The following is a 260,846-nucleotide window of genomic DNA, read 5'->3' on the forward strand; positions in this document are numbered from 1 at the left end:
TAATAAAAAAAAGCTTAACCATGTTCAACTTTGAAAGGTCACAAATCAATTTGCAGCGTACGATCTTATATACCGGTAATCGATCCTTTTGGGATACAGTGTCAAGATCGCCTCGTAGAAATTGGGCCTTCTTCTATTGGCAAAATGCTTGATATAGTCTTTTGTGCTTGACGGTTGATAAACAGAGAATATTATACGAGCTTATGTGTCAAACTGATTTGACGAAACGAGAGCCAGAATTGTTGTATTTCCCAAGCGAGTTATCTTACATAAGTATCGTAAATGTAGTATGATACACATACGAGTGTAATGCTTTCTATATTACCCATTATTTCTTATCCTTTTCAGCCCCCCTTTAGAAAAATGCACTGATCGCGATCGACGTAGTTTAAATCCACAATAAATTAGTGACGCATGACGTCAACAATTCCTTATCCATGACGTCGATTCTAGTCCGACGTCATTCCGACCTTACGTCACAATATGATTCGTCCGCATTACGTAACAATACACTGGTGAGCGAGAAGTATTATTTGCATTAGTGCACATACGATTTTCATTAATTCTGTTATTTCTAACACTATTGGTAATTAACGGGAATAATATTATGCACTTATATTATACGAGCTATATGATGTATAAATATTTTCAACATATGAAATAGATTGGCGGCTAAAAATAACTACGTCGCCTGTATACCAAACGTATTACATCAATCATGACATAAAGGTGGAGGGGCGGTCGGGTAGCCTAGTGGTTAAAGCGTTCGCTCGTCACGCCGAAGACCCGGGTTCGATTCCCGACATGGGTACAATGTGTGAAGCCCATTTCTGGTGTCCCCCACCGTGATATTGCTGGAATATTGCTAAAAGCGGCGTAAAACCAAACTCACTCATAAAGGTGGCAGTTGTGTTACCTGGTAAACGGCATAAAATACTATGCATTTATTGAAAAAAATATTTTCAACAGTCACACTTTCAACATTTGTTTGTTCAGCGAGAAGACGGCGGCCTGTAAATATATTAATCTGGACCAGACAATCCAGTGATTCATAATGTGAGCAACGATCCTTGTCGTTCGGTCACGTACGATGACACGCATTCAACAGAGTCACACAGCCTGACCACCCGATCCTCTTCGTCGCCTATTGGGGCCGTATCTAAACCGTATCTAAATAATGCCCTTGCTAATCGAGGTTGGAGAACGAGTGTCAGCCCACGAATTAGTGTCCTCATTTAACTCTATGACGTCAATTTGAATATAAAACTACTGTTACTTGTATGTGTTATGTGCTCTTATAACCCATTACAGAAGAAGCAAACATAAAACCGCTTTTATATTCGTATATAAAAGCATTGTCATTATTTTATCATAATATAATTTTATTACTTGAAATTTACAAAAGGGCACGTTCATATACCGATTCATTAGTTCACAATTCACACTTTTTGTAGAGCGGTAACTGTTATAGATAAATGTAGACTTTGAATAGAACTAAATAATAGACGAATCGCTATAAATCGAGCCGCACATGAGAGAGCTCGAAGCTCCCATTTGAAAGGATTCAGTCCTCAAAAGCAAACAAAACCAAAACGGTTTTCATGGAAGTCGTAAATTTCCATACAGTGTTCTAATTTGTCCATTCTTCTAATAAACTATCACACTTAATAATCCCTATTTCCAAATAACAATAATCCCAGGTCATAAAATTATTTTTGGTGTCGTTTATGTTGAGATATTGATTCTAAGCGAGATTCTGGTTGCGCCACGCGCCTTGGATGAAATGATTGGCAGGTTTGTTATTGACAAATGTAAATCGACAAGCAAAATGAACAATCTCCTCAGGCATTTCCCAGTTCATACTCTATGTTTTATTGTGTGAGATAACAATATAATTATTCCGCAGTGTGTCCCAGAATAAACCACGTGCATCTCGTGAAGTTTTACGCGTGGGATATGCCTTTGTTATTTTGCCTTGAAATATGAGATATTTAAAAAAAATCGTTATATAAGGAACAAAGGAACAATATGTGTATGTTTAAGTTAATATGTATTTCTTTATAATCTGTATGTCGAATATTTTAATTAGAAATTAATTGCAATATCAACACGGAATAATATATAATGTTATTCATGTTACGTTTACGGAAATAAATTATTAATTAGTAATATTTCTCCTGCTTTCATTCAATTTGTTTTGGTTAAAAAGACAATACAAAATATTACGTAGTTCTTTATTTCAATAATCATTGAACAAATGTTCAAAAATTCTATAGCGACTTGAACTGTATTATGAGAGGAGTTATGCCCCTTATATTTATCAACTTCCTGTTTTTAAGGAACACGTGCAAAGATGGTTCGTAAACTGAAGTATCACGAAAAGAAATTATTGAAAAAGGTCGATTTCATTTCATGGGAAATCGACAATAATGTTTCTGAAGTCAAGGCATTGAGAAAATATCATATTCAGAAGCGTGAAGATTATACAAAGTGAGTTATCTGCAAAATATAACCAATTACATATGTTTTGTTCTGTTTTCGATCACAACAACAAACCGAACAACGTTATTATTTTCGTTCATATAACGAGCACAGTCCGAAAACTATAGATCGGTCGTGTAGTGATAGTCGTATACACGTAGACTGTACATTAATATCAATGTTTACTGCGGTTACTAACTTTCCATCACTCATTCGTTTATTGTTTTTTGGATAGATAACTTTGGGGCGGTTGGCACAGTGGGTTTGTCTTTCGCCGTTCTCCCTGATTATGTTTCTTGGTTTGTCAGTACCGTACCTATTCTCGGCTTTAACCAAAGTGGTAAATTTCTAGTTTGGGAGTAATGAAGTGCAACCCATAACTCAAACACTTGCTGCCCATATAGTCTAAAATTTTGCACAAAAGATATAAATAAGAAGTCACAAGCTGTGACGGCATTTTAATCAGAATTATTTTGAAAAAAGGTCAGCTCACTGGTTTAAAGGGGCACTAATCTCTGGCTTCTTCCTGGCTGTCTAACACTGCCTGCTAGGGCTTACTAGCTGCTCTTAGTTGATTTGTTGGATAACACAATTGATCATGACAAGAATCTGGGCTACCGTCTGTAAGGACAGCATAAATAAACTTTGAGACAATATCTAAACGCATTCCTGAACACTGATTTGTTACCCATGATGATTTTGATATTACAAGGGTGCATATAATTTAACTTCCTCAAGCTAAACAAAAAGAATGTGGAGGATCATCAAATGTCATAATTGGTAAAAACCTAATTGTTATAGTTTAATAAAAAAAAAAAAGTATCCCTGCAGTGAAAGCATTCTTGGATATTGGATTGCGTGGATATATATACCTGTGAGATGATTCAAAGATAGACTATATGGACTTGAGGATAATATGATTGTTACTCCCTTGTTGTCATCGATGTTTTCTGGTTACCCTACACCTGTGTATTTGTCATCATTAACTTGATGCTAAGTTAATGAATTTATTACAGGTATAATTAGTGGTAGCACCACTCAGATTACCTTGGCATTTCTTGTGTCAGGGGTAATTATTCAATCTAAATCCAGGTTTGACATTGGGTGAAACCTGAAATGTATTTTCTGTAATATCATATGCATGTTCCAGTGCAGTAGGAAAGGAATGATCGGTTGAGTTACAAAAAATATATCCATCAAAGGATTAACCGAAAATACGCTTATTAATAAATCACTGTTTTCTTGCACAATGGATTTATCAAAAGTAAGTGTTTACGTGTCTAGGTTAACAAAAGCAGACTGAATACACCCATATCTGGGCGTGAAGTGGCTATGTAGAAACAACATACTTTGTTGAAAGGATTAGCAGGTAGTACGTTGCTTCATTGCTCATTGCTATGTAACTCAGTTGATTTTTTTAAAGAACCATGGACATCATGATAATAGTTGTCACATGTTATATCTCAGCTGACCAATGAAACTTGACACCTATGTGAAAACACCTGAAACAAACTTTCATGATCAGTTGAGAGACGAACACAAGTTATAATTTCCAGTAACTCTACACGGTATATCTATTTTTAAATATTATATTGTTTACAAAGACACGTGACATCGAACAAATTTCTTTGTACAGCTGCAGATGTATGTGATATTGTTCCTTTATGTAGATATTCACAGATACATTCCTCAAATTTGGTAATTGCCTTATAGTATACATATAACTTTGCCGGTTGTAGTTAGATATTTGCATTTTGTTTTCATTCATTTGCTGCAGCATTGAACAAAATCATTCTTGTTCCTCTACGTTTTTGTTGGGAAGTTCTTTGATACGGGACAGAAACACAGAATTGTTGTTTTCACAAGCCTTTTCGTTTGTAGTCGTGTATTTGTTACAGTCAATGTGTAACATGTAATATCAATCAGGCAATTTATAACATATCTAAATATTTCAGTCATTTTACAAATTGACTCCAAAAATGGTCCATTTATTTGACAGATTGACTAAACTTATAAAGACTTTTGAAAAGGCTTAAAACATCACAAAAGACCAATCACACAAGGATTAGAAGCTCAAATATATATACTTTGACTTTCGTTTTCTTTAAATCCTATCAATTTCAGTAATTGGGTAATGAAATTAAATATTAGTATATTTAGAATTTGGTACCATAATTAAATAAATGGACAGATTTTCCAATCAATTTGTAACATAACTGAATATGTAGGCATTAAATAAATGGTCATTGTGAAAGTTTTAGTCATTTTATACAATGACTATAACATATATATACACAACAGAATAAACAATGCTCAGGTGAAATATTTAGTTTGTGTTACAAGTCAATATAGTGTTAACAAAAATCTCACAACACCAAGCAAGTGACTTATCAAAAACTTTGTCACTATTACCGATGCTACCCCAACCGATATCTTTCCTTATTTCCTTATTATTTCCACCTGTATTTCATTTTGTTGATCAATTTGACGATTCGCCCTATTCTATCAATAAAGCAACAAGTAAATAATATATTTTGTGAATCTGGAAACTCAAACGAGTATGACTCTTTGAATCATGGGTACCAATCAAACTTGAAGATTACATCTTAGGGGTGAAATGATACATTGTTGCATCGGTGCATCGTGAGTTTTCATGCGACGATACGATACACAAAACAATTTTCTCTGTATCGATACAAGATGATACACTTGCTGGAATAAATTACTTACTACTCATAAAATGACACCTAGCATTTTTGTCAGTCAAATATCTCGAATACTAAAAAAAGCTGCTAGAACAGCTAGCTGTACGTTTTGAACGTGCTCTGAAATATTTCTAAGCAAGAAGTTTTCATGTGATTTGATGTATCTATAGTGACCCATATATCGTGATATGTATCGTATCGTGGCCTTGCTGTATCGTTTGACCCCTATTTCATGCCACATATAATGACATTTCTATGTTTGTACGAAGTCCACCCAGTTTAAGTGTTGATTTCTTCATTTGAACATTGAAATCCTCTTCTAAAGGCTTCTGAGCATGGACAATGATAGGTCGTCTGCAGACTTCTTGAAAATCAAATGAAGCATGCCTCACGTCGCCTGCCTGTGACTACTATGTTCATGCCTTGCACCCAAAAAACTTAATTGTACCACGATCAGGTGTCGATTACTTGTGGGTTCGAATCCCGATTATGTTTCTAGGTTTGTCAGCACCATACCCGAGCTCGTGAGTTTTCACTGAAGTGGTAAACGTCTGAGACCTGCATCACTTCAGGCTTTCCTCCCACATTAAGCTGGCATGCCGTGATATAACTGGAATACTGTTAAAAGCGGTGTTTAACCCAACTCACTCTGGTGTGGCATTAAAACCTTTAAACCATATGAGTCTGTGTCTCATAGAATGAACTTGTGTAATACATTTGTGATATTTGCATCAGCATTTTGCGATTTAGCTCCATTGTTCATTTTCATAATTGATTACACAACATCATCGGAACAATAGGCTGCCTTCTGTGAAATTTATCTGTAGGATTGACATTTCATATGTATTTCTTCCTTTTCTCTCTTAAAATGTCAATGAGTAATATATAGAATAACCTACTCGAAACATGGAATTATCTTTCCCTCGCCAAAGGCCCTTGATTAACACCAGTCATTCACTTGGGACTGATAATCCGTAATGCCTCATAGGTCATTGATTATCCTCTGAACAATTATGGTGTTTTGGGATTAATTTCAATGGCCAAACCTGCATCTATTTTGATAACAAGCACAGGTTGCCAGGCCTGCATCCTGTCTCAACATTGCATAGTGGTTGTCCAGTACCCTCTGTCACATGGCAGTGTAATTTTTAGTTATACAATGATTGTAACTGTATAATATTGTGGGCACGTAGAAGTTTATTGTATTGTATTTGGACAATGATTGTTGTCAGGAATGTAGTACTATTTAATGTAAGCAGTGGTGAGGAAAATTTTGTTTTTTGATGCTCAAATTATAGGTCAACGTCCGGAATAGTATGAATGGATGTCAAGCGTTATAGAAATGTGGAATGTTCTGTGAGGATCTAGTGACACAGGACTGGTCAAGCATTGTGTGGAAAGTGCTGGAAGCCAGTGAGACTATGTAAGTGGAGCAGACATGTGCCTGTCTCATCCCAGCTTTTGTATGAAGATCACTTTTCACTCTGGTGTTCAGCCTAGGCCTATGCTTGTCGTAAGAGGCAACTAACAGGATCAGGTGGTCAGGCTCGCTGAATTGGTGGATGCATGTCGTCATATACCATTTGCGTGGATCGATGCTCATGATGTCAATCACTGGATTGTCTGGTCCAGACTCCATTATTTACAGACCACGGTCATATAGCTGGAATATTGCTGATTGCGGCGTTAAACAACAAACCAACTAATCTTGGTTAACATATTATTTAGATGTGGGAATCTACGTGTAACACTACCAAACACTGTCTGGGAGTACAGGTCTTGAATGAGCACAGATTTAGTGCCATTGAGTCCCTGTCTCTACAGAAACCCAGGGAAATTACGCCTATCATTGCTTAACACCACTAATGCATGACAAAGCTGTCTGGATCTGACAAATGATGACAGGTCGGGATTGTACTTTTTTTTGAAAAACAGAAGGTAGATGTTGGTGGTAGGAGGATTAATGACACAATGTCTACTCCCAGTGACAGTTTGCTCTCTTGTGATACAGATTCATGTCAGATGGCGGCACCATCCCCCAAGTGTGCTGTACCCATTGGCTTGTGTGCTAAGATTTTTATAATTTTTTTTCCTTGGTTGGTATAAAGTCATAATGAGACGTGTATTCTGATTCCCCAACTGATAGAAAGTATTTTGGTCCACACCAATCCGTAAAGCACACACACAGACACACACACACACACACAGAGTAAACTTTACTGTTGTTACATCACAGTTGCAGGGTTTAAAAAAATACGTAGGTAATAAAAGCCTACCTACCAATCTTAAGGCCACACATCTTTTACATTTTGTTTCATGGGCCCGCCATCCCTTTTGAGAAGCAGCCGGTCCAAGAAATAAAATACAAATAAGGATATTGTTAGGTTTCGTAAGTCTTGACTTGGTTGATTGAATGTTATCGTATCCCAATTCTGTGGATCGATGATCTTTATGTCAATCAATGGATTGTCTGATCCAGATTCGCATATTTACAGACCATGACAAGACAGCACTATATGACATGTTCTGTGGCTGCATGGTAGAGGAAATATGTTTGTGTGTTGTTTAACAACGCACTCAGCGATTTTTCAGCTGTATGATGGCGGTCTGTAAATAATTGAGTCTGGATCAGACAATCCAGTGATTGATATAATGAGCATCGAGCCACGCAATTGGGATCGATGACATGAATCGACCAAGTCAGCGAGCCTGCCCACCCGATCCCGTTAGTCGCCTCTTACGACAAGCATAGTCGCCTTTTCCGGCAAGCATGGGTTGCTGAAGACTTGTTCTAACCCGGATCTTCACAGGTCAAAGGAAATATGAAAAAACGCAGACTTTTGTCAATTTGCTCAATAATCATCACAACATATAGAAATTATTATGATTTCATTTCATGAATGTTTTAACCTTATCTGGTTATTTTATCTTAAGAAATTACATGCTTTTAATGACACTTGTGTCTCTAAGGCAATATTCATCAGTTTAAATCATTAGTTCTAGATTATATGTAAATATGAACAAGTTGTCCCTATAAGAGACTCCAGTCCTTCGACTTGAAGGATGGTATTACTACACATCCATTCTTTCAGTACAGCTGCCAAACCGAATTGACTTAACTGTTTAGTTTGCTGGGGTAGAAATACTAGAATAGGTCTTCGGCAACCCATGCTTGCCGTTAAAGGCGACAATGCTTATCGTAAGAGGCGACTAACGGGATCGGTCAGGCTCGCTGACTTGGTTGATGTATGTCATCGTATCCTAATTGCGTAGATCGATGCTCATGATGTCAGTCACTGGATTGTCTGGTCCAGATTTGATTATTTACAGAGTATTTGAATATTGCTGAGTGCGGCTTTTCACAACAAACAAACAAACAACAAACTTTCAGTACAGCCTTGAAACAAGCCTAAAGTGTAACAAAATTATTATACAGTAAACTACGGTTATAACGAACTCAAAGGAATGACTATTTTTTGTTCGTTATAACCGTAGTTCGTTATAAGCATATATACAGCATAACTACAGCAAATAGTCGGGACTAAAAAGTATGTTCGTTATATCCGTCAATTCGTTATAAGCGTGTTCGTTATAACCGTAGTTCACTGTATATATATTTGTACAATACTTACCTTAAATTATCTTGGAAAAAGTTAAATGGTCACAATACAGACAAGTGGACATCCTTCAGAATCTCATCAGTAAATAACTTCTCACTGACATTTTTGTTGACATGAAGCATTTCTGTGTGTTCTGCTACCGGTAAATTTCTTTGTGTTTCTAAAGTTTGCCATGAGTGTAATGATTGTTTCATGATGTCAGTAAGTCAAGGTACAGAAAAATGCTTGGTTCTTATTATAACAATGCTATCAGTGTGCTTTCTGCATTTAGTCAAGGCCCAATAGGCATCACATGGTTGACAAGTTCATACATCAATAAATGACACTGATACCGTGCTAGACTATCGATTCAATACACTCAGAAGAATAATATCATTCCAGATAAATTTAATTAATTTTTTACAACTCTTTATGCCTGAAATATCTGAAGGCAGAAGAACAAAAAAATATTTTTTAAGTTAAAATAATGTGGACAAACATTTGTCGTGCATTGTGTCTATTATCATTTCATCTCACTCTCTCACTCACTCAATAACTCACTCACTCACGCACCCTCTCACTCACTCAAACATTCCCTCAAACACTCACCCAATAACTCACTCCATCAAACTCTCTCAAACACTCCATCAAACACTCACTCACTCTCTCAAACACTCACTCACTCACTCAAATACTCACTCAAATACTCACGCAAAAATTCACTCCATCAAACTCTCTCAAACACTCCATCAAACACTCACTCACTCTCTCAAACACTCATTCACTCCCTCACTAACTCAAACACTCACTCAATAACTCACTCCACCAGACTCTCAAACACCCCGTCAAACATTCTGTCAAACACTCAAACACTCACTCTCTCAAACACTGGCTCTGACTATAACACCTTGTACAGGTAGCAGTTCCTGATTCATGGGAACATTCTTGCTCTCACAAATTAGTGGGTGACTCACCCATCTTGTGTTGCGGCAGTATTGGTTATGACACAGCTACCTGTGATGGGGGAGGCAGTGCTGTTAATGTTGCAGGCTGCCGCCATCTTTGGAGCCTCATTTCATCATAAAAAAACATGTCCCCATCTCAACTTCTCCTCCCAGATGACAAGGACTAATGTGCTGTGTGAAGGTCACTGTTCTTCAAACTGTATTTCATGTTACTGATTGGTGGAGAGTTAGTTTTATTATGGTTTGGATATTCTTGTTAATGGGATTTTGTGTTTGTGTTTTGTCAGGTTTGAATTTATTGCTGTTGTAGAATTTGAATGTTCCATTGTATGGATTGAATATTTAATTTGCAGGGTTTTCCTGTTATTGGTTTTAATATTGTTATTGGATTGAAATCCTCCTGTTGAGTTTGAACATTCCTGTTGTGTTTGAATGTTCTTGATTGATTTGAACATTCCTGTTGTTGTGTTTGAATGTTCTTGATTGATTTGAATATTCCTGTTGTTGTGTTTGAATGTTCTTGATTGATTTGAATATTCCTGTTGTTGTGTTTGAATGGTCTTGATTGATATGAATATTCCTGTTGTTGTGTTTGAATGGTCTTGTTGGGTTTGAATATTCCTGTTGTTGGGTTTGAATATTCTTATTGGATTTAAATAGCCTTGTTGTTGAATTTAAACAGTCTTGTTGGGTTTGAATATTCTTGATTGATTTGAATATTCCTGTTGTCAGGTTTGAAAGTTCCTGTTGTAGGGTATGACTGTTCCTGTGTGGTATGAATATTGCTCCCGTGGGGTATGAATATTGCTCCTGTGTGGTATGAATATTGCTCCTGTGGGGTATGAATATTGCTCCTGTGTGGTATGAATATTGCTCCTGTGTTGTATGAATATTGCTCCTGTGGGGTATGAATATTGCTCCTGTGTGGTATGAATATTTCTCCTGTGGGGTATGAATATTGCTCCTGTGGGGTATGAATGTTGCTCCTGTGGGGTATGAATATTGCTCCTGTGTGGTATGAATATTTCTCCTGTGGGGTATGAATATTGCTCCTGTGTGGTATGAATATTGCTCCTGTGTGGTATGAATATTGCTCCTGTGGGGTATGAATATTGCTCTTGTGTGGTATGAATATTGCTCCTGTGGGGTATGAATATTGCTCCTGTGGGGTATGAATATTGCTCCTGTGGGGTATGAATATTGCTCCTGTGTGGTTTGAATATTGCTCCTGTGGGGTATGAATGTTGCTTCCGTGTGGTATGAATGTTGCTCCTGTGGGGTATACATGGTGAATTATCAAAGGGGCACGGTGGTCAATTTGATCCCAAGGGCTGCATCTCGCCATGCAGAGTTGTGCCCCTTAGCTGTGCCAGGATCAGTTTATTGTAGGTTTGCCAAGACTTCTCCAAACTATAATGTTTGGTTTGTCAGCATCATGCATTTATGACCTGTATCACTTTAGCTTTTCCTTTGTACAAAGTCAACCCATTATTTAAATTCACCCTCAGTCTGTGTTTTTGTAATATGTCCTGTGGAATCCATTTTAGTAGATCCTCATTTGATCACATGGACTTTCATTAGCTAATCCAATTGGACAGAAATAATTTTTCCTTGACAAGGACTTTGGGTCAGTGGCTGAAACTGCAGATGGAATCTGATTTGAATCATGGCAGCCATGTTGTAAATGAGAGTCAACAGATTGTTGATTGAATGCAGCATAATTCTGGCTCCAGTAGTGTGACTATGAAAATATTGCAGTACATTCTTGTAGGCATTGTCCCTTTGCTTTCTTTACAAGAAGGGGCACAGGTGGCCCAGTCGTCTAAGGCACCACAATTCGCTGTCCAGAGTGGCGTCCCTTGGGCATGCCAGAAACCTATGATTGTGGGTTCGAATCCCGGTTCACCCCGATTAGGTTTCTAGGTTTGTCAATGTCAGCACCATACCTGTGCTCGTGGGTTAACATCTGAGACCTGCATCCCTTCGGGCTTTCCTCCCACATTAAGCCAGTGCGCTGTGATATAACTGGAATACTCGATCTTTACAAGCTGTGTGTAATTATGATAAGAAGAATGTTGTCAGTCAGCAAGAATTATAGTTGTATTTGGAAATATAGATGAGGTAATATAATAATAATATGCATTATTCAGGCGCTGTTTTCAGTCTACTTTGTGGTTGCTCAAAGCGCATTTCTTACTCCAATTGATCAGTGTGCACCCAATAATCATTCTCAGCTCCCTGGGGAGTATACATCTCATGATACCTGTGAGGCGCTAGAACGATTACAGCCACATTGCCATCTTGTTCTACTGGGTACCCATTCACTGCTGGGTGAACAGAGGCTGACAGACAGACCGTAACCATGGCATTTTAATGGGTTTTTTTCTAAGTTTTGCAAAATTCATTCCAAGCTTGTTTGTAAAACAAAAAGAAAATAGCCTGACCTTAGTGTGAATTGTTGGTGGTTTAAGAATAGATGTTGTGAAGGACTGACCGATTGTGTGTCAGTTACAAAGGATGACGCCATCTTTAGAATGTGGTTTGGTTTGGTTTTGTTTGGTTTGGTTGTTGTTTTACGCCACACTCAGCATTATTCCAGCTATATGACGGCAGTCTGTAAATAATCGAGTCTGGACCAGACAATCCAGTGATTGATATCATGAGCATAGAACCACACAATTGGGAACGATGACATAAATCGACCAAGTCAGCGAGTCTGACCACCCAATCCCGTTAGTCGCCTCTTACGACAAGCATAGACGCCTTTTACAGCAAACATGGATTGCTAAAGACCTATTCTACCCCGGATCTTCACGGGTTGTTTAGAATGTGAGTTTGTGTGTTTCAGGTACAAGAAGCTTGCCTATCACATACGGGAGCTGGCCAAGCAGATCCGTGAACTCGATGCCAAGGATCCGTTCCGAGCCGAAGCCATGTCCCAGCTACTGGAAAAACTGTGAGTTGCAAGCTTTGTCACAGAGACTTTCATGTATCCCTCTTATTTCTTACAGACATCTCATGTTTTTACATGTCTTGTGTTTTCAGCAGGACGTCATTTGAAATGTTTATTTTGCATATAGTTTTGCATTTCTTTTAAGATTGAAATTAAACGTATATTTAAATTATCTGAAAACTGAACCTCAGAGTCTTTTGAAGGAATTTCTTTTCACATTGCAGAATTTAATAAATTCATAATTTCAAGTCACAAGTCTTCCAAGCAATTTGTCAAAATATTTCGTGAAATGTCTGGGTGTTTTTTATTCCCCAGTATGTTCATCTGTCAGTTTTATAGACAAAGAGTCTTTTTCATCATCTCAATATGAATATGACATCAAGCTAACCCGGTCTGCCTGGTTTGTACAGAGGATGCACACTGTCCCATTGTATCTATATCAATTTGGACCGCCTCCGTGGTCTAGTGGTAGAGCGTCTGCTCGGAGAGAGGAAGGTCTGGGGTTCGATCCTCGGCCGCGTCATACCAAAAGACGTTAAAAGATGGTACTTGTTCTTACCCTGTCTGGCGCTCGGCATTAAGGGGCTAAAACAAGGACTGGTCGGCTCGGAGTCAGTATACTGTGTCTGAGTGGGGTATTCATGTTAAACTGCGGCATGGTATCTCAGTGAGCTAGCACTATAGCAGACAGACACAGACACACACACAGACACACACACAGACACACACACAGACACACACACACACACACACACACACAAACACAGAGAAACAGAAACGTTTATATTTATCAAGATTGCCATGATTGACATAGACAATGAGAAGGCAGATGAATGATGCAATTTTATACTTTTAATGGATCCGCCTTGTTCATATTTAGCATTGAATTTATTTATTGCAAGCCTAGAGATTGTCTACATTGTCTATATTTGGTGATACTATGAGTCAATGTATCAAAACTAAAATTTCCAATCAGTGACACCCCTCTTTCCCAAATCCTTGATCTACCTTTGCAGTAGTTTTAGTGTGCAGGTACGAATGCAGGTATGAACAAAGGAATGCAGGTATGAACAAAGGAATGCAGGTTTGAACAAAGGAATGCAGGTATGAACGAAAGCATGCAGGTATGAACGAAAGAATGCAGTAATTGACAAAGGAATACCGGTATAAAAGGATTCAGGTATGAAAAAAGGAATGCAGGTGTGAACAAAGGAATGCAGTAATGGACAAAGGAATGCCGGTATAAAAGAATTCAGGTATGAAAAAAGGAATGCAGGTATGAACAAAGGAATGCAGTTATGGAGAAAGGAATGCCGGTATTAAGGAAAGTATACAGTATGAACAAAAGGATGCCTGCATGAATGAAAGAATACAGTTATACAGTTACAGGACAAAGTAGTGCGGGTATAGGAATGGATAATATAATTCCTGACTCTGTCCACTGTTCTTTATTTTTGGACATTAATATGATGTTAATCATTGGTTCAGTTTGTGAAAGAAGGAATGTGTTGTTCATCAGTTAATTCTATGCAGACAACAATTGATTTTATTCTTTTGTAGATGTTAATTGTTTGGGAGATCAATATACAATTTACAATTAGGAAATAGAATCGGGTACTTGTTAAACCTTGTTGATTTTCAGTTGATCATCTAATGAAGAATCAATCTAAACTGTCAACTATTCCTGCTAATATTGTCCCCCGTCCGCGGTTCCAGCTATTGTCATTCTAATCAGCCAGTCAGTCAAAGCTCGCCTCTGTCACCCGACTTTTCACATATTAAGCTTTCCAATAGTATTTGCCATGTTTATTTAGAGTGTGTTTTATTTTGGCGTGTGCCACTTTATTAACAGTGGATTTTGTGTTGAGATTATCGATTTGATAAAGCTACATCACAAGCGTGTTGGGTTACATAAAAGAGCACGAGAAATTAATTTCTCTGCATGATTCTCATTAATTTCATCGGTTTAGACGAGGTAATATTCTGCAGCGGTAGCTGCCTGATTGCACATATTGTTCTGAAAATGGCAACATTTACCAGTGGATGTGGCGTACTGCGTGTATGGCCTGGTTTGATGTTGGGCTGTGGAACCTGATGTTGTGTTCTGCACAGAAGTACAGCATGTAGTATGTAGTCAATGTAGGGAAACATTTCACTGTAGTGTAGAATCTTGTGATGAACATTACAGTAAGAGTAAAGTTATTGGTCCCAGTTTTGTCTTTGAACATTCAACCTCTACAGTCAGTGAGTGGTGTTGTGTGAAATATCTCCACAGGGATTCGAAAACTGTAATTGACCTCCATGTGCTCTTACAGATCCTGGAGCATTGTTTGTTTGTTGTTTAATGCTGCACTCAGCAGTATTCCAGCTATATGATGGCAGTCTGTAAATAATCGAGTCTGGACCACACAATCCAGTGACTGACATCATGAGCATCGATCCACACAATTGGGATACGATGACATGCATCAACCAAGTCAGTGAGCCTTACCACTCGATCCCGTTACTGGCCTCTTACGAGCATAGTCGCCTTTTATGGCAAGCATGGGTTGCTGAAGACCTGTTCTACGGTTTATGGCGAACGGTTACTTCTATCATCTTGTATACAACGTGTTATTAGCAACGAGAGGTCTTCAGATTAGCATTGTGCTAGTTGTCCAGTCTGATTTTCAGTATTTATTAAAAAAACTTTGTAAAAACATTTGGTCCTCTTTCTTTTCAGTAGTCTCAGACTAACGACCTAGTGGCCATGTCTTTCCCTGATAAGACATTCAGCCCGATTCTATGCTCATCAACTCCAGAACGTAAAGTGTTATACTTGAGGAATCCATTAAACTCAAGGGTTCTTTTGTAGAATTATTTTTGTAAAATCTATTTGGGGACTATATGAATGGAGAGGGATCGTCGCAAATGTCCGCAGTCTACCGCTAGATGTCATTTCTTTAATACTGTGGGTGGTCAGGTATTCCGCTCATCTTGCAATTTTTGCAGTTTTGTGATCGATTGAACATATTTATAAATAGCCTTCATATTTGCTTTCGTGTTTCAGTTGTATTTTACCCAGAAACCTCAACATATGTATTACTCCTAATGTATGTACCCCTTTATATCTCATATTCAGGGCCATGTAGTACGTGTGCTTTGAAACTCTATACAGGGTTGTTGCATGATAGTGCTTGAAGTGGGTGTCACTTGAGATGAGATGTGGAGTTTTTAGTAATATCTCATTATCCAGGGCATTAATCTGAAGGGGGTAGATGGGCGGTGAAGTCCAGATAAAGTTTTTGAATCTTGTGTTTGACTGTGAACTTTTGAGACGGTCCCTAAGGGTTTGTCAGCTTCCAGTGCTTGTGTTCAGTGAGATGACTTCTAAGAGGTTGCGGGGCGGTGGGGTACCTAGTGGTTAAAACATTCGCTCGTCACAACAAAAAGACCCCTGAAAATCCTGGGCAGGGTAGGTCTTCAGCAACCCATTCTTGCAGTAAAAGGGGACTATGCTTGTCGTAAGAGGCGACTAACGGGATTGGATGGTTAGGCTCGCTGACTTGGTTGATGCATGTCATCGTATCCCAAATGCTCAGATCGATGCTCATGATGTCAATCCCTGGACTATCTGGTCCAGACTCGATTATGTACAGATTGCTGTCAAATAGCAGGAATTTTGCTGAGTGCGGCGTTAAACACCAAACAAACAACACTGTCGGTTCAGACAGAGTGCCAGACTATTCAGATTTTGACAATTTCTAATTTGACTTTGTATCTCTGGTGATGGGTTGTTAATTCATCTGCTCCAGTAGGTTATTACAGATTGACTCGCTCACCAATTAGTGACTGTCTTTCCTCATCATCAGTGCTATTTGACTTGCTTGGTAAACACTATCATAGCAAGCTTCCATGTTCAGATGTTTTATCGACAGCTATTGTCAGTTATCCTCTCGAGCCAGCAAACATCTTGACAGAAGACAATGCCGGTATATAGAGAGAAGACTAAAGGACAGGACCAACACTCAGTGGCTGGAGTGGACAGATGCAGGCGCTCTCAGGGTTTAAATAATGATATTTTAACTAAGTTTATTGAGAGGCCAGAGTACATAGATGCTTAGTTTAGACTGTCCACTGTACTTCAAAAAGCCATTAATTCATAGAGCTCAGGGCTTTGCTTTGAATTACAAGAGTGGCAGTCAAGGGGACTCCGATAATTAATTGTACGATTCCTTGCAGGCAATATGAGGGTCCTGTAAGTATTGAAATGGTGTAGTGTAGTGAACGTTTTGAAAATTACTTTAAAGCTTAGAATGAATCAATGATCATGTGGACAGTGGTCATGATGTGCTGTGGGTGCAATGAATGTTATCATACCCCCATGTCAGAATGGTGAGATCTGTTGGTCTTGATAAAATATAAATTTTTCAGTGGGAGAATAAATACCTTATACCCCGCCATGAATAAGACAGGATGAACGTGGATTTTAGAGAGGCAGAATAAATCCCTGTCTGGTCCAGACTTGATTATTTACAGGTCATCGCCATATAACTAGAAAATTGATGAGTGTGCCATTAGACAAACAAACAAACAAACAAACAAACAAACAAACATAATTGTGATGTAGTGTAGGCTTACTTCCAGTGAGTTCCACCTTCATGTTATCCTACAAACTTTCAATGTCTGTCATACGTTTTTGTTGAGTATGATGATGTTAATTAGCAATATTTGAGCATGTATCAGTGCCGTAGTTTCCTTAATTCAGAAGATCTGGGATAGAATAGGTCTTCAGCAAACCACGCTTGCCGTAAAAGGCGACTATACTTGATGTAAGAGGCAACTAACGGGATCAGGTGGTCAGACTCTCTGAATTGGTTGATGCATGTCATCGATGCCAATTGCGTGGATCGATGCTCATGATATTAATCACTGGATTGTCTGGTCCAGATTTGATTATTTACAGACCGCCATCATATAGCTGGAATATTGCGGAGTGCAGCATTAAACAACAAACCAAGCAACCAACCTTAATTCAGATCGACAGCCCACTCAAATCATTGGACTCTACTCATACAGCTTCACTTATTATCCCAGGGAAGGGGAGGTCGGTGGTTCAATCCCCGTCCGCGTCATACCCAAAGATGCTAAAAGGTGTTACTTGTTGTTACCCTGCCATGTTCTGTAGTACGGGGCTAAAACAAGGGTTGATTGGCTCGGAGTAGTATACTGTGTTTGAGTGGGGTGGAAAAAGGCGACAGTGCTTGTCGTAAGAGGCGACTAATGGGATTGGGTGGTCAACATGGTTGATGCATGTCCTCGTATCCCAATTGTGTGGATTAATGCTCATAATGTGAATCACTGGATTGTCTGGTCCAGACTCGATTCTTTACTGTGCTTGTCGTAAGAGGCGACTAATGGGATTGGGTGGTCAACATGGTTGATGCATGTCCTCGTATCCCAATTGTGTAGATTGATGCTCATAATGTGAATCACTGGATTGTCTGGTCCAGACTCGATTCTTTACTGAACCAGCGTCATTTAGCTGGAATATTGCTGAGTGTGGCATTAAACAACAAGCAAACTATTCATGTTCTCACTGGGATAGCACAATGAAACTGTTATTAGTCTGGAAAAGCATAAGAAGCCACACACACACATTTAAATTGCTATGTAAGTTCAATAATTTTGAACACAAGGTTTTAACCCATTTCTCCTCACCCACCTTAGATTGGTATAAACGTGTATTGTGGAGGATTCTACACTGTCAGCATGGTCAGGAAATATGGCTGTAAAAGTAATTACCATCTAAAATCAAAGGACAATTGCAAGATATTTTATAATGAGCACAGCCGCTGTTGTTTGCATGGCCCATAGCTGTCAGTAAGACTTGGATCAAGTTGACAGAATGTGCAACATTGTTATGCTTTTAGCTTGATTAGCATCAGGGATGGGCCTTTTTTTTACCATTTACTTACAAAGGTGCAGTCATTGGTCAATGTATGTCGCCTCATAAATCAGCCTATTCTAAATGCCTGTCCATTTAGCTCGGATTCAATACAACCTATTGACACTTTTATGATACATTGGAATATCACTGATTCGTCCACTAGGGTCCGGTGACTGAAATGACCACCAGGGGCAATATTATTCATCTTTGTGTGTGCTCACTTTTTCTCTCCTTCTTCATCTTCAGTGGGTTATTGACTGAAACAGTTTGACATGTGATTGGGTTTTGACCTTTATTTGAAGTTGTCTTTTTCTTTGCAATCAACGACTGTCAGTCAAGTCAAGTCTTGTCATATTTGGGTTACCAAACAAAGAGGTCAGTTTGAACGAAATTGATCAGGTTTTGACCTTGCTGGCTTCAACCCTGGTGCTTGATGGACAGACAAAAGAATATATGACAGGTTGATTCTGAATTTGATTACATTGTTGACCTGATAAAATACTGTTATAAATCTAGATCAGGTTTGTTGAGTAAAACATTTTAGATATTGCTTGTTTTTTAACTTGACATTTTCATTAAAAAGAATATTACTGATGGCTGTTTCTTAGAATATTGGGCGGTGGGGTAGCCCAGTGGAGCATCCGCTAGTCATGCTGAAGACCTGGGTTTGATTCCCCACATGGGTATGTTGTGTGAAGCCCATATCTGGTGTCCCCTGTTGTGATATAGCTTGAATATTGCTAACAGCAGCTTAAAACCAAACTGACTCAGAATGTTCACTGCGAATAGCTGCAAGATCCTGATGTAGCATTAATCAAGCAATAATCTCCCTCACTCATAGAACAACTATGTCGCCTCATTTAGGGGAGAGACAACTGTTTTATTTTAATTTTTATTTTAAAGGGCTTGAGTCACATGACCAATTTATTTTCTTCTTTGAATTTGCAAAGTAATCTGTTTTGTTTAAACTTTATTTTAAAGATTTCTTTTTAGGATAAACCTGACAACATGATAACATATTTATTTTTTCTTGTTTTGCCTGCTCTTTGCAAATTGACCAAGACAATCTATCCAAAATATTTAGCTACAAACATTTTGTTTCAAAAAGATCTAATGGGTGTTTAAAAACTATGTTCTGAAGGTGAAATTGAAAACTATTTGGATCCCTAATGAATATTGTCTTCACCATTGGATCTTTATAATATTGTCTTCACCAGTGGACCTTATAATATTGTCTTCACCAGTGGACCTTATAATATTGTCTTCACCAGTGGATCTTTATAATATTGTTTTCACCATTAGATGTTATAATATTGTCTTCACCAGTGGATCTTTATAATATTGTCTTCACCAGTGGATGTTATAATATTGTCTTCACCAGTGGATCTTTATAATATTGTTTTCACCATTAGATGTTATAATATTGTCTTCACCAGTGGATCTTTATAATATTGTCTTCACCAGTGGATGTTATAATATTGTCTTCACCAGTGGATCTTTATAATATTGTCTTCACCAGTGGATCTTATAATATTGTCTTCACCATTGGATGTTATAATATTGTCTTCACCAGTGGATCTTATGATATTGTCTTCACCAGTGGATCTTTATAATATTGTCTTCCCCAGTGGATCTTATAATAATGTCTTCACCAGTGGATCTTATGATATTGTCTTCACCAGTGGATCTTATAATATTGTCTTCACCAGTGGATGTTATAATATAGTCTTCACCAGTGGATCTTATGATATTGTCTTCACCAGTGGATCATCGTTCAGTACTGTGAGGGAAATAGGGTTAAGCTCTTCTTTCAGTTATGTGGCCCGTGTGGGAGAAGGAAGCTGAGGACCAGGCAGGTCAAGTTGCCGACAGCAGGGGACAACAAGGGGATGATGAACATTAAGTTATCATGTGTCTGTCAATCACTTCCAGTCATACAAACTCAATGAACTGGAACTGCTAATTGTTTTTATTCTTCATAGTAAGGTGTTTGGATCTGACTTGCATTTCTAAACTTAGTAAATCATGGCTGAAATATAAACAGTTTACAGTTTGTTTCATAGGTCTTGTAGACTGTAAAAGCTAAAGACTTAAAGGTGATGTAAGATTCAAACTTGTTCTCATGCCTTTCCAACCAAGATGTAGTGAGTATTTGTGATTCCCAGATTACAGAGACATGGTTACAAAACCTGAACAAGGAGTGAGTGAGAGAGCTGTTTAAAGCACCAAACAAAATCTGTCACCTCAATGCAAAAAAACGTCATGGGGATTCTTGTTAGAATTGGTCCCCAGCAGCCAATGCTGGTTGTAAGAGGCGACCAAATGACTTGGGTGGTCAGGCTTTGTGACTTGGTTAACTGTCTGCCATCATAACCCGATCTGGAGACATTTACTTATAACATCAGTCACTGGATTGTCTGGTCCAATTATATTCAGGCCAACACAATAGAGCTGGAATATTGTTGAGAGCAGCATTCAGCAACAGCGTCTCACAGCAAACCTTAGACCACTTGATTAGCATCATTGTGTAGCTTCAACATGTTCAAAATAAACTGTTGTTTTTAGATAATGAGGCTTGAACTGTAAAAGTAATAAACAATCTCTCCTAGTTATCTTCCCGTCTGCTTATTCCTGTCAAATTGGATGAGATGTTTCTATTGCACAGCGGGAGAAGTATAAATTGTCCTAATGTTTCTAAAAGAATGTGATAGATTATCTGGGATACGTTTTCTCTGAAAGTGGCTCTTATTGACACTGCAAAAATAAGAAAACATGATTAAAAGTTGAAAATGTGATATTAGTTATCATTGTCTTTTTGTGATTACATTGTTCATGACGAATCTGGGGCGATCGGGTAGCCTAGAGGTTAAAGCGTTTGCTTGTCACGCCGATGACCCGGGTTCGATTCCTGACATGTGTACAGTGTGTGAAGCCCATTCCTCGTGTCCCCTGCCGTGATATTGCTTGAATATTGCTAAAAGCAGCGTAAAACCTTACTCACTCACTCACTCATAATAAATCTCAAACTGAGCCAGACCCGAGGAACTGTTTGTTATTTCCCCTCCTATTCCACATGGTTTGTTTTGTTTGTTTATTTGTTTGTTTTAACGCCACACTCAGCAATATTCTAGCTGTTTGATGGTCTGTAAATAATCAAGTCTGGACCAGACAATCCAGTGATTAACATCATGAGCATGAATCTACACAATTGGGATACGACGACATGCACTAACCAAGTCAGCGAGTCGGACCACCCGATCCCTTTAGTCGCCTCTTACGACAAGCATTGTTGCCTTTTACGACATGGATGGGTTGTGGAAGTTCTCAGGTACAGAGTATACTATTCAGGTAGACAGTGTCAGTTACATACTGGTGTGCAGTTCTATGTGACCAGTGCAGCTCTGAGGTAGATTATAGATGCTGCATGTGCAGTATTCATGTAAATGTTATATAATCAGTCCTCAGGTATACAGTAGTAGCTCTAAGTACAAGCAGTTCTCAGGAAGACAGTATATGCGACCAGTGCAGCTCTGAGGTAGATTATAGATGCTGCATGTGCAGTATTCATGTAAATGTTATATAATCAGTCCTCAGGTATACAGTAGTAGCTCTAAGTACAAGCAGTTCTCAGGAAGACAGTATATGTGACCAGTGCAGCTCTGAGGTAGATTATCGATGCTGCATGTGCAGTATTCATGTAAATGTTATATAATCAGTCCTCAGGTATACAGTATTAGTTGTAAGTACCAGCAGTTCTCAGGTAGATCGTATTCTTCCAGTGGGTGTAAGCGGATTAGTTGATACTGCCAACCTCTGACGTAAGGTAAGCATGTTTAGTAAACAACTTAGTAATATATGTCATAAACTTACTGTGTGTCTCAAATCAAGGGACAGTGGTTGATAATGACCCTTTTTGTCACATTGGATCAGTTATTTCAGAAATTAGGAAAACCTATTAAAATCACTTTGAGAGATCAGATGCACTTGTGTTCATAGTAATGAGAATACTTTTTTTCTAAATTGAATTGCACACAATGACAGTAGTATTTTAGATATATTATACTACTCAAAAGAAGTTAAAGAACACCATTTTTTTCATATGACCAGTTAATGTGTTATGCCTTGACAGATTAACTATAGTCATATGAAAAAAATTGGTGTTCTTTAACTTCTTTTGAGTAGTATATTATCATTGTTTTAAGTAAAACTGTAAGTGTTCTGATTATACCCTTGGGCACAAGGCTTGCAATCTTGAATTTTGTAAAATCTTCTCCCATAATACTTGCTACCAATTCATTACAGACGACAGTTTTCAATGATTTTGAGCTTAACTTAAAGTTGAAATAGAACTTTATGTTATTTATTCTATTCAATATACCTTTCTCATTGCATTGACAACCCTGGTGAGAATTCTGGGTCAAAATATATCCCCAGCTACCTGTGCTGGTCGTTAGAGCAGACTTAATGGATCGAGTACCATTATAGCAAGAATTGTTGTTCGCAATATCAATCACTGGATTGTCTTGTCCAGGTTTGATTATTTTCAGGCTGCTGTCGTTAAGCAACAAACATACACACATACTCATGTTGATGTCAAATACTACACTTGATCCAGATTTCATGTTCTTTCACGTCAACTTGGCTAGTTAATTATACGCATGAACTCATCAGATTTCATAATTTGTCCTAACTTGTTTGAATCTCCCCCAATTTCCCACATACATTACAGCTAGCTGGTGGCCAGGTCATGACAACTAAAGCCGTGCAGGGATACTTTGTCTTGCTTGAAAAAGTCTCTGTTTATTTTGCCCACCGCCAGCAACCTCTAGGGTGTTAAACATGCTACATTAAAGATTATCTCCTTCAAACAAATGTTACAAATCCGTAACATAAGCACTTCATACCAGGAATCTTGTGAGTGTTGGGGATCCGATTCTGCAGCAAGTGGAAAAGGTCGGCTTATGTGATACGTTAAATTTGCTCCATGTATTAACTTTAAGTACGAGGATATTGGAGATGGCTAATTTTCAAAATTTAACGTTTTTTAGTTTGAAAGATGGAAGGGTGCTCAAGCAAGCCCGGTTTGAATTTGGAGAAGTTGCATTTTGAAAATTAGCAAGATGAGAAAGAAAGAAAGTTTATTCCTGTTTTGTAGGCCAGTTAGGTCATTTAGAAATGAGAATAAAATTGAAGTTTAGAAAGGAATAATAGTTGCCAAGACTTAGATTTGAACATCAGTACTTTGTAAATTTAAAGTAAATATTTACATGGTGATGCTTTGTTGCAATTCAGAACGTTTCTTGTGGAGTTGTGGAATCTTTTGCAGAACAATGGCAGAATTTGCCTTTCTAAGTGATCAATACACTAAAACAGCTTTAGACCTTGTCTGTCCTGGAATCACCATAGACAGACCCTCATTAGGTACTTGGACCTTTTCTGTCCTGGAATCACCATAAACAGACTCTCATTAGGTACTTGGACCTTGTCTGACCTGGAATCCCCATAGACAGACCCTCATTAGGTACTTGGACCTTGTCTGTCCTGGATTCACCAAAGACAGACCCTCATTAGTTACTTGCACCTTGTCTGTCCTGGAATCACCAAAGACAGACCCTCATTAGGTACTTGGACCTTGTCTGTCCTGGAATCACCATAGACACACCCCCATTAGGTACATGGACCTTGTCTGTCCCGGAATCACCAAAGACAGACCCTCATTAGGTACTTGGACCTTGTCTGTCCTGGAATCACCGCAGACAGACCCTCATTAGGTACATGGACCTTGTCTGTCCCGGAATCACCAAAGACAGACCCTCATTAGGTACTTGGACCTTGTCTGACCTGGAATCACCGCAGACAGACCCTCATTAGGTACTTGGACCTTGTCTGTCCTGGAATCACCATAGACAGACTCTCATTAGGTACTTGGACCTTGTCTGACCTGAAATCACCAAAGACAGACCCTCATTAGGTACTTGGACCTTGTCTGTCCTGGAATCACCAAAGACAGACCCTCATTAGGTACTTGGACCTTGTCTGACCTGGAATCACCGCAGACAGACCCTCATTAGGTACTTGGACCTTGTCTGACCTGGAATCACCACAGACAGACCCTCATTAGGTACTTGGACCTTGTCTGTCCCGGAATCACCAAAGACAGACCCTCATTAGGTACTTGGACCTTGTCTGACCTGGAATCACCAAAGACAGACCCTCATTAGGTACTTGGACCTTGTCTGTCCCGGAATCATCATAGACAGACCCCCATAAGGTACTTGGACCTTGTCTGACCTGGAATCACCACAGACAGACCCCCATAAGGTACTTGGACCTTGTCTGACCTGGAATCACCACAGACAGACCCTCATTAGGTACATGGACCTTGTCTGTCCCGGAATCACCAAAGACAGACCCTCATTAGGTACTTGGACCTTGTCTGACCTGGAATCACCGCAGACAGACCCTCATTAGGTACTTGGACCTTGTCTGTCCTGGAATCACCCATAGACAGACCCTCATTAGGTACTTGGACCTTGTCTGACCTGGAATCCCCATAGACAGACCCTCATTAGGTACTTGGACCTTGTCTGTCCTGGATTCACCAAAGACAGACCCTCATTAGTTACTTGCACCTTTTCTGTCCTGGAATCACCAAAGACAGACCCTCATTAGGTACTTGGACCTTTTCTGTCCTGGAATCACCAAAGACAGACCCTCATTAGGTACTTGGACCTTTTCTGTCCTGGAATCACCATAGACAGACCCTCATTAGGTACTTGGACCTTGTCTGACCTGGATTCACCATAGACAGACCCTCATTAGGTACTTGGACCTTGTCTGACCTGGAATCACCATAGACAGACCCTCATTAGGTACTTGGACCTTGTCTGTCCTGGATTCACCATAGACAGACCCTCATTAGGTACTTGGACCTTTTCTGTCCTGGAATCACCATAGACAGACCCTCATTAGGTACTTGGACCTTGTCTGTCCTGGATTCACCATAGACAGACCCTCATTAGGTACTTGGACCTTGTCTGTCCCGGAATCATCAAAGACAGACCCCCATAAGGTACTTGGACCTTGTCTGACCTGGAATCACCACAGACAGACCCTCATTAGGTACTTGGACCTTGTCTGTCCTGGAATCACCACAGAGAGATTCTCAAAAGGTTCTTGGACCTTGTCTGTCTTGTATCTCCACGGGGCGGGGTAAGTAAAAAGAAATTATTGCACAATGAATCATCTGTTCCACAAAGTAACATGAACATATTTCCCCAACACAATGTAGATATAAGCCAGCGGGTACTGGGACTGTAACCTTTTGTTGGTGTAAGAGATATGATTTCAATATTAGGTGATAAATGACTTGAGTGGCTTTGATAGGATTAGGTGTGTTAAAGCTGAACATGGTTTTGTTGTGTGGCTGGGGGGTTTCTGGTGTGTCTGGTGTGTGTGTTTTTGTGGGAATGTTACAGCGAACTGCTGACTTTGTGTCGTTGTAACCTAGCTCTGATCTGTGTTCCTCTCCCACAAGGGCGGGCGGGTAGCCTAGTGGTTAAATCGTTCGCTAGTCACACCGAAGACCAGGGTTCGATTCCCGACATGATCGAAATTGATCAGGTTTTGACCTTGCTGATTACAACAGTGATGCTTGATGGACAGACAAAAGAACATATGACAGGTTGATTCTGAATTTGATTACGTTGTTGACCTGTTGACATACTGTCATAAATCTAGGTCAGGTTTGTTGAGTAAAACATTTTAGATATTGCTTGTTTTTTGACTTGACATTTTCATTAAAAAGAATATTATTATTTGGAATATTGGCAATAGAGCAGAAATCTCACTGACTCACTCACTTCTTGTTCATCGCTGTTTTCTTGTTCATCACTGTTTTCTTGTTCATCGCTGTTTTCTTGTTCATCACTGTTTTCTTGTTCATCGCTGTTTTCTTGTTCATCACTGTTTTCTTGTTCATCCCTGTTTTCTTGTTCATCGCTGTTTTCTTGTTCATCCCTGTTTTCTTGTTCATCACTGTTTTCTTGTTCATCCCTGTTTTCTTGTTCATCGCTGTTTTCTTGTTCATCCCTGTTTTCTTGTTTATCCCTGTTTTCTTGTTCATCCCTGTTTTCTTGTTCATCCCTGTTTTCTTGTTCATCACTGTTTTCTTGTTCATCCCTGTTTTCTTGTTCATTGCTGTTTTCTTGTTTATCCCTGTTTTCTTGTTCATCGCTGTTTTCTTGTTCATCACTGTTTTCTTGTTCATCGCTGTTTTCTTGTTCATCACTGTTTTCTTGTTCATCGCTGTTTTCTTGTTCATCGCTGTTTTCTTGTTCATCGCTGTTTTCTTGTTCATCACTGTTTTCTTGTTCATCCCTGTTTTCTTGTTCATCGCTGTTTTCTTGTTCATCCCTGTTTTCTTGTTTATCCCTGTTTTCTTGTTCATCCCTGTTTTCTTGTTCATCCCTGTTTTCTTGTTCATCACTGTTTTCTTGTTCATCCCTGTTTTCTTGTTCATTGCTGTTTTCTTGTTTATCCCTGTTTTCTTGTTCATCGCTGTTTTCTTGTTCATCCCTGTTTTCTTGTTCATCCCTGTTTTCTTGTTCATCACTGTTTTCTTGTTCATCACTGTTTTCTTGTTCATCCCTGTTTTCTTGTTCATCCCTGTTTTCTTGTTCATCCCTGTTTTCTTGTTCATCGCTGTTTTCTTGTTCATCCCTGTTTTCTTGTTCATCCCTGTTTTCTTGTTCATCACTGTTTTCTTGTTCATCGCTGTTTTCTTGTTCATCCCTGTTTTCTTGTTCATCCCTGTTTTCTTGTTCATCCCTGTTTTCTTGTTCATCACTGTTTTCTTGTTCATCACTGTTTTCTTGTTCATCCCTGTTTTCTTGTTCATCCCTGTTTTCTTGTTCATCCCTGTTTTCTTGTTCATCGCTGTTTTCTTGTTCATCCCTGTTTTCTTGTTCATCGCTGTTTTCTTGTTCATCCCTGTTTTCTTGTTCATCGCTGTTTTCTTGTTCGTCGCTGCTTTCTTGTCTGTTGCTGTTTTTTTGTTTATCACTGTTTCCTTGTTCATCACTGTTTTCTTGTTAATCACCGTTTTCTTGTTCACTGTTTTCTTGTACATCACTGTTTTCTTGTTCATCACTGTTTTGGAGGATAATTGAGAGTGTTTGTTCTCTCAGATGGATGTTTTAGATTTGCTCTTGTCATTAAAATGTTGTCTTTTTCAAGCCAAGTTGAAGAAACACTCACATTTCTTACAAATAGTTGTTTCTCATTTGGTACCCAATAATAGACAAAAGCTTTCTCTCGCAATTTTGAAGGTAAATTGCTATATTAATTTAGAAGAAATTGTGTAAAAATACTGTGGGTGTGTTGTATTTGCTGCTGTCACTGCAAAAAAGGATTTTTCCAGCCAGGTTGGAAAACGGGAACATTTTAAGAAACATTTGTTTCTCATTTGTTACCTATAACTGACAAATGAACCTTTTTTTCTTGTGACTTGGATTGGGGGTTGCTATATTAAATTAAAGAAATGGTTTAAAGATATCTTGACTGAGTTTGAAATAGTGTTGAATGTTGTCTGGTACCTTGACACATCGTCCAGGTATGTTGTATAAGCTTCATAACCTGTTGACTCATGCCCTGCGTGGGGGCCGTCCCAACACTTTCTGCTGTACATGGACATGCTCCAGAGATGCTCTGTTGGATGGATTCCGCACATTCGTAATGTGTTAACATGCTGGAGACACTTACTACATGGAAAATGCAAAATTGAAGGGCGTGAGAGATTTTCGTTGATTGATGTTTTTCAAGGAGCACAGGGAGTTTGATTTAACACATGTGGTCAGATCCTGAAAGAAAACTCTTTGGAATGTGAAGAATGATTTTTTTAAATACTTTTTATTCTTACCTACATTTGAATCCTTTTAGGTCCTTTTGTATTGTGTTTTTAATAATTATTCACAACAGCTGTGATTGAGATGGATTATTGCTGACGGCGGCATGAAATATGTTCATTATCTCATAAATCTCTTATCATCACAAAATACACATAAAACAAACAACTGTCAGAGAAATATGTAGATAATAAAGTAAAAGTATTTGCATTTTTAAAATTTAATTCTTTAAATTTAATTATATTTAATTCTTGGGAGTCACCATGACCCAAAAGTAGTTGGACCTGGGAATATCCATGCACTGTCCCTTCAGTTGCATATTTCATACAGGTTCCAGTTGAAGATTGTGGGGTAGCCTTGTGGGTAAAGTGAGAGCCCTTCATACTGAAGATCAGTGTTTGAATCCCTTCCCACTTTGGTGCAATTAATCTATCATTGAGACTCAGAGACAGAAATATCCAAACAATGCTATACATGTCTGTAATAGTTGGGCATGTCTAGATTTCATCCGTATGTGAACGTCAGAGATTATTGGGGCTTCTTTCTAGTATACATTATAAGACAAGTACCCGTGAAGATCCAGTGTAGAATAGGTCTTCAGCAACCCATGCTTGCCGTAAATGGCGAATATGCTTGTCGTAAGAGGTGACTAATGGGATCGGGTGGTCAGGCTCGCAGACTTGGTTGATCGATGCTCATGATGTCAATCATTAGATTGTCTGGTCCAGACTCGATTATTTACAGACTTCCTTCATATAGCTGGAATATTGCTGAATGTAGCGTAAAACAACAAACAAATATAAGACAAGTTAAGAAATTGAAAGTCTTAAGCTATTTCCATTTCAGAGACTGAATGTTAGTCTGTGAAGTCTTTTTTCTGGTGTTTGCATCAAGTCATACTCCCCATCTCACATGACCGCCTCCGTGGTCTAGAGGATAGTTTGTCCTTCCTGAGACGGCCTCCGTGGACTTGTGGAAAGAGTGTCTGCCAAGAGATCGCCTCAGTGGTGGTCTAGTGGAATGAGCGTCTGCCCAGAGACCGCCTCCATGGTCTTGTGGAAAGAGTGTCTTTCCAGAGATCGCCTCCATGGTCTAGTGGAAAGAGTGTCTGCCCAGAGACTGCCTCCGTGGTCTTGTGGAAAGAGTGTCTGCCCAGAGATCGCCTCAGTGGTGGTCTAGTGGAATGAGCGTCTGCCCAGAGACGGCCTCCGTGGTTTTGTGGAAAGAGTGTCTGCCCAGAGATCGCCTCAGTGGTCTTGTGGAAAGAGTGTCTGCCCAGAGACGGCCTCTGTGGTCTTGTGGAAAGAGTGTCTGCCCAGAGACGGCCTCCGTGGTCTTGTGGAAAGAGTGTCTGCCCAGAGACGGCCTCCATGGTCTAGTGGAAAGAGCGTCTGCCCAGAGACTGCCTCCATGGTCTAGTGGAAAGAGCGTCTGCCCAGAGACGGCCTTCATGGTCTTGTGGAAAGAGTGTCTGCCCAGAGACTGCCTCCATGGTCTTGTGGAAAGAGTGTCTGCCCAGAGACTGCCTCCATGGTCTAGTGGAAAGAGTGTCTGCCCAGAGATTGCCTCAGTGGTCTTGTGGAAAGAGTGTCTGCCCAGAGATCGCCTCAGTGGTCTTGTGGAAAGAGTGTCTGCCCAGAGATTGCCTCAGTGGTGGTCTTGTGGAAAGAGTGTCTGCCCAGAGACTGCCTCCATTGTCTTGTGGAAAGAGTGTCTGCCCAGAGATCGCCTCAGTGGTCTAGTGGAATGAGTGTCTGCCCAGAGACGGCCTCCGTGGTCTTGTGGAAAGAGTGTCTGCCCAGAGATGGCCTCAGTGGTCTAGTGGAAAGAGCGTCTGCCCGGAGATCGCCTCAGTGGTCTTGTGGAAAGAGTGTCTGCCCAGAGACTGCCTCCGTGGTCTTGTGGAAAGAGCGTCTGCCCAGAGACGGCCTCCGTGGTCTAGTGGAAAGAGTGTCTGCCCAGAGACGGCCTCCGTGGTCTAGAGGAAAGAGTGTCTGCCCAGAGACTGCCTCCGTGGTCTTGTGGAAAGAGCCTCTGCCCGGAGACCGCCTCCGTGGTCCAGTGGATAAAGATTCTGCCCTGAGAACAGAAGGTGGTGGTTTGATACCCAGTCGTCTTAACTAAAGAAGCACTTTGTGTGCCTGCCAGACGCTCAGCATAGGGGCTAAAACAATGACTGGTCGGCTCCGAGTCTGTATAACTGTGTCTGAATTTTTATTTTATATTTAAACTGCAGCATGGTATCTCAATGGGGTAGCATCATAACCTTGGCATAACCCAAGGTTGGTACCAGAAGCCACACTCACACAAAAACGCATGTGCATGCATGTTGCAATTTAAGTGCAATAATCTTGAACGCAATGTTAACCCCATTTCTCCTTACCCCACCTTCTCACACCATACTGTTGTTTTAAGAGCATCAAGGCAACACTGTAAACTTAAATGTAGGTCATTTAGACATGCAAGTTCTGTGGTTTAATGAGAATTTTCCAAAATATTTTTGAGATGCCCCCTGTGTATGCAGCTTTTTCTTTGATGGGAAACTGCAGTTGGAATGAACACAACACATATCACAATATTCTGTTAAAGCGCTTACCATCTATAGTGACAAACCATATTTCCGATTAGAAACTCATCATTTCATATCAAAGGAGGTCTGCACTCATTGCTTCTAATCAAATAATAATTAATATATGTTGCTTGGTACACAATAATAGATTGTGTTTTGTTTCTGACTGCTAAATTTGATGCTGGTAGAGGCATGAACAGATTTCTTTGATTAAAAATATATTAATTTTACACTGATTATGATATAGAAGGTTTCAGCAGTGTAAAAGCTTTTAATGGGTAAAATATTCAAAGTATGGTAAAGAAATGCCTTGCAGATTATGCGAAAAATGCATTTGGGGAAGTCAGTCTAATGGATTTAACAAAATTTGCAAAAGCACCCTTGTTTTGTACTCATATTGTGAAATATTTGGACAATTCATCAGAGAATGCATGAGAATTTCAGCATTACATTGTTCGAAGTTATTTTTTGGTTGAGAAGATATTCTAGAAAATGTGAAAATGCCCTCCTGTACAGGAGATTTTTTATAATTTATTTTTGATTATCTGGAGTTGTTATTTGATTATAAAACACATATTTTGGGTAATATTTTCAAGATATACAATTTCATCCTCTTCATGAAGTTAAGATTGCACATCACATCATAATTCTTCAAAGAACTGTGAGATTTTAATTCTCACACTCTATAATACTGCTTTCAACAACAAAAATTTTGATTTAAGTTTGACTTCATGAGAACTGTTTATTTTTGTGAAAACACGAATTATTTGTAAAGTCCTTAAAGGAATGACACTTTAAAACTGAGAGAACTTTTGTTTGTATGTTGCAATTTGTTATTAAATAATTTAATGAGTAACGCTTTGAAAACTGGAAATTAGAAAATCATATGTTGTAAGATGGCAGGAGATTTTGATTTCAAAGAGAGTTACGGTTCTGAGAAGGTTTTTTCCACAGTTATTCCATTTGAGTGACTTTCACTGACATGAAAGTTTGCACACAGCCCAGGGTGTGTGAACATTGTGGGGACTATTTGTCCAGGAATTTGTCATAGATTACTCCTGCTTAAGCATTCATGTCACCTTTGACCTCTTCAAATACAGCTGCACAGATTGTGGCAAAATCCATTCTGATTGGCCAACAAATGGCGCCTTTGTTTCAGGTTTTAATCTTCAGGCTTTGTTGACTTGAATCTTCAGTGAAGGAGTTAAGTTTGTTTGTGTTTGTGCTAGACTGTTGGGTAGTGCAATGTAACTGGAGTGAAGGTTAATCATATCAATTTTGAATTATTGTTATCAATTTTTATTGCAAGATGTCAGCATTTCTGAAACATTAACCCCCAGCCAGTGTATAGTATGTCAGTCTATGAGTAAACACATCAATCCATGTGTATAACACGTCAATCCATGTGTATAACACGTCAATCCATGTATATTTCACACTAAATATATAACACATCAATATATGTGTATAACACATCAATCTATATATATTATATAGCACATCAACCCATGGATATAACCATGATAACACATCAGTGCATATACATAACATGTCAATGCTTTTATGTAACAATTCAATCCATGTATTTAGCATCAATCAATGTCTATAACATATCAATCTAGATATATAACACATCAATCCATGTATATTATACTTCAATCTATGTATATTATACATCAATCCGTATGTATAATACCAATCATGTGTATCACACATCAATCCATGTGCACAACATGTCAATCCATGTGTATAACACGTCAATCCATGTGTATAACACGTCAATCCATGTATATTTCACACTAAATGTATAACACATCAATATATGTATATAACACATCAATCTATATATATTATATAGCACATCAACCCATGTATATAACCATGATAACACATCAGTGCATATACATAACATGTCAATCCTTTTATGTAACAATTCAATCCATGTATTTAGCTCAATCAATGTCTATAACATATCAATCTAGATATATAACACATCAATCCATGTATATTATACATCAATCTATGTATATTATACATCAATCCGTATGTATAATACCAATCATGTGTATCACACATCAATCCATGTGCACCACATGTCAATCCATCCATATAACATGTCAATCCTTTTGTGTTATTTATAACACATCAGTGCCTGTTACTATCAGCATGTAAGTTTTATATTGGGATGGCATAAATGCAATCACTGCTCAGTGAGGGAGTGGGTTTTGTTTAACGCCGCTTGTAACATTAATCCAGTTATATCACGGCGTGTCAGCTTAGTGTGGGAGGAAAGCCCGAAGTGATGTAGGTCTCAGACGTTTACCACTTCGGTGAAACCCACGAGCACGGGTATGGTGCTGACAAACCTAGAAACATAATCGGGGCGAACCGGGATTCGAACCCACAATCATAGGTTTCTGGCGTGCCCAAGGGACGCAACTCTGCACAGCGAATCGTGGCGCCTTAGACGACTGGGCCACCCGTGCCCCCAATCACTGCTCAGACACTCATTGAATGTCGTTTGTTGCTGTAGCAATGAAGTAACATCCCCCTCATGTCATACTGCTATCACATCAATCAGGCCACGGGGACAGGCATTCCAGTGGTCTTAGGCGCCACAATTCACTGTACAGAGTTGCGTCCCTTGGGCACACCGGAATCCTGTGATCAAGGGAGTTTGATCCTGGTTCGCCCTGATTATGTTTCTAGGTCTGTCAGCATCATAACCATGATAACCGTTCTCGTGGGTTTCACCAAAGTGGTAAACATCTCAGACCTGCCTCACTTTGGGCTCTCCTCCCACATCAAGCTGACCATGATATAACTGGAATACTGTTCAAAGCAGCGGTAAAACCATTTCACACGTTCGCTCAAACAGGCGACATTACAAGCCAGTTGACAGACACCCTCTCCTTAATTGATGGCTAACTATTTATCTAGTTATAACTCACGCCGAAAACCAGGATTCGATTCCCCACATGGGTATAATGTGTGAAGCTCATTTCTATTGTCCCATGTCGTGATATTGCTGGAACATTGCGAAAAGAGGAGTAAAACAATACTCACTCACTTGCTCCAGTTATAACATTCAACTCACTTTGAATATACATGATAGATATCAGCACCTTTACACTGTTTTTGTAGGACTTTTTGTTTTTGTCCAAATATTGACTTTTTTGCAAGTAACATATATATTAAGCTGCAATGTTGGGTATGGAGGTATGTATGAACACGAACAGGTGACGAAAGTAGTTCCTTCAACTAAAGTATTTCACCAATTACCGTATTCGACGTAATAAGCGCCCAGGGCGCTCTCAAAATTAGAAATAGGGGGCTCTTATTAGAATATTAATTTGGTGGAAAAAAAAATAGAGTTGAAAGATAAATTTCGTGGTTTATGCTGACAGCCTGAAATGTTTATGTACGACAGATATATTTTTACAGAATTTAATTAAGGATACATATAGCACACACATAAATAAGTCTTGTGTACATTAATCAATCGGAAGGGGTGCTAAATGGGATTTTTCACTAGCCAATATATTAGCATGGGCGCTTATTAGAGCGGGGCGCTTATTACGTCAAATACGGTAAGTGTTTGCAAAATCTGGCAGCTAGGGCCCCGTGTCACAAAACAATCATAGCTACGACTGTTGTAAGTCTATGTTAAAGTGTAGGAGGTACGATTGTCTTAGTGCTACGATCACTTTGTGGAACGTGGCCCTGCCCATTTACAATCTACCCAGTCGGTTCAGTCCGAGATGTGCATGAATGGCACGACAATAGGAACCAGCGCTTGAAAGGGAGAGGCTGTTTGCTTGAGAAAAATAGCTATGTTTTCATTATGGCAAAAATCTCCCAAACTTCTCCATTATTGGTACAACATGGCAGACGAAAATGCAGATGGGGCTTGGAAGGGGAAAAACCTGAGTTACTGGCTAAATGGAACTGTTGACATGTTTGTCCTGCCAACATTGACCCCTGTGAGTTTTGCCACCCTGTTACGATGTCGTAGTTTAAATACGAACATCGTACTTGTCCAATTGGATAGGAACAGTGGCCAATAGACCGAGCAAATAGCCCGCAGTTTGACGCCTCTCATTGTAATTATCTTGTATTTATTTTCTGACTTTTCGACAGAAAACCAGCCCAAATCTATTGACTTCCCTGCTTCCTGGATCTTCCTGGACTATGTGATACGCTCATCTGTCATGATGAGGTGTTCCAGCCACCATTTACACAAGTCTGATATTTAGATTTCATTTAAAGTTAGGAATAAAAAATAGATTAATCATGTGAATGTTTTGTAGATTCTTCTACAATACCTGTCCTGTAATGACGTTTAATTTACATGATCATTGTTTAGTGTAAAACAAGCAAATTAATCATTTAATGTGAAAAAGAAATTACTCGTCTTCATCAAAAAATATTTTTAATGTATAAATTTATAAAGATTAGATATATACACATTTTTTTCAATAAATTTCATTTGCCATTTCCAGTGGGCATATTTGCCCTTGTCATACCTAGGTTACAGGCAGTCTGTGTATGTCTTGGTTAATCTTTACTGTGGTATATGACACCTTTAATAACATTCTCAGACTGTACACTGCCAGTGTTTCTTTGGTAAAAATATTTATTGTATTTATTTGTTTATGGAAAATTTTATAAGATAATGTAAGTCACAGAAACTGTCACTATGATTTTATTTTTAAAAATGTTACTAAATTATATTTTGAGGATGAATGGGTTTACATGTGATTATTTACAGATGGTTGAATTTTGAATAAAAATTTGATGCCAGGTAGAGGGTAAAGCTGATCAATTATCGATTATCAAATATCACTACCGGGTATTGCAGATAAATTATCAATTTTCAGGTATCACTACCGGGTATAGCAGATCTATTATTGATTATCAAATATAAGTATAGGCTGTAGCTGATCAATTATCGATTATCAAATATCACTACCGCGTATCACAGATATATTATCAATTTTCAGGTATCACTACCGGGTATAGCATATCTATTATTGATTGTCAAATATAAGTATAGGCTATAGCTGATCAATTATCGATTATCAAATATCACTACCGCGTATCACAGATATATTATCAATTTTCAGGTATCACTACCGGGTATAGCAGATATATTATCGATTATTAAATATAAGTACAGGCTATAGCAGATCTATTATCGATTATCAAATATCAGCTCAGGGTATAGCAGATCTGTTATTGATTATCAAATATCAGCACAGGGTATAGCTGGAAAATCGTTGATTATCATATATCATCAGAAGACCACTAATGATGAGGACTTGTGAAATGTTAGAAATTTAATATTGTGATAATATTCTTACAATTCATAGGGGCTGTAACATTATTTTGTGGGTGTAAAAAAATTCTATTCTTGGATTGAAATGAAAAAGAAGCTAATTTATAGGATTAGGAAAATAGTATGAAACGTGCCAATTGAAGAGCCAATCTCTGCCTCTGTTGAGAAGGCTGCTATAATAAAGTATCCCATATCCCAGCTAATTACCAAAAAATACCAGACCAAATACTACCATGACGAGAAAAGAAGCAAGTTTAGATCAAATTGGTCATAATTAATTCATCAGCCTTTTCACCATCTGTTCAGCCTAAGATATCTCAACCCCGGTTTTTGCCAAGAAGCACGTTGATTGACAAATTATAGCCTCTTTCTGATGACTACACTGGTCAGATGCCTATCTCAGGGGGTATTGGTATTTCTGCCAATTTGTTATAATTACGTTAAATGTCTGACTTGAACATTTTAGGAAATACTACCATCAGTTGGGCATGCTGGGATATCTGTCGGCAAGTTGGCAAAGAAACGCTCTCGTGGCAGAAGCAGGTCGGCTCGTTGCAACTGCCTCAAGGGACCTTTTTTTTATTACAAAAATTAAATTTGTGCTACTCAGTGCTGACCAACAAGATTTGAGGTGAATTAGAAAAAGTTGTTTTCTTCTTCCAAGGACCAGACAATCGAAGTCGCAGACATTGTTCAATTCGTAATTAGTTTAGGATAAATCTCTATGTTGTTTGCTCTCCTTCGTGCTCTGGGGTTAAAGTTCCCAAATCTGTGCTGGATTTTTATTTCGCTGGATTATCCCACGGGAAGGAGCCCGGCAAGCGGGGATAAAATGTGGCGAGTTAATAAATTGTTAACGACAATGAGACTAATTTTTCCTTTGTAATTTTTATGTGTTGCTGTGATGAGAGTTATTCACTCTGGCATTAACTGACAAAGGTTTTATTTATCAGTAGTTTGCATGCTACTATCATAAATTGGCCATCTTTATGAATTGAAAACTAAGAGTTCGGGCTTTTCAGAATTTAATTACGAAGGATTTCGTTATCTACCTTCATTTGTGGTGTTTGTTGTCATTACTTTCAGAATCTTATTCCCATAGAAAAACAATAGTATAATTACATTGTAGAACTAGGCTCATCTCGAGAGATTTGTAGGGTAGACAAGTTGTCTCTTGGAGAAAAATGGCATTTGATGGGGTTTGGAGAGCGATGCACTATACATTAGAGGAGCTTTTGATTATCGCTCTCACTTCTCTATAGTATTTTTTATGTTTTTTATGAATATGATTTAGTTTGTGGTTATTTGGTGTGTCATACAACTGCTTCAAGTAAAAGTTAAAAAATTAAGGTATTTCTGATTCATTTTCATACTATACTGGACAAAACTATTAAGAGATCATGACTATTTTTTTATTTTATTTTTTATAAAATTGTGTTCGTTACAAAAAAAAATATCACCAAAAATATTCATGATCCCTCATTTGTTTTGTTCATTATAGATATTGTTCTCTTTGAAAGTCGTTCAGCAGATCGCCAACATCAGCAGGATCAGTGAAATATATAGGTCAGTTTTATCTTCATTATTTAAGAGGGTTGATTTTACAAGTTTTTCAGAAGAGTTAACAATCCTGAGACAGATCTTTTAGATTTTTTGTTTTAATTTGTCACAAAGGACTATTTTTCAGTTATCAGACATGAGGTTCCCCCATGGTGACATTAGTGGGTTTTCTCATTGTTATGATGCATAAATGTCTCCTAAAGTTTGTCACTAAAGTTTGTTGCAAGGCATCGAGGTAATCTGACCATTGTTGCGGTATATAAGGGTGATTTGTTCGATCTATCGATCACTTCACACACAATTTCGCCGAGATGAATGTAAACAATATTGAATGAAGTTTTGATTAAAATTAACAAAATAGTTACAAACATAAATCCAGATTTACATTGAACACTTATTGTAACCAGACAGTGTACTTCAGTATGGATTTGTTGACATGGTGTTTCTGGTGTTACATGCTGTTGGTAATGTCTTTGTGTTGAGGGAAAAAAACCTCTCTAAACTCTCTATCCTTGAAACCCCCCAAACTCTGGGTATGGTTTAAAAACTGGGTATGGAACTCTTGCCTTATATATGGTGATATACGGTTATAAAGTACATGGTTTAATCTTGATTGCAATGCTGAACCCCATTTCAGCTCTAGTTATTATTATTTAGGTATACCGTATTCGACATAATAAGCGCCTAGGGTGCTCTCAAAATTAGAAATAGGGGTTCTTATTAGAATATTATTTTGGTGAAAAAAAAACAGAGTTGAAAGATAAATTTCGTGGTTTATGCTGACAGCCTGAAATGTGTATGTACGACAGATATATTTTATAGAATTTAAGTGCCCATGATTAAGGGTGCATATAACACACAAGTGCGTATTATACGCGAAAAAATAAGTCTTGTGTACATTGATCAATCGGAAGGGGTGCTAATTGGGATTGTTCACTAGCCAATATATTAGCAAATATCGCCATGGGCGCTTATTAGAGTGGGGTGCTTATTACGTCGTTACGGTAATGTCAAAGCTGTTTCTACCTGACCTTATAATAGTGAAAATATGAACAATAAACATTATTTTATTACTTCAAGGAAACCATTTGAGGTATTTATTTTAAAAAGAAATTGATTTGTACAATGATCTTTTCTTTGATGACAAAAAATCTGTAATGATTTGATCCTCGTATATACAGATTTTGCATTGTTGGCTGGAGCTTAGGCCACACATTGAAACCGACAGACTGTTTGTGGTTTCCTATGAAATCAGTTTCACTATTGTCAATTTCAATCTGTTCAACGTCCATCCTGTTGAAAGATTCTCTCTGATGTGACAGATGCTTCCTTGATTGAAATGAGGGTCCATTTTCTCCAGTCACTCACTGTCCAGTTTGTGAATACCCCACCAGGGCACGTGGTGACCTCTGCTCAGTGACCTGTGACCCTAACAAACTGACCCCTTGTTAGTTGCAGGTTCATTATCTGTCGCTAACTGTTAGGCTAATGGCTGGTCAGAGTAAGCTGGTCATTGTCCACAGTGTGTCCGATGGCTTGATTACAGGGTGGGAGGATTTCAAAGAGATTAGCAGTCATTGATAGGTCAAACTTTCAGCTCTGCTTGTTTAAGTGTGGTGATTGATGATGAGGGCCCTGTCTTTCCATCCACTTTCAATACATCCACACATCAATACATCCAACTAACAACGCACTCATCCAAATAACCCACTCACCAAACCAACCAAACTACCATCTAAACATCAATACATCCAACCAACAACCCACTCACCCAAACAATCAACCAACTATCTCACCATCAACACATCAATAATTCAATCAACAAGCCTCTCCCCCTACCCAGCATTCTTTGTTCTACCTCTCCATTCATCAACCTACTCACACACCTACTGACCTAACCACCTCCTCACTGTCATGTAATCTACCCAATCACTCACCTATTAGCCCAAACACCCACCAACCCATCCAATCATCTACACACTCACCCACCCACCCACTCATCTATACACTCACCCACCCACCCACTGGCCAAACACTCACCCACCTATCCAATCATCTACACACTCACCCTCCCACCCACCCACTGGCCAAACACTCACCCACCCACCTATCCAATCATCTACACACTCATCCCCCACTGGCCAAACATTCTCCCACATACTGGCCCAAACCCCCACCCACCCATCCACTCATCTACACACTCACCAACCCACCCATTGGCCAAACAGTCACCCACCCATCCAATCATCTACACACTCACCCATCCACTGGCCAAACACCCACCCACCAATACAATCATCTACGCACTCACCCACCCACCCACCCACTGGCTAAACACTCACCCACCCACCTATCCAATCATCTACACACTCATCCCCCACTGGCCAAACACTCACCCACCCATCCAATCATCTACACGCTCATCCACCCACCCACTGGCCAAACACTCACCCACCTATCTAATCATCTACACACTCATTCCCCACTGGCCAAACACCCAGCCACCCATCCAATCGTCTACACGCTCATCCCCCACTGGCCAAACACTCACCCACCCATCCAATCATCTACACGCTCATCCCCGACTGGCCAAACACCCAGCCACCCATCCAATCATCTACACGCTCATCCACCACTGGCCAAACACCCAGCCACCCATCCAATCATCTACAAGCTCATCCCCCACTGGCCAAACACCCAGCCACCCATCCAATCATCTACACGCTCATCCCCCACTGGCCAAACACTCACCCACCCATCCAATCATCTACACACTCATCCCCCACTGGCTTAACACTCACCCACCCATCCAATCATCTACACGCTCATCCACCACTGGCTTAACACTCACCCACCCATCCAATCATCTACACACTCATCCACCACTGGCCAAACACTCACCCACCCATCCAATCATCTACACATTCATCCCCTACTGGCCCAAACATTCTCCCATATACTGGCCCAAACACTCACCCACCCATCCAATCGTCTACACGCTCATCCCCCACTGGCCAAACACTCACCCACCCATCCAATCATCTACACACTCATCCAATGCTGGCCAACCACCCACCCACCCATCCAATCATCTACGCACTCATCCAACGCTGGCCAACCACCCACCCACCCATCCAATCATCTACACACTCCTCCCCTACTGGCCCAAACATTTTCCAACAAACTGGCCCAACCACCCAGCACTCATCCACTGATCTACAGTAATATGAAACAATCAGATGATAGATTAACAGTAGTGACATAAAAGAATTGGGAGTCTTTTAACTTCTTTTGAGTAATATATTTAGGAGCCTCCTGATCAGGCCCCACTGGCACGAGGCAATTGTAGCTCTATGGTCATCACAAGTTGATGTTCCGGAGTCACTGTAGTCATTCCTGGTAACAACTCCTTTGTTCAAGAGGACCTGCTGTATTTATCTGATTTATTAAATCTGGACATACACAAAGAAACCCCTAGTGAAGACATAAGAATGTATCCTGGGAAAAAGTATCACACAAAAATCACTTGCACATCCGGCTGCAGACAAGTATCGCGTTTTGAGCCAGACAAATTTCATTGAACGTGTTAATGACTTTATTGTGGTGGAGTGGGCAATTGTCTGACTAATGTTATTGACAACAGAAAGTGACTCCCTTCCACTAACTCGCAGCAAACTCTTGTCACAATGATCAACAACCTCACAGGTTTCATTTTTCCTGAAACAAATCTAATCCATTAAGATGCAACTTTGATCTTTTTCTCATGTGAACAATTGTCTAATATTCTTGGTTCTTATTCCGTTGAGAAAAAGTAATTATGTTATTTCTCGCTTTTTCATACTTTTGGTGACATTTGAAGTACTTTTAGTGGAAATGTCAAAGAAGAAAGTAGCAAATGAAATTCTATTTCATGAAATATAAAATATGTTAAATTAAAAAGATTTTGTTATAAAAAAGAACTGGTTTCACATTTAATAACCCTAGAATGTTTCTCTTATGAATATGTATTGTATATGATGAAGTGTTCAAATTTGGGGAATGATCAAATTATTATTTCTAAATTCATGTTACTTTGTTCCAAGTGAAACTTCAAGCTTCATGAATAATACATGCTTATGACATTTGTGTTCTAAAACATCCAAATCAAGATATGGAAATTCTTCCAGAGCAAATAAATACCATGGTGTTTTCTGTTGCAAATAGAAATAATTTACGTTCTGAATTAAATATCACTCCACATTTGGAGCTGATTTGACTATATTGACCAAAGGTCAGGTGATCTAATGTCATGGCCTGCTTGCACAGCATTCTTGTCTTTCCTCATCTTCTCGATTTATTTCTGAGGCGAATGAGTGAGTGAGTTAGGTTTAGCACCGCTTTGAACAGCATTTCAGTTATGTTACTGCATGTCAACATGATGTTGGAAGAAAGCCTGTTTTCGTCCTCTCCTGCTGTTATGTAGTTGGTGTCTCCTGATGTTATGTAGTTGGTGTCTCCTGATGTTATGTAGTTGGTGTCTCCTGCTGTTATGTAGTTGGTGTCTCCTGATGTTATGTAGTTGGTGTCTCCTGATGTTATGTAGTTGGTGTCTCCTGATGTTATGTTGCCGTCCTCTCCTGATGTTATGTAGTTGATGTCTCCTGATGTTATGTAGTTGGTGTCTCCTGATGTTATGTAGTTGGCATCTCCTGATGTTATGTAGTTGATGTCTCCTGATGTTATGTTGCCGTCCTCTCCTGATGTTATGTAGTTGATGTCTCCTGATGTTATGTAGTTGGTGTCTCCTGATGTTATGTAGTTGGTGTCTGCTGATGTTATGTTGCCGTCCTCTCCTGATGTTATGTAGTTGGTGTCTCCTGATGTTATGTAGTTGGTGTCTCCTGATGTTATGTAGTTGGCATCTCCTGATGTTATGTAGTTGATGTCTCCTGATGTTATGTAGTTGGTGTCTCCTGATGTTATGTAGTTGATGTCTCCTGATGTTATGTAGTAAGTGTCTCCTGATGTTATGTAGTTTGTGTTTCATTATGTTATGTAGTTGGGGTCAGGTTGTCAGACTCGCCGACTTGGTTAATGCATGTGATCGTATCCCAATAGCAGAGATCACTGGATTGTCTGATCCAGAGTTAATATTTTTACAGTCCCTCCTCATATAGCTGGAATATTTTTGAATGTGGCTTTAAACAACAAAAAAACAAGCAAAGTCTCAAACACTCTGTTGCTGGTCATAGAAAATGACGAAAAGGATAAGGTGGTCAGATTTGGTGGCTCAGTCCATTGAGTGTCATGGTAGTCTGACAGTGCAGGATGTCATAATATCAATCATTGGTTTGTCTGGCCCAGACTTTATTATAAGCAGGCTCATTTGAGTTTGTTTAAAAGTTGATGCCTGCCATTTATAAAAACCAAATGAAACATTTATAATGTTATATAGCATTTAATGATATTTTAGCTTATTGTAGAGGATGGAGCATCTACCCGAAATGCTAGAGGTTGGTAATTCAATCTCGGTGTATCCAAATATTTATTTTTAATGCATTTTTTAAAATCAGTGACAGGCAGATCTGTATAAGAACTAATTACATCTGTAAGGACTGACTTGAGAAAAAATAAAATAAATATATTAAAAAATGCTAAACAGTTTTATTCAACATATTTTACAGAAAGGAGGAAAATGCAATAAGTTGTATCAATAGCATCAGATAATTCACATGTACAGCAGCAATTTCACCACAACGACTGCAAACAATGAACAGTTGTCCGGACAAGTATCAGCTGTCCCTCACGAAATTGACAGCTTTGCAGAATATTAATCTTTTTGACCATCATTAATGATCAAAGTCTAATATTTATTACATTATTGTCAAAAAGGATTATTTTATTTTCACATGAGAAAGCAAGATTGAGAAGAATGTCTCTGCCCTGCCGTCCTGCATCTGCGACGGTGCAGTATCAATTACTTGTAGTGATTGGCGGCAAGTGATGAGACTGTGTGGATATCATGACTTGGACCACTGCTAGAGACCATCCGCTCTCGAGCTAATTAGTAATAAAGTGTTAACGATCATTCTAATTATTCACCAGACCCTCAGGACAACAGATAGAAGAATGATATTTCTGAGAAAGAAAAAGAAGGCTGATCGTGAGAAAGAAAATCTAGGACAGTGATCGGTATAATCACATTATTTACTTTATGTTGGCTGAATCAAACTTGCATAGAATTATTTTCAGTTGGCATTTTTTGGTTTGTACCAGATCAATCATATTTCTTATATTCTGAATCACTATCTTAATATGCCAGTAAGGAGATAAATGTAATTTATCACATGAATACCACCTTTCTTATATTGCCCTATTTCCCTGCTGGAAATTCCATCGGCATGTCTAGACTCAAGTCGAAATCAAAAGGACAAGGACGATCCCTTTTTGGCCCATGGGATATGCATAATTTACTAAATGAGGAATTGGTTTTCAAATAACCATGAAAGTATCAGATGTGTTCATATAAATGAGGAAGGACTTTGTTCAATTCAACAATTCCATTTGGGGACTTATGATGACACTACATGAATAGGTATTACTAAGGGTAAAGTGTGTCAAAACTACTGAGGTATTGAGGAAGCATTTATCTCATTATTGAACATGAGCAAGTCTGTTAAAATTTAGTTTGGCTTGTCCTTAAAGAAAGACCATTAATTGGTCTGGTCGTATTTAGAGAGAATGAATTGTCATGTTGATGTACATGATGTCCTGGGAATTGCCAGAATGGATTCTAAGAGGCAGGGCTATTTAGAATAGTGAGTGAGTGAGTGAGTATGGTTTTACGCCGCTTTTAGCAATATTCCAGCAATATCACGGCGGGGGACACCAGAAATGTACAAAATACTTAATTATGCCTTGTATATTTTTTAGCGGGTTTATGAAACCGACTGACAAAAAGACCCCTTAAATTAGACGAAAAAGGAAAGAAGATTTTGACAAAAGAATTTTTTGAAAAAAACCCATAATATTTTATCTCCACAGTTTTGTAAGAAATGATGAATAATACATATGTAAATCTTTATTCTATAAAAACAACAACAAACAATTAATTATCTTTTGGTATTGTTTCCCAATCGTACATCTTTGATGGTGAAACCTACGCATATGTTTTTTTGTTCCTTAATAGCAGGACTAATCTGTAAGTTGAATTTATTAAAAAAATCATTTGTAAACCAACTAACAAAAGATAAAAGGCCTTTAACGATCCAATAGCTACTATAACACCATCATTAGCAGCAATATGTCCTACATTTTGCATTAAACAGAGCAGATGCTCATTTAAAAGCTTAGCACTCTCAATTGAAGGGAGATAAGCCTGCATTACCTTAACTTCCTTTATTCTCAGAATTAAATCCATTCACTTAATCAAATTCACACATGGCCAAATTAAAAGGTAATTTTTGATCCATGTTTCCATTGTGGATGATGAGCAGTTATTAGACATGTGTGCATTTGTGTTCCCTGACCTCTGGGCCCCAGAGGTCACTGGGGTCATCTGACCACATGCTCAGAGTTCAGCTTTCGAAATTTCACAAACAGGAGATTTGATAGTGTAGACAGATGGTTTTAACATTTTCTTTTCACACTTGCATTTCATCTAGAAAGTTTGTCACATTCTCAGTGTAATTTGTAAGATTTGATTGGGCAGTGTCAAAGCGGTAGACCGTTTTTGGCGCCACCAAATTCCAGACATGTTGGACCAATCTGTGCTATGTTGAACTGTTTCATGGGAACTGGGTGGCTTTTTGTTACAAGTTTACTGTCCTTTCTTCAGTGATGTGGGAATTCTTTGTTTTATCATTCCTGCTGCATATCGAGATTCTAATCTAATTTTGGTGCTGGGAGACACGCAGTACATGTTTGTTGAAGTGATGTGGCACTTGATGACCAACCATCTCCTGGACACTCAGTGTGTTCAGGACATGTACTCCCAGGGTTTTCAAAAGTGCAGTGCAGTCGCCTTGTTGTCAGGTAGTTCTGATGTCCCTGCTGGAAAATTGTCTTGAGCGACGTAAAACCGCACTCACTCACTCACTCAGTGAATGCTGAACACATCTGATATAGTCTTTGCTGTCAGGGCACAGTGTCAGAAATAATCAAGTGTGTTTATGGCATACCATGTTGTCTGGCATCTAGGACTCAGATCTGTTCATGATGATTAACAAAAAGAATTGTTTTGGTTGTTGTTGTTGTTGGTTTGTTGTTTAACGCCACCCTCAGCAATATTCCAGCTATATGACGTCAGTCTGTAAAATAATCGAGTCTGGACCAGAAAATTCAGTGATTAATGTCATGAGCATTGATCCACGCAATTGGGATCGATGACATGCATCAACCAAGTCAGGGAGCCTGACCACCCGATCCCGTTAGTCGCCTTTTACGATAAGCATAGTCGCCATTTACGGCAAGCATGGGTTGCTGCAGACCTATTCTACTCCGGAATCTTCACGGGTCGAATTGTTTTGGTGAATATCCTTTAGAATCTTCTCAGAAATTTCAAGGCCAGACAACTAACTTACGAAAATGTGTTGAACTATACCTTGTCAGAAACCACACTTAGAGAGTGATATTTTGGTTGGAAATGTAGCATTAAAATGTCTAATTCGTTAAGTTTTCAAAAGAAAATAATAAAATTGGAGAGAAAATGAAGTTACAGTTTCAGAAAATATCAAAGTGTTTGAGCTGAAACTTGTGTAGATAATAATGATTATTTTTTTTTTTTAGGCTCCATCATCTGCACTTAACGTTGTCTATTGTTGCCTGAGTTAGGAATATAAGAGAATGATCTCTCGCTACAATGCTACCTTTGGGGTCCAAATATTGATGAGCGTTATAGACGATCCGCGGCTTAACCGAGGTGGAGTGGTAGGGGGTAGATGACCAACACAACAGTACATGCTCTGCCTACCTAACATGATCTATGCCACATGTTTCAGTGTTTGAAAAAAGATTAGAATTGTAGTTGTTTATGATTCATAGTGTAAACAAAGATTTATTGAGTGTTATCCACAGTTAAAAAACACATGGTATCCCTTCGGCAAATTCAGGTGAATGAACAGGTATAACAAACTTAGTCAATAAATATATAAAAGTTCCTATAAAACATCTCTAGACATGATGATTTACCATTTAAAATGTATTTCCTGCTCTCAGAGCTCCAGATAAGCTGCGTATCTGCGTGAAATACGCATCAGAAATGCAGAAATACGCAGTAAAATATAATCCAAGCGTATCAAATACGCAACGAACATTACAGATACGCTATAAAACTTGTGCGTATCATCAAAATATTGTGAAGTAACCCTGCGTATTTGATTAGCAAATGAGCAACTTATATTGAAATTATAAGTTGGCATTCCGTCAACCTTGCCAAACTCATCATGATCATTTGCCATCACACTTTCTTGTGGATGTATCGTGGTATTTTTGAGTCCTATAAAGCTCTCGAACCCACACGACATCAGTTTGCAGGGACTAGATGAATAGTGTTTTTAAATATTTAACTTAAATACCCACATGTGTAAAAACTAGTGGGTAACAGACATTTGAATACGCACCTAGAATTACTGATACCCAATGATTTTAAAATGCATGGGTAAAATACCCACAACACCAAAAGCTTATCTGGAGCTCTGTGCTCTCCAAGACATTGTTTTCTATGCAGAGATTAAGATTACCGTGTGTATTTTCTCATAAACTAAGCAATCAGCTTTACAATTTTTCTCCCAATCTACCAGTGATTCAGTTAATAACTACCCAATGATATAACATCAAAGAATTTTCATGCAATGGTCGAAAGAAATTGTATCTGCAATTATTATTTTATCATGAGAAATATATTCCGATATCGTATTATATTAGTTGCAGCTTTTACTGTATGTATTTAAAATGATAAGAACCATAAGCGTAGCACTTTGAAACAGCTGATTGCTATTGCGGGATATTTCATATGTATGGAACAGGTTGATTAGTCACCGTAGGGACTTCCCGCGCTTCATTTATTTTGAGTGCAAAAATGTAATGTTGGCATATAATAGTCAAATTGCCACAAATGTTACTTTTCACAAGTCAGTATATGCCATTTTTGATATAAGTATCCATTCTCCGTCAACTAGTTTCTTTCAATGTCTCAATAACGGTGATCTGACCATGGTTGCTGTTAATAACGGTGAGTTGTGCGATCTACCGATCACTTCCCACGTTTTCGCTGAAGTTAATGTGAACTACATTGAATTAAATATTGAATAAAATTAATAAAATATTTTACAAACATAAGTCCACATATACAATGAACACATTTTTATAACTAAAAAGTGTCATGATAGGGTTAATTTGTGTACTTCAGTTCTGATTTGTCGACTTTTTTTCAGTAACGTGCTTGCGGTGATCAGCTGGTTATGTTTTTTTAATAATGGGCACAATAGCTGAGTTAGTGCTATATTGAAGGGTGCAATTACCGAGTGAGTGCTATATTGAAAGGCGCAATAACGGAGTGAGTGCTATATTGAAGGGCGCAATAACGGAGTGAGTGCTATATTGAAGGGCGCAATAACCAAGTTAGTGCTATATTGAAGGGCGCAATAACCGAGTGAGTGCTATATTGAAGGGTGCAATATCTGAGTGAGTGCTATATTGAAGGGCACAATAACCGAGTTAGTGCTATATTGAAGGGCGCAGTAACCGAGTGAGTGCTATATTGAAGGGCGCAATATCCAAGTGAGTGCTATATTGAAGGGCGCAATAACGGAGTTAGTGCTATTTTGAAGGGTGCAATAACCGAGTTAGTTCTATTTTGAAGGGTGCACTAACCAAGTGAGTGCTATATTGAAGGGCGCAATAACCGAGTGAGTGCTATATTGAAGGGCGCAATAACGGAGTTAGTGCTATCTTGAAGGGTGCAATAACCGAGTTAGTTCTATTTTGAAGGGTGCAATAACCAAGTGAGTGCTATATTGAAGGGCGCAATAACCGAGTGAGTGCTATATTGAAGGGCGCAATATCCAAGTTAGTGCTATATTGAAGGGCGCAATAACCGAGTGAGTGCTATATTGAAGGGTGCAATATCTGAGTGAGTGCTATATTGAAGGGCGCAATAACGGAGTTAGTGCTATTTTGAAGGGTGCAATAACCAAGTGAGTGCTATATTGAAGGGCGCAATAACCGAGTGAGTGCTATATTGAAGGGCGCAATATCCAAGTTAGTGCTATATTGAAGGGCGCAATAACCGAGTGAGTGCTATATTGAAGGGTGCAATATCTGAGTGAGTGCTATATTGAAGGGCGCAATAACGGAGTTAGTGCTATTTTGAAGGGTGCAATAACCGAGTTAGTTCTATTTTGAAGGGTGCAATAACCAAGTGAGTGCTATATTGAAGGGCGCAATAACCGAGTGAGTGCTATATTGAAGGGCGCAATAACCAAGTTAGTGCTATATTGAAGGGCGCAATAACCGAGTGAGTGCTATATTGAAGGGTGCAATATCTGAGTGAGTGCTATATTGAAGGGCGCAATAACGGAGTTAGTGCTATCTTGAAGGGTGCAATAACCGAGTTAGTTCTATTTTGAAGGGTGCAATAACCAAGTGAGTGCTATATTGAAGGGCGCAATAACCGAGTGAGTGCTATATTGAAGGGCGCTATATCCAAGTGAGTGCTATATTGAAGGGCGCAATAACGGAGTTAGTGCTATCTTGAAGGGTGCAATAACTGAGTTAGTGCTATTTTGAAGGGCGCAATAACGGAGTGAGTGCTATATTGAAGGGTGCAATAACCGAGTTAGTGCTATATTGAAGGGTGCAATAACCGAGTGAGTGCTATATTGAAGGGTGCAATAACCGAGTGAGTGCTATATTGAAGGGCGCAATAGCCGAGTTAGTGCAGTGCTATATTGAAGGGTGCAATAACTGAGTAAGTGCTCTCTTGAAAAGAACGATAGCCAGGGATCACTGTATCTTGTATTTTAGAAACAATGCTACCAAATGAGATGATGCTTTTCCAACAATGTTCTTTAAAGAATATTACACTGAGAACTTACTGACCTCACAGACCACTTGACACAGACAATTAACACGTGCACTCTTCTGATGTCATGGATAAAGATTTCACTACATAAAACATTCAGTTCACTTTGAAAATACCTGTTGAACAACAGTGCCATTGCTCTGTTTTTGGCAACTGGAAATATCAAATTACCAAGGTATTACTATTGTAAAATTTATGCAGACATTGTTACTATTGTAAGATTTATGCACATATTGCTTCTATTGTAAGATTTATACACATATTGCTTCTATTGTAAGATTTATACACATATTGCTACTATTGTAAGATTTATACACACATTGTTACTATTGTAAGATTTATACACATATTGCTACTATTGTAAGATTTATACACATATTGCTACTATTGTAAACTTTATGCACATATTGTTACTATTGTAAGATTTATACACATATTGTTACTTTTGTAAAAGTTATACACATATTGCTGCTATTGTAAGAATTATACACATATTGCTACTATTGTTAGATTTATACACATATTGTTATCATATTGTAAGATTTATACACATATTGTTATCATATTGTAAGATTTATGCAGATATTCTTACTACTGTATGGTTTATGCACATATTATTACTATTGTAAGATTTATGCAAATATAGTTACTATTGTAAGTCCCATGAAAAACATATTCACACATCAAATTCTATGGGAAAGGAAATAAATATTTAAAGGCATATCAATTTTGCTGGATCTATAGTCATGCTGTCACTGATGTAAGAAATGTGGAAAAGATCTAAATTAAATTGTGAGATCTGAGGACACAATATTACTATTGTGAGACCTAAAGACATGATAGCACTATTGTGAGACCTAAAGACATGATAGCACTATATTAGACCTAAAGACATGATATCACTATTGTGAAACCTAAAGACATGATATTACTATTGTGAAACCTAAACCTAGGTCTCACAATAGACATGATGTTTCTATTGTGAGACCTAAAGACATAATAGCACTATTGTGAGACCTAAAGACATGATATTACTATTGTGAGACCTAAAGACATGATAGCACTATTGTGAGACCTAAAGACATGATAGCACTATTGTGAGACCTAAAGACATGATAGCACTGTTGTGAGACTCAAAGACATGATATTTCTATTGTGAGACCTAAAGACATGATATTACTATTGTGAGACCTAAAGACATGATATTACTATTGTGAGACCTAAAGACATGATAGCACTATTGTGAGACCTAAAGACATGATAGCACTATTGTGAGACTCAAAGACATGATATTACTATTGTGAGACCTAAAGACATGATATTACTATTGTGAGACGTAAAGACATGATAGTACTATTGTGAGACCTTAAGACATGATATTACTATTGTGAGACCTAAAGACATGATATTACTATTGTGAGACCTAAAGACATAATAGCACTATTTTGAGACCTAAGACATAATAGCACTACTGTGAGACCTAAAGACATGATAGCACTATTGTGAGACCTAAAGACATGATATTACTATTGTGAGACCTAAAGACATGATATTACTATTGTGAGACCTAAAGACATGATAGTACTATTGTGAGACCTAAAGACATGATAGCACTATTGTGAGACCTAAAGACATGATATTACTATTGTGAGACCTAAAGACATGATAGCACTATTGTGAGACTCAAAGACATGATATTACTATTGTGAGACCTAAAGACATGATATTACTATTGTGAGACGTAAAGACATGATAGTACTATTGTGAGACCTTAAGACATGATATTACTATTGTGAGACCTAAAGACATGATATTACTATTGTGAGACCTAAAGACATGATAGCACTATTGTGAGACCTAAAGACATGATATTACTATTGTGAGACCTAAAGACATGATAGCACTATTGTGAGACCTAAAGACATGATATTACTATTGTGAGACCTAAAGACATGATAGCACTATTGTGAGACCTAAAGACATGATAGAACTATTGTGAGACCTAAAGACATGATATTACTATTGTGAGACCTAAAGACATGATAGCACTATTGTGAGACCTAAAGACATGATATTACTATTGTGAGACTCAAAGACATGATATTACTATTGTGAGACCTAAAGACATGATATTACTATTGTGAGACCTAAAGACATGATAGCACTATTGTGAGACTCAAAGACATGATATTTCTATTGTGAGACCTAAAGACATGATAGCACTATTGTGAGACTCAAAGACATGATATTACTATTGTGAGACCTAAAGACATGATATTACTATTGTGAGACCTAAAGACATGATATTACTATTGTGAGACCTAAAGACATAATAGCACTATTGTGAGACCTAAAGACATGATAGCACTATTGTGAGACCTAAAGACATGATAGCACTATTGTGAGACCTTAAGACATGATATTACTATTGTGAGACCTAAAGACATGATATTACTATTGTGAGACCTAAAGACATAATAGCACTATTTTGAGACCTAAGACATAATAGCACTACTGTGAGACCTAAAGACATGATAGCACTATTGTGAGACCTAAAGACATGATATTACTATTGTGAGACCTAAAGACATGATATTACTATTGTGAGACCTAAAGACATAATAGCACTATTTTGAGACCTAAGACATAATAGCACTACTGTGAGACCTAAAGACATGATAGCACTATTGTGAGACCTAAAGACATGATATTACTATTGTGAGACCTAAAGACATGATATTACTATTGTGAGACCTAAAGACATGATATTACTATTGTGAGACGTAAAGACATAATAGCACTATTTTGAGACCTAAAGACATGATATTACTATTGTGAGACCTAAAGACATAATAGCACTATTTTGAGACCTAAAGACATGATATTACTATTGTGAGACCTAAAGACATAATAGCACTATTTTGAGACCTAAGACATAATAGCACTACTGTGAGACCTAAAGACATGATATTACTATTGTGAGACCTAAAGACATGATATTACTATTGTGAGACCTAAAGACATGATATTACTATTGTGAGACGTAAAGACATAATAGCACTATTTTGAGACCTAAAGACATGATATTACTATTGTGAGACGTAAAGACATAATAGCACTATTTTGAGACCTAAAGACATGATATTACTATTGTGAGACGTAAAGACATAATAGCACTATTGTGAGACCTAAAGACATGATATTACTATTGTGAGACCTAAAGACATAATAGCACTATTTTGAGACCTAAGACATAATAGCACTACTGTGAGACCTAAAGACATGATAGCACTATTGTGAGACCTAAAGACATGATATTACTATTGTGAGACCTAAAGACATGATATTACTATTGTGAGACCTAAAGACATGATATTACTATTGTGAGACCTAAAGACATAATAGCACTATTTTGAGACCTAAGACATAATAGCACTACTGTGAGACCTAAAGACATGATATTACTATTGTGAGACCTAAAGACATGATATTACTATTGTGAGACCTAAAGACATGATATTACTATTGTGAGACGTAAAGACATGATAGCACTATTGTGAGACCTAAAGACATGATAGCACTATTGTGAGACCTAAAGACATGATATTACTATTGTGAGACCTAAAGACATGATATTACTATTGTGAGACCTAAGACATAATAGCACTATTGTGAGACCTAAAGACATGGTATCATCATTATTTGTTCCTTGCGCCTACAGTCATGTGTGACAGCATCGAAACACAAAGTGAAAGTCCTTCCCATGGATGACATATTGTGCTATGTATGGAGATGTACAGCGTATCCACATCTACAGTGAGATGCAGGTCAGTGTGTGCTGTGCCTGACGTTCCCCAGCATCTGGTGCCCCTGGAGGCTGGTGGAAGGTTCTTTCTTGCCCTTTGTTCATCAAGTTTAAATCTTGAAATCCAAGAAGGCTACCACACGCCTGACACAAGTGGAACAGCTTATGTGACATGGGGGAGGGGGCCAGGCCTGGGTGTGTGTGTGTGGAGAGATTCCGGGATGAGAGAGAGGGGGGGTTGGTCCATTGGTGGGGAGGAGAGTGTGAAGAGATTCAGGGGATGTGGTCATTGGCTGTGGCTGGGGTGGTTGTGCCGAGATCAAAGGGAGGAGAGGGAGGGTGGTCGGGTCTATGGCTAGGGTAGGTGGACAGAGATTTCTGGGAGGGTGGTCTGGGTCTATGGCTGGGGTAGGTGGGCGAAGATTAAAGGGAGGAGAGGGAGGGTGGCCTGGGTCTATGGGTGGGGTGGGTGGGCAGAGATTAAAGGAAGGAGAGAGAGGGTGGTCTGGGTCTATGGGTGGGGTGTGTGGGCAGAGATTAAAGGAAGGAGAGAGAGGGTGGTCTGGGTCTATGGGTTGGGTGGGTGGGCAGAGATTGAAGGGAGGAGAGGGAGGGTGGTCTGGGTCTATGGGTAGGAAGGTTGGGCAGAGATTTATAGGAAGGAAAGAGAGGGTTGTTGGTTGGTCGGGTAATTGGCTAGGATAGGTGGGCAGAGATTAAAGGGAGGAGAGGGAGGGTTGTCAGAGTCTATGGGTGGGGTGGGTGGGCAGAGATTAAAGGAAGGAGAGGGAGGGTGGGTGGTCTTGGTCTATGGCTGGGGAAGGTGGACAGAGATTAAAGGGAGGAGAGGGAGGGTAGTCGAGTAATTGGCTTGGATAGGTGGACAGAGATTAAAGGGAGGAGAGGGAGGGTGGTCGAGGAATTGGCTTGGATAGGTGGGCAGAGATTAAAGGGAAGAGGGGGAGGATGGTCTGGGTCTATGCCTGGGTAGATGGACAGATATTCAGAGGAGATTACATTTGGATAAACTATTAGCAACAACTTGAAGCAAATTCCACCATTCTCAGTCTTTAAGTCTCTCCTCACTCAATACATTTCTCCCCTCAAAGGTTTTACTTTTTTTTAAATCTATAGGTTGGCTTTGCTTTCATACAATACATATATTCCACAGTCATGGTACAGGACTAGGGAGAAGAGTAAGTGGGTGGTGGTAGATCCTAAGGGGTTATATCACTAGGGGACACACGGATGAAAGTTTAGGGTGTCAGATGACAGAGCTGGGATGAAGAGGCTGGAGAGGCTGGAGGAGAGAAATTTGAGTGAGGGGAGCCCCCTCTCCCTCCCTCCCCTCCCAGGGAACCACGTGTCGGGCGCAAGAACTAGTTCTCATGTATCAGTGGAAGAAATGTGTGTTTATTGCTGGGGAGGAACGTGGTGACATTGAATCTGGAGTGTGGTCTATGGAACTACAGCAGCAGCACTGATATGGAGGACACTAGGCAGCACTGATATGGAGGACACTAGGCAGCACTGATATGGAGGACACTAGGCGGCGCTGATATGGAGGACACTAGGCAGCACTGATTTGGAGAACACTAGGCAGCACTGATATGGAGGACACTAGGCAGCACTGATATGAAGGACACTAGGCAGCACTGATATGGAGGACACTAGGCAGCACTGATATGGAGGACACTAGGCAGCACTGATATGGAGGACACTAGGCAGCACTGATATGGAGGACACTAGGTAGCGCTGATACAGAGGACACTAGGCAGCACTGATATGGAGGACACTAGGCAGCACTGATATGAAGGACACTAGGCAGCACTGATATGGAGAACACTAGGCAGCACTGAAATGGAGGACACTAGGCAGCACTGATATGGAGGACACTAGGTAGCACTGATACAGAGGACACTAGGTAGCGCTGATACGGAGGACACTAGGCAGCACTGATATGGAGGACACTAGGCAGCACTGATATGGAGGACACTAGGCAGCACTGATACGGAGGACACTAGGTAGCGCTGATACGGAGGACACTAGGCAGCACTGATATGGAGAACACTAGGCAGCACTGATATTGAGAACACTAGGCAGCACTGATATGGAGGACACTAGGCAGCACTGATATGAAGGACACTAGGTAGCGCTGATACAGAGGACACTAGGCAGCACTGATATGGAGGACACTAGACAGCACTGATATGAAGGACACTAGGCAGCACTGATATGGAGAACACTAGGCAGCACTGAAATGGAGGACACTAGGCAGCACTGATATGGAGGACACTAGGTAGCACTGATACAGAGGACACTAGGTAGCGCTGATACGGAGGACACTAGGCAGCACTGATATGGAGGACACTAGGCAGCACTGATATGAAGGACACTAGGCAGCACTGATACAGAGGACACTAGGCAGCGCTGATACGGAGGACACTAGGCAGCACTGATATGGAGGACACTAGGCAGCACTGATATGAAGGACACTAGGCAGCACTGATACAGCGGACACTAGGCAGCACTGATATGGAGGACACTAGGCAGCACTGATATGGAGAACACTAGACAGCACTGATACAGAGAACACTAGACAGCACTGATATGGAGGACACTAGGCAGCACTGATATGGAGGACACTAGGCAGCACTGATATGGAAGACACTAGGCAGCACTGATATGGAGAACACTAGACAGCACTGATACAGAGAACACTAGACAGCACTGATATGGAGGACACTAGGCAGCACTGATATGGAGGACACTAGGTAGCGCTGATACAGAGAACACTAGGTAGCACTGATATGGAGAACACTAGACAGCACTGATACAGAGAACACTAGACAGCACTGATATGGAGGACACTAGGCAGCACTGATATGGAGGACACTAGGCAGCACTGATATGGAGGACACTAGGTAGCACTGATATGGAGGACACTAGGTAGCACTGATATGGAGGACACTAGGCAGCACTGATATGGAGGACACTAGGCAGCAGTGATATGGAGAACACTAGGTAGCACTGATATGGAGAACACTAGGTAGCACTGATATGGAGAACACTAGGCAGCACTGATATGAAGGACACTAGGTAGCACTGATATGGAGGACACTAGGCAGCACTGATATGGAGGACACTAGGCAGCAGTGATATGGAGAACACTAGGTAGCACTGATATGGAGAACACTAGGCAGCACTGATATGGAGAACACTAGACAGCACTGATACAGAGAACACTAGACAGCACTGATATGGAGGACACTAGGCAGCACTGATATGGAGGACACTAGGCAGCACTGATATGGAGGACACTAGGTAGCACTGATATGGAGGACACTAGGTAGCACTGATATGGAGGACACTAGGCAGCACTGATATGGAGGACACTAGGCAGCAGTGATATGGAGAACACTAGGTAGCACTGATATGGAGAACACTAGGTAGCACTGATATGGAGAACACTAGGCAGCACTGATATGAAGGACACTAGGCAGCACTGATATGGAGGACACTAGACAGCACTGATATGGAGAACACTAGGCAGCACTGATACAGAGGACACTAGGTAGCGCTGATACGGAGGACACTAGGGAGCACTGATATGGAGGACACTAGGCAGCACTGATATGGAGGACACTAGGCAGCACTGATATGGAGAACACTAGGCAGCACTGATATGGAGAACACTAGGCAGCACTGATATGGAGGACACTAGACAGCAGTGATATGGAGGACACTAGGCAGCACTGATATGAAGGACACTAGGCAGCACTGATATGGAGGACACTAGACAGCACTGATATGGAGGACACTAGCCAGCACTGATATGGAGAACACTAGGCAGCACTGATATGGAGAACACTAGACAGCAGTGATATGGAGGACACTAGGCAGCACTGATATGAAGGACACTAGGCAGCACTGATTGGTTGTAACACTCTCACCGACATGGATGTTAAGATAAAGAAATATGTTTGGCTTGGTCTTGTGTCAGAAACTTTGCTATGACTTCTTTGTGATTCTGCAGAAGTAAGTAAGAAGTAAAGTTCAGATTCCATGCATGGAGAGAATCCAAATTGCAGAAACATGCTAGTATAATTAATTTAAAGGTTGCAGGGCTTGTCAGTCACAGGGGGAGTCTGGGGTGCACATGGAGTGATGGGAGCAGTTTAGGGAATGAGATTGTCCTTGATTAGCTGACTTCCTTTATATAAATAAGTTCATACTATGAGTGTTAGGACAACCTACATCAGTCATTGTGGGTGCTTCAAATACTAAATTGTTCTGACGACAAGTGAGAATCCAAAGGTAGTAGTCTTCACTGACTGGTAGCATTTGAGTGCTGTAATTTTCAATTTTCAATGCTTCAGATTTGCTACCAATTTGAAGTGAATAAAAGTGAGGGGGTGGGGGGGATGTAAACAATATACGATGGAAATGATGTATTAAACCCACTACAGGTCCTATTTCTTGGAACAGCTATCAGCATGTGGTCTGGGTATGGGTTGAGGAAAAGTGGGGGGGTAACAGCAGGATGGGGGAGGGGATTGGGGGGTGGGGGTAACAGCAGGATGGGGGAGGGTGTGTGTGTTCATATGGATATACCACCTGATATATGACACTGGCACCCCCTCCCCAAGCACACATGTGGTATGGAGTGGTATGGCGTGTGTCACTCTAGCTTGACCCTGCTTCCTGCAAACTCCAGTTCATCGGTGGCTTTGAGGGTGGAGGAAATGTTGGAATGGGGGAGGCGGGTGAACACGCTGTCTTTGTGTGACCACATGTCAGGGTGCTTATATACTTATTATTGCATCTCTATCAGTCTCACAAACTAGTCTGGCAGTTGATGAAACAAATTCCTGACTGTAGACAGTGGATGGCGTTATGCTCTGTGCACATAGACGAGTACCTTATGTGTGAATGAAGTATCTTACTTTTGAATTTTGGTTTCATTCATGGAGTTTAGTTGTCTGCTTGACAAGCTTTTCGAATACCAGTGTTCAAAGTGCAGTAAGCATGTTCTTGAATAAATAACTGTACATCAAATTATGGCATACCATGAACTAATAATAAGGGTAAAATGTTACATTGGTGCACCGGTGCATCGTAAGGTGTCATTCAATGATGCGATACATGATGTATTTTTTTCTGTATCGTTACAAGATGATACACTTGATGAATAAATTACTTACCAATTCTTCTCATTTAATGGCCCCTAGGGTTTTTGTTCGTCAAATATCACAAAAAGTGTTGTAATTAGTGTTTCAAATTCACTACTTAAAATAGCTGCTACTAACTGTCTACTGCTAGATTTTCTTTTTAAACCTGCTCTGAAATATTGAAAGTCAAGAAGTTCCGACATGATATGATGTAAATATGTGTAGTGCACTAGGCATTGTATCATGACCTGCTATGTAGCGTATTGTGATCATACCATGAACTAAAATTTGACAGTGAATAAATAATGGTATATCACCATGAACTATAATGATGTATCACCATGAGCAAATAATGCATATCATGGTATATCACGAACTAATAATGGTATACAGTCGTGCCCCGCTTATACGGACTTCAGATATCCGGAAACCTCGGTTCCAGGACGATTTTCATTCAAAACGAAATAATTACTATATAAATTTTCCTGTATATCCGGAAATTCAGTTTCCGGAACCGGACGGTCATTTTCATACACAAAACACTGAAATGCACTCAAAATTGTCTCACTTATCCGGACAGTACACTTCTGCTGGTGGTAATATCTTTGATTCGTGAGAAGTCAATTAACCAGTGACACTGAGTTACGTTTGAGACGAGCTTGTTTATTGTACATGTAATCCCCTTCGATAAATATGGCGTCTGTGGAGGTCAGAGGTCAAAGTTGAACTTCATTACGTATTACGAGAACATTACGAGGCATTGTTTTATATTTAGGGATTAAGATTACCTTGTGTATTTTCTCGTAAACTAAGCCGGAAACAACAATCAGCTGTACACACGTTTTCTTGGAATCGACCGGTGATTCGGTAAAGACACACCCAATGATATAACTTTATAGGATTTTTAATGCAAGGATCGACAACAATTGTATCTGAAACTATTTTTTTTTATCAGGAATAATATATTCCATTATTTTCTTAATTATATGCAGCCTTTACTAAACATATTTAAAATAATAATAATCCTAAGCGAAGCAGCTGATCGCTATTCTCGGGTATTATTTTTTACATGGAACCAGTCTGACCAGTCACCGTCAAGGCTCACGTGCACGTGATCGCGTGATCGCGAGAATTTCATGTTGACATAGAATCGTCAAACAAAAACAATTATGACTTTTAACGAGTCAAAGTATGTCATTTATGATATATGTATCCATTCTCTGTCAACTAAAGTTCGTTTCAAGGCGTCAATAGCCGTATTCTGACAGTGGTTGCTGTTAATAACGGTGAGTTGTGCGATCTTCTGATCGCTTCAAACACGATTTCGCCGAAATTAATAAAAACAATATGTATAAGGAATTTTGTCATGAGTTGCATAATTGAAGGGAAGTAACTCTTCCAGTAAGAAGCTGGTTTCAGTTATACGGAAATTCGTTTATACGGACGAATTGTGAAATGACGCAAGTGTCCGTATAAACGAGGCACGACTGTATCAAGAACTCATAATGGCATATCACAAACTGATAATGGCATACCAGGAACTAATAATGGCATATCATGAACCAATAATAGCATATCACAAACTTATAATGGTATATTATGAACTAATAATAGCACATCACGAACTAATAATGGTATATCACGAACTAATAATGGCATATCACGAACTAATAATAGCATAATTCACGAACTAATAATGACATATCATGAACTAATAATAGCATATCACAAACAAATTATGGTATATCACGAACTAATAATAGCATATCACGAACTAATAATAGCATATCAAGAACTAATAATGGTATATCAAGAACTAATAATGGTATATCAAGAACTCACAATGGCATATCAAGAACTAATAATAGCATATCACGAACTAATAATGGTATATCAAGAACTCATAATGGCATATCAAGAACTAATAATAGCATATCACGAACTAATAATGGTATATCAAGAACTCATAATGGCATATCACAAACTAATAATGGTATATCAAGAACTCACAATGGCATATCAAGAACTAATAATAGCATATCACGAACTAATAATAGCATATCAAGAACTAATAATGGTATATCAAGAACTCATAATGGCATATCACGAACTAATAATGGTATATCAAGAACTCACAATGGCATATCACAAACTAATAATAGCATATCAAGAACTAATAATAGCATATCACAAACTAATAATGGTATATCAAGAACTCACAATGGCATATCAAGAACTAATAATAGCATATCACGAACTAATAATAGCATATCAAGAACTAATAATGGTATATCTAGAACTCATAATGGCATATCACGAACTAATAATGGTATATCAAGAACTCACAATGGCATATCAAGAACTAATAATAGCATATCACGAACTAATAATAGCATATCAAGAACTAATAATGGTATATCAAGAACTCATAATGGCATATCACGAACTAATAATGGTATATCAAGAACTCACAATGGCATATCAAGAACTAATAATAGCATATCACGAACTAATAATAGCATATCAAGAACTAATAATGGTATATCACAAACTAATAATGGCATATCACGAACTAATAATGGTATATCAAGAACTCACAATGGCATATCACAAACTAATAATAGCATATCACGAACTAATAATAGCATATCAAGAACTAATAATGGTATATCAAGAACTCATAATGGCATATCACGAACTAATAATGGTATATCAAGAACTCACAATGGCATATCAAGAACTAATAATAGCATATCACGAACTAATAATGGTATATCAAGAACTCATAATGGCATATCACAAACTAATAATGGTATATCAAGAACTCACAATGGCATATCAAGAACTAATAATAGCATATCACGAACTAATAATGGTATATCAAGAACTCACAATGGCATATCAAGAACTAATAATAGCATATCACGAACTAATAATGGTATATCAAGAACTCACAATGGCATGTCAAGAACTAATAATAGCATATCACGAACTAATAATGGTATATCAAGAACTCATAATGGCATATCACAAACTAATAATGGTATATCAAGAACTCACAATGGCATATCAAGAACTAATAATAGCATATCACGAACTAATAATGGCATATCAAGAACTAATAATGGTATATCAAGAACTCATAATGGCATATCACGAACTAATAATGGTATATCAAGAACTCACAATGGCATATCACAAACTAATAATGGTATATCAAGAACTAATAATGGTATATCAAGAACTCATAATGGCATATCACAAACTAATAATGGTATATCAAGAACTCACAATGGCATATCACAAACTAATAATGGTATATCAAGAACTAATAATGGTATATCAAGAACTCATAATGGCATATCACAAACTAATAATGGTATATCAAGAACTCATAATGGCATATCACAAACTAATAATGGTATATCAAGAACTCATAATGGCATATCACAAACTAATAATGGTATATCAAGAACTCATAATGGCATATCACAAACTAATAATAGCATATCAAGAACTAATAATGGTATATCAAGAACTCACAATGGCATATCACAAACTAATAATGGTATATCAAGAACTAATAATGGTATATCAAGAACTCATAATGGCATATCACAAACTAATAATGGTATATCAAGAACTCACAATGGCATATCAAGAACTCACAATGGCATATCAAGAACTAACAATAGCATATCACGAACTAATAATGGTATATCAAGAACTCATAATGGCATATGATGAACTAATAATAACATATAACGAACTAATAATGGCATATTTCGAACTAATAATGGCATATCATGAACAAATAATATTTCACCATGAACAAATAATGGTATGTCATCTTGAACAGATAATGCATATCATTGCATATCAAGAACTAGTGATAGAATATCATGAACAAATAATGGCATATCATGAACTAATAATGATATTACACCATAAACAGATAATGGTATGTCATCATGAACTAATAACGATATATCACCATAAGCAAATAATTTCATATCATGAACAAATAATGGTATATCATGAAATAAAATAGCATATCATGAACAAATAATGGTATGTCACCATGAACAAATAATGGTATGTCACCATGAACAAATAATAGTATGTCACCATGAACAAATAATGGTATGTCACCATGAACTAATAATGGTATGTCACGATGAACAAATAATGGTATGTCACCACAAACTAATAATGGTATGTCACCATGAACTAATAATGGTATGTCACGATGAACAAATAATGGTATGTCACCACAAACTAATAATGGTATGTCACCGTGAACTAATATAGTCCAAGAAGGAACTAATAATGGCATATCATTAACAAATACTGTGATATCATAATGGTAGTTATATTTATGTTTGGCTATTATATTTACTTCCAACTGAGCTAGTTTGTACCCTGCACTATGTGGGTGTTCCTTGCAGTAAAAATTCTTGATCTTTGATACCGGAATATCGTCTTTGTCAAATCCAGTTTAGTGATATATCACCATGAACAAATACTAATTTACTATCAGAAACTAAAAGCGTTATGGCAACTGGTATATCATGATCAAACAAATGGTAAATCATCATAATCAGGATAATAATATGTCATAAAGATAAAAAAATGATAAGTCATCATGAACAAATACCTGTATGTCGGAGTAGTTAGTGAGTTGAGTTTAACGCCGCTTTTAACAGTGTTCCAGTCATGTCACGGCGTGTCAGCTTTATGTGGGAGGAAAGCCCGAAGTGATGTAGGTCTCAGACGTTTACAACTTCGGTGAAACCCACGAGCACGGGTATGGTGCTGACAAACATAGAAACATAATTGGGTCAAACCAGGATTCGAACCCACAATCATAGGTTTCTGGCATGCCCAAGGGATGCAACTCTGGAGTAAGTTAGCATCCTTGGGATATACATGAATGAAAGGGTTATTATCGTCTGTAGAGTAACATTACAATAAGAAACAGTTGTTAAATTATCTAAAAATAATATAAAAAGTAACTCAAAGACTTTTCATTTTCTGAAACTGCAGTTAGCTAGACTTGCTAACTATTATAGACTTGCTTGGGCTGTATTGGATATATTTGTTCCGGGTGTTTATGACAGACTATATCATCGGCTGTGTGACCACTCTGCACCCAAGGTGCCCTCACATCAGAGGGTTCTGATAGAGAGATATCCCATGTCTTTCTTCTAATCTTTCCTGTTTATGTTAGAGGTCGTCATTTCCTTGTGATCATCATCACAGATCTCTTAGAGACGCCTGGTTAACTTGGGCTGCTGGATATCAGGGGTGTACATGGACAGATATGATGAATAGATTAGCAGCTTAACTTTAATTGGCAGCAAGCTCTTCTCCAAGTGGTGACTCTACTTACAGCCTGTTTGATCATCTAGGGCTGGTGTCCATGGGACAAGCTTCTGTGTTTGATGGAGGGGGCATAGACTGGCACAAGTCTCTAAGGCAATAATTATTAGTTTCAATCATAATTTCTAGATTATGTAAATAATAAGAACAAGTTGTCCCTATGAGAGACTTAAGTCTTGACTGTCCACATATCTAGACTTGCCTTAGGAGGATAGAATTACCACACATCCATGGACTTATCTTTCAGTACAGCTTTGGGGCAAGGCTAGAGGGGGCACTGGTGGCCCAGTCGTCAAAGCCACCACAACTTGGTGTTGTGTCCTTTAGTAGTGCCCGAAACCTAGGGTTGTGGGATGGAATCTCCCTGATTGTCTTTCTTGGTCCGTCTGTACCTTCCTTAGACTAACATCTTCATCTCTGAAAGGAACCTATCGTACAGAAATAAAATAGTTGTTAAATTATCTTAATAAAAATTTAATAAAAAGGAGCCCAGACTCTCTTCATTTTCAGATACTGCAGAAATCTAGACTTGCCAAACATTATAGGCTTGCAAGGGCTGTATTTGATATATGCTGTGATATTACTGAAATACTGATCAAAGTGGCATTAAACCCCAAAACTCACTCACTGTTTGATTGTGTAGAAGTATATGGAACACTATAAAGGAGCTCAGACATTTATTTTTCCCTTAGTTAATATGGTCAACATGTATGATATACTTTGAAATTAAGTGTTGGTAAAATACTCTGCTTGGCCCAAAAATAATGATTAGACTGCATCCAAATTTGTGAAACATCTGAGGTACTTTATTATTTATTTTATTTAAAAACACTGTACTAGGGTGCCCCTACACCATGACTGGAATATACACATTTTTTTAAAACAAAACCAATCAAGCCAGCTCTGTTCCACAGGTTTTTGTAAAAAGCATCAGGGAATTGTTTTCTTATGTTTTTGAGGAGATAAATGATTTCGTAGACACTATGTCAGTCTTTGTTCTAGGCATCTGTGTCCCTTGGCTATGTAACTGCAGGTTTGGTGGCGCTTCATATACGGTATATTTCATGATATAAGCATGTATTGTGTTCTTCATCTCAAGGTACTTGGATAGTCTGTCATACAAACACTGAAACAAATACATCCAATAAAGCCCAAGCAAGTCTACATTTGTGGGCAAGTCTAGATTACTGCTGTATCTGAAAATAAAGAGAGTCTCTGGGCTCCTTTTTATAATAGTAATACTTTTAGTAAGATAATTTAACAACTGTTTTTTTTCTGTAAGATATGTTCAATACAGAGAGTAGATGTAAGTCTAGGTACTTGGGGACAATACAATAATGTGAGGATATTGTTTGGTAATGAATTTGGTGGGGACGGAAATCTAATAATGAATTTATTTTGACTTTACAAAGGCTTCAAATAATACTGGTCAGGCTTATGCTTTTACAGCTTTTCGTTCTGACCTCTGACCTCAAGGACCCAAGGTCAATTCATAATGCCATCTGCAGCGTTTTCCATCTAGGTACAAGTGTGGCCCCTCCTGGCGTTGGTTTATTGATGGGAGCTGCAGCGTTTGTGTTGAACTACAGTGTACAGCATGTCTTGTGTGGTGTGTGTGCCCCATTTAAAGAACATCCCTCAATGAAATGTCAGATGCCTTTGATGAACTGCTGGCTAGGATTAGCTTCTGTGTAAATATTGACAACTTACTATGCTGGGTTGTTTATGCATGGCTGCCATTTTGAGAAACATGTTTTTAAAAAGTAAACTTTAGGGGCTTCGCTGTTGTCTCAAGAACTTAATGAACTATTTGTGATTTTCCATGTGTTTTTAGCGTTAAACATGTTGAAGGGTAATTGTTGTTTAAATCAGTGTTGAAGGGTGTGAGCGTGTGAGTGGTCAGGTTAAACTTAAACAGCCTCTACTGTAATTAATGTAGCATTTGGTGTTAGGAGTTGTGGCTGCATTCAAGGGGCTAAAACAAGGACTGGTCACTTTGGTGTCAGTGTACTGTGTCTGAGTGGGCGTCTGTGTTAGACTGTGGCGTGGTATCTCAGTGGCCTAGCACTATCAAGAATCAAGAATTTGTATTGTACAGAACACCCTCGTAGGGCAGGGTACAACCTATCTACACATGGAATAAATATAACTATAAACATGAGAGGTAGATATACATAATGTACATTATATATATAAATATTGCATATTATTTTCATTCATAGTGTATAAACATATGAATATATATATCATGAGGTGGCTGGCAGCGTGTACTTTAATGATGCAGATACTGTATTGATAAGACATAATAATCATAAGGTCATATCTAGATGTTGTCTATAAGAGAGGTTATTTTAATAAAAAATGTCGGAGATAATTTGTGAAACATATTTTGCTTTTTCGGGACAGGGGTTTAGGATATTTGCTAAGTTTTTATTATCATTTTGGCAGTTTTGTAAGTCTAGTGTTTGGAGAAATATCTGCCTTTCATTCTGATAATTTGGACAGTACTATGAAACCGTGTCCATGTACCTTTCTACAGACATGAAATAATCTTGAAAGTCTTGAATGTTTAATCCCGTTTCACCTCACCTCAACCTTTAGTTTTGAATTGGTACATGACCTACTGGACACAAAATACAAGATACAAGATTTTTAATTGCGCAGACCTTCCATGTAGAAACGGTGACAATATTCTGTAAACTATGCAAACAGATACAGGATAACGATTCAGAAAACCAATACAAAGTATTATGTCATGACCTAGGATTATTTATAATAAGAACCTCAGATATATTTGAAGTTGTATACAGGATAGCAGATTATTTCTATGTTACCTGGTTCATTATTTGAAAAAAGTAGACTTAATATTTCTGTGATGTTAAGGTTTTCAAAATTAGAATATTAATTATAGAGAATTTAACAGGGAGTGCCTTACATCTAAATATTTACTACAAGACATCAGATAGTGTTCTTCATCTTCAAGGACTGAGAAGTGATCACAGAGACTTTCTTCCAAAGATGTAGGTGGTCTTGTTCTTCTTCCTAGTTCAATGTTTAATCTGTGATCACACACCCTTAGCTTGGTGAAGTGGGTATAGTGTTTTATATCTTAGTGTTCTAAATAGGGTTCAAGTTTAATATATAATAGTTGTAAGAGGTGACTTATGGGATCGGATGGTCGGCTCGCTGACTTGGTTGATGCATGCCATTGTATCTGGAATGCGTGGATCGATGCTCATGATGTTAATCACTGTATTGTCTGGCCCAGACTTGACTATTTACAGACCGTCGTCATATAGCTGGAATATTGCTGAGTGATGCTTTAAACAACAAACAAATATAATATATGATAATAATGATATGATAACTGTATGGTGGTACAATGAGTATCACATGGAACAGCCATACCAAAAGACGTTAAAAGATGGTTCTTGTTGTTACCCTGTCTGGCGCTCGGCCTTAAGGGGCTAAAACAAGGACTGTTCAGCATACTGTGTCTGAGTGGGGTATTCATGTTAAACTGCGGCATGGTATCTCAGTGAGCTCGCACTATAAATCGGCATCAGTCTGGACTAGTACAAGCAGCCAAACAAACACACACACGTACATGCACGTCGCTATATAAGTGCAATAATCTTAGACCAGACGTTAAACCCCATCTCACCTCACCCACCTCACATGGAACTAACCGTTCTGTAAACTATAGCACTCCTTAGATTTACTCATTTCCTGAGTCTGAAGTTCTTGTTACCTTCCAATCCCGTGTTGATTTTCCTCCCCATGGGATCGACCTGGGGCAGAATGTGTGATTATGTGACCCCAGCACCCATTGCTCGACTTGAGAGACGACTAAACTGAGAATCTTGGAGATTCAGGTTAGGATTGTCCCTAGCAACCATTGCTGGTCATAACAGACAACTTAATGGATAACCTTGTCAGGCTTGTGACCCTAACAGCGTGAATTATTGCTCATAATATCAATCACTGATTGTCTGGACCTTGATTATTTAGAGGTGCCGTGGGATAGCTGGAATATTGCTGAGTGCGGTGTTAAACAAGAAACAAACAAAAACACACTCTTTGATTATTTCTGGCCTAAGATACAAAGTGAACAGACATTACAATGTACGTCCTTGTGTACTTGAGTTGTCATGAAGTTATCGATCTAGAATATTATGAAGACAACCATTGTTCCTTGTCTATTCTGATATTCAAAAATTCACTAATCAGTTTCAACTCTTCAGTGATGGACAACTGTTGAAAACAAAGTTTGTGATTAGGAAAGCAGTTCCTTTCTTTTGTTTATTTTGATGATAATTTTGACAACATCAGACATGGCTGTTGCCTCCAAGTCTGTCTCCCAAACAAAAGAGTTCCTCTTCCAGAGAAGGGATGTAACTCTAGCTGGATTTGTTGATGTGGTAATTGGCCATGATGAAAGAGTTTCCCAGTGACATTAGTGGTATCAAATTGCCCACTCTCTCCTCCCTGGCCATGTGTTCGTGACTGCTACTGACTTACGACTACTAATTATCTGGTACACAAGTGAGAACATAAGTTACTTCACTCCCAGTGTTGGATTACCTTAGAGAGAAATAATTAATGCCTTGCACTTTTATACTTCAGTTCAACAAACACAACTTTCACAATAGAGGTACAAATAGTTTGTCTCCCAGACCCTTGAGAATAAATTAAAAAATGAATCCAGCTCAAGTCTAGAATAATTTGGCAAGTCAAGATTGTCTCAGCTCTAGCCGGAAATTAAGCCTTGTTCTGGGCTCCATTTGGATGTTTTTAAATAACATTAATATTTCTGGGACTAAATGTTAATATAAGGTACAAAGGGTTTAATAAACCCCATGAATACTGGTATGTTTTACCTGATGCATCACCATTACAAGCAAATGCTTTACAGAGTGAGTGAGTGACATTATGTCTGAAAGCCTCCACAAGTTAGCAATTTTTTATATCAGTCTATAATGTGTAGTTTTTCACAATACTGTGGTCAAATTCTGTACATGTACATTAAAAACATTCAGTGATTTTTATATATATTTATGAAGATAGCCTGCAAAAGAAATAATAATTATGACAAAACATTTATGAATGTGTTTTGGGAAGTGATATTATTAAACCATAATGAGTTTCTTATCAACATACCTAGAAGCATGGTAGTCCTGGGCCATGGAAGGAATTTATTTTTATAAAATTATTTTCACTATATAAAGCCTGGAAAAATCTGGACAAAATCTAGAGTTTCCTTGATTTGACCAGCACAGAACTAAAGGTTCTAGTGAAAAACACATATTCCATAAATGTTAAAGAAACAGTTTCATAGACTAAGTGTCAGTTTTGAGGCATGGGACTGATTTCAAGTTGTATTAGGCATGTGTATTCACAAACTGTAAATGTCATTAGACTGCAATTGATGTCATGATACTGAAACAGTTCGTAATATACTAGTGGGAGGAATGGGACTTGTAGGTTTTAGGTCAGTGTTCCCTCGAACCACAAGTAATGTCATCAGATTGAAATTGCGTTTAGATTCCTCATTTTGCTTGCTAAGGGCATGGTGCTGTCTCCTATCTTGTTTGTAATGGGGGTGTATTACCCTGTAGCGAAGTAATGTTTTCAGACTGATACATGGTGGTATGTAATAATTTTTTGGGTCTTTGTGGTCATGGGGCTTCAAATACTTGCAAACACTTTTCTAGTTTGTCAATAAAGCCACTGAAACAAATATATCCAAAGCAGCCCCTGCAAGTCTATTTGTTTGCAGGTCTAGATACTGCAGTTTCTGAAAATGAAGAGAGTCTCTGGGCTGCTATTTATTTTATTTTATTAAGATAATTTAATAACTGTGTTTTCTGTAAACTGTTTTCATGATAGAGCCTAGATGTTTGTCTGACACTGCACTTGCCTTTATTAGCCACTGCAACCAGGTGGATATGGAGTGAGTGCTGTCCGTCCATCCTTCGTTCGATCATGTTTTGTTTCTAAAGCCGAACTCAGAAGCCATGAGAGATATCTTAACCACACTTGGCACATAGATAGGTTTAGTGGTGAACTGGTGCCTTTTGATAGTATGGGATTTTTGAAAAAAATATTTATCAAGTTTCCATGGCAACGACTTTGACTTAGACTGAAAATGGTGGTAGTTCACAGGGGCTAATGCCCTGCACACAACTTGACATGTCATATTGGTGGGGAATATGACTCAGTATTTCATGCTTGTGTATTTTAAGGTGAGCTACAGAGCCTTATCATTTAATAATTATTTATCAACAACAGTTGCCCATGAACAGTTACCGTTTCTCTTTCAGAGTTTCCAGAATGTTTTCTAATTGCTCACCCACAAGCAGATAACATGTTCAGCATATGGTAACCGTTACATAACTTGTCAACAAGTTTTTCTCCCGAATGACGAGGTTCTCTTTGTGTGGAAGGAGCCTGAATGGTGTGCTTGGTGCATAACTTCCCAGTGTGACTGACAGGCATCTGCCATTATGCTTGGTGACAATTCTCTTGACAAATACATGCAAGGAACTGAGGTCTTTCTGGTGGACCAATTTGAGGCTGAAGAAATTGTTTCTTTGGCTCGATAGGGTGGTCAGGGGGCTGTCTTGGTTGATGCACGTCATCGTATCCCAATTGTGCAGATGATGCTCATGATGTCAGTCACTGGCTTGTCTGCTCCAGACTCGATTATTCACAGACCACTGTCACATAGCTGGAATATTGCTGAGTGTGGCGTTAAAAAACAAACAAACAGTGCAATTTGTAGCAATGTATCAATCCTCTCTTGAAGGCTATTGTTTTGTAATAAAACTGTCAACAGGTCAGTTACATGTTGTCGCAGCCATTCCATCCATGCCAGACATTCCATTGACACAAGTCAGCATCACAGAACTACATACAAACAAATATGGTACCAAGCAAGTGTAAGAAGACCTAAGTTGGCATCACAAACATGGTATTCCTCTGAAAAATCTACAGTCTGGTCCAAGTGGACCTGCTGTCAAATGGACTTTGACGGCACTGGCTAACGCATGGTGTATTAGATTGCTTTATTTTCACATACTTTCTATGATTTTCATAGGAATATTTCCACACTTAATCATTCTGTCCAGGCCTAATTATTTTAATGACTTGTTTTTTATGTTTTGTGTGAAAGCTCCTGCTTGGTATGTGCAGAGATTCACCATTACAACTTATGATAAAATCATGATATTTCCTCCAAATTCCTCAAAGCAAGATCTTAATCTTAATGAAATAAAATAAATAGGAGCCCAGAGACTCTCTTCATTTTCAGAAACTGCAGTATCTAGACTTGCAAACCAATATAGACTTGCATGGGCTGCATTGGATATGTTAAGAATTTTGGCAAAAAAATATGCCCGTTGACTTTGACTACCTGTAGTTATCTAGCCGAGTGTAGCACTATGATCACTATGTGAACCAGGCCACTGGAGGCAAGGAGATACTAAATGTTAATGCATAATGCAGGCTTAGTTCCTGGCAAAGGTAACATTATGTTTCCAAGATAAGCTAATGTTCTTTCAAAGTTGATTTTCATCAGAAGAAATATCACACATGGCCAGTCTCAGGTTGGTCAGAAAATAAGTCAACTGTTTTAATTCCCTTGAAACCACTCAAAGATTTATCTCAAATGTTTATTTCAGCTTTTGATTAATATTGAATGACATATTTGAGATAAATCTCAGCAAAGTAAGAAGACAATGAAGGTTTTGAATGATTCATGGAAATTGAGCACTTACTGTAATTTGAACCATTTTTTATGATCGTTTGCTACAAGTTTGGTTGATTTATGTCCTTTATGAAAGTGGGCAGCTTTTCATGAAACTAGGAGGTTTATTACAGTTTGATATATACCACTTGGACAAATGAGCATTCACTAAAGCACTCGCTCCTCCACATATTTATATATATTCATCATCTTCTGTTTGGGGTGGGGGGGGGGGGGGGGGGGATAGTCGGCCCAGTTCTTGAAGATGCTGCTGTTTTCCATGTTGTGTTGCGTGGCCCTGCTGGATCATATGATCATAGTGGTTGAAGCCCAGTTCTGCTCTGATTAGGGGCGGTCGGGTAGCCTAGTGGTTAAAGCGTTAGCTCGTCACGCCAAAGATCCGGGTTCAATTCCCGACATGGGTACAATGTGCGAAGCCCATTTCTGGTGTCCCCCGCCGTGATATTGCTGGAATATTGCTAAAAGCGGCGTAAAACCATACTCACTCACTCACTCACTCACTGCTCTGATTACGATATTTGCTTTGTTAGAGATGTATCTGTGCACATGGCTTTACCAGGCTGGTCAACACCTAAGTTGTAGGGGTGAAACGATATAGAAAGGTCACGATACGATACATATCACGATACATAGGTCACGATATGATCTATTTCATGATACTTGTTTTTACATCAAATCGGGTGAAAACTTCATGACTATAAATATTTCAGGGGAGGCTCAAACGGAAAAGCTAGCTTGAGATACATGTTTGTAGTGGCTGTTTCAAGTAGTGAACTTGAAACGCTAATTACAATACAATTTGATATATTTGACTGACAAAGACGCTTGGAGGTTATTTAACGAGTATTTAGTCATATATTTTAGCAAGTGTGTCATCTTGTATCGATACAGTGAAATATATGTCGTGTACCGTATCGTTGCATGAAAACTCACGATGCAATGGTGCACAGATGTATCGTTTCACCCCTACTATGCTGCAGCACTTCGGTCTTTTCTCCTACGTTAAGCTGCCATGCCAAGACATACCGTATTCGACGTAATAAGCGCCCAGGGCGCTCTCAAAATTAGAAATAGGGGGCTCTTATTAGAATATTATTTTGGTTAAAAAAAAACAGAGTTGAAAGATAAATTTCGTGGTTTATGCTGACAGCCTGAAGTGTTTATGTACGACAGATATATTTTTCCATAATTTAATTGCCCATAATTAAGGGTGCATATAACACACGAGTGCGTATTATACACAAATAAATAAGTCTTGTGCACATTGATCAATTGGAAGGGGTGCTAATTGGGATTGTTCACTAGCCAATATATTAGCAAATGTCGCCTTGGGTGCTTATTAGAACGGGGCGCTTATTACGTCGAATACGGTAACTGGAATACTGTTCAAAGGACCTGTGATTATCCAGGGTAGAATAGGTCTTCAGCAACCCATGCTTGCCGTAAAAGGCGACTAACGGGATCAGGTGGTCAGGCTCGCTGACTTGGTTGATGCCTGTCATTGATCCCAATTGCATGGATCGATGCTCATGATGTCAATCACTGGATTGTCTGGTCCAGACTCGATTAATAACTCGATTATTTACAGACCGGAATGGTTATGGAATCGGGTTTTAATGTCAAATATCTCAAGCGCCAGTCACCACCTAATCAGGTCAATACAACCCAACACAGCCATTTCTATCTGCTGATAATTTATTTAAGGAAATGTCATTTCTTTCAACTATATCATAGATTATTCACATAGAAGTACCAAGATATGCCAGTCATAAAGAACAATGAGCAAGTTAGCAATCTTTTTTAAAAACCCAACAACTATAAAATAAAACATTTCTCAAAAATATTCATTGATAAATTAAATAATCTTTAACAGAGAGAAATTTTAACAATAATGGTTGCAAAATGGAGTGATTTTCGAAAAGGTGAAGAAAAATATGAGATGAAAATTTACCCTTGAAAACAAACTTTATGGGAGTAAATATGAGAAAGTATTTGTGCTCGAATGAATGGGAGTTTTAATCAGGGTAATATAATTTCTGAAAATATTAATAAAATTATATGTGAACTAAGAACTTTAGAGACAGTCGGCCACGATCATCGTAAGTCTGTAAGTTTGAGGGGGCGGTCGGGTAGCCTAGTGGTTAAAGTGTTTGCTCATCACACTGAAGACCCGGGTTTGATTCCCCACATGGGTGTAATGTGTGAAGCCCATTTCTGGTGTCACCCGCAGTGATATTGCTGGAATATCTGACTGCGGCGTTTAGCAACAAACAAACAAACTGTTCAAAGCAGCATGAAACTCAACTCACTTCATTGTACAGTTTTATGGCTCCACTCATTCATCATCACACTCTGCACTTGTTCATCGAGCTAAGCACCTGATTCCCAAATAATTACATGCCCATCTAACTTGCCACCTACTTGTCCCACTAAGCACCTGCTTGTCCAGCTGAGCACCCACATCTTCAACCAAGCACCTGCTTGTCCATCTTAGCACCCACATCTCCAACCAAGCACCTGCTTGTCCGACTGAGCACCCACATCTCCAACCAAGCACCTCCTTATCCAGCTGAGCACCCACATCTCTAACCAAGCACCTGCTTGTCCATCTGACCACCCACATCTCCAACCAAGCACCTGCTTGTCCGACTGAGCACCCACATCTCCAACCAAGCACCTGCTTGTCAGACTGAGCATCCACATCTTCAACCAAGCACCTCCTTGTCCAGCTGAGCACCCACATCTCTAACCAAGCACCTCCTTGTCCATCTGAGCACCCACATCTCCAACCAAGCACCTGCTTGTCCGACTGAGCACCCACATCTCCAACCAAGCACCTGCTTGTCTGACTGAGCATCCACATCTCCAACCAAGCACCTGCTTGTCCGACTGAGCACCCACATCTCCAACCAAGCACCTGCTTGTCAGACTGAGCATCCACATCTTCAACCAAGCACCTCCTTGTCCAGCTGAGCACCCACATCTCTAACCAAGCACCTCCTTGTCCATCTGAGCACCCACATCTCCAACCAAGCACCTGCTTGTCCGACTGAGCACCCACATCTCCAACCAAGCACCTGCTTGTCTGACTGAGCATCCACATCTCCAACCAAGCACCTGCTTGTCCGACTGAGCACCCACATCTCCAACCAAGCACCTGCTTGTCCAACTGAGCATCCACATCTTCAACCAAGCACGTGCTTGTCCAACTGAGCACCCACATCTTCAACCAAGCACCTGCTTGTCCAGCTGAGCACCCACATCTCCATCCAAGCACCTGCTTGTCCAGCTGAGCACCCACATCTCTAACCAAGCACCTGCTTGTCCGACTGAGCACCCACATCTCCAACCAAGCACCTGCTTGTCCAACTGAGCATCCACATCTTCAACCAAGCACCTCCTTGTCTAACTGAGCACCCACATCTTCAACCAAGCACCTGCTTGTCCAACTGAGCACCCACATCTCCAACCAAGCACCTCCTTATCCAGCTGAGCACCCACATCTCTAACCAAGCACCTGCTTGTCTAACTGAGCACCCACATCTCCAACCAAGCACCTGCTTGTCCAACTGAGCATCCACATCTTCAACAAAGCACCTGCTTGTCCAACTGAGCACCCACATCTTCAACCAAGCACCCAAATCTCCAACCAAGCACCTGCTTGTCCAGCTGAGCACCCACATCTCCAACCAAGCACCTGCTTGTCCTGCAGAGCACCCACATCTCCAACCAAGCACCTCCTTGTCCAACTGAGCACCCGCATCTCCAACCAAGCACCTGCTTGTCCTGCAGAGCACCCACATCTCCAACCAAGCACCTCCTTGTCCAACTGAGCACCCGCATCTCCAACCAAGCACCTGCTTGTCCAACTGAGTACCCACATCTCCAACCAAGCACCTGCTTGTCCTGCAGAGCACCCACATCTCCAACTAAGCACCTGCTTGTCCTGCTGAGAACCCACATCTCCAACCAAGCACCTGCTTGTCCAGCTGAGCACCCACATCTCCAACCAAGCACCTGCTTGTCCGACTGAGCACCCACATCTCCAACCAAGCACCTGCTTGTCCTGCAGAGCACCCACATCTCCAACCTAGCACCTGCTTGTCCTGCAGAGCACCTGCATATCAAACTGATCCTCTGCCCGTCCAATGCAGCAAACATTAAGCTCCTGTGGTGGGCATCACTGACATTTTTTGCTTGGTTCATTTAACTTGTTTTGGCCTAGTCACACAGAAAAAAAAGTGTTTTTTTTTTCACCACCCTTTCTGCAATTTGAAGCCATTCTTTAACACATATAGAACTTTGAAACGAGATGGATATTGATAGAAAATATATCGCCATGTTTTATTTCAATTCCCAGCTGTGTTATGTCTTCCTTTAAAGTTGAAAAAAAGGTACAAAATAACAATATCTCACGTGTGAACAAATGCAAAAAAGTCTCTATGATCAAATGGAAACTCAACACGATAACAAAGCAAATGGTTGGTTGTTGACAGAATGGCTGCAGGACGTATTTGACAAAGGAACTTCTTGTTCTCATGCAGCTCAGCTATGGATCTCTGAGTCACTATATTGCGTAACAGACAGACAGTCTTTTTGACCCGACTTTTGGGTGGTGCTGTCTTGGAGGAGAATGTGGCTAGCTCTGCTGTAAGTCTTTCAAAAGACAGACTGGGTAATGATGGGGAGAAGGTAGAAATTTCAAGTTCAGTGGAATTACAAAAACGGACATATTTTTATGAAATTGGTTGGTGTTTCTAGTAAGGCTAGGATTGGTAACTTGGATACTCGGGTCTGGTGGGTCCTGAGTAGGACCCGGGTACCCACAGGACTACCTGGACCCGTGGTTAGTCACGTGATATACTGTAATGACATTAACAGTAAAACTCAATGGTTACACAACAAGTATAACTAATGTTCACAGTTCTTTCTCACTATGCAAGCATTCGTTCTGACTTTTACATGTTCGAGTAAGGATAGAGCGTCTATCAACTGCAGAGTGTACATGATCAGATTGTTTTATACGTGTATCTAAATAGTTTTTGCCAGGGCTGCGGTTAAACAATTCCCATTTGGACATTTTGTACCCATCTCTAGAGACCTATAGCAGGTATCTGGGTAGGGCTGGGTAATAGTGTGTTGAGTACCCGGGTAGTAAATTTGGACTCGTCCTAGCCCTAGTTTCTAGTATTTCTAAAGTGATGGAGTCGTGTTACTTGACAACTTGTGGGTAGTGATACTGAGGTAAACTAATCTTTCAAGTCATCTGTAGTTTCATTTTTAGATTAGGGGTTCAAATCCCAGTTCCTCCATGCGGAATATTCTTCAATTGTCAGTAAAACATTGCTCTGAGACCCGTGAAGATTCCAGGGTAGAGTATGTCTTCAGCAACCCATACTTGCCGTAAAAGGTGACTATGCTTGTCGTAAAAGGCGACTAACGGGATCGAAGGGTCAGGCTCGCTGACTTGGTTGATGCATGTCATCAATCCCAATTGCGTGGATCGATGCTCATGATATTAATCACTGGATTGTCTGGTTCAGACTCGATTATTTCCACACCATCGTAATAAAGCTGGAATATTCCTGAGTGCGGCGTTAAACCAACCAACCAACATTGCTCCGCCTTGTACAGAATGGATTATTTACAGGCTGCATGATATGGCTAGAATATTGCTGACTGCGGCATTTAATAACATTCACTCACTAAAATGCTTGTGAATCCATCTATTGTATACTTATGATAAACATCATGATAAAATTGAGGCCTGGTTGACTTAGTATCCGATTGTACCCAGATAAACCCAATGTCTGTGACAGGAGGGTCTCGACTGCCTGCTGCTGCTGGAACATTGCTGACTGGGCTAGAACTGCTGCTCCTGAAATGATTACAATGACGATGTTTTAGCAGTTTTATGGTGGTGTTATTGTTTATTGTTGAAATGTCGATTGACTCAGTTACATCATATGTTTGGGATACCTTGCACAAAGAGCAGGCCGGAGAAATAGGAAAAACTATGCAGAAAACATCTAGGGGAAACCTGAGTGACGTTTGAATTGTAAGGCTGCAATCTTCAGACTGCTCACTTTACTGACTTTCTTTTCAGTAAGTTTGTATGAATGAGTGATAGGACCTGCTTTTAAAAGTCCTAGGTGCATGTAGGCGGTGTCGTGTTATACACAGGATGTGTGATATTGGTTTTATTGCTCAGGACATCACACACCCTGTGTATATCATGACTAGCAGATGGTCTGCTGGTCGTGACTATAAAAAAGATCAGTGGCATGGATGGTGGCATGTCGTAATACCCTGACAGCGTGGATTGTTGTTTAATAATATCAATGACTGGATTGCCTCGTCCAGACTCGGTTATTTACATTCTGCTGTGAAATACATAAAGCAAGAGTATTGCTAAGTGTGGTGTTAAACTACACACACACATATCATTTTCACTCAGTAATATGTAAACTTATACACTACAAGACTGCTGGGCTCAGTTCAATAAAGTGATCAGGGTTAGAATAATTCTTCAGCAACCAATGCTCGCTGTAAAAGGCGACTATGCTTGTCCTAAGATTCATGTCTTCTTATCCCAATTGTGTGGATTGATGCTGATGATGTCAATCACTGGATTGTCTGGTCCAGATGTGATTATTTCCAGACTGCCTTCATATCGCTAGAATATGTCTGAGTGTGGTGTTAAACAACAAACGAACAAACAAACAAACAAAGTTATCTTAAAGCTGCGACTACCATAAATCTATGTTTGTGTTACAATAATCACTTTGTGGTGCAGGGATCATTCAAACTTACAGTGAGTGAGTGAGTGATAGAGTGAGTACATTTTTATACCGCTTTTAGCAATATTCCAGCAATACCACTCCAGGGGACACCAGAAATGGGCTTCACACATTATACAAATGTTGGGAATCGAACCTGGGTCTTCAGTGTGATGAGCAAACACTTTAACTACTTGGCTGACTGTCTATAAAGTTCTTAGTTCACATAAAATTTTATTAATATTTGCAGAAATTGTATTACCCTGATTCAAACTCCCATTCATTCGAGCACAAATACTTTCTCATATTTTCTCCCATATAGTTTGTTTTCCAGGATAAATTTTCATCTCATATTTTTTTTCACCTTTTAGAAAATCACTCCATTTTGCGACCATTATTGTTAAAATTTCTCTCAGTTAAAGATTATTTCATTTATCAATGAATATTTTTGAGAAATGTTTTATTTTATAGTTGTTTTAAAAAAAAAGATTACTAACTTGCTCATTGTTCTTTATGACTGGCATATCTTGGTACTTCTATGTGAATAATCTATGATATAGTTGAAAGATATGACATTTCCTTAAATAAATTATCAGCAAATAGAAATGGCTGTGTTGGGTCGTATGGACCTGATTAGGTGGTGACTGGAGCATGAGATATTTGACATTAAAACTCGATTCCATAACCAGATAAGGTCGCCCTGTCTTCTAAGGCGCTTAAATTCGCTGTGCAGAGTTGCATCCCTTGGGCACGCCAGAAACCTATGATTGTGGTTTCGAATCCTGGTTCGCCCCTGATTATGTTTCTAGGTTTGTCAGCACCATACTCGTGCTCGTGGGTTTCACAGAAGTGGTAAACGTCTGAGACCTGCATCACTTCGTGCTTTCCTCCCACATTAAGCTGACACGACGTGATACAACTGGAATACTGTTAAAAGTGGCGTTAAACCAAACTCACTCACTCACTCACTCACTACCATGACCAGATTCACAAAACGAAAATATGAACAAACTTGTTCATGCAAGTTTAATTTCTTCGAAAAGTCATAAATCTGATGCCAGAAAATTGAGATAAAGAATAAATAAAGTGGGTGATAATGAATGTACATGAAGGTTGAAATGGTGTTTTGAAATGTATTGGTAATTACAGGAGAGAATTTGAGTGATAAATTTGGAGATATATTGTGAGAAATGCAGCATTAATGTCTGTGATGGTGTGTTTATTGCTGTTTTATCAGCAGGACTTCACTTGTGGAGGTACACGGGTGGTAGACAACAGAACCTGTGCCTCATGTCATCTTGATGAAGATGAGGAGGATGGAGGGAGTGGAGTTGGAGTGATGACATGGAACAACTGTGCAGCTTTGGAATACTGCATTTTTGTGTTAGTGATTAGTGAGTGAGTGAGTGAGTGAGTTTGGTTTAACGCCGCTTTTAACAGTATTCCAGTTATATCGCGGCGTGTCAGCTTAATGTGGGAGGAAAGCCCGAAGTGATGCAGGTCTCAGACGTTTACTACTTCGGTGAAACCCATGAGCACGGGTATGGTGCTGACAAACCTAGAAACATAATCGGGGCGAACCGGGATTCGAACCCACAATCATAGGTTTCTGGTGTGCCCAAGGGACGCAACTCTGCACAGCGAATCGCGGCGCCTTAGACGACTGGGCCACCCGTGCCCCCTTAGTGATTAGTGTGTAAAATATATATATGACCTCTAGAATAGATCTTCTGCAACCTATGCTTGCCGTAGAAGGTGCTTATGCTAGTCGTAAGAGGCAACTAATGGGATAGGGTGGTCAGGCTCGCTGAGTTAGTTGATACATGTCAGCGTATCACAATAGTGTGGATCGATGCTCATGATGTCAATCACTGGATTGTCTGGTCCAGACTTGAGTATTTCCAGACTGCCGTCATATACCTTGAATATTGTGAAGCAAAAAAACAAACAATGCTCTAGGAACTGTAAGAGCCCATGGACGACAATTGATTCTTTGAATCCCTGTGGAGATATTTTGCCGTCGTACAGCTGAGTGTGGCGTTAAACAACAAAGAAATCAAAAATCTAGAAGAGTCATTCTGTTACTCTGCATCAAAAAGTGGAATTGGCCTGTAAAGATTTGGGTGGTCAGACTTGCTGACTTAGTTGATGCATGTCAACATATCCCAATTAGTAAGATTGATGCTCATGATGTCAATCACTTGATGGTCTGGTCCAGACTCGATTATTTACAAGTGCCGCCAAATAGCTGGAATAAGAGTGCGGTGTTATACAAGCAGATGTTGAATTGAATGAATGTTATATTATGGTGAAGTCACCAATGGGAGTAATGGAGTTTGGGCCAACCAATCCAGTGGTTGATAACATGAGCACCAATCCCTACATTCAGACATGGTATGGTCACCCAATCCTCAGTAGTTGGCTCGTACAAGAATATGGCGCAGAGAACCTCTTCCAACCCCACATTTCCATCGTGTACTGTGTGAGGATGGCCCAAAATGATGCATGTCATAAATGTTGACGTCTTTGGTGAAACTTTAATTACTATAATTAACACCTGTAGAAAACTTCTCGTAAAGACTTCAAAACACAACAAATAATGACAAATCCATAGTCCTCCTGACTCCACTTTTTCCCTACCTTATTAAAATTTTGAGGAAATAAACAAAATTAAGAATATGGAAATTGGAATTGATGTTTCTATTATTTTCAACCTACTGACCTGAATCCCGATAATAGGTAAAAAGAAAGTGTTTGACCTAACTGGGTTAAATCCCTGACTCTTCTAAATTATTATCTTTGATTCGTCAGCAACATACATATTCTTCGTTGACTTAAGCCACAAACTTTAAGCCCGAGTCTTGTAAAATTTCTTTAGCCAAGTAGGCTTAGCTAATACAATTTCCATATGTTCACAAAAAAATCTTATGGAACTTGTTTCATTTGAAGTGACAAGTTTAGATTAGTAGGCTCTGAAGTGTTGAAGAGACAGGATGGTAAATATCTAGAGGACAGGAGTAGAATATCACATTATGTTAGAAAGCAATGTTATTATTTAAGTAGAATAGAAGCCATAGACCTTATGTCTGAAATACACAAGTTTCATACACTAGGAAAAGATAGAAAAATGATTAATTTGCTTGATAGTAAATCACAGTCTGTTATACAAAACCATAGCTAGATAAATTAATTTAAGTTTCAAGCTTAGAAGTCCAAAAACTTCAAATTATTGATAATAATAGTAAACCAGTAGCATGTATTATATTCATCGTTGTATGTGTACCCAAACGTCATTGTTGTCACAGATTACTTACTGTATAGTCACATACATGTTATTAAACATATTGTATTGTATTGTATGTACAGCCCTCGCTCACAGTTTTACATTTTCAACCAAAACCTTGGAGGCGTGTTTTATCTTACAGTCTAAATGCAAGAAATACCAGAGAAAATAAGAAATATCGAGATACCTTATAGTGGAACAATACAGTATTTTGCGGTTTAAAAGGAATTCGATTAAAGTGTGTGAGAGTAAAAACACGTGCAGCATGGACCAGCTGGAGTGACGATATGTAAAATTGAACAACTTCTCATCACCTGCCCCGTGGCTCAGTGGGAAAACAGTCGGTTACACAACTGAACACTATATGTGAGGTTGCAGGTTCGATTCACGTCATGGAATTTTCATGTAAACAGAAATTGTGACTTTTAATCAATCATCAAACACAATCGTTTCATATTTAGAGGCAAGGTTATAAAAGGTTAATTGTAAGACCTGCAATTAAAATGTAAACCCTCACAGCAGGTTTAGAAGTGACCTATTTCAAAACCTAGGTGTGGAAGATGAGCTGGTTACCAGGTTTACTGAGGTTGTCAGGAACCTAATGCAATCGGTTTACATTATATTGTATTGTGTTGTCTGTGACTTGGTTCGTTTTTCAGCCATACTAAGCTGTAATCTATATGTAACTGACAAACAGTTCAAACTTAATTTTCTTCTCCAAACTTTCCTTCAGTAGACACAATTGTAAAAATACTTTATCCTTTCCAAATGATGAAAAAACAATTTTCTCAAAAACATTATCACTCCGCTCAACTCCATATATTTTGTTAGATAAAAATTCAGATGATGTTTTTTTTGGTCGTATATCAACATGTGGTTTTGTTGGCAAAGTTTTAACAGCATCATAGAAAACATCCTCCATGACAGTGTTTGAGATGCTGAAGATCCAGACACTGAACCAATTATCAGCCTGACAGTGGTGCCTCTCCTCTGTCCAGGGTTCCTGTCAATGGTCAGCAGAACATCAGGCCTTTTCAAATTCTTTGTGTGGAAGAACCATTTCCAAGATATCTTTGTGAGGGAGGTTTGAGTGTTTGGTTTTGATCTGGCTTCGGAATGGTGAATCAATTACATGTGGTAGTTGCATGGACTGAGTGAAGGACAGGTTTTGTTGTGGGACTTGCTGCTTGTGCATGGTGTTGAGAACAGCTGCAGAAAGGATATAGGCTGTGGTTCAGTGGACATGTAGTCATGGGGCTGTGATGGAGATAATGTTAACAGATAGCAGGACTGTTTGGATGGAGAAGTATTGTTGGTAGATGAAAAGTGGGGTGTTGAAGTGGCCTTTGTGTTAAACTGTTTGCTTGCCATGGACGTAGTTGTGATTTCTCTTGTGGGTATACAGTGTTCAAATTAAGCATGAAAGTCAAGGGGTCCTTAGTGATGATGATGATGATGATGATGATGGATGGAGAAGTATTGTTGGTAGATGAAAAGTGGGGTGGCTGAGTGGCCTTTGTGTTAAAATGTTTGCTTGTCATGGACCTCGTTGTGATTACTCTTGTGGGTATACAGTGTTTAAATTAAGCATGAAAGTCAAGGTGTTGACGACGACGATGAAGATGATGTTGATGATGACAATACTTCCTGGGATGAAACTTTAATAGGGTTAAGGACAACCATGATCAGAGTATTTGTTAAACTTTTCAATAAATAACAATTGCAGCTGGATGATGATGATGATGATGATGATGATGATGGACGATGATGATGGACGACAACGGCGACGATGATGATGATGTTGATGATGGCGACGACAATAGTAATATATGTACAAGTGCAGACTTTCACACATATTGTATGCTCTATGTGCCCTATGATGTCAATCGTTCAGGTGTGTCTTGATCACGGACTTAAATTCAGCTGGAGTAATGGAGGACTTGATTGTCTGTCTCACAGTCCCTGAACCATATTATTTTTCTTCTTGCCTAGCTCTTACTGTAATGCTATAGCTCTAAATGAAGCAAATCTACATTTTCCCCAGGTTCAAACTCCGATGTCACTGGTTCTACCTTTCATTTTAAATGTAATTGCTTGTTGCTGCCAAAATTATATATATATTTAGAGATTATAAGGATAAGCCTAGCAATTTGTTCCACTTAAATGCTTCATTGAAGATCGGCTCCTCAAAGTAGATGACACGTCATGTCAGCTCCAGAAGTTACTAGTATAATTGCTGTTCTGCTGGGTGTCACTAGACAAGGCTACACCTGCTGTTATGTTTGACATCAGTTGACAAGGCTACACCTGCTGTTCTGTTTGACGTCAGTTAACAAGGCTACATCTGCTGTCCTGTTTGACGTCAGTTGACAAGGCTACACCTTCTGTTCTGTTTGACGGCAGTTGACAAGGCTACACCTGCTGTTCTGCTGGGTGTCAGTTAACAAGGCAACATCTGCTGTCCTGTTTGACGTCAGTTGACAAGGCTACACCTGCTGTTCTGTTTGACGTCAGTTGACAAGGCTACACCTGCTGTACTGCTGGATGTCAGTTGACAATGCTACACCTGCTGTTCTGCTGGACATCAGTTGACAAGGCTACACCTGCTGTTCTGCTGGACATCAGTTGACAAGGCTACACCTGTTGTACTGCTGGATGTCAGTTGACAAGGCTACATCTGCTGTTCTATTTGACGTCAGTTGACAAGGCTACACCTGTTGTTCTGCTGGACATCAGTTGACAAGGCTACACCTGCTGTTCTGCTGGATGTCAGTTGACAAGGCTACACCTGCTGTTATGTTTGACGTCAGTTGACAAGGCTACCCCTGCTGTCCTGCTGGATGTCAGTTGACAAGGCTAACACCTGCTGTTCTGCTGGATGTCAGTTGACAAGGCTACACCTGCTGTACTGCTGGTTGTCAGTTGACAAGGCTACACCTGCTGTTCTGCTGGATGTCAGTTGACAAGGCTACACCTGCTGGATGTCAGTTGATAAGGCTACTTCTGCTGTTCTGCTAGATGTCAGTTGACAAGGCTCCACCTTGGGGATTATGGAAAGATCTGGGGGCCATATGGTTCAAAGTTGAGCAGCCATGGTTGTTTCTGTGGATACATAAAGCAGTATGTTTCCATTTGTTGTTGAACATGTTAACATTTTGACATGTTTAGAATGGCTGGTGTCATTAAGTGCTCTGCCTTCATCTAATGTTAATTTAGACTTTAATCAGGGTCTACACCCAAAGTCCTTAGAAATTAACTTCAAAGTAGAGTAGAAAGTAGAATCATGCCCTTTTAATATCAAGCACATCACAGAAAAATATGTGGCTTAGGACATCAAAACTGTTTCAGAAGTACATATTTATGAACTAACCATATAATTTTCACGAGAGGACCTGGCATTTTTGTTTGAGATGAATATTTTTTCTCAACCACTACTTCAAACCATACAATTTTCATCTCTGAAGAAATAAGCCAAAAATATTATTTATTCACAACCCATTTTGTTCAGTACTTACAGCATGTCCATTAAACAAGTATTTTTTCTTTTCTCTTTTGCAAAGTTTGAGTTAGGGTTGGGTTTAGCTTGGTACACTGTCATGACTGGGGAAGACCAACTCTGCCTCTCTGCGATGTGATATAGGGTCTGTATGTGTGCTGCAACAATGGTTGGATGCTCCTACAGCATGATGACTTTACCTTCAAAATATGCTGGGAACTGTGATGGAACACATTTTCCCACCATGTTCATGATGTAAGTTATGCTCTGGCATAGTGTCAAGCATTACTGCAACAAGTCGCAAGGTTGACTCAACAAGGGTGAAACGACTATCAAATTCCAATAGTCGACTAGTTTCTTGTTTCATGTTTGTGTTTGTTGTTTATCTGATATTGCACTCTGCAATATTCCAGCTATATGACGGCAGCCTGTAAATAATCGAGTCAGGACCAGACAATCCAGTGATTGTTATTGTGAACAATGATCTTGTCGTACGAGGACATGCTAGAACCAAGACACCAAGAAACATCTGTGCACCTTACTAAGAATGTCACCTTTAGGATTCTGGGTAAGAATATAGTTGGTTGGTTGGTTTATTGTTTAACGCCGCACTCGGCAGTATTCCAGCTATATGACGGCAGTCTGTAAATAATCGAGCCTGGACAAGACAGTCCAGTTATTGATATCATGAGCATCGATCCGCACAATTGGGATTGATGACATGCATCAACCAAGTCAGCGAGCCAGACCACCCGATCCCGTTAGTCGCCTTTTACGACAAGCATAGTCGCCTTTTACAGCAAGCATGGGTTGCTGAAGACCTATTCTACCCCGGAATCTTCACGGGTCCGGGTAAGAATATAGATCCCCAGCTACCTACGCTGGTTGAAAGAGACAACCGAATGAATCGGGCGGTCAGGCTCTTTGACTTGGTTCATGCAAGTCAAATAGAGAAATTGTTATCCACAAATTGTGTCTACTTTGTAAAATGCAGACACCAACATAGAAAACATGTCATCATATAATCAATCTATTCCCTGGCAAAAGTGATTTGACTGCCCTTTCAATGGCTTCCTCTGCCTCTTCATGTTGTATATGACCAGTTCTTATGACCGTCTGCCTGGAAGGACAGTGTTCAGATACCAGCTTGTCCTCAGGGATCCGTGGTATCTTAGACATTTATCAAAATTAGGCCAATGTCATATGATGGCATTTCAAAATGACAGATGAAACATTTTCAACTGCACACAATATTGGGAATTGGTTGCTATTTCAAGATTGATCATTGATTTGAAAAAGCAACATTTGACTGATTGATGTTCATGAATGGTGAATGAGAATATGATATATTGGAGCACACTTTCTCTTTAAGCCCAAACAAACAAACAAACAAACAAACAAACAAACAAACCTGAAGTGAAGTGAAAAAAGGAGAGCTTCCACCCAACCACACATACCCCTACACCTAAACAAAATGGAAATTAGCCCAAACAAACAAAAACAAACAAGACAAGCAAATGTGAAGTGGAAATAACCCCCACTCCTAAACAAAATAGAATTAAGCTCAAACAAACAGAAACAAAACAAACAAACATGAAGTGGAAATAACCCCCACTCCTAAACAAAATAGGAATTAGCCCAAACAAACAAAGAAACAAACAAATAAACATATGTAAATTGGAAAGGAGAGCATCCACCAACCACCCCCATCCCCACCCCCACCCCCACACACTTAAACAAAATCAGACATTAGCCCCTTTAAGGTGGGTGGTTATTATTCACAAGAAAATATGATAATAGCAGTAATATTTTTTCCTAAGTTAAAATTGTAAATTAATTTTATTTTCTTACTCACTGGCCTTCAGGCATTTTTTTAAAGAATAATTTGTAAAACAAGTATTTGGATGTATGGTTATGTGGCAAACATTCCTGCGCTTTCCGTGTACTCCTCAGGGAGCTGAGAATGCAATTGGATTGCAGACTGATCCAGTTTCCGGAGTAATGATGTCATGTGATATCAGGCAAATGATCCCTCTGAGGTAGGGACTCTTGATCTCTAGAAGCACCAATTATTATAATGATTACTGGGGTGGTCGGGTAGCCTGGTGGTTTAAGTGTTCGCTCGTCATGCCGAAGACCCGGGTTTGATTCCCGACATGGGTACAATGTGTGAAGCCCATTTCAAGTGTCCCTCGCTGTGATATTGCTAGAATATTGCTAAAAGCGGCGTAAAACCATACTCACTCACTCACTATAATGATTACTATTTTTATTATGATTATGATGTTGTTATCTGTGTTGTAAATAAGATTGGGAACCATAAACAATTGACACATAATAGTGTTGATGCAAGAATAATGTGGGTTTTTTATCACTTTGATTTTTTTAGTGGTACATTAATGTTCGGATAATGTCCTGAAAACTCTTCCACCATCTGCTCTTGAAATAAGTAACCTCAGGCAAAGAATTTGTGTTAATAGTTATCATTAGCAGATTCGGATGATATTTCTTATCAGACATGTGTTTATGAGAATTAGCTAGTGTTTTCAGTGTCTATATTGAAATGGAGTACTTCAGGGAATTCAACTTCCTCATGACTGCGGAATCCTGGCAAGAAAAGAATTCAGTTTCTAAAAGAGGCATGTATCCCTCCTCAGTTTGAAATGAAAGGTAAACAGTTTAGTTATTTTTTCTTTTAAAAAACCTCCTTACGAGTAGACAGATTGCTTTGTATGTACCTACAACGTCCTGATAGCATCTTGGGGAATAAAAAGAAGACATTCATGTAAAACATGTCATGTCACAGTCATCCGGTGAATGTTACGGAAACAGACGATTGGCGAAACCTGACTTCATTTTCTACACACAGAGTCTTTGTGGCCATTTCTGTGTATAAATAAATATTATTATGGCAGTCAATCACCGAGGGTCCTAGTTCTCACAGCTCGCAGACTAAACCTGAAGATTACTCAGTGGCTACAGGTGTAACTGATATGGCGAAGTAGCGATGCTTCATCTCTGTGGTATGAGGAAGAATTCAGATCTACTTGCAAGACGCGTGGGAATGGTTCAAAGGCGCTTCCTTTGCTTGTAGATGTTTGGTTGTTTGTCAATAAACATAGATATGTTTGGCGATTATCTTCTGTAGATGATATATATTTACATAGGTTTGGCACATGCAGTACATAACGATGGTGAATGGATTCTGGCTATTGATCATTGGCCCTGTGTTGGTATCAATTGTTCTACATTGTTGGTTACCTGTTACGGTGTCTGCCAGTACATATGCTGAAGGAGTTACAGAACATGTCTGTATCTCATATTGGCTGTATTCTGATTATTAAGTACTAAACACAAGATATTTTGTAGGATATTAGAAAAACCAAATGTTATATATACTGTGACTATAGACTTTGTAGAGTGTACCATATATGTACATACAGTATGACCTATGCTATTTATATATTATATGTTGTAGGAATGTCACGAGGGCTGCATGGGGTTTTATTCGGCCCGCGTTAGGCTTTATACCACTTACCGTAGGCAAGTGGCATAAAACCTAACAAGGGATGCATAAAACCCCATGTACCCCAAGTGATCCTGCTACGACGAATTTATCTTTTCAGCATGTTTTTATATGACATTATGAAAGAATTAAAACAAATTCAAAATTGATAGAAAACAGCTGTTCAATTGAGCTGGGGCAAGCTTGCGCTATGTCACGTGACTTCCATTGACTTGGAAAAAGCGTGAAGCTGTTTGCTTTGAGGCGGGGTATAAGGGATTTATTCTTTCTCTAAGAAATCTACGTGCAGGCTGACTTGTTCAGGGGGGGGTATAAGAGATTCTTCCAGCTAAGAAATTTATTCTCCTCCAGGGCGGGTTACACAGTATTTTATCAAGATCACGTGGGCAAATCAGATGTCATCATTCTGATATCGATGTATGATAAATTAATATAAATATGTGGTATATAGTCTATCGACTATAGCTATGTACTTTATGATACATTTTATATAGATTGTCATGCATATGCTGTACATTGATATACATGTTGTATACCATACACTCTACATTACTGTTACACATGTGTATTATATGTTATGTTGTCAACTAAATCTGGAACTGTGATTGGGATATTGCTTGTCACCCCATTATCTACAGTATTTCATGCTAAATAAATAGAAAGAGGATGCTGTTTTGGAAGACAATATGCAGTCCCCCAAAGTCACATTTTCAACACGGTGATGAATATATATATGCGTGAATGTTGAGTTGTCAGTTTGTATATGGTATTTTATATCCAAACTAGGCGGTAGGGAGCATTTTTCTTTACAGTGAAAGAGTGAATGAACTTGTTCCTTCACATCACACTCCAAACTTTTTTGTATTCCATTTACTTGCAAACACGTTCACATGCATGTTGACATGCACCGCACTCACATACATTCAAGTTCACACATGCACACTCACACGCACTCAAGCACACACGTTCACACTTCCTCGTACTCAAGCACACACGTTCACACTTCCTCGCACTGAAGCACACACGTTCACACTTCCTCGCACTCAAGCACAGATGTTCACATGCATGTTCACACACACCGCACTCACGTACATTCATGTTCACACACACACATGCACACTCACACGCACTCAAGCACACACGTTCACACTTCCTCGCACTCAAGCACAGATGTTCACATGCATGTTCACACACACCGCACTCATGTACATTCATGTTCACACACACATGCACACTCACACGCACTCAAGCACACACGTTCACACTCCCACGCACTCAAGCACACATGTTCACACTCACACGCATGTTCACACTCTCATGCACTCACACACACAAACACACACACATGTTGACTCACTCACTCACTCACTCACCATAAAACCAAAACAACTCCAAAAATCCCAAAAACATATAACACTGTTTTCTCTTACTTATATATTGATTATTTTTTGGGTGTAGCTATAACTATCTTGGGTATGAATTCTTCAGTGAGCATGGGACTACCCTGAATTCTGCTTGATGAAGACAGTTTAAAGCCAACATGTTTCTAGGTTCCCATTCTTACATTTGCAGTTGTCATCAATACAATAATTTGCACTTTTCAGGTGTATTTTTGTTTATTGTTTGCCATAAAATGATAAATCGCCATGTCCATGCTGTGATAGTCTCCACTGTCATCAGCGAGATTGATATTTACCTCAGTCATACTGTAAATACGAAGTCTAAAATCAGTACTCAACATGCACTGCACTGAAGAACAATCTCCAGTTACCAGTGAGATGTTGAGAGTACCTTAACAATAACATTCCCACCACAGCCGCCACCAAACAGCCACCAAACATCAGGACATCATTCAAGGAGTAAATCTTCACATCTGTCCAAGACACTCAGATTCTACTTACCCTGTAAACACCTCCGTATAGAATGTACATCTCTCAGTCAACCTCCTCGCTAACCCCCTCTCTGTGAGGACAAGATGATGCTACTTTGACCTTCTTGACCTTTCACTTCCAATGGTCTTGGTCTCAGCACAGTGGCAAGCATCAAAGACCCTGCATCACTTCTGGCTTTCCTCTCACATCAAGCCGACACACCGTGATGTAACTGAAATACTGTTCAAATTGACTTAAATTCAAACAAACCAACTCACTCACTCACTCTCTCACTCACTCACTCACTCACTCACTCACTCACTCACTCAAGTCTAGATCTGAAAATGAAGAGAGTTGTTGGGCTCCTTTTTATTATATTTTATTAATGTAATATAATAACTGTTTTTTTTCTGTACAATATGTTAATTTCAGAGACTAGATGTTAGTCTAGCTCAGTCGTAAGGCACCACATAGCCTTGCGCCAATGCTGTACTGAATGAAAAGTCCATGGATGTGTAGTAATTCTATCCTCCTAATAGGCAAGTCTAGGTATGTGGCCCGGGGAGCGGAAGGTCCGGGGTTCAATCCCCGGCCGCATCATACCAAAAGACGTTAAAAGATGGTACTTGTTACCCTGTCTGGCGCTCGGCATTAAGGGGCTGAACCAAGGACTGGTCGGCTCGGAGTCAGCCACACAAACACATACACGTACATGCACGTCGCTATATAAGTGCAATAATCTTGGACACGACGTTAAACCCCATTTCACCTCACCTCACCTAGGTATGTGGACAGTACAGACTCCAGTCTCTCATATGGACAACTTGTTCTTATTAATTACATAATCTAGAAATTATGATTTAAAGTAATACTTTTTGCCTTAGAGACTTGTGCAAGTCTAGGTGCCACTATTTGCTGTTTCTTGGGCTCACAAAAGAAACTATAATCATGGGTTTGAATCCCTGATTGTTTCTAGGTTTGTCAGCACCATGTTAGTGGTCTTGGGTTTCACTGAAATGCATCACTTCGAGCTTTCCTCCCACCTTAAGCTGACATTGTGATATAACTGGAATACTGTTCAGTGCTGTGTTAAACCCAACTCACACAGTCACTCTTTGTCAGTGATGGAAGAAGTCATAAACTGCATTGTACCTTCCATTTAACATTGTTTGAAACTGTGGATGAAAGTCAAAGGTCAAAGGCAAGTCAGATTATGACTGTATTGTAGAAGGCCTCTAGGACTTGAGATCCCTATTGAGACCTGATACTGTTGAACAGATGGTGGTCTTTAGTGAAATGGGTATTGTTTGTTTGTCAGTTTGTGAAGAGGCCAATTGGGGTGGGTGTGGATGGGATTAAGTGTGCGTTCATTAGAGTACAGGGGGTAGGGGTAGAGGTATAGGAGGGGCTGGGTGGGAGTATAGGAGGGGTAGGGTTGGAGTTCTAGGAGGGACAGGATGGGTAGGGTTGGAGGTATGGAATAGGGTGGGTAGGGGTGGAGGTATAGGGGCAGGGTGGATAGGGGGTGGAGGTCTAGGAGGGGCAGGGTGGATAGGGGGTGGAGGTCTAGGAGGGACAGGATGGGTAGGGTTGGAGGTATGGTATAGGGTGGGTAGGGGTGGAGGTATAGGGGGCAGGGTGGATAGGGGGTAGAGGTCTAGGAGGGACAGGGTTGGTAGGGTTGGAGGTATAGGGTTGTTGTTGGTTTGTTTAAAGCCGCACTCAGCAATATTCCAGCTATATGACAGCGGTCTGTAAATAATCAGTTCTGGACCAGACAATACAGTGATTAATATCATGCGCATCGATCCACGCAATTGGGATATGATGACATGCATCAACCAAGTCAGTGAACCTGACCACCCGATCCTGTTAGTCGCCTCTTACGACAAGCATAGTCGCATTTTACGACAAGCATGGGAGGTATAGGGGGCAAGGTGGGTAGGGATGGAGTTATGGGGGGAGCAAGGGACTGAAAAGTATTCAATTTCAAGCACTTCTTGACAAAGTTCCACAAATGTTCTTCATGTCATCCCCCTAGGCTGTTTGGAAGCATAATGTCAGGAGTTCCTTCAAGACCTTACCATACAGACACTTTGGGCAACCAGTCAAATAATCCTCTCATTTTATTTTCCCTTACCATCATGTCATGTGAGGCATAGACTCTCTGAATTGAGTGCAGGACTTGAGACGTTTCCTTTATGATTGAACCCAGTCTTATCCCAGCAGCATCTAAAAGGTTAATGATGTCCCAGGCTGTAATTTGTCTGCGTGGTCAGCTTCCCATGGAGATAGGGTTCAGGGGAGGGGATCTAGCTGCCTTTGACACCACTCATGTCTGGACCTCATAAGCTTACCTCAAAGACCTGCCTTTCCTGCTGCCTAATTACTACAAACAGCTTTGGCTGCTGAGGGGTAGATATGGGCAGATAAGACATGGGGACAGGCTACGTGCCCAGGGGGTCAGACACTTGGTTAAGGTGGTGTGTTGTGGGAGTCAGACACTTGGTTAAGGTGGTGTGCTGTGGGGGTCAGGCACACGTTAAGGTGGTGTGTTGTGGGGGTAAGACATTAGATAAGGTGGTGTGTTGTGGGAGGTCAGACATTAGATAAGGTGGTGTGTTATGGGGGTCAGACATTAGATAAGGTGTTGTGTTGTGGGGGTCAGACATTAGATAAGGTGGTGTGTTGTGGGGGTCAGACACTTGGTTAAGGTGCTGTATTGCGGGGCTCAGGTAGATGGTTAAGGTGCTGTGTTGTAGGGGTCAGGGACACTTTCATATTTAGGTGGTGTGTTGTGGGGGTCAGACACTTGGATAAGGAGTTGTGCTTTGAGGGTCAGGCACATGGTAAGGTGGTGTGTTGTGGGGGTCAGACACAGATAAGGTGGTGTGTTGTGGGGGTCAGACACATAGATAAGGTGGTGTGTTTTGGGGGTCAGACATTAGATAAGGTGGTGTGTTGTGGGGGTCTGACACATAGATAAGATGGTGTGTTGATGGGGGTCAGACATTAGATAAGGTGTTGTGTTGTGGGGGTCAGACATTAGATAAGGTGGTGTGTTGTGGGGTCAGACACATAGATAAGGTGGTGTGTTGTGGGGGTCAGACATTAGATAAGGTGGTGTGTTGTGGGGGTCAGACACATAGATAAGATGGTGTGTTGATGGGGGTCAGACACATAGATAAGGTGGTGTGTTTTGGGGGTCAGACATTAGATAAGGTGGTGTGTTGTGGGGGTCAGACACATAGATAAGATGGTGTGTTGATGGGGGTCAGACATTAGATAAGGTGTTGTGTTGTGGGGGTCAGACATTAGATAAGGTGGTGTGTTGTTGGGGTCAGACACTTGGTTAAGGTGCTGTAATGCGGGGCTCAGGTAGATGGTTAAGGTGCTGTGTTGTAGGGGTCAGGGACACTTTCATATTTAGGTGGTGTGTTGTGGGGGTCAGACACTTGGATAAGGTGTTGTGCTGTGATGGTCAGGCACATGGTAAGGTGGTGTGTTATGGGGGTCAGACACAGATAAGGTGGTGTGTTGTGGGGTCAGACACTTGGTTAAGGTGCTGTGTTGATGTGGGTCAGACACATAGATAAGGTGGTGTGTTGTGGGGGTCAGACATTAGATAAGGTGGTGTGTTGTGGGGTCAGACACATAGATAAGATGGTGTGTTGATTGGGGTCAGACATATGTTAAGGTGGTGTGTTGTGGGGTCAGACACATAGATAAGGTGGTGTGTTGTGGGGTCAGAGACATTAGTTAAGGTGCTGTGTTGTGGGGGTCAGACACATAGATAAGGTTGTGTGTTGTGGGGGTCAGACATTAGATAAGGTGGTGTGTTGTGGGGGTCAGACACTTGGATAAGGTTTTGTGTTGTGGGGGTCAGACACATAGATAAGGTGGTGTGTTGTGGGGGTCAGGCACTTGGATAAGGTGGTGTGTTGTGGGGGTCAGGCACATGTTAAGGTGGTGTGTTGTGATGGTCAGGCACATAGATAAGGTGGTGTGTTGTGGGGGTCAGGCACATAGATAATGTTGTGTGTTGTGGGGGTCAGACACATAGATAAGGTGGTGTGTTGTGGGGGTCAGACATATGTTAAGGTGGTGTGTTGTGGGGGTCAGACACATAGATAATGTGGTGTGTTTTGGGGTCAGACACAGATAAAGTGGTGTGTTGTGGGGGTCAGACACAGACAAGGTGGTGTGTTGTGGGGGTCAGACACAGACAAGGTGGTGTGTTGTGGGGGTCAGACACAGACAAGGTGGTGTGTTGTTGGGGTCAGGCACATAGTAAGGTGGTGTGATGTGGGGGTCAGACACAGGCAAGGTGGTGTGTTGTGGGGGTCAGGCACATGGATAAAGTGATGTCTAATATCTCGTCCTTTTTAATGAAGCGTCAGAATTTTCACAGTATATCCCACACAGAACTACCACCTTATGTAGACCCAACAAGCATTCATATAAAAACAGGTTTCTGCAAATAATTATATACAATGACTTGTTATCAAATATCACCAGATTAGCATAATTTGTTCCATTTTGCAATTTGATAAATCATGTCGGTTGTTTTGATTGACTTATTATGTGCGCTGACGCAAATACATACAAGCTTATGAGATCAATATCTTGCCTCTCTTTAACAAAAGTACATAATGAATCCATTATACAATTTGGCAAATCAAGTGACTATGTTTGGATTGATTAATTGTAGACTTTGATGCAAATACAAACAAAGCTGATTAAAATATCGGTCATATCTTTTATTAACGACATAATTGATATATTGCTGTGATTAGGAAGGTAACTCAATAGCCTTGTTTTCAAATATTGACATCTCATAAGTCTCATTAAGCACTTCATAAAGAGATAACTGAACTTTGCAGTGGTAGATGTGGTAGATACAATGGTAAATACAATGGTAAATACAAAAGCAGATTTAAAGGTAGACATGGTAGATACAATGATAGATATCATAGATACAGTGGTAGATACAAAGGTTGGTACTAAGGTAGATATGGTAGATACAATCATAGAAATGATAGATACAGTGGTAGATATGGTGGATACTATGGTAGATATTGTAGATACAGTGGTAGATATGTGGATACAATGGTAGATACAATGGTAGATATAGTTGATAGAGTGGTAGATACAATGGTAGATATGGTAGATACAATGGTTGATATGGTAGATACAATATTAGATGTGATAAATACAATGGTAGATATAATAGATACAGTGCTTGATATGGCAGATATGAAGGTAGATATCATAGATACAGTGGTAGATATGGTAGATACAGTGGTAGATACAATTGTATATATATATGAAGCTATTATTTATAATCAGTGTAACTGAGCTTGCCATTCTTAGGTCAGCCTGAGGCAATGTGATTTTCAGGTTGTCATCTTACAGTGCTGTATGTAGCTGTTTGATATCACTGTTCTGGTCGTGTGTCATCGTACCATCGGGGCATTGCTTCATATCAGCCACTACTTTGGCTGACCCCATAACTTACAGACTCAGTGACCTTGTGGCTTGCATGTCGTTTTACCCCTTGTCCTGGGAGAGTGCTCATCACTTCAACCATTGGTTTTTCTAGTCCAGATTCAATTATTTACAGGCCTCTGAGAGTTCGCTCGAATATTGACGACAGCCGTGTCAAACAACCAGCTAATGAATAGTGAGCTTAGTGACAGTCACGCATTGGGCGCTGGGGACATAAACAGTAACTCATAATGTGTGTTATTCTTGTTTCTGGTTGCCAAAAGTCCCCAGGGATGCTATGAAGATTATTCAGGTGCCATTGATATAACTCATATTGATTTACAACTTAGATTCAATCTTATTGTTACCCTGTGGTCACAGAGAAAATACAACAAACTCGAGTCCATTGTTAAACCAGGAAACAGTTCACACCTTGGCTTGATATTGATGGGACACTTGACACCATGGGAAAGGTGGGGGAGCCCTGTAATTAACACCTTATCTTATCTTTCAGAAACTGAATCAATTAATTTAGGAGGTGAGGGAGAAAATGACGCTGACATCTGGTGTGAAGCACTGATTTGTGGATTGTGTGGTGTGTGTCGTAATGAGGGATTCTGGGGTCGGATGTGTCTTTCCAGTCCAGTTCTCCATGTAGATAGTGCCATTACGCATGCGTCTTTGAGATTCGGGAAACTGTTTACTGTTAGATCAAGATCAAGAATTTAAAGAATCTTTTGTAAAAAAATTGGAATATTTATATAGTGTGGTGATAAGAGCATGGCAAATATACATAACCTAAATGCATGAAAACATGATGAAAATGAATACGTGTATACAGGCGACACAACCCTTTCAATACATTTAACTTTACATATTTTAAAGTATTTTACAGGGGCATGGGTGGCCCAGTCGTCAAAGGTGCTGTGATTCGCTGTGCAGAGTTGCATCCCTTAGGCACGCAGAATACTATGATTGTGGGTTCGAATCCCAGTTGGCCCCGATTATGTTTCTAGGTTTGTCAGCACCATACACGTGCTTGTGGGTTTCAATGAAGTGGTAAACGTCTGAGACCTGCATCACTTCGGGCTTTCCTTCCACATTAAGCTGACACGCTGCGATATAACTGGAATAATGTTAAAAGCGGCCTTAAACACAACTCACTCACTTAAAGTTATTGTCCCCCGCTGCGCGAAAGTGCGAAGCGGGGAATATGTTATTCACGACCTTCCTTCGTACATCCTTACGTCCGTACATCCGTCCGTCAATCCGTACGTCCCAGCTGTTTGTTGCCGCGATATCTCAAGAACTGAACTCTGGATTGTCTTCATATTTGGAACTATGGTGTATATACAGACTCCGCAGACAGCAGTCGGTTTTTGTGACCTTGACCCCATTTTCAAGGTCAAAGCAGGCAAATCTGCTTTTGGAGTTGGAAAACGGTGTTGCCGCGATATCTCAAGAACTAATTGCTGGATTGTCTTCATATTTGGTACTATGGTGTATATACAGGCGGGGGACATTTCGTCACTTTGTGACAAATACTTGTTTACAATTTACTTCAGTGTATATTTGGAAGATAATGGTATCTGATTATAATTTATGCACAAATATAAATAACAGATACAAAATTACCCATTTTTGACTATTACTTTTGTTTGAGCTGAAACGTTTGGAAAACAGTTCTGGCAACAAAACATGAATATGTTTTTTAGAGGGGTCATTATTTGTTTTTAGGAGGGTGGTTTAGTCAGGCTGAGAAGGGTCGCCCATTTCTAGCAATGCTATGATACGCATTATAAAGTTTGAATTAGATGCACATGTTGGTGTTTCAGACCCCTTGAATAGAACTTGCTGGGACTGGCAGTTTTGCTTTGAATACACCCTGTTTAATGTCAGGTGATGAAAGGTCAGGTTGATGCTAGGCAAGTAGAGGTGTAGGCAACTAAACTAATTAGCAAGGTCTGATACTGGATTTTGCTGGCGGGGATGTTGAGTCTGAATTGTTAGTGTGTTTGAGAAATTATGTTGTATAGGTACTGGATGTCTTTCTCAGTTTAGAAGAGGTGTAATAATTACTATTGCTCTGTGGATGAGTACATTGATAAAGTCAAGTCCCGTTAATCCGACATGGTTGGTTGCATATGATTATGTCGGATTAACAAGTATGTCGGATAAACGAAATTCAGTGGTATCAACGTTCGAGATCGAAAATCAATAAATAGATGAAGATACAAACATGTATTAAGAAAATAAAAATGAAATATTCATATTGTTATGTTACATTGTTAGGGAATTATATTTTCTAATCATGCAACCTCTAAAGCTTGAGGGGCGGTCGGGTAGCCTAGTGGTTAAAGCGTTCGCTCGTCACGGCGAAGACCCGGGTTCAAATCCCGACATGGGTACAATGTGTGAAGCCCATTTCTGGTGTCCCCCGCTGTGATATTGCTGGAATATTGTTAAAAGCGGCTTAAAACCAAACTCACTCACTCACTCTAAAGCTTGACACAAAATAACTGTTACGGACTGTATGACTTATTCAAAATACTTTAAAAAGCATAGTCTGGAATGGAAGCCGATTGTCGGATTAACGAGTGCCGGATTAACAAGACTTGACTGTATTTATATGTTGAATAAACAAATTCATCGCTGGTGCTTGACCTTGGCTCAGTGTCATCTGCATTTAGTCAAGTTATGTCAACAAAATACCTTTCGGTTTCGGCATGATGTACCTTCCCGCCACCTTACATATGACGAGTTTGAGAGTGGTCAGTGTTCTGTTCACTTCATTCATGTTCAAGCTGCATAAATTTGATTTTCTTCATTTACAAATTTTCTTTGGTCTACATGCAGCCGAGAGAGAATAGAGTCCAATTAAAATCAGTAAGACATGTTATCAGGGTTTATTGGGTTTAAATAGGAAAAACTCTTTGCATTTTTTTTCACTGAAAAGTGAAATCCAGTGAATGGTTACCTCAAAGGATGAGATGATAATGTGACTGTTAACCTTCTAGCATCTCACATTCAGCTTGGGTTGTATACTCCCCAGGGAGTTGATAAAAAACCCCGCGTGCACACTGATCCATTGACCAGGCTAATAATAATGCAGTGCTTCAAGCAGACATATTGCTTTTGGAGTTAAGCACTTTACAAGCATATAATAATAATAATAATAATAATAATAATGATAATAATATTTGTCAATGTTTAATTGTGAAAATAGAAATACTGGATTATTATTGTTGTTTTTGTTATTATTATTAATTAATGTTTAATTCTACAAATAGAAATACAGTAAACTATGTTTATACCGAACACGCTTATAACGAACTGACAGATATCACAAACTTATTGTTTGGTCCCTGTTGTTTGCTATGTATATGCTGTATATAGGTTTATTACGAAAAACGGTTATAACAAACTAAAATTTATAACCATAGTTTACTGTACTGACATAGCTAATTCTACAGCCTACACCGTGAGGTGGTATTCCAGTGCATGGGAAGGCTAATCAGTGACAGGTAGGGATCTATGTGGTGAGGCTGACCTAGTATCAGTGAGAACAATGGCGACATCTGTGACCATCCTTCAGACACACGACTCTGATAGAGACCGCTACTTCAGACGTACTTACACAAGCATGGATACCACAGCCACTTTCAAAATCTTGTAATACTTCCTGGAAAGAAACTTTAATAGGGTTAAGGACAACCATGATCGGAGTATTTGTTAAACTGTTCAATAAATAACAATTGCAGCTGGACGATGATGATGATGATGATGATGATGATGATGATGGACGATGATGGACGATGATGGACGATGATGATGATGATGAACGACGATGATGATGATGATGATGAACGACGATGATGAATGACGATGATGATGATGATGATGATGATGATGATGATGGACGATGATGATGGATGATGATGATGATGATGATGGTGATTACCAGCTGTTCTGTAACTGTAGGTTACTTCTGCCTTGTAGATGCGGTCAGGAAACCTTGTAGTTAAAGCATTTGCTTGTCAAGCCAAAGACCTGGTTTTGATTCCCCACATGGGTACAATGTGTGAAGCCCATTTCTGGTGTCCCCTGCCATGAAATTGCTGGAATATTGCTAAAAGCGGCATAAAACCATACTCACTCCACTCACTACTTCTGCCTTGAAAAGATAATTGTAGGTCACTTCTATTCTGTAGAAAGATGTAGGTCAGTCCTGTTCTGTAGAAAAATGTAGGTCAGCTCTGCCCGGGGACAGATAAATAAAGGTCACTTTTGTCCTGTAGATTGAGTGAGTGAGTGAGTTTGGTTCAACACAGCTTTTAACAGTATTCCAGTTATATCACGGCATGTCAGCTTAATGTGTGAGGAAAGCCCGAAGTGATGCAGGTCTCAGACGTTTACCACTTCAGTGAAACCCTTCGAGCACGTGTATGGTGCTGACAAACCTAGAAACATAATCGGGGCGAACAGGGATTCGAACCCACAATCACTGGTTTCTGGCGTGCCCATGGGACGCAACTCTGCACAGCGAATCGCGGCACTTTAGACGACTGGGCCACCTGTGCCCCCTTGTCCTGTAGATAAATTTAGGTCACTCCTGTTCTGTAGATAAATTTAGGTCACTTCTGTTGTTAAATTTAGGTCACTTTTGTCCTGTAGATAAATAAGGGTCACTTTTGTTCTGCTTATTAATGTAAGAAACTATTCTATAAATATAGATCACTTCTGCTTTGTACAGATGAATATATGTCACTTCTGTTCTGTATGAACAGATATATATTACTTCTGTTCTCTACATTAATGTAGGTCACGTCTGTTCCGTAGATCAGTGTAGGTCACTTAGGGCCAGGGCGCCATTCCACAAAACGATCTCAGCACTACAACTGTTGTAAGTCAGTGTTAAAGTATTGGAGTTACGATCTTCTTAGTGCCACGATCGTTTTGTGAAACAGGCTGATGTTCAGATAAATGTAGGCCACTTCTGTTCCGTTTGTTGCTAATAATGCTCGTGTATGAGTGATTATTTTATATGGGCCTGCATGTAGTACCCCTTGCTTGTCAGGGGCGGTCGGGTAGCCTAGTGGTTAAAGTGTTCGCTCGTCACGCCGAAGACCCGGGTTCGATTCCTTACATGGGTACAATGTGTGAAGCCAATTTCTGGTGTCCCCAGCCGTGATATTGATGGAATATTGCTAAAAGCGGCGTAAATCCACACTCACTCACTCACTCACTCACTCACTCACTCACTCACTCACTCACTCACTCACTCACTCACTCACTCACCCACCCACCCCCTACTTGTCATCAGTGCTCACCCACCCACCCACCCCCTACTTGTCATCAGTGTTGGCCTAGTAAATGTGATAAACTATCAATGAATAGACTGCTTGTTGACAGGGTGTGTTATCGTACAACATTTGTGACAACCATTGCTCATTCAGGTGAATGTCCAGTCTAAACAGTCCAATCAGCTGACTGGCAAACTGTCCATAGTGTTCTGACAATATGGCGTCGAAAAGGATCTTTGGTGCAACGACAGCCTTTAGTAATTTAATCGATCACTCATTGATATCTATGTTGAATCAATGAAGCAAAAATAATGTTCATAGCTGTTGGTTTTGTTGTGCTAACATCAATATTCACAAGATGAAGTATCTATTCACCTATATCTACCTAATTTCAATCGATAAGATGTATAGTTTGATAATGACAGCTCTTTATATGTATGCTCTTTATGTTTTTATGTGCAGAGAGTATAAATCTATGGTAGTTGCCAGATCTTGTCAAAGAACATGCGAGGTGTAGTCATTGACAATGTTGTTATTCATTTCTGTTACTATGGGGGCTCTGGAACATAACAGCACCCTGGGCTTGTTTCCTTGTTTGGATTTCTGGGGTAGAAGAGGTATAGGTCCCCAACACCCAGGCATGTTTCCTGGGGTAGGATAGGTACCCGGCGCCCCACGCTTGTTTCCCGGGGTACAATAGGTTCCCAAAACCCCATTCTTGTTTCCCGGGGTAGAATAGGTCCCCAGCACCCTATTCTTGTTTCCCGGGGTAGAATAGGTTCCCCAAAACCCATGCTTGTTTCCCGGGGTAGAATAGTCCCCGGCACCCCATGCTTGTTTCCCGGGGTAGAATAGGTTCCCGAAACCCCATGCTTGTTTCCTGGGGTAGAATAGTCCCCGGCACCCCATTCTTGTTTCCCGGGGTAGAATAGGTTCCCAAAACCCCATGCTTGTTTCCCGGGGTAGAATAGTCCCCGGCACCCCATGCTTGTTTCCCAGGGTAGAATAGGTTCCCGAAACCCCATGCTTGTTTCCTGGGGTAGAATAGTCCCCGGCACCCCATTCTTGTTTCCCGGGGTAGAATAGGTTTCCGAAACCCCATGCTTGTTTCCGGGGGTAGAATAGGTCCCCGGCACCCCATTCTTGTTTCCCAGGGTAGAATAGGTTCCTAAAACCCCATGCTTGTTTCCCGGGGTAGAATAGGTCCCCGGCACCCCATGCTTGTTTCCCGGGGTAGAATAGGTCCCCGGCACCCCATTCTTGTTTCCCAGGGTAGAAAAGGTCCCCGGCAGCCCATGCTTGTATCTGCATGGGGATTGCCATGATTGAAGTCAACACTGAGAATCCCCTAGAGGGGGCCATGCAAATATCAAAAAGTTACTAACTCAATCTTTCGATCCTTGTGGTTATTGTTCACCCTTGATGTCTGTCTCTGGTCAGTTATGTGGTAGGTATGATGATGATGATGATGATGATGATGATGATGATGATGATGGACGATGATGATGATGATGATGGATGATGATGGATGATGATAATGACGATGATGATAACTGCTGTTCTGTAAATGTAGGTCACTTCTGCCTTGTAGTGGCGATGGGGTAGCCTGGTAGTTTTGAAAAGCTACTAACTCAATCTTTCTATCCTTGTGGTTATTGCTCATCCTCCACGTCTGTCTCTGGTCAGCTATGTGGTGGCGATGATATTGCTGATGCAAGACTTGGTCATGTTGTCATTACACAAAAATATGACGATATTTAAATTACATCACATGTCAACTGTATACACTAGCTTTTATTGCTTGTCCATGAGTGAATGTCATCTGACAGATTGAGCTGTCTTCCGACCTAGTGGCGTGATAACCCACATCCTGAGTGGCTTTGTTTATCAGTTTTTGTTCCCAAACAGGTTGCATCATCCCATGTCTTCCTCACAAGTCTGGACAGAGCGGAGGGAGAGTATTGTCCGTCAACGATAAGTTTCATTGACATGATACTGATGTGTAGATTGACAAGATATTGACAAGATATGCTGACACGAGCCTGTGTGATAGTCAGCCAGCCTGCAGAGATAGTCATCGTGACAGGCTGTTTCTGGAGATGCTTCATGATGATGATGCAAAACGTCTGACAGTTGATGATGCTTAATGAAGATTGACCCTTAGGGCAGAATATGTACCAAGCCACCCCACCCCTGTGCTTGTCAGAAGAGACAATTTAATGGGATTCAATTATTTATAATCCTTTTCCATAAATAAAGATTCTTCATTGTTGAATATTGATGACCAAAGATTAGTACATCAAGAACACAGGTTATTTCTGTTGTTTTGTTAAGAATGCTACTGTTTTTCTTTGTATGTTTTTGGTTACAAAATATGAATTAAATGAATGAATGGTTCAGCAGGATAAGTGGTCGAAGACAAGAACCTGCGTGAGATAGTCAGCAAGCCTGGGTGGACAGTCACCATGACACACTGTTTCTGAACATGCTTTGTAATGATGATGTGAAAGATCTGACAGTTGTTGATGCTCAGTGAGGACTGACCCATTCCAGGACTTAAAACATTCCCTCTCTATGAAGTACACATACCATTATCATGCCATTAGTCTGTCTCACAGTCCCTCAACCATATTACTTCCCTTCTGTCCAACCCATCCTGAAATGCTGTTGCTCCAAATGAAGAAAGTCTAGATTTTCCACAGGTTCATGTGTGATCTCCTTTTAAATTCAAATGTTGTTGCTTGTTTCTATCAAAGTTATTTATTTTCAGAGACAAAGCGTGAGTTTAACGTACCACATAAGCTCAGACACCTCAGGAAAATAGGAGACAAATTCGGAATTAAACCATATCTAAAAGTAACCACTGAATTAGAACACTGCAAAGCAGTTACAAGGCTAAGACTCAGTGCTCACGACCTTCAAATTGAGAGAGGAAGATACTTCAACACTCCAACAGAAGAAAGATTATGTACCTTCTGTGATTTTGATGAAACAGAAGATGAGGAACGCTTCCTGTTGCGATGCCCTCTGTACAATGATCTGAGAGGGGAACTTAATTCATTACCCAGCTTTGCTATGCACACACTATCGCTAAAAATACTATTAAATCCACCAGAGCCCTTTGCAAAAATTACCTCTAATTTCATCCACAAAATGTTCAGGCAAAGAAAATCTGCATCTCCTCCCTAACAATATAATCATAGCAATATTTGTATTCTATTGTGTATGTCAATGTTTAATTGGTCATGTTCATGTTTTGTACCCTGCCCCTTGTGGGGGTTTATGTACAATAAATATTCTTCTACTTCTTCTACCATGTTAGCCATGTGAATACACCAATGGATTTAAAAATTTAAAAAAATTAAACACAAGAATATATAAACTGTGATGCTGTAGCTAGAATGCCAGCTTACATTAATGGCAGTTGTGACCCTGATAGCAAGAATCAAGAATTTTATTGTACAAAACAACCTCATAGGGTAGGGTACAAACTATCTAGATATGAAAACATGATAGGTAGATATACATAATGGACATTATACATAGAGGTATTACATGTTATTTTCATTTATAGTAAATAAACATTTATGTATATCATGAGGTGGCCGGCAGCGTACACTTGGTGTTGAAACTGTGTAGAATAGAATTTCTCATGGTCTCAGCTTAATCATGCGGAATACAGTCCTGGCAACAAGACTTGCCCATTCTTTTGGAGGGTTCATAAATTGTCTGGTTCATCTGCATGCAGTTTAAAGGCCTTTAAAGTTGCGTTCCTAAATGAAGTGTCCGAAATGGGAAGTGGCGATGTCCTGTGTGAATCTGGCTGGAATATTGCTATTGCGGCGTTAAACAACAAACCAACCACCAAATCTCTATATGCTTTGCATGTGTCAAAAGCTCAGTGGAGGACCCAGAATATGTCCCCGGCACCCCATTGCTAGTCATAAGATTTGTCCCATACGTTCATCAAACCACTACGTTTGTTTGTAGTTTAACGCCACACTCAGCAGTATTCCAGCTATATGACGGCGGTCTGTAAATACTCGAGTCTGGACCAGACAATCCAGTGATTGACATCATGAGCATCGATCCATGCAATTGGGATACGATGACATGCATCAACAATGTCAGCGATCCTGACAAACCCAATCCTGCTAGTCACCTCTTACGACAAGCATAGTCATCTTTTACGGCAAGCATGGGTTGCTGAAGGTGTATTCTACCCAAGGGCCTTCAGGGGTTCAAACCAGTATGATACTGAACAAGAATTATTGCATGAAACCGTTCATCGACATTCTGAGGCAGAAACTGTTGAGTTGACCAGCCCAAACCTGTTATTTGACATCATTTTCAGTTGTTTTAATGTATGGACATACACATGTATTAGCAAACTTTACTAGACCGAAAGACGTTTTACAAGGCTCGGGCTTCAGACTAGTGGCCAAAGACAAAGACAGCATTGATTTAGTGATACATCTCTGATGATAAATAAGAACATTGTTATGTTTTGTGTTTTTTTGAAAGATGTTTTCTTGCATTCTGATCTGTTCAGGCTTGTTTTTCTGTTCCAGACACAGCATGGGGCTCATTCCGACTAAAGGCAGTTTGCAGCTTGTGTCGAGGGTGACTGCATCATCATTTTGTAGGTGAGGAAACAATGTGCGAGTGAGTGAGTGAGTGAGTGAGTGAGTGAGTACGGGTTTACGCTGCTTTTTCCAATATTCCCTCAATATCGCAGCGGGGGACACCAGAAATTTGTTTCACACATTGTATCCATGTAGGAAATCAAACCTAGGCCTTTTTTACAGTCTGCTGTGATATAGTTAGAAAATTGTCAAGAATCGATATATCTTATAATAGTTGTTTCTAGGTTTGTCAGCACCATACCCGTGCTTGTGGGTTTCACTGAAGTGGTAAATGTCTGAGACCTGCATCACGTCGGGCTTTCCTCCCACATTAAGCTGACACGCCGTGATATAAATGGAATACTGTTAAAAAGCGGCGTTAAACCCAACTCACTCACTCACTCTTGTAATAGTTTGATTTATGGTAGTATTCCTACTTTTAATATGAGTACATGGGAGGCAAAGCGGGCCAGTTGTCTTAGGTGCCAACTTATGTCTCTTCGGTGGACCAGTAACATATAAAATTGGGTTTGAATCCCGTTTCGACCTGATTATATTTAGTAAGGATAAGAATTTATGGATGAACAACTTCTTTATTACAATTAGGAGCGACATTTCGGCATAGATTCTAACACTGTTATCAAGCACGTGATTATATTTGTAGGTGTCTCAGACAATGCCATGCTTGTGTGTTTTACCAAAGTGGTAAACGTCTATGACCTGTATCACAACAGGCTTTCTTCCCACATCAAACTGTAATGCTGTGATATGACTTATATACTGTTCAAAGTGGTGTTAACCCCAACTCACTCACTCACTCGCTATATTTACATGAAGTATTTTCTAACCTATTGCTAGTACAGTCATGCTTGCTGTTGGAGCTATAGTCCAGGGGAGGTAACTCATATAATGATACTCATGAAAGCAACTCTAAAATCCTTTGACTGTTTTAGTCCATTCTTTAGCTGTCGACTGAAAATTTCATTATTTCTTTCCGGAACGAATTGTTTGATTTATACATTCAATATGTTTTAGGACTTGGACATGTTCCACAAAGCGATTTTGGTGATACTTAAACATTGAATTACAATTGCTTTATGGAACGGGGCCTATTTTTCTAGGAGCTGGAGGTATATGCTTTCAAACTTTAACACATACACATATCTAGGACGTGAAAAAAACCACAGTTTCTGGACAAATGATTGCTTTATTTTATATGTATGTTAATTGTTACTGCCTCTGTGGCGATAGCAGATCAAAATAGGTGCCCATTACCTCATGCTTATCACAAGACCTGACTTAACACTGTTCACACAGAGCTATGTTCGTATAAGTCATAATACTTATTGATAACAGGCAAGAAAGTAAATACCTAGAAACTAAATATGTAAATATGGCTAGGTCACAGGTCATGAAACTGAACCAGTAAGTGTTCAGGTTAATCATGTATTCATACATATTCATTTTTGAATTCAATAGTTTTAGAAGGCATTCTGTGCAAGTTAATCAAGAAATTAACATTAATTTGAATAACGTAGGAAATATTTGTAGCGCCAACTTTCAAAGAGATTTATTTGTATTTTAAAGATTTGTTTGTAACTGTTTGTTTTATTTGTTGTAGGAGGCGACTTCCGATTGTGATGATGAGAAGTCACATGGCCGAGAATCTGCGTGCAGCAACAACATTCATAGAACAAGGACGTATCCTTCCGCTTGACTGGCATTATGAAGCCATTTTGTTTGGTTTTAGGATAGAATAGGTCCCCTTCCTAAATTGTCCAGTGTGTTAAATGCACATTCTAGGATTGTAAATACATGTACAACAACAACAACAACAACAACAACAACAACAACAACAACAACCACAACCACAACCACCACCACCACCACCACCACCACCACCACCACCACCACCATCATCATCATCATCATCTTAATAATAAGCGCATTTAAAATGCGCCAGATTCCATTCACCCAGTGGATGCTCATAGCGCTAGACTATTATAACCCCCGGTCAATAGATCAGTATGCACTCGATTTTCATTCTCAGCTTCCTGGGGAGTATACAACCCAAGCTGCCTGTGAGGCACTAGAAGGTTAACAGCCACATTACCATCTCATCCTACCGGGTACCCACTCACTGCTGGGTGAACAGAGGCAGATTTCGAACAAAGTCACTTGTCTAAGGAGACATCACATGTGGTACATGTGCTTCAGTGTGGGTCAGGGCCGAAGCCCTAGAAACTCTCAGGAGTCAAGCTGCTTAACGTGGTCACCCATCCAACTACTCTTCGAGACTGACGTTGCTTAACTTCACCTGATTTGTGATCTGTGCGCTGTGCATAGCACCATGTGCCACCACAACCATTACCCATGGAACCATTACCCACCAAACCTTGCTTTAAAAGTCACTTCTGCATTTCCATCTATATCTTCACTATCAGAGATTTTCTCCAACTCATGGCTCTAAATTTAAGAACATTGCCTCTTCTGAACAAGAATTTCTTCAGGCAATTTATGAAGTTAAATTCTATGAAGGCCCAGGGCAGATGGTTAGCCTCTTGGTTAAGGCTTTGGCGTGCCACTCCAAAGACCTGAGTTTGATTCTCCCATGAGAACTTTGCGTAAAGCCCCCTCCTGGGTTCCTTGGCTGTGATTTTGCTGGAATATTGCTGACATCAAGATAAAACTGTACTCACTACCTCTATGAAAGCCATGAATTTCCACAGAGCATGATTTCAAGGATGAGGAGAGCTGAAGTGAAATGGGGTTAAAAGGGACTGCACGTCCACTGTTCTGAAGCAATGTTTGTAAGCATTAGATGATAACACCTGAGTTTACTCAGCTCTGCTTGCCTTATTCCCCAAGAGTAGGCCTATCACATGACCAGATTTTTGCTCTTGTATGTATACAAACACACTTATTCTGAAATACGAACAGTCAGGCCTACTTTCTGTGTGCTTTACGTATTGTTTTGCATATTCATGTAGATATGCAACTACAAATGCCACAATGTGGTTCATAACAGTGTAGCTTTACACATCAAAGTGACCGTAAATCTCGCTCTCTTTATTCGATGACAGCCCACTGTACAACCAATGGCAATAAAGGATGAATAGGTGAATAATAATTATTTTATACGTTTTTGTATATTTTCTCAATGACAGTTAATATTTCATGTCACATTTTCATATATTTGTGTAGATGAGAAACATAAGCAATATCTTGACTGGATTGTGTAAGCTGTATCATTGTGACAGAGGTACCTGGCTGGCTGCAAGGAACTCTGGATAGGAGAGTGCAACGTGATTGTGTTCATATGACCTTGCCATTTATAATATAATCTAGCCTTTGATAAACACAAGCTTATAATCCAAACAAGCTGACAATTAGTATTTTTTAACTTGCATTCTCTTCAATTTGCCTTCAACAAAAACATGACTGAAGAGATATTCTGCGCAGTGCTTGCATTGTTAGCTTGCTGTGCGGAGTTCTATTATTTTGGTTTGAGAATTGAATCGCGGAAATGATGTAACACTTGGAAATTATTTCATGCATGATTTAAAAACACAAAGAAATGTCGACGTAGCGTCATATTCAAGATTATTGCACTTGTATATAGCGACCTGCGTGTGTGGCTGCTTGTACTAGTCTGGACTTACGCTGGTTTTATGTTGCTACCCCACTGAGATGCCATGCCGCAGTTTAACATGGATAACCACTCAGATGTATTATACTGACTCCAAGCCAACCAATCCTTGTTTTGTCCATTTAATGCCGAGCCAACAAGTACCATATTTTATAATCTTTTCGTAAGACACGACCACCAGGGATCGAACCACCAACCTTCCACTCTCCAGGCAGCCACTTTCAAAGATACAGTGATTTCTCGATATATACTGCCACCATCAGGGTCCAAGATCCCGCCCCCGCATTTTTGGAAAGAGTGTTATGCAGATATTCATTGCTGCTGATCACAACATTACGTAATGATTGGTTGGTTGGTTGTTTTGTTGTTTTACGCCGCACTCAGCAATATTCCAGCTATATGACCGCGGTCTGTAAATAATCGAGTCTGGACTAGACAATCCAGTGATTGACATCATGAGCATCAACCAAGTCAGCGAGCATGACCACCCGATCCCGTTAGTCGCCTTTTACAACAAGCATAGTTGCCTTTTAAGGCATGCATGGGTTGCTGAAGATCTATTCTACCCCGGATCTTCACCACGTAATGATGGTAGTGAATGGAGCGTAATTATTTCACAGCGACATGTGACATGACTCTGAAACCTTGATGTTAGACGATGATTCAAAATGTTTGCGAAAATTAGATAAACAATAATTAATGTAAGTGAATCGTAGTTTTATGTTATTTTTTGACTGTATGTTATATATTTGGAAGCAAACTGTTGTTATGTTCTGGCTTTTCGGAAGAAAGGTGTTCTGTTTGCTGATGTATAAACGATGAGAGTAATAACATTGAACTGTTCCTGTTTGTTGTCCCTAACACTATCCAGACATTCGTGTAGGACCAGAGGTGATCAGTGACCCTGCCTTTCTTGTCACAAGGTGGGTACATCTGCAGATCTTGTATCATACGGCTATAATAAGTTAATTACCGTATTCGACGTAATAAGCGCCGAGGGCGCTCTCAAAATTAGAAATAGGGGCTCTTATTAGAATATTAGTTTGTCGAAAAAAAAGTTGAAAGAGTTGAAAGATAAATTTTGTAGTTTATGCTGACAGCCTGAAATGTTTATATACGAGAGATATATTTTTACAGAATTTAATTGCCCATAATTAAGGGTGCATAGAACAGATGAATTCGTATTATACGCAAATAAATAAGTGTTGTGTACATTGATCAATCGGAAGGGGTGCTAATAGGTACTGTTCACTAGCCAATATATTAGCAAATATCCCAGTGGGCGCTTATTAGAGCGGCATGCTTATTACGTCGAATACGGTATATGATTTTCATCTCCGCCTGCCTCGCCACCAAACACCAGCCTTGCATTATTGTGTTGTACCCAGTACCTAGAAATGAAGAAATCGCTACCTTTGTTCCTGACTTGATGAACTCTACCTTACACTGTGTCCAACCAAACATTCATGCTTCATTTGAATCACATGTGCAGACAGTGCCGAGTAAAGATTGTGTAAGGTGATAAAGTGCCTCTCACTTTAGATATCTGTAGATATCGCTGCAATGATATTATTACATCACAATGCTTTGCAGACCATTGTAACGTCATTGGTCACCATGACATCACAATCCAATGACGTCACTAATGGCTCTGCTGCTGAACCTGTTAGCAGTACTTTTCACACGTAAGACACTGCTTATTACTGTCTACGAACTGAAAAGGTTGGAATAATGATGGTGGATGGTAAATAAAATCTCACCCTCGTGTCTTTTGATATCAAATATATCAACATCACATACCGTATATGACTGCGGATAAGCCGACCCCGTAGATAAGCGGAGGTGTTAACTTGACCATTCAAATACGAAAGAAAATGATATGACCCGCAGATAAGCCGAGCCAGGAAATGAAAGGAAAAAAACACTGCGAAGTCGGACTGCAAGACATGTGCCGGTACTCGCAGATATTCAAAAATATCAGATGAAAAACGTTGTAATTATATTGAAAAAGTCATTATTATTTCTAATAAAGATTTAACAAACCAGTCATCTGCTTTCATAATGTGGGAAGCTGTTTCTCTTGTCTTTTTTTAATCTCATAATGATCGTTATGTGTTGCCATCAACAACGAAGCTCCATTTTGTGAATATTTGATATCAAAAAGACACCAGGGTGAGATTCTCTATTTATTTATATATTTATTTATTTATTCAACCTCCCACTGACTGTGTTGCGATATAAACGTTATGGTACTGAACCTGTCCTGCTCACTGTTGCAGGAACATGGAGGATTTCATCACCTGGACAGACACCTCCGCCATCAGGAAACACGTCCTTGACTACAATGATATTGTGAGTGAACTACTTGACAAGCCAGCTTCTCTTTCATGTCTCTGGATGACTGTAGGGAAATTTATACCAGAATTATTATATCGAATGTGGTACAGCTAATTTACCTTCCCATCATGTTGTGAATAGAACGTCTGACTGGAGAGTGGAAAGTCTGTTGTTTGATTCCCTGGCGTGTTTGATTCCCTGGCGGCCAACAACAGACTTTCCACTCATGTCATACCACAAGACATTAAAAGATGGTACTTGTTGTTACCCTGCCTGGGGTATGTCATTAAGGGGATAAAACATGGGCTGGTCAGCTCAGTGTGTTTCAATGGGTATCCATGTTAAACTGTGGTATCTTAGTGGGCTAGCACTATAAGCCATTATAGTCCAATCTAGTACGAGCAGTCACACATGTCTCTTCATTTCGTGCAATAATCTTGGATATGATGTTAAACCCCATTTCACCTCATGATAAGAAAGCCCTACAAGACATTTTAACAAAGAATATTTTGGAATGTTTTCATGTTCGAGACTACATTTTAGTCTCATAGTTCTGGAACAGAACTAAACAGTCTTAGCCTTCTGCTATTATGCTGAGAATATTAAATAATGATGTTGCAAATTTTAAGTATTATAAAAAAATTATAATTGATGGTCATATTTTATTTTACAGAGAGATGACTTTGACATCATGGGCTAATCTAAGAAGCCACTTTCCAGAGGAGCGTGTTTTGTTCTGTCTGAATGTACAGGTGTTTCGGGCATCTACAGCGACGCAATTTGCTGTTTAGAGTTGTGTCTCCTTGTATTGTCAGAAACCTATCATCGTGGGTTCAAATCCGAGATTTGCCCTGATTATGACTTTCGGTTTGTTGGCACCATACCCAGGCTTGTAGGGAGCACCATAGTGATAACCACAGGAACCTGCATCACTTGGTGCTTTCCTCCCATGCTTGCCGTAAAAGGCGACTATGCTTGTCGTAAGAGGGGACTAATGGTATCGGGTGGTCAGGCTCACTGACTTGGTTGATGCATGTCATCGATCCGAATTGCGTGGCTTGATGCTTATGTTGTCAATCACTGGACTGTCTGGTTCTGATTCGATTATTTACAGAGTGTCGTCATATAGCTGGAATATTGCTGAGTGCGGTGTTAAACAAACAAACAAATAAACAAAACTTTCCTCCCACATCAAACTGACATGCCAGGATATAATTGAAATACTGTTCAAAGCTGTGTTAAACCCAAATCAGGTTTTGATGTATAAATGTATGATTGTATTCAGTGGAAATAAAAGATCTTTACAACCCAGGTGTTTTGTAGCTAATGTATACTTTATATGATGTCCTGTTCTCCCATGCCAAGCTGAGCAGTCTAAGATACTCCATCCACTTACACAGTTGTGTCCCTTGGCATGCCACTTACACAGTTGTGTCCCTTGGCATGCCACTTACACAGTTGTGTCCCTTGGCATGCCACTTACACAGTTGTGTCCCTTTGCATGCCACTTACACAGTTGTGTCCCTTGGCATGCCACTTACACAGTTGTGTCCCTTGGCATGTCACTTACACAGTTGTGTCCCTTTGCATGCCACTTACACAGTTGTGTCCCTTTGCATGCCACTTACACGGTTGTGTCCCTTTGCATGCCACTTACACAGTTGTGTGCCTTGGCATGTTAGACTCAAATCCCGATAATTATTGTGGGTCTCTCGGGACCAAACCTGTGCTTCTAGGTGTCACCAAAGTGGTGTCTTTCAAGACCTGCATCACTTCTATCTTTTCTCCAACATTGAGCTGACACTCCATGATACAACTGAAATGCTGTTCAAGGCATTGTGTAAAAACAAAAAAGAAAGGAAAATATAAAAATATGATAATCCATTTATAGAGTGCTTTTCCAAGCTGGATATCTTGCTCAAAGCAGACAGATAATTATTACCCCAGTTAATGGATAAGCGTTCACTCAGTTTTCATTCTCAGCTCCCTGGGGAGAATACAGAACCAAGCTGCCTGAGGGGTGCTGGAAGGTTAACAGTCATTACAATCTCATTCTACCAGGTTGGAGTGGTGGGGTAGCCTTGTGGTTCACTCAGTTTTCATTCTCAGCTCCCTGGGGAGAATACAGAACCAAGCTGCCTGAGAGGTGCTGGAAGGTTGTCAGTCATTACAATCTCATTCTACCAGTTTGGAGTGGTGGGGCAGCCTTGTGGTTAAAGCGCTGAAGACCTGGGTTCAATTCCCAACATGGGTACAATGTGCGAAGCCCATTCCTGGTGTCCCGCGCCGTGATATTGCTGGAATACTGCTAAAAGTGGTGTGAAACAATACTCACTCACTCCTACCAGGTATCCATTCACTGCTGGGTGAACAGTGTTTTTTTAACTGTTGGTAATATTGTAAAGGCTCCAAGTAATATCTGGCCTGGATGTGACCCTTGTGCTAATTCCAGGTTAGAAAATGTCCCCAGCAAATTACGCTTGTCGTAAGTCTGGAGGCAACTAAATTGATCGTGTGGTCAGACTCGATGACTTGGTTGATAGCATGTCATCATAGCTTGACAGTGTAAAAAAATTCCTCAGAATATCCACAATCTCATTAAAATCAGTTCTTAGTTCTTGCTACTGCTAAACAAAGATCTCTCTGTTTAGCAGTAGCGAGAACCGAGGTCTGATTTTAATGAGATTTAGAATATCCAGGGCTGAGAGTCTTTCGCAGATCCATGAATTTCCACAAATGTTAGTGACCACAAATTTGTTAAAATCTAATGGCTTCCCCCTAAACACCCCCAAATTATGGACCCCGCTCCATTGCAAAGAAGTTTCAGCTGAAAAGGAAAATATCCATTCTCATCCTTGAATATCAATTACTGGAATGTCTTGTCCAGACTTGATTGTTTACAGACGACCTACGTGTACCAGTAACTGGGATATTGTTCAGTGCAGCATAAAACAACACACAAACAAACAAAAAGCATCATCTTCAAGTATGTTATGTGGTAACTACAGGAACCTGCATCACTTGGTGCTTTCCTCCCATGCTTGCCGTAAAAGGCGACTATGCTTGTCGTAAGAGGGGACTAATGGTATCGGGTGGTCAGGCTCACTGACTTGGTTGATGCATGTCATCGATCCGAATTGCGTGGCTTGATGGATTTGTTGTCGATCACTGGACTGTCCGGTCCAGATTCGATTATTTACAGAGTGTCGTCATATAGCTGGAATATTGCTGAGTGCGGCGTTAAACAACAAACAAACAAAACCACTAAACTTTCCTCCCACATCAAACTGACATGCCAGGATATAATTGAAATACTGTTCAAAGCGGTGTTAAACCCAAATCAGGTTTTGATGTATAAATGTATGATTGTATTCAGTGGAAATAAAAGATCTGTACAACCCAGGTGTTAAACAATATTAAACAACACACAAACAAACAAAAAGCATCATCTTCAAGTATGTTAGTGAGTAAACAAAAGGACAATTTCTCTGTTTTACTGGTGCTTGACAATCAACAATTGCATGGTTTATGTCCGAATATTCTATGGTGCAATTTTGTTGATAAACATTTTTATAATCTTATAAATTGCTTCATCTATACCTTTAAAATTAAGGACACAATGCCATTTAGAAAGTGGTCAAATGTAACAAATGTTATACAGATTCTTGTACTTTTTTTGTGTTGAGTCCCGTCGGTGTTTTGAAACCACACTGTCAGATTGAGGCACCTAATTACCTGTACACAAAGTCAGCTATCTTACCCACTTAGCCACCGAGGCTTTCACAAAAAATGAAAGTCTGACAACTGGAAGTCTAGAACAAATACTTTGTGTACCCCTCTGACAAGTGTAAATTGGCACGGCTCCATGGCCAAAAGCTATGAACACATGGCTGAGTGGGTTAGATCGCCCTTAAAACAGTTGATTATCATACATATGCATGCTACCCATCTGATCCTTTCTTTTATAAAATGCTGTAGTAGCTATTCAATCGATATTGAGGATTTTACTGGTTGGCTAATGAAACAAGATGATGAAAGACAAACCCACCCATACTAGTATGTATTCTTGGAAATTTAAAAAGAATCGCTTGTTTTGTTAAGAATGAATGCCACACACAATTCTAGCAAGGGAAGACTTTTAAAAGGCAGAGTTGGTTCACATCAGGATTGTTTACTTCTCAAAAGAAGTTCAAGAACACCCGATTTTTTATATATACCGTATTCGACGTAATAAGTGCCCCGCTCTAATAAGCGCCCACGTCGAGATTTGCCCCTATTCGCATATAATACCTACCGCTTCCTTCCCCTATTCGCGTACAATACGCACTCGTGTGTTTTATGCACCCTTTATTATTGGCAATTAAATTCTGGAAAATTATATCTGTCGTACATAAGCATTTCAGGCTGTTAGCATAAACCACGAAATTTATCTTTCAACTGTTTTTTTCACCAAAATAATATTCTAATAAGAGCCCCCTATTTCTAATTTTGAGAGCGCCCTGGGCGCTTATCACGTCGAATACTGTAAGTAATCTGACATGTCTGTATTACATATGGCATATGTACTACATCTCACGATTCTTGTTCTTGTTCTGTTTTTCTTTGAGTGTATGTTTTGTGTGATAGGTTATGTTAACAGACAGGTTGCATCACTGACTTTGAGCTAACATCCTTAAAGATATAATGACTCTGAATTTCTAATAGCAATCACATTAAACATCTTTTACTCCGGTACCATACCCCTCTGCTACAAGATCTGAACAGAGTCGTGAATACTAAGTCACTCACTCACTCACTCACTCACTCGATCATTTGGAAAGTAAAAGTAACAGATGCCAGGGCTAAACCACATTACCAAGGTCAGAGGCATGCAGGACTTGCAACAATGCGGAACTGCCAATACTGTAGACATGGATTTGATGGCACCCATTTTCATGCCAATGGAGAAAAATACTATGCATCAAAGTCTATTGTAGATGTCGGAGGTATTTTAAGTGGGACCAATTCCTAAAAATTGATATTTTTTATGTGGTCTTTTAGAAGCTGTGTCAGCAATGAGGACAAAGTCCATATATACATTTTTACCTATTTCATTCTTTCGCACTGATATTCTACAGAAATTCAACCTTTCTCATGGATATTGTATAGAAAATCCAGCTGTCGCATGCATATTCTAAAGAGCTCTATTTTGCTTTTGGAACACAATGTACGCGTGTGGGATGATGTAAAATCAAACGACAAATGCCTTCTTAATATTTCAGTGTGTCGAACATGCAACCTTCGCATCTGAAGCCGAGTGAGTGAACCAGGCTCTCTTTTCATGTACATGTACGCCAGCAACAGATATTTTACGTCCGTTTCCCAAGGTTCATAGAAAGTATGTTTGAAACATAAAAATGTTGATAAATATTGTTTCAGACGATTTCTTTCGGTTTAGAAGTTGGTTGACTGAAAATGTACGCCCGAGGATTCAGAAAATTAGGTCCGTCTTCGGGCCTCACCGTGGTCCCCCATCCCAGATTTACAGTCTCATTCAAGACCAAGGAAAAGGTGTTTATTCTTTACTAAACGACCGGTGCCATAACTGACCAGGCTATGTGGTCAAAACCCCAAGTTTTCAGGTCAAACGGGGCCTCTATACATTTAGATTGTTTTAAATCGTGTTCTTGCTGTTGAAGTACAATATGGAAGTACCGTACAAGGAAACTACCTATGATACTAACAACGCCATGTGTAACTAACACGCCTCTTCGATGAATATTTAAGATGAAATAATGAACCGAAGAATCAGATATTCCAGAAAGCGTCAAGAGTTCAAATATACAGTACTAAATTCGAAAGAAAACACATTGTAATCAATGTTATTTTGATCGGACGGCAGGCGACTATATAAATGACTGAACTCACAAGGTCGCAGTGATGCTATCTTCAAATTGCTTCCAAAACCTCAGCGAGGGAATTAGTCACAAAACAGTATACACATATACACAGGTTTTTATCTCACTCGTCAAACAAATGTTACTTAACAGAAAATCCGTCACAGTTCGGTTTCCCCTAGAGCAACCTACAATATCTTAATTTCACCAGATTTTCACGCTACATCAAACAAAACAACCAGCTAAGTAGAGGTCACGCGTGTTCAACCGTGAGTAATTCGTCTCGTCAAGATTCTGCATAAAGATTAAAATGTTAGTATAAATATGGATCCACCCGTGGATACTCTATCTGCAATTTGCCCTGTCACTCGTCAATCTACAATGTTGCTGATTTCTCTGTTCGCGATTGTATTGGTGGCTTCTGAGACACATGGTAAGTATTTCAACTGCGTTAGGTATTATATATTTTCAAACTCTATTAGATGTAAATATAGTACTAAAGGTTAAGTCTTTATTAGTTTGGGCGGTTGGGTAGACTAATGGTAAAAGCGTTCGCTCGTCAGGCCGAAGGACGGGTTCGATTTCCCTCATGGATACAGTGTGTTCTGGTGTCCTCCTCCGTGATAGTGCTGGAATATTGCTAAAAGCGCCGTAAAACCCTACTTAATTACTCACATAAGAACACTGCCAGTGTTTCCGGTTTATTTTACACTACATAGAATACTTTAGATGCCTTCTTTCATGTTATTCATTTGTTGAAGGATAAGCCTATTGAAGATTTAACAAAGCGCTAGCTTACCTCGTTTAACTATGGAACTGGATGCTCAGATTTATGCAGTTGTTCAAATTTTGAACTCGTTGAGAGAGATTGTTTTTAAAATCCGCCAACATTTCACCAGAAATATACCTATTAGTGTGTTGATTAAAAAATTATTTAAGTCCGCGGCAGCGACAGAATGCTGTAATGTTTGAGAGATCTAATGTCATCTTATTTATCTATATATTCCTCATGGAATACTGCAATAGGGAAGTTCATCTGAAGGAACAAATCAAATTTGAGAAACATTTGTTTTACGCATGATTTTTTCACACTAAACTCACGAATTTTATATTGATGAAAAGGGAAATCGAAAGCTGATGTTTTTTGTGACCAAAATTTCCTGTGTATTTTATCTCGCCTGACAAGTCGTGGTGTTGTCCGTTGTTAGCTTTTTCTTTACTGACATCTACTCTTAAACTAACTACAAGGCTTAGACAACAAGTTAAAACTTGTATTAAGGATCCCGGGTATTTGGGCTCTAAATAATGCTCACACAATTCCGATCCGACTTGTAACACTAGCTTCTTCTCCAGCCATTTCTGCATGTATCATTATCAAGTTCGATATGCAGTAATCATATTATGGTTATCGAAATAACATATACGTTTTGGGTCATTTTGTTATTTCATTAATCCAGCTACGATCTCTGACTTTCACGTACCCAATGATCCGCACGCCGAATTTTGGCCAGCTTTGCTCTGTGTTTGAAGGAATAGAAGAAAATATAGGTTTTTATCTTTGGGATGTGATTTACCTACAGCTGTTATTATTTTTTCCCAGGTGCTGTGATCCCCGTCCTCGGGTCACAGGTCTCTTCCTCTTCAGTCTTCACCTTCGGCTCCACGAATTACGGTCCACAGTTAGCCGTTGACGGCGGACTTGGCACCAACTTCATTACTGACATGACTACGTTTGCAACGGCTACCACAGACACAGCCCCCTACATGGACATCGACCTGGGTAGCAACTTCCTTCTCCGCTCCGTCACCATCACCAACAGGGGTGACTGCTGTTGTAAGTAGAGTGAGATGGGGAAGTGGGTGAAACAGCATTTTAGTTAAAGACGGCGCTTCAGTTAAATGCAGGAGGAAAGCCCAAAGAGATGTTGCCGTAAGGCTTTGCCACTTGAATCGGACCAAATATCAGAATCAAGTTTAATCTGCGATCCAAACTCATGATAAGGGGACCCAGGCACGCCTAAGGGTTGTAATCCTAGACGAATTATGGCATATTACACGACTGCCAACCCCCTAAGCGTTGTAAGTAGAGTTTGCAGTCGTTTTCATGTCTGTCTTTATCTCTTGGAATAAACTTCATTAATGCAAAGAGAATATTCGCCAACTCTTGCAATATTCTACTACGATTGTCTGTCGAAAAGGCACTGTTTTGTGAGGAAATTGGAGCATGAAATCAGACGTGAGTTTATTCGGTATAGAGGATAACACTTTAATAGGCCAAAGTGGGAACCCAGGTAGTTTGTATACTATCGCTGTAGGAAATTATAATATCAATACTATCAGCATTCAAAACTCATACTGCTGGGACAATTAAGACACATCAACTTCGTTGCACAATTTTCCTTCACTGGATTGCCTCGTCCAGGCTCGATTATTTATGTGTCGCTTGACACGGCTTGAATGTTGCTGACTGCGGTGCTATACGACAATTTGTCGTGGGTGTATTTATTCAGTTATAAAAGTATAAATGTACTTTTATAATCTTACACCAATCACTGCAAATGCCCCTTCTTACCTTTACGAAGAGGCTTTCAGAAGATGTGCTTCCCCATTCCCGCTCTAAAATCAAAGAAACGCTGGTCAGTATTGAAATGTGTCTTTTCATAGATGACTAGAAGAATGGACATTTCAAGAAAAATGGGTATTTTATCCTAGAAACCTCACAGAACTCTCCACTCCTGTAGTGTTTGAACCTTGTTTCTTCTATTTAAATACGCGTTGGGGATTATGAATGTTGGAAAGTCTAGTAGGATAAGCTAGAACCATCACCCCGAAGTCCTTGTAGCTTGTGTGCCAGTGCTACATGTAAATAAAGGCTGAAAATCATCCAGCCTAATTTTAAGTGTAAGCAAAATCAATTTTACGAGTTAATTAAGCGCCCGAGCCCCAGACTTTTCTCAAAATGAGATGCTTTTAAACGATATTTCCTGCCTTTTGGGACTGTTTAAGTAAGATTTAAATTTGTTAGAAATAATGGTAATATATTTATTATGTTTTTTTATTAGTAAGTTCATTCAAGAAACATCTATGATGACTAGTGAAATTTGAACATTTAAACGAATCGATAATATTACTTTTTTGTGTTTTTACATGTTCATTCGTAGTAAGTGATTTGATTTGTTTCACATTTTAACGCGCGCCTACCTATCATAATAATGACAATAATTGAAAAAAATTATTGCTCGCCTGAGTGAAATACGAGTATGTGTAGTTATATGAAATTTTCATAAAACTATACTCACTACTATTTAAATTATTTCCTAAAGGTTTCGTTACTCCATTACTGATACCCAATGAAAGATTCAGATTTTCAAGTAAGAGAATACATATCATGTTTGACCGTGTAGAGTTTAAAATAACAATTTACTGCAGAGATGGTAAATGTGTGCTTTTTGTAGGTTCACAAATGTGCATTTTTAGGTGTAAGCAACTGCTTTTCTGCTACAATGGTAGTTTCGCCCCTGTCATCACTTATCGACTGATGGCGTTGTATGTTGCATATCATTTTGTTCACAGTTCCTACTGCATAGCTTGTTTGACATAAGGTGTTGCAAATGCAGTGGTACATACACATGCCACAGATACATATCAGAATGTTAATCTCTTGAGGCGCTCGTAAAATCTCTTAAATTCCCCCCCTCCGCTGTCACGACTTTAAGTTTAAAACCTAACAGACCCAAACAAGCTATTAACCGCCCCCACATCCCCCCCCCCCCCACCTTCCCCCTGATATATGGTTCTAAGAGGGCAATGGCGAGGAGAGGAAGGGTCAGTCGTCTAACTGTTTAATGTATTGATTTCTAAGGGATCTGTTTGTGCTGTGGGCCATTGCTCGGTAATTGTGAAGGCAATTATTGAGGATATTAGTAATTCGTTGATAACATCTTTCTCGGATTATCGACGGATTTTTGAATTATTGAACAAAATATTAATGACAGCCCGTTATGGTTCCTGCCATTTTCAATCCACACGTTTACTTTCTAAATCGCCCACTCGTAAAAAGTCCGCAAAGCAAAAGTATGTTAAAAACCATAAAAATAGTATTAAAAAGATATAAGCATTTACTCGAAATACTTTCTAGTCTTTCAAACTTAAATTCTTAATTTTCTCCATAATTCTCAAGCATGTATGTAAAATAAACATGATTAAATGTTTATGATATTTATCACCTTGAAAATAGAAGAATCCGTCCGGCGTTGCGTTCAGCATTCTCAAGCGTTGCCTCTGTCGTCTGCTACCACCAAGGGAGGCTATTCCGAGTTAGGCGTGTAGTTAGACTAGTTCAGCGGTTGGTACGCGCAGGTAATTATGCGCTAACACAACGCGGTATACTTAATCCCAGTCACTTGGGTCAGTTCTCGCGTTCCCGCATAACTGCAGATATGTTTTACATAAGAAACATATACAGAATTTAGATCATACATAGCGTACGTCTCATAACCAGAGTTTGGTTATTTCTTCAAAACGTTTACTTCTATTTGTCAGGAGTGACAAGTAACGTATGTATTAGGGCCGGGATGATTCCGAATTTTCTACCCGGGTACCCACCCCCCTATTACCCGACCCTCCCGGGTATCAAGAGATGGGTAAACATGTCCGATTGAGAATAGTTTGACCGTAGCCCTGGCAAAATGTATTTAGATTCACGTATAAAACGATCTGGTCATGCATAAACTGAAGTTGACTGAAGTTTTATCTTTATTCAAACATATAAAGTCAGAAGGAATGCGTGCATAGTCAGGAAGAAATGCAAACATTAGTCACTTATAAGGTTACCATAGAGTTCTAGATAACATTTGCCATTAAACAATATATCTCGTGATTAACCCCGGGTTGTCCAGTGGGTACAGTAATGTGTGTGTGAGTGTGTGAATATGTACGTACGTATACGTTTATCTCAAACAGTTGCCATGGAGAGCTTAGATCTAGAATTACAACACCTTCCTGTTAAACTCTGTATCAGACTTCAACGCTCCTGTTCCCCAGTCACAGTATGCGCCAAGGACCCTGTGTTAAACTGTTTGACCTGGGAGAGATCATTATGCCCCAAAGGCGTGTTAAATTGTTTGACCTGGGAGAGATCATTATGCCCCAAAGGCGTGTTAAATTGTTTGACCTGGGAGAGATCATTATGCCCCAAAGGCGTGTTAAACTGTTTGACCTGGGAGAGATCATTATGCCCCAAAGGCGTGTTAAATTGTTTGACCTGAAAGATTGTATGTCATACCTGGAGGCGTGTTAAACTGTTTGACCTGGAAGAGATCATCATGCCCCAAAGACGTGTTAAACTGTTTGACCTGAACGATTGTATGTCATGCTCCGAAGGCGCGTTAAACTGTTTGAACTGAAAGATTGTATGTCATACCTGGAGGCGTGTTAAACTGTTTGACCTGGAAGAGATCATCATGCCCCAAAGACGTGTTAAACTGTTTGACCTGAACAATTGTATGTCATGCTCTGAAGGCGTGTTAAACTGTTTGACCTGAAAGATTGTATGTCATGATGCCCCGACGGCACGGATATTTGCTCATGCAGTCGACCACTAGTTTACCGGCCCCATACTATTTATGTCTACCTCGATATTTATGTGTATAAACTGAATATTACTTAGTCCTTATCACATATTACTTTAATAAATGAACTAAAATCACGTTCAGCTATCAGTGTCGTTCTTGATGCTGTGGTCTGCTAATGGTTACCTCGATATTGTTAAATGCTTAGTAAGACATAATCACTCACTTTTCCGATATTCTCAGCCGAACGTCTTCGAAACATCAGAATCGAGGTGCATGACAATAACCCAACCCTCGGAGGAACGCCTCAAGTGTGCACCACAATCGGCAGCCCCGCCCCCGCCGCCGGGTCGACCACGACATTCAGCTGCTCGGGCACACCAATCGGAAGGTACATCCGTCTTAACAAGTTCACCAAGGCCGACGCTAATGATATCCTTCAGTTAGTAGAGGTGGTCCTAGATGGCGTCCAGCTACGTAAGTATATGACTGTATTTATCGGATGGTAAGACATCACTTGATAATTTCATTTACTTACTATTTCAAATTAAATCTGTGATATTTTCCATTCTGTTTAAGCGTGAATGCTTCTGATGAAAGAACCATGATTTGTTCTCGTTGCAAAATTGCCGATGCAAAGTTAAATAGCAAATCACTCGAAACATTTAAAGTATTAGATAGTGTGACCTTGGAGAAGGAAACGCCATGCTATTATAAATACTCTCGATGACACGGGTGGCTTAGTCACCTATAGGCGCTGCAACATTATGTGCTACGTTTCGCCCCTTGGCTGTCCCAGGATCTGCTGATTTGAATAGTTGGTCCGCATTCTGAGGTTTTCCCCGAGTGTGATCCGTGGTGTATCAACACCATTCCCGTTGGGTTGTACCAAAGTACTCGCATCTACTTTATGTGCGCCATATTGCGGTTTCCTCCAACATTTAGCTGACGAGGCTTTGAAACTGAAACACTGGTTAAGGCGGCGTTAAACCCAACTCACTCACTCCTCCACAGAATGTCCTTGCAACCACTTCCAGCTGGACGAGAACTGTTTCTACTTCTCTGGATTCCAAACAACCTATGCCCAAGCGAAGGTAAACAACAGCATCGTATCCTTGTGCAAGATTACTTACATTCTATATTTATAATATAATGTTACATATACAAAGAATAATCTTTAATATATTGCCACTCTGATGCAAGCATGTTTGTTACTGTAATTTACCCTGCTGTGTCTTAAGGGGAGCAAGTCTTAGGTTCAAATCTCAAATGCGGCGTCAAACAACAAACACTAACCCTTGGTGTGTTCAGTACTCTACGATTATATTTTGCGTTTACAATATTCATAGACACTGACGTACAAATATTCTTGTTACAGGAATACTGTAACATCATCGGAAGCGATCTTGCCATGATCCGAACCCAGGCTCAGAGCGACTTTGTCAACGGTGTTCTCGGTGCCAATGCTCAAAATGGTAACTTTTAACTCGCTTATAATGTTTCTTGTCCGTTCTATATCACGAATAACAGATCAACAATTATTTCCACTTATACTAAGACCTTTTTGTTGTCAACGGGGCCATTAAGACCATAGTAGGATCAATTGACAGTCGATTAATATCAGTCCATCACACAACACTTTAGCGGCTAATTCAATCTTAGCATCTAATCTTGAAGTTATTGGTGACGCTACTTACACAAGGTGTCAACGCTTAAGTTTCACACATGATGCTGATGAGGGACGCGCACACTGAACATGGGCTGAGATCATGAAGCAGGCTCCCTCCTTTGGCTGAGCCTTGCATCATTATACTGAATTTTTTTTTCTCCTGCGTCCAATTGATGGACTAATGTAATAATCGCTTTAGCCATGATGTCTCGGGTAAGAATAGGTCCCCAGCACCCAACTGAGTGCGACAAGCGGCAGCGTAATCGGATCGGTTGGTGAGACCCGGTGACGTGGCTCCTTGACGTCATAGGACGTTGCTCATGACATCAACCACAGGTTTGACTGACTCGATTGTCAGACTCGACTATTTATATTATGATCAAGTTGGAAATGTTGATGACTGTAGCGTAAAACAACAAAATATATTTAAATAATGACTTGAGTATTCATTACATCTTTTTTGTCCTTTAGGTCAAGAATATTGGATTGGGGTGACCAATCTTCTCGACCGTGTCCAGTGGCGATATTTGTTGGGTGACGTTGTTCCACTGAATAGCTTCACCTTCCCACTCGTGAGCGGCACGGGCACCTGCAGCAGCTCTACTCTTACGACCCACCCTGAAAACTGCGCCGCCCTGGGGAAGAACGACGCCGGCCAATGGGTGTGGGACGGCGAACAGTGTGACAGTGAGGAGTACTTCCTCTGTCTGGGAATCCTGCCCATACCTACATAGACTCTTTAACCACCCCCAACCCCCAACCCCCCACCCCCAATCCCCACCCACAACGTTGGTGCATTTAGTTTACAGTTATCCGTAGTAAGAAATCTGGTCTAAAATAGGTTATGAAAAACAAGCCGTGAAAACGTAGCGTGTCCTGAACCTGCTAATGGAAGTCGTAAATGATTTGACAGCAATTGTGAAATGACATTCAGTGACGCACTTTTATTAATTATTGTTATTATGGTTATGGAAATGTTCTTTTCTCTGTCTTCCTTCATAATCTTTTGGCACACAGAAAGTCATTTTGTGTTTGCTTTGGAAGTTTTTTTTTAACGTAACGTTTTGTTACTGTTCGGTGCATGCTCTGCAGAACATTTCAGGAAAAATGAGTATTTTATGAGTATAACATGTAATATGTCAGGTGAAGGGAACTTGTTCACTGTGTTGCCTCTTCACGAATTCAGGCTCACATTCGTTCAGCGAAGTCGATAATCAGCTCCATATGTATATTTATATATTATATATACAGCTGAGTGACTAGTTCACGTAATAGTGTAGCTCGGAGTGCACGTATGTTCTCTTGACCGGTGATCTGTGGCGCTTCTACCAGGTGGTCGCTTGTCAATACCTGTATAGAGGCTGTATATTTAACTGATCATTGTGATTGTTTTGGTTTGTTGTTTAACGCTGCACTCAGCAATATTCAAGCTATATGACGGCGCCTTGTAAATAATCGAGTCTGGACAAGGCAATCCGGTGATTGATATTATGAGCAACGCTCCACACCTCGTTGACGCACTACCAACAAGGGGCGATAGGGTAGCCTAGTGGTTAAAGCTTCCACTCGTCACGCCGGAGACCGGGGTTCGATTCCCCACATGGGTACAGTGTGTGAAGCCCATTTCTGGTGTCTCCCGACGTGATGTTGCTGGAATATTGCTAAAAGTCGGCGTAAAATCATACCCACTCACTCACTACCAACAAAGTCACAGAGCCTGACTATTAAAACTAACTCGACTCCAAAGCTTTGGTTGCCTGAGACCACTCTGACCTGGGATCCCCACGGTGTCGATGACAGAGAGATGGAAGATTGTATCAGTTAGATGAAAATGTTTCTAGTATGTATTTTCTGAATATAACCAGAGTTTGCAATGAATTATTTCAATGTTCAATATTTGAATGTACTTTCTCCATAAATATCCTGAGAAAATATATTGGAAATAAAAAAGAGTTATTGAAATCAATGTGTCGTTTGTTGATGTACATTGTGCTAGTATTGTGAGATGTTGTGATGAAATAACAAGTTTATTTTTGTAAATGGGGTCCAAAAATACCAGGTGCGTTCAATAAGTATTGCAACTTGAATATAAGACCAAGTCGCAGAATATCTTTTTCACTTTTATTTTTCAATATAATCTCCATTCACCTCAATACACTTGAACAGTTAAATCACCCACCCTACAGCCCAGACTTTGACACCCCTGACTATTTCCTGTTCCGGTAAATGAAATCTGCCCTACGTGGAAGACGCTTCCAGGATGGCGAGGACATAACGGCTGCCACAGAGGCATGGTTAGAGGGTCAATCTGCGGACTTCTATGAAAGTGGTCTTAAAAGTTTGAAGGACAAATGGAATAAGTGCATTGAGGTGAATGAAGATTATATTGAAAAATAAAAGTGCAAAAGATATTCTGCGACTTGGTTTTATATTGAAGTTGCAAAACTTATTGAACGCCCCTCGCACATGGACGTTATGTTTTAAGGGGGCCGTCTAAATGTATACTTCAGAGTATGGAGGATCCAATCCCGTAGGATGCCATATTGACCGAGGTAAAATTAGCTCCTCTTGTTATACCGGGTAATACGACACAGTTCCCGGCACCTCCGTACTAGGTTATTGTATGCGTATTTGGTTAAGATGTGAAACCGTACGATATCCTATTAGCTGTGTCTATCACTGAATGGAAGTGAACGATTGGTAACCTGCGTGGTGAGAACGTGTCCACTGAATGGAAGTGAACGATTGGTAACCTGCGTGGTGAGAACGTGTCCATTGAATTGAAGTGAACGATTGGTTACCTGCGTGGTGAGAACGTGTCCATTGAATGGAAGTGAACGATTGGTAACCTGCGTGGTGAGAACGTGTCCACTGAATGGAAGTGAACGATTGGTAACCTGCGTGGTGAGAACGTGTCCATTGAATGGAAGTGAACGATTGGTAACCTGCGTGGTGAGAACGTGTCCACTGAATGGAAGTGAACGATTGGTAACCTGCGTGGTGAGAACGTGTCCACTGAATGGAAGTGAACGATTGGTAACCTGCGTGGTGAGAACGTGTCCACTGAATGGAAGTGAACGATTGGTAACCTACGTGGTGAGAACGTGTCCATTGAATGGAAGTGAACGATTGGTTACCTGTGTGGCGAGAACGTGTCCACTGAATGGAAGTGAACGATTGGTTACCTGCGTGGTGAGAACGTGTCCACTGAATGGAAGTGAACGATTGGTAACCTGAAGTAGAACATGTCCGAAACAGCCAATGTTTGTACTGAGTGAGTTTGGTTCAACGCCGCTTTGAAATGTATTTCGGTTCTATCTCGGCGTGTCAACTAAATGAAGAAGAAAACCCCGAGGTGATGCAGGTCGTAGACGTTTACCTATTTGGTGAAACCCACAAGTACGGGTATGGTGCCAACAAACCTTAAGACATAATCAGCGCGAATTTGGGATTCTAACTCGCGACCATAGGTTTCTGGCACGCCTAAGGGACGCAACTTAACACAGCGAATTGCGTAACCTTAGACGACTGGCCACCTGTTACCTCATGTTTGCAGTAAGAGCCGACTAACTTGCTGACTCGGTTGTCACGTTGCTCTGTCAGTTTCTCTGGTGTTCGTTGATCTCTGAGCAAATGGTGTGCCGCATCCAGACTAACAACTTACGGGCCGTCATGATATAGCTTGACTATTGCTGACCCCGGCGTAAAACAGCACTTACTGACCAGTCCTCCATTCTCCATTGAGTAAAGAGCCCCATTGTTTACATCTCACTGTCTCTGTTGTGCCTATCGGCTGCTGCGGTTTGACTTGAACATGACTGTTGTAGTTTTATAAAGTGTCGAACCCTGCTAGTCTATATATTTTCACACTGTTTATCATAGTTGGATGATGTGATAGTTAATTGAGTGAATAAATGTTGATTTCTCAATCTTTACCTGCCTTTATCACCCTTTGTGCTAAACAAGTGGATTCATCCGTCAGCTGTTCTCACCAGTCTAAATTTCAGTCTCTTTCTCAGGTAACCTTGCCATCCATCCATATCTTCCCATGTCACCTTACCACCAAAAATATCTTCCCATGTCACCTTACCACCAAAAATATCTTCCCATGTCACCCTACCACCAAAAATATCTTCCCATGTCAATTTACCAGCAAAAGATATCTTCCCATGTCACCTTACCACCAAAAAATATCTTCCCATGTCACCTTACCACCAAAAATATCTTCCCATGTCACCCTACCACCAAAAATATCTTCCCATGTCAATTTACCAGCAAAAGATATCTTCCCATGTCACCTTACCACCAAAAAATATCTTCCCATGTCACCTTACCACCAAAAAATATCTTCCCATGTCACCTTACCACCAAAAAATATCTTCCCATGTCACCTTACCACCAAAAATATCTTCCCATGTCAATTTACCAGCAAAAAATATCTTCCCATGTCACCTTACCACCCATACATATCTTCCAATGTCACCTTACCACTCATAATATCTTCCCACGTCACCTTGCCACCCACAAATAACTTCCTACATCACCTTGCCATCCATACATATCTTCCCACGTCACCTTGCCATCCATACATATCTTCCCACGTCACCTTGCCACCCATATATATCTTCCCACGTCACCTTGCCACCCATATATATCTTCCCACGTCACCTTGCCATCCATACATATCTTCCCACGTCACCTTGCCATCCATACATATCTTCCCACGTCACCTTGCCACTCATATATATCTTCCCACATCACCTTGCCATCCATACATATCTTCCCACGTCACCTTGCCACCCATATATATCTTCCCACGTCACCTTGCCGCCCATATATATCTTCCCACGTCACCTTACCACCCATATATATCTTCCCACGTCACCTTGCCACCCATATATATCTTCCCACGTCACCTTGCCATCCATACATATCTTCCCACGTCACCTTGCCGCCCATATATATCTTCCCACGTCACCTTACCACCCATAGATATCTTCCCACGTCACCTTGCCACCCATATATATCTTCCCACGTCACCTTGCCACCCATACATATCTTCCCACGTCACCTTGCCACCCATATATATCTTCCCACGTCACCTTGCCATCCATACATATCTTCCCACGTCACCTTGCCACCCATACATATCTTCCCACGTCACCTTGCCACCCATATATATCTTCCCACGTCACCTTGCCACCCATACATATCTTCCCACGTCACCTTGCCACCATACATATCTTCCCACGTCACCTTGCCACCCATATATATCTTCCCACGTCACCTTGCCACCCATACATATCTTCCCACGTCACCTTGCCACGCATACATATCTTCCCACGTCACCTTGCCACCCATACATATCTTCCCACGTCACCTCGCCATCCATACATATCTTCCCACGTCACCTTGCCACCCATACATATCTTCCCACGTCACCTTGCCACCCATACATATCTTCCCACGACACCTTGCCACCCATACATATCTTCCCACGTCACCTTGCCACCCATATATATCTTCCCACGTCACCTTGCCACCCATATATATCTTCCCACGTCACCTTGCCACCATATATATCTTCCCACGTCACCTTGCCACCCATACATATCTTCCCACGTCACCTTGCCACCCATACATATCTTCCCACGACACCTTGCCACCCATATATATCTTCCCACGTCACCTTGCCACCCATATATATCTTCCCACGTCACCTTGCCACCCATACATATCTTCCCACGTCACCTTGCCATCCATACATATCTTCCCACGTCACCTTGCCACCCATATATATCTTCCCACGTCACCTTGCCACCCATATATATCTTCCCACGTCACCTTGCCACCCATATATATCTTCCCACGTCACCTTGCCGCCCATATATATCTTCCCACGTCACCTTGCCACCCACAAATAACTTCCCACGTCACCTTGCCACCCATATATATCTTCCCACGTCACCTTGCCACCCATATATATCTTCCCACGTCACCTTGCCACCCATATATATCTTCCCACGTCACCTTGCCGCCCATATATATCTTCCCACGTCACCTTGCCACCCATATATATCTTCCCACGTCACCTTGCCATCCATACATATCTTTCCACGTCACCGTACACACATACATATCTTCCCACGTCACCTTGCCACCCATATATATCTTCCCACGTCACCTTGCCATCCATACATATCTTTCCACGTCACCTTACACACATACATATCTTCCCACGTCACATGACCCTTCATCATTTCATATTATCCAGTATTTATAGGATTACATAAACTGCAGGGCAAAATAAAACATACGTACACTTGAAAACTGAAATTGTCTAAAATACGAGTATTACGAACAGTCACCTCATCGCTGCAACCTAACGTCCAAACAACAACTATCATACCTGTCTCAAATACATCACCATCGGACAACCATTTCATGTTTGTATCATTTTAGCCACCATCAAACGTGGGCGGTGGGGCAGCCTTGTGGTTAAAGCGTTCGCTCGTCACGCCGAATACCCGGGTTCGATTCCCCACATGGGTGCAATGTGTGAAGCCCATTTCTGGTGTCCCCCCGTCTTGATATTGCTGGAATATTACTAAAAGCGGCGTAAAAGCATACTCACTCACTCACCATCAAACGATGGTGTTTACTTTCTGTTGCTGTGTTGTTTATTTTTATATCAATTTATCTTGAAATTGGAAAATTGAAAACAAGAATAAATCAGCAAATGGGGTTAATTCAAATTAGCGTGATATCAGTTGTAGATATTCATCAGATTTCTGATTAAGCCAACTACAAACACGCACCTGTCTACCAGGTGTGACCTACCCCCGTAGAGTGGTGTACGTCAGGGGACTTACGGCAAATTTAATTACGTATTTGATACGAAACGAGTGTAGAGGTCATATTTCATCTCAAAATACGCTAAATGAAGTTATAAGAAGTGTACAAGAACGATAAGCTCGTAAAACTCCGTACACCCCACTTGCACATATAACTCACATCACTTAAATGACACATATCCGTCACATTGACAAATATAACACAGCAACATTACGTGTTAACAAGTTACAGGGATTTATTTATGTTCATTTGGGCATTGTTTGATAATGTGTTGTCTGTAAATTTTATTCTCTAGCAGTTTAATCTCATACTTTCATCATGTATTGATTTGATAGACACATTTTTTATGGATAAGAACTTCTTTAATACTGTGAAAAGCGACCTTTCGGTATAGATCCTTATACCGTTGTCAAGCAAGACTGAATGGGGGACATAGTGCAGAACATATATAGTAGGTGGGGGATTAACAGTAGAGGATTAACAGTAACAACAATAGTATACATGAGTCTGATAACATAGGTAGGTGTGACAGCAAAGAGATACTGCTGTCACGACACGATGGACAGAAAACACATAGCTGGAGGCCAATAGGGTCATGAAGCCAATAAACAGGATGAGTGATTATTGTTTGATGAGTTCATAGTAGGCGGGTGGGATGAAATAGCCTTGATCTCTGTTGATTGATCTAAGTAATGCCTATCAAACAATTTATGTATTGATTTGATATATGTTTTCTCCAAAATGTATGCAAGTTTATTCATGTTTTGAAAGTGTTTTTGTAACTTTGATTTTCACGTAGTCGCGGGATTATCTAGTACTATGTAGATATTTCTCATGTAGTTGTAGTCATTTTTGCCACTTTACTAATTGTACATAACTTGTGGTAAATGTTTAATAGTAATTTTTTCAGAGAGTAAATTAACTCAACACACTTTAATACGTGAATAACCTCGGCTTGGTAAGATAGGGAGAAGTGAGCACCGAGGGCCTGTCCCTGAACTGTCTCCTTGGCAATTAAGATAAACGAATACTCCTAAATAAAAATATAGCCTTATAGACTAAAGTCATGGGCTGAGTAAGGAAATTCTTGACTTCCAGAAAATACAGGTACTGTGACTTATAAAATACTCAGATTCACAACAAAAAGCCGGTTCTTGAAACTTGACTCACAACCATAAAACTGTACCTGATCTAAACTAGAAAATCTCTGGAAAAATCTATTATTCACGGATTACTAGAAAAGGGGGTAACTTTTGCCACTTTTTCTGTTATTACGTTATTCTTATTTAAAGACATCCTGGTCTCAGGAGCACATTTCTTTGATATTAATCTACAGTTAATCAACCTCAAATGTCAGATCACAGTAGTGTTATTTCCTAATGCGATACTCTCTGTCCCTTTATTCAACGCAACTAAAGCCGACCGTATCCAAGCTGTAGAATGCAATAATTTTTAATGTTCAACATGTCACAAACGATGTTATCAGGGTATCTAAATGGGATAAGGTTCGTGTTATACACAGCACCCGCACCAGACAAGACTTAACATGGTGGAACTAATTGACGTATTGCCACTGTAATTCTGAAATAACATGGTAACATTCAAATACCCTGCTCGTCGCTACATCTCCAATTTTCGGAACCATGTTGGCTGTGGTTCTGTGTGTGGGAATAGCCTTTGGATATGCACAAGGTATATATGTACATATTTGTATTCATCCACTCAATTGAATCATTGAATGAAGAGGTACAATGAAATAATTGTTATTAAACAGCAAATACATGTATGCTTGATATTGAGAATACCCTAATCATAAGTAGATATACTCATCAACAAAAATAAGGGAAGGTACACATTTTTTACCCCATAATTATTATCGTTCTTTTTATTGCTATGTTAAAAACATATATTTACATGTAAAGCAAGTGATCTAAAAGTATTGTTGTAAAGGATAAAAGTCGGCCCACCCCAATATCCCTCTGCCCTGGGCTCACATTCCGAGGCAAGACCTCAGAGTCGGTTTTTATCTAACCTGTATCTATACGTCTTAATGCAAGAAATATCGGAAAGACAAAAGAAGATATCGGGGTACCGTATAGTGAAACAATACGGTGCGCCGGGGTATAAAAAGAATTCGATTAAAGCGTGCGTGAGACTGAACACTCTTTCATCACCTCCCCGGTGGCTCAGTGGGTTACAAAATTAAACAGGATATGTGAGGCTGCAGGTTCGACTCACGTCATGGAATTTTCATAATTATGTAGAAAATGAAACTTTTAACCGATCAAAAATCAACATGAGATTCATATCAAAAGACCAGTTTATACGTATAGGATATAAACCGCCTCCGCGGGCTATCCGTGAAACAAATGCAGTCCGGCAAAGGAAAAGCCCGCGGGCCGTAGACACAAGGGCTTTTCCTGCGCTGGAGTGCATTAGTTTCACGGATAGCCATAGGAGAAGGTTTATTTCTGATTTATAAACCGACAGATATGAAGATGCCTTTTTGTTTACATGACATAACTTTAATTCTGAAATTTCAATTGTAGCACTCGAAAGTTCTCAGTCAAAAGCGCACAGCTCGAGAATCCCGTGGGCAGAGGAATTTTCGGAGAAAAGAACAACCTGTTGTAACAATGGTAATGCATCACTGGAGGTTTATAATGTTCACTTTAACCTGAGATACTCCTTCCGAATGCCCGGGGATTCCTGGTCAATGAATACATTCGCAATTTACCAACACGTTAAAAACCTACTCACACAGCGATGCCACGTCACAAGAGGTTTATAAGGGTAGACAAAATGATGTAACGAAAAGAAACTATTGATCTTAAAGATTTTTGACCTGTATCACTTCTGGCTTTCCATTCACATTTGAAATACAGTTCAAAGCGGCGTGATCCAAGCTCACTCACTCTTCTCGAACATCCATCTCGCACAACTCGTGGATGGGGGTAGTGTAAAGTGGCAAGACGACAGCGTCTTCATCCAGGTGGTCATCATCATCACCTTACGTCGCTGTTGACGGCAACTTCCAGACCGACTTCAACGTCTGCAGCTGCTGCTCCACCGACGTGGGTGATATGGAGCCCTACTGGTTCGTGGACATGGGGTGGGACTGCAACATTTACCCGGTCACCCTCACCAACCGACATGAAGGGTAAGACGTGTTCGTGGGGTAGGGCGTTGTTGGTTCAGCAAGGCAAGACCCCTTTCCACGTGGCGACCTTTGCGCTAAGAATTGGACAGTCAGGGAGACAGGTTCTATGGCTGGACCGCTCGTTTGTTTTAACTAATGTATAGATCATGTTGTTGTCAATACCATGCAAGAATATGTTCTGTAATTTAAAATAAAATCGGTATTTTGAAGAGTAATCTTTTATTTATTTTTTATGATCAAGTATTTGAAATGCATTTAGAAGTGATACACATAAGGAAGAGAATTTATGGATGTCAACTTCTTTATTATGAGGAACACAACGTTTCGGAGTATATACTTACTCCTTCATCAGGTGAATAAATGCTATGAAACAGAGAACATATATATGTATATATGCATATATGCACCTTAACAGTAAATAAGCGCTGATAGTTGATAGATCAAACTCATTCATTCTCAGAAAAAACACACACGGCGGTACAGAAGATGCATTATGTACACTTTTTTAATATTACAAAACGATAGCATTTAACAAGAATAATGAAAATAGGATACGTGGATACTAATACAATTTACCAATTGTATTGTGCACATTGTTAAGGAATATAGATAGGCCTTTCCGATCTCCTACACTGATGTTAAATAAGTATATATTAATATGTTTCATCAAAATTGGATATCAACTATTACTAACAGTTCAAGATATAACCTTTATAGAGAATATAAAAGTTGTTAGAACCAGAAAAGTATCTTTATGCAATGAGCGAATTAAAGCTTCGAAATATTTGAGTGAAGTTTGGAGGGGGACTATTACGGTTGAAAAATAACGAATGTAGGTAGCCAAAAATCGATATATGCATGAGAAACTGTGATATAGGTATAGATGACGAATATCATTTTCTATCATGTGCTACTTTTGATGCTATAAGAAGTCAATCTCCACCAAAGACATGTACAACTAAAAAGGATAATTGCGACAAACGATACAGAACAAAGAAAGTCACTATGCATGCTTTTTTATCATGCGTATGAAAGGAGAAAGTATTTGTTAAACAATATTTACAATTATGATAATGCATATTGCCTCTACCATACTTTTAAAGTGTTATTTGTATATGGGCTTATGGCCTTCATACTGAATAAAGTATAGATTGATTGATCTGTGACATTGTTATTCATAAGTTTCTTAAATTGGGACAGGTTTGGAAACTTAAGATATTTCTTGTCATGGCGTTGTACTGATAGTCATGGCGTTGTACTGATAGTCATGACGTTGTACTGATAGTCATGGCGTTGAAAAAACTGATGGGTTTTGAAATACATATGATAGACCGCAGTATCCAATACATTCTTAATATGTACTTACCATGGGGCATTTTCAACTTCTATATGGATAGTATACATGTTTTTGTAAAGTATTTGGTACGGTTTAAGATACACTTCTGAGGTAGCAGGCTTACGCCGAAAGGAAATAACACGTCTATAAACTTTAATACTTCGTGGTTCCCTACCCAATTTGCCATACAACATAAAGTTTGGAGTTGTGTGTTTCAGTTCAGTAGCTTATTTAAGATATTTTAGATTAACCCATTCTATAGTAGTTAGATTCTCGTTTCCCTCTGTCTCAACACCATATAATAGTATAGGAACGACTATTGCATCAAAATGCAGATAAGAAGCAATCTAATGGCAAAGTAACATCACGGGACTTCATGAGTAGGCTGAACAAGGCTTTAGTTGCGTTTTCAGACAGAGATTGGACTGCGTGAATACATCGGCTATTCCTGTGTAGTTTTAAGCCAAGGTAGTTATATGAATCTACGGTTTCGATAGGGTCGGAGCCGATAGTGAAACATAATTTCGATTTGTTTGCAGGTCCGCCAGCAAATATCACAATTTTTGTTTTTGTCAGATTAACATTTAGTTTCCAAAGAGCACAGCAGTCGGAAAACTCATTTAACGATTGTTTAGGTCTTTAGGGTTATCACTTATCATAACAGTGTCATCAGCAAAGAGAAAAAAATAAGAGCTGAAAAAATACAGTTAGGTTAGTGTCGATCAGATTTCCCAGGTCAACACTTTTACATTCACTGTTCAGCAGATATTGTTCTAGATCGTTTAAGAATAAGGAAAATAGGAGATGGGAAAGGTTTTCGCCCTGTCGTACACCATCATGACAAATGAAATCGTCAGAGAACTGGTTATTAATGCTAATTTAATATTTGATGTTGTACATATTCTTAACCAGGATGAAAAACCTTGCTTCTATTCCAAGTTTTTGTAGTTAATGCCATAGACCAACTCTCCATACTTTATCGAATGCTTAAGTGAAATCTATAAAAACCGAATATAATTGACATTGATTCATTTCTTTATTTATTCTCTTTGGTGTGCGAGACAGACTAACCAACCCAATGTAGACATCTGGTCATTCGTTAAAACAGTCATAATACCAACAAGAAGAAATGCAGATCTGTCATAATTCGTTTGTACTTCCGTGTCAAACATGCCTGAAGACAAAACACCATCACTGGAATCTGCCATGACCAAGAAATTGTATCATCATAGTATACTCGATATGGCACGGGCACTTAGAGTGAGTGAGTGAGTGAGTGAGTGACTGGTGTTCCCGTTATATTACGGTGTGTCAGCTTCATGTGGGAGTTGACCGCCTCCAGTCTAGTGGTAGAGCGTCCAACCGGAGAGCGGAAGGTCCGGGGTTCGATCCCCGGCCGCGTCATACCAAAAGACGTTAAAAGATGGCACTTGTTGTTACCCTGTCTGGCGCTCGGCATTAAGGGGCTAAAACAAGGATTGGTCGGCTCGGAGTCAGTATACTGTGTCTGAGTGGGGTATTCATGTTAAACTGCGGCATGGTATCTCAGTGAGCTAGTACTATAAATCGGCATCAGTCCGGACTAGTACAAGCAGCCACACACACACACACATACGTGCATGCACGTATATATTGCGCTATATAAGTGCAATAATCTTGGACGCGACTTTAAACCCCATTTCACCTCACCTCATGTGTGAGGAAAGCCTGAGGTGAGTTTTCATACTCAGTTGAATTTCGGATCCGTTTATTGTTTTGTTGAAACCCACAAGTTTCGAATCTGAGCCAGACAAGCCGACGATTGATATTACGAGCCAGGCAACAAGCCGTCGGGGTACGATGACACACAATCAACGAAATCAACGAACATGCCCATCCGATTTATTTGGTGTGTGTACGAGAGCATTTTATAAACTGATTTTATGATTCATTTGGTGAGTGAATGAGTGAGTGAGTGAGTGAGTGAGTGAGTGAATGAGTGAGTAATAAGTGCTAAGAGCGGCGCCAGCACAGTTAGTAACTCTACCCATGTTAAATAAAGGCTTTGGTCACCTTACAGGTCACGACACACTTGATAAAGGAGATGACATGGTCACATAACCATAAAATCAATGTTATATACGTGTACGATGGGTGTACATACTGAAAGTGTACTCATTAAACATGCGATAAGCGGTCATTTACCGCCTCTCTGCAAAGTGTTGCTCTGAGGTGTGTGTGTGTGTGTGTGTGTTTGTGGGTGTGGGTGTGGGTATGCGTGTGTTGGTGTGTGGGTTCTTGGGGAGACGTAATCATAAGCATGCTCTTTCTGCGATGATTTCCAAGAAGGTCTTGCTCAAATAATCTACACGCGCACGTTTTCTGTTTTACGTGCACCTTTTGCGAACATATGGTATCATCACTTTTTGACAGTGATGCATAAAATAACACGCTTACGATATAGTTGGATTCCTACAACTGACGATGCTTTACCAGATATTTCTTATCACCGTCACTTACAGGCCATCGTGAACAGGTGGAATGTTGCTGTCTGGCGTAAAATAACCAACAAACGTATGTAACCTACAACCACAGAGCACCTCGTAACAGATTCCTAGCGGTTAAATCCTTCAAGCCAGGTCATGTCGCTTGATGTGGATGTAATAGATATCCACTTTATATATTGGCGTTTAAACGTTGTATCAAATATTGGTAGGAAAAGATAAATATGCCATGAAAAAGTTATGAAATGTCTTATCAGGCAGGGGATAATGGCAAAACCAAATGGCCTTGACAGATAAAGTCTCTTATTTGGTTTTGTGTTTATTTAGGAAAACGAAAGAGTTGGAAGTCTATTCTATCAGAATTTATTGCTTTTTTTGAAGATTAAATGTTACCAATTAACAGGATTGGCATGCTGAATTGTGAGGTAGTACTAACATTTTTCAGTATTCATGTTTCAAGAATACTTTTTAAAAAAAAGAAGTAAATTCGTGTATGTTATGGCACAGTTCCGCTGTAGTTGACATCAATGATGTATTGAGACAGGTAGACATGTACACGTACCTAAAGAACAATGACAGCACAAGGGCCACGTAGAGACAGAGCATCATGTTTTGCTGATCTGTACTGTGTAAAAAGACCACCAGCAAATGTACTTAATCCAAAAATATAATGACCGCCTCCGTGGTCTAGTGGCAGAGCGTCCGCCCGGAGAGCGAAAGGTCCGGGGTTCGATCTCCGGCGGCGTCATACCAAAAAGACGTTAAAAGATGGTACTTGTTGTTACCCTGTCTGACGCTCGGCATTAGGGGGCTAAAACAAGGACTGGTCGGCTCGGAGTCAGTATACTGTGTCTGAGTGGGGTATTCATGTTAAACTGCGGCATGGTATCTGTGTCCTTGCACTAAAATCGGCAGTACAAGCAGCCACACACACACATACACGTGCATGCACGTCGCTATATAAGTGCAGTAATCTTGGACGCGACGTTAAATCCAATTTCACCTCACCTCAACATCAATATTATGTCCAGCCATCACAAGTAAAATTTATTATACGCAAAATGAAGCAGTTTTAAGAAATGTAGTTACCATAAAATGAATGTTAAAAAAACTTAAGTTATTCTGATCTGCAAACTCTACAGAGTGTTATAATGTATAAATGAACGGAGCTGAATACTTGACTAGATACTGGACTAGATAATGTACAGCGGGCCGACGGCCTACATCTGTAGTGAATGGAGAATACTTTACTATATACTTCAGTGTGAAAGACTGAGTTTTCCTAAGTTGAGAAAAGTGATATTTTCATTGCAGTGAACATAACACTTGATATTTCACTGCTGAAACATATAACACTGACGGAACTATTGTCATACAGTTCCCTCCCCTTAAATTGTCTCCCTTTATCGTTAGTGTCAAGCCAGCACACAATTTGTTGACGTCCTTTTTACGTTAGTTCTACACTGACAAGGCAACGGAATAAAAATATTGTCATTTATGGAGTTAATATCACTTCTTTCCGTTTGTAATTCTCTCGAAAATGTTTCGTTGTAATCTGTTAATTTCTGATTCAACTCGTCCATCGAGACTGTCCGTTTCGCAAAGCGCAAGTTTTGTTACCTGACCAGCGTTTATTGTTTTGCTTCCAACAGCGGTCTCCTAGTTTTCATTTTGTTGTTGTTAAAATTGATTTTATATAAGATTATATCGAAATGTATGACAAAGAATTTTCGTGACCCTAAATAAGTTTTGATACCTTTTATATTTTAAAGATTCTGCAAACACGAAACTGCTCTTTTGTCGCAAACACAAAAGGCGGTGAACCGTCCCTGTGTATAAGGTACGGAGAATTTTAGTTTCAAGGTTTTACATTTGTAATGAAATAATTTAGTTTTCCTTTAGAAAACTGCAAAAAAGTATATAATAAATAGGATATATCAAGTGATTCGTGAAATATTATGTTTCTCTTTTCACTCACTCACCCTCAGCGGACAAGTTGAATAGCATAATGATTAAAGTTATTTACCTACGCAACGCCATTTAAGCTGCTTGTATTGACTTCCGTTAGATATGTATACTTGTGTATACTTAACGGGATTCCTAGTGTTGACACATCAATGTTGACACACCATTGTTGACAGACATTTAACCAAACTAAATATTATGATGTTAGTCATTAAATATTAATGAAATGTTATTGCAGTTTTAAATTAGAATATTTAAGGGTATATATTCTGTAATTCCTCTCTGATTCGACATTCGGTTGTTCTTCAAGCAAGATGATCGCTCGCGTTCTCTATTTCCTCATGGCCCTTGGTTCTGCCAGTGGTAAGTTACACTTCTCTTCGTGAACATGCTCTGTTTGGTATATCTCCTTGAACACGCCCGCTCCCCGGGAATACGCTCTATCTACTAGACCAGGATGGCAATTTGTATATAGTATGGGTGTTTCATTATATACTTCAGTATGGAAGACTGAGTTTTTCGAAGTTGAGAAAAGTTATACCTTCATTACAGTGAACATAACTTTTGATATCTCCCTTACTATTGTTATACAAGAGTTAACCCCCCCCTCCTTGTCTCCTTTTACCGTGTCTAGTCACTGCACAAACAGTGGACTTCCTGTTCACGTTAGTTCCACATTGACAAGGCACAATAATGACAGATGGTCATTTATGGAGTTAATATCGCTTCATGCCGTTAGTTTTTCTTTTGAAAATGCTTCCTTATAAACTGTAAATGTCTCATTTAACTCGACTGTTCGTTTCGCAAAGCGCCATTTTTGTTTCTTGACCAGCGTGTATTGTTTTGCTTCCTACAGCCGCCTTGTAGATTTCAAGAGCATTTATGGTTAAAGTTAATTTTGTTTATGTATTTAAAGATTTTGCAAACAAGAAACTACATTTTTATTTGCAAATACAAGGGGTGGTGAAGTGTCCCTGTTTTTTAGGTTGGGATAATTTACGTTTCAAAGTTTTGCATTTGTCATGAAATAAATTTAGTTTCCGGTCGACAACTACACACAAAGTATAATTATGATAAATAGTATATTCCACGTGTCACGTGAAATATCATGTTTCTTTCATCTCGTGACGGGGGAAAAGGAGAATAAAAAAAACAAAGGGAAAATATCTCCTTTCCCCTCGTCACTCATTGAGAGTAACATTATTTCACTCGACACATGGTATATCCTCTATACGAACGTCGTACAACTGAGGGTCGCATTGTAAAACATGCCCCGGTTCTAGTTCCCCGAAGACCCGTCGGTCTAAATCCACACCGAACATCTGTCATCTAATGTAAAATGTATGAGTGAGTGAGTTGTGTTTAACGCCGCTTTTAACAGTATTCCAGTCATATCACGGCATGTCAGTTTAATGTATGAGCCCGAAGAGATGTAGGTCTTAGACGTTTACCACTTCGGTGAAACCCACGAGCACGGGTATGGTGCTGGCAAACCTAGAAACATAATTGGGGCGAACCGGGATCCGAACCCACAATCATAGGTTTCTGGCGTGCTCAAGTGACGCAACTCCGCACAGCGAATCGCGGCGCCTTAGACGACTGGGCCACCCGTGCCCCCGTAAAATGTACGAAGACAAACATTGATTTTGTTTACAGTTTACTCTCCGGTCGTTTTATATGTAACACCATATCTGACCTTCATCTGTTTCCGAATGTTGTACGTACACCTCATGCTCCGACTGAGCGGAGAACTTGTATCAATATTGAAATTTGAACTATGACGTCCATGCCTCAATGGCGGGGTGATGAATCTGTACCACATTTTACGAATCCAGTGGGTTGGGACGAATGTCAATGGGAGTGCATCAACGTTCACATTTTACAACCCCGTACATGTATTAAACATGTAACGGGGTTTTACGAGAAATAGTCCACTCATTGATTTGTCCTTGTTCTGTCTTGTGCAGCTATCATAATCTTAGTATGGTACCTCGAACAGGGGTCAAGGTCATTTGTGACGTTTAAGGGAAGTATTTTAAACGCAGGACCTCGTTCGAGGAAGAGTGAGTGAGTATGGTTTTACGCCGCTTTTAGCAATATTCCAGCAATATCACGGCAGGGGACACCACAAATGGGCTTCACACATTGTTCCCATGTCGGGAATCGAACTCGGGTCTTCAGCGTGACGCGCGAACGCTTTAACCACTAGGCTACCCGACGGCCCCTATATACAATAAGATAGATAATTTAAATTGATTTGCAAGATTTCATAAAATGTGTTTTGATAAAACAGTTTATGTCATATAGCCATGCTAGGCCGACTTCAGCAGAAACCATTAACCTGACTTTTTCGTTAAATTATAATTGATAAATATATAAAATTCAAAAAATTAATGTATGTTTCTTGTTCTTACAATATTTGTTTGATCCTTGTTGTTCAGCATCGAGCGTTTACATTTCAACAAGCGAGGTCGCTTCAGGACAGCCAACAGAGTCCACGTCGTCGTTTTACTACGCAGCCATAACCCTTAACGCAACGTCGGACTTGGCCGTCGATGGCGACACCAATGGCGACTTCCTCTCCGGCAGCTGCTTCTCCAGCGATGTTCCGGACGTCAACCCCGTGTGGTACGTCGACCTTGGCGAAAATTTCAACATCTTCAGCATCAAGATCTACAACAGAGGGGATTGTTGTGGTGCGTTGATTTCTGCCTATTAGTAACTTTCTGTTAATTAACAGAATGAGTGAGTGAGTGGTTAGGTTAACGCCGCTTTGAGACGATGTTCCAGTTACCGCACGGCGTGTCAGCATAATGTGGGACGAAAGCCCGAAGTGATGCAGGTCTCAGACGTTTAACACTATAGTGAAAGCCATGAGCACGGGTATGGTGCTGACAAACCTGGAAACATAATCGTAATCATGGTCACATGTTTAGACATTTAATGAATTAAATCTGTTGAATGTTTTCTTGGGTTTTTCTCATCTACATGCTCCGCTTGAGAGGGAATGTGTCGGCGGGTCATAGAAATGATATAAACAGGTTTGGTTAAACATGGAACTGAAATACCAATCAAAGCAGTGTTAAACTCTCTCACTCACTCAAATATCATTATAATCATTGTCATAATATTTATCATTTTCGATTCGCAGCTGATCGTCTCGCTGATTTTGCCATCGACGTTGTCGAGAACAACCCCTTTTCTGGCGACCCTGGCAACGTGGTCAACTGTGGCAACATCGGCAACCCCGGGGATGTGGGCCCCAATGGAACAAAAGAGATTACATGTCCTTTCCAAACATTGTACTTCAATTCACAAAATAAGAACTACTTCAGCATTGCGTTGCCCACCGGCCGATACATTCGCATCACCAAAACGGGCGAGGGAATGATGACGTTTTGCGAGATCGAGGTTAACGCAGCTACCAACATCTTCTACAATTACTCCCCCCGCAAAGGAAGTGACAATGATGGCCTTGCTCCAGAGGGCTTGAATACGTTCAAATCCGCAGCGGAAAACATGCATTATGTCCCAGTGACCTTACCCGTCACAGGCGTCGCCGATGGTGATCAAAGTCAGGAGACTGAAACGGAAGACGAATGAAAACGACATCCGAAAGGGAAACATCTATCTACTCAGTGTTTCCTTGGCTTTGTCTCCCTTGAGAGAGAGTGTGTCGTCGGAGCATAATATGAAATAAACCATTTTGGTTCAAAATAAAACTGCTGTGTTTGTATGTTATGTTTTTAAGTTATGGGCAAAATGGTTGACAATTTAACAATTTGACTCAAGTGTTCAAAATCAGTTGTGAATTTTGAACATTTTCGAAAAGGTATTTATTCAGAAATCCATGGGATGGTTATTTAGAACTGGTGAGAGATGAGAAATATAGAGAACATACAGATGGCATTACCCTTAATAACACACAATAGCAGTGGATATTAACAGTCGGTTGATTAAAAAAGTATACTTCCGGACAAAACGAAGTATACACCCAAGTTTGATGGTGGCTTAAAATGAAACAAATGAGGAATCATTATTCGATGGTGATGTATTTGATACGGATATCATGGTTGCGTTTTGAACCGTACGTTTGTAGCATTTGTAGAAGTGGCTGTTTTCTGCCTAGTAACGTTTTGATACAGTTTGTAATTGTTTGGTCAAATCCAATTTTCAAGTGTAAACATTTTGTTCCTGCAGTTTATACACCTCTTCCCTGAAGTGCTGGAGTTTTACAAAAAATAATCGTTTAAAGGTAATGCCGGATGTGATGTTGCTTCGGTTCCTTATTGACGGTAGGGTAGCCTAGTGGTTAAAGCGTTCGCTCGTCACGCCGAAGACCCGGGTTCGATTCCCGACATGGGTACAATGTAAGAAGCCCATTTCTGGGGTCCCCCGCCGTGATATTGCTGGAATATTGCGAAAAGCGGCGTAAAACCAAACTCACTCACTAACTTATTGACCACCTCCGTGGTCTAGTGGTAGAGGGTCCGCCCGGAGAGCGGAAGGTCCCGGGTTCGATCCCCGGCCGCGTCATACCAAAAGACGTTAAAATATGGTACTTGTTGTCTGGCGCTCGGCATTAAGGGGCTAAAACAAGGACTGGTCGGCTCGGAGTCAGTATACTGTGTGTGAGTGGGGTATTCAACAGCGGCATGGTATCTCAGTGGGCTAGCACTATAAATCGGCTTCAGTCCGGACTAGTACAAGCAGCCACACACACGTGCATTCACGTCGCTTTATAAGTGCAAAAATCTTGGACGCTACGTTAAACCCAATTTCATCTCACCTCACCTCGGTTCCTTATTCCAAAAACCAAATCTTGTCGCGTTGACTGAAATGAAACAATTATCGATCTCAAAGACGATACAACAGACATCCATACCCTGCCTATCAAAAGACATTTCCCAGTTCAGTTCATCTTACCCGAGTGCACAGCCTTACAGATGTAGGCGTGAAGGCGTGAAGGCGTTTGGTTGAACGGGTATGGTGCTGACAAACGGGGTGAACCGGGATTCGAACCCATAACCATGAGACTCTGTCGTGCCAAAGGGACGCAACTCTGCACAGAGAATAACAATGTATCTGCCATAACGTGACGTTACACAGTTAAAGGCAGCAAGAGATCATACAGTTTAATCTCTGAAAGTGTAACATTATGTTCGTCTCCAGCGTTCGAGTATGTCTTTTAGATACTGAAACTTAAATAGCTTAATTTTAACCAATCTTGAATTCACGTAATGTGTATGTGAGAATATCCTATTTTGAAAGGTCATATGGTAAAGTAGGCTTTGGATTAGATGTTGAAATATTAGTAAAAAAACATTATTAGGTGTCACCGTGAACCAGGTGTGCATGCTCAGAACACATCGACTTTATAAAAAACATCGAAAACCTAAATGTATTTGATGCCATTAAATGAAGTTGACCCTGATCATTGCTCAGCAACTCCTTATAGTCACTGATACCGTTCAGGCTATATTGATTAATCTTACTTTTGGGGCACTGTCGAGTCCAAAGTTCCATTAAAGGTGCTCCGTAAATTTTATTATATATCAATATTTGTTTAGCAGGAGACAATAGCTGCTTTGAAGGGTAATTGAAAGTAACCAGAAGCCCGAAATATTTACTTTTTGAAAGACTCTCAGCTAGTTACAATCCAATATAAACTCGGTCTTGACAAAAATCAAAATTTTATCTAGCTTAGTGCACATGACACAACACAACCTTGCGGCAGTGAACCTGTCGTGATAACTGTTCATATAGTTCAGTTTGCTTTTGTTATCAAAGTGAACACGAAATATCTACTAAAACCAGAATAACCTGTCTAAAAAAACAGCCGTCATTTTGTCGTTAACCTTATGGGTCGGGATCTTTCGTGACACAGTTTACAGTGAATTTAGGCAATATCACCACTCCATTAATATTCGATGTATTATATAGGTAACCGGATGTCCCCGAGTGGTTCCGGTGAGTGAGTGAGTGAATGTGTTGGACTTAACCCCGCCTTGACTAGTGTTCAAGTTATATCACGGCGTGTCAGCTTGATGTGGCAGGAAAGCCCGAAGTGATGCAGGTCTCAGACGCTTACCACTTCGGTGAAACCCACGAGCACGGGTATAGTGCTGACAAACCTCAAAACATAATCGGGGCGAAGCGGGATTCGAACCCACAACCATGGGTTTCTGGCGCGCCCAAGGGAAGCAACACTGTAAAGTGAATTAGGCGCCTCAGACGCCTCGGCCACCCGTAAACTCGTCCCACAGATCACTACAATGTATATCATCTTCTAGACGTTCGCGTCTTGTCGGTTTAAACTCGCCTATAGAGAAGGGGAGTTATTCTTACAAGACTTTGCAGTGTTTACTGCTGAATGTAGTGCCTACGGAATCATTGTCGATAAGAACATTTCTCCAATGATGCAGTTATAGCAATGCTCAGGAAGCGAAAATCCTAAAACACCTTTGGACATCCTTTAATAATTTCGAAGAACATAGATGATTCATAAATCTATTTTGATTGTTTGAGAAGAATTCATAACTTCCAGTTTCAGATACACGTACCTTCTATTGCGGTTTCTTTGTTCAATGGTGCTCGTCCTGTATAATTTTACAATTGTTACACATATTATGAATATAACTATTCAAAATTGGGAAATACTTGGCCAGTGACAGAATTTTTTCTCAGTCTATCGTACCGACTGCCCATACGCTCAGTATGTTCCTGATCCGAGAATTCCGACATTCTTGGAACAGACTACTCGCATACATTGTGGCCATCTTCTAGACGTACAAATACACAAATAGAGCTCTTAGATTGTCTGTGATCCGACCTGTAAGAGGCTATGTCTACCCGAACTATAGTACGTTCTGTCTAACTAACCTCAGAATCGCTCTTGCCACCCGACCTCTTATCAAATCTTTTAAACATTCTGGCTGGTATGACATTATGGCTACCCGAGCTCTTAGCACTGACTGTAACACAGGAATTGTATGAGGTTATAACTTATCCCGCCCACACTTTACCATATACGAACACCCACATGTATCTTATAACGTTCTCTGAAAACAAAAGGGGTGCACGGGTGGCCCAGTCGTCTAAGGCGCCGCGATTCGCTGTGCAGAGTTGCATCCCTTGGGCACGCCAGAAACCTATGATTGTGGGTTCCAATCCCGGTTCGCCCCGATTATGTTTTTAGGTTTGTCAGCACCAAACCCGTGCTCGTGGGTTTCACCGAAATGGTAAACGTCTGAGACCTGCATCACTTCGAGCTTTCCTTCCACATTAAACTGACATGCCGTGATATGACTGTGGAATACTGTTAAAAGCGGCGTTAAACCCAACTCACTCATCCCTTGAAAACAAAAGAATAAAGACTGGGGTTCGTGCAGCGGAGAATTTTATTGACATGACTTCAGATTTGGAAGACAATATCAGTTTGATACAGTAGGATGCATACAGTATTCAGCATATCTGTATCCATTGTCTCCGTTGATACCAGTTTACTCAGACGCAGCTTCCGGTTCCTGTGGTTCCGGTTCCTGTGGTTCCGGTTCCTGTTGAGCTGCTGGCTGGGGGACTACGGGACCGGGCACGGTGACACGGTGCATGTCTCCCTGGGGCTCGAACTGGGTGACGGTAACTCCATCAGGAAGTGATCTTTTGTTGGGGGCAGCGTCATCAGCAACACCAGCGTTGGCTACACCAACACTGGAGTATGGGTAGAAGACGTTGGTTGCAACGTTGACTTGAACCTCACACAGTGTCAGTAGTCCCTCAGCATCCCCAGTGCTTGTTTTTGTAATACGGATGTATCGGCCATTTTGGAAGACGGTGTAGAAATAGTAGTAATAGTAGTAGTAGTAATAGTAATAGTAGTAGTAGGTTTGAAAAGGACATACAATTTCCCGAGACTGGCTCAACCCAACACCTCCGGGGTTGCCGATGGTGCCACAAGTTTGGACAGTTCCCGGGGTGCCAGTCAAGGGATTGTTCTGAAGAATGTCGACCCTGATGTTGTTGAGACGTTCAGCTGCAATGCGAGAGGGATATTGATATAGTTATACACCTTAATCGTTGTGGTATGTCATCATCAGGGTTATACACAGAAATAGGAAACTGTAGGTTTAAGGAATATTGTTGAAATAACCAGTTTGATGTAACTTCATTTAAACCATTTTGATGACGTCATTTCATTATTGTTCTTGCAGTTGATTCTAAGCCAGGCATTCAATGGTCATTCTAGACATATTAAACAAATACAACTGACACAACTATAGGTCAATATGCAGAATTATAGATAAATTATATCTCAGCCATAACATGCTCGGGAAATCACTCGAATCTGTTGAGTCAGAAAGTCCATCGAAGCTTTTGAATCTTTGAATCTGTGTTCGGAATCAACACGTTCCCATGAATTCACCACGACGTGATAAAGACAGAGGATACAGTGAATGAAACAATGTACACTTACCACAGCAGTCCCCTCTGTTGAAGATCCTGACGCTGTAGATATTGAAGTTTGCTCCAAGGTCGACGAACCACACGGGGTTGTCGTCGCCGATGGCACTGGAGAAGCAGCTGCCTGAGAGGAAGTTGCCATTTGTGTTGCCATCGACGGCCAAATTGGAGGTCGCATCTATTCCTTGAGCGGCAAACACGAAAGACGATGTTGACCCCGTTGGTCTACCCGTCGCGACCTGGTTTGTTGAGACGAAAACGTATTGTCCTGCAAGATTTATAACACATGTAGGAAAACTGTGTGATCGTTTGATGAAGTGAGAATAACATAGTTCCTATACTGGCTGGAATTTATGTTCGCCAGACACATATACTACTGTTGGCACGACAGATTAACAATAGAAATTATATAAAAGACTCTGGTGGTCCTCATCTTGTCTTCATTAGTATAGATGTGGCCAAATAACTAAATACTGTGGAATAAACTAACACAAAGAAAGAAGTCTGAAACTAAATAAAAATCTAGATTGTTTAAATAAAAATAAATATAGTTCCATCTCACCTTGGGTAGAACCAAGCAGCATCAACAGGGAAATGAGAAGACCAACCATCTTGAGCATCAGTCAGTTGAGATATGTCTTCAAGTGGAGAAAGATGGCAGGATTTATAGTTTCCTTTGCTAATCTAGAAGTTGATTGTTTAATTCATAACTCACTGGGGGTTTGGAACAGCAGTTCAAATTTGAAACGTTTAATGAAAATTCTGATTCGATATAGACAGAACCTGTTTACCTGGCATAATTAAATGTATACGTGAGTAACACGTGGTGACCCAGTGGTCACTGGTGACATAGTCCTGAGAGTATAGATGTGGTTAAAGTTCCAAACTGAGTAGGTTATACAAGTTGTTATAAGCACTTATATGTTGACGTTGCACTGTTCAGTTGAGCTATATTTAATTTCAACAGAAAAGCTCTTGAAAGAATATTTTACATTAAAAACAGTTGACGGAATATTGTAATTAAAAGTAATTAAAAAAATATTGAAAGTCCTTGTAATTCAGGTCAAGCCATTAAAACAGGAACCAAAGTCTGTTTAGTAATTTGGCAGTATTCATTTCTAAAGATTTCGTTTGCCTTTATTCAATCGTTTGTGATGAAACACATTGTAATATTCTTAATTCTTGTGAAACTAGGTAAAAATTGTCTGTATTATAAGCCATACTATTCTTTATTTGAATAACTTTCATCTCTGGATGAACGTAGCACAAGAATATCTGATTGTCAAAAATAGAGAGGTGTGTGAGTTTGGTATCTATATATATTTTCCTTTTGCAATAGCAACTCCGAGCCAACATGTACAAGTCCTTGTTTTGTCCCATTTATGCCGAGCGCTGGGCAGGGTAACGATAAGTGCTATAATAAGTGCCATATTTTAACGTATTTTGGTGATACGCGGCTGGGAATCGAATCATAGACGCTTTTGTTATAACTGAAGGCACCACTGAAAACACATGTAAAATAATAAGGTCTTTAAGTTTGGTAAATTAAATGGTTTAGAATAATAATTTGTCTTCCAGTGTCAATTCTTAAACATTTCCAAAACATCGATCCACGCAACTGAGAAACGATGACATGCATCAAGCACGTCAACGTGCCTGACCACCCGATCCCCTTAGTCGCCCCGTACGACAAGCAAAATCGCCCGTAATGACAAGCATGGGTTGCGGAAGACCTATTTTAACCTGGATCTTCAGGCGTGAAAGTATATCAGACCAAGTTTCTAATCCATGCATAGCTTTTGTGCAGCAATATCAATCTTTCAAATGATTAATACAGCTATACTATGTTATGGTTGTGAAGTTTGGTGGTTCATGAAAACTCCAGCTGTTGAAAGGTACATCTCAAATGTATCTGACAAATATGACGTGTAGGTTCTGAACCGTCAGATTTCGTCGTTGGTTAAATGGGGTTTCTCCCGCTGTGTACGGTAAGATCGCTTCGTGTTGTTAAAAATGTGTTCAAATTTATAAGATGTGATGGAAATATGTAAATACATATTGTTATAAAACGCTCCGTTAGAAAATGAGCACCTTAATTCAGAGCTCACTTGCACAAAGTGATCTTAGCCCTAAGACTATCGTAAGCCTATGTTAAAGTATGGGGGTTACGATCATTTTAGCACTCCGATCGCTTTGTGCAAGTGGGTCAAGAACAAAAGACATGAACTGTTCCTGATTAGAGACGTATCATATTGGTATGGATATTGTTATGTATGGTTGGAACAGGACATAATAGACACGACAGGATTCATAAGTGAACTTGGGGAAAGAGTAACATATATTCATACACAGAGAAAACCAGTTAATGCCACTGGGTGAAACACGGCTGCATCTAAATACATAACATTCTCTAACTGTGGAAAGATATATTATGATTAATTAATGTAGTTAAATATAGGAAAGCTCTAATTATCTGCACATTCTTATTTTTGAGAAGGGAAGATGGGCAAATCCTAAGATAGCCTTGGTTTTTGTCCTTTATGCACTGAGGACATAGAAGATGAGTATCAATGCCAATACAAGATGGCGGATGACGGAGGTCGCATATGATATCGCTACGTGTTGTGCTGCAATTTATAAAGACGCAAAGATTGTATTGTATTGTATTGTTGTTTAACGCCGCACTCAGCAATATTCCAGCTATATGACAGCGGTCTGTAGATAATCGAGTCTGGACCAGACAATCCAGTGATTAATATCATAAGCATGGATCAACGCAATTGGGATCGATGACATGCTTCAACCAAGTCAGCGAGCCTGACTACCTGATCATAGTCACCTTTTACGGCAAGCATGGGTTGCTGAAGACTTATTCTACCCCGGAATCTTCACGGGTCGCAAGACGATCTGAAGTAAATTACACATTCTAGTTTTATAAATATTATCAGAGTACACTTCGGAGCTACTTTGTGAGCCGTTTTCCCGATTCATTCACAGAACTGGGCTATGATGTCGACTCTAGAAGGCCGAGAGAGGGGAAACGCAAGTCAACACAAGCGCAGACAATACAGAAGTGTGCGCGAACACCAGAAGCTGTCGGACCGCCTCCGTGGTCTAATGGTAGAGCGTCCACCCAGAAAGCGGAAGGTCCAGGGTTCGATCCCCAGCCGCGTTAAAATATGGTACTTGTTGTAACCCTGTCTGGCGCTCGGCATTAAGGGGCTAAAACAAGGACTGGTCGGCTCGGATACTGTGTCTGAGTGGGGTATTCATGTTAAACTGCGGCATGGTATCTCAGTGTGCTAGCACTATAAATCGGCTTCAGTCCGGACTAATACAAGCAGCCACACACACACACACAGACACACACACACGTCGCTATATAAGTGCAATAATCTTGGACGCGACGTTGAACCCAATTTCACCTCACCTCACCATATAAGCAAAGACATCTAACAGAATATTTCTCTGTATATGATGCAGTTTGTTTCACTGAAACACATCTGGATGTATCTGCAGATAATGAAGTTTTACACTGGCAATCATTTCATGATTCAGTGACGAAAGATAGAATTGCTTTTGGCGGAGGCGTTATGATATACATGACTAAGTGTTTAACATACAAGAGGATGTATGAACTAGAAACTGTTACTGATGAGAGTATATGGATAAAAATATGTTTTTCTCAAGGGTCTTTGTTACTCTGTGTTATTTACAGACCAGGACACACTTTTATAGAGTTTTGGAGTCGTTTAGATAATTGTATCGAGGTTGGATTGGATGTATCATGTTACATGGCTACTGACGGTGATTTAAATGAAACTTTATTATCTAACAGAAATTATTATAGAAATGAAATTGTACCCCCAAAAAACATTAAGTAATGTAATTGTTGTATCCACCAGAGTCTAAAATCTAGCACACTTTTGAATCCAATTATTGTTTGTTAAGATGTCGACGTGAAGGACAGTGGTGTGATCGACTTTGATCACAGATCACAGACGTAGCACATATTATAGCATATAAATACAACATGAATAGTTATGCTAACACCGATAAGTTTCTTTCGAAACTTTATAACGATCATATTGATAATTATTTAGATATGTTGTCAAAAATTTCGGAACATCTACAATCATTCCCCCGTAATGGAAAAACAGATACGGATGACAGTTTCAGGTTTTAAAAAAATCACGGATATTGAATAAATATTTCCAATTCATATCTACCCTAATTGAAGAACGCGAATAATTACCATATTTTCAAGCAACACACTAACATACCTTTTGATTAATTAACTGTCGTTATAAAATGTCTTCAAATTATTTAGGCATCTGGTACAGACAGAATGAATCATAAACTATTTAAGAAAACAGTAAACAGCATCAGTAGTGTTTTATGTCTGTTGCTCAATCATTCATTGACGTTAAACGCATATCCATCAAGAGCGCATGTTATGCCTTTGTATAAGAAAGTAGATCATCCAGTTGTGTCAAATTACACTCATTAGTTAAATAGGTAAAGTGTTTGAGTGAGTTGTATTTAGGCATGTTTATAACTATTTTCGTGACAATAAATTGTTATTGAAATACAATGAAGGCTTTCAAAACGGAAATTCCACTGTTCATGAATCAATTGAATTGTATAATAAATTTTGTATATGTTTAGATAATAGAGAAAAATATTGTATGGTTGTAAGTGATGTTTCAAAAACAGTGATCGCGTCTGGCATAATGGGCTTATGTAAAAATTAGAACAGAACTGAGCAGAACATAAAGAAATGTTAGAAATGTATGATATATAAGGGATTTTACTTCAATGGCTGTCCAGGTACATAAGCAATCGTACTCTGTCAGTTTTTTTTAAGCGGAGCTCTATCAAATCAAGGATTTTGAAGGCTTACGATCTACAGAGGTCGGTGTTAGGTCCCCTATTATTCATTGTATTTATTAACGACATTGCTGATGAATTAGATTTCATAACAAGACTCTTTGCTGACGATACAGCAATCGGCTTTCCTCCACCTGATAATCAACAAGTTGAATCAATGAATACACAATGCCATTTAGAAAGTGGTCAAATGTAACAAATGTTATATTTGGGATAACACTTTCTTAGTAAATTACAGATTCCCGTACTTTTTTGGGTTGAGTCCCGTCCGGGATTCGAACCCACACTTTGCCAGAGTGAGGCACCTAATCGCCAGCAAATAAAGTCGGCGATCTAACCAACTAAAAAAATCCGACAATCCAACATCTTCTAAACCGCTGTGGAAGCCTGGGTGGCTGAGTGGGTTAGATCGCTGACTTTGTGTGCATGCCATTAGATATAAAGTATAAACAATTTTCCAAGACTCCATTTCAATATGTAACCCATGTGGAAACTCATTTCTTTATTTATTAGACTGTTCACTGTACCACCACCACCACCAAAAATCTATTTTAATACTAATTCAGGACATTTTACAGAACGCCGGGAACAACAATGTTAGATAAGAGTTAATGTTCATGTTAAACGGGATTGAATGTTTGTCAATAAAAGAAAATCAACATCTCTGTAAGGCAGTGCAAACATTTCAAAATCATACACGGATATGTGCGTAACTCATAAATGTAAATACCAGTCTTTCGTTTGTGCCTTTCTCTTGTATATCTACAGAGACAATTTTTTTCTTGTCAGTGTCCCTTGTATATATATATGATGTACTGTTAAACCTCTGTAAATACAATGAAGAGGGGGTTCTAAGTTGGAGAACTTGTTACCAATCCATTTCAGTCTAAATAATCAATGTTTAAACCATAAACTATCATGTTGTGTTTTTTTCCGAAATGTTCAGCCGTCATCGTCGCGTCCGCGATTATAGCACTCATATAACGACGTGCATGCACGTGTGTGTGTGTTTGTGTGTGTGTGTGTGTACGTCTACACGCCGCGGATATGCTGCAAACAGGAATGGCGCCAAACGCAGTTGCCAGACATTTTAATGTTCAAAGCACAATATCTTTTTAGAAGTTGGTGTGGTGAGTAAGTTGATCCTAACACCTTTATCAGGCAAGTGATAAGCTTGCTTGATAAAGGTGTTAGGATCTACACCGAAACGTCGCACTAATTGTAATAAAGAAGTTGTTCATCCATAGAACATGTCTTATTTCACAATATCATCTCTTTGGAGACGTTATCTACAGCAGGGCGACACTCATGACTTGTCACGGCCCAGTTATCCACGTGTGCCGTCATGTCAACAAGACATCCATATTCGGTTTGTGCATCTACGGAATCGAGACCAAACTGCCACATTAACAGCTCGGGCAATTCCTAGGTTGGGACCAATTAGTGACAGAAACGTGCCCAACCGATTGATGAATAGTGAGTGAGTTGTGTTTAACGCCGCTTTTAACAGTATTCCAGTTATATCACGGCGTGTCAGCTTAATATGGGAGGAAAGCCAGAAGTGATTCAGGTCTCAAACGTTTACCACTTCGGTGAGACTCACGAGCACGGGTATGGTGCTGACAAACCTCGAACCATAATCGGGTCGAATCGGGATTCGAACCCACAATCATAGGTTTCTGGCGTGCCCAAGGGACGCAACTCTGCACAGCGAATCGCGGCGCCTTAGACGACTGGGCCACCTATTGAGGAATAGCAACATCCTGCCCCGAACTTCCAGCGATACGCCCAAGTTTGCTTCTGTGTCACCGTCAGGTACGCCTTGCTTAGTGTGGACAGCATCTGAGGTTCAGAAGACAAGACGAGGACAGTATGCTGTTCACAGGTAAGACCACCTTTCATCTGGTCAGCTCTGATGCCCGGGAGAACGTTTCAGTGTCGCTTGCGTTACGTAGTTTGAGTTTGGAAGTGTAATTGTATGGGGTGGCATCACAACTCAACGGAGAAGAAACCTCATCATTGCTAATGGTAATTTGAATGGCCTACGCTAGAGGGACAACATTTATGCAAATGCAGGGACGTAACGTCATGTTGCAGCAGGATAGAGACCGCCCACACCTTGAACGCTTTGTATAACTGACTGTTTGAGGTAGCTGTACTGCCATGGTCGGATGTTTCTCCAGACCTCTACCCCATAGAATATATCTGGGATGAGATGGAACAAGAACTAATTCACATATATCCGGTAACGTTAGCTTCGTTGGGCCAATGGTTGACATCTGGAACAACATCCCAGGGTTGTTTTCTCTAAACTGGTGTCGTCAATGCTCCGCTGCTGCCTCAATGGTATCCACGCAGATGATGGTCACACCCGATATTAACATTGCAGCTGTTACACCATCCCTTTTTAGAGCGTGTCGCTCTGTCCACTGTTACCTAGTATTGGTTTGTCAATGAATTACCAAATCTTCTGTTGCTATTATTATCATTAACGCCACTTTATATTAGGTATAGTTATTTATTTCCATTGTTAAATTTAAAAAACAAACATTTTGTGAAATATGAGATATAGGAAACACCTAATGTAATAAAATGTTCAAAGATATGAAGGTAATAAGTCAACGGATCGGATCCCAAAATACTGATGAGGGCAAGAGAGGTTACGCGACCGGTCTATCTGTGTATACAGTGTGATACAAATCAGTACGTCACACGTGTGTCGTATTGACAAGGCATTTATCATTTTCATTGGATAACCATGACCTCTAAGTCACAAGGACACACACGAAACGTTCTTTCAGAAAACAATTCACGAGTCTTCTTCGAGACTTACACTTTAAAAGCGAGTGAGTGAGTATGGTTTTACGGTGCTTTAACAATATTCCAGCAATATCATGACAGGGGACACCAGAAATTGGGCTTCACACATTGCACCATTGTACATGTGAGGAATCGAACCAATATCTTCGGCGTGACGAGCGAACGCTTTAACCATTTAACTACCACACTTTATCAAACGAACAAGCAGGCCAAACACGTCAATGTCGCTAAGAAGTTATATCTTAACCAAGATCTTATTATTGAATTCAAGACATCATTTAGACATATAGGCAATACTCGAATCTCAACAATTGGACTTAAGTAATTCCGATTTCAACTTATATTTATTTATTTCCTACCTGTTTCAGCATTTTGGTCCTTTTGTTGACATAACACGGCAAGTTAACGAATGTCCAATGTGTTATTTAGGTGAGGAAGACTAACGTAGACGTATAAAACAAAGTTTGGAGATTTTAGTAGTCATTAAATATTACCATATTCTTTTCTGTCCAAACGTATCTAACACCGTTATACGTGGAAACGTTGAGGTCGTCTTGATAGTGAGAAATAAAACAATAAATAATTGTTTTGTAAAACATTGTTTCAATGTTTCTATCTTGTCTTAATATGTCATATAACTTTATACATGTATACATTAATGGTTGGAAACAAAAGTATAACTTGACTTAACATTGTTTTTGTTTGTCATCACCAAATAATCGTTTTTTTTAGTATCATCAACAAATAATCGTTTCCACACTTTGATGTGATATATTATTTCGAATGATTATATATTGTTCCTTGTCACTCTATTGACAACAAAAGATGAACAAATGGTCGTACAGCAGGGATTTTTTATTGAGACAAGAAAAAAACATTTACATTTATTTCGCGATTGAAAGTATTTAATATATTGATTCAGCTGTTCCAATTAACGTCAGTACGAGTTCTATCAGACGCAGCTTCCGGTTAATGTTGTTCCGGTTGCTGTTGAGCATTTGGCTGGGCGGCTACGGGAGCGGGTATGGTGACGCGGTGCATGTCTCCCTGGGGCTCGAACTGGGTGACGGTAACGTTGGATGCAGCTCCATCAGCAACACCAGCGTTGGCTACACCAACACTGGAGTATGGGTAGTAGACGTTGGTTGCAACGTTGACTTGAACCTCACACAGTGTCAGTAGTCCCTCAGCATCCCCAGTGCTTGTTTTTGTAATACGGATGTATCGGCCATTTTGGAAGACGGTGTAGAAATAGTAGTAATAGTAGTAGTAGTAATAGTAATAGTAGTAGTAGGTTTGAAAAGGACATACAATTTCCCGAGACTGGCTCAACCCAACACCTCCGGGGTTGCCGATGGTGCCACAAGTTTGGACAATTCCCGGGGTGCCAGTCAAGGGATTGTTCTGAAGAATGTCGACCCTGATGTTGTTGAGACGTTCAGCTGCAATGCGTAAGGCATATTGATACAGTTATACACGTTAGTCGTTGTGGTATGTCATCATCAGGGTTATCCATAGAAATAGGGGAGGCACTGTCTCAAAATATTGTCACTTTAATACTACAGGAAGTGGGAGGTTTAAGGAATAAATTTTCAAATGACCAGTTTGAAGAAACTTTTTTTAAACCATTAACAACGCTATTATTGATGCAGTTGATTCTAAGTCAGCCATTCACCAGACAAGTAAAACTATAGGTAATTATGCAAAATGATGGAAAAAAAGTAAATATCAACCATAATATGCTTTAAGCTTTAAGAAATCACTCGAATCTATTGCGTCTGGAAGAAGAATCGACTCGCACCCTTCGGAGCTCATTGAATCTACATCCGCAATCAACAGGTACTCGTGAATTTTCCATGACGTTATAATGACAGAGGATACAGCGATTGGGATACGATGACATGCATCAACCATGTCAGCGAGCCTGACCACCCGATCTGTTAGTCGCCTTTTACTATGTAATAATGTATAAGTGGAAACAATGAATAATGTACACTTACCACAGCAGTCCCCTCTGTTGAAGATCCTGACGCTGTAGATATTGAAGTTTGCTCCAAGGTCGACGAACCACACGGGGTTGTCGTCGCCGATGGCACTGGAGAAGCAGCTGCCTGAGAGGAAGTTGCCATTTGTGTTGCCATCGACGGCCAAATTGGAGGTCGCATCTAGTCCTTGAGCAGCGAACACGAAAGACGACGTTGACCCGGTTGTTCTACCCGTCGCGATCTGGCTTGTTGAGACGAAAACGTTTTGTCCTGCAAGAAATATAAGAAGTGTAGGAATGAATTTCTGAAGTAAAATGTGTATGAAAACGGAATGATGGTTACATGAAGTAAGAATGACATGGTTCCTAAACTGACTGAAGTATACGTGCTTTCGCGCCATATTCTACTCATTGCATGACCGATAAACTATAGTAATATACAAGAATCTGGTGGTCCTTAGCTTATCTTCCATTGCTGATTGAAGTGTATATTGTTTCGAGACATAGACTTGACAAAATGAATGCCATGAGACCATAACGAATCAACTAACTTGAAACTCAAACTATGTATTTCGTTTGTTGTTTAACACGGTACTCAGCAATATTCTGTAAATAAACGAATCCTGACCAGAAAATCCATGATTGACATCGTCAGCATCGATCTAAACAATTGGGATACGATGACATGCATCAACCAAGTCAGCGAACCTGACCACCCGATCCCGTTAGTCGCCTCTTAAGACAAGCATAGTCGCTTTCTATGCCAAGCATGGGTTGCTGCAGCATATTCTATCCCGTATCATCACGGGTCAAAGGCTCAAACTCAAAAAGCCAGATATAACCAGATATAAATATAAAAGTTCCATCTCACCTTGGGTAGAACCCAACAGCATCAACAGGGAAATGAGAAGACCAAACATCTTGAACATCAGTTTGTTGAGATATGTCTTCTAGTGGAGAAAGACAGGAGAATTTATAGTTTCCTTTCTTAATCAAGAAATTGATGGTTTAATTTTAAAACCAGTAGGGGTTTTGGTACAGAAGTTCAAATTTGAAACGTTTAATGAGAATCCTAATATTATACAGACAGAACGTGTTCGCGTGGTATAATTATATATTACATAAGACAATGTTGGTGAAACGTGGCAACACAAGGGCTATAGCTGACACAGTCCTGAGAGAAAATGTGTTGCGACAGTTCCTATCTGAAATTGGGTGTAGAAATGTTTACGAGATAAACACTGCAGTTCAAGCATAGGATTATTGTTTAAGATTTATTTTGTTGATTGCTGGTTTGTGACATCGAGCAACCAAGTTCCAAAGTTGCATAAACATTAAATCTCAAGCTTTAAAATAGTGCCATATTAGCCTTAAAGTTTTTACCAAAGAACTTTTGTTTTAATTTTAAGCAACCAATTCCATTGTTGTTTCAACGTTAAATCTTCCGTTTTGGAAAACGTTACAGATTCCATGGATTTCGGACGATAAAAACAATTTCCAAGGACTTTTTAAAGATTTGCACGACAAATATTCGAAATTAAGATAATTCTTATTAAAATGCCTACATGTATCTAAAACCAGTTATTAATTATATATATCTTTAGCCTACTGAATAGTATGGGTTAATGGGTATATGAAAAAGAATGAATAGTTGTTGCTCAATCTCTTTTTTAATTTAATTTTATTGAGAAGAGACTAAGGCTAATAGCGTTCAAAATACAGAATGTTCAACATGTAGATTTATGTACTTATGTGTAGGCTTAATTTTCTTTATAAATCGTTTGCAGTGTCACGATACAAAGATTTGTGTAGAAACCCTTGATATCATATCATTATTTCAAAAGTTAGTATTTTGTATGATGCTTCTAACCCATCGTTAATCACGTTAAGAAATCAATCTGATCAAAATATCTGATATTCTTCAAAGAAACCAGAGTGAGTGAGTGAGTATAGTTTTACGCCGCTTTTAGCAATATTCCAGCAATATCACAGCGAGGGACACCAGAAATGGGCTTCACACATTGTACCCATGTCGGGAATCGAACCCGGGTCTTCGGCGTGACGAGCGAACGCTTTAACCACTAGGCTACCCGACCGTCCCCAAAGAAACCAGAGACTGAGTCAAATTAAAAACTTCACATTTTTAAAAGTAATCCCATATATGATATACAACGGACAAATGTATCAGAGAAGGTAATTTTTAATCATTAATGTCCAAAGAAAGATTTTAATTAACGGTGGTAACCATAATTTGTTCCAAGCACCTACGGTATTGGGTAATAACATCAACAGTTTAAATCATAAGTCCCAAGCAAGTTCAGGGGCGTGTATGGCCACCATGTGCGTTGACAACTGCCACACAACGCCTCCGCATGGGCCTTGTGATTGGGAAGACGACGCCATTGATGCTGCAAAATGGTGCCAAGATCTTGCAAATTCTCTGGTTTGTTCTGGAGAGTGGGCAGACTTCTGCCAAGAGCATCCCAGACGTGTTCGATGGGATTGAGGTCGGGAGATCGTGACGGCCAGTCCATGACGTTGACTACCGCATTCTGAAGAAAATTCCTTGTCAAAATTGCTGTGTGGGGGTCTGGCATTGTCGTGTTGGAAGATCAAACCGGGTCCATGTGCTGCCATAAAAGGCAGAAGATCTGATGCCAGTACCTGGTCGCAGTAAGCAGCAGGGTTGAGGTTGCCACGGATGACAAGAAGCCTGGAACGTGCATTGCCACAGAAAGCACCCCACACCATGACACTTAAGCCTCGAACTCTGTCAACTTCCTGTACACAACACTGGGCGTAACGTTCATGGCGGCGCCTCCACACCCTCGCCCTACCATCAGCAAATCGAAGATTAAATCGGGATTCATCACTGAAGACAACTTGATTCCAATTCCTCTGAGTCCATCGTAAGTGTCGCTGTGCCCACAACTGACGTTGACGTCTGTGTAATTGAGTCAGAATCGGCCCGCAGTATGGCCGTCGTGCTTGAAGGTGAGCAGTTCTCAGATGGTTTCAAACAGTTTGCGCACTCAGTCTACCCCTAAACAGTTCATTTCTGGTTGATGTAGCCATCAAAAATCTGTTACGGAGGTGGCGTAAGACGGGTGTTATCTGAAGACAATACGTGGCCATTACTGTTTAAATACACAATACGGGCCCACAATGATAACTGGTCAAAATGTTAAAATTTTAGGATTGTGAAGCTTTTAATTTGGTTCAGTATATTTTTCAAATCAAAAGAAATTTGAAAAGTTTGGAGATTACCTTTCCACAAAACCCACAGATCTGAATCGCCATGAATATGTGCAGGACCAATACTACTACTTGGATGTGTTCATGCAATTGATGTGACAATTTCTTTTATTTTGTTTTTAAATTAAAAACAAAACTGAGTTTCATTTGTGGAAAATGTTTCAGCCTCTGCTTCTCCGAAGCTATACACCTAAGAAACATATGTAGAACTACAGTTGGATTCCGATTTAATCATACCTTTCGTATGGCGGTCATATGGCAGGAGTACAGATTTGCGGCGTCGGGGAAAGAACAAACACTTCCTTTTAATGCAAATGTGTGAGTGACGGGAGAGCAGGACATGCTTACTCTTTTCGTGAACACCTGGAGTCATCACCGATATTCAGTGATCCATTCATCCAATTTCCACCACCGATTTGTCAATGGCACTCAATGGAATCTGTTTCGGTGGATGATAGAGACTGATTATTTTCTATGTACTTGAAGAGGGTCGATGTGTCCGTCTGGTGGTAGATTGAATTCTCCAAGATTCATCATAACGTCAGTACCATGTATCAATTATGCTACGGCAACTACAAAAGAAATGTTTCGCCCGAGACATTAAATCTACCTTCTGTGAAGGACAAGAACATATTTTTTAATGTTCTTTACTTGTAAGCAGCATAATACATGCAGTTGTAGGCAGCAGACGTAATTAAAGGTTACCAAATCGTTTTCAGTTTCAACGAAATCAGTAAATGGGCCATCCTGTCACTGGATTGTCTGGTCATGACTCGATTGTTTCCAGTCCGCCGTCGTAAGGCGGGAGTTTGTGCAGCGTTAGGAAACAAAGAAACCCTTCCCTTTTTATGCAAACTGTGTGAGTGGAGGGTGCTACCGGTTTGGCAGGGAATGCTAATCCTTAAGACAAACAGCTGATGTCATCTCTGATTTTGGGTGAAGTATTCATATAATTTTCACCACTGTTTTTCCTTTTAGCGCGGATCATTCTCTGGCATTAACGTTGGTGTTTTATATTTACATGTAAGATATGAATTAAGATTATATTTTTCTTAAAATTCTGTGATTTGGCTTATTCCGTTTTGTGTGTGAAAATATGGTTACAAGACTTATTTTGTAAACATCATCACCTGCTTTGGCCATTGTTGGGCTCATTACGAAATTAATATCATATATATATATTTCAGGAATTTCTTAACTGTTTGTTGAGGTATAAAAATGAAAGATCTAACATAAATATCATACCGTCCTCTCATAAAGGCAGATATCATTACACAGCAACTCTCTCCTTATTTGATGAGTATGATGGTACTCGGTGAACAACCGTGACTTGAGGTTAGTTTAAGATATATGTGCTTGCTCAAAAAGTACCGGATATTATTCATAGCAGGAAATGCCTTATTTTTATGCAAATTGTGTGTGTGGCGGACGGTAGCGGTAGGGCAGGACACGTATACAGTTTTCGTGAACACCTGGACTCATCACTGATTGTCAGTCATCAATTCATACATAAGAATACTAAGTTGCCTTTTACGTTCATTGGCATCTGTTCCGGCAGATAATCATGACTGATGATTCTCCGGCATTGACTTTAATACGTATCAAGCATAAAAAAAACATATATACTCACTTTTGTTTACATTTTGAGAAACTGTTTGAATTTCCGTGGACACATGGTCCTGAAAATGAGTAAATAACTAAATTCAAGTCACACTATTTACGACGTTCAGAGAACTTCAGTATTGTGATTTACTGAGTGTTTGAGTGATTAAATGATTGATTGAGTGGGTGTGTTTGGTGTTTCTGTGAGTTAGTTTGGTTTTACACTTTCTTTATTTCTCCGAATATCACAAGAGGGAGGTAGCGATTTGAATAATTGTGTTCTAAACATTGTTTCATTTATGTCACACTTGGAGTCATCAAGAATTGGCTTCACTCATTGTGCCCATTTTTAAACCGACCCCAGGCCTAATGGCTTATGGCCAGAGATGGCCCTACTTTAATACTTGCTCCTTATCATTAGAGTAGAGTGTTGTCATCAGCTGGTGGTCGAAGTGTCTTGTGACATTGGAAAATGAATAAAAAACTGTTTAATATTAGAACAGCAGAGTGTTTATTGACAGGGACAATACAAAGTCAAATCATCAAAACACAGACATTATATTGCATGAATAGGAGTAGAAAGTCCTCATTCTCCCGGGGAATATTCTCAATAAGAATTTGTTTCGTTAAAGGTCTTGTGAGACATAAACAAGGATACAACATCAGGTTTGTTTAGACGTAGGTGCTCCAGTTAAATTATGTAACATAATCACGAATTTTGTTTAGAGATCTCATTACTGCTCGAGTGATAGTAAGGCGTCGTTTCAGTAAACACTAATACGAGTTCAATCAGACGCAGCTTCCGGTTAATGTTGTTCTGGTTCCTGTTGAGCATTTGGCTGGGCGGCTACAGGAGCGGGTATGGTGACACGGTGCATGTCTCCCTGGGGCTCGAACTGGGTGACAGTGACTCCATCAGGAAGAGATCCGACTTTGGGAGTATCTTCATCAGCAACACCAGCGTTGGCCACACCAACAGTGGAGTATGGGTAGAAGACGTTGGTTGCAACGTTGACTTGAACCTCACACAGTGTCAGTAGTCCCTCAGCATCCCCAGTGCTTGTTTTTGTAATACGGATGTATCGGCCATTTTGGAAGACGGTGTAGAAGTAGTAGTAATAGTAGTAGTAGTAATAGTAATAGTAGTAGTAGGTTTGAAAAGGACATACAATTTCCCGAGACTGGCTCAACCCAACACCTCCGGGGTTGCCGATGGTGCCACAAGTTTGGACAGTTCCCGGGGTGCCAGTCAAAGGATTGTTCTGAAGAATGTCGACCCTGATGTTGTTGAGACGTTCAGCTGCAATACGAGAGGCATATTGATAGAGTTATACACGTTAGTCGTTGTGGTATGTCATCATCAGGGTTATCCACACAAATAGGGGAGGCACTGTCTGTATATATTGTCACTTTAATACTACAGGAAGTAGGAGGTTTAAGGAATACATTTTCAAATGACCAGTTTGAAGTTACTCTGTTTAAACCATTAACAACGCTATTATTGATTCAGTTGATTCTAAGTCAGCCATTCACCATACAAGAAAACTGAAGCAAGTATAGTCGCTTATGCAAAATGATAGAAAAAATAAACATCAACCATAATCGAATCGAACCGAATCCGGAAGTAGAATCGACTCGCACACTACGAGCTCGTTGAATCTAAATCCGCAATCAACAGGTACTCATGAATTTTCCATGACGTAATAATGACAGAGGATACAGTGAATGCCACAATGCACACTTACCACAGCAGTCCCCCCTGTTAAAGATCCTGACACTGTAGATGTTGAAGTTTGCTCCAAGGTCGACGAACCACACGGGGTTGTCGTCGCCGATGGCACTGGAGAAGCAGCTGCCTGAGAGGAAGTTGCCATTTGTATTGCCATCGACGGCCAAATTGGAGGTCGCATCTAGTCCTTGAGCGGCAAACACGAAAGACGATGTTGACCCCGTTGATCTACCCGTCGCGATCTGGCTTGTTGAGACGAAAACGTTTTGTCCTGCAAGAAATATAAGAAGTGAAGGAATGACTTTCTGAAGTAAAATGTGTACGAAAACGGAATGATGGTTACATGAAGTAAGAATGACATGGTTCCTAAACTGACTGAAGTACACGTGCTTTTGCGACATATTCTACTCATTGCATGACCGATAAACTATAGTAATATACAAGAATCTGGTGGTCCTTAGCCAATCTTCCATTGCTGACTGAAGTGTATATTGTTTCGAGACATAGTCTTGACAAAATGTTGCTATGACCCATAACGAATCAACTAACTTGAAACTCAAACTATGTATTGCGCTTGTTGTTTAACACGGCACTCAGGAATTTTCCAGCTATATGATGGCGGTCTGTAAATAAACGAATCCTGACCAGAAAATCCATGACTGACATCGTCAACATCGATCTAAACAATTGGGATAGGATGACATGCATCAACCAAGTCAGCGAACCTGACCACCCGATCCCGTTAGTCGCCTCTTACGACAAGCATAGTCGCTTTTTATGCCAAGCATGGTTTGCTGCAGCATATTCTATCCCGGATCTTCACGGGTCGAAGGCTCAAACTCAAAAAGCCAGATATAGACAGATATAAATATAAAAGTTCCATCTCACCTTGGGTAGAACCCAACAGCATCAACAGGGAAATGAGAAGACCAAACATCTTGAGCATCAGTTTGTTGAGATATGTCTTCTAGTGGAGAAAAACATGGGAATTTATAGTTTCCTTTCTTAATCAAGAAATTGATGGTTTAATTTTAAAACCAGTAGGGGTTTTGGTACAGAAGTTCAAATTTAAAACGTTTAATGAGAATCCTAATTTTATACAGACAGAACGTGTTTGCGTGGTATAATTATACATTACATAAGACAATGTTGGTGAAACGTGGCAACACATGGGCTATAGCTGACACAGTCCCGAGAGAACATGTGTTGCGACAGTTCCTATCTGAAATTGGGTGTAGAAATGTTAATGGGATAAATGTTCAAGCATAGGAGATGAATGGAAAATTGTTTAAGATTTATTTTGTTGATTGCTGGTTTGTGACATCGAGCAACCAAGTTCCAAAGTTGCATAAACATTAAATCTCAAGCTTTAAAATAGTGCCATATTTGCCTTAAAGTTTTAACCAAAGAACTTTTGTTTTAACTTTAAGCAACCAATTCCATTGTTGTTCCAACGTTAAATTTTCAGTGTTGGAAAACGTTACAGATTCCATGGTTTGCTGATGATCAATACAATTTCCAAGGAAATTTTTAAACATTTGCATGACAAATATTCGAAAATACGATAATTCTTATTAAAATGCCTATGTAAGACCAGGTATTAATTATATATATATATCTTTAGCCTACTGAATAGTATGGGTTAATGGATATATGAAAAAGAATGAATAGTTGTTGCTCAATCTCTTTGTTAATTTATTGAATTTTATTGAGAAGAGATTAAGGCTAATAGCGTTCAAAATACGGAATGTTCAACATGTAGATTTATGTGCTTATGTGGAGGCTTAATTTTCTTTATAAGTCGTTTGCAGTGTCACCATACAAAATTTTGTGTAGAAACCCTTGAGATCATATCATTATTTCAAAAGTTAGTAATTTGTAGGATGCTTCTAACCCATCGTTAAGAAACCAATCTGATCCAAATATCTGATATTCTTCAAAGAAACCAGACGTATAAGATTGTTAGACATTGATATGATGTGTACCAACACATATTTTTCAAATGAATAGAAATTTGAAATGTTTGGAGAATCCTTTTTCTATAAAAGCCACAGATCTGAATCGCCATGAATATGTGAAGGATCAATAATACTACTTGGATGTATTCATGCAACTGACATATTTGTTTATTCTGTTTTTAAGTTAAAAACAAAACTGAGTTTCAATTTCGGAAAATGTTTCAGCCTCTTCTTCTCCGAAGCTATACACCTAAGAGAAATATGTAGAACTACAGTTGGATTCCGATTTAATCATACCTTTCATATGGCGGTCGTATGGTAGGAGTACAGTTTTGCGGCGTCGGGGAACGAACAAACACTTCCTTTTGGTGCAAATGTGTGAGTGGTTGGAGAGCAGGACATGCTTACTCTTTTCGTGAACACCTGGTGTCATCACCGATATTCAGTGATCCATTCATCCAATTTCCACCACCCATTTGTCTATGGCGCTCAATGAAATCTGTTTCGGTGGATGATAGAGACTGATTATTTTCTATGTACTTAAAGAGGGTCGATGTGTCCGTCTGGTGGTAGATTTCACCGAGATCCATCATAACGTTTGTACCATGTATCAATTATGCTACGGCAACTACAAAAGAAATGTTTCGCCCGAGACATTTAATCTACCTTCTGTGAAAGAAAAGAACATATTTTTTTAATGTTCTTTACTTGTAAGCAGCATAATACATGCACTTGTAGGCAGCAGACGTATTTAAAGGTTACCAAATCGTTTTCAGTTTCAACGAAATCAGTAAATGGTCTATCCTGTCACTGGATTGTCTGGTCATGACTCGATTGTTTACAGTCCGCCGTCGTAAGGCGGGAGTACAGCTGTGCGGCGTTAGGAAACAAAGAACCCTTCCCTTTTTATGCAAATTGTGTGAGCGGTGGGTGCTACAGGTAGGGCAGGACATGCTAACCCTTTACGCAAAAACATGGTGTCATCTCTTATTGCCGGTGCAGTATTCATCTAATCTTCAGCACTGTTTTGCTTTTTGACCGCAACGGAATCTGTTTCGGCGGATCATTTTTTGGCATTGGCGTTGGTGTTTTATATTTACATTTAGGTAATGAATTAAGATTATATTTTTCTTAAATTTCTGTGATTTGGCTAATTCCGCTTTGTATGTGAAAATATGGTTACAAGACTTATTGTGTAAACATCATCACCTGCTTTGGCCATTGTTGGGCTCATTACGAAATTAATATCCTATATATATATGTATATATATTTCAGGAATTACTTAACTGTTTGTTGAGGTATAATAATGAAAGATGTTACATAGATATCATACTGTCCTCTCACAAAAGTAGATATCATTTCACAGCAACTCTCTCCTTATTTGATGAGTATGATGGTACTCGGTGAACAACCGTGACTTGAGGTTAGTGTAAGATATATGTGCTTGTTCAAAAGGTACCGGATATTATTCATAGCAGGAAATGTCTTACTTCTTCAGCAAATTGTGCGAGTGGCGGACGGTAGTGGTAGTGCGGGACACGCATACAATTTTTTAACAGCTGGTGTCATCACTGATTGTCAGTGATCAATTCATACATAAGTATACTATGTTGCCTTTTACGTTCAATTGGATGTTTTAGCAGATAATCGTGACTGATGCTTCTCCGGCGTTGACTTTGATATGTATCAAGCATAAAAGAAACATACTCACTTTTGTTTACATTTTGAGAAAATGTTTGAATTTCCGTGGACACATGGTCCTGTAAATGACGAAATAACTAAACTCAAGTCACACTATTTACGACGTTCAGGGGACTTCACTATTGTGATTGACTGAGTGTTTGAGTGATTGAATGCTTGATTAAGTGGGTGTGTTTGGTGTTTCTGTGAGTTAGTTTGGTTTTACACTTTCTTTATTTCTCCGATTATCACAAGAGGGAGGTAGCGATTTGAATAGTTGTGTTCTAAACATTGTTTCATTTATGTCACACTTGGAGTCATCAAGAATTGGCTTCACTCATTGTGCCCATTTTTTAAATCGACCCCAAGCCTAATGGCTTATGGCCAGTGATGGCGCTTCTTTAATACTTGCTCCTTATCATTAGAGTAGAGTGTTGTCATCAGCTGGTGGTCGGAGTGTCTTGTGACATTGGAAAATGAGTAAATGAATATAAAACTGTTTAATATTAGAATAGCAGAGGGTTTATTGACAGGGACAATACAAAGTCAAATCATCAAAACTGAGACAAAGACATCATATTGCATGAATAGGAACAGAAAGTCCTCATTCTCCTGGGAAATATTCTCAATAAGAATTTGTTTCGTTAAAGGCCTTGTGACACATCCACTAGGATACAACATCAGGTTTGTTTAGACGTAGGTGCTCCAGTTCAAATTATGTAACATAATCACGAATTTTGTTAGAGATCTCATTACTGCTCGAGAGATAGTACTCAGTAGATTTCTAATAGTAAGGCGTCGTTTCAATAAACACTAATACGAGTTCAATCAGACGCAGCTTCCGGTTGATGTTGTTCCGGTTCCTGTTGAGCATTTGGCTGGGCGGCTACGGGAGCGGGTACGGTAACGCGGTGCATGTCTCCCTGGGGCTCGAACTGGGTGACAGTGACTCCATCAGGAAGAGATCCGACTTTGGGAGTATCTTCATCAGCAACACCGGCGTTGGCCACACCAACAGTGGAGTATGGGTAGAAGACGTTGGTTGCAACGTTGACTTGAACCTCACACAGTGTCAGTAGTCCCTCAGCATCCCCAGTGCTTGTTTTTGTAATACGGATGTATCGGCCATTTTGGAAGACGGTGTAGAAGTAGTAGTAATAGTAGTAGTAGTAATAGTAATAGTAGTAGTAGGTTTGAAAAGGACATACAATTTCCCGAGACTGGCTCAACCCAACACCTCCGGGGTTGCCGATGGTGCCACAAGTTTGGACAGTTCCCGGGGTGCCAGTCAAGGGATTGTTCTGAAGAATGTCGACCCTGATGTTGTTGAGGCGTTCAGCTGCAATGCGAAAGGCATATTGATATAGTTATACACGTTAGTCGTTGTGGTATGTTATCATCAAGGTTATCCACACAAATAGGGGAGGCACTTTCTCTATATATTGTCACTTTAATACTACAGCAAGTGGGAGGTTTAAGGAATAGATTTTCAAATGACCAGTTTGAAGTAACTCTGTTTAAACCATTAACAACGCTATTATTGATTCAGTTGATTCTAAGTCAGCCATTCACCATACAAATAAAACTGAAGCAAGTATAGTCGCTTATGCAAAATGATAGAAAAAATAAACATCAACCATAATCGAATCGAATCTGTTGAGTCCGGAAGTAGAATCGACTCGCACACTACGTGCTCGTTGAATCTACATCCGCAATCAACAGGTACTCATGAATTTTCCATGACGTAATAATGACAGAGGATACAGTGAATGCCACAATGCACACTTACCACAGCAGTCTCCTCTGTTGAAGATCCTGACGCTGTAGATGTTGAAGTTTGCTCCAAGGTCGACGAACCACACGGGGTTGTCGTCGCCGATGGCACTGGAGAAGCAGCTGCCTGAGAGGAAGTTGCCATTTGTGTTGCCATCGACGGCCAAATTGGAGGTCGCATCTAGTCCTTGAGCGGCGAACACGAAAGACGATGTTGACCCCGTTGATTTACCCGTCGCGATCTGGCTTGTTGAGACGAAAACGTTTTGTCCTGCAAGAAATATAAGAAGTGTAGGAATGACTTTCTGAAGTAAAATGTGTATGAAAACGGAATGATGGTTACATGAAGTAAGAATGACATGGTTCCTAAACTGACTGAAGTATACATGCTTTTGCGACATATTCTACTCATTGCATGACCGATAAACTATAGTAATATACAAGAATCTGGTGGTCCTTAGCCAATCTTCCATCGCTGACTGAAGTGTATATTGTTTCGAGACATAGACTTGACAAAATGAATGCTATGACCCATAACGAATCAATTAACTTGAAACTCAAACTATGTATTTCGTTTGTTGTTTAATACCATACTCAGCAATATTCTGTAAATAAACGAATCCTGACTAGAAAATCAATGATTGACATCACGAGCATCGATCTACACAATTCAGCGAACCTGACCACCCGATCCCGTTAGCCGCCTCTTAAGACAAGCATAGTCGCTTTTTATGCCAAGCATGGTTTGCTGCAGCCTATTCTATCCCGGATCTTCACGGGTCGAAGGCTCAAACTAAAAAAGACAGATATAGACAGATATATATATAAAAGTTCCATCTCACCTTGGGTAGAACCCAACAGCATCAACAGGGAAATGAGAAGACCAACCATCTTGAGCATCAGTCAGTTTAGATATGTCTTCTAGTGGAGAAAGACAGGGGAATTTATAGTTTCCTTTCTTAATCAAGAAATTGATGGTTTAATTTTAAAACCAGTAGGGGTTTTGGTACAGAAGTTCAAATTTGAAACGTTTAATGAGAATCCTAATTTTATACAGACAGAACGTGTTCGCGTGGTATAATTATATATTACATAAGACAATGTTGGTGAAACGTGGCAACACATGGGCTAAAGCTGACACAGTCCTGAGAGAACATATGTTGTCACAGTTCCTATCTGAAATTGGGTGTAGAAATGTTTATGGGATTAACACTGTAGTTCGAGCATAGGAGATGAATGGAACATTCAATTTTGTTTAAGATTTATTTTGTTGATTGCTGGTTTGTGACATCGAGCAACCAAGTCACAAAGTTCCATAAACAATACATCTCAAGCGTTAAATAGTACCATATTTGCCTTAAAGTTTTTACCAAAGAACTTTTGTTTTAATTTTAAGCAACCAATACCATTGTTGTTTCAACGTTAAATCTTCAAAGTTGGAAAATGTTACAGATTCCATGGATTGCTGACGATCAATACAATTTTAAAGGACTTTTAAAAAATGTGGACGTCAAATATTGGATTTTATGATAATTCTTATTAAAATTCCTATCTAAGACCACATTTATTTATCATATATATATCCTACTGAATAGTATGGGTTAATGGATATATGAAAAAGAATGAATAATTGTTGCTCAATCTCTTTTTTAATTTATTGAATTTTATTAAGAAGAGATGAAGGCTAATAGCGTTCAAAATACAGAATGTTCAACATGTAGATTTATGTGCTTATGTGGAGGCTTAATTTTCTTTATAAGTCGTTTGCAGTGTCACGATACAAAGATTTGTGTAGAAACCCTTGATATCATATCATTATTTCAAAAGTTAGTAATTTGTATGATGCTTCTAACCCATCGTTAATCACGTTAAGAAACCAATCTGATCAAAATATCTGATATTCTTCAAAGAAACCAGAGGTATAGGATTAAGAGACATTGATATGATGTGTACCAACACATATTTTTCAAATGAATAGAAATTTGAAAAGTTTGGAGAATCCTTTTTCCTTAAAAGCCACAGTTCTGAATCGCCATGAATATGTACAGGATCGATAATAATATTTGGATGTGTTCATGCAATTGACATATTTGTTTAATCTGCTTTTAAATTAAAAACAAAACTGAGTTTCATTTGTGTAAAATGTTTCAGCCTCTTCTTCTCCGAAGCTATACACCTAAGAGAAATATGTAGAACTACAGTTGGATTCCGATTGAATCATCCCTTTCATATGGCGGTCGTATGGTAGGAGTACAGATTTGCGGAGTCGGGGAAAGAACAAACACTTCCTTTTAATGCAAATGTGTGAGTGGTGGGAGAGCAGGACATGCTTACTCTTTTCGTGAACACCTGGTGTCATCTACGATATTCAGTGATCCGTTCATCCAATTTCCACCACCCATTTGTCTATGGCGCTCTATGGAATCTGTTTCGGTGGATGATAGAGACTGATTATTTTCTGGCGTTGGCGTTTTTTATGTACTTGAAGAGGGTCGATGTGTCTGTCTGGTGATAGATTGAATTCTCCAAGGCCCATCATAACGTCAGTACCATATATCAATTATGCTACGGCAACTACAAAAGAAATGTTTGGCCCGAGACATTTAATCTACCTTCTGTGAAAGAAAAGAACATATTTTTTAATGTTCTTTGCTTGTAAGCAGCATAATACATGCACTTGTAGGCAGCAGACGTATTTAAAGGTTACCAAATCGTTTTCAGTTTCAACGAAATCAGTAAATGGTCTATCCTGTCACTGGATTGTCTGGTCATGACTCGATTGTTTCCAGTCCGCCGTCGTAAGGCGGGAGTACAGCTGTGCGGCGTTAGGAAACAAAGAACCCTTCCCTTTTTATGCAAATTGTGTGAGCGGTGGGTGCTACAGGTAGGGCAGGACATGCTAACCCTTTACGCAAAAACATGGTGTCATCTCTTATTGCCGGTGCAGTATTCATCTAATCTTCAGCACTGTTTTGCTTTTTGACCGCAACGGAATCTGTTTCGGCGGATCATTCTTTGGCATTGGCGTTGGTGTTTTATATTTACATTTAGGTAATGAATTAAGATTATATTTTTCTTAAATTTCTGTGATTTGGCTAATTCCGTTTTGTATGTGAAAATATGGTTACAAGACTTATTGTGTAAACATCATCACCTGCTTTGGCCATTGTTGGGCTCATTACGAAATTAATATCCTATATATATATGTATATATATTTCAGGAATTACTTAACTGTTTGTTGAGGTATAATAATGAAAGATGTTACATAGATATCATACTGTCCTCTCACAAAAGTAGATATCATTTCACAGCAACTCTCTCCTTATTTGATGAGTATGATGGTACTCGGTGAACAACCGTGACTTGAGGTTAGTGTAAGATATATGTGCTTGTTCAAAAGGTACCGGATATTATTCATAGCAGGAAATGTCTTACTTCTTCAGCAAATTGTGTGAGTGGCGGACGGTAGCGGTAGTGCGGGACACGCATACAATTTTTTAACAGCTGGTGTCATCACTGATTGTCAGTGATCAATTCATACATAAGTATACTATGTTGCCTTTTACGTTCAATTGGATGTTTTAGCAGATAATCGTGACTGATGCTTCTCCGGCGTTGACTTTGATATGTATCAAGCATAAAAGAAACATACTCACTTTTGTTTACATTTTGAGAAAATGTTTGAATTTCCGTGGACACATGGTCCTGTAAATGACTAAATAACTAAACTCAAGTCACACTATTTACGACGTTCAGGGGACTTCACTATTGTGATTGACTGAGTGTTTGAGTGATTGAATGCTTGATTAAGTGGGTGTGTTTGGTGTTTCTGTGAGTTAGTTTGGTTTTACACTTTCTTTATTTCTCCGATTATCACAAGAGGGAGGTAGCGATTTGAATAGTTGTGTTCTAAACATTGTTTCATTTATGTCACACTTGGAGTCATCAAGAATTGGCTTCACTCATTGTGCCCATTTTTTAAATCGACCCCAAGCCTAATGGCTTATGGCCAGTGATGGCGCTTCTTTAATACTTGCTCCTTATCATTAGAGTAGAGTGTTGTCATCAGCTGGTGGTCGGAGTGTCTTGTGACATTGGAAAATGAGTAAATGAATATAAAACTGTTTAATATTAGAATAGCAGAGGGTTTATTGACAGGGACAATACAAAGTCAAATCATCAAAACTGAGACAAAGACATCATATTGCATGAATAGGAACAGAAAGTCCTCATTCTCCTGGGAAATATTCTCAATAAGAATTTGTTTCGTTAAAGGCCTTGTGACACATCCACTAGGATACAACATCAGGTTTGTTTAGACGTAGGTGCTCCAGTTCAAATTATGTAACATAATCACGAATTTTGTTAGAGATCTCATTACTGCTCGAGAGATAGTACTCAGTAGATTTCTAATAGTAAGGCGTCGTTTCAATAAACACTAATACGAGTTCAATCAGACGCAGCTTCCGGTTGATGTTGTTCCGGTTCCTGTTGAGCATTTGGCTGGGCGGCTACGGGAGCGGGTACGGTAACGCGGTGCATGTCTCCCTGGGGCTCGAACTGGGTGACAGTGACTCCATCAGGAAGAGATCCGACTTTGGGAGTATCTTCATCAGCAACACCGGCGTTGGCCACACCAACAGTGGAGTATGGGTAGAAGACGTTGGTTGCAACGTTGACTTGAACCTCACACAGTGTCAGTAGTCCCTCAGCATCCCCAGTGCTTGTTTTTGTAATACGGATGTAGCGGCCATTTTGGAAGACGGTGTAGAAATAGTAGTAATAGTAGTAGTAGTAATAGTAATAGTAGTAGTAGGTTTGAAAAGGACATACAATTTCCCGAGACTGGCTCAACCCAACACCTCCGGGGTTGCCGATGGTGCCACAAGTTTGGACAGTTCCCGGGATGCCAGTCAAGGGATTGTTCTGAAGAATGTCGACCCTGATGTTGTTGAGACGTTCAGCTGCAATGCGAAAGGCATATTGTTATAGTTATACACGTTAGTCGTTGTGGTATGTTATCATCAAGGTTATCCACACAAATAGGGGAGGCACTTTCTCTATATATTGTCACTTTAATACTACAGCAAGTGGGAGGTTTAAGGAATAGATTTTCAAATGACCAGTTTGAAGTAACTCTGTTTAAACCATTAACAACGCTATTATTGATTCAGTTGATTCTAAGTCAGCCATTCACCATACAAATAAAACTGAAGCAAGTATAGTCGCTTATGCAAAATGATAGAAAAAATAAACATCAACCATAATCGAATCGAATCTGTTGAGTCCGGAAGTAGAATCGACTCGCACACTACGTGCACGTTGAATCTACATCCGCAATCAACAGGTACTCATGAATTTTCCATGACGTAATAATGACAGAGGATACAGTGAATGCCACAATGCACACTTACCACAGCAGTCTCCTCTGTTAAAGATCCTGACGCTGTAGATGTTGAAGTTTGCTCCAAGGTCGACGAACCACACGGGGTTGTCGTCGCCGATGGCACTGGAGAAGCAGCTGCCTGAGAGGAAGTTGCCATTTGTGTTGCCATCGACGGCCAAATTGGAGGTCGCATCTAGTCCTTGAGCGGCGAACACGAAAGACGATGTTGACCCCGTTGATTTACCCGTCGCGATCTGGCTTGTTGAGACGAAAACGTTTTGTCCTGCAAGAAATATAAGAAGTGAAGGAATGACTTTCTGAAGTAAAATGTGTATGAAAACGGAATGATGGTTACATGAAGTAAGAATGACATGGTTCCTAAACTGACTGAAGTATACGTGCTTTTGCGACATATTCTACTCATTGCATGACCGATAAACTATAGTAATATACAAGAATCTGGTGGTCCTTAGCCAATCTTCCATCGCTGACTGAAGTGTATATTGTTTCGAGACATAGACTTGACAAAATGAATGCTATGACCCATAACGAATCAATTAACTTGAAACTCAAACTATGTATTTCGTTTGTTGTTTAATACCATACTCAGCAATATTCTGTAAATAAACGAATCCTGACTAGAAAATCAATGATTGACATCACGAGCATCGATCTACACAATTCAGCGAACCTGACCACCCGATCCCGTTAGCCGCCTCTTAAGACAAGCATAGTCGCTTTTTATGCCAAGCATGGTTTGCTGCAGCATATTCTATCCCGGATCTTCACGGGTCGAAGGCTCAAACTAAAAAAGCCAGATATAGACAGATATAAATATAAAAGGGATATAAATGTAGTTCTATCTCACCTTGGGTAGAACCCAACAGCATCAACAGGGAAATGAGAAGACCAACCATCTTGAGCATCAGTCAGTTGAGATATGTCTTCTAGTGGAGAAAGACAGGGGAATTTATAGTTTCCTTTCTTAATCAAGAAATTGATGGTTTAATTTTAAAACCAGTAGGGGTTTTGGTACAGAAGTTCAAATTTGAAACGTTTAATGAGAATCCTAATTTTATACAGACAGAACGTGTTCGCGTGGTATAATTATATATTACATAAGACAATGTTGGTGAAACGTGGCAACACAAGGGCTATAGCTGACACAGTCCTGAGAGAACATGTGTTGTGACAGTTCCTATCTGAAATTGGGTGTAGAAATGTTTATGGGATTAACACTGCAGTTCGAGCATAGGAGATGAATGGAACATTCAATTTTGTTTAAGATTTATTTTGTTGATTGCTGGTTTGTGACATCGAGCAACCAAGTTCCAAAGTTCCATAAACAATACATCTCAAGCTTTAAATAGTGCCATATTTGCCTTAAAGTTTTTACCAAAGAACTTTTGTTTTAATTTTAAGCAACCAATTCCATTGTTGTTTCAACGTTAAATCTTCAAAGTTGGAAAATGTTACAGATTCCATGGACTGCTGACGATCAATACAATTTTAAAGAACTTTTTAAAAATGTGGACGTCAAATATTGGATTTTATGATAATTCTTATTAAAATTCCTATCTAAGACCACATTTATTTATCATATATATATTTAGCCTACTGAATAGTATGGGTTAATGGATATATGAAAAAGAATGAATAGTTGTTGCTCAATCTCTTTTTTAATTTATTGAATTTTATTAAGAAGAGATGAAGGCTAATAGCGTTCAAAATACAGAATGTTCAACATGTAGATTTATGTGCTTATGTGGAGGCTTAATTTTCTTTATAAGTCGTTTGCAGTGTCACGATATACAATTTTGTGTAGAAACCCTTGATATCATATCATTATTTCAAAAGTTAGTAATTTGTAGGATGCTTCTAACCCATCCTTTTTCCATAAAAGCCACAGATCTGAATCGCCATGAATATGTGCAGGATCAATAATACTACTTGGATGTGTTCATGAAACTGACATATTTGTTTATTCTGTTTTTAAGTTAAACACAAAACTGAGTTTCAATTTCGGAAAATGTTACAGCCTCTTCTTCTCCGAAGCTATACACCTAAGAGAAATATGTAGAACTACAGTTGGATTCCGATTTAATCATCTTTCATATGGCGGTCGTATGGTAGGAGTACAGTTTTGCGGGGTCGGGGAAAGAACAAACACTTCCTTTGGTGCAAATGTGTGAGTGGTGGGAGATCAGGGCATGCTTACTCTCTTTGTGAACACCTGGTGTCATCACCGATATTCAGTGATCCATTCATCCAATTTCCACCACCCATTTGTCTATGGCGCTCAATGAAATCTGTTTCGGTGGATGATAGAGACTGATTATTTTCTGATGTGTCTGTCTGGTCGTATATTTCACCGAGATCCATCATAACGTTTGTACCATGTATCAATTATGCTTCGGCAACTACAAAAGAAATGTTTCGCCCGAGACATTAAATCTACCTTCTGTGAAAGAAAAGAACATATTTTTTAATGTTCTTTACTTGTAAGCAGCATAATACATGCACTTGTAGGCAGCAGACGTATTTAAAGGTTAACAAATCATTTTCAGTTTCAACGAAATCAGTAAATGGGCTATCCTGTCACTGGATTGTCTGGTCTTGACTTGTTGTTGATCGTAAGGCGGGAGTACAGCTGTGCGGCGTTAGGAAACAAAGAACCCTTCCCTTTTTATGCAAATTGTGTGAGCGGTGGGTGCTACAGGTAGGGCAGGACATGCTAACCCTTTACGCAAAAACATGGTGTCATCTCTTATTGCCGGTGCAGTATTCATCTAATCTTCACCACTGTTTTGCTTTTTGACCGCAACGGAATCTGTTTCGGCGGATCATTCTTTGGCATTGGCGTTGGTGTTTTATATTTACATTTAGGTAATGAATTAAGATTATATTTTTCTTAAATTTCTGTGATTTGGCTAATTCCGTTTTGTATGTGAAAATATGGTTACAAGACTTATTGTGTAAACATCATCACCTGCTTTGGCCATTGTTGGGCTCATTACGAAATTAATATCCTATATATATATGTATATATATTTCAGGAATTACTTAACTGTTTGTTGAGGTATAATAATGAAAGATGTTACATAGATATCATACTGTCCTCTCACAAAAGTAGATATCATTTCACAGCAACTCTCTCCTTATTTGATGAGTATGATGGTACTCGGTGAACAACCGTGACTTGAGGTTAGTGTAAGATATATGTGCTTGTTCAACAGGTACCGGATATTATTCATAGCAGGATATGTCTTATTTCTTCAGCAAATTGTGCGAGTGGCGGACGGTAGCGGTAGTACGGGACACGCATACAATTTTTTAACAGCTGGTGTCATCACTGATTGTCAGTGATCAATTCATACATAAGTATACTATGTTGCCTTTTACGTTCAATTGGATGTTTTAGCAGATAATCGTGACTGATGCTTCTCCGGCGTTGACTTTGATATGTATCAAGCATAAAAGAAACATACTCACTTTTGTTTACATTTTGAGAAAATGTTTGAATTTCCGTGGACACATAGTCCTGTAAATGACGAAATAACTAAACTCAAGTCACACTATTTACGACGTTCAGGGGACTTCACTATTGTGATTGACTGAGTGTTTGAGTGATTGAATGCTTGATTAAGTGGGTGTGTTTGGTGTTTCTGTGAGTTAGTTTGGTTTTACACTTTCTTTATTTCTCCGATTATCACAAGAGGGAGGTAGCGATTTGAATAGTTGTGTTCTAAACATTGTTTCATTTATGTCACACTTGGAGTCATCAAGAATTGGCTTCACTCATTGTGCCCATTTTTTTAAATCGACCCCAAGCCTAATGGCTTTTGGCCAGTGAAGGTGCTACTTTAATACTTGCTCCTTATCATTAGAGTAGAGTGTTGTCATCATGATCAGCTGGTGGTCGAAGTGTCTTGTGACATTGGAAAATGAGTAAATGAATATAAAACTGTTTAATATTAGAATAGCAGAGGGTTTATTGACAGGGATAATACAAAGTCAAATCATCAAAACCGAGACAAAGACATCATATTGCATGAATAGGAACAGAAAGTCCTCATTCTCCTGGGAAATATTCTCAATAAGAATTTGTTTCGTTAAAGGCCTTGTGACACATCCACTAGGATACAACATCAGGGTTTCTTAGACGTAGGTGCTCCAGTTCAAATTATGTAACATAATCACGAATTTTGTTTAGAGATCTCATTACTGCTCGAGTGATAGTACTCAGTAGATTTCTAATAGTAAGGCGTCGTTTCAATAAACACCAATACGAGTTCAATCAGACGCAGCTTCCGGTTAATGTTGTTCCGGTTCCTGTTGAGCATTTGGCTGGGCGGCTACGGGAGCGGGTATGGTGACACGGTGCATGTCTCCTTGGGGCTCGAACTGGGTGACAGTGACTCCATCAGGAAGAGATCCGACTTTGGGAGTATCTTCATCAGCAACACCAGCGTTGGCCACACCAACAGTGGAGTATGGGTAGAAGACGTTGGTTGCAACGTTGACTTGAACCTCACACAGTGTCAGTAGTCCCTCAGCATCCCCAGTGCTTGTTTTTGTAATACGGATGTATCGGCCATTTTGGAAGACGGTGTAGAAATAGTAGTAATAGTAGTAGTAGTAATAGTAATAGTAGTAGTAGGTTTGAAAAGGACATACAATTTCCCGAGACTGGCTCAACCCAACACCTCCGGGGTTGCCGATGGTGCCACAAGTTTGGACAGTTCCCGGGGTGCCAGTCAAGGGATTGTTCTGAAGAATGTCGACCCTGATGTTGTTGAGACGTTCAGCTGCAATGCGAGAGGCATATTGATATAGTTATACACGTTAGTCGTTATGGTATGTCATCATCAAGGTTATCCACACACTTTCTCTATATATTGTCACTTTAATACTACAGCAAGTGGGAGGTTTAAGGAATAGATTTTCAAATGACCAGTTTGAAGTAACTCTGTTTAAACCATTAACAACGCTATTATTGATTCAGTTGATTCTAAGTCAGCCATTCACCATACAAATAAAACTGAAGCAAGTATAGTCGCTTATGCAAAATGATAGAAAAAATAAACATCAACCATAATCGAATCGAATCTGTTGAGTCCGGAAGTAGAATCGACTCGCACACTACGTGCTCGTTGAATCTACATCCGCAATCAACAGGTACTCATGAATTTTCCACGACGTGATAAAGACAGAGGATACAGTGAATGCCACAATGCACACTTACCACAGCAGTCTCCTCTGTTGAAGATCCTGACGCTGTAGATGTTGAAGTTTGCTCCAAGGTCGACGAACCACACGGGGTTGTCGTCGCCGATGGCACTGGAGAAGCAGCTGCCTGAGAGGAAGTTGCCATTTGTGTTGCCATCGACGGCCAAATTGGAGGTCGCATCTAGTCCTTGAGCGGCGAACACGAAAGACGATGTTGACCCCGTTGATCTACCCGTCGCAATCTGGCTTGTTGAGACGAAAACGTTTTGTCCTGCAAGAAATATAAGAAGTGAAGGAATGACTTTCTGAAGTAAAATGTGTATGAAAACGGAATGATGGTTACATGAAGTAAGAATGACATGGTTCCTAAACTGACTGAAGTACACGTGCTTTTGCGACATATTCTACTCATTGCATGACCGATAAACTATAGTAATATACAAGAATCTGGTGGTCCTTAGCCAATCTTCCATTGCTGACTGAAGTGTATATTGTTTCGAGACATAGTCTTGACAAAATGTTGCTATGACCCATAACGAATCAATTAACTTGAAACTCAAACTATGTATTTCGTTTGTTGTTTAATACCATACTCAGCAATATTCTGTAAATAAACGAATCCTGACTAGAAAATCAATGATTGACATCACGAGCATCGATCTACACAATTCAGCGAACCTGACCACCCGATCCCGTTAGCCGCCTCTTAAGACAAGCATAGTCGCTTTTTATGCCAAGCATGGTTTGCTGCAGCATATTCTATCCCGGATCTTCACGGGTCGAAGGCTCAAACTAAAAAAGCCAGATATAGACAGATATAAATATAAAAGGGATATAAATGTAGTTCTATCTCACCTTGGGTAGAATCCAACAGCATCAACAGGGAAATGAGAAGACCAACCATCTTGAACATCAGTCAGTTGAGATATGTCTTCTAGTGGAGAAAGACAGGGGAATTTATAGTTTCCTTTCTTAATCAAGAAATTGATGGTTTAATTTTAAAACCAGTAGGGGTTTTGGTACAGAAGTTCAAATTTGAAAGGTTTAATGAGAATCCTAATTTTATACAGACAGAACGTGTTCGCGTGGTATAATTATATATTACATAAGACAATGTTGGTGAAACGTGGCAACACAAGGGCTATAGCTGACACAGTCCTGAGAGAACATGTGTTGTGACAGTTCCTATCTGAAATTGGGTGTAGAAATGTTTATGGGATTAACACTGCAGTTCGAGCATAGGAGATGAATGGAACATTCAATTTTGTTTAAGATTTATTTTGTTGATTGCTGGTTTGTGACATCGAGCAACCAAGTTCCAAAGTTCCATAAACAATACATCTCAAGCGTTAAATAGTACCATATTTGCCTTAAAGTTTTTACCAAAGAACTTTTGTTTTAATTTTAAGCAACCAATTCCATTGTTGCTTCAACGTTAAATCTTCAAAGTTGGAAAATGTTACAGATTCCATGGACTGCTGACGATCAATACAATTTTAAAGAACTTTTTAAAAATGTGTACGTCAAATATTGGATTTTATGATAATTCTTATTAAAATTCCTATCTAAGACCACATTTATTTATCATATATATATTTAGCCTACTGAATAGTATGGGTTAATGGATATATGAAAAAGAATGAATAATTGTTGCTCAATCTCTTTTTTAATTTATTGAATTTTATTAAGAAGAGATGAAGGCTAATTGCGTTCAAAATACAGAATGTTCAACATGTAGATTTATGTGCTTATGTGGAGGCTTAATTTTCTTTATAAGTCGTTTGCAGTGTCACGATATACAATTTTGTGTAGAAACCCTTGATATCATATCATTATTTCAAAAGTTAGTAATTTGTAGGATGCTTCTAACCCATCCTTTTTCCATAAAAGCCACAGATCTGAATCGCCATGAATATGTGCAGGATCAATAATACTACTTGGATGTGTTCATGAAACTGACATATTTGTTTATTCTGTTTTTCAGTTAAACACAAAACTGAGTTTCAATTTCGGAAAATGTTACAGCCTCTTCTTCTCCGAAGCTATACACCTAAGAGAAATATGTAGAACTACAGTTGGATTCCGATTTAATCATCTTTCATATGGCGGTCGTATGGTAGGAGTACAGTTTTGCGGGGTCGGGGAAAGAACAAACACTTCCTTTGGTGCAAATGTGTGAGTGGTGGGAGATCAGGGCATGCTTACTCTCTTTGTGAACACCTGGTGTCATCACCGATATTCAGGGATCCATTCATCCAATTTCCACCACCCATTTGTCTATGGCGCTCAATGAAATCTGTTTCGGTGGATGATAGAGACTGATTATTTTCTGATGTGTCTGTCTGGTCGTAGATTTCACCGAGATCCATCATAACGTTTGTACCATGTATCAATTATGCTTCGGCAACTACAAAAGAAATGTTTCGCCCGAGACATTAAATCTACCTTCTGTGAAAGAAAAGAACATATTTTTTTAATGTTCTTTACTTGTAAGCAGCATAATACATGCACTTGTAGGCAGCAGACGTATTTAAAGGTTAACAAATCATTTTCAGTTTCAACGAAATCAGTAAATGGTCTATCCTGTCACTGGATTGTCTGGTCATGACTCGATTGTTTCCAGTCCGCCGTCGTAAGGCGGGAGTACAGCTGTGCGGCGTTAGGAAACAAAGAACCCTTCCCTTTTTATGCAAATTGTGTGAGCGGTGGGTGCTACCGGTAGGGCAGGACATGCTAACCCTTTACGCAAAAACATGGTGTCATCTCTTATTGCCGGTGCAGTATTCATCTAATCTTCACCACTGTTTTGCTTTTTGACCGCAACGGAATCTGTTTCGGCGGATCATTTTTTGGCATTGGCGTTGGTGTTTTATATTTACATTTAGGTAATGAATTAAGATTATATTTTTCTTAAATTTCTGTGATTTGGCTAATTCCGTTTTGTATGTGAAAATATGGTTACAAGACTTATTGTGTAAACATCATCACCTGCTTTGGCCATTGTTGGGCTCATTACGAAATTAATATCCTATATATATATGTATATATATTTCAGGAATTACTTAACTGTTTGTTGAGGTATAATAATGAAAGATGTTACATAGATATCATACTGTCCTCTCACAAAAGTAGATATCATTTCACAGCAACTCTCTCCTTATTTGATGAGTATGATGGTACTCGGTGAACAACCGTGACTTGAGGTTAGTGTAAGATATATGTGCTTGTTCAAAAGGTACCGGATATTATTCATAGCAGGAAATGTCTTACTTCTTCAGCAAATTGTGTGAGTGGCGGACGGTAGCGGTAGTGCGGGACACGCATACAATTTTTTAACAGCTGGTGTCATCACTGATTGTCAGTGATCAATTCATACATAAGTATACTATGTTGCCTTTTACGTTCAATTGGATGTTTTAGCAGATAATCGTGACTGATGCTTCTCCGGCGTTGACTTTGATATGTATCAAGCATAAAAGAAACATACTCACTTTTGTTTACATTTTGAGAAAATGTTTGAATTTCCGTGGACACATGGTCCTGTAAATGACTAAATAACTAAACTCAAGTCACACTATTTACGACGTTCAGGGGACTTCACTATTGTGATTGACTGAGTGTTTGAGTGATTGAATGCTTGATTAAGTGGGTGTGTTTGGTGTTTCTGTGAGTTAGTTTGGTTTTACACTTTCTTTATTTCTCCGATTATCACAAGAGGGAGGTAGCGATTTGAATAGTTGTGTTCTAAACATTGTTTCATTTATGTCACACTTGGAGTCATCAAGAATTGGCTTCACTCATTGTGCCCATTTTTTTAAATCGACCCCAAGCCTAATGGCTTATGGCCAGTGAAGGTGCTACTTTAATACTTGCTCCTTATCATTAGAGTAGAGTGTTGTCATCAGCTGGTGGTCGAAGTGTCTTGTGACATTGGAAAATGAGTAAATGAATATAAAACTGTTTCATATTAGAATAGCAGAGGGTTTATTGACAGGGACAATACAAAGTCAAATCATCAAAACTGAGACAAAGACATCATATTGCATGAATAGGAACAGAAAGTCCTCATTCTCCTGGGAAATATTCTCAATAAGAATTTGTTTCGTTAAAGGCCTTGTGACACATCCACTAGGATACAACATCAGGTTTGTTTAGACGTAGGTGCTCCAGTTCAAATTATGTAACATAATCACGAATTTTGTTAGAGATCTCATTACTGCTCGAGAGATAGTACTCAGTAGATTTCTAATAGTAAGGCGTCGTTTCAATAAACACTAATACGAGTTCAATCAGACGCAGCTTCCGGTTGATGTTGTTCCGGTTCCTGTTGAGCATTTGGCTGGGCGGCTACAGGAGCGGGTACGGTAACGCGGTGCATGTCTCCCTGGGGCTCGAACTGGGTGACAGTGACTCCATCAGGAAGAGATCCGACTTTGGGAGTATCTTCATCAGCAACACCAGCGTTGGCCACACCAACAGTGGAGTATGGGTAGAAGACGTTGGTTGCAACGTTGACTTGAACCTCACACAGTGTCAGTAGTCCCTCAGCATCCCCAGTGCTTGTTTTTGTAATACGGATGTAGCGGCCATTTTGGAAGACGGTGTAGAAATAGTAGTAATAGTAGTAGTAGTAATAGTAATAGTAGTAGTAGGTTTGAAAAGGACATACAATTTCCCGAGACTGGCTCAACCCAACACCTCCGGGGTTGCCGATGGTGCCACAGGTTTGGACAGTTCCCGGGGTGCCAGTCAAGGGATTGTTCTGAAGAATGTCGACCCTGATGTTGTTGAGACGTTCAGCTGCAATGCGAAAGGCATATTGATATAGTTATACACGTTAGTCGTTGTGGTATGTTATCATCAAGGTTATCCACACAAATAGGGGAGGCACTTTCTCTATATATTGTCACTTTAATACTACAGCAAGTGGGAGGTTTAAGGAATAGATTTTCAAATGACCAGTTTGAAGTAACTCTGTTTAAACCATTAACAACGCTATTATTGATTCAGTTGATTCTAAGTCAGCCATTCACCATACAAATAAAACTGAAGCAAGTATAGTCGCTTATGCGAAATGATAGAAAAAATAAACATCAACCATAATCGAATCGAATCTGTTGAGTCCGGAAGTAGAATCGACTCGCACACTACGAGCTCGTTGAATCTAAATCCGCAATCAACAGGTACTCATGAATTTTCCATGACGTAATAATGACAGAGGATACAGTGAATGCCACAATGCACACTTACCACAGCAGTCTCCTCTGTTGAAGATCCTGACGCTGTAGATGTTGAAGTTTGCTCCAAGGTCGACGAACCACACGGGGTTGTCGTCGCCGATGGCACTGGAGAAGCAGCTGCCTGAGAGGAAGTTGCCATTTGTGTTGCCATCGACGGCCAAATTGGAGGTCGCATCTAGTCCTTGAGCGGCGAACACGAAAGACGATGTTGACCCCGTTGATCTACCCGTCGCAATCTGGCTTGTTGAGACGAAAACGTTTTGTCCTGCAAGAAATATAAGAAGTGAAGGAATGACTTTGTGAAGTAAAATGTGTATGAAAACGGAATGATGGTTACATGAAGTAAGAATGACATGGTTCCTAAACTGACTGAAGTATACGTGCTTTTGCGACATATTCTACTCATGGCATGGCCGATTAACTATAGTAATATACAAGAATCTGGTGGTCCTTAGCCAATCTTCCATCGCTGACTGAAGTGTATATTGTTTCGAGACATAGACTTGACAAAATGAATGCTATGACCCATAACGAATCAATTAACTTGAAACTCAAACTATGTATTTCGTTTGTTGTTTAATACCATACTCAGCAATATTCTGTAAATAAACGAATCCTGACTAGAAAATCAATGATTGACATCACGAGCATCGATCTACACAATTCAGCGAACCTGACCACCCGATCCCGTTAGCCGCCTCTTAAGACAAGCATAGTCGCTTTTCATGCCAAGCATGGGTTGCTGCAGCATATTCTATCCCGGATCTTCACGGGTCGAAGGCTCAAACTAAAAAAGCCAGATATAGACAGATATAAATATAAAAGGGATATAAATGTAGTTCTATCTCACCTTGGGTAGAATCCAACAGCATCAACAAGGAAATGAGAAGACCAACCATCTTGAACATCAGTCAGTTGAGATATGTCTTCTAGTGGAGAAAGACAGGGGAATTTATAGTTTCCTTTCTTAATCAAGAAATTGATGGTTTAATTTTAAAACCAGTAGGGGTTTTGGTACAGAAGTTCAAATTTGAAAGGTTTAATGAGAATCCTAATTTTATACAGACAGAACGTGTTCGCGTGGTATAATTATATATTACATAAGACAATGTTGGTGAAACGTGGCAACACAAGGGCTATAGCTGACACAGTCCTGAGAGAACATGTGTTGTGACAGTTCCTATCTGAAATTGGGTGTAGAAATGTTTATGGGATTAACACTGCAGTTCGAGCATAGGAGATGAATGGAACATTCAATTTTGTTTAAGATTTATTTTGTTGATTGCTGGTTTGTGACATCGAGCAACCAAGTTCCAAAGTTCCATAAGCAATACATCTCAAGCGTTAAATAGTGCCATATTTGCCTTAAAGTTTTTACCAAAGAACTTTTGTTTTAATTTTAAGCGACCAATTCCATTGTTGTTTCAACGTTAAATCTTCAAAGTTGGAAAATGTTACAGATTCCATGGACTGCTGACGATCAATACAATTTTAAAGGACTTTTTAAAAATGTGGACGTCAAATATTGGATTTTATGATAATTCTTATTAAAATTCCTATCTAAGACCACATTTATTTATCATATATATATATAGCCTACTGAATAGTATGGGTTAATGGATATATGAAAAAGAATGAATAGTTGTTGCTCAATCTCTTTTTTTAATTTATTGAATTTTATTAAGAAGAGATGAAGGCTAATAGCGTTCAAAATACAGAATGTTCAACATGTAGATTTATGTGCTTATGTGGAGGCTTAATTTTCTTTATAAGTCGTTTGCAGTGTCACGATATAAAATTTTGTGTAGAAACCCTTGATATCATATCATTATTTCAAAAGTTAGTAATTTGTAGTATGCTTCTAACCCATCCTTTTTCCATAAAAGCCACAGATCTGAATCGCCATGAATATGTGCAGGATCAATAATACTACTTGGATGTGTTCATGAAACTGACATATTTGTTTATTCTGTTTTTAAGTTAAACACAAAACTGAGTTTCAATTTCGGAAAATGTTACAGCCTCTTCTTCTCCGAAGCTATACACCTAAGAGAAATATGTAGAACTACAGTTGGATTCCGATTTAATCATCTTTCATATGGCGGTCGTATGGTAGGAGTACAGTTTTGCGGGGTCGGGGAAAGAACCCCTTTGGTGCAAATGTGTGAGTGGTTGGAGAGCAGGGCATGCTTACTCTCTTTGTGAACACCTGGTGTCATCACCGATATTCAGGGATCCATTCATCCAATTTCCACCACCCATTTGTCTATGGCGCTCAATGAAATCTGTTTCGGTGGATGATAGAGACTGATTATTTTCTGATGTGTCTGTCTGGTCGTAGATTTCACCGAGATCCATCATAACGTTTGTACCATGTATCAATTATGCTTCGGCAACTACAAAAGAAATGTTTCGCCCGAGACATTAAATCTACCTTCTGTGAAGGAAAAGAACATATTTTTTTAATGTTCTTTACTTGTAAGCAGCATAATACATGCACTTGTAGGCAGCAGACGTATTTAAAGGTTAACAAATCGTTTTCAGTTTCAACGAAATCAGTAAATGGTCTATCCTGTCACTGAATTGTCTGGTCTTGACTTGTTGTTGATCGTAAGGCGGGAGTACAGCTGTGCGGCGTTAGGAAACAAAGAACCCTTCCCTTTTTATGCAAATTGTGTGAGCGGTGGGTGCTACAGGTAGGGCAGGACATGCTAACCCTTTACGCAAAAACATGGTGTCATCTCTTATTGCCGGTGCAGTATTCATCTAATCTTCACCACTGTTTTGCTTTTTGACCGCAACGGAATCTGTTTCGGCGGATCATTCTTTGGCATTGGCGTTGGTGTTTTATATTTACATTTAGGTAATGAATTAAGATTATATTTTTCTTAAATTTCTGTGATTTGGCTAATTCCGCTTTGTATGTGAAAATATGGTTACAAGACTTATTGTGTAAACATCATCACCTGCTTTGGCCATTGTTGGGCTCATTACGAAATTAATATCCTATATATATATGTATATATATTTCAGGAATTACTTAACTGTTTGTTGAGGTATAATAATGAAAGATGTTACATAGATATCATACTGTCCTCTCACAAAAGTAGATATCATTTCACAGCAACTCTCTCCTTATTTGATGAGTATGATGGTACTCGGTGAACAACCGTGACTTGAGGTTAGTGTAAGATATATGTGCTTGGTCAAAAGGTACCGGATATTATTCATAGCAGGAAATGTCTTATTTCTTCAGCAAATTGTGCGAGTGGCGGACGGTAGCGGTAGTACGGGACACGCATACAATTTTTTAACAGCTGGTGTCATCACTGATTGTCAGTGATCAATTCATACATAAGTATACTATGTTGCCTTTTACGTTCAATTGGATGTTTTAGCAGATAATCGTGACTGATGCTTCTCCGGCGTTGACTTTGATATGTATCAAGCATAAAAGAAACATATTCACTTTTGTTTACATTTTGAGAAAATGTTTGAATTTCCGTGGACACATGGTCCTGTAAATGACTAAATAACTAAACTCAAGTCACACTATTTACGACGTTCAGGGGACTTCACTATTGTGATTGACTGAGTGTTTGAGTGATTGAATGCTTGATTAAAGGGGTGTGTTTGGTGTTTCTGTGAGTTAGTTTGGTTTAACACTGTCTTTATTTCTCCGAATATCACAAGAGGGAGGTTGCGATTTGAACAATTGCGTTCTAAATATTGTTTCATTTATGTCACACTTGGAGTCATCAAGAATTGGCTTCACTTATTGTGACCATTTTTGAAATCGACCCCAGGCCTAATGGCTAATGGCCAGAGATGGAGCTACTTTATACTTGCTCCTTATCATTAGAGTAGAGTGTTGTCATCAGCTGGTGGTCGAAGTGTCTTGTGACATTGGAAAATGAGTAAATGAATATAAAACTGTTTAATATTAGAACAGTAGAGTGTTTATTGACAGGGACAATACAAAGTCAAATAATCAAAACCGAGACAAAGACATCATATTGCATGAATAGGAACAGAAAGTCCTCATTCCCCTGGGGAATATTCTCAATAAGAATTTGTTTCGTTAAAGGCCTTGTGAGACATACACAAGAATACAACAACAGGGTTTTTTTAGACGTAGGTGCTCCAGTTCAAATTATGTAACATAATCACGAATTTTGTTTAGAGATCTTATTACTGCTCGAGTGATAGTACTCAGTAGATTTCTAATAGTAAGGCGTCGTTTCAATAAACACCAATACGACTTCAATCAGACGCAGCTTCCGGTTAATGTTGTTCCGGTTCCTGTTGAGCATTTGGCTGGGCGGCTACGGGAGCGGGTATGGTGACACGGTGCATGTCTCCTTGGGGCTCGAACTGGGTGACAGTGACTCCATCAGGAAGAGATCCGACTTTGGGAGTATCTTCATCAGCAACACCGGCGTTGGCTACACCAACAGTGGAGTATGGGTAGAAAACATTGGTTGCAACGTTGACTTGAACCTCACACAGTGTCAGTAGTCCCTCAGCATCCCCAGTGCTTGTTTTTGTAATACGGATGTAGCGGCCATTTTGGAAGACGGTGTAGAAATAGTAGTAATAGTAGTAGTAGTAATAGTAATAGTAGTAGTAGGTTTGAAAAGGACATACAATTTCCCGAGACTGGCTCAACCCAACACCTCCGGGGTTGCCGATGGTGCCACAGGTTTGGACAGTTCCCGGGGTGCCAGTCAAGGGATTGTTCTGAAGAATGTCGACCCTGATGTTGTTGAGACGTTCAGCTGCAATGCGAAAGGCATATTGATATAGTTATACACGTTAGTCGTTGTGGTTTGTCATCAGAAAGGTTTATCCACAAAGATTTTTTTAAGTTGGAGTATCTGTTGAGTCCGGAAGTAGAATCGACTCACGCCCCGGAATTAACATATTCTCACGATGTTTGCTTGTTTGTTTGTTCATTGTTTAACGCAGCATTCAGCAATATTCAAGCTATATGACGCTGGTCTGTAAATAATCAAGTCTGTACCAAACAAGTCAGTGATTGACATTATGAGCTTCGACCTACGCGATTGGGATACGATGACATGCATCAACCATGTCAGCGAGCCTGACCACCCGATCCGTTAGTCGCCTTTTACTATGTAATAATGTATAAGTAGAAACAATGAATGATGTACACTTACCACAGCAGTCCCCTCTGTTGAAGATCCTGACGCTGTAGATGTTGAAGTTTGCTCCAAGGTCGACGAACCACACGGGGTTGTCGTCGCCGATGGCACTGGAGAAGCAGCTGCCTGAGAGGAAGTTGCCATTTGTGTTGCCATCGACGGCCAAATTGGAGGTCGCATCTAGTCCTTGAGCAGCGAACACGAAAGACGACGTTGACCCGGTTGTTCTACCTGTCGCGATCTGGTTTGTTGAAACGAAAACGTTTTGTCCTGGAAGAAAAATAAGAAGTGAGGGAATGACCTTCTGAAATAAATGTGGATGAAAACTGTGTGATCGTTAGATGAAGTGAGAATAACAATGTAAAGAATGTATTCTTTTCAAAGACACACTACTCATGGCATGACAGATAAAATATGAATGTAGTTATAAGAAAGAATCTGGGGGTCATAAGCTTGTCTTCCTTTGCTGACTGTAGCTTGTTTGGGGACAATGTGACAATTTGACAAAACGAATGCTATGACCCATAACGAATCATAACTATCACAGAAAAAGGGAAGGCTCAAACTTTATAAAGACAGATATAAATATGAAAGAGATATCAATTTAGTTCCATCTCACCTTGGGTAGAACCCAGCAGCATCAACAAGGAAATGAGAAGACCAACCATCTTGAGCATCAGTCAGTTGAAATATGTCTTCTCGTGGAGAACGACGGGTGAATTTATAGTTTACGCTCTTAATCAAGGTATTAATGGTTTAATTGTAAAGTCAGTAGGGGTTTTGGGACAGAAGTTCACAATTGAAATTTGAATTTGGTAATTTTATAGACAGAACATGTTCGCCTGGTATAATTAAATATTATATAAGAAATTGTTGGTGAAACGTAGCGACCCGTGGGTTAAAAGTGACACAATTCTGAGGGTACATGTGTTGTTGTGGATTCAAATTGGATTACAGTTTTGTTTCGTAATCAAGAATTTAATTTCAAAGTCAGTAGGGGTTTGAGTACGCTTGTTATCTTGAAATCTATTGAAAATTTATATTTGATACAGACAATTGTTATATAAGAGAATGTAGGTAACGCATGGCGACCCAGGGTTCATTGCTTACATCTGCCTGGTAGTTGGTTGGTTGGTTTGTTGTTTTACGCCGCACTCAACAATATTCCAGCTATATGACGGCGGTCTGTAATAATCGAGTCTGGACCAGACAATACAGCGATTAATGTCATGAGCATCGATCCACGCCATTGGGATCGATGACATGCATCAACCAAGTCAGCGAGCTTGACCACCCGATCCCGTTAGTCGGCTTTTACGACAAGTATAGTCACCTTTTTCGGCAAGCATGGGTTGCTGAAGACCTATTCTACCCCGGAATCTTCACGGGTCCTCCTGGTAGTACAGATGTTGTCATAGCTCTAACCTGAATTTGGGCTTAAAAATATAATGTTTGTAGGATTACCATTGCATTTTGATTTCAACAAAAGTATATAGTTTGAGTATATGGATGGAAGGAACATGTTATAAAATTGATATGGAAAGGTTCATTATTATAGAACACGTTTGCTATATAATTTGTGCTCTTTTCGTCGTTTGCTTACCCACACACCATGGGCTTTTCATTTGTGCATACCAACATTTTAATTCTTAAAGTAGTCCATCCTTTGCATGAACGTTAGGATATTAGTGAAAATCATTGGATTCGGCTGTTGTGTACAGCGATGTCATATGAATGTAATGGCAAAATACAAGGCTTTGGAAGGATTTGTAATGCAAACTTCCGACGTCAATGTATTGTTTCCGGCATCACAAAGACGCCGATGCACCCATTTTCACAAGAATTAACGAAGGCCGAATGATAGCAATCATTTTAAAGATTTGTTGCGAATGCTTCAGGTACCACTGGGAATGCACAAAGCCAAAGAAATCAAACGACTCCAGCAACCTTTGCTGGTGGGTGGGTTAACATCAGTAAGAGCCCAAGAGTCGACTATCGAGTGTAGATCTTGATGTCGCCTTGAAACTTTATTTGGCCAAGACAGATATAGACTACACTAAGTAAGACAAAAACCGCATGGTCTTGAATTTAAAATGTGCTAACAGGGCAACTGATGCCTTAAGTTAGAACCTCGTCCGTTTCACATTTAGATCGATGCATAAAGATTAAGAATGACAAAACACTATCCATAAGAGCACGACAACAACAACAATAACAACAACAATAATAATACCTGAGCTGATGACGAGCATAACAAGCCTGACTGCCAGGATCTCCCGAACCCCATCTGCTGTATTTCTATTTTAATCTGTCAACTACTACTACTACTACTACTACTACTACTATCGAAACAAGAAATTCAGGGTATTGGCACCTTCAAACGAAGAATTATGTCCGACAATAGATCCCACCACCTCTTCCCTCAATCGCTTTTGTTTACCAATTATAATGGGAGTGAGCGGTTTGATTAACGTGGAGGCTCTTCGTGATAAAATTGTATTGTGTACTTTGCTCACATTTATTTGTCTGATAATCCTCATGTGTAGCATGTCACGATTCATGATGAAAACAAGGCATTCCACAGTTTTCTTAAGCGAGCCAAGGATAATCTCAATGCCAATGTTGGCTTTGTTGAAGGTTCTGTACTGCTTGACGGTACAGAAATGAGTGTCAACCAAGCGAAGTGCCATATCAAATAGGCACCAGGGAGAGGCTGTCTGAACGACCACTGCATCGGGTTAATGTACAGTGTACCAACACTGCAGATACCTTCGCTGGGATGAGGTCAGCTGGCCTGTAAAGTAAAACAGAAGGCTTTCTGTTTGCTGCTAAAGACCAGCCACCTTTCACTCGAATCCGTCAAAATGTGATTTTGCATCAAAATGTAAATATGAAATGTAGTGTGGTACAATGAATTGAGACTGTCCAACACATTGTTCGTGGATGCCCGTCTTTGGTACAAACACGAATCTTAAGCGACATGACGGTGCGGCTCGATCCTTATATTACCGTCTTCGCCATGCTTGTTGTTTTGACACAGAGGTGACATCCATGGTACGACTCAGAATATGTAGAAAGCGTCATGGAAAATGATTAATACAAAATTCTTTGGAATAGGCCCGTATACAGCCTAAGACTTATCCAGGCCAACAAACCTGATCTTGTAGTCCTTTTTGATAAATCCAATGAAATCATTGATATGTGATTTACAAGATTCAGGAAAAACATCGCAAATATGCGGACCTCGCTTTCGAAATGTCACGCTTACATCCCATGTTACCAAGTTGTCCGATTCCCCATTGGTCTCGGTTTGGTATCTCCCAATCTGTTGACATTGGGAGAGTACCCGGGTTTGCTGCCAGGAATAGTGTCCTTCTGACAATCAGGGTAATGCAGAAGGCGGCAGTGTTGGGGAGTCTTCACATTCTCCGAAACGTTCTGTGGGTTTGACTAGGCAGCCCTTCCTGGGAGAAGTCCGATTCTCTGTCTGGGCTGCGTTTAGAGGGGACAAGGGCCCTGAGCTGATGATGAACCTAACCATCCTGACTGTGCCAGGATCACCCAAACCCTCTATGCTGCATTTTATATTTTTATTTTGTAAATAATAACAATAATACTAATATTCTGGTGTACACAATGCTGTTGGAATGCCCCTATAGGGAGTAGGAGCATCTGAAGCATCTGTAACATTTACATCATCCTTATCCCGCAATGACAACGTGTTGCACAGCAGAAGCCTACTGTCTCCACCACCACTGACCAACTGACACAGTGATACACTATTACTCAATAACTAATTAAGCGTGGACAGTATATGACGCAAGGCTACGTTCAACATTCAACATTGCTTGCAGTATATTCTCTAACAGCAACATGATGTTTTACAGCGTTGTCGCAGTACTCTTGATGGCTGGTCGCAGTAAGGCAGGTAAGGAAATTTTTATTCCTTGTTCAACGCCATATTCAGCAGTATTCCAAATATTTCACGGTTGTATGTGTATAATTGAGTTAATCAGACAAACCTGTGATTGGCATTTTGAGCAACGTCCTAAAGCCAAATAGCAAGTAGTAGTTACATGTAGTATGGTTATTCATCATCACCATCTCACGTATTTTGTGACCCGTAAAGATCCGGGTAGAATAGGTCTTCAGCAACCCATGCTTGCCGTACAAAGCGTATATACTTATCTTAAGAGGCGACTAACAGGATCCGGTGATCAGGGTCGCGGACTTGGGTGATGCCAATTGCGTGGATCGATGCTCGTGATGTCAATCACTGGATTGTCTGGTCCAGATTCGACTATTTACAGACCGCCCTTATATAGCTAGGACATTGCCGAGTGCGGCGTTAAACCGACAAACCAACATAAATATTTACCTACACTTTGAATAGTTGGGGCTACATTTACACGAACTATTTATAGTTGGCATTTTGCAAAAAAGGGGTTAAATCATATTCTGTCACTCATGAATATTTAAGTACTGTCATTTGCCGGACAATGTAAAATGTCAAAATAGTGCGTAGAATTTTGAATTGAACTTAATTTTGAATTAATATCTTGATAAGGGTCGGGTGGGATTCAATGCCGGTACATTGGTTGAATATTTAAGCCGCTTCGTTTAATGACTGTTGATGATGATAATATGAGTGTATTTTAATACCACTCCTTAAGGGCTGTATGGTTGAAGCATTGTTCCATTTCGGTGAACATACACTCTTCAAAACACGAAACGCACAGGTAGTATGTAGTTCATTGAACCTCACTGCACAAAAAAATCGGGTATATAAATTGCATATATGTTATTGGAAATTGTTGGTGGCCTGATATTTGACAAACGGTGCGTCTTCACCGTCGAGATGGAAGAAAATGTGTTTATCGTTGTCAAAATGAGCATTTTGCCCCACATTGTGGACGTGAATTCGACCAATTCGGTGGCGATTGTGTCATGGTGTGGGAGCAAATATCCTACAACACGAGATTTGACTTCGTTGTGGTTCAGAGAAATTTGACAGCAAATCGCTACATGAATCAAATTCTTCAACCATACCGTCAACGTCAGAACACGCCGCAGACACTCCCACAAGTGGCCAACGCGTTACAAGAAGGAAGGCGCAGAATTCCGCAGGACAGAATTCGTACACTTTTCCAGTCAGTGCCGAGGAGATGCAGAGCAAACGAGATACTGATTTCAGCGCTACCTTGTGGCCTTATGTGACATATCAATGAACAGCCTTTGAACAAGCATTTTTTTAATGCCTTTGAACAACGACAACATGTGACTATCGAGCTAAAAAAATCATATTTGTATCTATGATACTAAATTAAATATAGCGAGTTTAGGAGGTACAATACATCTACCTGTGCGTTTCTTTTTTTGAAGAGTGTACATTGGTACAATGCGTAAAGCCCGCTACCGGTGCCCACAGCCGCTACAAGGCTGGAATATTACTAAGGCCATCCATACTTTTTTATGTGTTTCTCTTCTTCAGTTTCAAACTGCAGAGAGCGGACAGGCAAAAAGCATTAAAAATATATAAACAAAAAGATCTAGTCGCCAGGCTTGGGCAACATATTTTATTAAAAAAGTAGGACACTTGATAACAGTCTTTAAATTAATTGATGACGTAGATCTAGTCGCCAGGCTTCGGAAACTAATCTTAAATAAATGTAGCTGAAGAAAGATCAAGCTGAGTGTGCAATCTCTGCAGAATTTCATTTTTATCACATCGGGGCATAAATTTCCACAGCGACGGTAAAAATTGAGATAAGGAAACTTTATTACTTCATGTCGAAATGAAAACTCGAGCGCGCGAGAGATGGGGAACACAAAAACAAATACGGACAACCCAACAATAAGTCTTCTTGTTATCCTCCGCCCCAACGAAGTTGGCAGGGGATATAATTTAGAAATGGGTTCCGTCCTTCCGTCTGTGCGTGTGAAACCGTCAAATATGTCTCTATGAAGCCTTGCATGTCTATCAGACTCGTGCTGAACTGGTGCCTTTCGCTATTTAGGAATTTTAGAAATTTTAGTTTTTTATGTTTCCATGGCAACAACATGGACTTAGGATCTATAGGGTAGAGTTCGTTTCCGGAGCGTAACTCAAAAACCGTTAAATACTTTCTTACAAAACTACCAGGCACACACTGAACTGGTACCTTTTGCTATTTAGAAATTTTGAATTGTTTTATTTAGACGTTTTAAAACAATAAGGGGGTAGGGCTCAATTCCGGATGGAAGTTTCCACATCTTTCAGACACATGCTGAATTGTTGCATTTTGCTATTTATGAATTTTAGAAATTTGTATTACTGGGCATTATTTCCAGAAATATTTCCTTGCCAAACATTGCATGTCTATATATAAAGCACATACTGAACAGAACTGGAGCCATTTGATATTAGGAGTTTTAGAAATGCTTATTTTAGAATTTCCATTGCAGCTATTTTGACATGGGCTAAGAGAAATGTTGGGTCAGTTACCTGGATTTGGACCATAACGTGTTAAAATGGGAGGGGGATATAGATGACTTCGTCGACTATAAGCTTGTTCAACTTCACCAGGGGAGGTCAAGGACTATGTACTGGGCAAGGAGACTTCCCAAGGAGAATACGAGTGTACTGTGGCGTCGCTGATCGCGTCCCCCGTCCTAGCTGCTGAAGGCCAGAATGGACGGAGACTTCATCAAGGACAGGAGCTATTTCGCCCCACTGGGCGGTAGATCGTGGGTGATTTTACGCCATCGAGTCCGTCATCATCCCCAAACAGGGCTGACTGTTGCCGTAAGTAGAAACCTGGGAATCTCAAACAACACACACATCTATGTGGATACATAATATCCTAAAAACGGCGTTGGATCAAGTTTAGTCACCTTATTATTACATATTATATTGAAAGTTGGTTGGTTGGTTTGCTGTTTAACACCGCACTCAGCAATATCCAAGCTATATGACGGCGGTCTGTAAATAATCGAGCGTGGACCAGACAATCCAGTGATTGACATCATGAACGTCGATCCACGTAATTGGGATACGATGACAACCAAGTCCGCGAGTCTGACCACCCGATCCCGTTAGTCGCCTCTTACGAAGTTCCAGCCCGACAACTCGGTCCAAACTCTAACTGTTAATCCACATGCTAGGCATGTGTATACTGGGAATGTTCCCCACTATCCAGCCTGGGGGACCGGCATAACTTTGAATAAGCGAGTTAGTTTGGCTTAACAGTATTTATATTTCAGTTATATCCCGGCTTGTCAACTTGAAAGAGGACGGTTTCTGGCACGCGCAAGGGACGTAACTCTCCAAAGCAAATTGCGATGCCTCAGACGACTGAGCCTCAAGATGACTGTATAGGTAATTATCAGAAAAAAACGCTTGTTGTTTTACGCCACACTCAGCAATATTCCGGCTATATGACGGCGGTCTGTACATAATCGAGTCTGGAGCAGACAATCCAGTGATTGACATAATAAACACGGTCCCCACGCAATTGGGATCGATGACATGCATCAAACAAGTCAGCGTGTCTGACCACCCGATCCCGCGAGTCGCCTCTTACGACAAGCATAGTCGCCTTTTACGGCAAGCATGGGTTGCTGAAGACTTATTCTACCCCGGATCTTGACGGGTCAAATGATACTTGGAAAGTGAAGAGCTTAAAAGAAGCATGACAACAGAACTACTAACGTGCGCATGCGCCTTGACCTTATGATTTTACGCATGCGCACGGACAGCGTCTAAAGCGCGAGAAGGCGAGATCGCGAAAAAAAGTCGCATTTTCGCGTCCTCGCGATTTCGTGTCTTTGTGGCCTAATTTGACAAGGCGAGATTTTGCATCATGTCGCATTCTTGTGTTGTCAACATTTGACAAAAATTGATATGTACCAAAGGCACGAAAATGTGCGAAGGCGAGATTTTGGCCAAATCTCGCGTTCTTGTGTTTAGGGCATATTTTGCTCGCTTCCAAATCTCGAGATAGCGAGAATGTCACTTACAGTATTCCGTACATTACGGTTTCGAGAGTAGATTTCAATAAACATCGCTTTTTATCTCTGTTAGGACAGTTACATACTGGAGAGCATACAGAGAACACACGTGTGACAAGTGAACAGCTCGAGGGAAACGAAACTTTTCATTGTTTAGTGAAGGATCGACTATTTTATGTCTTTAATCTTTATTAATTTCGTACTCAAGAGGCCACAGGCCTTTTGTACACAATACAATTCAACTTAATTAATCATTACGATAGCACATCAAATTGAAATAAATTATTTTCCACATATATACATCATGACAACCATAAATATGCTCATTTTATTCTGGCATAGATAGTATTTAATTAACAGTTAACAATTTCATTTCTATGGGCAAAAGCATGGTAAATAAACATCGATAAATTCTTTACAACCTCTGTTCTCTCACATATTAATAAACTTATCAATTTACATATGTTTGGTTCACTGTAATTGTATTTTGGTAAGTATTTTATTCTTAGTTCTAAATATAATGGACATCTGATAAAGAAGTGATACTCGTCTTCTACTTCATTTAAGTCACATGTTACATTTTCTTTGTTCTCTTGGGTTATTTATATATCTGCCTGCTTCAATATGTAGATCATGCGACATGCAACGAAACCCTGCCAATGCTTTTCTATATTTCGGTATGGTAATATCAACAAGATAGCATTTTCTATAAATGTAAGATTTAAAAAGTTTATAATAAAAGTGTTTATTTGATAATGCTGATGAAACATTCAATGATTGTAAATAAATATCTTTTAGTCTTTGTTTCGGTGACTGGATAAACTCAGCAGTATTATTGACCCGTTGATCATACCTAACATTACCAAAATCAGATTCAAATAAGAGTTCTCTAACACCAGTTGCCCAGTTGTTTTTACCATTTGAATCAAACAACAATAACGTATGATGACACTTTTTTTAAATCTATACAAAGACATATTTAAAATTCTTAACCAATATTTGATAACTTTAATATATGCAAAAATATACAGTAGATAGCGACCACAATCACCATAAACCATAACCCCGGGTGTATTAACTTTTACACCTAAATATTTCTTACATGCATACAAGTGAATCTTTTCTATAGCATCTACTTTTGAGAGTCCCCAAATCTCTGCACCATACAATATAATTGGACTTATTTTTACATCAAAAAGTTTGAAAAGTGTATTATAATCAAAGTTTAGACCACATACATTTCGTTGTATACCACTGAATACCTTTTGAGCTTGTAAGGATGCTTGGCTTACATGATATGTCCATGACAAACTTGTTATCTCCAATTTGTTACCTTTATAGTACCCTTTTTCATATTTTGATAATCACCGCCGTTTAATAAATACAACAATTTTTGTTTTATTACTATTTACATTCAATTTCCATTCATCACAATACTTTTCTAACTCATTACTTTGTGACTGTCTACCTTTAATAGTACTTGAAAATAGTGCAATATCGTCTGCAAACAAAAGTGAAAACAATTGAATTCCATAGGAACAATTATTATTCTCATTGCAAATTCATTGATGAAAAACGAAAACAGAAACGGGCTTAAGATACAACCCTGTCGTACTTCTAAATGACTTGAAAATGTAGGAGAGATAACTTGGTTATTTCTAACACAGACTTTTATATTTTCATGAATGCTACATAACAATTTATTCATTTTAGAACTTGATCCATGAGTCTTAAAAAGATTCCAAAGTTTATTTCTTTGCACAGAGTCAAATGCTTTAGAAAAATCTACAAAAACTACATAAAACTTTCCACCCTTATTATTAAGGTATCTTTGTATTAAACAATGTAATATAAATATGGTGTTCACGGTACTATAATTCTTCTCTGAATCCAGCTTTTGACTCATTAATTTTGTTCATTGTACTAGCCCAATACACTAATCTTTTATTGATAATAAAAATAAATATCTTGCTAAAAACGCTCAAAAGGGTTATACCCCTATAATTATCAGTGTTGTTTATATCCCCGCTCTTCTGGAGAGGTACAATTATTTCCACCGACCATGAATTCGGAAAGGTTCTGTTTTCTAAAATGACATTAAATATTAGTTCAAGATATGGTACTAACAGGTCTGCTGAATATTGGAAAAATTCAGACATTAAATTATCAATGCCAGATGATTTATTACACTTAAGTAGTCGTCCGTTTTATCATCCTCATTTATATTATCATTACATTCTAAAAATGACGCTTTTTTGTTTTTTATTCATGCTTTTTAATTCTGACCAAAACAGTTTTGAATTATTTATATTTTTCTCTTACCTTTGTTTCCTCTCCATTAAATATTTATTTTGTTTATATTTACAGATGGCAGTATACTTGTTTCTAGCGGCATAATATTCTTTTAGGTTACTTTCATTTTTGCAATTTCTAAATCTATTTAAATATTTACATCTTTCTTTATTAAGCATTTCACACTCGTTATCAAACCATGGATTTCTTTTCACCCTTTCTCTAACTCGACTTACTTTTCGTTTTATATCACTAGCAGCTACACATAGAGCATCTGCAATAGCATTAACACTTTTGTTTATATCAAAAATACATTTATCTAGAAGCTTTTGGATATCGCCTGTAAGTAAATTCTCTCTGAATGTGTTTAACATATTTTCATCCCAAACAAACGTATAGCTAATATTGCGCTTGCGTTATTATCAGGTGAAGTTCGGGTTCTATTACAACTCCTTAGCTTAATGCAAAGGGGTAGGTGGTCAGATTCGGGTCTAGACTGAATTTCAAAATCAACTATATAATCAAATAAGCGAGGCGAAGCAATTACATAATCAATTACACTTGTACCTTTTGCTCCAATGTATGTAAAGTCTCCAATATTTGTGTCTTTTCCACATCTTCCATTTACAAAATGAATATCTATAACTGAGCAAAGATCTAGTAGACTTTTACCGAAGGTATTTATACACTTATCTAAAGAAAATCGCTCTTTGTTGAAAGAGTCAAACATAAGATCCCATGACGTATCTCCCTTGGTGTGTTAAATTATGTCGTCTGCTACATAGTCAGGTTTTATACCAGTTCTAGAATTAAAATCGCGACCTAGTAACAAATATTTACTATGATGTTTAGATAAAATATCACACAGTGTTTCTCGTAACAAATCAATACCATTTTTACATTGTGTACAGACCATGGCATACCAGGATGAGCCCTCTGGGTGTACATACACGCACGCGTAGAGTATGTCAGAGTCTAAATCTAATATGTCTTTATCAAACAATATAAAAATTGCATTGTCTTATACTTTTGTCCAAATAATATATTTACTCAAATCTCTTATTACCAAAACTGCAATACCACCAGAGAGCCTGCCACACTTAGCAAGTTTATCAGCTGTTTTTGTAAATACATCAAAATCTCTAAATACATTGCATAGTTCTAAGTTATCTATCCAGGTTTCAGTTGAACCAATTATATCAAAAGATTTGACATGATCAAGAAAATCATTATCTGAAAGTTTCTCCAAAACACCAGCAATGTTCCAAAATATGTAACTGACATAGTTATCCTAACTGACAGAATGTGCATCGTTATCTCGTAATTGACTGGGATTAGTCTTTCTATCACGGCCCTGGCCACACCGCTAGTATGACCCACGGCCCCTTCCTGATCCCCTAGATCCTCTCTGTCCACGAAGGGGTCGGGAACTAGATCTCAGTACCCTCTGTGGGTGCTTATCGACACCAAAAGAATCATTCTCACCGTCTTTTGGACTATGTAATGTCAAGATAGTTAAGTTGTTGTGTGTTCGCCGTGTAACGTCACACTCAGAAATATCCCAACTACATGTACATGGCGTGGCCGTTTGATAATCGTTCGGGACCAGAGAATCCAATGTTTGTTATACTGAAAAGCGATCAATGGCGTTGGGACCCCTACCCACACCAATCCGTTAAGTTGCCCTTATGCGCAGCATAGCTTGCTGGCGGCCATCACTACGGGGTAGTCGCAAAATGACAAATGCATGGAGAGTTTTTTTTCCATAAATCTGCTAATTTGGTAATTTGTTGGTTGTTTTGTTGTTTAACGCCACACTCAGCAATATTCCAGCTATATGAGCCTGACTACATGATCCCGATAGTCGCCTCCTACGACAAGCATATTCGCCTTTTACGGCCAGCATGGTTGATGAAGGCCAATTCTACCCTGGATCTTCCCGGGTCTGGTAATTTGTTACCATAAACAAGTTTCTGTCCTCAGCTGATCTTCGTAGGAGGCATAAACAAAGACTGTCCAAACACATAGTTACAAAATAGACGTCCTCGTGATTAGATTTTTTTCTTGAAGTTGGGAAAAATCGGTGTTCTTCAATCATTTTACCACAAGTTATATACTTCATCATGTCAGAAGACCAAAACGTGCAAGTCTGCGAACGAAAGGTTGTCTGTCATTTGAACACGTCTGCTTGATTTGGTACAAGTATTTCAAATTTGTCAACAACTATACGATTTGGGTGGGTGAAAAAGGGCCTCTATCCTATATCGTCCATTGTCTCAATGGTTTTGATAACTCATTTAATGTTGGTTGTACACTTGTCAACACACTGCATGCTGACAATGAGAAATTGCCAATTCCAATCCGATTTCGAGGGCGATGAGCAGGTAATTGACACGTGTGACTTTCCGTCTAATTTGATGCATGCTGAGCTTGAATTGTATTTACACTGCCAATTCAAACTAAAATAATTAAATGAAGGCTACATAAAGCGTATAGCAGATGCCGACCGGCATTACCATCGCCATGCCGTTGCTGTGTCTGTACATCGCCGTAGCCTCCCTGGGATTGGCAACAGGTATGTCCAAGATGTATGTTAGTGCATGCCCGTTTTTCAAGTGAGTTATGACCCGTGAAGATCCGGGGTAGAAAGGTGTTGATCGATCCATGATTGCCGAAAAAGGCGACGGATTACTAGAAAAACGGAGTACGAAATATAAAAGCCTGGCCGATATGTTTTATCTCAATACCACCAGAGTAAGTCAGTACCCAAAACCACTTACTAACGAAATCTAAGTTTCGACGACCCTTTCTCTGACGGTACATGGGGGTAAAGACACATGATTTCGCCAAGGGTTATATACGTGTTCGCGGACGAAGTAGAGAACAAGAATCCTTTTCAGCAGTGGGACTGCGATAGCCTGGTGTGTTTCCTGATATCCGGAAAAACCGAATAGCAAACAAGCAACTACACCAATACGGAACTAAAACCCTTTTCATATGCTATCCAACGGTACCACAAACGATGTACAACCACATATGTACCATTATTGAGGTGGCAAAAATGACCATAAATAATTGAGAAATATCCACCAGTACAGACAACCCGGCTACTGCGCGAAAATCAAAGTTACAAAAACATTTTCAAAACATTAAGTTTGCATACATATACGAGACAACACATAGCAAATCAATACAAGATAAAAGTATGCGATTCAATCGCCAGAGAATAAAAATTATGGGTAATTGCAATTCTCTAACAACGAATGTAAAAAAAACGGATTATGACGACCTCCGGACGTTGCCGAATAGTGACGTAACCCGTACAATAAAGAGAGAGGGAAGCAGTGAGGTCACAACATCGAGACTAGACTGGTTTCCCGACCCGGAGACAACTCTTAAGGACACAATTAATTTTTATGTTTGTGCCCAAACCCTCGATCATATTTTTTCCCCGCAGTCTCACAGTAATGTATTATTGACGGAAATGTACACCTTGTGCCTTATAGATTTGGTGACTTTACACAGATGTGTTTACTCCCATGTGAAGAAAGTATTGTTTCATACTGTATATATGCACTGCTATGTACTGAAACGTCCATGTCTTTTTTGTAGCCCCCCCGCCTCCGAACATAGCATTGAACAGACCAACAGGTTCGTCGACCGCGTTTTCGTTCTCAGGTGTTACTTATGGCCCATCTCTAGCTGTCGATGGAAACATAGACCCCATTTTCTTCAATGGGAGCTGTTTTAGCAGCGACGTTAACGACATTGAACCTTTCTGGTATGTGGACCTTGAAGCGTTCTACGTCATCGACTCTATCACCCTTTTTAACAGAGGAGATTGCTGTGGTATGTATTAAATTATTTTTGAAATGTTTACGATATATCTCACATTTCGTAAAAATGTAAAATGGGAATCTTTGTTTGTTTGCTTTCTAACGCCAAACTCAGTAATATTCCAGCTAAATGTCGGCGGTCTGTAAATATAATCAAGTTTGGACCAGACAATCCAGTGATTGACATGACCATCGATCCGCGCATTTGGGATTCGATGGCATGCATCAACCAGTTCAGCGAGCCTGACCATCCGCTCCCGTTGGTCGCCTCTTACGACAAGTATAGTCGCCTTTTACGGCAAGCATGGGTTGCTAAAGACCTATTCTACCCCTGATCTTCACGGGAATGAGATGGTCAAAATGGTGGCTCATTGTGGATAGATCGTGGAAGATTTTCTATTTGTTAATGATATGGGCGAAATCGTACAGTCGAATCTACTTTTCACAGAGATGTCTTATGATTTCTTATAACTGTGGTGCTGAAAGGGAAACTAAGGGTTGACTGCGTGACAAACCAATCAAAGAAAAATCGAGTGACGTACGATCAGCCCGATTCCAAATTGTAATGAACAGAAACCCATGCTTGCTGTACAATGCGACTATGCTTGTCGTAGGAAGGCGACTGACGGGATCGGGTGGTCATGCTCGCTGACTTGGTTGATGCATGTCATCGATCTCAATTGCGTGGATCGTTGCTCATGAAATCAATCTCTGGATTGTATGGTCCAGACTCGATTACTTACACAGACTGCCGTTTTATAGCTGGGTTATTGTTGAGTGCGGCGTTAAACAACACACAAACAAACAAACAAAAATACAATGGTGTTAAAATCAATTCAAAGTTTGAAATTCAGATCCGTTACATTTCTGTTTTCAGATGAGCGTATCAGAAATATAACTATCGAGGTATTTGACCGTTTCCCATTCACGGAAACACCCGAGGTGTGCGGACTGGTCTCAGGTGGCGTTCCAGCTGCCGGAACTATAGCAATCATTTGTCCAGACTATGTGGTCGGTCGTTACATTCGGATATCTAAAATGGCACTTGATAATTTCGACACCCTCCAGTTCTGTGAGGTACAAGTCCAGGGATCGGCGTTACGTACGTATACAATGGTTTCTTTTACATTTCAAAACATGATTTCATGTGCTACCTTCCCTCGATAATCTACAAATAATTAGCCCTGACGAGGTCAATATACGAAAACATGTGGCCGGTCCGGTCAGATCGCCGAAGGTGTCGGGTCCGAGGGTTCCTATTTTCGCATATTGACCTCGTCAAGAGAGATCAATTGTTTTGTTATACTTAAATTCACATTGGTGTTTATGAAGCCTTTAAACCGTCCTCTGTTTCATTACAATAACTTAGCTGCGGACCGTGAAGTGTTTGTACCAGACGGGGGGCACGGGGGGCCCAGTCGTCTAAGGCGCCGCGATTCGCTGTGCAGAGTTGCGTCCCCTGGACACGCCAGAAACCTATGATTATGGGTTCGAATCCCGGTTCGCCCCGATTATGTGTCTAGGTTTGTCAGCACCATACCCGTGCTCGTGGGTTTCACCGAAGTGGTAAACGTCTGAGACCTGCATCACTTCGGGCTTTCCACCCACATTAAGATATAAATGGAATACTGTTAAAAGCGGCGTTAAACCCAACTCACTCACTCACTCATTAGTACCAGACACCATCTTGTTTTCTAGCATACGACTCAAAACTCATCACGTGACAGGTCAATACTGATCATGTGACGAGTCAAAATTCGAGGTCAGTGTCAGTCTACATTTAAATGTACTGTTTCGACACGAGGTACGGATTAACCAAAGGAATTGCAAGATTCTGAAATGAGGTTTAGCAAGTTCTGTTAATTATTCCCCGTTCATAAAAACGGGCAAAACAAGAACGCCAATACCGTCGTTGGTGTTTAACTGTTGTATTCTCTTATTTTGTCCGTATTTTATTTTATTCTATTTTTGTCATTTCTTATAGTCTATCATAATCCTGTTTGGGTCGACTGGTTGCCTTGTTTGTGTTTTTAAATATTTTTATGGTATTATATGTGTGTTCGTTTTTTATGTTAAGGATAGAGCACGTCAGAGAGTTTTTATGATATTTAAAACCCGCATCGGGATAATTTGTTTAAATATGAACAAAAAACTAGGGGAAGTGTTAAATCTAACTTACAAACCGAAAAAAGAAACTTAAAACATTTATCAAAATTTGTATGTGTCAAACATACTTTCCATGGACCTTAGGAAACGGGCGTAAAATATCTGTTGATGGCGTACGGTACTTGAAAAAGACATTCTAAAAAGCGCCTATGTTACCTTGTGGTACACTCACTGGGCTACAGATACGAAGGTTGTGTGTTCCATCCTGGGGAATATCAAGAAAACTACTGTCATTTGATTTTACATGATCTCATTTATTGTGTTAAAATGCAAAATATCGTTACCTAGCTAGAAACATACATATTTTTCAATCTGAACGGGAGTTGTATTCATAAACTCCCTGGGAGCTAATGAAATGATGACCCCAAGAATTTATTTTCCAAATGAAATCCCTATTCAAAGATCACATTCGATGAAATAAAGTATTTTCTTTTTTAGTTTGTTTTCCGTATTTAGATTATAAACATTATTTGGCCAATCGGAGATGTAGAAGGATTCAGTATAATCTTACAGAGCATATTGGCTTCTTTAACGGGTTGATCCGTATTTGTAACATATAGCACTGAGTGAGTATGATTTTACGCCGCTGTTAGCAATATTCCAGCAATATCACGGCGGGGGACACCAGAAATCGGCTTCACGCATTGTACCCATGCCGGGAATCAAACCCGGATCTTCGGCGTGACGAGCGAACGCTTTAACCGCTAGGCTACCCAACCGCCCCGACATATAGTAATACTGACATGAACCTATGAACGTAATTAAGGATACCGTTATCGCAAGTGTATTGTAACCTAGTTCCGTAAGTAACCTAAAGTACTCACGGAAATGAAAAAAAACTGTTTTTCTCAATTTAAAAATCGACACAAAGTGTTACGTAGCTGTAAATACGAAATAACAAAACAACTCGAAAAGTACTAGTCTGGATTTGCTAGTTTGATCTCTGTGAACAATACAAAATGTACTTTACAGGAGGTAATTTGTCGGCACTTTCAACATTCAAAAATAAAACTAAGTCCAAACTGACATAGCAGAAACAAACTATAGGCATTATGCACCTGTTCTCACCTGTCGTCAAGGTGTCATTGGTCACCTTGATCTACTTACACCTGGTTATGCCCTGTTTCACAATAGTCTGTTTTATTCACATTTTTACACACTTTTACATGTAAAAAGGTAAAAAACATTTGATACGCTGTATTTGTGCCACGGCCCAATTAGTACTAATTTAGTTGTTTGAATATTTACATATTTTGTAGATTAACTGCATTTATTTAAGATCTGAGGTAAAAAAACCAGTTTTTTTTTCATTTCCGTGAGTACCTTTGTGCATATAATTACGTCATTTTTGGCAGGTCTTGTCGCCTTTGATATACATAGATGCAGATGTTGTTTCGGCGCGCTGACACAGAAACTAGACTGTTTACTTTAAGATTAACATTTTATCCATATGTAAGGTAAAAACTTTATACCAGCATACATACCCTGTTATGCAAAGTTGCCCACACAGTAAATGTTTTCCTATATATATGAAAGGTCGCAGGAATTTAGTGGATAGTCATCAAGTGCGACTAGTAAGGTTTGTTGGTTGGTTTGTTGTTTAAAGCCGCACTCAGCAATGTTCCAGCTATATGGCGGCGGTCTGTAAATAATCGAGTCCGGACCAGACAATCCAGAGATTAATATCATGAGCATCAATCCACGCAATTGGGATCAATGACATGCATCCACCAAGTCAGCGAGCCTGACCACCCGATCCCGTTAGTCAGGCTCGCTGATTTGGTTGATGCATGCTTTCGATCCCAATTGCGTGGATTGTTGCTCATGATATTAATCACCGGATTGCCTGGTCCAGACAAGTAAGGTAGAGTACACAACAGTCTGAATGTCTTTCATTTGGATTTAAATCATACCTATCTTAGAAAATAAATGATGTTAGTACTACGTCAGCGAGTATCTTTGGATTAGCTGGAATGTACGTGTCTGATCAGAGGTACAATTCGACAGTCAAAACCATCGCAAGCTGAACAGTCTTTTGTGGCTCAAACATATTTCCAACATGAATGTATCGATGTATTTTGTCACAGCTTGTCCGGCCGGATATGAACAACTAGATCGCTTCTGCTTCTATAGTTCCTGCTTCGCGACTACATTCGCTCAGGCTCAGGTAATCCTAGTTACCAAATCACACAATCGATCGCAAACAGCACAGGTACGAACAGTACTGGACATAGAAATGTACCACGGCACACACCAATGTGTCATGCATTTAGCTGGCAATCTGATGGGTTAGAATTGATACATGCTTGTCGTTAGAGGCGACTGTGTTTGTCGTAAGAGGCGACTTTGTTTATCATAAGAGGCGACTAACGGATCGGGTGGTCATGCTCACTGGCTTTTTTGATGGATGTAATCGTATTTCAATTACGTGGATAAAATGCTCATGGTGTCAATCACTGGATTTCCTGTCCAGTCTTGATTTTTATACAGACCACCATCATATAGCTGGAATAGTGCTGAGTGCGGCGTTAAACAACAGACAATCAAATTTATTCATTCACTCACACACTCACTAACATATCAGGTGACTTCCTTTTCGGATTCACTCCGCCGCGCTACCCATGCGATTGATAGCCATGTATACATCTTATAACGCCGTGTGTTCCCAGGAGTACTGCAACATCCTCTTCACAGATCTGGCAGAAATTCGCACAACCGACATGAACAACTTCGTCACCTCTATCTTACCCGCTAATCCCAAAGGTGAGTTACCTCCCCTGAATAGTTCCAGTATGTTAAAACATAATTCATTTCTCTGATTTGTGTTCAGAAATCGTATTGTGAGAATGAATTATAACTATATCTGTATGTGTTATATGTATGCTTTTTGTCTGCGCTACAAGAACGATTATGGGTAAAAAAACATGTGACCCGTGAAGATCCAGGTCATAAAATGCCTTCAGCAACCCGTGCTTTTCGTAAGAGACGACAAACGGGATCGGGTTGTCAGGCTTGCTGACTTTGTTGATGCATGTCATGGTATTTCAATTCCGTGGTTCGATGTTCAAGTTGTCAATCACTGGATTGTCTGGTCCAGACTCAATTATTTACAGACCGCCGCCAAACTGCAGAGTTCGGCGTTAAACAACAAACTAACAAACAAACACACACACACACACACACACACACTAAACAAACAAACTAAAGCATTATGTCCACATTCCACGTACCTCATGCTTGTTAGAACAGCCGACCATGAGTGTCTGTGTTCACAACGTGTGACCTCGCTGATTGTGTGTCCAACCCAGACCGGAAGGTCCGGGGTTCAATCCCCAGCCGAGTCATACCAAAAGACGTTAAAAGATGGTACTTGTTGTTACCCTGTCTGGCCCTCGGCATTAAGGGGCTAAAACAAGGACTGGTTGGTTCGGAGTCAGTATACTGTGTCTGAGTGGGATATTCATGTTAAAACTGAGGCATGGCATTTCAGTGAGCTAGCACTATAAATCGGCATCAGTCCGGACAAGTACAAGCAGCCACAAGAAGACACACGTACCTGCACGTCGCTATATAAGTGCAATAATCTTGGACGCGACGTTAAACCCAATTTCACCTCACCTCACCTCCAACCCAGACATGGAATCGTTGCTCCTACCATTAACCACTGGTTTACCAAGACTCCATTATTTACTGCCCGCAATGACACAGCTGGAATATGCTGATTTCGACGTGAAGCTACAGTATCACACTACCCCCCTTCACTCGTTATCTTCTGTCCCAGTTCAGGAAGATCCGGGTTAGAATAGGTCTTCAGGAACCCATGCTTGCCGTAAAAGGCGACTGTGCTTGTCGTAAGAGGGACTAACGGGATCAGGTGGTCAGGCTCGCTGACTTGGTAGATGCATGTCATCGATCCCAATTGCGTGGATCGATGTTCATGATGTCAATCACTGGATTGTCTGGTCCAGACTCGATTATTTACAGACCGCCGTCATATAGCTGGAATATTGCGGAGTGCGGCTTTAAACAACAAACGAACAAACTTTCCCAAATCCTAAAAATGTTATTTTAACATTTATTCTCTATAGATGCCAACTACTGGATTGGTGCTACCGATATGGAAGACAAGGAGACCTGGCGGTACCTGTACGGAGACGCGGTCTATCCGACCAACTTCACATATCCCCTTCTTAATGGGACCAGCCACATGACGCCGTTTCTGGGCCTCTCCGACTCACAGGTGGTGGGCAACGACCCGAGGTCTGACAACTGCGCCCTGCTACGTTGCAACGACCACGGAAACTACCTCTGGGACCGACAAAGCTGCAACTCCAAGGAGTACTTCCTTTGTTGCGGTGTTCTTCCCACTGACATTTAAGATAGCATTGTTACCTCCAGCTTCATTTTCAACTCAGTTCTGTGTCTGCGTCAGTTCATCTCTCGTGGTTTATCTCTCTCGTACAGTATCAGCTAATTTACTCAGTATATAATGTCCATACACATTGTCGCTTGAAATGTAATTTGAAATAAATGCTAGTAATTTCATACTTTGAAGTTCCTTTATGCAGCTGATTGGCTGAATGGATAGTCACGAGATCTGATATTTGGAGTTCACACACCTGTGAACGGACAAAAAAGGTTCACACGATGTGAACATTTTTTTGGTGAAGTTGATCGTGAGAATATTTGCCGGCACTACTTCCGGGGTTTCCCCAAATTCGAAATCGGTCTTTACGATCAACTAGTTTTTCAACTTTCTTTTTGATCCTTGCTTGTTATATACCTTTTAAAGCGAACGAAATGTCGTACCCTGCTCAGATGTGGCCGCCGACACAGATCAAATCGAATGCTCCTGGACATTCCCAAACTGAAACCCGAAAGAAATCCAAGATTTTGAGAAACCATAAAACAAAATAAGGTTAGGAAAGTAACCTAAATTAGACCCCCCAAAAAATCTGGCCATTGCTGTTTTACCGATTGATGACTGGAGACGAAAACATATTGGCCGACCTCCTCCGTGCATTCTAGGCCGAGAAGCGGCGGCACTTGAAGATAGACGGGGCACAGACATGAAGCTGGCACCAGGTCATACAGTAGGTCCATCTCAGGTGACAAAAAACACTAGCTAAGCAAAGTATTACAGCACACACGACAAATTCCAAACTCCAAACATAACACAGCCTGACGTTGAAAATGATCACAGAACACAAAAGTTTCAGTGCATCCAATCCCCATCAGTCTATTCCACATCGTCCGAATTGGTTTCCGACTGTCCAAACACATCCCCACACATTCATAAATCAGTGATATTCCCAATTTGCTAGTGCTATAGAATGGTTCATGCGTCGAGTGTTTTCATTAGTAAGAATAATACATATTCTCCCGTTCGACTCGACATGCACCTCTTTACAAACTTTTATTACTCATCCGTGAAGAGATAACCCGTTGAATAAACATACATCGATATTACACATTGTTTAATGGACCGCCTCCGTGGTCTAGCGGTAGAGCGTCGGCACGAAGAGCGGAAGGTCAGGGGTTCGAGACGTTAAAAGATGGTACTTGTTGTTACCCTGTCTGGCGCTCGGCATTAAGGGGCTAAAGCAAGGGCTGGTCGGCTCGGAGTAAGTATACTGTGTCTGAGTGGGGTATTCATGTTAAACTGACATGGTAACTCGGTGAGCTAGCACTGTAAATCGGCATCAGCCCGGTCTAGTACAAGCAGTCACACACACATACACACACACACACACACGTGCATGCACGTCGCTATATAAGTGCAATAATCTTGGACGCGACGTTTGACCCCATTTCACCTCACCTCACCCACATTGTTTAATAACATCACGTGCAAACGGAACTATTTTTGGCCGGGCACATGATACATCACATGACCTGACAAAATGGCTACTATAAAAGTGTACCGATTCTCACCAGGGCGTGATTACTAATACTTTTTGTTCAGATGAATTATGATGAAATCGAAAAAGAAATATGTTCTAAATATACGGATGAGAAAATATTCATTAATTAGAATAATAAACGACATGAAAATTAAAGTACATATAGCAGACGATGAATCTATCGTCAAGCGAATGATCCTATCACAATGGCAACCGAAGCTATAAAAGTAAACGATTGTGTCAAAATTGATGGTCAGCTGAAGGGGCGGGTGCTTTCGGTTGTTCAACCTTTTGTTGTTTTCTACTATCGGTGCCTGCTGAGATGTTTTCTACTATCAGTGCCTGATGAAATGTTTTCTACTATCAGTGCCTGATGAGATGTTTTCTACTATCGGTGCCTGATGAGATGTTTTCTACTACCAGTGCCTGATGAGATGTTTCTACTATCAGTGCCTGATGAGATGTTTCTACTATTGGTGCCTGATGAGATGTTTCTACTATCAGTGCCTGATGAGGTGGTTTCTACTATCAGTGCCTGATGAGATGTTTTCTACTATCAGTGCCTGGTGAGATGTTTCTACTATCAGTGCCTGATGAGGTGGTTTCTACTATCAGTGCCTGATGAGATGTTTTCTACTATCAGTGCCTGGTGAGATGTTTTCTACTATCAGTGCCTGATGAGATGTTTTCTACTATCAGTGCCTGATGAGATGTTTTCTACTATCAGTGCCTGATGAGATGTTTTCTACTATCAGTGACTAACGGGATCGGGTGGTCAGGCTCCCTGACTTGGTTGTTGCATGTCATCAATCCCAATTGCGTGGGTCGATACTCATGATATGAATCACTGGTCCAGACTCGATTATTTACAGACCGCCGTCATATAGCCTGAATATTGCTGAGTGCGGCGTTAAAAAACCAACCAACCAACCAACTACTATCAGTGCCCGATGAGATGTTTTCTACTATCAGTGCCTGATGAGATGTTTTCTACTATCGGTGCCTGTTGAGATGTTTTCTACGTATCAGTGCCTGTTGAGATGTTTTCTACGTATCAGTGCCTGATGAGATGTTTTCTGCTATCAACGCCTGATGAGATGTTTTCTACTATCCTTGCCTGATGAGATGTTTTCTACTATCCTTGCCTGATGAGATGTTATCTACTATCCTTGCCTGATGAGATGTATTCTACTATCAGTGCCTGATGAGATGTTTTTAACCATCGTTAACTGATGAGTAACCGACGACCAGTAACCATAATTATCACACTGAAACATTTTCGTTTTAGTGTATGACAAGCTTCCCATCCTCCGTAAAGATCCGGGGTAGAATCACTCTTCAGCAACCCAGGCTTGCGACTATGCTTGAAGTAAGAGCCGACCAACGGGATCGGATGGTCAGGCTCGATGACTTGGTTGATGCATGGCATCGATCCCAATTGCGCATCGATGATATCAATCACTGGATTGTCTGGTCCAGACTCGATTATCTACAGACCGCCGTCATATAGCTGGAATATTGCTGAGTGCGGCGTTAAACAACCAACCAACCAACCAACCAACCAACCAACCATCCAACCCATTCTACGGCTATTTCCTGCTTTGGAATGATGTCAAAGATACATAAACCCAAGTTTTACATGTGACGTTTTATTTGCATACCGAATTACGCAAACTTTGAGTGAGGTAATCTCAGTAGGTAATTTTTGTTATTCACCGTGACCAACTGTCACATTCATTATTTGTTATAGAACATGCTGAAATCACGCCATGACCTCCTATGAGTACATTAAAAGATAGATAATAGATGAATACCAGTAATAATAATAATTTATATACATCTATATATATCTATCTATATATATATATCTATATATTTTTATATATATATATATATATATATATATATATATATATATATATATATATATATATGTATATACCGTATACGATGTAATAAGCGCCCAGGGCGCTCTCAAAATTAGAAATAGGGGGCTCTTATTAGAATATCATTTTGGTGAAAAACAGTTGAAAGATAAATTTCGTGTTTTTTTCTGACCGCCTGAAATGTTTATATACGAAAGATATCTTTTTCCAGAATTTAAATGCCCATAACTAAGGGTGCATATAACACACGAGTGCGAATAAATAAGTCTTTTGTACATTGACCAATCGGAAGGGGTGCTAATTGGGATTGTTCACTAGCCAATGTTTTGCAAATATCGCCGTGGGCGCTTATTGCGCTAAATGTGAATGTATATTAGCAAATAATGGCATAAACATCAAGCCATGGCATGCTGATACAGACACTTAAAATGTGTTCCAGGGAAAGTAATGAGTCGTCAGATTATTAACACTTCACAAATCAACCGTGACTTATTCACTTCCCGTTGAAACCAAAATCAAAGGCACCATTGACATGACCGATATCTACATTGGTAAGACCAGCGTTGTTTTCAACCACTGCACGCTGAACGTCATCGTCCACAAACTTGTGGGTGACCTCGCTGTGGGAAGCGGACCTTCCGCTGACCTGTACTTCACAGAGAGTTAAGAGGTCGTTGCTGTCGACCATACTGGTCTTCTGGATCTTGATGAAGCGGCCAACGGCGGGGTAGAAGCAGTTGACGGTGAAGTTCGCTCCTGCAGCGACGTTGCCAGTGATGCTACCACAGAGATGTGGAAACTCCAGGAACTTGAAGGGGTCCTTTACAAGGATCCCGACGTCGATGTTGCGGAGACGCTCGGCTGTAGAAGGCAATGACGTCACCGTGTCATACAGGCAAAACCACAGGGCACAAATAAATCGTCTTCAGGTCATATTAACAAAGGTATAATTCTCAAAACTATTAAGATAGGATTGGTATGTTTGAAAACCAATGTAAATAACGTGGCGCTGTGATGCTAACGCCCAAGGTAGAGTTACATATTAGATATTACAGAATTTTTAAAGTCATTAGCTTATAACACCAAAGCCGTACTGATTCATGAACACACTATCGGCCAACAACATGCACAATATTGTGTACGTCGCTAAAACATGTAATGATATTACATCCAAATTAATTCAATAGATTGGTTGGTTGGTTTGTTGTTTTACGCCGCACTCAGCAATATTCCAGCTACATGACGGCGGTCTGTAGATATAGTCTGGACCAGACAATCCAGTCACTGATATCATGAGCATCGATACACGCGATTGGGATAGATGACATGCATCCACCAAGTCAGCGAGCCTGACCACGTGCACCCGATCCCGTTAGTCGCCTCTTTCGACAAGCATAGTCGCCTTTTACGGCAAGCATGGGTTGCTGAAGACCTATTTTACCCCGGATCTTCACGGGTAGAACATGGTGCCATGCTTACCACAACAGTCGCCCCTGTTGGTGACGGTGACGGAGCTGATGTAGTAGTAGGCGCCGAGGTCGATGTAGAAGGTGGGAGTTAGGTCACCAGTGGTGCTGGAGAAACAGCTCCTTCCGGTGACGAACTGGCTGTCAAAGTTGCCGTCCACGGCGAGGCCAGGGGAGGCAACCAGGTTGGCGGCAGCGAAAGTAAACTGAGAGGAAGCTCGCGCTGGGCGATTCAGGGCGACGTTGGTGGGATTGACACCGTTAAATTTCGCTGAAATTGCAGAAATAGAAAACATCTTACGTGGTCAATACCACGGCGTATACACGTATAGGCCAAATTGTAAAGATTATACATTCGTGTGTATCCCAGTCTATTTAAGAATAAGCTGTTGTGATAGTATATACAGAATCACTTTCTTCAATCAAGCTACTAGTCAATGTTGTCCAGAGAGTAATCATATAATGAAATAGATAAATAAAAGTTTAAAAAAGAAAGAATATATATTTAAAACGATTACATTTATGTTTTTTCGTACAGATAATGTTTTCCTCGGACATATTCCACTTGATTATCCAATTCGGTCTACAAACACCTATTATTACCGAATGACTGCATTAGGGTCAAACGGATCCGGCCGACTTCGTTTACACAAACGATCTTTACAAATAATACATCATGGGTATTTGGCAAGCATGTTTCCGAATATCGAAATTCGTGTTCAACGTAAGATAGCATTATGGATATGATTAATATAAGAACAGGGAAACGATTGATGACCACTGACCACTGTTGGCACATTTATACTCACGTTTGATGTTGCCTCCGGAAACAACGACCTCGCAGATGGTGAGTGGGGCGGTGGCGGAGGGTTTTCTGATTCGGACGTAGCGTCCAGTCACCATCGGAGAGCAGGAGAGTGAGACAGTCTGACCAAGGGCCACTCCACCAATGACCGTGGAGCAGAACTCGGGGGTCTCGGAACTGGTTGTGGGATTGAACTCAAAGACCTCGACTGTCAGACCACTCAGACGATCAGCTGAGACACAGAAGATGCACTTCTTCAAATTTCAATAACACATACTTTTGTCGTCTTTAATCATTTGTCTATTTAGTTACATATATGAATAATAAATTTGCCATGAGGCTAAGGCATTCGTTCGACACTCTCAGGTCCAGGTTCGACGCTCTGCGATCAGGGATTTCAAACTAGCTTCAAATGCCGAATGTCGTAAGTAGACGGCAAGTTTTGTACAGCTGATAAATACGCCTGGCATTGTTGGCTGTGATTATGATAAACCTGTGGGTTTAAATATGGCTTATGAATAAAACTGTGGTATAAATATGGCTTATGGATAGAACTTTGGTATAAGTATGGCTTATGGATAAAACCTTTTGTATAAATATGGCTTATGGATAAAACTGTGGCATAAATATGGCTTATGGATAAAACTTTGGTATAAATATGGCTTATGGATAAAACCTATTGTATAAATATGGCTTATGGATAAAACTGTGGCATAAATATGGCTTATGCATAAAACTTTGGTATAAATATGGCTTATGGATAAAACTTTGGTATAAATATGGTTTATGGATAAAACCTATTGTATAAATATGTCTTATGGATAAAACTGTGGCATAAATATGGCTTATGCATAAAACTTTGGTATAAATATGGCTTATGGATAAAACTTTGGTATAAATATGGTTTATGGATAAAACGGTGCATATAGATACAACTGTAGTTATGTGTGAATTGGATAAAACTGTTGGTAAAAATAGGGATATGGATATCACTGTTGGAGTGGATATAAATATGGAAATATATTTGGATATAATTGTAGGTATGGAGATACCTATGAACATAAATAAAGGTATGGATAAAACTGTAGATATAAATATGGAATTACCTTAAACTGATTTGAATAAAACTGCGGGTATGAGTATAGGAGTGGATAAAACTGTGGGCATGGATAATGATAAAATGTGTATATAGATATGGATAAAATGTGTATATGGATATGGATGAAATGGTGGATATGGAACTGGGAATGTGGAATAAAAATATCGATCTGGATATGGATAATGTGTTTATATCTCAAAGTACGAAGGCTCCACTTATATTAACTATTAACTCTTTTGAGTATACGATGCATATTTTTCTTATGAAAAATAACATAGAGACGTTTAGTAGGGCTTTCGCAAGGTAATGGAATGTTGCTTCCCTTTATATTTTTGGGATGGACGGGCTGTCTTGCACTGGTGGTGTATTTAGAATATGGACTATACATGTGTCTAAGGCAATGTAAACTGGTTTGACTGTCGAGTATTTTTCTAACTTACCACAACAGTCGCCCCTGTTGGTGAGGGTGAGGCCGGACACGAAGACCCGGGAACCCAGGTCCACGAACCAGAAGGGGTTGGGATCTGTCGCCACATCAGCGCTAGAGAAACATGAGCCGCCAAAGAAGTCGGAGTTGAAGTTGCCGTCGACGGCGAGGTTTGAGTTGGCAGTGATGGGGGGCACACCGTTGACGAAGACACTGCTCGAGCCGGTGGGGCGGTTGAGAGCGATGTTTTGGCCTGTAGGTGCAAACAGGCAAATGAAATATGAGAAAAACAGTAATATGAATAATATATACTTGGTTGTATTTTATGGGGCATATAACATGATGAGTAGATAGCCCCTAAATCAGATGGTACACGTTTCTTACCGAAGTTATTGGCGCTGGCCGCTGCGACCAGAGCTGCTAAACATATGATGAAAACCATTGTTGATGTGGTGATCGAATGATGTCCTTAGGTCTGAGGTCACCGCTTATATACCACAAGAGGCGGTCATTATGTTTGGTCAGATAACATAACATTATGACTTCTCGTTAATTAACAACACACTTACATTAAGCCGATCCTGAAGCTATTAAAGAGCAGGTGTGATTGTAAATCAATTAAAGGACAGTTAACGCTGAAACTGGTAACGCTGACCATTGACAAACGACTGACTGAGGACACACCTTGTTTGTCAGATACCGATTGTTTCTACATTAATTCAGTCCCAAAATGTTAATTTGTAACATCAAAAGGAAAACATCAAGAGAGATTTGGTTCATGAAATATAGAAGATATTATATGAGTGTTCATGTCATAATATGATTACGGCACAAGAATCATAATTCCAAGAGAGGGAAATACCGGAATTTAGGCATCCTGAACACAATATGACACGAACACGAATATAATGTCCTATTTAAAACCGAAGAAGATGTCTTCATACAGAGCCGAATTTTAGTGTTTACCTATAAGGACAGCAAGTTTGCAACAGCAGCGGGACCACAACTTGTCGAATGACGTCAGCTATGACGTCGTTTCTAGTGTGACGTCATTCCGACCTCACGTGACAATAAAATTCGAATGACGTCAACAATGCCGTCCGGATGACGGAAACAATACACTGTTGTCTCGTGACGTGATATGACCTTAGGGCACATATGATTTTTTATGAACCCCTATATGTTTGCCCTCGTAGGTAATAAATGTGCATATTACACAGAGGTGTACAGATAACTTTAACATTTCTTTCAATAAATCAGAATAACAAATGTTTTATACTGACTGGCACGTTAATAATTCCGTTTTTTTAATTTTTGGCGAAGTGGTGCTTAACAACGTGACGTGATATCAACGCATTGCCGCATCGCGTCTTTCATTATTCATGAGGTCACAAACGGTTTCACGTGACGTCGTTCCAACAAGAAACTTACTGACACAACGCCTCTACAAGTTTGTTTGTTTGTTGTTTAACGCCGCACTCAGCAATATTCCAGCTATATATGACGGCAGTCTGTAAATAATCGAGTCTGGACCAGACAATCCAGTGATTGATATAATGAGCATCGATTCACGCAATTGGGATCGATGACATGCATCAACCAAGTCAGAGAGCCTTACCACCCGATCCCGTTAGTTGCCTCTTACGACAAGCAAAGTCGCTTTTTACGGTAAGCATGGGTTGCTGAAGACCTATTCTACCCCGGATCTTTACTTGTCCGAATCTCTCGAGACTGTATATGCATTTGAACCGAGTTGTCCGTAAAGGCATAGATGATTATCATGGGGTAAACACGTTAGGTACAGTAAGTTAATGGTTGTGGCAGCTGCGTAATATTGTTCATTATGTCCACTTTGGGCGAAATTCCACCCCCACCCCTACTCCAAGACAACCAATTTATTAACTCGGGACAGATAGTCTTTAATTCCTCTTAGCTCGTAGATTTTTCGTCTCATATTTTATTTTCCTCTTATTAAAACATGTCACAGGTTCTTATAATGGAATCACCGCTACTGCTCATCGAATAAAATTGTCAGAAATATATTCAATGTGAACAATTAACTTTAAACGTATCTTCTTATAATTATGTGTTTGATCGGAGCCCTGTTACGTTTAATGCATCGAGTCTCAGTTCACGATATGGGGGCACGGGTGGCCCAGTCGTCTAAGGCGCCGCGATTCGCTGTGCAGAGTTGCGTCCCTTGGGAACGCCAGAAACCTATGATTGTGGGTTCGAATTCCGGGTCGCCGCGATTATGTTTCTAGGTTTGTCAGCACCATACCCGTGCTCGTGGTTTTCACCAAAACGGTAAACGTCTGAGACCTGCATCACTTTGGGCTTTCCTCCCACATTACGCTGACACGCCGCGATATAACTGGAATACTGTTAAAAGCGGCGTTAACCCCAACTCACTCACTTACTCACTCACTCAGTTCACGATATAACAGCCCAGGGATAATTATCGGGCAGGTCTGGTCTAATGAGCTCTTCTGGTCTAAAAGCATTAATCCTACTTATTAACAACTCTCAATTACGTCTCATTGCCCAAGAAGTCATTAAATATATAATCGCCTGATACGAATATAAACTGTGATCCACAATCACTGGTCATCATTCGATCCCCTCTTCCACTATGGTCTTCATCGTTTGCTTGGTGGCTCTCTTAGCAGTGGCGACAGCCAATAATTTTGGTAAGTAACTGCTTTCATATGCATCATACATTAAAAAAGTGGTTACAAAGCCTAGAACTGCTACACTTTTGATATCGTACATACAAAACACGTTGAAGTATCGTTGGCTTTTAAAACAATGCGTTTCAACTTTAATTATTCTCTTGCATACCCAGGCTACAACATCGCCCTGAATCGCCCCACCGGCTCCAGCAGTGTCTTCGTCAGCAGTGTGCCCCCTATCACTGCCAACTCAAACCTCGCCGTCGACGGCAACTTCAACGTCGACTTCTTCGGCGGCTCATGTTTCTCTAGCGCTGATGTGGCGACAGATCCCAACCCCTTCTGGTTCGTGGACCTGGGTTCCCGGGTCTTCGTGTCCGGCCTCACCCTCACCAACAGGGGCGACTGTTGTGGTATGTAACTTTAAATTGGTTGGCTGTCCTGTGCCATAACGTGTCGTTCATCAGGTTGAGCTGACTGAATGAGAGGCGTGATAGTCGAAACATAAAGTCGATAAACAGAGCACTGTTTAACTTTGGCATGGCAGCGTCACTTACCTGCTTGTACATGGCCATGTATCTGAAACGTCAGTGTACATATTTTTCAATTATCATATCATGACGATATGGCTGAAATACTGCCGATGTGACGTTAAATATTAACTCACTCACTCATATCATGATGAAAGAAGATACCATGCGAAAGTACAAATAAAATAGAATGTGATTTAAAGTCACGTAAATTGTATCAGAATCAACAATGGTGGTTTAAGAGAGCTTTTCCCAACGTCTTTTGTGATCATAGAGGTGAACGCAACCCTATTGGAGGCCAATTTGTCATGATTCTCTCACATGCATAAACGAACGACATTCAGTATTTGTAGAATGTGTTCAAAGATACCCACTTTAAAGTATTAATCATTCCCCTGCCACGACACAGGCGATAATACCAGGGTGTATATCCCAGTAATGCAACACTGGATCGGTGGTAGCGAGCAGATGATTTTATACACAATACATATCCCAAGAACCGTATCAACTCTTGTCATATAATAAACAAGTAATGAAGGATGGACACATTGTTCAAAGAAATACACGTTGAAGATTGAACAAGGCATCTACTCTTTTCAGCTGATCGTCTGAGTGGTTTGACAATCGAGGTCTTTGAGTTCAATCCCATCACCAGTTCCGAGACTCCCGAGTTCTGCTCCATGGTCATTGATGGAGTGGCCCTTGGTCAGACTGTTGCACGCTCCTGCTATCCGATGATGACTGGACGCTACGTCCGAATCAGAAAACCCTCCGCCACCGCCCCTCTCACCATTTGCGAAGTCGTTGTTTCCGGAGGCAACTTCAATAGCATGTACACTTTGTCCTATATTAAACCATTAATATTACTTTCAGCAATAGTACTCCAGCAGAGAGGGCATTGTAATTCCAATACTTGTTCAGCGTTACATACATATGATTTCATAATAATACTTTCAGTAGATGTGATATCCAAACTTTTACATGGTAAACATAGCCGTTAAATTTGATATTTACATCATAACAGTAGCCATGAATGCTTCAACACAAAGTAAAGGTTCATATCAACTCTTTCATTTCTTAATTTCAGAAAACTTCATGAATATTCCTTTCTCCAACGTCGCCAGGAATAGCCCAGTACGCGCTAAATCTCAGTTTAGTCTCCCTTCCGCCAACTTGATTGCCTCCCCTGGCCTAGCTGTTGACGGCAACTTTGACAGCCAGTTCGTCACCGGAAGAAGCTGTTACTCCAGCGCCATTGGCGACACAACTCCCACCTTCTACATCGACCTCGGCGCCTACTTCGACATCCAGTCCATCACCGTCACCAACAGGGGCGACTGTTGTGGTGAGTGTTAGGATGTTGTGTTCTCTACGTCAGAGATGATCCATTAATATTGAGTCAGCCCAATCTCATGAAAAGGCCGTAAAGTTTATACATATCTTATACTGCCATATGTTTTGAATAATAAATGAAAATTATATACATTTAAGGTTAATGTATATAAGTACAGAGTTACATATGTCTTTTGGTACTAAGAAAGCATGTGCTTTTCCATTCAAGCTGAACGCCTGCAAAACATCAACATCGGTACTCTTTTGAAAGACCCCTACAGGTACCTGGAGTTCCCTAAAGTTTGCGGCACCATCACTGGCAACGTCGCTGCAGGAGCTAACTTCACCGTCAACTGCTTGGCGCCCACTGTAGGCCGCTACATCAAGATCCAGAAAACCAGTATGGTTGACAGCAATGATCTCTTGACCTTCTGTGAAGTTCAAGTAACCGGGAGGTTCGCATCCCGCATCGAGGTCACCAACAAATCTGTTGACAACGACGTTTCTCAGGCTCTGAAAGCCAATGGAATTATTGCCAGTGTTGAAACCAATGATAACTGGAGTGGCTAGGGGCAGGCTGTGAGTTCACAGCAAAAGTCAGTGGTAATGTCTCTGAAACCAACTCAGCGAAAGCATAAGATGATTGATTATCCCCGGAAATATCTTTACCGTATGTTACCCTCCCCGTTTTGTGTAAATTTTATTCACCATATTAAGAAATATTGCCAAAATGAAATTCACTCTGTCACTCACTGTGTAGAATTTGAATTTGTTTATTTTTGTTTTGTAATGACAAAAGGAGAGTGCCAATTAACCTCGGGAAGCTCAAGTGGAATGGCGTAAACATAATCACAAAGGATGCAAGTAAGATTTTATGCTCAGGTACTGGTGCCGAATTAGCGTAAACTTGTAAAAAGACTTAAAAACAATAATTTTCTTTACTGTTGTATAGTAGCTTCCATGTGCGTAAATAAAAGTTAAGGTTTACTCTAAATGTCTTTTTTTGTTTTCTTGTTTGTACAATGTTTTTTTAAAGATACCCGATATTGACCATCTTCGTGATTTGTTTGTATTCCGGGTTAGAATTATTCACCAGCAACCTTGACAAAATGAATCGGGTTGTCAGGTTCGGTAACTTGGTTGATTATGAGGTGAGGTGAGGTGGGGTTTAACGTCGCGTCCAATATTATTGTGTGTGTATGGGTGCTTGTACTAGTCCAGACTGATGCCGATTTATAGTGCCAGCCCACTAAAATACCATGCCGTAGTTTAACATGAATACCCCACTAAGACACAGAATACTGACTCCAAGCCGGCAAGTCCTTGTGTTAGCCCCATAATGCCGAGCGCCAGACAGGGTAACAACAAGTACCATCTTTTAACGTATTTTGGTATGACGCGGCCGGGGGTCGAACCTCGGAACTTCCGCTCTCCGTGCGGACGCTCCACCACTAGACCACGGAGGCGGTCTGGTTGATTGTGGGCAATCGTACCCCGTAGGTATGGGTCATGATATCAATCACTGGTTTGTGTGGTAAATGAGTGCCTGCCAACTGTCGGTATTTTGGTTCCTGTTTGCAATTGCTGTATGATTCTTTCATTAATGTAAGTCACTGAAGCGTACGAGTGTAAAGTTTAAAACGTCAATGCGAGATAAGAACCAGTCTCGATTATCCACAAAAACGCATTGGGCGTAAAAGGTAAAACAACAAATAAATACAAAAATAAATATATGAATGGATCACTCAAAAACTGTGATGACACCAGGTGTTCGAGAAACGGGAAAGCATGTCCTGCCCTATCGATATCACCCGCCACATAAGTGAGTTAAAAGTACGAAGTCGGCCTGTAAAATTAACCAGGAAATCAAACGATGGACCAGAAGACCAACGACACGAACGTGCATTTATATGCTGACAATGTTGCTTAATTTTAAATGGTAAATTAAAACATGAATACTTTAATCAATCGCTTTAGCTCTGCTTCCAGCCACGCCCACTTTTACAAATTCGGACAAATACCCTGTTACTTTACCAGGTGATTTACAATGTACGCTTTCTCTACAACTACTTTCGGAGAATTATGATGCAAACATTTTCTCCTTGTCCATAAATGCTTTTACATGTATTCTTCTTCAACAATATGTACATGTGTTCCGTCATACATTAGAGATCTTTTGAACGAATCAAGAGTAAGATTCACGGTCAGTTGTTGCTGAACACAGGTAACTGAATCTCAACTTTTACACTGCGTGTTTGTTTGTTCGTTGTTTAACGCCGCACTCAGAAATATTCAAGCTATACGACAGCGGTCTGTAAAAAATCGACTCTAGACAAGACAACCCAGTGATTGACATCATGACCATCGATCCACGCAATTGGGATACGATGACATGCATCAACCAAGTCAGCGAGCCTGACCTTCCGATCCCGTTAGTCGCCCCTTACTAACATCATTACGGCAAGAATTGGTTGCTGAAGACCTATTCTACAAAGCACACACATAAATATATAACGCGAGTTTATTTTAGGCTATATTTCAATAGCTATTTATATCCCATAATCATCATCATTGAAACACAGTTTATCCATAGGCGGTGTAAAGGGACCGAAAGTTGTTCTATCCTACCAGACATAAACATGTTATTGAACAGGACCAGTAGCCCCTTTGGTTGGACCAGGGATTAGAGGAGCTAAAAAAACAAGATATACAGAGCTCTTAGAGGGCATAGAGATTATATTCAGGAAGAAGTGATTTTAGACAGTTACGGAATTTGAATGAGAATACCTTTAGAATTAAGAATGAGCAATATTCAAGAAAATAAAGTGTAATATGTCTAGTGGCATTTAACAGTCAATATCTTGTCAGCAGGGGCTGGATCACTTCATGCTGCCAGTCAATGTATTTCCCCTTGACATTAATGATGAGTTGCGTCCTTTTACAGAAAGGCCAACTGGAGCACTTAATCAACCAATCTCTGATCAAGAAGTTTTGTTCATATACTCAATGCTGCAAATAACAATTTACCAGGACAAGATTGTGCGGCTGCTGATTTTTGAAAAGCTTCTTGAAGTACCTTATCGGAATCTCGTTTTTAATCACATTAAATCACAGATTCCCCTGTTGCTGGGGTATGGGTATTGTATGTCCTCTTTTCAAGTCTGGCTGTTGAAATGACCCCAACAGCTATGGGGGTATTTCTCTCATAGACTCAACCTGTAAAGCATTTACGTCTATTTTAAACAGCCGTCTACAAAATTGGTGTGAAAATAATTATATTATCAGAGAACAAGCTGGTTTTAGAGCTCATTACTCCACTGTTGACAATATTGTATTCATTACAGGCTAGAGTTACAAAATACAGTGGTGGAGAAACAGGCAGAGCTTAATGCCTCTTCATTGACTTTTCCAAGGCATTGGCCACTCTAAGACATAATGTTCTGCACACTCTGTGTGAAGTTGATATTAAGGGTATATGTTTGGATATAGTCACATCAATGTATAATACTGTATCTGCTTGTGTTAGAACCTCTAAAGGTATATCTAACTGGACCCATGAAGATCTGGGGTAGAATAGGTCTCTTCAACAACCCATGCTTGCCGTAAAAGGCGACTATGTTTATCGTTTATGTTTATCGACTAACGGGATCGGGTGGTCGGGCTCGCTGACTTGGTTGATGCATGTCATCGTATCCTAATGGCGTGGATTGATGGTCATGATGCCAATCACTGGATTGTCTGGTCCAAATTCAATTATTTACAGACCACCGTCATATACATGTAGCTGGAATATTGCGGAGTGTGGCATTAAACAACAAACTAAACTTAGTGTTTTACAATCACTGGATGATCTGCTCCAGACTCGATTATTTACAGACCGTTAAACAAGAAACAAACAAACAGACCTGTAACATTAGCACCCATCAATGATGTGTTTTAAGTCCACAAATATATATTATATTGATAAACAAGTTAGGTACCCATATGGAAAGAGAGAGTGGTTAAGGTGGTACTGTCATATCTTCTATTAATAACTTGTGCTTCCGTATGTTTACTGATGATGTCTCAGAAATGTCCGACACCTGTTCACAACTTCAGAAGGATAACTGAACTAGAGTGAGTGAATGAGTGAGTTGGCCATGGGTTTAACGCCGCTTTTGACAGTATTCCAGTTATATCACTGCGTGTAACTGAACTAGAAGGTTCTTGTGAACATATTGGCATGAGAGTGAATTTGAATAAGACTAAGATTATTACGTTTAAAATGGTGGTCCCTTAAGGTCATATGAAAAGTGGTTTTACGCTGGTACACCTATAGAAACAGTATCGTTATATGAATACCTGGCACTTATATTCACACCAAAGTTAATCTGAAGCAAAGCTCAGACCTGTCGTGTATCCCAAGCAAATAAGGCAATATTTTCAGTAAAATATTTATATCATCAGTTGTCCAGATCTATTTAAGATATTTGACTGAATAATAACACCTATTCTATGTTATGGTTCGAAAATATGCGAAACACATATTTTAATACTATTGCTATGTACATATTAAATTTTGTAAAACTTGTTTCAAGGTTGGGAAATCAACCTTGTAATAATATTGTTCTATTGGAATGTGGAAGAGTGCCTTTGCAGTTTGTATGTGTGACAAAGGCAAATAGGTATTGGCACAGAATATTACAGGTTATTAGAAAATAACAGGCTACCAAAACAAAGTAATATTATGTTAAAATATTTGGACGCTGTTGGCTGTAATACATTGTCAACACAAATAAGAAATATTCTGTTTAAATTTGGATTTGGCGTTACCTGGAATAGTCGGGAATTAGGAAACCAAGGATCCTCCATTGCACTTTTTAAGCAAAACTCACGTGATAATCTCTTCCAGTCATGGCAAGCATCCATACGTGGGCATTAGTGTTTTTAACAATAACCAGTTTAAATCACTTAAACTATTGAAAGGTATTAAAGCATACAATGTAGGTGACCTTCCTCAACATTTCAGAATATCCTATTCAATCTGATGTTCCAATTTCAAGCTTAAAGGTTTTATTGCTGTTGAAGTTGAATTTTCTATGTATGTCACTCCAACTCTGAATTGGGAAACAAGTTCATTGTGAAATATTTTAGTAAATATCGTAATTAACAAATTTATTTCTATCATGAAGAGTAAGAACATTGGCGTTATCAGAATTGTCAGTCTATTCCTATATCATGTAAACATAAAAGAAGAAACACCCAATTGTAACCATGATGTGCGCTTGTATGATGATACTTTTATATGTATTTTGGGCCGGAGCCTTGTACTGTTTAAAACTGTCCAAAGAGGTTTTTGTTGACAACAGATAAAAAATCTGAGAAAAAAAATATATGTAAATTCATTTGGATTGCCAGAATTAAATCATAGGTACATGTACGGAATATCAATGTCATCAATGTCATCAAATGTCATCTTACACTCGTCACGAAGAAGTTGACAGTTCGATTCTCTATATGAATCTGGGGTTACGATACTATAGATAACATTGAAAAGCTTCACTTATACTTGCTGAAACTAACTGTTGGTCTTCGGCAATTTACTTACTATATTAATGGTGAATTAGGAGCATTCCTTGTTAATAATATTAAAATAGCTACAAAATGTTTGCATACTGATATAATTTAGAAACAGTTACTTACCAATTTAAGTTGTCTTCATGCGTTAAAAAATTAGACAGCACTATTACATTCTCTCATAATGTCGACAATGTTACGTCACATTAAGCATATTCTGAACAACTGTGGTTTACCTTACATCTTTGATAACCCTAGTTCTGTATCCAAACAATGGCTAGTCTCTTCTGTGGAGGCAACGCCAAAAGTACAGTCATACAGCAGTTCAGAGACAATATTAATAAAGCTCTAAAGGTAATTATTATAAATTGTCAAAAGATGTCCTATCTTTTGAAATATTCCTTCTTTTTTCTAAAAACATTTCATATCCAATTATGACATTTAGGACTTTTAACCTTCATTTACCTGGAGATACTGGCCGCTGGGAAAAAATAAAAAACATACCTAGAGAATTTAGAAGATGTCATCTATGCAACTCGCCAGCAATGGAATAAAGTTTATAGTACTGATGTATGGTTTGGGCAGATTATTTCGGTTAACATACTGGAAAAACGTCAAGCGAAAATGCGCTGACATGACGTTTTGATGCTATAGATTATTTCGCAAAAAATAGAAACAATGGAATGAACTGTATGGACAGATTTAAGCCGAATCTTAGAGCACACACGATTTACGCAAAGCATATCATAAATAGGTAAAACACGTTTTATACGGGGTATTTCAATCAGACAACCAATAAGACAGCTGAGTATTTTGTTTTGGTTTGTATTGATAAAATTAACGTGCTATGTACATCTACTTTTCTCAGTGCATCCAAGTAGTTTCCCACACCTCGACATACACTGTTCACTATCTGTTTGGTCACGTGTACCAACACACAATGTAATAACTGGTGATTTAGACACCTGTATCATGATATGGTTTGCATATGCCAATATATATCTTTAGTTTGTTGTGTGCGGTCACGTTGCTATGGGCCATGGAATGGAACAGTGGGAGTATATGGTGAAGTAAGTTGTATTGGTGTAGAGTAAATGGTTAAGTAGGCTGTGTTTATATTGAGCACAATGGTGAAGTAAGTTGTTTTCGTGTAGAGTATATGGTTAAGTAAGTTGTGTTTTTGTAGAGTATATGGTTAAGTAGGCTGCGTTTATGTGGAGTATATGGTGAAGTAAGTGTGTTTGTGTAGAGTATATGGTTAAGTAGGCTGTGTTTATGTGGAGTATATAGTGAAGTAAGTGTGTTTGTGTGGAGTACATGGTTAAGTAGGCTGTGTTTATGTGGAGTATATGGTGAAGTAAGTGTGTTTCTGTAGAGTATATGGTTAAGTAGGCTCGTTTATGCGGAGTATATGGTGAAGTAAGTGTGTTTGTGTGGAGTACATGGTTAAGTAGGCTGTGTTTATGTGGAGTATATGGTGAAGTAAGTGTGTTTGTGTAGAGTATATGGTTGGCTCTGTTTATGTGGAGTATATGGTGAAGTAAGTGTGTTTGTGTAGAGTATATGGTTAAGTAAGTTGTGTTTGTGTGGAGTATATGGTTAAGTAGGCTGTGTTTATGTGGAGTATATGGTGAAGTAAGTGTGTTTGTGTGGAGTATATGGTTAAGTAGGCTGCGTTTATGTGGAGTATATGGTGAAGTAAGTGTGTTTGTGTGGAGTATATGGTTAAGTAGGCTGTGTTTATGTGGAGTATATGGTGAAGTAAGTGTGTTTGTGTGGAGTATATGGTTAAGTAGGCTGCGTTTATGTGGAGTATATGGTGAAGTAAGTGTGTTTGTGTGGAGTATATGGTTAAGTAGGCTGTGTTTATGTGGAATATATGGTGAAGTTAGTGTGTTTGTGTGGAGTACATGGTTAAGTAGGCTGCGTTTATGTGGAGTATATGGTGAAGTAAGTGTGTTTGTGTGGAGTATATGGTTAAGTAGGCTGTGTTTATGTGGAGTATATAGTGAAGTAAGTGTGTTTGTGTGGAGTACATGGTTAAGTAGGCTGTGTTTATGTGGAGTATATGGTGAAGTAAGTGTGTTTCTGTAGAGTATATGGTTAAGTAGGCTCGTTTATGCGGAGTATATGGTGAAGTAAGTGTGTTTGTGTAGAGTATATGGTTAAGTAGGCTGTGTTTATGTTGAGTATATGGTGAAGTAAGTGTGTTTGTGTAGAGTATATGGTTGGCTCTGTTTATGTGGAGTATATGGTGAAGTAAGTGTGTTTGTGTAGAGTATATGGTTAAGTAGGCTCGTTTATGCGGAGTATATGGTGAAGTAAGTGTGTTTGTGTAGAGTATATGGTTAAGTAGGCTGTGTTTATGTTGAGTATATGGTGAAGTAAGTTGTGGTTGTGTAGAGTACATGGTTAAGTAGGCTGTGTTTATGTGGAATATATGGTGAAGTAAGTTGTGGTTGTGTAGAGTATATGGTTAAGTAGGCTGTGTTTATGTGGAATATATGCTGAAGTAAGTTGTGTTTGTGTAGAGTATATGGTTAAGTAAGTTGTGTTTGTGTGGAGTATATGGTTAAGTAGGCTGTGTTTATGTGGAGTATATGGTGAAGTAAGTGTGTTTGTGTGGAGTATATGGTTAAGTAGGCTGTGTTTATGTGGAGTATATGGTGAAGTAAGTGTGTTTGTGTGGAGTATATGGTTAAGTAGGCTGTGTTTATGTGGAGTATATGGTGAAGTAAGTGTGTTTGTGTGGAGTATATGGTTAAGTAGGCTGCGTTTATGTGGAGTATATGGTGAAGTAAGTGTGTTTGTGTGGAGTATATGGTTAAGTAGGCTGTGTTTATGTGGAATATATGGTGAAGTAAGTGTGTTTGTGTGGAGTATATGGTTAAGTAGGCTCGTTTATGTGGAGTATATGGTGAAGTAAGTGTGTTTGTGTGGAGTATATGGTTAAGTAGGCTGTGTTTATGTGGAATATATGCTGAAGTAAGTTGTGTTTGTGTAGAGTATATGGTTAAGTAGGCTGTGTTTATGTGGAGTATATGGTGAAGTAAGTTGTGGTTGTGTAGAGTATATGGTTAAGTAGGCTGTGTTTATGTGGAGTATATGGTGAAGCAAAATGTATTTATATGGTTAAGCATTTTATGTTTATGTGGAGTATGTGGTGAAGCTGGTTGTGTTTTTGTAGAGTACAAGGTTAAGTAGACTTTGTTTATGTAGAGGATATGGTCACAAAAAAGCGTCATGAATAAAGAAATACTTCAAGTGATAAGCCTTTTCGCAAACATAAAAAAACAATGGAATAATTGGCGAGCCAACAAGCTAACAAAGTGTCGTCTTTTCTCAATTTTAGTTTATAAAAAAGAAACTGTCATGAAATAACACTTAAAGTCCCCCGTCCACCAAAAGGCTCTTGGCTTACAACTTAATTATCTCAGGGCAGATACTCCATGATTCCTCGTAGCCCGTAGGTTGTTCTCTACATATTGCAGTGAAGCTTCCTCTCATTAGAACATGTCACTGGTACTAATTACTAATCATCGAACAGAAATCTTCGTTCGAAATATCTTCCAAGTGAACAATTAACTTTACATGAATCTTCTTATATTTAGGAGTTTGATCGGTAGGTAGCCTTGTTCCGTTTAATGCTTCCTTTTAAGTCTCATTTCATGTAACGCTATAATAGCCCAGGGGTATGTATGGGGTTGGTCTTTTCTAATGAGTACTTCCTTAATCCTACTTTAAAATCCTTAACAACTCCCAATTACGCCATATTGCCTAAGGCGTCATTTAACATTTGATTGCCTCATACGCATATAAGCCGTGATTTGCAACCACTGATCATCATTCGATCCCATCTTCCACAATGGTCTTCATCATCTGTTTAGCGGCTCTTCTGGTTGTGGCGAAAGCCAATAATTTTGGTAATTATATTCATGCTTTGCAGTATATGTTTACAAAGTTGGAACAGATCTTGGAACTGTTAGGCTTCAGATATCGTATATACAAGGCACACTGAACTCCTTGGGTGTCGTAGATACAAAATACGCTTAAGTATGGTTAACAAATCTTTAAACCATTTATACTTCGATTCCAATTATGCAAATTAACGATTTTAAAACAGTGCGTTCAACACTAATTTTTCTTTTGCATACCCAGGCTACAACATCGCCCTGAACCGCCCCACCGGCTCCAGTAGTGTCTTCGTCAACGGTGTGCCCCCCATCACCGCCAACTCAAACCTCGCCGTCGACGGGAACTTCAACTCCGACTTCTTTGGCGGCTCATGTTTCTCTAGCGCTGATGTGGCGACAGATCCCAACCCCTTCTGGTTCGTGGATCTGGGTGCCCGCCGCTACGTGTCCGGCCTCACCCTCACCAACAGGGGCGACTGTTGCGGTAAGTTAAAGACTCTACAGCTATACCAGTTGACATTGCCATTCTGGAATCCCTTAGATATATTATAATTCTAAACACATCCGCCACAAAGAATTCCTAACTCACCCATTGATAGAAATAAGCTCAGCAAAAAGTTCTTATAAGATTTTGATAATGACAAGAATAAATTCCAAATATTCAGCGTAGGTGTCTTTCATCAACAATAGCTGTATTTGAACACATGAGTTCCTTATCCACATCCATATCTATGTCCATTTGTCAAGGGGGCACAGGTGTCCCAGTCGTCTGAGGCGCCACGATTCGCTGTGCAGAGTTGCCTCCCTTGGGCACGTCAGAAACCTATGATTGTGGGTTCGAATTCATGTCGCCCCGATTATGTTTCTAGGTTTGTCAGCACCATACCCGTGCTCGTTGGTTTCACCGAAGTGGTAAACGTGTGAGACCTAAATCACTTGGGGCTTTCCTCCCACATTAAGCTGACACGCTGTAATATAACTTGAATAATGTTAAAAGCGGCGTTAAACCCAACTCACTCACTCACTTTATTTGTCAAACATATATACTTACAAACCCACTTGATGACATCATATTGCCTCACCAGAACAATGAACAATCGATAAACAATCACTTGTCAAATATCCTGCACAAAAACACTTTGGGATGATGCATACCCTCTTGGATATTTCTGTTGTGAAGAATGAGCACGCTAACGCATTGTGGTCAATATATTACAAAGATGTCTTTCAATCTTTATTTTTAACGTAAGAATTTTACTTTGAGAAGTATGCACTCCTTGACCGCACTAGCAAAAGCATCTAGTGACTAGAATCGACATTTAATCAACGATATGTGCAACATGCTGTTGTGCTATTGAAATTTGAAGAAGGGCATTGTCTGTGTTGCAGCTGATCGTCTGAGTGGTCTGATGATCGAAGTCTTTGAGTTCAATCCCACCACCAGTTCCGAGACTCCCGAGTTCTGCTCCATGGTCATTGGTGGAGTGGCCCTTGGTCAGACTGTTTCACTCTCCTGCTCTCCGATGGTGACTGGACGTTACGTCCGTATCAGGAAACCCGCCGCCACCGCCCCTCTCACCATCTGCGAGGTCGTTGTTTCCGGAGGCAACTTCAATAGTATGTACCCTTTGTCCTATATGAAACCTTTTACATTCAAATTCAGTGATAGTACTACCATACTATGTATGCGAGTCCTATAATGTATTTACACGGTAATCAGTTATGTATATTACTCAAACAGAGAGGGAAGAGTAATCTTAAGAATATAATTGTTTTTTTCTTGTCCATATATTATCATATGGATGTGATTTCAAAACGTGGAAAACTTGATCAGTCGAATTGGACCTTCACATCCATTTGAAGTCAGGCATGCTCTACACAAAGCCCGTTATTAATATCAACTCTTTTTTCATATTTCAGATAAATTTAATAAATTTCCCTCCACCAACGTCGCTGTGAATCGCCCAGCGCGCGCTACCTCTCAGTTTACTTTCGCTGCCGCCAACCTGGTTGCCTCCCCTGGCCTGGCTGTGGACGGCAACTTTGACAGCCAGTTCGTCACCGGAAGAAGCTGTTACTCCAGCGCCATTGGCGACACAAACCCAACCTTATACATCGACCTCGGCGCCTACTACTACATCAGCTCCGTCACCGTCACCAACAGGGGCGACTGTTGTGGTGAGCATTTTCACGTTGTGTTCTTGTGTTCCTTAAGATACATTTCTCCACGCTGGAAATACACATCAAAAGTAGTAAAAATGCTTATTTAGGTTCAGCAATATGTGTGTGTTTGAGTTGGGCGTAACGCGGTATTGATCAGTATTCCGTCATACCACGGCGTGTCAGCTAAAGATTGTAGTGAAGCCCGAAGTGATGCAGGCCTCAGACGTTTACAACTCTCGTGAAACGTGACCATTATGATACATGTTAATATATTTGAGGAGTACACAGTAATTATTTATACATGTCTTCTGATACGAAATGAGCATTTTCTTTACAATTCCAGCTGAACGCCTGCGCAACATCAACATCGAAACTCTTCTGAAAGACCCCTACAGGTACCTGGAGTTCCCTAAACTTTGCGGCACCATCACTGGCAACGTCGCTGCAGGAGCTAACTTCACTGTCAACTGCTTTGCGCCCAATGTAGCCCGCTACATCAAGATCCAGAAAACCAGTATGGTTGACAGCAATGATCTCTTGACCCTCTGTGAAGTTCAAGTAACCGGAAGGTTCGCATCCCACAGCGAGATCACCAACAAATCTGTTGACAACGACGTTTCTCAGGCTCTGGTAGCCAACGGAATTATTTCCAGTGTTGAAACCAATGATAACTTGAGTGGCGGGAATCGGGCTGTTAATTAATCTCAAGTTAACAATGAAAGTCAGTTGTAATGTTTAGTTTCTGAAACCAACTCAGCGAAAGCATTATGCCCTACCCATTAAAAAATACTAGGAAGAGTGACTCAGTCAAAATCTTCCCTCTCCGTTCTGTGTAAAGTGTAATCACAAAATGGCTGAAATATTGCCGGAGAAAATCACTCACTCATTGTGTACAATTTAGATTTGTTAATTATTGTTTTGTAATGACAAAGGTAAAGTCTGAATTAATCTGATAAAACACAAGGGACACTAAGGAAGCATTCAGATATGCTACTTAGGTACAATCGCCGAATTGAGAAATTTGATAAAATAACTGTTCATTTAAATGACCATTATTTATTGTTGTTGCAGCCATGTGCATCAATATTTGTGAAGGTTTGTTTGTTCTCCTATACAAAATTATTAAAGAACCCCGATATTGATAACAGCCATCTTCGTGATTTGTTTGTCATCACCCCGTGAGAATCCCGGGCTAGATATGTTGACTTGCAGCCTGGTGACCCGTGAAGATCCGGGGTAGAATAGGTCTTCAGCAACCCATGCTTGCCGTAAAAGGCGACTATGCTCGTCGAAAGAGGCGACTAACTGGATCGGGTGGTCAGGCCCGCTGACTTGGTTGATGCATATCATCGATCCCAATTGCGTGGATCGATGTTCATGATGTCAATCACTGGATTGTCTGGTCCACACTCGGTTATTTACAGACCGCCGTCATATAGATGGAATACTGCTTAGTGTAGCGTTAAACAATTAACCAACCAACCAACCAACTTGCAACCTGGGCATAACGAATCGCGTTGTCGGTAACTTGGTTGATTGTTCGCCATCGTACCCCGAAGGTGTCGGTCATGATATCAATCAATGGTTTGTGTGGTAAATGAGTGCCTGCCACCTGTTGGTATTTTGATTCCTGTTTGCAAATGCTGTATGATTATTTCATTTATGTAAGTCACTGAAGTGTACGAGTGTAAAATTGAAAACGTCAATGCGAGATAAGAACCAGTCTCGATTATCCACAAAAAACCCATTGGGCGTAAAAGATAAATCAACAAAGAAATAAGATAAAAATTATATGAATGGAGCACTCAAAAACAGTGATGACACCAGGTGTTCGAGAAACGGGAAGGATGTCCTGCCCTATCGATATCACCCGCCACTCACACCATTTGCAGAAAAAAGTAAGTTTTACTCGAGCTACTAACCTCGATCATCCATCGTAAAAGGCAAAATGGCAGTAAACTTTATATGAATGGATCAGTGATAGCACCGGGTGTTCGCGATTCCTGTCCAACGGATTCTGCCACTCACAAATGTGCATAAAAGTAAACGTTTGTTGCCCGACAACGCTAGCCTCCACACAAGCCTGATATGATTGGCCAGACAATTCAGGAACACGATAGGACATTTACTAATTGATATGCTGACGATGTGAAAATGTAAAAAGGATTGCTTGACACTAAATTATATATTACAACATGAATACTGTAATCAATCTCATTGGCTCCCCTTCCAGCCAAGCCCACTCGCACACATTTGGACAAATACACCGTCACTGTACCATTGCAGATGACATACAGCTATTTGTCTTCAGAGATTTTCTGAGACTTCTGATGCAAACGTGTTCGCTTTGACCATAAATTATAACATGCTTTTGCATGTATTCCTTTTCTATAATATACATGTGTTAGTAGGTGAGGTGAAATTTGGTTTAACGTCGCGTCCAAAATTATTGCATGCACGTGTTTGTGGCTGCTTGTACTAGTCCGGACTAGTCCTTGTTTTAGCCCCTAATGCCGAGCGCCAGACAGGGTAACAACAAGTACCATCTTTTAACGTCTTTTGGTATGACGCGGCCGGGGATCGAACCTCGGACCTTCCGCTCTCCGGGGGGAAGCTCTACCACAAGACCACGGATGCGGTTACATGTGTTTGTAATACATTTAAGCTCTTTTGAGAGAATCAGGCCTTACTGGCTGGACACACAGTAATGTGACCTTGTTGAACGCAAGTATTTGAAGCCTAAGTTATTTCATCTTTTACATTGAAAGGTACACTCATCAATACATACCATGAGATTATTTTAGAATGTATTTCAACTATAACTTTTCAGCCCCCTATAATCATTACCATTGAGCCACTGTTTGTACATGCATGAAGGAAAGAGGATGAAAGTGGTTCAAAATGGAATAGTTTCTGTGGCAAGAGATAAATCTGATAAAAACGAATACGTATTCTTTGAGTGAGTTCACAGGGATTGACAAATTAACAGATTTATGCCCCCACTACGACCACGAATATCCCGAATCACCCCGAATAGGAAAGTTTTCATGTTTGTAGATAAATCTCAATCATTTCTTGAAGTTTATTGAAGAATCTTATTTGATTCCCAAACATTCGTACAGTTCGTGGGAGTTCGTCGAATCGGCGACAAACACGTTGTTTGTCATGTTTGTTCTCTAATTGCAATTTCGTGGCTGTATCGTAATCCATTCGTAATTAATTCGTATGTTCAGTAACAGCTTCGTAGTAATCAATTCTTTTGCATTCTTGGCTATTCTTAGCGATTTATGGCTCCCCCAATTTCTTGTCGTCAACCCGAGAACAACCCGAAACAGCCACGAATGTCCCGAGTCAACTACGAATCATGTAAGAATTAAGTAAGAACATTTGGCATATTCATAACTTAGTCGTAGGTAATGCTTACAGTTCGTACTTGTTTCTTAACCCATTCCTGGCATTCTTCATATTTTCAACCCGATTAGCCACGAAAGTTTGCATTATTATCCGAATCCTCACGAATTTTGAAAGTTTCCGATTCGGGGTGATTCGGGATATTCGTGGTCGTAGTGAAATTGAAATATCGTTTTCCTCATGTAGTCGAGCGGTTGGGTAGCCGGGGGTAAAAGCACTCACTCGCCACACCGAAGTTCAAAGTTGGATACAGTAAGCCAATGTCGGGTGCTTCCCCACCCCGTGATATTGTAGGTTAGTGTTGTAAAGAGGTAAACATGAAACGTCAACACCAGAGAATAGTCAGTCACGAATACCTGACAAACAGATTCCATAGGGCCTGAAGGACAAAATAGTGGTGAACATTATATAAATAGATCAGTGAAAATCAGGGATGATACCAGAGGTTCGCGAAACCTATACAGTCCCACTAATGATATATTCACGTTGCCAACAGTAGCCGTAAGAATTCTGTTCCCTATGAAATAGAATATTCTGTCACAATACCTACCAAGTGATAAGGTTAAGATGAGCAGTTGTCTAGTTCAAGGTTTTAAATATGGTCAATCTCATGATCAATCAAATCAAATCAGTATCACTGAATTGTCTGCACCTTTCCTCTTGCACCCTCTTACATGGGAATACACCCCCTCTGCACTGTTCATCCCTCGACCTGAGAAAACGTATGTCATGTAACGAACTCGTTTCTTTCTTCTCCTGTCCCCTCATGAATGTTTGTTTGTTTGTTGTTTAACGCCGCACTCAGCAATATTCCAGCTATCTGTAAATAATCGAGTCTGAACCAGAAAACAACAACATTGATTGGCATCATGAGCATCGATCTACGCAATTGAGATACGATGACATGCATCAACAAAGTCAGCGAGCCTAACCACACGATACCGTTGGTCGTATCGTGATGAAAATTGTGCACAGAAAATTAGATTCGACCCAAAAATTACAAACTTTATTAAAACGTACCAGGATGAAAACAGTCGCGGAAACACTGCAAACTTCAGGTTAATAACACAGTCTGAGGTATGATACTCGTCCCAAAAACATCACCTTCGAATGTCCATTTTCTTATATCTGTTGTGACACATTGCCTGTCAGCCATGCTATTATGTGCTTTTCATAACCATGTATATTAGTTAAAAGAACGAACTATACAATACACACACACACACAGATGCAATTATATTGTCTCTCTCATGTAATGTATCTGCATATAGCTGCAATTCAAACATGATATGATAACAGTTAAATGAAAAGTTATGACGCACCAACTCCGGTGAGTGTACACTGAAACGTCTACATGCATTTTTGTCTACGATGGAAATCAAGCTCTCCAAATTCGATCAGCTATATATGTCAACATGAAAGACTAACACATCTGCAATAAGTATGCGCCAATAAAAAACAGTAATTAATCACATTTGCCATGTTAACTATTGAATGATGTAAATTGGTCATCTGGTTTTCGTCTGTTCCAACCATACCAGTTCCACCTGCAAAACCTATTCTATAATCAGTTTATTCTTGAAATCTGATTTCGTCTTGCCCCATTGTCTTGAAACAAATTTGTTACAACACGCTGCCCTGTACCCCTCCCTTAAATCCACAATGTCACAATACGCTCTCCTGTACCCTTCCCTTGAATCTACAATGTCACAATACGCTCTCCTGTACCCTTTCCTTGAATCTACAATGTCACAATACGCTCCCCTGTACCCTTCCCGTGAATCTACAATGTCACAATACGCTCCCCTGTACCCTTTCCTTGAATCTACAATGTCACAATACGCTCTCCTGTACCCTTTCCTTGAATCTACAATGTCACAATTCGCTCCCCTGTACCCTTCCCTTGAATCTACAATGTCACAATACGCTCCCCTGTATCCTTCCCTTGAACCAATTATGACACAATACGCTCGCCTGTACCCTTCCCTTGAATCGACAATGTCACAACACTCTCTCCCGTACCCTTCTGTGAGCATACTGCATTTGTGTATGTCACAATGTGCTCCCCTGTTCCTATGAATTGGTGGACGCATGTTCGATGCTTGGATAGATGAGTGGATCCATTCATGATGGATGGATTGGTGGACGAATGGATAGGACAATTGATGGATGGATAAGAGTTAAGCTCAAATGCAGCAACTGTATAGTAACATCAATATCAGCGTGAAGGATCTCCGGCTTCAGCATGACACTTACACGTATCATATATGAATTATTGCACATATATCATTACCGATATCTTCTACATACCATATTACCACCAGGTAGAAAGCTTTAACGGCTGAAGTAACTTTTCCTGATTTGTCTGTCACGACATATATCACCTGCCAACGTAACTTCCCTCTAGTAGGCTTTTCTATTTGCACTTGTTTTCTCCTATCAATGCGCCCTTAAGTAAGGATAAGATATATGGATACAACTTCTTTACAATTATGACATTTTGGTGTAAGCTCTAACACCGTAATTAGGCAAGTGCTTGGTTGATAACGCTGTTAGAACCTACACCGAAACGACGCTCTAAATTGTAATAAAGAAGTTGTTCAGCAACATATCTTAATATCCTTACTAAGTACGATTACTTAGTCCAAATTCGCGTGTCATGATACGGATCACAGGTGCCCTTCCCTAGACCCATTTGTTAGGGTGCACCCTTCCCAGTCATCATGAGCACTTCCTTATTTCACTAATGATAATGACACAAAGTGTATTAGGCCATGTTGCCCAAGACGTTGTGAGGTAGCCTGTTACGTATATAAGCTGTGATTCGCAATCACTGGTCATCATTCGATCCAATCTTCCACCATGGTCTTCATCGTGTGCTTGGCGGCTCTCTTCGCAGTGGCTAAAGCCAATAATTTCGGTAAGTATATATAAATCATATGCATCATGTCTTAAAATAAGTGCCCAGAAAGCTCAGAATTGCTGAAATTCAGATGTCGTACATACAAACACGCTGAAATATCAATCATTCTCCAATCCAAATATGCAAGTTTGGCTTTAAAACAGTGCGTTTCAATACTAATTCTTCTTTTGCATACCCAGGCTACAACATCGCCCTGAATCGCCCCACCGGCTCCAGTAGTGTCTTCGTCAACGGTGTGCCCCCCATCACCGCCAACTCAAACCTCGCCGTCGACGGGAACTTCAACTCCGACTTCTTTGGCGGCTCATGTTTTTCCAGCGCTGATGTGGCGACAGATCCCAACCCCTTCTGGTTCGTGGATCTGGGTGCCCGCCGCTACGTGTCTGGCCTCACCCTCACCAACAGGGGCGACTGTTGTGGTAAGTTAAAGACTCTACAGCTATACCAGTTTACATTGCCATTCTGGAACCTATTGGATATATTACAATTCTAAACACATCCACCACAAAGCATTTAAATGAAATAAGCTCAGCAGAAAGTTCTTCTAAGCATTGGGTAATGACAAGAATCAAAATCCAAATATTCAGCGTAGGTGTGTTTCATCAAATATAGGTGTATTTGGACATATGTGTTCCTTATCAATACCCATATCTATGTCCATTTGTCAAGGGGGCACAGGTGTCCCAGTCGTCTGAGGCCCCACGATTCGCTGTGCAGAGTTGCGTCCCTTGGGCACGTCAGAAACCTATGATTGTGGGTTCGAATTCCGGTTCGCCCCGATTATGTTTCTAGGTTTGTCAGCACCATACCCGTGCTCGTGGGTTTCACCGAAGTGGTAAACGTGTGAGACCTAAATCACTTCGAGCTTTCCTCCCACATTAAGCTGACACGCTGTGATATAGCTTGAATAATGTTAAAAGCGGCGTTAAACCCAACTCACTCACTCACTCAAACATGTGAAACTTACAACCCCTCTTGTTGACATCCGCCACTCAACGTCCCCAGTCCACCCATGCCCGACACATTACACACATTCAAACCAGTTTTGTTCATTGGATAATGACAGGAGTATAATCAAAATATTCCGTATGTTTCTATCATCAAATATAATTGTATGTGAACACTTCAGTTATATCTATGTCACTATGACAAACATATTATCCATTATATACTTATAACCCTGGGTGATCATATGGCGTTACGAGATCAATCAACCAACACAACTGGAAAACGTTCACGTGTCTATATACCCTGAACAAAAAAAAGTAAAATGTGACAGATTACAAATAAGGATTAAAAATCAACTTTGTAATATATTATATACGTCAGGTGTCAGAACAATGAACAATCGATAAACAATCACTTGTCAAATATCCTGCACAAAAACACTTTGGGATGATGCATACCCTCTTGGATATTTCTGTTGTGAAGAATGAGCACGCTAACGCATTGTGGTCAATATATTACAAAGATGTCTTTCAATCTTTATTTTTAACGTAAGAATTTTACTTTGAGAAGTATGCGCTCCTTGACCGCACTAGCAAAAGCATCTAGTGACTAGAATCGACATTTAATAAACTATATGTGCAACATGCTGTTGTGCTATTGAAATTTGAAGAAGGGCATTGTCTGTGTTGCAGCTGATCGTCTGAGTGGTCTGATGATCGAAGTCTTTGAGTTCAATCCCACAACCAGTTCCGAGACTCCCGAGTTCTGCTCCATGGTCATTGGTGGAGTGGCCCTTGGTCAGACTGTTTCACTCTCCTGCTCTCCGATGGTGACTGGACGTTACGTCCGTATCAGGAAACCCGCCGCCACCGCCCCTCTCACCATCTGCGAAGTCGTTGTTTCCGGAGGCAACTTCAATAGTATGTACCCTTTGTCCTATATGAAACCTTTTACATTTAAATTCAGCGATAGTACTACCATACTATGTATGCGAGTCCTATAATGTATTTACACGGTAATCAGTTATGTATATTACTCAAACAGAGAGGGAAGAGTAATCTTAAGAATATAATTGTTTTTTTCTTGTCCATATATTATCATATGGATGTGATTTTAAAACGTGGAAAACTTGATCAGTCGAATTGGACCTTCACATCCATTTGAAGTCAGGCATGCTCTACACAAAGCCCGTTATTAATACCAACTCTTTTTATATATTTCAGATAAATTTAATAAATTTCCCTCCACCAACGTCGCTGTGAATCGCCCAGCGCGCGCTACCTCTCAGTTTACTTTCGCTGCCGCCAACCTGGTTGCCTCCCCTGGCCTGGCTGTGGACGGCAACTTTGACAGCCAGTTCGTCACCGGAAGAAGCTGTTACTCCAGCGCCATTGGCGACACAAACCCAACCTTATACATCGACCTCGGCGCCTACTACTACATCAGCTCCGTCACCGTCACCAACAGGGGCGACTGTTGTGGTGAGCATTTTCACGTTGTGTTCTTGTGTTCCTTAAGATACATTTCTCCACGCTGGAAATACACATCAAAAGTAGTAAAAATGCTTATTTAGGTTCAGCAATATGTGTGTGTTTGAGTTGGGCTTAACGCGGTATTGATCAGTTTCCGTCATACCACGGCGTGTCAGCTAAAGATTGTAGTGAAGCCCGAAGTGATGCAGGCCTCAGACGTTTACAACTCTCGTGAAACGTGACCATTATGACACATGTTAATATATTTGAGGAGTACACAGTAATTACATGTCTTCTGATACGAAATGAGCATTTTCTTTACAATTCCAGCTGAACGCCTGCGCAACATCAACATCGAAACTCTTCTGAAAGACCCCTACAGGTACCTGGAGTTCCCTAAACTTTGCGGCACCATCACTGGCAACGTCGCTGCAGGAGCTAACTTCACTGTCAACTGCTTTGCGCCCAATGTAGCCCGCTACATCAAGATCCAGAAGACTAGTATGGTTGATAGCAATGATCTCTTGACCCTCTGTGAAGTTCAAGTAACCGGAAGGTTCGCATCCCACAGCGAGGTCACCAACAAATCTGTTGACAACGACGTTTCTAAGGCTCTGGTAGCCAACGGAATTATTTCCAGTGTTGAAACCAATGATAACTTGAGTGGCGGGAATCGGGCTGTTAATTAATCTCAAGTTAACGATGAAAGTCAGTTGTAATGTTTAGTTTCTGAAACCAACTCAGCGAAAGCATTATGCCCTACCCATTAAAAAATACTAGGAAGAGTGACTCAGTCAAAATCTTCACCGTATGTTACCCTCTCCGTTCTGTGTAAAGTGTAATCACAACATGGCTGAAATATTGCCGGAGAAAATCACTCACTCACTCATTGTGTACAATTTAGATTTGTTAATTATTGTTTTGTAATGACAAAGGTAAAGTCTGAATTAATCTGATAAAACACAAGGGACACTAAGGAAGCATTCAGATATGCTACTTAGGTACAATTGCCGAATTGAGAAATTTGATAAAAGAACTCTTCATTTAAATGACCATTATTTATTGTTGTTGCAGCCATGTGCATAAATATATGTGAAGGTTTGTTTGTTCTCCTATACAAAATTATTAAAGAACCCCGATATTGATAACAGCCATCTTCGTGATTTGTTTGTCATCACCCCGTGAGAATCCCGGGCTAGATATGTTGACTTGCAGCCTGGTGACCCGTGAAGATCCGGGGTAGAATAGGTCTTCAGCAACCCATGCTTGCCGTAAAAGGCGACTATGCTCGTCGAAAGAGGCGACTAACTGGATCGGGTGGTCAGGCCCGCTGACTGGGTTGATGCATATCATCGATCCCAATTGCGTGGATCGATGTTCATGATGTCAATCACTGGATTGTCGAGTCCACACTCGGTTATTTACAGACCGCCGTCATATAGATGGAATATTGCTTAGTGTAGCGTTAAACAATTAACCAACCAACCAACTTGCAACCTGGGCATAACGAATCGCGTTGTCGGTAACTTGGTTGATTGTTCGCCATCGTACCCCGAAGGTGTGGGTCATGATATCAATCACTGGTTTGTGTGGTAAATGAGTGCCTGCCACCTGTTGGTATTTTGATTCCTGTTTGCAATTGCTGTATGATTCTTTCATTTATGTAAGTCACTGAAGCGTACGAGTGTAAATTTGAAAACGTCAGTGCGAGATAAGAACCAGTCTCGATTATCCACAAAAAACCCATTGGGCGTAAAGATAAATCAACAAAGAAATAAGATAAAAATTATATGAATGGAGCACTCAAAAACAGTGATGACACCAGGTGTTCGAGAAACGGGAAAGGATGTCCTGCCCTATCGATATCACCCGCCACTCACACCATTTGCAGAAAGTGAGTGAGGTGAGGTGAAATTGGGTTTAACGTCCCGTCCAAAATTATTGCATGCACGTGTTTGTGGCTGTTTGTACTAGTCCGGACTGATGCCGATTTATAGTGCTAGCTCACTGAGATACCATGCCGCAGTTTTAACATGAATACCCCACTCAGACACAGTATACTGACCCCGAGCCGACTAGTCCTTGTTTTAGCCCATAATGCCGAGCGCCAGACAGGGTAACAACAAGTACCATCTTTTAACGTCTTTTGGTATGACGCGGCCGGGTATCGAACCTCGGACCTTCCGCTCTCCGGGGGGAAGCTCTACCACAAGACCACGGATGCGGTTACATATGTTTGTAATACCTTTAAGCTCTTTTGAGAGAATCAGGCCTTACTGGCTGGACACACAGTAATGTGACCTTGTTGAACGCAAGTATTTGAAGCCTAAGTTATTTCATCTTTTACATTGAAAGGTACACTCATCAATACATACAATGAGATTATTTTAGAATGCATTTCAACTATAACTTCTCACGCCCCTATAATCATTACCATTGAGCCACTGTTTGTACATGCATTGAGGAAAGAGGATGAAAAAGGTTCAAAATGGAATAGTTTCTGTGGCAAGAGATAAATCTGATAAAAACGAATACGTATTCTTTGAGTGAGTTCACAGGGATTGACAAATTAACAGATTTATGCCCCCACTACGACCACGAATATCCCGAATCACTCCGAATAGGAAATGTTTCATGTTTGTAGATAAATCTCAATCATTTCTTGAAGTTCTTGAAGAATCTTATTTGATTCCCAAACATTCGTACAGTTCGTGGGAGTTCGTCGAATCGGCGGAAAACACGTTGTTTGTCATGTTTGTCCTCTAATTGCAATTTCGTGGCTGTATCGTAATCCATTCGTAATTAATTCGTATGTTCCGTAACAGCTTCGTAGTAATCAATTCTTCTGCATTCTTGGCTATTCTTAGCGATTTATGGCTCCCACAATTTCTTCTCCTCAACCCGAGAACAACCCGAAACAGCCACGAATGTCCCGAGTCAACTACGAATCATGTAAGAATTAAGTAAGAACATTTGGCATATTCATAACTTAGTCGTAGGTAATGCTTACAGTTCGTACTTGTTTCTTAACCCATTCCTGGCATTCTTCATATTTTCAACCCGATTAGCCACGAAAGTTTGCATTATTATCCGAATCCTCACGAATTTTGAAAGTTTCCGATTCGGGGTGATTCGGGATATTCGTGGTCGTAGTGAAATTGAAATATCGTTTTCCTCATGTAGTCGAGCGGTTGGGTAGCCGGGGGTAAAAGCACTCACTCGCCACACCGAAGTTCACAGTTGGATACAGTAAGCCAATGTCGGGTGCTTTCCCACCCCGTGATATTGTAGGTTAGTGTTGTAAAGAGGTAAACATGAAACGTAAACACCAGAGAATAGTCAGTCACGAATACCTGACAAACAGATTCCATATTGCCTGAAGGACAAAATAGTGGTGAACATTATATAAATAGATCAGTGAAAATCAGGGATGATACCAGAGGTTCGCGAAACCTATACAGTCCTACTAATGATATATTCACGTTGCCAACAGTAGCCGTAAGAATTCTGTTCCCTATGAAATAGAATATTCTGTCACAATACCTACCAAGTGATAAGGTTAAGATGAGCAGTTGTCTAGTTCAAGATTTTAAATATGGTCAATCTCATCATCAATCAAATCAAATCAGTATCACTGAATTGTCTGTACCTTTCCTCTTGCACCCTCTTACATGGGAATACACCCCCTCTGCACTGTTCATCCCTCGACCTGAGAAAACGTATGCCACGAAAGGAACTCGTTTCTTTCTTCTCCTGTCCCCTCATGAATGTTTGTTTGTTTGTTGTTTAACGTCGCACTCAGCAATATTCCAGCTATCTGTAAATAATCGAGTCTGAACCAGAAAACAACAACATTGATTGGCATCATGAGCATCGATCTACGCAATTGAGATACGATGACATGCATCAACAAAGTCAGCGAGCCTAACCACACGATACCGTTGGTCGTATCGTGATGAAAATTGGATGAGTTGTGCACAGAAAATTAGATTCGACCCAAAAATTACAAACTTTATTAAAACGTACCAGGATGAAAACAGTCGCGGAAACACTGCAAACTTCAGGTTAATAACACAGTCTGAGGTATGATACTCGTCCCAAAAACATCACCTTCGAATGTCCATTTTCTTATATCTGTTGTGACACATTGCCTGTCAGCCATGCTATTTTGTGCTTTTCATAACCATGTATGTTAGTTAAAAGAACAAACTATACAATACAAATACACAGATGCAATTATATTGCCTCTCTCATGTAATGTATCTGCATATAGCTGCAATTCAAACATGATATGATAACAGTTAAATGAAAAGTTATGACGCACCAACTCCGGTGAGTGTACACTGAAATGTCTACATGCGTTTTTGTCTACGATGGAAATCAAGCTCTCCAAATTCAATCAGCTATATATGTCAACATGAAAGACTAACACATCTGCAATAAGTATGCACCAATAAAAAACCCAGTAATTTATCACATTTGCCATGTTAACTATTGAATGATGTAAATTGGTTATGAGTTATCTGGTTTTCGTCTGTTCCAACCATACCAGTTCCACCTGCAAAACCTATTCTATAATCAGTTTATTCTTGAAATCTGATTTCGTCTTGCCCCATTGTCTTGAAACAAATTTGTTAAAACACGCTACCCTGTACCCCTCCCTTAAATCTACAATGTCACAATACGCTCTCCTGTACCCTTCCTTGAATCTACAATGTCACAATACGCTCCCCTGTATCCTTTCCTTGAATCTACAATGTCACAATACGCTCCCCTGTACCCTTTCCTTGAATCTACAATGTCACAATACGCTCTCCTGTACCCTTTCCTTGAATCTACAATGTCACAATTCGCTCCCCTGTACCCTTCCCTTGAATCTACAATGTCACAATACGCTCCCCTGTATCCTTCCCTTGAACCAATTATGACACAATACGCTCTCCTGTACCCTTCCCTTGAATCGACAATGTCACAACACTCTCTCCCGTACCCTTCTGTGAGCATACTGCATTTGTGTATGTCACAATGTGCTCCCCTGTTCCTATGAATTGGTGGACGCATGTTCGATGCTTGGATAGATGAGTGGATCCATTCATGATGGATGGATTGGTGGACGAATGGATAGGACAATTGATGGATGGATAAGAGTTAAGCTCAAACGCAGCAACTGTATAGTAACATCAATATCAGCGTGAAGGATCTCCGGCTTCAGCATGACACTTACACGTATCATATATGAATTATTGCACATATATCATTACCGATATCTTCTACATACCATATTACCACCAGGTAGAAAGCTTTAACGACTGAAGTAACTTTTCCTGATTTGTCTGTCACGACATACACATGTATATCACCTGCAAACTTCCCTCTAGAAGGCTTTTCTATTTGCACTTGTTTTCTCCTATCAATGCGCCCTTAAGTAAGGATAAGATATATGGATACAACTTCTTTACAATTATGACGTTTTGGTGTAAGCTCTAACACCGTAATTAGGCAAGTGCTTGGTTGATAATGGTGTTAGAACCTACACCGAAACGACGCTCCAAATTGTAATAAAGAAGATGTTCAGCAAATTATCTTAATATCCTTACTAAGTACGATTACTTAGTCCAGATCCGCGTGTCATGATACGGATCACACGTGCCCTTCCCTAGACCCATCTGTTAGGGTGCACCCTTCCCAGTCACCATGAGCACTTCCTTATTTCACTAATGATAATGACACAAAGTGTATTAGGCCATGTTGCCCAAGACGTTGTGAGGTAGCCTGTTACGTATATAAGCTGTGATTCGCAATCACTGGTCATCATTCGATCCAATCTTCCACCATGGTCTTCATCGTGTGCTTGGCGGCTCTCTTCGCAGTGGCTAAAGCCAATAATTTCGGTAAGTATATATAAATCATATGCATCATGTCTTAAAATAAGTGCCCAGAAAGCTTAGAATTGCTGAAATTCAGATGTCGTACATACAAACACGCTGAAATATCAATCATTCTTCAATCCAAATATGCAAGTTTGGCTTTAAAACAGTGCGTTTCAATACTAATGGCGAAAGCCAATAATTTTGGTAATTATATTCATGCTTTGCAGTATATGTTTACAAATTTGGAACAGATCTTGGAACTGTTAGGCTTCAGATATCGTATATACAAGGCACATTGAAATCCTTGGGTGTCGTAGATACAAAAGACGCTTAAGTATGGTTAACAAATCTTTAAACCATTTATACTTCGATTCCAATGATGCAAATTAACGATTTTAAAACAGTGCGTTCAACACTAATTCTTCTTTTGCATACCCAGGCTACAACATCGCCCTGAACCGCCCCACCGGCTCCAGTAGTGTCTTCGTCAACGGTGTGCCCCCCATCACCGCCAACTCCAACCTCGCCGTCGACGGCAACTTCAACTCCGACTTCTTTGGCGGCTCATGTTTTTCCAGCGCTGATGTGGCGACAGATCCCAACCCCTTCTGGTTCGTGGATCTGGGTGCCCGCCGCTACGTGTCTGGCCTCACCCTCACCAACAGGGGCGACTGTTGTGGTAAGTTAAAGACTCGACAGCTATACCAGTTTACATTGCCATTCTGGAACCTATTGGATATATTACAATTCTAAACACATCCACCACAAAGCATTTAAATGAAATAAGCTCAGCAGAAAGTTCTTCTAAGCATTGGGTAATGACAAGAATCAAATCCAAATATTCAGCGTAGGTGTGTTTCATCAAATATAGGTGTATTTGGACATATGTGTTCCTTATCAATACCCATATCAATGTCCATTTGTCATGGGGGCACAGGTGTCCCAGTCGTCTGAGGCCCCACGATTCGCTGTGCAGAGTTGCGTCCCTTGGGAACGTCAGAAACCTATGATTATGGGTTCGAATTCCGGTTCGCCCCGATTATGTTTCTAGGTTTGTCAGCACCATACCCGTGCTCGTGGGTTTCACCGAAGTGGTAAACGTGTGAGACCTAAATCACTTAGAGCTTTCCTCCCACATTAAACTGACACGCTGTGATATAACTTGAATAATGTTAAAAGCGGCGTTAAACCCAACTCACTCACTCACTCAAACATGTGAAACTTACAACCCCTCTTGTTGACATCCGCCACTCAACGTCCCCAGTCCACCCATGCCCGACACATTACACACTATGAAACCAGTTTTGTTCATTGAATAATGACAGGAGTATAATCAAAATATTCCGTATGTTTCTATCATCAAATATAATTGTATGTGAACACTTCAGTTATATCTATGTCACTATGACAAACATATTATCCATTATATACTTATAACCCTGGGTGATCATATGGCGTTACGAGATCAATCAACCAACACAACTGGAAAACGTTCACGTGTCTATATACCCTGAACCAAAAAAGTAAAATGTGACAGATTACAAATAAGGATTAAAAATCAACTTTGTAATATATTATATACGTCAGGTGTCATGAATATTTTGGGGGATATTTTTTCTAGTGAAGACTTTGCACACAATTTCATAAAATACCCGCCACAATATTCATGATTCCCAACGTCTTTTGTTCCATGTATTACAAAGTTGTCTTTTAATCCTTACTTGTAATCTATAACATTTTACTTTGGGGAAAAATTCCCCGAACGTGACAACTCCGAAAGGAAGGAATTGAATGAATACATTCTTCAGTTTGAGACACAATGAGTCACATACCCCTAGCTTACGACATTTGAAGTTAATATTCTTAGCATTTGCTCTGCAGACCCCATTGTGCATGCGTTTAAGTCATTCCAAGACCGCACTGTCAAGAGATTTGTTTTTTTACCAAGTGGCTACTTCGGCATACATATAAGAGAATCGACATAGAATAAACTATATGTGCAAATCAAAGAAACACTGCTGTTGTGATTTGAGGAATGACATCTTCTATCGTCTTTTACAGCTGATCGTCTGAGTGGTCTGATGATCGAAGTCTTTGAATTCAATCCCACCACCAGTTCCGAGACTCCCGAGTTCTGCTCCATGGTCATTGGTGGAGTGGCCCTTGGTCAGACTGTTTCACTCTCCTGCTCTCCGATGGTGACTGGACGTTACGTCCGTATCAGAAAACCCGCCGCCACCGCCCCTCTCACTATCTGCGAGGTCGTGGTGTCCGGGGGAAACTTCAATAGTATGTATGAATTGCCCTATATGAAACCATTTACATTTACATTCAGCGACGGTACTACCATACTATGTGTGCGAGTCCTATGATTTATTTGAAAACGGTATGCAGTTATATGTACATTACTCAAGCAGAAAGGGAAGGGCAGTCCTTAAAAATGTCACTTAATTATAATTGCTCGTTTGCGTCTGAGAGCTACATTTGTATTATATAAACATATAGATATGGACTCAAAACGTGGTAAACTTGTTCAGTCGTATTAAACATTGAAATCAGTCAGTCAGACCTTCATCTGCAGCCAGGTATACTTTTCATTAAGCTTGATATTCATATCAACACTTTTTCCTTACTTTCAGATAAATTCAATCAATTTCCATCCACCAACGTCGCCAGGAATCGCCCAGTGCGCGCTACCTCTCAGTTTACTTTCGCTGCCGCCAACCTGGTTGCCTCCCCTGGCCTGGCTGTGGACGGCAACTTTGACAGCCAGTTCGTCACCGGAAGAAGCTGTTACTCCAGCGCCATTGGCGACACAAATCCCACCTTATACATCGACCTCGGCGCCTACTTCTACATCAGCTCCGTCACCGTCACCAACAGGGGTGACTGTTGTGGTGAGCATTTTCACGTTGTGTTCTTGTGTTCCTTAAGATACATTTCTCCACGCTGGAGTGAGTGAGTGAGTGAGTGAGTTGGGTTTAACGCCGCTTTTAACAGTATTCCAGTTAAATCGCGGCGTGTCAGCTTAATGTGGGAGGAAAGCCCGAAGTGATGCTTCGGTGAAACCCACGAGCACGGGTATGGTGCTGACAAACCTAGAAACATAATCGGGGCGAATCGGGATTCGAACCCACACTCATAGGTTTCTGGTCTCCACGCTGGAAATACACATCAAAGTTAGTAAAGAATGCATATTTAGGTTCAGCATTATGTGTGTGTTTGAGTTGGGCTTAACGCGGTATTGAACAGTATTCCGTCATACCACGGTGTGTCAGCTAAAGATTGTAGTGAAGCCCGAAGTGATGCAGGCCTCAGACGTTTACAACTCTCGTGAAACGTGACCATTATGATACATGTTAATATATTTGAGGAGTACACAGTAATTATATACATGTCTTCTGATACGAAATGAGCATTTTCTTTACAATTCCAGCTGAACGCCTGCGCAACATCAACATCGAAACTCTTCTGAAAGACCCCTACAGGTACCTGGAGTTCCCTAAACTTTGCGGCACCATCACTGGCAACGTCGCTGCAGGAGCTAACTTCACTGTCAACTGCTTTGCGCCCAATGTAGCCCGCTACATCAAGATCCAGAAGACCAGTATGGTTGATAGCAATGATCTCTTGACCCTCTGTGAAGTTCAAGTAACCGGAAGGTTCGCATCCCACAGCGAGATCACCAACAAATCTGTTGACAACGACGTTGCTCTGGCTCTGGCTGCCAACGGAATTATTTCGAGTTCTGGATCCAACGTTAACATGATTGGCATGGAAGGGGCTGTGAATTAATCTGACGAACCTGACGAAGAAGCACATAATAAACTTCACCAACGACGAAGGTCTGAAGTGAGTGCTTAAAGCACTTTTCATCGAAACAAGCCATGGATTTATGTGGAGTTTCTGCTATGTTTCAAAATAAATGTGAAGGTTACATGATGAAAGCGTTTTCTCGTGTGTAGATATAGAGACTCGAGGGGGCGTTTCCGTAGAATAAATATAATACATTAGGAGGACAAATTGTATTAAGCGAGCCTTTAAATATTTATGATACGGAAACAAACGAGGGTAATAATATCTCTATCACATAATGGCATTTTTAATTTGCTTGTCAATGAAGAAACTTCTTACGAATGAAATGTTTGATTAACTCGTCTCATTTACCAGATAGCGCAAAACGATTTGCAGCAATGTTTGTCTACATTATCACCCACACATCTGAAAACAAATATCTACACTAATTGGGAATGACTTAATTTGTATATTTATTGTATTATATGACACAAAGTTTATCGATATTGGTTTATTGCATCGATACACATAAAACGTGAATGGAAGAGAATAACCAGTCTTGATTATTCTCCGAAACAGATTCGATTTGGCGTAACTGAAAACACACTATCCATTAAATGATAAACAAAAGTCCGGTGTCATTCAAACGAAACACATACATGTATCTGATCATGATTTTGTGTATTCAAAACAGATCCATGTTACATGTCTTTTGCAAATTCAATTCAGCTACCCCTAACCTACAGGTAGGGGCGGTCGGGTAGCCTTGTGGTAAAAGCGTTTGCTCGTCACGCCGAAGACCCGGGTTCGATTCCCGACATGGGTATAATGTGTGAAGCCCATTTCTGGTGCCCCTCGCCGTGATATTGCTGGAATATTGCTAAAAGCGACGTAAAACCAAACTCAGTCACTCACAAGCACACTGTGTTTAGGGTGTTCTATACATCGTTTGTAGAACATTTCAGCCACTCTTAGTTGGATATCATCCAAAATATGGATTCATAACAAACTACTGCCATCTGTATTTAAATAAATGTTTGTTATGAGCAATATTCCTGGTGATTCCCAGCTCTACATCACAAGTAGAACATATAAAATAATAGTCATTAAAGGGAGGAAGTCATAGGGCGCCAAATGTTTTGCAGCCATGTTAGTCTACAACAGAAGAACAAAATAACAGAATCAGTCATTGGTTTGATGTAGAGAACAGTTTATATGAAGAAGAGGCTGGATATAGAAAGGTTATAGAGCCACAGATATTGTTTGGTACTTAGATCAAAAGTATTAATTTTGTTCATTGATTATAAGACTTTTGACAGTGCACAACATCACCTGTTAAAATATGTACTTCTACTATTATAGCATTAATAGCAATTGTTTGGGGGTGATTTCATCCGTGTACAGACAGCTAAAATCATGTGTACCAGTTGTTAAATATATTAACATAATCCGAGTTCTTTGATGGTAAGTGGGTACTAGGCAAGGTTGTATGATCAGGCACACGCTCTTTTCTTTGTTTCTAAATGATCTTGTTAAACTAATACAGCACATTGATGTTTGCTGATGATATTGTGAATACAAGTTATACTGTTGTTATATTACAGAAACAGACAGTGAAGCAGACTTTTGGGACGAATATGGTATGAATATATATTTAGACAAGATAATGGTTACTGTGTTTGGCGGAGTAGTCAAACAAACTAAAAATGTTGGTTCAAAGGTGAAAAACTTGAAATTGTATAAACATGATTTTTAATCCAAAGTTATCATGGGGTTTCGCTAGAAATACATTAGCACAACAAGCTGAAAAGCCATGACTATTCTGCTCAAATCTGTATATAAAATTATGACAATCGCAATTAAAAGATCTGTTTTTGTTTGCCAGAATGATTGTGCCAGTCCTTTATTATGGATGAGGTTTGTGGGGTTATGAAGTCCTATCAGTGGAAAGTGTACGCATTAAGTTCCTTGGAATAATATTGTCAGTTAACACAAATACAAATAATGCAGCTGTATATGGTGACATGATAGAATATGTAATATGCGTGTAAGACTAAATTTCAAAATGTTGGACTCCAGGCAATAAATGTTGCGTATGGTGAATGTGGTCGTTGCCCTTTGTATCTTAACGCTCTGTGTAGAGGTGTTATTTAACTGAAATTGATAGAAATGTATGATGGTAGGATACCGAGAAAAGCTAACAATATGCTTTTATGTTATAATTCTGGATAAAATAATTATGTGGCAAATATGTTCGATCTTTGTTATTTTCAAACGGATTTGGATTTGTGTGTGTGTCCAAATCAGCTGGTGATTAAGCAGCCTTTCTTATGGTATTTAAACATGCACGGATAAATATGGATTTGCAGTCCTAGAATAACATTTTGAACAATAGTTCCAGGAACAGACTGTATAGATTGATGTAACGATATTAAAAAATATCTATCTGTAATCTTAGACAAGAAACATCGTAACATGATCATTAGACATAGAGCCGGATTGTTAAAACAGAAGGTATATAAAGGTAGATGTTTAGGAATAGAGTTGTCGCTTCGCACATGTGCTGTATACAAACAGAACATGGTGTAGAACATGTATGACCTCTGGGAATATTACTTACCGAAAATGTACTGTCAATATCCAACCCTGAATAAGTGTCAAATGCTACTATGTGGAAATTGTGAAATATTTCTGAAGAAACTATGTACATTTGTGTCGCAAAGCTATGCCAAGAGACAGAGCGTTTATATATGCAGGTTTACCGTGGTTGAATATGTGCCAATGGCTTTTATACGAAGTAAAAATAAAAAACCGGGTAGACTTCCCATTTATATAACCTGCACGTTTAATTTAATAATATATACAAGGACGGTGTGGTAGCTGGTAGTTAAAGCGTTCACTCGTCACGCCGAAGACCCGGGTTTGATTCCCCATATGGGTACAACGTGTGAAGCCCATTTCTGGTGTCCCCCGCCGCTGGAATATATGCTAAAAGCGGCGTAAAACCGTTCTCACTCACTCATTATAATATATACTAGTTGAAACTGTTATATGTCACGTGAAATTATTACATGATTAAATTTCAAGTTTTGAAACACGGCAATGGGATTAAATAAATCTCTGTCATTTTATCCGAAATTTCAAAAATGCTTCCACATTGTGGATACATTAAAAAACCTAAGCTATAACCATTATTTGTATTTCAAAATAAGGGCATCCGATGAGCTATCACTTTTCTTTTTGCGCTCTTTGTAATTATCGAAATCTTCACAGATCAAAGGTAACCAACCAGTGTTCAGATGTGCGTATTGATATTGGCTAAAAGTTTATTTCCGCTGTCCTAACAAACGGTAGCCCAGTCTCAACGCTCACTTGCGTTGGCCTGCAAATCGACTCACGACAGCTGATGAACCCAGACGGGTAGAAGCCAGTGGCAGAGTTTGTTGGTTGGTTGGTTAACTAAGCACTGAGCAATATTCCAGCTTTTGGAGGCGGTCTGTAAATAATCGAGTCTGGCCCAGCCAGTCCAGTGATGGACACCATGAGCATCGACCCACGCAAATGAGATACCATGACATGCATCAACTAAGTTAACGAGTCTGACCACCCGAATCCTTTGGTCACCTCTTCCGACAAGCAGGGGTGCCTTTTACGGCAAGCATGGGTTGCTGATGACCAATTCTAACCCGGATCTTCACGAGTGCCAGAGTGTAGTGCCTCTTCAACCGTTTTAGTGTTATAATATAAATGCAGGTATGTGTCCATCAGTCCGAGGTCTATACCATTTTATTTCAAAAGTTGAACGTAGTACTGAGAAAACCACTGGTGCATAAATGTGATTGTTTAACACTGTAGGCATTTTTGTCACTGTCAGCATAAGTATTATCCATGTTACAGTGGCCCTGCTGATCGATACATTATAATTACTTACGCCGACAGCTAGGAAATGCGATAATTGGTTACTGTAAGTGTGTGTGTGACCACGTCCTGAACTTCCTCATCCCGGGGGTGGAGGTGGGGGTGGGGCTTGAAGTCGCCTCCAAGATTAATACATGCACGTGTGCGTGTGTGTGTGTGTGCTTGTGTGTGTGTGTGCGTGCGTGTGTGTTTGTGTGTGTGTGTGTGTGTGTGTGTGTGTGTGTGTGTGTGTGTGTGTGTGTGCGTGTTCGTGTGCGTGTATGGTTCCGTGTAGTAGTCCCGACTAATACTGTTTTATAGTGTTGACCCTACTGAGATATCATGCCGCAGTTTACATGGTTACATCACAGACATCGTAAGAGGCGACTAACGGGATCGGGTGGTCAGGTTCGCTGACTTGGTATTCCAATTGCGTGGATCGATGCTCATGATGCCAGGCACTGGACTTTCTGGTCCAGACTCGATTATTTACAGACAGCCGTAATATAGTTGGAACATTGCTGAGTGCGGCGTTAAACAAGAAACAGATTGGGTGGGTGTGTGTGTGTTTCCGGCATATACCACATATATTTATTTATTGTAAATGTATATACATTAAGCGATATATTGGGCAAGTGTGTAATGCATACATGTACGTCATAAACCTGATATATGTATACACCAATTAGCTTAGGTAGCTTGGAAATCTATAAATATAGCACAATGCATTTTGGCAGTTCTGGTCCACAGGATCTGAAAAGTATAGGTAACAGGGAAAACTGTTATTAACATTACCAGATGTGTCAAACTGAATCAGATTTTCTATTGCCAACACTTATCACATAAAATGTATATGTAATTCTAACAAACGTCAAAAAGAAAGTTTTTGTTAGGAAACGTTTATATTGTGAGCAGCCTCCTACAAAATGGAATCACAACTTTAAAATCATGATGGGTGCTGTCGAAGCATAGGCCCAAAAAATGACTAAAAGAGACGAGGAAGCTGTTGAAAGTCTTTCAAAGTGGTTTGAGTCAACGTGTGATGTCGTTGGTAGAATGGACAACCTGAAAAAGCGGAAACAGAATGGGATTAAACCCACTCTGTCCCAGCCAGCTGTCATCCAAAGTCTGACATGCTCTACATGGAACGTTTGTAGTTGTTCCACCTGACAAGGCTTCAAATAACGTAACCATTATATGTAAGAGTCACTACAGTGATATTGTGTGATCAAAGAACAATGTATAAGTGGCATTCCAAATAATATCACATGTTAAGCCACTGTGTTCAATGAGTTGAAATCTGCCAAAACCACGCATCATTACTATCAGCAGATCCTTGTAGGATTAGTGGAGCCAACCTAGATCATTAGGTTATCTGTATCAGGATAATTCATTACTGATGAGACCCGTGACGAACCGGGTAGAGTTGGTCTTCAGCAACCCAATGCATGCTTGTCGTAAGAGGCGACTGACAGGATCGGGAGGCCAGGCTCGTTGACTTATCTCAATTGTGGAGATCGATGCTCATGATATCAATCACTGGGTTGTTTTGTCCAGACTCGACTATTTACAGACCGACGTCATATGGTTGGGATAGTGCTGAGTGCGGCATTCAACGACAAACAATTGATCAAATGTTCTTCGACACTTCTATCCCATAATGCAAATATGGTTGACGAATGACGTACGGAAGAAAAGAAAAATATCTCTTTGAAAATAGGCCTTTTTCACACCGCTGTGAACACTATTTCAGTTACATCACGGCGCGTGAGCATATTAGAGAACACGACCAAAGTGACGTAGATTGTAGAGTTCCCTGTTACATTGTATACTGCTGATCGATGACTTACCAAGACTATT

At 39.9% G+C, this 260,846-nt stretch overlaps 17 protein-coding genes across 17 annotated transcripts; 8 read left to right on the top strand and 9 right to left on the bottom strand.

Annotated features, from left to right (window-relative positions):
* The first annotated feature begins 2,338 nt into the window (after window positions 1-2,338).
* On the top strand, window positions 2,339-113,854 carry LOC139459013 (U3 small nucleolar ribonucleoprotein protein IMP3-like). The gene is made up of 7 exons (XM_071240455.1): window positions 2,339-2,490; window positions 12,599-12,706; window positions 106,508-106,582; window positions 108,183-108,262; window positions 111,082-111,133; window positions 112,490-112,562; window positions 113,221-113,854. Exons 1-7 carry the CDS (start codon window positions 2,354-2,356, stop codon window positions 113,245-113,247), a joined length of 552 nt encoding a protein of 183 aa, XP_071096556.1. The 5' UTR covers window positions 2,339-2,353; the 3' UTR covers window positions 113,248-113,854.
* A 4,950-nt stretch (window positions 113,855-118,804) lies between these two features.
* Window positions 118,805-126,396, top strand: LOC139459014 (fucolectin-5-like). Its single transcript, XM_071240456.1, has 6 exons — window positions 118,805-118,856; window positions 120,024-120,257; window positions 124,237-124,470; window positions 125,008-125,087; window positions 125,372-125,468; window positions 126,134-126,396. The coding sequence occupies exons 1-6, from the start codon at window positions 118,805-118,807 to the stop codon at window positions 126,394-126,396; spliced, it is 960 nt and encodes a 319-aa protein (XP_071096557.1).
* A 15,379-nt stretch (window positions 126,397-141,775) lies between these two features.
* On the top strand, window positions 141,776-145,064 carry LOC139458491 (fucolectin-1-like). The gene is made up of 3 exons (XM_071239928.1): window positions 141,776-141,824; window positions 143,903-144,157; window positions 144,613-145,064. Exons 1-3 carry the CDS (start codon window positions 141,776-141,778, stop codon window positions 145,062-145,064), a joined length of 756 nt encoding a protein of 251 aa, XP_071096029.1.
* Window positions 145,065-148,963: 3,899 nt separating this feature from the next.
* Window positions 148,964-150,532, bottom strand: LOC139458492 (fucolectin-like). The gene is made up of 3 exons (XM_071239929.1): window positions 150,484-150,532; window positions 149,935-150,189; window positions 148,964-149,493 (listed from the first exon to the last, which is right to left on the bottom strand). The coding sequence occupies exons 1-3, from the start codon at window positions 150,530-150,532 to the stop codon at window positions 148,964-148,966; spliced, it is 834 nt and encodes a 277-aa protein (XP_071096030.1).
* Window positions 150,533-158,600: 8,068 nt separating this feature from the next.
* Window positions 158,601-160,535, bottom strand: LOC139459019 (fucolectin-like). Its single transcript, XM_071240461.1, has 3 exons — window positions 160,487-160,535; window positions 159,632-159,886; window positions 158,601-159,073 (listed from the first exon to the last, which is right to left on the bottom strand). The coding sequence occupies exons 1-3, from the start codon at window positions 160,533-160,535 to the stop codon at window positions 158,601-158,603; spliced, it is 777 nt and encodes a 258-aa protein (XP_071096562.1).
* Window positions 160,536-165,278: 4,743 nt separating this feature from the next.
* LOC139459017 (fucolectin-like) lies at window positions 165,279-167,138 on the bottom strand. The gene is made up of 3 exons (XM_071240458.1): window positions 167,090-167,138; window positions 166,218-166,472; window positions 165,279-165,772 (listed from the first exon to the last, which is right to left on the bottom strand). Exons 1-3 carry the CDS (start codon window positions 167,136-167,138, stop codon window positions 165,279-165,281), a joined length of 798 nt encoding a protein of 265 aa, XP_071096559.1.
* Window positions 167,139-170,664: 3,526 nt separating this feature from the next.
* LOC139458493 (fucolectin-like) lies at window positions 170,665-172,504 on the bottom strand. Its single transcript, XM_071239930.1, has 3 exons — window positions 172,456-172,504; window positions 171,630-171,884; window positions 170,665-171,179 (listed from the first exon to the last, which is right to left on the bottom strand). The coding sequence occupies exons 1-3, from the start codon at window positions 172,502-172,504 to the stop codon at window positions 170,665-170,667; spliced, it is 819 nt and encodes a 272-aa protein (XP_071096031.1).
* Window positions 172,505-176,063: 3,559 nt separating this feature from the next.
* On the bottom strand, window positions 176,064-177,917 carry LOC139458494 (fucolectin-like). Its single transcript, XM_071239931.1, has 3 exons — window positions 177,869-177,917; window positions 177,029-177,283; window positions 176,064-176,578 (listed from the first exon to the last, which is right to left on the bottom strand). Exons 1-3 carry the CDS (start codon window positions 177,915-177,917, stop codon window positions 176,064-176,066), a joined length of 819 nt encoding a protein of 272 aa, XP_071096032.1.
* A 3,397-nt stretch (window positions 177,918-181,314) lies between these two features.
* On the bottom strand, window positions 181,315-183,133 carry LOC139459018 (fucolectin-like). Its single transcript, XM_071240459.1, has 3 exons — window positions 183,085-183,133; window positions 182,246-182,500; window positions 181,315-181,808 (listed from the first exon to the last, which is right to left on the bottom strand). The coding sequence occupies exons 1-3, from the start codon at window positions 183,131-183,133 to the stop codon at window positions 181,315-181,317; spliced, it is 798 nt and encodes a 265-aa protein (XP_071096560.1).
* Window positions 183,134-186,514: 3,381 nt separating this feature from the next.
* LOC139458495 (fucolectin-like) lies at window positions 186,515-188,368 on the bottom strand. Its single transcript, XM_071239932.1, has 3 exons — window positions 188,320-188,368; window positions 187,480-187,734; window positions 186,515-187,029 (listed from the first exon to the last, which is right to left on the bottom strand). The coding sequence occupies exons 1-3, from the start codon at window positions 188,366-188,368 to the stop codon at window positions 186,515-186,517; spliced, it is 819 nt and encodes a 272-aa protein (XP_071096033.1).
* A 3,385-nt stretch (window positions 188,369-191,753) lies between these two features.
* On the bottom strand, window positions 191,754-193,302 carry LOC139459016 (fucolectin-like). Its single transcript, XM_071240457.1, has 3 exons — window positions 193,254-193,302; window positions 192,650-192,904; window positions 191,754-192,247 (listed from the first exon to the last, which is right to left on the bottom strand). The coding sequence occupies exons 1-3, from the start codon at window positions 193,300-193,302 to the stop codon at window positions 191,754-191,756; spliced, it is 798 nt and encodes a 265-aa protein (XP_071096558.1).
* A 12,136-nt stretch (window positions 193,303-205,438) lies between these two features.
* On the top strand, window positions 205,439-213,295 carry LOC139458496 (uncharacterized). The gene is made up of 6 exons (XM_071239933.1): window positions 205,439-205,490; window positions 206,528-206,764; window positions 207,629-207,853; window positions 211,005-211,084; window positions 211,587-211,680; window positions 213,006-213,295. Exons 1-6 carry the CDS (start codon window positions 205,439-205,441, stop codon window positions 213,293-213,295), a joined length of 978 nt encoding a protein of 325 aa, XP_071096034.1.
* Window positions 213,296-217,199: 3,904 nt separating this feature from the next.
* On the bottom strand, window positions 217,200-220,945 carry LOC139459020 (uncharacterized). The gene is made up of 5 exons (XM_071240462.1): window positions 220,888-220,945; window positions 220,517-220,756; window positions 218,982-219,209; window positions 218,186-218,443; window positions 217,200-217,567 (listed from the first exon to the last, which is right to left on the bottom strand). Exons 1-5 carry the CDS (start codon window positions 220,943-220,945, stop codon window positions 217,200-217,202), a joined length of 1,152 nt encoding a protein of 383 aa, XP_071096563.1.
* A 2,190-nt stretch (window positions 220,946-223,135) lies between these two features.
* Window positions 223,136-225,607, top strand: LOC139459021 (uncharacterized). Its single transcript, XM_071240463.1, has 5 exons — window positions 223,136-223,193; window positions 223,349-223,588; window positions 224,306-224,533; window positions 224,793-225,050; window positions 225,267-225,607. Exons 1-5 carry the CDS (start codon window positions 223,136-223,138, stop codon window positions 225,605-225,607), a joined length of 1,125 nt encoding a protein of 374 aa, XP_071096564.1.
* Window positions 225,608-234,458: 8,851 nt separating this feature from the next.
* Window positions 234,459-237,372, top strand: LOC139459022 (uncharacterized). The gene is made up of 5 exons (XM_071240464.1): window positions 234,459-234,516; window positions 234,752-234,991; window positions 235,897-236,124; window positions 236,428-236,685; window positions 237,014-237,372. The coding sequence occupies exons 1-5, from the start codon at window positions 234,459-234,461 to the stop codon at window positions 237,370-237,372; spliced, it is 1,143 nt and encodes a 380-aa protein (XP_071096565.1).
* A 5,571-nt stretch (window positions 237,373-242,943) lies between these two features.
* On the top strand, window positions 242,944-246,113 carry LOC139459023 (uncharacterized). The gene is made up of 5 exons (XM_071240465.1): window positions 242,944-243,001; window positions 243,184-243,423; window positions 244,645-244,872; window positions 245,176-245,433; window positions 245,755-246,113. Exons 1-5 carry the CDS (start codon window positions 242,944-242,946, stop codon window positions 246,111-246,113), a joined length of 1,143 nt encoding a protein of 380 aa, XP_071096566.1.
* A 5,144-nt stretch (window positions 246,114-251,257) lies between these two features.
* LOC139459024 (uncharacterized) lies at window positions 251,258-255,089 on the top strand. The gene is made up of 5 exons (XM_071240466.1): window positions 251,258-251,315; window positions 251,734-251,973; window positions 253,356-253,583; window positions 253,934-254,191; window positions 254,731-255,089. Exons 1-5 carry the CDS (start codon window positions 251,258-251,260, stop codon window positions 255,087-255,089), a joined length of 1,143 nt encoding a protein of 380 aa, XP_071096567.1.
* The last annotated feature ends 5,757 nt before the right edge of the window (window positions 255,090-260,846 follow it).

The sequence above is a fragment of the Haliotis cracherodii genome, unplaced genomic scaffold (assembly GCF_022045235.1).
Source record: "Haliotis cracherodii isolate W230 unplaced genomic scaffold, xgHalCrac1.p SCAF_13, whole genome shotgun sequence".
NCBI lineage: Eukaryota > Metazoa > Mollusca > Gastropoda > Lepetellida > Haliotidae > Haliotis > Haliotis cracherodii.

What these genes read in the sequence shown, in the direction of transcription:
- LOC139459014 (XM_071240456.1), top strand. Translation starts at nt 118,805, where the DNA reads ATGTTGCTGATTTCTCTGTTCGCGATTGTATTGGTGGCTTCTGAGACA. An exon ending in CCTAGATGGCGTCCAGCTAC is followed by an intron (nt 124,471 to 125,007) that starts GTAAGTATATGA and finishes ACTCCTCCACAG; the next exon opens with AATGTCCTTGCAACCACTTC. An exon ending in CGGTGCCAATGCTCAAAATG is followed by an intron (nt 125,469 to 126,133) that starts GTAACTTTTAAC and finishes TTTGTCCTTTAG; the next exon opens with GTCAAGAATATTGGATTGGG.
- LOC139459021 (XM_071240463.1), top strand. Translation starts at nt 223,136, where the DNA reads ATGGTCTTCATCGTTTGCTTGGTGGCTCTCTTAGCAGTGGCGACAGCC. An exon ending in GGCGACAGCCAATAATTTTG is followed by an intron (nt 223,194 to 223,348) that starts GTAAGTAACTGC and finishes TTGCATACCCAG; the next exon opens with GCTACAACATCGCCCTGAAT. An exon ending in CAACAGGGGCGACTGTTGTG is followed by an intron (nt 223,589 to 224,305) that starts GTATGTAACTTT and finishes TACTCTTTTCAG; the next exon opens with CTGATCGTCTGAGTGGTTTG.
- LOC139459020 (XM_071240462.1), bottom strand. Translation starts at nt 220,945, where the DNA reads ATGGTTTTCATCATATGTTTAGCAGCTCTGGTCGCAGCGGCCAGCGCC. An exon ending in GGCCAGCGCCAATAACTTCG is followed by an intron (nt 220,757 to 220,887) that starts GTAAGAAACGTG and finishes TTGCACCTACAG; the next exon opens with GCCAAAACATCGCTCTCAAC. An exon ending in CAACAGGGGCGACTGTTGTG is followed by an intron (nt 219,210 to 220,516) that starts GTAAGTTAGAAA and finishes TCTGTGTCTCAG; the next exon opens with CTGATCGTCTGAGTGGTCTG.
- LOC139459017 (XM_071240458.1), bottom strand. Translation starts at nt 167,138, where the DNA reads ATGTTTGGTCTTCTCATTTCCCTGTTGATGCTGTTGGGTTCTACCCAA. An exon ending in GCTGTTGGGTTCTACCCAAG is followed by an intron (nt 166,473 to 167,089) that starts GTGAGATGGAAC and finishes TATTTCTTGCAG; the next exon opens with GACAAAACGTTTTCGTCTCA. An exon ending in TAACAGGGGGGACTGCTGTG is followed by an intron (nt 165,773 to 166,217) that starts GTAAGTGTGCAT and finishes CTCGTATTGCAG; the next exon opens with CTGAACGTCTCAACAACATC.
- LOC139458496 (XM_071239933.1), top strand. Translation starts at nt 205,439, where the DNA reads ATGCCGTTGCTGTGTCTGTACATCGCCGTAGCCTCCCTGGGATTGGCA. An exon ending in CTCCCTGGGATTGGCAACAG is followed by an intron (nt 205,491 to 206,527) that starts GTATGTCCAAGA and finishes TCTTTTTTGTAG; the next exon opens with CCCCCCCGCCTCCGAACATA. An exon ending in CTTACCCGCTAATCCCAAAG is followed by an intron (nt 211,681 to 213,005) that starts GTGAGTTACCTC and finishes TATTCTCTATAG; the next exon opens with ATGCCAACTACTGGATTGGT.
- LOC139459019 (XM_071240461.1), bottom strand. Translation starts at nt 160,535, where the DNA reads ATGTTTGGTCTTCTCATTTCCCTGTTGATGCTGTTGGGTTCTACCCAA. An exon ending in GCTGTTGGGTTCTACCCAAG is followed by an intron (nt 159,887 to 160,486) that starts GTGAGATGGAAC and finishes TATTTCTTGCAG; the next exon opens with GACAAAACGTTTTCGTCTCA. An exon ending in CAACAGAGGGGACTGCTGTG is followed by an intron (nt 159,074 to 159,631) that starts GTAAGTGTACAT and finishes TACGCATTGCAG; the next exon opens with CTGAACGTCTCAACAACATC.
- LOC139459024 (XM_071240466.1), top strand. Translation starts at nt 251,258, where the DNA reads ATGGTCTTCATCGTGTGCTTGGCGGCTCTCTTCGCAGTGGCTAAAGCC. An exon ending in GGCTAAAGCCAATAATTTCG is followed by an intron (nt 251,316 to 251,733) that starts GTAAGTATATAT and finishes TTGCATACCCAG; the next exon opens with GCTACAACATCGCCCTGAAC. An exon ending in GTCCGGGGGAAACTTCAATA is followed by an intron (nt 253,584 to 253,933) that starts GTATGTATGAAT and finishes CCTTACTTTCAG; the next exon opens with ATAAATTCAATCAATTTCCA.
- LOC139459023 (XM_071240465.1), top strand. Translation starts at nt 242,944, where the DNA reads ATGGTCTTCATCGTGTGCTTGGCGGCTCTCTTCGCAGTGGCTAAAGCC. An exon ending in GGCTAAAGCCAATAATTTCG is followed by an intron (nt 243,002 to 243,183) that starts GTAAGTATATAT and finishes TTGCATACCCAG; the next exon opens with GCTACAACATCGCCCTGAAT. An exon ending in CAACAGGGGCGACTGTTGTG is followed by an intron (nt 243,424 to 244,644) that starts GTAAGTTAAAGA and finishes TCTGTGTTGCAG; the next exon opens with CTGATCGTCTGAGTGGTCTG.
- LOC139458492 (XM_071239929.1), bottom strand. Translation starts at nt 150,532, where the DNA reads ATGGTTGGTCTTCTCATTTCCCTGTTGATGCTGCTTGGTTCTACCCAA. An exon ending in GCTGCTTGGTTCTACCCAAG is followed by an intron (nt 150,190 to 150,483) that starts GTGAGATGGAAC and finishes TAAATCTTGCAG; the next exon opens with GACAATACGTTTTCGTCTCA. An exon ending in CAACAGAGGGGACTGCTGTG is followed by an intron (nt 149,494 to 149,934) that starts GTAAGTGTACAT and finishes CTCGCATTGCAG; the next exon opens with CTGAACGTCTCAACAACATC.
- LOC139459013 (XM_071240455.1), top strand. Translation starts at nt 2,354, where the DNA reads ATGGTTCGTAAACTGAAGTATCACGAAAAGAAATTATTGAAAAAGGTC. An exon ending in CCTGCCTTTCTTGTCACAAG is followed by an intron (nt 111,134 to 112,489) that starts GTGGGTACATCT and finishes TCACTGTTGCAG; the next exon opens with GAACATGGAGGATTTCATCA. An exon ending in TCCTTGACTACAATGATATT is followed by an intron (nt 112,563 to 113,220) that starts GTGAGTGAACTA and finishes TTTATTTTACAG; the next exon opens with AGAGATGACTTTGACATCAT.
- LOC139459018 (XM_071240459.1), bottom strand. Translation starts at nt 183,133, where the DNA reads ATGGTTGGTCTTCTCATTTCCCTGTTGATGCTGTTGGATTCTACCCAA. An exon ending in GCTGTTGGATTCTACCCAAG is followed by an intron (nt 182,501 to 183,084) that starts GTGAGATAGAAC and finishes TATTTCTTGCAG; the next exon opens with GACAAAACGTTTTCGTCTCA. An exon ending in CAACAGAGGAGACTGCTGTG is followed by an intron (nt 181,809 to 182,245) that starts GTAAGTGTGCAT and finishes CTCGCATTGCAG; the next exon opens with CTGAACGTCTCAACAACATC.
- LOC139458494 (XM_071239931.1), bottom strand. Translation starts at nt 177,917, where the DNA reads ATGGTTGGTCTTCTCATTTCCCTGTTGATGCTGTTGGGTTCTACCCAA. An exon ending in GCTGTTGGGTTCTACCCAAG is followed by an intron (nt 177,284 to 177,868) that starts GTGAGATAGAAC and finishes TATTTCTTGCAG; the next exon opens with GACAAAACGTTTTCGTCTCA. An exon ending in TAACAGAGGAGACTGCTGTG is followed by an intron (nt 176,579 to 177,028) that starts GTAAGTGTGCAT and finishes TTCGCATTGCAG; the next exon opens with CTGAACGTCTCAACAACATC.
- LOC139458495 (XM_071239932.1), bottom strand. Translation starts at nt 188,368, where the DNA reads ATGGTTGGTCTTCTCATTTCCTTGTTGATGCTGTTGGATTCTACCCAA. An exon ending in GCTGTTGGATTCTACCCAAG is followed by an intron (nt 187,735 to 188,319) that starts GTGAGATAGAAC and finishes TATTTCTTGCAG; the next exon opens with GACAAAACGTTTTCGTCTCA. An exon ending in CAACAGAGGAGACTGCTGTG is followed by an intron (nt 187,030 to 187,479) that starts GTAAGTGTGCAT and finishes TTCGCATTGCAG; the next exon opens with CTGAACGTCTCAACAACATC.
- LOC139459022 (XM_071240464.1), top strand. Translation starts at nt 234,459, where the DNA reads ATGGTCTTCATCATCTGTTTAGCGGCTCTTCTGGTTGTGGCGAAAGCC. An exon ending in CAACAGGGGCGACTGTTGCG is followed by an intron (nt 234,992 to 235,896) that starts GTAAGTTAAAGA and finishes TCTGTGTTGCAG; the next exon opens with CTGATCGTCTGAGTGGTCTG. An exon ending in TTCCGGAGGCAACTTCAATA is followed by an intron (nt 236,125 to 236,427) that starts GTATGTACCCTT and finishes TTCATATTTCAG; the next exon opens with ATAAATTTAATAAATTTCCC.
- LOC139458493 (XM_071239930.1), bottom strand. Translation starts at nt 172,504, where the DNA reads ATGGTTGGTCTTCTCATTTCCCTGTTGATGCTGTTGGGTTCTACCCAA. An exon ending in GCTGTTGGGTTCTACCCAAG is followed by an intron (nt 171,885 to 172,455) that starts GTGAGATGGAAC and finishes TATTTCTTGCAG; the next exon opens with GACAAAACGTTTTCGTCTCA. An exon ending in CAACAGAGGAGACTGCTGTG is followed by an intron (nt 171,180 to 171,629) that starts GTAAGTGTGCAT and finishes TTCGCATTGCAG; the next exon opens with CTGAACGCCTCAACAACATC.
- LOC139458491 (XM_071239928.1), top strand. Translation starts at nt 141,776, where the DNA reads ATGATCGCTCGCGTTCTCTATTTCCTCATGGCCCTTGGTTCTGCCAGT. An exon ending in GGCCCTTGGTTCTGCCAGTG is followed by an intron (nt 141,825 to 143,902) that starts GTAAGTTACACT and finishes CTTGTTGTTCAG; the next exon opens with CATCGAGCGTTTACATTTCA. An exon ending in CAACAGAGGGGATTGTTGTG is followed by an intron (nt 144,158 to 144,612) that starts GTGCGTTGATTT and finishes TTCGATTCGCAG; the next exon opens with CTGATCGTCTCGCTGATTTT.
- LOC139459016 (XM_071240457.1), bottom strand. Translation starts at nt 193,302, where the DNA reads ATGGTTGGTCTTCTCATTTCCTTGTTGATGCTGCTGGGTTCTACCCAA. An exon ending in GCTGCTGGGTTCTACCCAAG is followed by an intron (nt 192,905 to 193,253) that starts GTGAGATGGAAC and finishes TTTTTCTTCCAG; the next exon opens with GACAAAACGTTTTCGTTTCA. An exon ending in CAACAGAGGGGACTGCTGTG is followed by an intron (nt 192,248 to 192,649) that starts GTAAGTGTACAT and finishes TTCGCATTGCAG; the next exon opens with CTGAACGTCTCAACAACATC.